At 39.3% G+C, this 273,557-nt stretch overlaps 17 protein-coding genes across 24 annotated transcripts; 9 read left to right on the forward strand and 8 right to left on the reverse strand.

Moving 5' to 3' along the window:
* Positions 1–9,555: 9,555 nt before the first annotated feature.
* LOC311077734 (uncharacterized protein) lies at positions 9,556–23,618 on the reverse strand. The gene is made up of 9 exons (XM_084106351.1): positions 23,546–23,618; positions 23,123–23,179; positions 22,422–22,775; positions 22,075–22,323; positions 16,155–16,233; positions 15,995–16,040; positions 10,596–10,682; positions 10,450–10,515; positions 9,556–10,234 (listed from the first exon to the last, which is right to left on the reverse strand). The coding sequence occupies exons 2-9, from the start codon at positions 23,163–23,165 to the stop codon at positions 10,208–10,210; spliced, it is 951 nt and encodes a 316-aa protein (XP_083962477.1). The 5' UTR covers positions 23,166–23,179; positions 23,546–23,618; the 3' UTR covers positions 9,556–10,207.
* Positions 23,619–25,530: 1,912 nt separating this feature from the next.
* On the reverse strand, positions 25,531–77,276 carry LOC311077715 (B-cell receptor CD22-like). The gene is made up of 10 exons (XM_084106323.1): positions 77,182–77,276; positions 76,758–76,814; positions 76,000–76,359; positions 75,662–75,910; positions 27,466–27,720; positions 27,105–27,347; positions 26,927–27,017; positions 26,733–26,778; positions 26,165–26,415; positions 25,531–25,912 (listed from the first exon to the last, which is right to left on the reverse strand). The coding sequence occupies exons 2-9, from the start codon at positions 76,798–76,800 to the stop codon at positions 26,386–26,388; spliced, it is 1,317 nt and encodes a 438-aa protein (XP_083962449.1). The 5' UTR covers positions 76,801–76,814; positions 77,182–77,276; the 3' UTR covers positions 25,531–25,912; positions 26,165–26,385.
* On the reverse strand, positions 32,356–34,939 carry LOC311077746 (uncharacterized protein). 2 transcript variants are annotated; one of them, XM_084106370.1, is made up of 4 exons: positions 34,803–34,939; positions 34,599–34,653; positions 33,845–34,195; positions 32,356–33,746 (listed from the first exon to the last, which is right to left on the reverse strand). In XM_084106370.1, the coding sequence occupies exons 2-4, from the start codon at positions 34,642–34,644 to the stop codon at positions 33,478–33,480; spliced, it is 666 nt and encodes a 221-aa protein (XP_083962496.1). In that variant the 5' UTR covers positions 34,645–34,653; positions 34,803–34,939; the 3' UTR covers positions 32,356–33,477. The 2 variants fall into 2 exon arrangements, with proteins under 2 accessions (XP_083962496.1, XP_083962497.1); XM_084106371.1 differs by having other exon boundaries at positions 34,870–34,915.
* LOC311077748 (uncharacterized protein) lies at positions 38,818–42,229 on the forward strand. The gene is made up of 3 exons (XM_084106373.1): positions 38,818–38,907; positions 39,015–39,055; positions 41,809–42,229. The coding sequence occupies exons 1-3, from the start codon at positions 38,829–38,831 to the stop codon at positions 42,064–42,066; spliced, it is 378 nt and encodes a 125-aa protein (XP_083962499.1). The 5' UTR covers positions 38,818–38,828; the 3' UTR covers positions 42,067–42,229.
* Positions 77,277–78,323: 1,047 nt separating the features above from the next.
* Positions 78,324–88,205, reverse strand: LOC311077714 (sialic acid-binding Ig-like lectin 14). The gene is made up of 9 exons (XM_084106322.1): positions 88,028–88,205; positions 87,691–87,745; positions 85,098–85,439; positions 84,751–84,999; positions 83,423–83,665; positions 83,245–83,335; positions 83,052–83,097; positions 78,947–79,197; positions 78,324–78,708 (listed from the first exon to the last, which is right to left on the reverse strand). Exons 2-9 carry the CDS (start codon positions 87,734–87,736, stop codon positions 78,651–78,653), a joined length of 1,326 nt encoding a protein of 441 aa, XP_083962448.1. The 5' UTR covers positions 87,737–87,745; positions 88,028–88,205; the 3' UTR covers positions 78,324–78,650.
* A 719-nt stretch (positions 88,206–88,924) lies between these two features.
* Positions 88,925–91,860, forward strand: LOC311077739 (uncharacterized protein). Its single transcript, XM_084106360.1, has 6 exons — positions 88,925–88,989; positions 89,103–89,462; positions 90,290–90,337; positions 90,470–90,583; positions 90,691–90,731; positions 91,317–91,860. Exons 1-6 carry the CDS (start codon positions 88,941–88,943, stop codon positions 91,569–91,571), a joined length of 867 nt encoding a protein of 288 aa, XP_083962486.1. The 5' UTR covers positions 88,925–88,940; the 3' UTR covers positions 91,572–91,860.
* Positions 91,861–94,194: 2,334 nt separating this feature from the next.
* On the reverse strand, positions 94,195–162,787 carry LOC311077704 (B-cell receptor CD22-like). 3 transcript variants are annotated; one of them, XM_084106301.1, is made up of 12 exons: positions 161,394–161,499; positions 160,738–161,295; positions 160,401–160,455; positions 159,599–159,940; positions 159,252–159,500; positions 154,069–154,323; positions 153,710–153,952; positions 153,531–153,621; positions 153,370–153,415; positions 152,625–152,723; positions 152,478–152,537; positions 152,006–152,259 (listed from the first exon to the last, which is right to left on the reverse strand). In XM_084106301.1, the coding sequence occupies exons 3-12, from the start codon at positions 160,444–160,446 to the stop codon at positions 152,233–152,235; spliced, it is 1,458 nt and encodes a 485-aa protein (XP_083962427.1). In that variant the 5' UTR covers positions 160,447–160,455; positions 160,738–161,295; positions 161,394–161,499; the 3' UTR covers positions 152,006–152,232. The 3 variants fall into 3 exon arrangements, with proteins under 3 accessions (XP_083962428.1, XP_083962426.1, XP_083962427.1); XM_084106302.1 differs by lacking the exons at positions 152,006–152,259; positions 152,478–152,537; positions 152,625–152,723; ... (7 more) ...; positions 160,738–161,295; positions 161,394–161,499 and adding exons at positions 94,195–94,471; positions 94,678–94,737; positions 94,825–94,923; ... (6 more) ...; positions 110,209–110,263; positions 110,546–110,587; XM_084106300.1 differs by lacking the exons at positions 152,006–152,259; positions 152,478–152,537; positions 152,625–152,723; ... (6 more) ...; positions 160,401–160,455; positions 160,738–161,295 and adding exons at positions 94,231–94,471; positions 94,678–94,737; positions 94,825–94,923; ... (5 more) ...; positions 162,134–162,190; positions 162,558–162,787 and having other exon boundaries at positions 161,394–161,747.
* On the reverse strand, positions 110,891–112,463 carry LOC311069417 (B-cell receptor CD22-like; the record flags this gene model as incomplete). The annotated part of the gene is made up of 4 exons (XM_084092575.1): positions 112,349–112,463; positions 111,926–111,982; positions 111,189–111,542; positions 110,891–111,090 (listed from the first exon to the last, which is right to left on the reverse strand). The coding sequence occupies exons 2-4, from the start codon at positions 111,966–111,968 to the stop codon at positions 110,891–110,893; spliced, it is 597 nt and encodes a 198-aa protein (XP_083948701.1). The 5' UTR covers positions 111,969–111,982; positions 112,349–112,463.
* Positions 130,044–134,358, reverse strand: LOC311074697 (uncharacterized protein). Its single transcript, XM_084101534.1, has 6 exons — positions 133,420–134,358; positions 133,046–133,142; positions 132,483–132,584; positions 132,146–132,321; positions 131,536–131,637; positions 130,044–131,070 (listed from the first exon to the last, which is right to left on the reverse strand). Exons 1-6 carry the CDS (start codon positions 134,316–134,318, stop codon positions 130,356–130,358), a joined length of 2,091 nt encoding a protein of 696 aa, XP_083957660.1. The 5' UTR covers positions 134,319–134,358; the 3' UTR covers positions 130,044–130,355.
* On the forward strand, positions 148,441–151,126 carry LOC311078129 (CMRF35-like molecule 6). Its single transcript, XM_084106810.1, has 6 exons — positions 148,441–148,494; positions 148,605–148,967; positions 149,793–149,840; positions 149,919–150,032; positions 150,138–150,178; positions 150,744–151,126. Exons 1-6 carry the CDS (start codon positions 148,446–148,448, stop codon positions 150,762–150,764), a joined length of 636 nt encoding a protein of 211 aa, XP_083962936.1. The 5' UTR covers positions 148,441–148,445; the 3' UTR covers positions 150,765–151,126.
* A 3,310-nt stretch (positions 162,788–166,097) lies between the features above and the next one.
* LOC311077698 (B-cell receptor CD22-like) lies at positions 166,098–177,858 on the reverse strand. Of its 2 annotated transcripts, XM_084106291.1 has the most exons (10): positions 177,563–177,858; positions 177,226–177,280; positions 176,413–176,760; positions 176,066–176,314; positions 167,995–168,249; positions 167,642–167,884; positions 167,467–167,554; positions 167,274–167,319; positions 166,723–166,973; positions 166,098–166,470 (listed from the first exon to the last, which is right to left on the reverse strand). In XM_084106291.1, exons 2-10 carry the CDS (start codon positions 177,269–177,271, stop codon positions 166,413–166,415), a joined length of 1,584 nt encoding a protein of 527 aa, XP_083962417.1. In that variant the 5' UTR covers positions 177,272–177,280; positions 177,563–177,858; the 3' UTR covers positions 166,098–166,412. The 2 variants fall into 2 exon arrangements, with proteins under 2 accessions (XP_083962417.1, XP_083962418.1); XM_084106292.1 differs by lacking the exon at positions 167,995–168,249 and having other exon boundaries at positions 177,563–177,640.
* A 524-nt stretch (positions 177,859–178,382) lies between these two features.
* LOC311078476 (uncharacterized protein) lies at positions 178,383–181,970 on the forward strand. Of its 2 annotated transcripts, none has more exons than XM_084107299.1 (6): positions 178,383–178,427; positions 178,541–178,900; positions 179,750–179,797; positions 179,878–179,991; positions 180,993–181,033; positions 181,599–181,970. In XM_084107299.1, exons 1-6 carry the CDS (start codon positions 178,397–178,399, stop codon positions 181,851–181,853), a joined length of 849 nt encoding a protein of 282 aa, XP_083963425.1. In that variant the 5' UTR covers positions 178,383–178,396; the 3' UTR covers positions 181,854–181,970. The 2 variants fall into 2 exon arrangements, with proteins under 2 accessions (XP_083963425.1, XP_083963424.1); XM_084107298.1 differs by having other exon boundaries at positions 178,395–178,427; positions 178,538–178,900.
* Positions 181,971–182,208: 238 nt separating this feature from the next.
* On the forward strand, positions 182,209–192,319 carry LOC311077738 (uncharacterized protein). Of its 2 annotated transcripts, none has more exons than XM_084106359.1 (8): positions 182,209–182,227; positions 183,131–183,257; positions 184,018–184,353; positions 186,602–186,637; positions 186,738–186,806; positions 187,554–187,670; positions 188,223–188,266; positions 192,166–192,319. In XM_084106359.1, exons 2-8 carry the CDS (start codon positions 183,218–183,220, stop codon positions 192,187–192,189), a joined length of 666 nt encoding a protein of 221 aa, XP_083962485.1. In that variant the 5' UTR covers positions 182,209–182,227; positions 183,131–183,217; the 3' UTR covers positions 192,190–192,319. The 2 variants fall into 2 exon arrangements, with proteins under 2 accessions (XP_083962485.1, XP_083962484.1); XM_084106358.1 differs by lacking the exon at positions 192,166–192,319 and adding an exon at positions 188,373–188,793.
* Positions 192,166–194,968, forward strand: LOC311077737 (protein CD300H-like). 2 transcript variants are annotated; one of them, XM_084106356.1, is made up of 6 exons: positions 192,166–192,328; positions 192,459–192,788; positions 192,932–193,018; positions 193,989–194,084; positions 194,361–194,413; positions 194,541–194,968. In XM_084106356.1, the coding sequence occupies exons 1-6, from the start codon at positions 192,286–192,288 to the stop codon at positions 194,826–194,828; spliced, it is 897 nt and encodes a 298-aa protein (XP_083962482.1). In that variant the 5' UTR covers positions 192,166–192,285; the 3' UTR covers positions 194,829–194,968. The 2 variants fall into 2 exon arrangements, with proteins under 2 accessions (XP_083962482.1, XP_083962483.1); XM_084106357.1 differs by having other exon boundaries at positions 192,172–192,328; positions 192,971–193,018.
* A 2,609-nt stretch (positions 194,969–197,577) lies between these two features.
* Positions 197,578–200,087, forward strand: LOC311070780 (protein CD300H-like). Its single transcript, XM_084094831.1, has 7 exons — positions 197,578–197,740; positions 197,916–198,254; positions 198,435–198,539; positions 198,870–198,984; positions 199,102–199,141; positions 199,396–199,473; positions 199,557–200,087. The coding sequence occupies exons 1-7, from the start codon at positions 197,701–197,703 to the stop codon at positions 199,623–199,625; spliced, it is 786 nt and encodes a 261-aa protein (XP_083950957.1). The 5' UTR covers positions 197,578–197,700; the 3' UTR covers positions 199,626–200,087.
* An 18,204-nt stretch (positions 200,088–218,291) lies between these two features.
* LOC311077724 (uncharacterized protein) lies at positions 218,292–223,971 on the forward strand. The gene is made up of 7 exons (XM_084106337.1): positions 218,292–219,117; positions 219,233–219,562; positions 219,656–219,733; positions 220,552–220,668; positions 220,759–220,790; positions 220,913–221,059; positions 221,183–223,971. Exons 1-7 carry the CDS (start codon positions 219,078–219,080, stop codon positions 221,507–221,509), a joined length of 1,071 nt encoding a protein of 356 aa, XP_083962463.1. The 5' UTR covers positions 218,292–219,077; the 3' UTR covers positions 221,510–223,971.
* Positions 223,972–236,660: 12,689 nt separating this feature from the next.
* Positions 236,661–246,901, forward strand: LOC311077727 (uncharacterized protein). Its single transcript, XM_084106340.1, has 7 exons — positions 236,661–237,354; positions 240,206–240,268; positions 240,444–240,767; positions 241,170–241,256; positions 242,590–242,694; positions 242,778–242,812; positions 242,941–246,901. The coding sequence occupies exons 1-7, from the start codon at positions 237,291–237,293 to the stop codon at positions 243,286–243,288; spliced, it is 1,026 nt and encodes a 341-aa protein (XP_083962466.1). The 5' UTR covers positions 236,661–237,290; the 3' UTR covers positions 243,289–246,901.
* The last annotated feature ends 26,656 nt before the right edge of the window (positions 246,902–273,557 follow it).

Below are 273,557 nucleotides of genomic sequence, written 5' to 3' on the forward strand. Positions count from 1 at the left end.
CAACATATTGACAAAACGCTTTGTAGTAGTTTGTCCGTATAGGGCCACTGTAGGAACATGTCTACACAAAATGTCTATTTCAATGTAAAAAGACCTGCGGTGTGTGTAGATAGAAATGGCTCATTCTAAGGTAATAAAAATATAACGACTAACCTGTACAGTCATCTTAATCTATAAACTGTTGTAAAGGTGCTTGTGTGTGAACTGTATGAGGATGCCGACAGAGCCAGAACATGCTGCATGGAGATGGTTAGTTGCAGGTATGGTTTAGTTTACAGTTATAATGTGGGACTGCTGCTTCTCACACAGGGCGGGATCTAGTGCAGATCGTCACCAGTGTCGTGGGCGAGTTTCCCTAGTCTTATGTAGGAGTAGAGGGAAATCTGAAACAGCTTGTTCTGAGAGATTGATAATGATATGTGGGGATTATAACAAAGTATTGGGTGGATTTTTACCATTAGGCTGTTTTTTTACACACACTGTGGACACACATCTGTGATCTTGTACTCTGTCACATGTTGGGGAGGGGGACTATTGGAAAAGGAGAAGAATAAATAATCTTATAAAGAAGGCAGGTTCTGTTGTAGGGATTGTGTTACCCAACTTGGAGGAGAATTATTTTTATGATGAATCATGATTGTCATCCCCTTAATGAAAGTTTGAGCTCTTGTGAGTACTCACAGCTCAAGATTGATTCATCCCCGATGTTACAAGGAGCGTTTTAGGAAGTCTTTTTTTCCAAACGCAATTAGATTGTATCAGGATTTTCAGTGCAGTATTATGTTGTATTTGTATGCTTAAGTTTTGGTTTCTCTTACGAGAGTTCTCTCGTACTGCGTTCGTAGAACGCTGCGGGAAAAGTCTCTTTTCACGAAATACTGAAGCAAAATTATCCTTAATTTTCATATTTGTAAAACGCATTGCGGCAGTGCACAGCCATGGCGAGACGGCTCGCTCACTCATTGGCTGTTCTGCGGCAACTGCATGAGCCTATCGAGCGAGGGCTGATGCAACATCAGACCAATGAGAGTGCTTCGCGCGCTCCTCGTCACATCCCGCCGAAACGGGTGTGGCCATCCCCTATAAAAGGAGCTCGAGTAGGCTGATTCAACTGATTTTCATCTCTTCAGCGAAGCTCACGCATCGCTGGATCACGGAGAAGCAAGCGTCGTCGAGGCAAGCTTTTCAGCGGGACGAGCCCTTGAAGCCGCTGGCCTTCGCCGCCTTCTACTGCCGTACCTGCTGCGCTTTCCGGCGCTTCATATCCTTTATCTGCTCTGTTCTGTGTGTGTGTGTGCAGTGTTCCCCGAACACTCACCCCTAAAAGAGCCGCGTCTTTTTCAAGATGCCATCCTGTGGCTCGTGCCGAGCCCCGCTCACCGAGGGAGACCGCCATGTTATTTGCGTCTCCTGTCTGGGCGAAGATCACGCAGCGCTCGCGCTCGCTGACGGCGGCTGCCCTCACTGCGAGCTTTTGCCGATGGTGACTCTGCGGACTCGCCTGGCACAGTTCTCCGAGCCTGCGCCCCCCGCCGCGGTGCCGCGCCGTAAGAAGCGCCGCTCGCAGCGGGCCCCGGAACCCACCTCTTCCCGACAAAGCTCGCCGGCTCGCCCGCCAGCTTCACCGGCTTCCCCCGAAGCACTTCCTGATGCTCAGCGCCCGCAGTCTGCCGCCGCTTCATCTGAGGAAGTTGTTTCTGAAGTCGAGTCGGTCGAAAAGGATTCCTGCTCTCTGCTAGCTTCAGGCAGTGAAGACTGGGCGAGCTCTGCGGATCTCACGCCTCCTGCCCGAAAGCCGTCGGCTAGAGCTAGCATCGAGAGGGAGCTCATGCGAGTACTCGCGTTGGCCGCGGCGAGCCTCGGCCTCGAGTGGTCTGCACCGGAACTCCCCTCGCGCACCCGGCTTGATGGTAGCTTCCTCCCTGGTGAGCGCACTTCTCCTGTGTCTAAGCCCGCTCCGTTTCTTCCTGAGCTTCATGAAGAAGTGGCGAAGGCCTGGAACGCTCCCTTTTCTGCACGAACACGTTCGTCTGTATCCCCAGCATTTTCCTCCCTGGATAATGCTCAGGACCGAGGCTACCTCACTCTGCCGCCGGTGGAACAGGCGATAGCAGCCCACCTTTGCCCGCCCTCTGCTGGACGGCGGACTAAGCCTGCGCTGCCGTCAAAAGCCTGCCGCATGACGTCGTCGATGCTCGCGCGGATCTTCTCCGCCGCTGGGCAGGCGGCATCGGCTCTCCACACCATGGCCACGCTTCAGGTTTTCCAAGGCGATCTCCTCCGCAAACTGGACGAGATAGGACCTGAAGCTATCTGCATCGCGGACCTGAGAAGCGCGTCGGATCTTTCCCTCCGCGCTACCAAGGCTGCAGCACAAGCCATGGGACGCTGTATGGCTTCCGCTACCGTAGCCGAGAGGCATTTGTGGCTGACGCTCACGGAGATGGCTGATGCAGAGCGCAACGCGTTCCTCGACGCCCCGCTATCCTCCGCTGGCCTTTTTGGATCTTCTCTCTCCGAGCTCGTGGAGAGATTTTCCGAAGCCCAAAAAGCGTCACAGGCGTTCAAGCACTTCCTGCCGAAGCGCCCCAGTTCTGCAGCGGGCCGTGAGAAACAGGCCCCTCGGAGCTCACAGCCTCAGCCCCCGCCTTCGGCCGCCCCCTCACAGCGACAGCAGCGCAGCTCACGCCCTCGCTCTCGCTCTACTAGCCGCCGCCCCACTCACCGCGGGCCGCGACCAAGGGTTGTGTTGAAGCCGGAAGCCCCAAAGAAATCCTAGCACGCCTAGGAAAGCGCAGGTGTGTAAGCCCCGTTGCGACCGGGCCCTCACCAAAGCGCACCGCTGTCTCAGTCCCAGGAATTGCGACTGCTTCAGCGTTCTCAGCAGAGCACAAGCCCGCACAGCTGCCCGCTTGCCTGCACACAAAAGCCGTTTTTACGGCTACCCAGATAAATCCCGAAAAGAGTGTATTTTCTGGTGTCCCGGCCATGGCCGATGGTGCTATAAATGTAGTGTTGATGCCCACTTCTCTGTGCCCATCTCTACACACAAGCACAGCCCTGCACACAGGGCCCGTACTCATAGGATCGACGCAGTTCGATCGCGCCCCAAACATAGTCAAAGTGCCCACTTCCCAGTGCCCACAAACACTATGTCTGGCAAGCCACAGGCTCCCTGTAAAACGGGACCTGTGCGCGCCCGCTCTGTTCAAGCAGACAGCGCGGCCAAAGCAGTAAACGTGCCCGGTCCCCGCCCACGTTCACTTGTAGGCTGCATGAGACCTTCTCAGACCTCCCCCGCTCAGATAAACACTGTAGCGCGGTCGAGGATGAGCGTTTTGCCCGCTGTATTACGCGCGCTCCCCGCCTCAAATGTCTCAGGCGTAACGCCTATGCTAGCGCACCCCGAAGCGCCGCCGTCGCACAGCGAACAGAGCGCGCTTCGCATCCAACCCCTAGCCGGCCATGCAGACGCATGGGCCGCGCTTCCAGGGGTTTCGGACTGGGTGCTAGACATTATAAAGAGAGGCTTCTCACTACAGTTTTGTCGACGCCCTCCACGCTTCACAGCGCGCGTCGAAACTACGGTGAATTCAGAAGTAGCACACCTACTTCGCGCCGAAATATCAAAACTGTTGAGCAAAGGGGCGATACAACATGTATCCCAAGCTCAAAGCGAAGGGGGGCTATACAGCAGATACTTCCTAGTCCCCAAAAAGGACGGTGGTATCAGACCCATACTAGATCTAAGACGACTAAACAGAGCTTTAGTGAAACGCAGTTTCAAAATGCTCACGACCAGCAAAATCCTCGCGCACATTCGCCGAGAAGACTGGTTTATGTCGATAGATCTAAAGGACGCGTATTTTCAAATACAGATAGCGTCACGCCACAGGCGATTCTTGAGATTCGCCTTCGAGGGTCGGGCATACCAGTATACAGTCCTGCCATTCGGCTTGTCCCTGGCACCCCGTACATTTACGAAGTGCATGGACGCAGCGCTCGCTCCCCTCAGACTCAGGGGCATGCGAGTGCTGAACTATTTGGACGACTGGCTGATCATAGCTCAATCACGATCTCAGCTCGTGGAGCACAGAACCATGTTACTCGATCACCTCGAGAATCTTGGTATCATGATCAATTGGACGAAGAGCTCCCTGAACCCCAGCCAAACTATATCGTTTCTGGGCATCGTTCTGGACTCTCGTTCTATGACGGCGCAGCTGTCGCAACAGCGCGCGCTGCGCATACAGCACGCAGCGAGGTCCTTCCGCTGCGGTGCGATTATCCCGCTCAAACGGTTTCAGAGGATGCTGGGCCTCATGGCCTCAGCATCATCAGTTCTCCAGCTGGGCCTGCTTCGCATGCGCCCTCTGCAGTTCTGGTTGAAAGCGCGAGTGCCACGCGGAGCGTGGGCACTCAGCCGATTGCGCCTCAAAGTCGATCAAGACTGCGCAGCAGCCCTGAGACCATGGGCGGCGGGCGATTGGTACCGTTCAGGTGTAAGCCTGGGGACTTCCTCGAGAGTGAAAGTGGTGTCTACGGACGCATCCACCTCGGGATGGGGAGCGCTGCTCGAGGGCAGGCCGTTCTTTGGCCTTTGGTCAGAACGAGAAAAGCTCCAGCATATCAACTGCCTGGAAATGCTAGCAGTTCACAACGCGCTGACGCGCTTTTGTCCCCACATCAAGGACCAACACGTCGTAGTCCGCTCGGACAACACGGCCGTGGTGTCCTACATAAATCGCCAGGGCGGTCTCGGATCCAGTTCCCTTTTCAGGCTGGCCGAGCGCCTCCTAATATGGGCTCAGCGCAACCTGCGCTCGCTGAGAGCGGTGCATGTGCCCGGGACACTCAACCTGGGTCCAGACAGGCTGTCCAGGAACAACGTTCCCACGGGCGAATGGTCTCTACACCCACAAACAGTCCGGCTGTTGTGGCAGAGATTCGGCAGGGCGGAGGTGGACCTATTCGCGTCCCCAGAAAACGCTCATTGCCCCGTGTTCTTTTCGAAGAACGACAGCGCACTGTCCCACAAGTGGCCGCACTGCCCGCTATACGCGTTTCCCCCAGTCTCCCTCCTACCTCAGGTGCTGGAGCGAGTCAGGGAAGTGAAATGCCCAGTACTGCTTATAGCACCGTTCTGGGACAACCAAGCCTGGTTTCCAGTCCTGATGCAGTTAGCAGACTCCGCTCCATGGCCAGTGCCATTGAGAAGAGATCTCCTCTCGCAGGCCAGGGGCTCGATTTGGCACCCACACCCAGAGCTGTGGTCCCTTCATGCGTGGACGCTCAACGGTTACCCGTTAGTCTCACGGATGGAGTGCTGAACACCATCACTCAGGCTAGAGCGCCTTCCACCAGGCGGCTTTATGCCTCGAAGTGGTCGGTTTTCTCCAGCTGGTGTACAACTCGGGGCCTGTCACCCCTCGATTGTGAGGTGACGGAGGTTCTCTCCTTCCTACAAGAGCTGTTGGACAAGGGCAGATCCCCTTCCACGCTCAAAGTCTATGTGGCGGCTATCGCAGCGTGCTCGACAGCAACGCCAGGCCAGTCACTGGGAAGGAACGATTTAGTCATCCGCTTCCTCAGGGGAGCTAGGAGGCTGAATCCCCCCAGACCTCCCTCAGTCCCGGTGTGGGACCTTTCTACGGTCTTGGCAGCCATGAAAGGTCCCCCCTTTGAGCCTATCCAATCTGTCAGCCTCAAACATCTGTCTTTCAAAACGGTGTTTTTGATGGCCCTCGCTTCGGTGAAGCGCATAGGCGATCTGCACGCGCTCTCTGTGAGTCCAACGTGCTTGGAGTTTGGGCCCAATGACTCCAAAGTCATACTCAAACCTAGGCACGGCTACGTGCCGAAATCCCTCAACACTCCGTTTAGGGCTCAGGTTATTTCCCTGTCTGCCCTGCCGGGATCAAACGAGGAAGGGGACTCGAGCTGTCTTTGCCCCGTTAGGGCTTTAAGAGCTTATGTGTCCCGCTCCGCTGCCTTCAGACAGACGGAGCAGCTCTTTGTCTCGTTCAGTGGACGTTCCAAGGGAACGGCTGTTTCGAAACAGAGCCTGTCCAGGTGGGTGGTTGACGCCATAACAATGGCTTATACCACCAAGGGCCTTCAGTGCCCCTTGGGCATTAGAGCGCATTCCACGAGAGGCGTTGCCTCATCGTGGGCCTGGTCTAGCGGGATTTCCTTACAGGAAATATGTACGGCGGCGGGCTGGGCCTCGCCGTCTACATTCATAAGGTTCTACAACCTAGAAGTTCCCGCCCTGCAGGCCAGGTTGTTTTCGGTTTAGCCGAATCAGCTGTCTAACCAGGACACTGATTTCGCAGGCGCACAGCGCCACCGAAGACTTCACCGCACTTGCAAGCCAAGTATTTTCGGTGTATTCGAGTCAGCTGTCTAAACACGGCACTGATATCGTAGACGCACAGCGCCGCCGAAGTTTTCTGGGCAGAATTGTGTAAGACCCATGTTTTTCCCACATTAGCCAGGCTCCCTCCTGCCTATGTGATGTTATATCGCGTCTAGAACGCACCTATTTGGGCGAAAGTGTGTAAGTCCCACATTTCCCACATCAGCCAGGCTCTCCCTGCCTATGTGACGCTGTATCGCGCTTAAGGGCGCATCCATTTGGGCGAAATTACGTAAGACCCACATTTCCCACATTAGCCAGGCCTCCCCCTGCCTATGTGATGTTATATCGCGTCTTAGGACGCAGCTATCTGAGGGTGGTTGTCCCCCCCTCCCCCCCCCCTCCAGACTCTCCGAAGTCTACCGGGTGATTATGCACTGTATACCTGGACTAGCTTCCAGTGGTCGGTGTTTTCTCATCCCAGCACGCACGGCGTCTTACAAGTGGTTCCCGCAGCGTTCTACGAACGCAGTACGAGAGAACTCTCGTAAGAGAACGTACTCGGTTACTAACGTAACCTCGGTTCTCTCTAGAAGAGGGAACGAGTACTGCGTTCCCTGCCGTGCGCGCGGTTCGCTCTGGTTCGCTTCGGCGATGAAAACCAGTTGAATCAGCCTACTCGAGCTCCTTTTATAGGGGATGGCCACACCCGTTTCGGCGGGATGTGACGAGGAGCGCGCGAAGCACTCTCATTGGTCTGATGTTGCATCAGCCCTCGCTCGATAGGCTCATGCAGTTGCCGCAGAACAGCCAATGAGTGAGCGAGCCGTCTCGCCATGGCTGTGCACTGCCGCAATGCGTTTTACAAATATGAAAATTAAGGATAATTTTGCTTCAGTATTTCGTGAAAAGAGACTTTTCCCGCAGCGTTCTACGAACGCAGTACTCGTTCCCTCTTCTAGAGAGAACCGAGGTTACGTTAGTAACCGAGTACGTTATATCGTATTTGTATCTTAGACATGTCAACATCTTACACATTACTGAATAAACCCACAGGATTTTCAGTCAGGAGAAGGGATGAGGAGGGGTCAGAAAGATCAATGTCAAAACTAGAAGCATCAGCTTCGTGTCTGGGATTTGTCTTGTCCCGTCGGATCCAGTGCCGATGGTTTCTATTGTCTTCAGTTGTGTTTCGCTGCTCGCGTCACATGTAGACACGGTGACATTGAAACTATTGCAGGTGTTTCTCGTTGCAGGTGTTTCAGTTGCAAATCTTTCAATCTTCATAATTTTTTGTGAAATTATATGGTTGTCTGAGGTGGGGGCACAAGATTTTTTTTTTAAGGGTTAAAGGGGGCAAAACCAAACAAAATTGAGAACCACTGTTTTAGCGTCAAATTATCAGAATTTCATTTGACATTGTATGACGTAACGGAGCCTCGTTTGCTGAAATCACGTGACTTGGCCAGTTTTGATATGCACTTTAAAACACAGATTTGAAACAGAATATTGATATATGAATATTCTGAATATTCATACCTTTTTATCATTTAATGTTTTATTTGAAAAGGAAAAAAGAGAAAAATCTGTCACATGGACCCTTTAATACACACACAGCAAAATCCCCAGAGTTAAATTAACTCTATTCAGAGAACATTTGGTCCCTCTCTAAAGAGAGTTAAAATAACTCTGAATCAGAGTTAAAGTTAATGAGATACTTAAGTGATTAATTAAGTGATGATTGGAGATTAATGATGAACACCTGGGCCCAGTTTTTCAAAAGTAATCCAGTGGGATTTCGGATCACGGATTAGATCAAATCTTGGAAATGGGTTTTTCAAAAGCAAAAGAGGGATTCTGAACTAAGATCAGATCATGTAATCCGATCTTAAGTTTGATCTGGATCAAACCTGCCCTTTGGGTTTTTCAGAACTTTGAACTCGGTTTGGGATCTATTTGATCCAAAAAAAACAGGATTATCCTGATCCCATCAGAAGGGTGGATTCAGTTGTGATTTTTTGAACCAAATAAAACCAGAGAGTTTTTTTTTTAAGTGAATGATCACAAAATCAATGTCTACTGATGATATATACATTTCTTCATATTTGAAGCATATATGAAGCATGTCACATCTAATGAGATATGGTAAAACAACAAAATCTACAATTTAACATTATAACAAAATAAGGAAAGTAAAATGTTTCTGTTTATTACAGTGTTTCTGTTTCTTAAAATTAAAATAAACAATGGTTATTTGTGGCCACCGGTATTTTGCCAACTGTTGTTCTTTGCTAAGCCAGTAGGCTACACTGTTGGTTCCATTTAAGGCTCTAGTAAACAGGATTTGGTAATCCTGAAATTTGGTAGACGTCTACAGAAGGTCTTATTGAGAATTAACAGAGGTTTAGATGTTGACGATTTATTGAAAATGTATGATCACCATTATGGTGATGAGTGTTTCCTTCAGTTGGGCAGTTTGACTCTTTTTGCAAGTTTATGGTTTTTGTAACAGTTTTTACCAAAACATGTAATTTGTTACAAAGAAAACCAAAAACAAAGATGATCAGGTGAAAGTTTTTAACAACATATAGTAGAAACATGCACTTATCTCATGACCGTCTAAAAGAGATTTATTTGATGTTAATAGATTATATTCACTAACAATACTCTCTAGCCACAGATCGGACATTCTGAATTTAGATTTTTAAAATACATTATAGGGATTTTTTTTTTTTTTAGACAAAGACATCAAGAATCAGCATATGAATCTCAACAATGGTGACATGCTTCATGCTGCAATGCATGCTGGGAGCCACAATAGTATAAAACTCATGGCTCCCAGGATGCATTGCGGCATGAAACATGTCACCATTGTTGAGATTCATATGCTGATTCTTGATGTCTGTGTCTTAGAAAAAAAAAAATTCCCCTATTATGTATTTAAAAAATTAAAAATGTCCAATCTGTGGCAAGAGAGTATTGTTAGTGAATATAATTTATTAACATCAAATGACCACTTTTGGACAGTGATGATATAAGTGCATCATTCTACTTTTTGTTGTTGAAAACTAGATCACCTGAACATCTTTGCGTCTGGCATTCTTTGCAACAAATTATGTGTTTTGGTAAAAACTATTACAAAAAAACACAAACTCACAAAAAAGTGAGCTAAGAGTCAAACTGCCCAACTAAAGGAAACACTCATCTCCATTATGGTGACCAACCATTTTCAATAAATCGTCAACATCTAAACCTCTGTTAATTCTCAATACGAACTTCTGTAAACATATGGCAGAAATAAAGTCAATCTGGTCAGTAATAAGTGAAGCTGGTAATGCTGTTTGTGGAGTTGTTTAATCCTCCTTGAGAGATTTAATGTCTTATTTTGTCTTCAGTTGATTTCATCTGTGGCTGGAAGTCAGTTGTAGTTCTTGTGTTTCTCTTTTTTCTGTTCTTGTTTCTCTTTCCTTCAGTGATTCTGCTTGTTGACAGCAGGTGTTCATCATTAATGCCCAATCATCACTTAATTAATCACTTAAGTATCTCATTAACTTGAACTCTGTTTCAGAGTTATTTTAACTCTCTGTAGAGAGGGACCAAATGTTCTCTGAGCAGAGTTAATTTAACTCTGGGGATTTTGCTGTGCAGATAAAATGTATAAAATATTACATAAACAACTCTAAACTTGTTAATTAATTACACTTTGACTGTTTAATTATGTCACATGAATATAATCCATTACTTTCTGCAGAATGGAAACTCTGAAGATGCGTTTCATTTTTCATCAGTAGTTGTGATGTGGGCCTGTCCAGCGATGGGACAAAAGCTGAGTAAAGTTTAGCTTGTGCTTCATCTTACTGTGGCGTCTTGCTGTGGCTACAACAGAAATAAGACACACATTTACATAAATCAACACTACAAATGGTACAAATAATCTGAGAAAAAATATATATTTCTGTCAGTGAATCGACTCATATAGTCCATCTTGTAACATAAAGAAAAGACTGTTTAGTATCTATTGACTAGTTGATTGACTACTGAGGACATTTTCTTTCTTTATTGATGATATTGAGAAGACCTGAGGATCTCACACTTATGGGCAGATTCTCATATTCAGAAGAGCCCGACTGGTGAACAGCAGGTCTGGGATGGACAGTCTATGGGAAAAAAACACATTGATTATTGATAATCTGACTTTTGGCTCTTTTGCACATGTAGTTTTTGATATTTCTCTTACTGGGAGTGTGTTGTACAGGTCAGATGATCTGGCCTCGAGGTCAAGACCTGTATATGTGCCTTCACTGGGATCAGTTCTGGGATCGCTCTACAGGGAAACAGAGAGAAGGGTAAAACTTTATAATAACTGCATGCTATTAATCATTAGTTAAGCGTTACTAAACAGTTAATTCATCATTTATAAAGCATTAATAGACATTAATAAGCAGTTTAAAAATACAGCTATAAATGTTTTTTTTTTTTCTTGATTCATAAGCATATCTATAATGTGTTTAATAATTGTATTTTCATTCTTTATTAATGATCAATTTATCATTTCTAAATGAAGTATACCATTATTTACAAACAGTGTTGTCACTGATTAAAAAGATCACTTATGGCGCTTTTCCACTGCATGGTACGGTACGGCTCGGTTCGGTACGGCTCACTTATGGCGCATTTCCACTGCATGGTACGGTACGGTACGGCTCGCTTTAAATGGTACCACCTCTGTTGAGGTTCCAAGCGTACCGTACCGATACTAAAATGTGACGTGAAAACACTGCACACTGTTAGACCTTACCGGGGTTTTTTACAGTAAAATACTGGCAACACTGTTGCCAGTAAAATACTGTTAATTGTACAGTTCTTTACTGTAGTCTAGTTTGTTTCTGTAAAAATGCACTAAATTCTAATTCAAATGAACTAATTACACTTGCAGAAACCGACTGCCTTAAATTGACCAACTGTCATTTAAATGTATTAACTAAAATGTATAATGCATTAATAATGTGAGTAAAGTATTACTGTGAACTTCTTTCATTTGAGACCACTAAAAAACTATTGTACATAAAAAGATTTCCACTGGACCAGCAACTACACAGTCACCGCCTGTTAAATAAAGCAACATGCAGCATATCATCAATGTTTGTAGATCTTCTCCTGGACTGAAGCACAGGCTCTACTCTTCTGCACAATGGTGACCCAAAAAATTAATTTTACAGTAAACTACTGGCAACAGTGTTGCCAGTATAAACCTGTTTTATAACTTACAGTTTATTACTGTTAAAATACATTTTGTGGGTGTGTCTTTTTAGCTTACACTGTTAACCCTTTCAACCCCACAGGAAATCCACACTACAATGAGTAAAAAGTAACATTGATACAGTGTTGCAGTGAGATAATTAAGGATATGTAAGTGATTGTTGAGCATTAGTGATGAACACCTGCTGTTAACAAGCAGAAACACTGAAGAATAGAGGAACACAAGAACAGAAAATAGAGAAACACAATAACTACGACTGACTTCCAGCCATTACACATTATTACACTTATTATTAACCAGTATGACTTTATTTCTGTCATACAGAAGTTGTTATTGAAAATGTTTGTTTGAAGTTACCATTATAGAGATCAGTGCTTGCTTTAGTTGGGATGTTGATGCTAAAACATTCTTTTTTTTTTTGCCGCTTGAGCTGTGTTTTTGCAAGTCACACTTGTGCACACACAGTTTATGAACGATTGCGGTTGTAATGCTTATGATGACAAAATCATCATATTGCCTGTTCATTCACTAAGGAATTAATTCTTATTCATTCAGAGTTTTATCCTCGATCAAAAGTGTTACATTAGCACCACTGTGAAACTACAGCAATAAATTACTATGACTCTTTTTTTTTTTTTAACACATCATACATAAACCAAAAAAAACAGAGCTACACTATGTTTTAGAAACACAGAGATATCACAATTTAGCACATTAATCTCAACAATGGTGGCAATATTTTTTTTTTTTTTATTATTCATGCAGCAGTGCATGCTGGGAGTTTTATATTATCCTGGAACCCAGCATGCATTGCGACATGAAACTTTTCACCATTGTTGAGATTCATATGCTGATTGTTGATGTCTGTGTGTGTCTGAGTCAAGCAGGTGTAAAATAAAATTGAATGCACTATATGATTGTTATTTTTCAGAAGACCTGATAACATAAATATTGATTTCATTTTGTAGATACACAGATTTATGCTAAATATGACATACCCATAATTTCAATGAATATATACAGGAATAATCTGAAAATCAGACATGTCCAGGATGACTGTGACATCATCACAAAAGAATAAAAACACCTTTTAAACTATCTCTTGACTTTTTCTTACCATAACAAATGTGTTCTATAAACTCACTGTTACAGCAGTCAGAGAGAGATGAATGGTAAGAAGTCAAGGGACAAGAGACCAACTAAAGCAAATACTGATCTTCATCATGGTGACAACAAATTTTATTATTAACTAAATCTTTGTTAATTCTCAACAAGAACTTTTGTACATGTATGAAAGAAATAATCGTAAACTGGTTTGTAAACTGGTTTCACACTCAGTATTGCTGGAAGTCAGTTGTAGTTTTTGTGTTTCTCTTTTTTCTGTTCTTGTTTGTCTCTCCTTCAGTGATTCTGCTTATCAGGTGTTCATCAGTTTCTCAATTCACTCACTTCTTTTCATTCACTCTGTCAAGTGGACTATATTAGTGAACTAATGTAGGGAATAGTGAATGAGGGTATAGGGTGTGATTGGGAAAACAGCCTCTGAGTGTCGATTTTGAGCACTGTTCATTTACAGTATATTCCTGTAGGCTATTTTTGTTTTCTACGGTATATTACTGTTTTAATGGAAAATGGTATGATACTGTCTGAATTACGCCTTTTTTTACAGCAAGGGTTAACAGTGCAGATCACTGATTGGTCAGACAGAATCATCACTACCAGCGTCATTGTATTTACGACACGAGACACTAAACCCACTAGATTTAAATAGCCAGTAGACAACAGCCAGTTTTAAAAGTATTTGCTTAAAAAAAAAAGAGTATAAACTTCAAAAAAAAGAAATGGCTGAATCGTGGTCAGTGGACGAGGTGCAGACGTTCCTCTCGTTGGTTGCCGAGGAGTGGATGGGGAAACACGGAATGAAAAATTCGCAATTTATATGATGATGTCATGGTAGTAGAGATGGCAACTATAACGATCAGTCCCACCCACTTTGAAGTGGTACTAACTGCAGTGGAAAAGCAACCGAGCTAAAGCGAACCGAACCGTGCCGTACCGAGTCGAGTCGTACCACACAGTGGAAAAGCGAAGCGAGCCGAACCGTTCCGCGCCGAGTCGAACCGTACCGAGCCGAACCGAGCCGTACCATGCAGTGGAAAAGCGCCATTAGAAAGTGTAAGTAAATGTAACAAATGCAGTTATAAAGCATTTAGTAGTGGTCAGTGAACTATTTTTATGAGCTCATCTAAAGTGAGGACTATTCACACCTTGTAAAGCATTTACAAAGGAGATTTAAAGGCTCATTGATCTTCTAAACAGAAAAATAAAATAAACACAACACAGTGATACAGAACATAAAAAATATTTAACAGCCTTTAAATCTCCTTTATAAATGCTTTACAAGGCATAACTAGTCCTCACTTTAGATGAGCTCACAAAAATAATTCACTGACCACTACTAAATTCTTTATAACTACCTGAATTAATCATTAATTACAGTAGAAATACATGTAAAGCATTTATTAACACACTAAGTAACTATTACTATATGTCTGAATAATAATATGTATTTAAACAGTTTATTAATCATTTACTTACACTTTCTAAGTGATCTTATGAACCACTGACAACTCCTAAATAACCGGTTTGTAAATAATGGTATACTTCATTTAGAAATGATAAATTGGTCATTAATAAAGTATGAAAATACAATTATTAAACACATTATAGATATGCTTATAAATCAAGAATAAAGCATTTATAGCTGTATTTATAAACTGCTTATTAATGTCTATTAATGCTTTATAAATGATGAATTAACTGTTTAGTAATGCTTAACTAATGATTAATAGAATCTAATGACTCCAGAATCTTTACTCATAAAACAATGTACAATCCACAGCCAAATCCCCAGTGTTAAATTAACACTGCTCAGAGTTTATATGATCCACATTTAAAGAGTGTTATAAGTAAAGTTAATGTGAATAATGTGATAAGTGAATAACTGAGTGATGATTGAGCATTATTGAAGACACCTGATGTTAACAATCAGAATCACTGAAGGAGAAAAACGTATTTTCACCATTATGGTGATCAGTGTTTGCTTTAGTTGGGCTCTTGACCCTTAAATCATTAACTTTAGATTTTGTTTGGCTGCTGTACCTGAGTTATAACAGCCAGATGAACAAAGAGAAAATGTGATCTGATGGTGATGGTTGTGATTTTACATAATTATTATTTCACAATCATTTGACCTGAATCAATGAACTCATATAGAGCCTGATTTCTGAGTTAGGTTTACTTTATTAATTATAGCAGCTCTGTCCTTGTACAGCATAATATTTTTATAAACAAATAAATAATGATCTTATGTTCAGAGGTGATCTGTTTGTCACCATTGCTGAGATTCATACGCTAATTCTTGATGTATGTGTGTGCCTCCATTACATTTTTGGTAATTGATTTGATCATTTTGATTTAATTGAAAAGCCTAAAAATGGCATGCTCTACAAGGACAGTGCTGCTATAATCCATAAGGTAAAGTTAACTCAGAAATTATGCTCTCAATGAGTTCAGTGATTCAGGCCAACTAATGATTATGTTAAAACACAACCAACACCATCAGATCACCTTTTCTATTTCTCCATCTGACTGTTATCACTCAGTTACTGTAGGCAAACAAAATCTTAAGTTAAAAATGTAAGGGTCAAGAGCCCAACTAAAGCAAACACCGATCACCATAACGGTGACTTACATTACAGTTTTCTCCTTCAGTGATTCTGCTTGTTAATATCAGGTGTCTTCAATAATGCTCAACCATCATCAATTATTCACTTAATTATCTCATTAACTTTAACACTGCTTCAGTGTTACTTATTACACTATTACCCCGGATTTCCACCAGCTGCGTGTCGGCTCTGTGCTCCGCCGTCCTTCGATACCAGACAGTCTAAAAAAAAACGGTTTGAAATCAGGTCCGGATTTGTTGCGGAACGGCTGCGGCCATGACTGACAGCTGAAGTCATGAGGACCCACGAGATCTCGCAAATTCACGTATGATCGCGCAACATATGTGCTGAATTGCTGCGGAGCTCTCCGGCATCCGGCAAAAATAGAAGCTCTGCGTATCTGCTCCGGAGGGCTGCAGCCGTTCAGCAGTGAAAATACACACATTGACATCAATGGAAACCTATTGACTCCGCCACCGTTCCGGAGCGGATCCGCAGCCATTCAGCAGTTGGTGGAAATTAGGGGTGAGTGTGGACTCATAAACACTGAGCAGTGTTAATTTAACACTGGGGATTTTGCTGTATACATGTACAAATAAGCTGTCATTGATTTATTAGTATCATTTTGTGGTTATTTGGCCATCTTACCTCATACTCGTATATTGCAGATCTAAAGTTTATCCTTTTCTTGTGACTGTCAAAAAGAAACGGAAACAAGCATTTAATTGTTTTGTGTACAATTCAAAAGTACTTTTGCATTAGTCTAAAAGCAAATTATATTACTCTTTGTTGATATATTTTTACTTACATTGTATACAGTACCATGATGATGATGATGAATGCCTCTGTGATCACTACCCAGACGAGCCAACCAGTTACACGATTATCTGAAAGAGGGAGCATATTATAATTAAACCTATAAACTAAGAATGACACTAATAAATTCTGTGGTGGGTCTAAAGTAGAAAACACAATAAATTTCACATCACAGACAATGTTTAGAGGACTTAATGTCACATTTACTGAACCATCATGATCTCATACATGATTTTTAAAGTCACAGCATCAGAGTATTTCTCTCCATGTTCATTGATGGACTTGCACTTGTATTCTCCACTGTCATCAGAGCTGATCTTTGAGATGCTGTAGATTCTTCCAGATCCTACATTTGTTCCTCCTTTAAACCAGCTGATTTCTGCAGGAGGGTTTGAGTCACTGATGCAGTTCAGAGTCACTGAATCTCCCTCCACTATTACACCAGATGGACTGATGGAGATCTCAGCCAAGCAAAATTATGTTCAAAAGACGTCTTTTCAACGTCTTTGTCACAAAAGCGTACGTTGAAAAGACGTCTACTGATGAGCCAGAATGAACGTTTTTATGACGTCTGCACGTCCGATATAGACATTCATGGATCCTCCGTACAAGTGTAGTAGTAGGGAATTTTCCTTTCCCTTTTTTTTTTGCGTTCGTTACCCTTATATGGTAATGGGTGGATGAGGTAATTAGGGCCGGTGTATTTAAGTGTGTAGACAGGAAGAAAGCCCTAGTACCGGTGTCACGTTAGTCGAGGTAAGTGACGGAAGTTATGCACGCCTTTGTGTGGTTTTAAAAGTGTTTAGTGTTATACCTTTTGAAGTGATGGCTGTAGCCGTCTCGGCAGTGTTCCCTGGGAGATGCGTCAAGCGCTCATTGAAAAGCTTTAAGGTATGTCGGCTATCTCGATGAGTTGTGGTGTGGTATGGTGTTAGTCGAGTTTAATGGGGGTTATTGTGTGTTTTAGCGGAACATTCGCGAGTGCATCCTGACCTCGTGACGTGTGATTCTCGTGTGGTATGAATGATTTAGTGAATGTTTTGTATCCCTTGATTTGAGTAAATCCTTGTCTGATTGTTATGTTTTGTTTTGCAGTCTCTCGCGTACCACGTGATGGTTAACTCTGGTCGCGCTGCTGTTTTTCGTGATTAGGTTATTTTCTTTGTCTTTCGTGAATGGATATTTTTCTCAGCTTCTCATAACTTCATTAGTCTCTGTGTTTTTTTGTTTTTTTTTATGGTTTGGGTTAGTGGCCGTGTGGTGTAAAGTTAAATGTCCATCTACACTGTAAAAAATTGCGCCGTAAAATAACGGTAATATACTGGCAGCTGTGGTTCCAGCAATGTACTGTTAATTTACAGCCCTCTACCGTTAATATACAGCTCTCCTTTTTTACAGTATGTTACCGTAAAAATACCAAAGAAGGTAACTCATTTGGGTAACCGATTGCTTCAAACAGTTCGAGTTTAAAAACTACTATTTATACTGATAGTACTGTGAAGTTACTTCATTTGAGTCCACTGAAAATTAATATCTCTTAATATTGAACTGTAAACACCTAATGTGTAATAGTGAATTTATTAAAAAAATGACTTTAACTAAAATCTTTGCAGTTCGCATTTAGCGAACATTAGCATACATGTATGTGCTAAAGTACTTAGCAAAGAGATTGTCACTGCATCAAGAATACACAGTTACTGCTTTTAAATAAAGCAACCGGCAGCATAACATCAGTGTTTCCGTGCTCATCTTTGACTGAAGCACAGGCTCTACTCTCCAGGACAATGGTGACACACAAAACTAATGAATTAAACTAACAGATCTCTTCTGTATCATCTTGTGCAAAACAACATAAAACACTTCAATTTAATATTTACTCTCCTTATCAGTTATTGACTTTGCCTAACTTTTTTCTATAAACATTTACTAATATTTCAGTGAAATGATCCTCTTTTGTTTAGTAAATCTAAATGTTGCATTTTACAGTATATTACTGTTTTTACTTGATTTTACGGTAATCTACTGGCAGCTGGGTTGCCAGTAAATTGCTGTTTTTCTACAGTTTTATGCCGTAAATTAATTTACAGTTGATTACTGTTAAATTACACTTCACTCTGTGTTCTTTTTATTTGACACATTTAACCCTTTCAAACCCACTTCAGTTTTAAATGAACACTTGTGTGTCCACACTACAGAGTGTTGGAGTAACACTGAAGCAGTGTTGAAGTTAATGATATAATTCAGTGATTAATTAACTGATGATTGAGCATTAGTGATGAACACCTGATGTTAACAAGCAGAATCACTGAAGGACAGAGAAACAACAAGAAGATAAAAAAGCGAAACACAAGAACTACAACTGACATCAGCCACAGAAGACATTAAATCTCTCAAGATTTCAGCAGAGGAGGATTAAACAACTCTAAAACAATAACATTACTATCTTCATTTATTACTAACCGGATTGACTTTATTTATTTTTTCATATATGTCTACAGAAATTCCTATTGAGAATTAACAAAGGTTTAGATGTGGTTTTGTTTCATTTGATGTTACCATTGAGGAGATCAGTGTTTGCTTTAGTTGGGCTCTTGACCCTTGACTTTAACATTAGTTTCTCTTTGGCTGTAACTGTGTTATTAAGACACATTTGTTGTAGCAGAAACAAACCCAACAAAACATAGATCAGGTGTTGCTGGCTATGTTTTGAATGTTTCATCATCACATAATGTTTGGATCACCAATCTCATCTAGAGTCTAATCATATATCTAAAATGTGTTTTTTATTAGATTAATTTTATATTTCTACACTGTGAAGCTACAGCAAAATATCAAGCATCCTGCACAATCAGTTATGAAGGATTTTTGAACTCATCATTCACTAAAAAATTTGAACTGCGGTTTCAGTTAGACACACACAGACATCAAGAATAAGCCAATGAATCTCAACAATGGTGACAATCAACAAAAAAGATATCAAATCTGAACATTACAAAACACACTATTTAAAGTCAACACAAAACAAACAGCAAAAATAAAAGTAAACATTAAAGAAAATAACCAGAAAATTCAGCTGCATAATTTATTCATGCCGCAATGCATGCTGGGAGTCACGCACAATTTTTTTGTACTATGCTGGTACCCAGCATGCATTACAGCATGACACTTTTTTTGATTGTCACCATTGTTGAGATTCATATGCCGATTTTTGTTGTCTGTGTGTGTCTGTCTGATATTGAAGTTCAAAATATTCTAAAATAATTCACTTTTTAAAATCCTAAATATTTTCTGATTGTTAAAATTCCGATAGCTCTCGATATGTAAAATCACAATGATATGATAATATACAACACATCACCAAAATAAATACATTAGACAATAAAAAGATCAGTGCATCGGACCACTAGATGATGATTGTGACCATTAACAAATATTCACTGTCATCTAATACGGTTTTCTTTCAGCTTTTTAGAAATAGCAAATGTAAGACACAGCTACCACAGCCAAATAAAAACTAATGATCAAAAGTGAAGGGTCAAGAGCCCAACTAAAGCAAACACTGTTCACCCTCATGGTAACATCAAATTAAAATAAAATGACATCTAAACCTCTCTCACCTTTTAATAAGAACTTCTGTAAACGTCTGACAGAAATAAAGTCAGTCTGGTTAGTAATAAGTGAAGCTGGTAATGCTGTTTGTGGAGTTGTTTAATCCTCCTCTGCTGAGATCTTCACAGATTTAATGTCTTCTTTTCTCTTCAGTTGATTTGATCTTTTGTCTGTTCTTGTTGTTCCTCTTTCCTTCAGTGATTCTGCTTGTAAACAGCAGGTGTTCATCAGTGTCTGAATTAATTTCGAAATTGAACTCAATTAACTATGAAATTATTCACTCAGTCAAGTGGACTGTATTAGTGATCTAATGTAGGGAACAGTGAATGAGGGTATAGGGTGTGATTTGGAACACAGCCTCTGAGTGTCGACTTTGAGCACTGTTAATTCACAGTATATTCCTGTAGGCTATTTTCTCGAAAACTACATATATCACCCAGAATGCATTTTTTCAACGGAATATTGCTGTTTTAATGGAAAACAGCATTTTACTGTGAAAATGTGGCCGTTTTTTTACAGCAATTTTTTACAGTGACTCTAATCGTCATCCGTTGAGTACTTTGGGGTCCTCAATACCGACAGGGTAGGACGGGTTATCCGTGCACCAACTGATTTGGTCAATCATCATATTTATGTCTAATGTGATTTGTTGTGATGATTTTGTATTTATACCGCACCCACTAATTTCTCTTGTTTCTTTTTGTTGGTTCGAGTCAAGGCTGAGTGCGCCGAGGGCGAGGCTAGGCACCTGGGTGAAACACATTTGCTGTGAGTTTGGAGCACCAGGGTTTGAGCACCTCTTCCTATTTTGTGGTTGAGAGCACAATTTATTACAGCTAGGTTGCCACCCCTAAGGTAAGCTTTAGTCTTGCAGTTTATTCTTTTTGTTAATTCTTTTTTATTTTTTATTTTTTTGGTGGGAACGGTATAGTATTTTTCCTTTGTGATGTTGGGTTTGATGTGATTCAGTGTTTGAATCAGGCGGGTCTGGAGGAATGTTCTTTTAACATTGTGATATTCCTAATGTTGTCATAATAAACTTGCCAGTGCTTTATACCATGATTAAATAATGCCAGTGAAATATTCTTCCTTTTAAAATAAAATTATTCATATGTTTATTGGACGACACGACTCTGTCTTTTCTCTGCACCACCAAACCTGTGTTCCTTTCATATTTCCTTGGGTGCAATTCCCAAGGTGGCGTAGTCAGTACAATCTGGGTTTAGTCATATCGAAAATACCGCTCTGGTTACACAAGGTTAAAAACTAGTTCAAATGTGGTCACTGTGGTCATTTTCAAAGTCATTCAAGGTCTCATTTAGACTATTTATACTGTTTCTGGACCAAAAAAACACTCTCAACATGCATTAAATTAAAATCAGGTGTTATCAGCTCGTTGTTGATGATGACAAAATGAGCATCCTATGTTGTGTTTTTAATTTTGGGTTTATATTTGGCATTTATAGCAAGGGTTTGCTCCCAACTGACAAGATATGAATCCCAACAAACAATGAATCCCATAAAAAAAACAAAAACAAAAAAACATTGGAATCGTAATTGTACTATAAACACACCCATCATGCATTGCAGCATGATGCTTTTTTGTTTTGATTGTCACCGTTGTTGTGATTTATATGCAAAATCTTGATGTCTGTGTGTGACTACATGGTACAATTCTTTACTTCAGATCTGGTTTCTCTCACGATCCACAGATGAGTGAATTACAGATGCTATGTTTTTAACCTTGTACAGAGGATCCATGAAAGTCAATATCGGACGTGCAGAACACGTCAGAAAAAGACGTCATAAAACCTTTAATTCTGGCTCATCAGTGGACGTCTTTTCAATGTACGCTTTTGTGACAAAGATGTTGAAAAGACGTCTTTTGAACATAATTTTGCTTAGGGGGAGGATTCACTGGAGGATCTACAGGTGAAATATTTGAAGTTTAATTTTTAATCTTCAGTTCAAAAGCATGAGACCACGGACTTCATACCTGTCTCAGAATAGCTCAGAAGATAACAACAGATTGTCCTCGTGTAATCTGCATTTGGTGAGTTGCTACTTTTGTGGCTTAAGCTCCTGATTATTGTGAAATGCCTCTGATGTTTGTGAAGATTCATTCATATTATAAATGGCAAATAATATAGATTTTAATAAAAATGCTTGCACTTAATATAAATTATTCACCCTAGCGAAGTGGTGATGGAAAAATAGGTTGTTAACAAAGGTTTGTTATCTAAACATAATGCATTAACTGAACTGTATAATTGTATTATATACTAAATAAAATAGATACTCACACATGACATTGAGCTGAACAGCAGGAGAGATGTGAGTGTGTCCGTCTACAGCACAGCTATATCTGCCTGAATCCTCTCTTCTGACTGACTGCAGCAGGAGTTCATTGTTTCTGTCTCTTCTCTCAGTTAATGGCTGTGAGTTTCTGTACCAGATGAATGTTGCTCTGTCAGTCAGAGCGCAGCTGCTTTTACATCTCAGAGTGACTGAATCTCCCTCTGTCACTCTCTCAGGAGACTCCACCTGAAGATCTGAACACAACACACACATTATATCTAGTGCTGCTGTCATACACTGATTATTATTCAACATAATGCACAGAAGAAGAGATAAACCTCATCAAAGTCACCTGTGACAGTAAGAGTTACATCAGATTTACCAATCCATTTTCCATCAGGTTTATTAGTTGTGAATCTGAAATAGTACATGTGTGAATCCTTCAGTGTCACATGACTCAGTCTGACGGTGCAGTTCTGCTGTTTATCTCCCAGATACTGAAGCCTCTGACTGTATTCAGGGTCCTCAGACAGATCTGGAGACTCTTCATTATCTTTCACCAGTGTTTTGCTCCAGAACGCTTTCTTGATCTGATGTCCAGTAGGGTATGTATAAGTGCATCTCATTATCACTGTTGAGTCCTTTAGTGCACAGATGTGTGAAGGACTGTAACTCACACTCCAATCAGTAAGATTACTGAAAACTCCTAAAACATACATTAAAGGGATAGTTCAAATAAAAACGATTGTTTCATTACAATCTCTTTTTTTTTTTTTTTAGAACACATGAAATGCTGACATTGCAAAAACATTAATATAATCATTAGTGATGCACATATTTATATTGTACATTAATTCCAATCAGAATCATTTAAACATTTATCTAAAGTTATTATTCTTTGTAATTTATCTCTGACTGCCTTTATGTTTTACTTTATTTGCATGAATTTTTTTTCCACAAAATTTGTTTGTGAAAGGGGTTTTAACAGGGTGCTGCCGGACTCATGATTGAACAAAAGAAAGACTTTGATGAGAGACTAAAGGAGCGACTCACTGTGAATCATGAGCAGAAACACCAGAGGAAGAGGAGGAGCCATTATCAGTGACGTCACTACAAGAACAATAATACAGAATCACACAGTTGTTCCTAATCCTGGACGATCCCCAGCATTTTAGATGTCTCCTTAATCAAGCACACCTAATTCAGTTCATCAGCTCGTTATTAAAGGCTTCAAGGCCTTAGATGGGTTTGTCAGATAAGAGAGACATCAAAACTGTGCAGTATTGGGGGTCCTCAAAGACCAGGATTGGGACCACAGGGATAACACACACAATGAGCATTATAAAACAATCTTTAGCTTTACAAACATTTCCATAAATAATATTTCACTGAGAATATTTCCAATTGATTAGGTCAGTGGTTTCTACAACAGTATTAATCTGACTATATTCACACAGTAACCAGCGTAACTCTTACCGTGTTCTGGTGAGTCTCTCCAGCAGGCGTTGAACTGATGAATTTCTCGTGGTTAACAGTGTTTATTTTAAAATACTGACACAGACAGAAAATGTTTCTTCCTCTTTCTTGACTCCTGCCCACACAAGCAACTTCAGACAACTTTTCATCATGATCCAATGGCATTTATTGATATCTAAAAAGTCATTAAACCCAAAATGTTTAAGAATATGAAGAAGTTTGTCCACCACTTGTATTTCTCTTCTACAAAGATCTATTAACAAATAGGACGTATTTACAGTTTCACTTGAATTTCCACATTATAAGAGTGAGAGGATGCTCATAAATATATAGAATACAAATAAAAGGTTTTTTTAAAACTTAGTTTTTATAGCCTTTCTTCCTGGAAACATTTTCTGTAGAATTATTTAGCAAGACACTCAAGATAGGAACTTAATATTAAGTAAGAATGGATGTCGATACTTTGACCACGGACAGACAAGTTGTACTTTGACATCCTCAAGATAATTTTTGCCTTCAGTTTATTGGCGAAAAGAATAGCGACAGGAAGTGGTGGCCAGTAGAGGTGGGTGAGACAGGAAATGACCTCATCCAGAATCAGTTCGCCCACACATAAGCGCCAGCCCATAATGAAGAACACATGCACAGCCCAGTGTGTCTCAATGTACGTCATCGCTCAAAATGAATTCTTAGCTAATATTGCTTAATACAAAACCCCCTAAAAGGACATGGAGATTCAAAAGTATGAGATGGGAGGAGAAATAATATTTCAATGCTTTTGCTTTTGCATTTGCTCGCAAGAGTTTCATGCATGAGGAATTCAAATGATTTGAGAAAAAATGCAAAAGCATTGAAATATAATTTCCACCACCATGTGACTTTAGGGGCTCCATTAAATGTAGTTTTAGTCAAGCTGATTAAACCAACATGATTGACCTCGTCTTAACACACGCACACAGAAGCTGCTCTACAAATAATCGTCACTGGTGACTTTAATAGACTGAGGTGTTCATCAAAGCTTTAATTTTTTAATTGATTATGCGGATACTATATACGGGAATACTACTTATTCAAATCTTCATCCTATCTCTGTACTTTATAATAGTCTTTGTAGATTTGTGCGCAGATGTCCTTATAGAACTCACCATTGCCAAATGAGTCGTTGTGCTGGCTGGCTCCCAAGTCAAGAAGGCAATTTCACTGGTTACTACTTATTTTTAAGTGTATTCATTTGCATTTCCCTCCATATTTGAAATGTTACCTAATTTCTTTTAATACACAGTACAATTTAAGGCATACAGACCAGCTCTTCTTTAATGTACCCAGAATTTGCAAAGAAGTAGGTCGTCGTGCGTTTAAATTTAAAGCTCCATCAGACTGGAAGAATCTTCCCTGCTCGCTCAGATCTATAACTTCCTTTTATGTTTTCAAATCATTTCTTCTTATTTTCAAACACCATGTTCCTGTTTCTGATCTCTCTTTCTTTTAATTGTATTTATTATTTTTATTTATATTGTATATGTTTGCATTTGTACCTGTATGCGTATAGTGAAGTGTGTAAGCATATTTATACCTTGATTTTGTATTTGCATTTTCGCAGATGGCTCACTGATTGTCTTTGATTTTGGTATGGGCTAAAAGTGAAGGGGTTAGGTTTGTGGGAGCATTGTTAGTGCGTGCGTGTATATGAATGTGAATGTTACTGTTTCTAGATGTTTGTTATAGTCTTGTGTTGTATTTACTTTAATTATGATTTTCCATTTTGATGCTGGTTTCTTTGTAATGTAAAGGACCCCCTCGAAAATGAGATGGTGCATCTCAAGGGGTTATCCTTGAAAAAATAAAAAAAATAAAAAAAATGTATCCCTGTTGCACAAGTTTGTTAGAATAGCCCAAATATTAATATTAACCCAGCTATCACATATAGTAAGTTATCCTGAGCTTAGGTCTACAATGACCCAGAAATGACCACACACAAGCATGAATTGGGTAAAACTGATACAGTCTTTTTATTTGCTTACAGAAAACACATGAAGTCAAATGTTCAAACGACTTAAACAAATTGCCAAGCAGTGACATCACAAAATGTGTTTAGTCTCACTAAACACGTGTTGTTGGTTCTTTGGCTCTTTCCTTTGTATTCTGCTCTTGTAATGAGAAAACGATCACAGACACTGCATTCCTGACATCTATTCACCTGATTTAATGAATAATAAATAACTGAGTGAATTAGCATGATAAATTGACAGCCCTACTCTCAGAATATTGTTAATTGTTTTGGCCTTTGTCTTCATGATGGTCTCATTTACTCATTTGACACAGCTGTAGATCACAGACGCCTCTTCCACAGTCTGCACATTTGATAGCCTAAAAACATCAAATAAAACAACAATCATGGTATGTATCAGAATACATGATGATGAAATTCATTAAACAATTCAGATGTTTCTGAAACATCAGTGGGACACAAAGTTATTAAGAAAAAAATATCCAGATTTAAAGAACTTAAATTTAAAAAAGAAAGAAAGTCATACAGGTTTGGAACAACTTAAGGTAGAGTAAATGATGACAGCATTTTCATTTTTGCGTGAACTGTCTCTTTAAGCTCGTTCTTCTCACCTCAGGACAGAATCAGGCTGACGAATCCTGATATTGCCGTAGTGGCTTTCGTTCTCCTCTGCTCTCTTCGTCTCTGTCTTTCTGTGATGTTGGACAGTTGCGTACTGGATCTCCTCAGTATCTCTGCATTCAGGAGCATTTCCGTCTCTTCTGGGTTTGCTGGAAGTAACACTGGCGTACTGAGCGTCATCACAATCGGCTGATTCAGAAACATGAACGTCTCACCCTGTTACGGTAGAGTACAGATTGTCCTGAAACGAAAAAAATTAAATATTATTTATCATTCACATTTAAAGGCTGTTCACACAGAACACGGTTTCCCATTTCAGTGCGCTACTTTTCCATTATTTTTCTATGTAAACTCGTGCTAGACCGACGTGTGTGACCGTTATAAACACGGCACTGAAATTAAAATGCAGTAAACTTTTAAAAACACATCTCTAGACTTTGTTTTTTTTGTTTTTTTTGTTGTTTTTTTTGTCTCTCCTTCCACTGACTTGTCTCTCACGTTTTGTGTGAATGGCCCCGTCTAACTAGACTATTCACATGTTGCATCTGGAAGATTTACCTGTTTTTCAGTGAGGTCTTCAGCTTTAGCACCTCTTCGTTTTCTCCTGATTTAACAGACATTAAACTTGTAAGCTGCATTTTAAAGATTCATTACTACTCACATTACATGAGGCATTTCCACCTGCACTAGTCTGAAAGTGAATTACATTCATACACTCACTGTAATTGAGAATGATTTTAATGAAAACTTACATTATAAACAGAACGACGATGATGATGACGATGAAGAATCCTAAACATGCTGTGATCCCCAACCAGACGAGCCAGCCGTGACCACGATGTACTGAAAGATGAAGAATTTGAGTTCAGATTAAGTCTCAAAGCTACATACTATAACTGTCTTGAACCCTTTATAAAATAAAAGCTTCACCTGTGACAGTTACAGCGTCTGATCTCTGAGATCCATGTTGATTGTGAGCCTGACAGTAGAAACGTCCACTCTGTAGTGCACTGAAACTCTGTCCAGATCCAACAGCTGAGGTTTCATTCTCCTTAAACCAGCTGAAGTTCAGAGCAGGAGGGTTTGAGTCACTGATGCAGTTCAGAGTCACTGAATCTCCCTCCACTATTACACCAGATCCACTTATCAACACTGAGACATTCCTGGGTGGGTCTAATAACAATCACCAAATTATTATTTTTAAATTGTATTACACATTTTTTAAATTGCTAATATGGACTGGATTTATCAAAACAGAAAATTTGCATCTTATGTTTACTCATTAACTCACACATGATGTTTAAAGTCTCAGCATCAGAGTATTTCTCTCCATGTTCATTGATGGACTTGCACTTGTATTCTCCACTGTCATCAGAGCTGATCTTTGAGATGCTGTAGATTCTTCCAGATCCTACAATCGTTCCTCCTTTAAACCAGTTGATTTCTGCAGGAGGGTTTGAGTCACTGATGCAGTTCAGAGTCACTGAATCTCCCTCCACTATTACACCAGATGGACTGATGAAGATCACAGGATTCACTGGAGGATCTACTGGAGAAACATATAGTATCACCCGTCACTCGCCCCACCAAAGCACTTCTATTTCTGTTCTTACATACAGATGGTATACAGCAAAATCCCCAGTGTTAAATCAACACTGCTCAGAGCAAATATGGTCCCACTCTACAGAGTGTTAAAATAACACTGAAGCAGTGTTAAAGTTAATGAGATAATTAAGTGATTAATTGAGTGATGACTGAGCATTAGTGATGAACACCTGCAGTTAACAAGCAGAATCACTGAAGGAAAGAGAAACACAAGAACTACAACTGACTTTTAGTCACAGCCTTAGATTAAATCAACTAAAGATAAAAAGAAGAGATTCAATCTGTGAAGATCTCAGCAGAGGAGGATTAAACAACTCCACAAACAGCATTACCAGCTTCACTTATTACTAACCAGACTGACTTTATTTCTGTCAGACGTCTACAGTTCTGTTTGAGAATTAACAGATGTTTTAAAATCACCATTTAAAAATCACCATTATGGTGAACAGTGTTGCATTTAGTTGTGCAATTTGACTCTTGACTTCTTATGGGAGTTTATGGTCTTTGTAACAGTGTTTGCTAAAACACATAATTTGTTGCAAGGAAAGCCAGAATCAAAGACAGTCAGGTGATAGACCTATAGTTTTCAACATCATAAAGTTTACAAATTTTATCATTGACTGAAAGTGGTTATTTGTTATTAATATATATTTTTTTAACAACATTGACTTCTTTCTTCGGATCAGACATCAAGCTGATGTTTTTATTTATTTTTTTTATTGGGAAAGCAGTCTTTGGACAAACACACAGACTTCAAGAATCCACATACGAATCTCAACAATGGTGACATGCTTTTTATGCCGCAATGCATTCTGGGAGGCACCATAGTATACAACGCTAGGCTCCCAGCATGCATTGCAGCATGAAGCATGTCACCATTGTTGAGATTCATAAGCTGCTTCTTGATGTCTGTTTGTTACTACAAAAAAAAAAAAAAAAAAAAAAAATGATTTTCCAAAAAATGTGTTAATGTATATAAAAATCAAAAAGTCTGCTCTGTATCAAGAAAGTGTAAACTATTTTTTAATAACAAATGACAACTTATGATCAGGGAAAAGATTAGTGAATCACTCCACTTTATAATCATGAAAACTAAACCACCTGAACACCTTTGTCTTTGGCATTCTTTGTAACAAATTATGTACTTTGATAAATACTGTTACAAAGACCCAAATTGTACTTAAAATGCCAAGATTCAAACTGCCCAACTAAAGGAAACACTGATCACCATAATGGTGGCCAAACATTTTAAAACATCAACATCTAAACTTCTGTTCATAGACATATGACAGAAATAAAGTCAGTCTGGTTAGTAATAAGTGAAGCTGGTAATGCTGTTTGTGGAGTTGTTTAATCCTCCTCTGCTGAGATCTTCACAGATTGAATCTCTTCGTTTTATCTTTAGTTGATTCAATCTAAGGCTGTGACTAAAAGTCTGTTGTAGTTCTTGTGTTTCTCTTTCCTTCAGTGATTCTGCTTGTTAACTGCAGGGGCATGTTCAAGTTCAAAACGGTGCGCAACGTTTTGCTACGGTTTCCGGGTTGAACGTCATGTTTCCTGGAAACGGCGTGCACCGGTGTGTAACGGGGTTTGAGATACGTTTTCTCTTGTTTGGTGGGTGTGTCAGAACTGCAGTCCAATCAGCAGCAACATGTATATAAAGCACGCGGTATTAAAGTGAACTCGCACAATGGGTTCAAGGAAAGTAATTTACAAATGTGTTCGATGCAGCTCGGTATACACAACAACTGAGGATATTAGAAGACATGTTTGTCGAAAGTTTTATTGTAAAAATATAGGATATCAACATAATGATGTAGTTGTTTATATTTTTAGCTTCATTGCAAGTGTATGACATTTGGTATAGAAATAAACAATGGTAATTAAGTGCTTTTACTAAAAATGAGAAAGAAAATACAGGGTATTAAAACAGTATGAACTACAAATAAAGTCAGTATGTGAGGCTAAATAGATGTGTTTTAGTCTGAATTAGGCTGACTATCAATCCCTTCACTCGGCAAGTGCAGTAACTGTAACATCGGGCATATTTTGTAGTATTAAACATATTTATACCGACTTCATCAGGCTCTGAAAATTCTTCACAAAGAACACAAAGAATGGCCTTCTCAGCTGCCATAGTTGCAACTCTTGCGTCATCAGAACAGTGTGTTCAACGCATCACTGTTTCTGTTTAAAAAAACGTTGTGCAACGTTTTGTCGGGGCTGAACGCAGCCCAGGTGTTCATCACTAATGCTCAATCATCACTCAATTAATCACTTAATTATCTCATTAACTTTAACACTGCTTTAGTGTTACTTTAACACTCTGTAGAGTGGGACCATATTTGCTCTGAGCAGTGTTGATTTAACACTGGGGATTTTGCTGTGTAGGGGCAGAATTTAACATAAACAACATGAATCCATTAAGAAATATCCAAAACGAAAAGAAAAAAAAACACACACTTTTTTCTGTGTGTGTGGTGTCAGTAAATCAGTGCTGGATAGATTACTTACAAACTATAGTCGGTTACAGATTCCAAATTACATGACAAAAATTGTAGTTAGTAACATAATTGTTAGGTGTGGCTGTAGAAAGCGCTAGTGATGTTCGGTTCTTGAACAAATTGTTCTTTTGAGCCGATAGGAAGTAACCAGTCGAGGGTACTTACAATAGAAGTGAATGGGGCTAATTTTGGAGGATTTAAAGTAGGGCTGGGCGATATATCGCACGATATTGTTATGCGCATCTCGTTAGTAAAGCCGGTTCCTTGATTAGTAGTAAATCGCCATCACCTGCTTTCAGATGGAGCGGCATTTACTACAAAGAGCCGTAGTTAACTGACAAGCTGAGCCATATCGCATTAATATCGCGGACGTATCGCCAGCGATATTTAATGTGATATGGCTCAGCTTGTCAGTTAACTACGGCTCTTTGTATACAGCAAAAACTCCTGTGTTAAATTAACACTCCTGGGAGTGTATGAGTCCACACTCAAGAGTGTTGAAGTTAATGAGATAATTAAGTGATTAATTTGGTGATGATTGAACATTATTGAAGACACCTGATGTTAACAAGCAGAATCACTGAAGGAGAAAATCACAAATTGTAAGCCACCGTTATGACGATCAATGGTTGCTTTAGTTGGACTCTTGACCCATATATTATTAACTTTAGATTTTGTTTGTCTGAGGTATCTGAGTTATAACTGCCAGTTGAACAAAGAAAAAAAAGTGATCTGATGGTGTTGGTTATATTATGACAATCATCATTTGAACTTGATCACTGAACTCATTAAAATCCTTCTTTCTGACTTCGATTTATGTTGTTGGTTACAGCATAACTGTGAATCTGCATAAATGCCCAGAATTTTTGCTATAATATAAAGGATTTCTTAAAAGTTGTTTAAAAAAAAATTTATTCTTTTAGGCACACACAGATGTCAAGATTCAGTCTATGCATCTCAACAATGGTGACGAGCAGAATATTAAATTAGGAAAAGTAAATTACAAAGACAATTCAGATCATAATTTATTCATACCGCAATGCATGATGGGAGCCATTATTGAGTTGTGATTGGTGGCAGCCACTGCAACATGCTTTATTATTGTCACCATTGTTGAGATTCACAGGCTGATTATTGATGTCTGTGTTTTAAATGAATTTATCCGAATGTCTTTTGATCAGAACAATGTTTATTAAATATTTTGAATTATAAGTAAAGTACTGATAATCATAGGCTGAAAAATCACAAAACTGCTGCTAACAAGTTAAACCAAACTATCTCAATAAGTTTCCTTTTTCAGATCACAGCATGATTATGTCAAAACATAACCAACACTATAAGATAACATTTTACTTTGTTCATTTAACTGTTATAAATCAGTAACAGCAGACAAACAACAGTAAATATTAAATTAAACATATAATGGTCAAGAGCCCAACTAAAGCAAACACCCATAACCTTAATGGTAACTTACAATTTGTGATTTTCTCCTTCAGTGATTCTGCTTGTTAACATCAGGTGTCTTCAATAATGCTCAATCATCACTAATGAATCACTTAATTATCTTATCAGCCCTAAATGCCGCTCCATCTGAAAGCAGGTGATGGCGATTTACTACTAATCAAGGAACCAGCTTTACTGACGAGATGCGCATAACAATATCACGATTTAAATCGCCCAGCCCTAATTTAAAGGCATAAATGTGAGTCTTATTATTTCATAAAAGCATTTACAATCAGTATTTTGTTCAAATATGTGCATTATTTGAGCTTTAAAGGTGTTTAAACCATTATTTGAACAGCTGTTGTAGTGTGTTGTGTTTATGGTGTGGCGTTGTCATGACAACGGTGTATAAAATTGAATATAACTGAATATAACATAAAATATTAAAATCACATATAGTTCATGTTTTGTGACTGTACTATTGAAACAGTGAGCATTTAAATGTTTTAAATATTAGCCCCAATTACTATCATTTTTAAAGAAAAGGAGGGATGAGTGAACTCTACTGTCTTTGGAAAGAAAACTTTAAAGAACATACTCACACATGCACAGCAAAAACTCCAGTGTTAAATTAACACTCCTGGGAGTATATATGAGTCCACACTCAAGAGTGTAAAGTGTTAAAATATGAGTGTTAAATTAACACTCAAGAGTGTTAAAGTTAATGAGATAATTAAGTGATTAATTGAGTGATGATTGATCATTATTGAAGACATCATGATGTTAACAAGCAGAATCACTGAAGGAGAAAATCACAAATTGTAAGCCACCGTTATGGTGATTATTGTTTGCTTTAGTTGGGCTCTTGACCTTTAAATGTTTACTTTAGATTTTGTTTGGCTGCTGTATTTGAGTTATAACTCTCAGATGAATAAAGAAAAAAAGTGATCTGATGGTGTTGGTTATATTATGACAATCATCATTTGAACTTGATCACTGAACTCATTAAGATCCCTATTTCTGACTTAGATTTATGTTGTTGGTTACGGCATAACTGTGAATCTGCATAAATATCCAAAATTTTAGATATAATACAAAAGATTTCTTAAAAGTTGTTTTGAAAAAATAAATAAAAAAAAACTTTCTTTTAGGCACACACAGACGTCAAGATTCAGTCTATGCATCTCAACAATGGTGACGAGCAGAATATTCAATTAGGAAAAGTAAATTACATAGACAATTCAGATCATAATTTATTCATACCGCAATGCATGATGGGAGCCATTAATGAGTTGTGATTGGTGGCAGCCACTGCAACATGCTTTATTATTGTCACCATTGTTGAGATTCACAGGCTGATTATTGATGTCTGTGTTTCTAAATAAATTCATTTGAAAGTCTTTTGATCAGAACAATGTTTATTAAATATTTTGGATAAAATTAAAAATACTGCTAATCATATGCTGTAGAATCACAGAGCTGCTGTAATTAACAAGTTAATCCAAACTATCTCAATAATTTTAGTTTTTCAGATCACAACATGATTATGTCAAAACATAACCAACACCATCAGATCACATTTTTTCTTTGTTCATTTGACTGTTATAAATCAATAACAGCAGACAAGCAATCAACTTAATCACTTAATTATCTCATTAACTTTAACACTCTTGAGTGTTAATTTAACACTCATATTTTAACACTTTACACTCTACAAGTGTGGACTCATATATACTCCCAGGAGTGTTAATTTAACACTGGAGTTTTTGCTGTGTGACATTGAGCTGAACAGCAGGAGAGATGTGAGTGTGTCCATCTACAGCACAGCTATATCTGCCTGAATCCTCTCTTCTGACTGACTGCAGCAGGAGTTCATTGTTTCTGTCTCTTCTCTTAGTTAATGGCTGTGAGTTTCTGTACCAGATGAATGTTGCTCTGTCAGTCAGAGCGCAGCTGCTTTTACATCTCAGAGTGACTGAATCTCCCTCTGTCACTCTCTCAGGAGACTCCACCTGAAGATCTGAACACAACACACACATTATATCTAGTGCTGCTGTCATACACTGATTATTATTCAACATAATGCACAGAAGAAGAGATAAACCTCATCAAAGTCACCTGTGACAGTAAGAGTTACACCAGATTTACCAATCCATTTCACACCTGGTTTATCAGTGATGAATGTGAAATAGTACATGTGTGAATCCTTCAGTGTCACATGACTCAGTCTGACGGTGCAGTTCTGCTGTTTTTCTCCCAGATACTGAAGCCTCTGACTGTATTCAGGGTCCTCAGACAGATCTGGAAACTCTCCATGTTCCTTTTTATCTTTTGTTTTGCTCCGGAACACTTTCTCGATCTGATATCCAGTAGGGTATGTATAAGTGCATCTCAATATCACTGTTGAGTCCTTTAGTGCACAGATGTGTGAAGGACTGTAACTCACACTCCAGTCATCACTAGAAACCCCTGAAACACAGAATTCACAAGGCAACAAGGAGAGGAAACAACAATAGAAGCACACACATGCCCATCTATGAGTTAAACAGGACCATAAACTCTACCATAAATAGACAGAAGGTGATGAAATGCAGGAAGCAGAACATTGAACACTAACCATGAAAACCGTTATGCTCTAAATGTTAGCAGCTTCAGCAGTTTATATCAGCATTATATCAGCATAACCTGAATAATACCATTTTCTTTAAAAGATACAAATAAATCACAGAAATTTCCCTCCATTATAGTAGATATTTTACCAGTGCTATTTTTCCTGGGGCACCAGCAGTGCTAACTGATCCATGCTAACTAGCCAAAACCTTTTACTCTTAGTTAGTAATGAACTTGTATGTCATTTACAGGAGAGACTCACCTGGAATCAGGAGCAGAAACACCAGAGCAAGAGTTATCAGTGACATCACAGGAAACTAAATAATTTACACAACAGTTCAATATGTCATCTTTCATTTCATCAAAACTATAATAACAGCCGTTTATTGCATTATAAACACTGCAAAAATGATACAAATACTTTAGTCATCTAACAGAGGTTATTATGAAAGAAAATGTTTCTCACTTCAATTTTCTTGTGTGGAGATTAATTATTTAGACAATATTAATTACTGAATAAGTGTATCTCTTATCGTTTTGTAGTTTCAGCCGCTGTAAACAGACTCCAGGAGAGTGAAGTGCAAATGCAAGCTGAAAACTTTCTTCTGCTATTTTACAGTTTTTTTCCTTCCTCTTTTTAAAGTCTAAGCAACCTTCCCCACGCCGAGACAGGAACAACCCGGATGAAACCACTTGCAAATAGAAAAAGATAAAACACTCTCTCTAAAGGATTGGTTAAAGAATATCTAAAAGCATGACTATAGAGTTTACATTACAAATATCAAATTAAACTTTCAGTGTGAAAGGAAACCTCCTGTCAACATGATTAGATGGTGTTTTTCAGCTTCCTGAAAAGTGATCTTCTTTCTTTAAGACGAGTAGTTCTTCATTTTTAAAGACAGTGTTTACAAAATAAGATCAAACTGTGTGTGTTTACATGCATGTTCAGTATTTACACCTTTGAGGGAGGGGAACATGCCATTGCCTTCCCATATAATGGAATCAGGAAACAATATGATGGATGGATGGATGGATGGATGGATGGATGGATGGATGGATGGATGGATGGATAATTTTGTGGGAGAAAGAAAGAAAGAAAGAAAGAAAGAAAGAAAGAAAGAAAGAAAGAAAGAAAGAAAGAAGAGATTGATGGATTGATGAATTTGTGGATGAATGAATGAATGAATGGATGAATGGATGGATGGATGAATATGTGGATGGATGGATGGATGGATGAATATATGGATGGATGGATGGGTGGATGGGGCATTAACATGTAGTTTCATTCCATTATATAAAAGAATCAGGCACCACTATGATGGATGGATGGTGTAACATTGAGAATGGCCAGACTTTACCTCCACTGTCCTGAAGAGGGAGCAGTTTTTCAGATCATACTTCTGACACTGTGTTTGTGTTTATCCATGTGCATTAGGGAAGTGTAACTCTATAAATACGATAGTTTCTCAGGTATGATATCTGTCATAACACTAAATCAGTAAGAATTGCACTTTTTACTCTTCAGTGTCATTGATAAACACCACAATTCAGCCTAATAACTCTGAATCTGCCTCTGTCAGCAGTGCTTGTTCTGTCAGCGCTGTGGCTGATGAATAACTCACTGGCTCTTACCGTCACTGGATCTGTGGGAAGCAACATCTCAGTCTCCTGCAGATACCCTGAAACATACGAGAACAACAGCAAGTTCTTCTGTCAGATGAGCGGCTGGTTTTCTCCGAGAGATCCTCAGTGTGTTCACACGACCCATCGAGACACGAGGTCTGAACGAGGGAGACTGGCTCTTCTGGACGACACCAGCGTTCATGTTCTCACGGCTCTCGTCTCTAGACTGGCTCCAGAAGACTCGGGGAAGTACTGGTGTGGTGTAGATATCGATCTCCTGCCTGACTTTACCTCTGAGATCTGGATAACTGTCAGCAAAGGTGAGATTCACAACAGCTGAAGACTATCCGTCCTAATGAATATCCTTAATATATACGAGCAGTTGATGTGATGAGGAGAGTTTTCTGTGAGAACGGTGTTGTGTTAGCGGCCCCTAAGTTAATAACTAATGATCTTTGCAACGGAAGTGAATCAATCAAAACTAACTTTAGCTGGACAATAACTTTATTCTAGAGCTGCTGTAAAGCCAAACAATCCCTGTTACTGTAATCTCCTATTATCACTGTAAATCTGCTTTGAAACAATCTTGTTAAAAGTGCTATATAAATGAAGGCGACTTGACTTGACTTAAACATCTTCATTTTTCTAAACATCAAACGTTTAACTGACATGCCCTGTGCTTTTTTCAGTTGCTTATAAACATATCAATGAGAATGGTGTAATTACACTCTATTTAGCACAAACAGGGCTACCATAGTATGTGAGCCACATGTATGTACATGTTTTCATTTTTGAGAGAATAATGTTTATGCATGGTTATTGAAAAAACTAAAAATGAAAGTTTCTGAAATAAGGCCACAAAACACATACTAAATATGTGTCAATAAGACTTTCGTTGCCTAGAGTTTTTTCTTCAAAATGATGTGAAAATCATCCTGCCTAATCATTCACATAAAACAATACATTGATTTAAGTTTTGTGAAACACTTTTAGTTTGGAAAGCCAATATGCGGATGGGGCGTAAACGCTCCAACAGCATCATGCATATTTAGTAGTTCACACCTGATGAGACAATGTCCCTGCATACTTAATGAGCCATTAATTCAGGTGTGTCACCTATAGCCACAAGAAAGAATACAAGAGCAATATACTGTATATATATATATATAGAAATTATTGAACTTAAAAATATACTCAGTATAGCAATAGAGTTTGCTAAAAGCTGTTCATTCAATACAGCAGTATTTGAAAATCGATAATATTTTGTAAAATTACATTTATATTTGCATTTATGTCAAAACCTAGACACTTTTAAACATCAAAATGACATTTATTAATATGTATTCGTGTCAAAATGACATATAAACAGATTTTCCTATTCAATTTTGCATGGAAACGCTTCCAAGACGCTTGCGTGTCGCGTGAAAAATAGGCGTCGGTTCTATTTCTAGAATGCACGCGTTTTCCACGCGGCTCGTGCCGCGCCTGAGACGCGCGTCTCACACAGGCAGTGTACAAACTCTAAACTGTTAACATGGGAGCCGAAATAAAAACGGACACGCCACGCAGCTGAGACGCTTACGCCACGCATCCAGTGTGTCACCGGCCTTATCCAGCTGATGTGGGCGTTTCACAGGTTTGTATGTCGCCTCACATTTGCGTTTGTATATCGCGGTCTCCGTGGGCGGAGTCACATTAAAACATAATGAGCTGAGATGAGAACGACTGACATCTCTCTCTTTACATACATATTACATAAACTGTGAATATTTTTATTTTATTTTAAAATTACTTCAAGCTTCATGCCTGTGTGTCTGTATGCCTATTTGACTGAGTATTCGCTGAGTTATGGTTCATTTTCAGACGTGTTTCAGAACTGACTTCACTGACGGAGAGTAGGCAGAACTCGCATCATGTTTATTTTTCTTTATTTGGCGAAAAGCACAACACTTTGTTTTTATTATGAGTATACACAAAACAAATACACACTAAACAGGATCGATTGATGTATAACACAAGCATATAAGATAAAAATTAATATTAGTATTTAGATTATTTTTTTTGCACTGATAAGGAAAAAAACGAGCCTATCCTATTATTACTGTAAAGCTGCTTTGAAACAATCACTATTGTTAAAAGTGCTATATAAATGAAGGCGACCTGACTTGACTCTTCATTTGTCTAAACATCTAATGTTTAACTGTTGTGGAAAAAATACATTCAAGCTCCATGTACAACTGTTTTAAAAAGCTCTTTTTCACTGTACCTGTGGTTTTTAAGAGCTTGTGTAAATTGAGCCATGAGGACATGGAATATACAGATTCGTCACACAGACTGTGACACCTAAAATCTTGATGACAAAAAAAAAAAACATCCATGTATTGTATATTTGTTATAGATTATTAATGCAATCCCGATCTGTTCATTTGCACTGAGAAACACGACCGTTCAACAGTTACAGGGATTGTTGAGGTGCCACTGAGACTCAGACTGGTTTCAGATGGGATGTGATACAGCGTCGTCTTCATCTTACACGTCTCATAATGAGTCACTGTGAGAACTGAATTCACTCAAATGTGTGGTGAATGAATGCCAGCTGAGGTTTCGATACAGATGATGAACTATTAGATGATGAACTATAGTCCTTTCGCTTTTGTTTTCTGTGCAGAGGATCCACAAGAACAAACCACAGACCTGTTCCCGGAAGAAGCTGGCGGTGAGGTTACAAAACAAACACACACACACATACACACACACTCACACACACACACACACACTCACACACATGTGGTTTTGCTTTTTTCAGTCAACTCATTGTGGGTTTGCATCAACAGAGTCTTACTCCAGGTTCATGATGATTGTGGCTTTGATGTGTGTTTGCGCTCTGCTTTTCGTGTTTCTGTTTGGTCTGTTTCAAGTCCTGAAACACAGCAGTCGCAGTAACTCAGGTGAGACTACAGCACTAACAGAACATGTCTTTTTCTTCAAAACGTCTTCTGTTGAAGTCCCTGCATATTTCAATAAATTGATAATTACATATTTATGTTCTTATCAGGTTCTGCTCCTCACCGAAGGACAATATCAAACCCAGTTCAGGTGACGACAGCAAATCTCATTCATTGATTAATTGATTAATACCATTAATAAATAATGTTGTTTTAACATCAGTGTTATTTTAGAATCATTGAGACACTATTATTATACACATCATGCACTGTTAACCCTTGCTGTAAAAAAAGGCGTAATTCAGACAGTATCATACCATTTTCCATTAAAACAGTAATATACCGTAGAAAACAAAAATAGCCTACAGGAATATACTGTAAATGAACAGTGCTCAAAATCGACACTCAGAGGCTGTTTTCCCAATCACACCCTATACCCTCATTCACTATTCCCTACATTAGTTCACTAATATAGTCCACTTGACAGAGTGAATGAAAAGAAGTGAGTGAATTGAGAAACTGATGAACACCTGATAAGCAGAATCACTGAAGGAGAGACAAACAAGAACAGAAAAAAGAGAAACACAAAAACTACAACTGACTTCCAGCAATACTGAGTGTGAAACCAGTTTACAAACCAGTTTACGATTATTTCTTTCATACATGTACAAAAGTTCTTGTTGAGAATTAACAAAGATTTAGTTAATAATAAAATTTGTTGTCACCATGATGAAGATCAGTATTTGCTTTAGTTGGTCTCTTGTCCCTTGACTTCTTACCATTCATCTCTCTCTGACTGCTGTAACAGTGAGTTTATAGAACACATTTGTTATGGTAAGAAAAAGTCAAGAGATAGTTTAAAAGGTGTTTTTATTCTTTTGTGATGATGTCACAGTCATCCTGGACATGTCTGATTTTCAGATTATTCCTGTATATATTCATTGAAATTATGGGTATGTCATATTTAGCATAAATCTGTGTATCTACAAAATGAAATCAATATTTATGTTATCAGGTCTTCTGAAAAATAACAATCATATAGTGCATTCAATTTTATTTTACACCTGCTTGACTCAGACACACACAGACATCAACAATCAGCATATGAATCTCAACAATGGTGAAAAGTTTCATGTCGCAATGCATGCTGGGTTCCAGGATAATATAAAACTCCCAGCATGCACTGCTGCATGAATAATAAAAAAAAAAAAAATATTGCCACCATTGTTGAGATTAATGTGCTAAATTGTGATATCTCTGTGTTTCTAAAACATAGTGTAGCTCTGTTTTTTTTGGTTTATGTATGATGTGTTAAAAAAAAAAAAAGAGTCATAGTAATTTATTGCTGTAGTTTCACAGTGGTGCTAATGTAACACTTTTGATCGAGGATAAAACTCTGAATGAATAAGAATTAATTCCTTAGTGAATGAACAGGCAATATGATGATTTTGTCATCATAAGCATTACAACCGCAATCGTTCATAAACTGTGTGTGCACAAGTGTGACTTGCAAAAACACAGCTCAAGCGGCAAAAAAAAAAAGAATGTTTTAGCATCAACATCCCAACTAAAGCAAGCACTGATCTCTATAATGGTAACTTCAAACAAACATTTTCAATAACAACTTCTGTATGACAGAAATAAAGTCATACTGGTTAATAATAAGTGTAATAATGTGTAATGGCTGGAAGTCAGTCGTAGTTATTGTGTTTCTCTATTTTCTGTTCTTGTGTTCCTCTATTCTTCAGTGTTTCTGCTTGTTAACAGCAGGTGTTCATCACTAATGCTCAACAATCACTTACATATCCTTAATTATCTCACTGCAACACTGTATCAATGTTACTTTTTACTCATTGTAGTGTGGATTTCCTGTGGGGTTGAAAGGGTTAACAGTGTAAGCTAAAAAGACACACCCACAAAATGTATTTTAACAGTAATAAACTGTAAGTTATAAAACAGGTTTATACTGGCAACACTGTTGCCAGTAGTTTACTGTAAAATTAATTTTTTGGGTCACCATTGTGCAGAAGAGTAGAGCCTGTGCTTCAGTCCAGGAGAAGATCTACAAACATTGATGATATGCTGCATGTTGCTTTATTTAACAGGCGGTGACTGTGTAGTTGCTGGTCCAGTGGAAATCTTTTTATGTACAATAGTTTTTTAGTGGTCTCAAATGAAAGAAGTTCACAGTAATACTTTACTCACATTATTAATGCATTATACATTTTAGTTAATACATTTAAATGACAGTTGGTCAATTTAAGGCAGTCGGTTTCTGCAAGTGTAATTAGTTCATTTGAATTAGAATTTAGTGCATTTTTACAGAAACAAACTAGACTACAGTAAAGAACTGTACAATTAACAGTATTTTACTGGCAACAGTGTTGCCAGTATTTTACTGTAAAAAACCCCGGTAAGGTCTAACAGTGTGGCCATATTCCAGGATGACAATATCAAGATTCATCTCTGGATGGAAATAACTGTTGTGATGTTTTTGGTCAGGATCTTGTATTGTCAATGCAAGAGTCCAGCACTCTGTAAAGTCTCCTCCAGCACATCCTACAGACTTTCAGTGAATTTAAACTCTGGACTCAGAGGAGCTGATTCATGTGTGGAAATGATTCTTCATGCTCCTCCAAACCATTCCTTCACAATTTGAGCCTGATGAATCTTGACATTGTCATTCTGGAATATGGCCATTATGTGTCTTCCTACATGATTGTTTAAGTAATGAAAACCACACACTCCATCAGTTAGGGTTAGAAGAACTGCTGCCAAACATATAAAATGCTAGAAACATAATAATCACTGTGATAATGATCCAATCATACACTCTTAAGAAGGCAGTGTTATATTTATATTAATTTATTATATTAATTATTTATATTTATTTATTTTATATAGGATGACTACCAGAGAATAAGGCTTCCAGACTCATCCAAAGCTCAACGTGATAAAGAGGAATTTTACAGACCCATAAACCTGGATTACACAAACACAGAAGCGGTCGACACACACTCCTACTACACAGATGTTGTTTCAGCACAAACACAAGATCAGATCTACACAGAACTGAACGCCAGTAGACGGAGTCACGTGTATCAGAGTTTAACAGCGGATTCTGCTCAAGAAGAGGCGATCTATCACACTATTGATCACTGAATCCTCATCAACAGCCTCATCAAAACCCTAGATTCCTCTGACAGCTACGATAATCCAACCTCTGTCAGCATCACAAGTTTTTGTGTTGTTTTCACAAAATAAAATAAAAAATATTAAGTTTACTGAATTAATTGATACAGCCTTTTGTTAAAGGTACAATATGTAGTTTTTCGCCGCTAGGAGTCGCTAACCTCTTCAAAACAATAACAAAGGCGTAGATTGATGACACAGTGAATGAGCGTGGAATCATGGAACTTGTCGTCATGCCGATGGATCTAATAATGTTTATTGGAAAATGTTTATGGATGAGTGAATACACCGACTGTGACTGTGGTTTGAAGTAGGGCTCGATTGCTAATGAGAGACAGATATCAGCGACACACGAGTCTCGTGGAGGACTTTTGTTTTACCGAACTACCAACTATTCACTATAATCAGTTTATTTAACAAATTAAACTAGTAAGGTAACGCAACACTGTTTCACTGGTGTTTGGTGTTTTTAGCCCCCAACGGCGCCTTTGGGGGCTAAAAACACCATTGAGCTGTTTGACTTGGTCTACAATATCATACTAAACTGTATTTGAGTGTGTTGAAGGTTATAATGTTATTCTATGTGTTAGTTGGTTGGCTGTATGAGAGTTCTCCTTTTGTCCCAAATTCTGCTTGCCATGGTCCATAATGTTTGGACGAAACAACAGCAGCGTGAGTGTGCCGCTAGACGTAACGCAGTTGTCCATGTCTGTCGCCATGGTTACTATGGCAATACAAACGTAAACCTGGGATAACGCGGACATTACGTCATTGACAGGTGACAAGTTACAAGGGATGGGCTCTTTTTAAAATTGTGAATTTCTCTTAATTTACAAATTCTTGGAAAAGTGAACAATGTGTCATGAAGGGCATGATCAAAAAAGTAGTGATCGACCGATGTATCGGTTTACCGATATTTTCCCGATATTTAAGCATTTTCCCATAATCGGGTATCAGTTTTGTAATATCGGATTCGCCGATAAACGGCGCCATCTTGTGGCCGTTTTGATAATTTCGCCATTGCAGCCCGCGTCTGAGGAGATCAGTCAACAACAACTCTGTGCACTGGTAAAGCATATGTTCTGCTTGCTTTGCTTTAATTATTCAACTTTATTTAACATAACAGACATGCAGAAATGAGATTTGAGACATAAATGCCTGATATAGTTTATTTATGCAGCTTGGTTCTAAAAAATTGTGACGAACTCATGGAGTCACGTAGCGTAATCCGTCATGTCCTGCCCCAATAAAGACTTAACTTTACATGAATTAAATAAAACAGACATGAATGAGTGCATGTTGAAAATAAAAGCGCTGAATTTAATTATCTATCTGTTGTATTTGCTCACCATTAGTCTCGAGAAAAAAGTTCGTTCATATTGCTGAGCACTCACTGGGTTGATGATCAGGAATGCTCAAGCACAGCCACTGAATGAAACTTTTGACAAGATTATGTTGTTTAAACATCCTAGATTATATTATCATTTGCTACATAGCAATTATTTCGCTAATACACATCTAAATAATATAGGCCTACCGCTTTGTGGAAATTAATTATTTATTATCTCCACGCGCGATTGCGGTTGAGTAGTTCTGTGTAAAATAAATGCATAGATAAACAGCACTTTGTCAGTTGGCATTTCATGATCTAGATTCAATCTGTTTATATAGTCTCGAAAAAAAAATGTTTGTTCATATTGCTGCGCACTCACTGGGTTGATGACCAGAAATGCTCAGCACGGCTACTGCATGAAACTTTTGACAAGATTATCTCGTTTAAACACCCTAAATTATATTATCATTTACTACATAACCATTATTTCGCCAATACAAATCTAAATAAATACAGCTCTGTGGAAATTAATTATTTATTATCTCCACGCGAGATCGCGGTTGAGTAGCCTACCCTGCAAACATGCCCCTGCGGGGCCCATGCTGGCTTTTTGCGGGCACAGTGGGCTAGGGCCAGCCCACACCAAACCTAAACAGGCCCAGTGCGGGCTTGCCCAGACGAGGCCCACAGCTTTGGGCTCACCGCGGGCTATCTGTGAGCAGCCCACACTAGCGGGCTGCCCACATTAAGCCCATGATGGCCCATTGTGGGCCAGCCCATTCGGGCCCAGAGCAGCTTTTGTACCTTTGGGCCCATGCAGGTTTTGTTTAGGTAGCCCACTTTCATTACGTTTTGGCTGCTTTTTAAAATTGAATGTGAAATTCAATAAGACCTTCCATTTATAACTCTGCTTAGAAGGAATAAAAAGAAAAAATCTATTATTTGCATTGGATTGTGTCTACAAGACGACGCATGATCCCTTAAAAACTCTAAGAACAAATATAACTTTAAAAAGACTATTATTTTTTACTGGATATGATGTTTGTAATGTATAGTATTCTACCAGACACAGGATTTTTATTCTTGTCATCTTAATTTATTAAATCTCTTAGGGTATAAAAAGGATGTGCACATATTACAACTATTATAATCTGCCAACTATAGCACAGCGAGTGTGAGAATTAAACAAATTAAACAAATAATAATAATACATAGGTTATTTAGGCTATTCAAAACACTTTGCCCTCGTTGTTTAAATAAAGTTTAAATACGCTATCTACTGATTTGAAATCACAGAATAATTTGTCTAATGAAATATCTATTTGAGTATCTATTTTTCTATCATTAACTCGGCATTACAGTTTAAATTACATTAAATAAAAGATTAATATATGCGTGTTAAAAGTATCCAATTCTGCGCATGCGTCGAACATCAACTACGTATTTGATTAATCAACGTCATCGCGCTACGCGCTGGTGCTGCTTGCAGCCTGCAGCTATGGAACGCCGTTGGGGACAATACTTATTATATGCAACGCGTGAAATTTGGACGCATTAACACGCACAGTTTGTACGCGTAAATACGAAGTATATGTTCGGGTGTCGCGTCAGACCGCACAACAGCCAATAGCGTTGCTCTATTTAGGATTTCATTTGCATTTGTGATGCGATGGCACGTTGCTGTATACATATATAAACATCAGACGACATTTCTTTCCGTGAAGGATGATGTGCTGTTAGGTAAGCAAATACCTATGCAAACGTCACACGTAACATTTGTTCGTGAATGAGATCGTAATTTTACGTTGGCATGTACATAGGCAAGCGTAAAACTTTAGAGTCAATGATGCATTTATACGTTGGCTGTGATGTCAGTGCTGTGTCATGCTGTGGCATCTCATCCCGTTTGTACTCATGCAGGTTTTTTGTCTCCGGTAACGTGGAAAAGTGGATTGCTCTCTACGATGGCTCTTAGAAATTTTTTATTAAACTGTCAAAGAACTTTTACAGACTGCATTCAGTTTGCATCCTCTTATAACAGGCTATATACACATGTACAGTGCTTAATTTGTAAAGTGGGAGGTCCCGGAGCGCAGATCCGGCGTTTCAAAATGGGGGTTGGAGGTAATGGAACAAAAAACATAAAAAAAATAAAATAAAATAAAAATTTCACTGCCTACGTAGCTTCTCTGCAGGGACAGCGCCAGAGAATTTTTAACGCATGTGCTGAGTGGGTGCTAGATTTGACGGAGAGCCGCGCAAAACTTGGCCACTAAATATTTAATATTCAGTTATGTTAATGATCACAATTAAAGTTTTATTTTTATTAAATTGAACAAGGGCAAATTTCAGCATTCAATCAAATAGGCCTATTCTAAAAGATGTAGGCTATTATTAATAATAATGTTATTTCAACACAATATCTCGTTATTTCGAAATAATATGTGTGCGTGCATCTGTAAATCCGGTGATGCGTGTATTGATTTTTATTAATAAACAAGTGTTTTCTCTAAAAGTGTCGACTCGGCTGCAAAGATGAAGTTGACGATCGCCATCTCCGTTAACGCGCTTATAGAGAGAAATGCACATAAATAAGACTAATGGATTACATAATCAGAGAGTAGCCTTTTTCTTTTTTCGTTTTGAATTATTTCGTTTAAAGACATTTCAAGCTTTGTGTATTTGATGTATTTGTCATGTCTGTGTGAGGCATACACTGAGTTTCGTTAAGTTAGGGTGTGCTCTAGTTCACGTGCAATGGAAGTGAGCGCGCGGGCGCCTCCGTTATATTTGTTTCGTAGGCCTATACAGGCAATTGGTTGATGAAAAATTGATTAAAATTAAGATACAATTTGTACAAAACGAAATTCACTTTAAAGAAAGGCTTTCTACAAAACAACTTCAACTTCAGCGGTCAAAATCATGTCTGACCCGCTCCATGTCTCATATTGCGCATCCTATCTTACTCGGTCGTGCTGTTCACTTTTCATAAATCAACATAAATGGAAAAAAAATAACATTATAATATTTTAACAAATATGAAACTAAATGCGCTTTTTTTAATGCACTGTTAACCCTTGCTGTAAAATTCTGACAATATTATACCATTTTCCATTAAAACAGTAATATACCGTAGAAAATAAAACTAGCCTACAGGAATATACTGTGAATTAACAGTGCTCAAAATCGACACTCAGAGGCTGTTTTCCCAATCACACCCTATACCCTCATTCACTATTCCCTACATTAGTTCACTAATATAGTCCACTTGAATGAAAAGAAGTGAGTGAACTGGGACACTGATGAACACCTGATAAGCAGAATCACTGAAGGACAGAGAAACAAGAACAGAAAAAAGAGAAACACAAGAACTACAACTGACTTCCAGCCACACTGAGTGTGAAACCAGTTTACAAACCAGTTTACGATTATTTCTTTCATACATGTACAAAAGTTCTTGTTGAGAATTAACAGAGATTTAGTTATTAATAAAATTTGTTGTCACCATGATGGAGATCAGTATTTGCTTTAGTTGGTCTCTTGTCCCTGGACTTCTTACCTTTCATCTCTCTCTGGCTGCTGTAACAGTGAGTTTATAAAACACATTTGTCATGGCAAGAAAGAGTCAAGAGGAAGATGATCAGGTGTTTTTATTTTTTTGTGATGATGTCACAATCATCCTGGACATGCCTGATTTTCAGATTTTTCCTGTATATAGTCATTGAAATTATAGTTATCTCATGTTTAGCATATATCTGTGAATCTACTAAATGAAATCAATATTTCTGTAATCAGGTCTTCTGAAGAATATTGTAATCATATAGTGCATTCAATTTTATTTTACTCCTGCTTGACTGAGACACACACAGACATCAACAATCAGCATATGAATCTCAACAATGGTGAAAAGTTTCATGTCGCAATGCATGCTGGGTTCCAGGATAATATAAAACTCCCAGCATGCACTGCTGCATGAATAATAATAATAATAAAAAAGAAATATTGCCACCATTGTTGAGATTCATGTGCTAAATTGTGATATCTCGGTGATTCTAAAACACAGTGTAGCTCTGTTTCTCTGGTTATGCATCATGTGTTTAAAAAAAAAGAGTCATTGTATCTTATTGCTGCGTTTTCACAGTGGTGGTAATGTAACACTTTACTTGAGGATTAAACTCTGAATAAGTGAGAATGAATTCCTTAGTGAATGAACAGGCAATATGATGATTTTGTCATCATAATCATTATAACTGCAGTCATTCATAAACTGTGTGTGCGCAAGTGTGACTTGCAACAACACAGCTCAAGCAGCAAAAGAAAAACTAATGTTTTAGCATCAGCATCCCAACTAAAGCAAGCACTGATCTCTATAATGGTAACTTCAAACCAAATATTTTCAATTAAACATCTCAATAACAACTTCTGTAGATGTATGACAGAAATAAAGTCATACTGGTTAATAATAAGTGTAATAATGTGTAATGGCTGGAAGTCAGTCGTAGTTATTGTGTTTCTCTATTTTCTGTTCTTGTGTTTCTCTTTTCTTCAGTGATTCTGCTTACAATCACTTACATATTCCCTTAATTATCTCACTGCATCGTTACTTTTTACTCGTAGTGTGGATTTCCCTGAGGGGTTGAAAGGGAACCCCTCTTTTTTATCTGTGTAAGATAAAAAAGACACACCCACAAAATGTATTTTAACAGTAATAAACTGTAAGTTATAAAACTGTTTTATACTGGCAACACTGTTGCCAGTAGTTTACTGTAAAATTAATTTTTTGGGTCACCATTGTGCAGAAGAGTAGAGCCTGTGCTTCAGTCCAGCAGAAGATCTACAAACATTGATGATTTGCTGCATGTTGCTTTATTTAACAGGCGGTGACTGTGTAGTTGCTGATCCAGTGGAAATCTTTTTATGTACAATAGTTTTTTAGTGGTCTCAAATAAAAGAAGTTCACAGTAATACTTTGCTCACATTATTAATGCATTATACATTTTAGTTAATACATTTAAATGACAGTTGGTCAATTTAAGGCAGTCGGTTTCTGCAAGTGTAATTAGTTAACTATAATTTAGTGCATTTTTACAGAAACAAACTAGATTACAGTAAAGAACTGTACAATTAACAGTATTTTACTGGCAACAGTGTTGCCAGTATTTTACTGTAAAAAAAACCGGTAAGGTCTAACAGTGTGGCTAAAACAGTATAGTAGGCCTACATACTTTCTATTTGTACAAATTTCTGCACATTAATGTAATTCTGAATTTTGCACACACAAGTTGAAAGGCATTTGTTCAAATCAAGTTCACGGATAATTGTGCGTGCATTTATTAATCATTATGATACTAAAATCCTAACAAATAGGCTATGCTATGTACAAAAATCAGAAAAGCCCAAATCAGAAAAACAAATCAAATGAGCCCAGAATATGAACGCAATTACACGTTAAGCATTTTCTTCCCATAGAAACCCATTATAAGAACGCTTAATGTGGCTTAATGCAGATTAGAATGTCCCCTTATTATGTCGAAATAACGAGATATTATGTCGATACTAGGCTACTGTGACCACCGTGGTCTCCTTTTTGATCAGCGGAAACGATTTTTGCTTGTTTGGGATCTGACTGTAGCGTATTTGAAAAAGTTAAGCAAACTTTCCTGTCTTTTTGACATTTTTCCCCTGCGTGAAACGATCGAGGACAGCAATCTCAACTCGTACAACAAGCGCGCAAGTCATGTGTCACAAACATTGAACACTACACAAACAGTATTTATTTATTTATTTATTTTTCATTTAGGCAATTAATTTTAGTGACACAGTAGGTGCCGGATCCAATAAAAAAGGTGCCGGATCCAATGTCGGAGGTGACGGAACATGTTCCGGCGTGTTCAGGCTCAAATTAAGCCCTGTGTATAACATATGTTAACATATGTATACAACATACAACACTGGATACGGCCATAGCCAGGGTTTAATAATTAGTGAGGTCCAGGGTGGGGTGTCAATAATTATACATAATAGTGCCAATAAATGCCATAAATCATTCGACTTTAATAAATACAATGAATAATAAAGTTAGCAAAGGCTAAATACTAAATACTGTGGCTATTGTTTTTTCAAAATGACTGGAGTAATCTCCGAGTGGGCCAGCATCAATCTGGTATGAGAGACTCTGGAATGCTCCTTGAAGTCGGGATGTCAGTTTGACTGGAAATAATTAATACACATATACTGTATGTATACTGTATAAAGATAAAAATAATCTAATAACAACAATATATTGTAACAATCACAAATTTAACAATTATATTATAACAATAAGGCAAATACAAAAGCAGAAAACAAAGCACCAGTAGCCTATGACAATTTACAAATCTTTATTCAACATTTAAACACAGACACAATCATACGACACATAAACATTACAGAATCACTACAGCAGGCGGACCACGTAAACTGTGGGGCAGCCAGTCCAGGATTCAGTAGACAGTTAGATGCTATTTACTTATAAATAGTGACAGATAACGTTACTATTTGCTCATCAGTATTGTTGTGCATTAAACATCCTGCAATTTAACTGACAGTAGATTATTAGATTTATAAAACAATATTAAAATCATGGCAACTTATTGAGATATTAAAGACTAGAGCTACCCCTAACCTTACCCTAAATGTAACTTTTATGAATTAAAATTAATTTTAAGTCAAATCATTTTTATTGAAAACAATTTTGCGTTTAATAACTGTAAAGTTATAAAAAAAAAGCGCTGTCAGTGGGAATAGAACCCCGGTCTCCCTTTACACGTTACGCCACAGAAACCGCTGACTAAAGAGGTGACTTTTTCCACATATAGGGTAGACTGGCCTAGTGTAATTAGTTCTGCCAACAAGTAGGCTATTTGCAGTGGTCCAAATAGACACCTCGAATGCATTAACCAGAGGGGAAATAGGCTATGGTCGTTGGATCACAGAGACCACTCACTTTTCCTACAGGACAAATTCCTTTAACGTTACAAAATAATATAATGTTAATTCATGCAGTCATTGAATGTATTTAATCATTGACTCTAAATTATCACCAGTTTAACTAAAACAGAAAAATTTGTATGTCGCACATCAAATAAGACTCAGAAATATTACACGTTCAAAAATGTCATGTTTACACGACGAAAACGTTTGTATAGAAACACGTAACAAAAAATACACGGCCAAAAATGTTGCGTTAAGGCGATACAAACGATCGTGTCTTTAAATAACATGACAAAAAACTTCGCGTTTAGACGTACAAAACGTTCGCGTTTACACGGACCAAAAAGACGCGTACAAACTGTGCGTGTTAATGCGTCCAAATTTCACGCGTTGCATATAATAGGTATTGTCCCCAACGGCGTTCCATATGCAGCAGTCGTCGTCACTTGCCGCCTTCCTGCCTTCCTAACGGATGTTTCTGCCTTCACAGTGGAATTCTCCTGACTCTGAGGTGAGTTTTAATTGTAAATTGAGTATTATCTTTAACAGTAAATTTGCCATAGTGTGTGTGTTTTCTGCTATTATTGTATTTCAGTACCTATTGTTTTTTTTGTTAATCCAGACCATGTTTTTGTCGAGTGACAACGGAGTAACGTTAGGTTGTCAATTAACTAACGTTAGTTTGCTTCTATAGGCTAAATATTGTCCTTTTCACCCCGTTTACCATATTATGTATGTTACCACGTGAGATTGTCACAGTAAACTGCTAAAGTCTAAGGAAAAAAAGTTCTTAAGTTATAACTACGTTTGTCTAACGGCTCTGCTCTGAGCACACGAATTTTGATCGTGGACAATTAAAATGGCTCCACGATCTGTTTTAAAGAAATATCCTAGTATCGTGCTACAGTGCATTCAGTTGGTTATGTGATATGTCTATAGTGAAAGAGAGAATTTGAGAGAACACTACTATCGTAACCTCAGTTCCCTGAGAGTAGGGAACGAGTTTTCCTCGGTTTACTGAAGCCTATAATGTAAAACGCATTTTGCAGCTGCACAGCTAGCAACAGTGAGTGTCTGGCTCACTCATTGGCTGTGCTGCGGCAACTGCACATCCAATGGCGCGGGCGCCTCTGACATGTGCGCCAATGAGATAGCATCACGCCAGAGCCGTTGAAAAACATCACGCCATTACACGTCAGAGCCCGCCAAGGGGGCGCGGCCTTAGTCCCCGAAAAACGCCATTTTAGCAGAAAACATTTGAGAGAAAACTGGATGTGTGGCTGTAGATAGAGCATACAGGTCTTAAAATGAGAGCATCCTAATATTAAACATGCTGCCACTTGTCCTTAAAGGGATAGTTCATCCAAAAATGTAAATTGTCATTATTTACTCACTGTAATGTTGTTTCAAACCTGTATTAATTTCTTTATTGTGCAGGACACAACATTTTGCAGAACACAAAATAAGATATTTTGAAGAATGTGGGTAACCAAACAGTTGCTGGTCCCCATTGACTTCCAATGTAGAAAAAACATATACTAGTCACTGTGGACCAGCAACTGTCTGGTTACCCACATTCTTCAAAATAACTTTTTTCAACAGAAGAAAATCATTAGGGTTTAAAACAACTTGAGAGAGTAAATGATAACAGATTTTTTTGGGTAACAGTTAACTATCCCTAATATAACAAAACACAAAGAGAAAATCACCCACTGCTCTTGACTAAGAACTTTAACACAGTAGCTTTATTAAGAATCATTGTATAATTTATACAGTGAAGTTTTATTGTTTTATTTGTATTAGTGTTATATTTAATTTTGTACTTGAATGCTACTGTTAAATACACCTAAGTTAGCTGAAAAAAATAAAGCACTGTTGATTACATTTGTATAATGTGTAGCCAGGGTTTTATAATTATAGAGGTCCCAAATTTGAGGTTTTTGGAGGGTTTTTAAGACATTAGAAGGCCAAAAAATGGATAAGAAATAGCTTCAAAACCATGTCAGTGTTTTGTCAATATCTGCCCTCTCATCTCCACCACTCTTTACAAGAATCGTGTATTTGACAGTTTAAAAAACAACAAAAAATATGAACGAAGTTACTCACAATGACAGCCAGTATGTGTGTGTGTGTGAGTTTGTGCTTCAGATAAGTGCACTCAGAAAACGATCTATTAGAAGTTTAAACATATAGCTTTAAAACATGTGGAAATAAAAACTTTAATGATGAAAAAACTATGAAAATAATAATTGACACGCAATATTATTATTATTATTTTGTCAGCTTTTGATGAATAGCCTATTCATGTTTTAAAGGAGAACTCATCTTCCACCAGCGAGCCGCCTTCAACCAGCGAGCCACCTTCCACCAGTGAGTCAACTTTCACCTGAGAGCCGCCTTCCACCAGCGAGCCGCCTTCCACCAGTGAGTCAACTTTCACCTGAGAGCCGCCTTCCACCTGAGAGCCACCTTCAACCAGCAAGCCGCCTTCAACCAGCGAGCCACCTTCCACCAGCGAGCCACCTTCCACCAGTGAGTCAACTTTCACCTGAGAGCCGCCTTCCACCTGAGAGCCGCCTTCAACCAGCAAGCCGCCTTCAACCAGCGAGCCGCCTTCCACCAGCGAGCCACCTTCCACCAGTGAGTCAACTTTCACCTGAGAGCCGCCTTCCACCTGAGAGCCGCCTTCAACCAGCAAGCCGCCTTCAACCAGCGAGCCACCTTCCACCAGCGAGTCAACTTTCACCTGAGAGCCGCCTTCCACCAGCGAGTCAACTTTCACCTGAGAGCCGCCTTCAACCAGCGAGCCGCCTTCCGCCAGCGAGCCAACTTTCACCTGAGAGCTGCCTTCAACCAGCGAGCCGCCTTCCGCCAGCGAGCCACCTTCCACCAGCGAGTCAACTTTCACCTGAGAGCCGCCTTCCACCTGAGAGCCGCCTTCAACCAGCAAGCCGCCTTCCACCAGCGAGCCACCTTCCACCAGTGAGTCAACTTTCACCTGAGAGCCGCCTTCCACCTGAGAGCCGCCTTCAACCAGCAAGCCGCCTTCAACCAGCGAGCCACCTTCCACCAGCGAGCCACCTTCCACCAGTGAGTCAACTTTCACCTGAGAGCCGCCTTCCACCTGAGAGCCGCCTTCAACCAGCAAGCCGCCTTCCACCAGCGAGCCGCCTTCCACCAGCGAGCCACCTTCCACCAGTGAGTCAACTTTCACCTGAGAGCCGCCTTCAACCAGCAAGCCGCCTTCAACCAGCGAGCCACCTTCCACCAGCGAGTCAACTTTCACCTGAGAGCCGCCTTCCACCAGCGAGTCAACTTTCACCTGAGAGCCGCCTTCAACCAGCGAGCCGCCTTCCGCCAGCGAGCCAACTTTCACCTGAGAGCTGCCTTCAACCAGCGAGCCGCCTTCCGCCAGCGAGCCACCTTCCACCAGCGAGTCAACTTTCACCTGAGAGCCGCCTTCCACCTGAGAGCCGCCTTCCACCAGCGAGCCACCTTCCACCAGCGAGTCAACTTTCACCTGAGAGCCGCCTTCCACCAGCGAGCCACCTTCCACCAGCGAGCCACCTTCCACCAGCGAGCCACCTTCAACCAGTGAGTCTTCATGCCTATTTGCTTTTCAGAGGCTGTAAGAAAATGTTCCTTTCAGCCAAGTCCTCCTGATTCTGAAATTGAGAGTGAGATAAAGGTGTGGCTGCGGAATTCAAGAGACAGAGCGGGTGGATGAAAAGAGCGCTACCACCGTCTGCTGACTAGTCAAGAGACCTCGGGGGAAGAGTGACCTTTGCCAGTGAATAATTAGCACACCAAACATATTTTCGGCAACGGTCAAAAACATTCATAATGATTAGCAAATGATATACTAACATTTTATATATGTTTAGTAAATTCCGTTACAAGTCATTTACAAGTGATTAGTAAATGATTAACTAATTATTTATGAAACATGACTATGCATTCATAAATGATTAATAAGTGATATGTTCATTATTTTATGTATGTTTTTTCGATTCAGTTATGTCATATACATTTGATTAGTTAATGATTACTAATCATTTACAAAACATGACTGCGTTTCATAAATGTTTAATAAATTGTTACATTTTTGTGTATGTTTTGCTCGCATCAGGTGCACAGTGGTTAAAGACTCCATGTGTTTCAGAGAAGACAGCTGTCTATACCCTGCAGTACACACTCTACACTGCACTACACCTACAGTGTTCAACGCCTGTTATAGATGATGTGTAAACGCATGAATAAATAATTTACAACACTTTCTGCATCCCCTAATCTAAAGTGTTAACTGTTCATCACTTGTAAATGTGTTACACATTATTCGTAGATGCGATTCGATGATCTTATGCCTTAATGATTCTTGAAGTGGTAATCTACGAATAATGTGTAACACATTTACAAGTGATGAATAGTTTACACTTTAGATGAGGGGATGCAGAAAGTGTTGTAAATGATTTCTTCATGCGTTTACACATCATTGTGTTGAACACTGTTACTTACCTGTTACAAATGATCTGTATGTGTATTCAAGGCATTTACAACACTTTCTGCTCCCTCTAATTGCTACATACATACAAAAAAATAACATAATTTATTAAACATTTATGAAACGCATATTCATCATACTAATCATTAACTAATCAAATGTAAATGACTTGTACCTGAATCTACAAAACATACATACAATAATGAACATATCACTTTTTAATCGTTTATGAACGCATAGTCATGTTTCATAAATAATGAATTAATCATTTACTAATCACTAGTAAATGACTTGTAATGGAATTTACAAAGCATACGTAAAATGTTAGTATATCACTTGCTAATCATTTATGAATGTTTTGTAAATGATTAGTTCATCATTAACTAACCACTTATAAATTACTTACAACTGAACGATATTATAAAGTGTTACCAGTATTTTTTATTTTTGTTTGAATTATTTTATTTTTGTATAGAGAATTTTTAGTCCCTTTCAGAGTGTTAAATTAGCTTTATTAACCTGTATTAACCTGAATTGAATGTTTTATATTTTGTAATTAATAAATACATTGATTTGAATTATTTTATTTTTGTATAGAGAATTTTTAGTCCCTTTCAGAGTGTTAAATTAGCTTTATTAACCTGTATTATTGAATGTTTTATATTTTGTAATTATCAAATACATTGATTTGAATTATTTTATTTTTGTATAGAGAATTTTTAGTCCCTTTCAGAGTGTTAAATTAGCTTTATTAACCTGTATTAACCTGAATTGAATGTTTTATATTTTGTAATTAATAAATACATTGATTTGAAATCCCTTTGACTACTGTACATTTTTTGACAATTCAGACAATTCATTAGTTATGTGGTGACTGCATCCATTTCAGATGTATAGAATACGTTATAGTAGCTGAAAAGCATTTATGAAACAGATTTATTGTTGTAGATTAATAGTGTGGGCCCTGTGTGGGCTTAGTGAGGGCTTCCTGGGGGCTAAGTGAGGGCTGCCCGTGCAGGGCCAGCGCTAAGGGGCCAACGTTTTGCCAATGAGCAAATTCTCATGGGCCCTGTGCTGGCAGCCCGCTGGGGGCCCTTAGGCTACACTGTTAGACCTTACCGGGTTTTTTTACAGTAAAATACTGGCAACACTGTTGCCAGTAAAATACTGTTAATTGTACAGTTCTTTACTGTAATCTAGTTTGTTTCTGTAAAAATGCACTAAATTATAGTTAACTAATTACACTTGCAGAAACCGACTGCCTTAAATTGACCAACTGTCATTTAAATGTATTAACTAAAATTTATAATGCATTAATAATGTGAGCAAAGTATTACTGTGAACTTCTTTCATTTGAGACCACTAAAAAACTATTGTACATAAAAAGATTTCCACTGGACCAGCAACTGCACAGTCACCGCCTGTTAAATAAAGCAACATGCAGCATATCATCAATGTTTGTAGATCTTCTGCTGGACTGAAGCACAGGCTCTACTCTTCTGCACAATGGTGACCCACAAAATACATTTTACAGTAAACTACTGGCAACAGTGTTGCCAGTATAAACCTGTTTTATAACTTACAGTTTATTACTGTTAAAATACATTTTGTGGGTGTGTCTTTTTTATCTTACACAGTTAACCCTTTCAACCCCTCAGGGAAATCCACACTACGAGTAAAAAGTAACGATGCAGTGAGATAATTAAGGGAATATGTAAGTGATTGTAAGCAGAATCACTGAAGAAAAGAGAAACACAAGAACAGAAAATAGAGAAACACAATAACTACGACTGACTTCCAGCCATTACACATTATTACACTTATTATTAACCAGTATGACTTTATTTCTGTCAAACAGAAGTTGTTATTGAGATGTTTAATTGAAAATGTTTGGTTTGAAGTTACCATTATAGAGATCAGTGCTTGCTTTAGTTGGGTTGCTGATGCTAAAACATTAATTTTTCTTTTGCTGTTTGAGCTGTGTTGTTGCAAGTCACACTTGTGCACACACAGTTTATGAATGACTGCAGTTATAATGATTATGATGACAAAATCATCATATTGCCTGTTCATTCACTAAGGAATTCATTCTCACTTATTCAGAGTTTAATCCTCAATCAAAAGTGTTACATTACCACCACTGTGAAAACGCAGCAATAAGATACAATGACTCTTTTTTTTTTTTTTAACACATGATGCATAACCAGAGAAACAGACCTACACTGTGTTTTAGAAACACCGAGATATCACAATTTAGCACATTAATCTCAACAATGGTGGCAATATTTCTTTTTTATTATTATTATTATTATTCATGCAGCAGTGCATGCTGGGAGTTTTATATTATCCTGGAACCCAGCATGCATTGCGACATGAAACTTTTCACCATTGTTGAGATTCATGTGCTGATTGTTGATATCTGTGTGTGTCTGAGCCAAGCAGGAGTAAAATAAAATTGAATGCACTATATGATTACAATATTCTTCAGAAGACCTGATTACAGAAATATTGATTTCATTTTGTAGATTCACAGATATATGCTAAATATGAGATAACTATAATTTCAATGACTATATACAGGAAAAAAACTGAAAATCAGGCATGTCCAGGATGATTGTGACATCATCACAAAAAAATAAAAACACCTGATCATCTTCCTCTTGACTTTTTCTTGCCATAACAAATGTGTTTTATACACTCACCGTTACAGCAGCCAGAGAGAGATGAAAGGTAAGAAGTCCAGGGACAAGAGAAGAGACCAACTAAAGCAAATACTGATCTTCATCATGGTGACAACAAATTTTATTATTAACTAAATCTCTGTTAATTCTCAACAAGAACTTTTGTACATGTAGGAAAGAAATAATCGTAAACTGGTTTGTAAACTGGTTTCACACTCAGTGTGGCTGGAAGTCAGTTGTAGTTTTTGTGTTTCTCTTTTTTCTGTTCTTGTTTCTCTGTCCTTCAGTGATTCTGCTTATCAGGTGTTCATCAGTGTCTCAATTCACTCACTTCTTTTCATTCAAGTGGACTATATTAGTGAACTAATGTAGGGAATAGTGAATGAGGGTATAGGGTGTGATTGTGAAAACAGCCTCTGAGTGTTGACTTTGAGCACTGTTAATTCACAGTATATTCCTGTAGGCTACTTTTATTTTCTACGGTATATTACTGTTTTAATGGAAAATGGTATAATATTGTCAGAATTTTACAGCAAGGGTTAACAGTGTAGCCCTAAGTGGGCCCGTAAAGGGCCAGTGCTGGCTTGTTTGCAGGGTAAGTTATAGTTCTGTGTAAATGCATAGATAAACAGCACTTTGTCAGAAAGCATGATCTAGACCGACAAAAACATTATTAATAATTAATAACATACTAGTTGGAAAATGCAAATATGCTGTTTTGTTTGTTACTTTCCTGACAATGTTATATTCCAGCTAATATTATTCAGTGAATTAATATTTCCCAGTGAATTATTCCTCACTCTTTAAACCTATTAAACGGCACATAAACCTTCTAAAACTGTTTAAAATAAATTACATTTCAATACAAAATACAATACAAAAATACCTCCAACATGTGGAACCACTTAAAGATACATCACTCAACTATCTTTGAATATATGTTAGAATAATTTTTGTGCTAATTTTTTACCTCATCAAAGCTTTTATTTTTAAACAGAGACACTTAGTAACAGTGCACTTTATTTTTTGGACTCATACCCCTCTATTTATTTGTGTATAAATATAAAGTTTTTTTATGCATGCAAGGAGGGAGTGATTGTTATAAATAAAATTGTTTGTTCAGTTCATTTGTGTTGTAATAATTGTGTCAAAAACAGAAGTATAACAGTAAATAAATATCGGTTCTGCATATCGGTAATCGGCACATAAACATGCAAATAATCGGTATCAGTATCGGTTATAAAAAATCAATATCGGTCGATCACTACAAAAGAGTTTGAGAACCACTGTTTTAGCATCAAATTATCAGAATTTCAAATTTCGTTTCACATTTTATGACCTAACAAAGCCTTGTTTTCTGAAATCACGTGACTTGGACAGTTTAATATACACTTTAAAACATATTTTAAACAGAATGTTGAGTCTTCGTACCTTTTTATCATTTAATGTTTTATTTGAAAAGGAATAAAGAGAAAAATCTATCACATGGACTCTTTAATACACAGATAAAATATATAAAATATTACAGAAACAACTCTAAACTCATTTATTAATTACACATTGACTGTTTAGTGTCACATGAATATAATCCATTACTTTCTGCAGAATGGAAACTCTGAAGATGCGTTTCATTTTTCATCAGTAGTTGTGATGCGGATGTGTCCAGCGATGGGACAAAAGCTGAGTAAAGTTTAGCTTGTGCTTCATCTTACTGTGGCGTCTTGCTGTGGCTACAACAGAAATAAGACACACATTTACATAAATCAACACTACAAATGGTACAAATAATCAGAGAAAAAAAATAATATATATTTCTGTCAGTGAAACGATTTATAATCCATCTCGTAACAGAAAGAAAAGAAAAGTTTAGTATCTATTGACTAGTTGATTGACTATTAAGGACATTTTTTTTTAATTTTTTGATGAAACTGAGAAGACTTGAGAAACTTACGGACAGATTCTCATATTCAGAAGAGCCCGACTGGTGAACAGCAGGTCTGGGATGGACAGCCTATGGGAAAAACACATTGATTATTGATTATCTGACTTTTGAATGCAGCTCTTTTGCACATGTAGTTTTTGATATTTCTCTTACTGTGAGTGTGTTGTACAGGTCAGATGATCTGGACTTGAGGTCAAGACCTGTATATGAGCCTTCACTGGGATCAGTTCTGGGATTGTTCTACAGGGAAACAGAAAGAAGTGAAATCAGAGAGAAATGATTATCACCATTTTAAATTTAAAAAAAAAAAAAAAAAAAGTAAAATATTTTAAATTGCTGCCATGATGATCAAAAGTGTAATCACTCCACAGTCTCTACTCATAAAACCATGTACAAATCCTGAGTGTGTGTATATATATATATATATATATATATATATATATATATATATATATATATATATCCACAACATTCCCCATAATCCTTCAGACTCTCATCCATTATCACATTCACCTCTGTCTCATTACCTTGTTTACTCCCTATAATTGTTAGGTTAGGACACAGACTCAAACTGCAGGCAACAAAAGGTTTTATTCTTCTTCAAAAAGGGAAACACAAAAGTCTGTCAACGACCCAGACAGGAGCTCAATATAGGCTAAACAAATTTAGAGGGACTCCCAGGGTAGCGTCCTCAGTAGATCGACACAACGTCTGAAGAACCAGAACCAGGCGGTGTAGCGCAGCGACGGTCTGAAGCGGCAGGAGAATGGCAACTCTCAGGTAGTATGTGAAGGAGGGCAGAGAAAGAGTCGATCCACAAGCAGAGACTGAGAGCAAGGCCAGGGCTGAATGCAGCAGAACCGCCTGAGAAAGTCAGGAGGAGGTAGAGAAAAATAAAACTAAAAAATGAAACAAAAGGCTAGCAAAAGGTCCAACATGACACAGAGGAACACAAGACAAGGCAACTGGACCAATAATCACACACAGCTCAAACAACGATCTGGCACAAGACAACACACACAAGGGGACTAAATAGGAGACAGAAGAAATGAATTGATGCAGGATCAGGTGAGGGGAGTGAAACAATAACGAGGTAATGAATGGGATAACAAGGGGGTGGGGAGAGACACCGCAATGACAGAGAAGCACATGGTGAACTGTCAAAACAGACCCACATGCTCCAAACAAACACAAAACCACAACAGAGACCGGGAAGAACAGACAGATCAGCCCAGGGACGTGACAATAATAGCCTGGTTTTCACATTCATTCTCTGCAAAGTCTTGTTTAGTGTTTTTACTGCAATTCTGAGCGTTCTGTCTGTTATTCCCGTGTTCTTGATCTCTGCCTGTCCTTGGATTTTCCTTTTTGCCTGTGACCCCTGAGACCCTGTGACCCCTGTCTTTGGATTACCCTCTGTTCAAATAAACTGCATTTGGATCCTCAACCTTCGTGTCTCAGAGCAGAATGTGACAATATATGTGTTCTACATGTACAAAGAAGCTGTTATTGATTTATTAGTATCATTCTGTGGTTTTGGCCATCTTACCTCATACTCGTGTATTGCAGATCTACAGTTTTTTCTTTTCTTTTCTTCTGACTGTTAAAAAGAAACGGATAAAAGCTATTTCATTGTTTTGTGTAATATTCAAATGTACTTTTGCATTAGTCTAAAAGCAAATTATATTACTCTTTGTTGATACATTTTTATTTACATTGTATACAGAATGAAGATGATGATGACGATGAAGAATCCTAAACATGCTGTGATCCCCAACCAGACGAGCCAGCCGTGACCATGATGTACTGAAAGATGAAGAATTTGAGTTCAGATTAAGTCTCAAAGCTTCATACTATAACTGTTTTGAACCCTTTATAAAATAAAAGCTTCACCAGTGACAGTTACAGCATCTGATCTCTGAGATCCATGTTGATTGTGAGCCTGACAGTAGAAGCGTCCACTCTGTAGTGCACTGAAACTCTGTCCAGATCCAACAGCTGAGGGTTCATTCTCCTTAAACCAGCTGAAGTTCAGAGCAGGAGGGTTTGAGTCACTGATGCAGTTCAGAGTCACTGAATCTCCCTCCACTATTACACCAGATCCACTCATCAACACTGAGAAGCTCCTGGGAGAGTCTAATAACAATTATCAGATTATTATTTTTAAATCGTATTACACATTTTTAAAATTGCTAATATGGACTGAATTTATCAAAACAGAAAATTTGCATCTTATGTTTTATCATTAACTCACACATGACGTTTAAAGTCACAGCATCAGAGTATTTCTCTCCATGTTCATTGATGGACTTGCACTTGTATTCTCCACTGTCATCAGAGCTGATCTTTGAGATGCTGAAGATTCTTCCAGATCCTACAAACATTTCTCCTTTAATCCAGCTGATTTCTGCAGGAGGGTTTGAGTCACTGATGCAGTTCAGAGTCACTGAATCTCCCTCCACTATTACGCCAGATGGACTGATGGAGATCACAGCCAAGCAAAATTATGTTCAAAATACGTCTTTTCAACGTGTAGATGACCACTAGCAGTGTTTTATTATGACTATTCTGTTTCATACTTTTATTTCATGTGACTTTTATTTTGACATCATGCTATCTGCAGGGGGGACTAATTTCTCCACGCTCACGCTCACGCTCGTTCAATAAAAACACAAGAAGTCACGAGAAGGCACGTTACAAGACGATGCATGTTTAGAGTCAGAGATTGGAAAATATTACTGTAACCTTCAACTAAAGTGTTCTTTGAAGTGTTATACTACTCTGTGCTTGATTTGTTTGGCAGTAATAATTTGAGAATAATTTATGAAGTTGCTAGCTAGCTCTCCAACGTTCAAGTTAAGTTAATGGCGGCAGCCTTCCCTGGATCACCACTTTCTAGCACCCTTTGATATGCGGAGCGAGGTATGTGGTTCATTGTATTTCATATTAATTCATTTCATACGTTCATGTAAATGGTAATGAGATTCATTTCATGATGGCTGTTGCCTGCTATGCTGTTATCAATGTGATGCTAGCTTGCTAAAGTGCATTTGTCAAAGGATTATTTTGTATCTGGCTAAATTGCCTTTGTTATTTTCCTTTTAAGTTTTCACGGTGTTGGTGCTATGCACACTCGTCTGAATTAAAGTACACCCGTATGGAAACACTCCCAAGCCTGTTTATTCCAAGTTGAAGGGCTGCTACAGTGAAAACTCGTCGCTCGATGTGGAGTGAAACTCAACTCGACGTTAGAAGGACTGCCATCCGCCATTCTGTGTACAAGACTGCCACCTTCTGTTCAAACGCCCTCACTTCAACCGGCACCCAGGCAAGATCGGTCTATTTCGTTTATGCTGATTGCTGCATAAAATCACAGGGACTCTGATTGCGAACAGTGATATTTATGTAATGGACTGAAGTCACCTTTATAAACAGTATACTGTACATGTTTGATGCTCTGATTTAATCATACATTTGAAAGGTGAATTTAAAGATACAGAAGGGTAATTTAATAATAAAAAAAAAAAAAAAACGAAAAAAAAAAAAAAAAACTATTGAACTAATTGAACCTGTTAAATGTAAATTCATTCATGGGTAGATCCATATGATAGCGTTCATTGCTAAGCTGTTTGTGTGTTAGCCTACATTTTTTGTTGATGATAATCGCCCAGTGCATGTTAATATTAAGTATTTGTTGAGTTATTAAGCTATATTTCAGTAATTAAACTATAGTTCAGTAGTTCAATATAACCCAACAGCAACACAACTTCAACAAAATGTCACTTAATGGAGAAGAAGTAGCTAGCACACACGACCCACCCATGAAAACAGATAACCCACAGCCAGTCAGGTCTAGTTCACGCGAAAGAACATTTACAGAAAAGGGATTAGAGATGCACAAACAGGAAGCCATTAAACACAAGAAAGAATTCATGAGAGCTTATGGCTCTTGGAAAGAAGTGGCAGGAAAGGTTAGGACCGCACTAAAATCATTCTGTTCTCAAGATGAACTAAATAAAATCAGAGAAGAAATCCAAATTCGACACAGTGCAGTAAGTGAATGTTATGAGCCCATTCAACGCAACCACAATGCCACCCCAGACATTGTTCCGAAAATGGATGCTTGTATAGCACTCACTGCAGAGATCAGCGAAATAATAGAGATGCGGCTAGAAACTGTAGATGAGGTCTTCAATCCAGAACTTGAGAAACTACGAGTGAGGATGGCACTTAAGAAGGATGAGTATGGATCTATCTTCGGACACACAAGGACAGATACTGTACTCTCTCTAGCAGAAAATTCAACCCACTCTCAGGGCTCAAGCAAACATGTAGATGCGGGAGCAGAACTCGCAGCTCAACAAGAAAAGGTTAAGGCAGTATATCAAATACAAGCTCAAGAAGAAGTTCTTAGCAAGTTAGAAGAAGAGAAGCAGCTAGTTCTTAAAAGGTTGGAAGAAGAAAAGCAAGTAGCTCTTAAAAGGATAGAGGCAAACATGCGTCAGGAAAAGAAGAGACTACAGCAAATTCAAGCAGAGTCAGACGTAAGAATAGCAGAGGCGAGAGTAAACGCATACGAGAGCCTTGAACATGACTCCAGAGACTGGCTAAAAGAGACTAATCTCACAGTTGAATTCAAAGGCCAGCTTAATCCAAAGGCCGAAGCATACCAGCCTCCACAAGCACACGCCAATGCGCTAGCATCTCCTGAGAAAGATGGCCTTACCCAAGCACTCATTAACTCACTCAGTATGAATCGCCTGCCTGCTCCTGAGCCACCAAAGTTCTCTGGCGAAGCCCTAAAGTATGTAGACTGGAAGATGTCCTTCATGGCCCTCATAGACCACCAGCCTCTCCCAGCTCATGAAAAAATGTTCTATTTAAAAAACTATCTGAGTGGAGAAGCACGTAAAGCTGTAGAGGGATTCTTCTATAGAAACTCAGAAGAAGCATATCAAGGGGCCTTAAGGGTCCTGGAAGAAAGGTACGGAAACCACTTCATTCTGCAAAAGGCCTTTAGAGACAAGCTCATGAAATGGCCCAAGGTTGGTACCAGTGATCCTGCTGCACTTCGAGAGTTTGCTGACTTCCTGCAAGGATGCGTTGAAGCGATGCCTCATGTGAAAGGATTGGCCATCTTGGACGACTGCGAAGAGAACCACAAGTTGCTGAAGAAATTACCAGACTGGATCACACGAAGATGGTGCAGAGTCGTCACAGAAAGGTTGGACGAATCCGGGGATTACCCGAGCTTTTCCTGTTTCACAAGGTTCATCCAGAAGGAGGCTCGGATAGCCTGTAACCCTGTCGCCTCTCCACTTCTGATCAAGGCCACAGATGACAGGCAGCCCAAGAGAGCTAGAGCACTTCACACAAACACTAAAAGGAACAATCCCACGGAAAAGGTAGAGAAAGTGTTCAGCACCAAGTCAAAGCCACCTTGTCCTATCTGCAAAGATGAGATGCATGGCGTCGTAAAGTGCCCTACCTTTGCAGCAAAATCTCTGGAAGATAAGAAGGCCTTCATAAGGGAAAACAATTTGTGCTACGGATGTTTGAGAAAGGGACATAACAGTAAGGATTGCAAAACGCGACACTCTTGTGGCATATGCAGCAGACGTCACCCCACCTGTCTACATGAAGAGAGAGAGAACCGATCTGTGGAAGCAAAAGAGAAACAGTCCACTTCCACAGACAAAGGCACTAGTCAGGAGGAGATCAAAGTGACGTCCCATGCAGTGACGCGGCACGTCTTTGCCACATCAAGCATCGTCCCTGTTTTCATGTCATCTGCAAATGAACCACAGAAAGAAGTTATAACATATGCTCTTCTGGATACGCAGAGTGATTCGACATTCGTCTTGGAAGACCTACTCGAAGAGCTGAACGTGGAGACTAAACCAGTACAGCTCAAACTGAGCACCATGACATCTGTTGACACACCCATAGCAAGCAAAAGTGTCTACGGTTTACAAGTTCGAGGACTACAGTCTCAAAAACAGATTCAGCTACGCCAAGCCTACACTCGTGGTTTCATCCCGGTCGACAAGTCCTACATCCCGACTTCCAAAACAGCGCTGCTCTGGCCTCATTTAAAGCATCTAGCAAACAAACTTCCGCTGCTGAAGGACTGTGAGGTGGGACTGCTAATTGGAAGTGATTGCCCGTTGGCGTTAGCCCCCCAGGAAGTCGTCACAGGAGGCGAAAATGATCCATTTGCCCAGAGAACGGAACTCGGCTGGAGCATCGTAGGCTCATCCAATCCACATCTGGATCGCCAGGGAAACCAGAGGTTCGTCCATCGAGTGACAGTGAAGGAAATACCAGCGCCATCAACCACTGACGTGCTGAAGGTCTTGGAATCAGACTTCAATGAAAGGAAGTATGCAGACAAAGACAAGTATGTGTCACAAGACGATGTTCGCTTCATTCAGCTCCTGAGTGACAACATAACTCAAAGGAAAGATGGACACTATGAAATGCCCCTCCCGTTCAAGAGCACAGAGCCTCCTCTGCTACCAGACAACAAGAAGCTGGCAACAGTTCGACTGCAGCACCTAAAGAAAAGATTGAAAAATAACGAGCGGTATAAAGAACAGTACAAGGCCTTCATGAAAGATATGATAAAGAAAGGTGACGCAGAGCCAGCCTCTCCTGTGACAGGACAGCAGACTACGTGGTACATACCACACCATGGGGTGTTCCACCCCAAGAAGCCAGAGAAGCTAAGGGTCGTCTTTGACTGTTCAGCGAAGTTCCGTGGTGTCTCACTAAATGATACACTGCTAACAGGTCCTGACCTGATCAACTCTCTCCTTGGAGTGCTCTGTCGTTTCAGGAAAGAGGCTGTAGCCATCATATGCGACATCGAGAAAATGTTCCATCAGTTTTACGTTTCTCCTGAACTACGGAACTACTTACGGTTTCTCTGGTGGGAGGATGGAGACCTCGAAGCAGAGACTCAAGAGTATCAAATGGCTGTCCATCTATTCGGCGCCGCCTCGTCACCGGGATGTGCCAACTTTGGTCTGAAGTACTTGGCACGTCAACACAAGGAAGAGTATCCATCAGCGTCAGCCTTTGTTGAAAAGAACTTCTACGTCGATGATGGGCTTATCAGCGTCCCCTCCGTAGAAGAAGCAAAGAAGTTGATCGCTGAAGCACGAGAGTTGTGCAAGAGAGGAGGTTTGCGTCTACACAAGTTCAATTCAAACGAAAGGTCAGTTCTGGACTCTGTGGACCCAACTGAGAGAGCAGTCACATCTGAACCCCTCAATCTGGACCTAAATGCAGCTCCAGCAGAACGTGCTCTCGGTATCCAGTGGTCCCTTGAACATGACACCTTCAGCTTCAATGTAAACCCACAGACCAGGCCCTCTACACGTCGCGGCATCCTATCCATCATTGCTTCTTTGTACGATCCAGTCGGATTCGTGGCTCCATTTATCTTAACTGGAAAGTGCATCCTCCAGGAGCTGTGCCGTCGAGGCATTGGATGGGATGACCCACTTCCCGAAGACTTAAGTCCACGGTGGGAGAGATGGAAGAGCGACCTACAAAGGCTGAAGGAAGTCTCAATACCGAGATGCTACCAACCACAAGGCTTCTGCAAAACTGTCATGAGGGAACTACACCACTTCTCGGATGCCAGCAATATAGGATATGGCTCGTGTTCCTATCTGAGAAGCAAGAATGAAGATGGTGAAGTTCACTGCAGCCTCGTGATGGCAAAGGCTAGAGTTGCGCCTACAAAACTCACAAGCATTCCAAGATTGGAACTTTCAGCAGCAGTGGTCGCTGCAAGATCAAGTGTCATGCTGAGAAACGAGCTTGAAATGCCGATCCATGCAGAATTTTTCTGGACTGACTCCCAAGTTGTCCTGGCTTATATTAACAATGAAGCAAGAAGGTTCCATGTCTTCGTTGCCAATCGTGTGCAAATGATCAGAGAACACACCAGCCCCAGCCAGTGGCACTACATAGACACAACAGAAAACCCTGCTGACCATGCGTCGAGAGGTCTCAATGCAGTAGACATCTCCTCAACAAACTGGCTACCAGGACCCAAATTCCTGTGGGAACAAGAAATACATCCAGAGTCTCACCTCACTCCTGATTTGCTTGTTGGTGATCCTGAGGTCAGGTCAATGCAGGCGTTTACAACTAAAGTTGAACCTTCCAAGTCAGACTTTCTTACCCGTCTAAATCGGTTCTCCTCCTGGTCAAAACTCCTGAAAGTCATCGCAAGAATCAAGAGGCTGAATTCAAAGCAAACCCATCCTGGCAAACCTGTGAGTGTGGAAGAACGCGAGAGAGCTGCCGAATCAGTAATGAGGCTTGCACAAGAAGCAGCATTCCCCCAAGAGATGAAGATACTTCAAAAGGGAAAAAGTCTTCAAAACTCCAGCCCTCTGTTTCGCTTGGATCCCATCTTAGAAGGAGGAGCACTTCGTGTCGGTGGGAGACTAGATCAGTCATCCTTAAGCCTAGAAGTCAAACACCCTTTGATTCTACCCAAAGGAGGACATATTACCAAGCTGATCATGACCCACTGCCACGAGAGGATCTGTCACCAAGGCCGGAATCAAACTCTAACAGAACTTCGAGCCAATGGGTTTTGGGTCATCGGTGGAAGTAAGTCAGTTGCTAAGCTGATACACAGATGTGTGAAGTGCAGAAGACTCAGACGGCCTGCAGAAGAACAACGCATGGCAGAGCTTCCTAAGGAGCGTGTAGAAGTCTCTGCTCCCTTCACATACTGCGGCATCGATTGCTTCGGCCCATTCATCACTAAGAAAGCCCGCAAAGAGCAAAAGCGCTATGGCTTAATCTTCACTTGCCTTGCCTCTCGATCTGTTCACATTGAGATGCTTGAGGACTTATCCACAGATGCATTTATCAATGCCTTAAGATGCTTCATCAGTCTCAGAGGAGCCGTTCGTCAACTCCATTGCGATCAAGGAACCAATTTTGTGGGAGCTAAAAATGAGTTCAAAGAAGCACTGAAGCAATGTGACACTAAAACAATCGAGAGCTTCCTCGCAGAAAGGCAATGTGAGTTCATCTTCAATGCTCCTTCAGCAAGTCACGCTGGCGGCGTCTGGGAGCGCCAGATTCGGACTGTCCGTAATGTCCTAAATGCCACACTCTGTCAATACTCAGGCAGACTCGACGACTCTTCCCTTCGAACTCTGTTCTATGAAGCAATGGCCATTGTGAACAGCCGTCCATTAACCGTAAACGGGGTAAATGATCCTACCTCGCTCGAGCCATTAACTCCAAACCATCTCATACTGATGAAGTCCAAGATTGCCCTTCCACCGCCTGGCAAATTTGAGAAGGAAGATGTCTATGCAACTAAAAGGTGGCGAAGAGTCCAGTACCTCGTCGAACAGTTCTGGTGCCGGTGGAAGAGAGAATATCTCATGAACATCTCCACACGCCAAAAGTGGCATACGACTCGACGCAACTTTAAGATAGATGACTTAGTCATTATAAAGGAAGACACCCCTAGAAATCAGTGGCACCTGGGACGAGTGGTTGAAACCACAAAGGAGAGCGATGGACTAGTGCGTCGCGTCAAGGTGTTAGTAGGAGAAAGGACGTCAGTTAAACGAGATCGCCCCACCAAACCTTTGATTATAGAAAGGCCCATTCAGAAACTAGTTCTTCTCCTCGAGAGTGAGTGATCAGTCTAGTTGTCTACACCTTTATCCCCTTATGACATAGGCTACTCTCTCTCAGTTATTAAGTAGTACTCACCTGCACATATCTAGAAACACTGATACAGACATAGGACTCAAGTATGAGCCGTTCAGCCAGGTTGATCCTTGTCTTCACTCTTCATAACATGAGTGGTGGGAGTGTAGATGACCACTAGCAGTGTTTTATTATGACTATTCTGTTTCATACTTTTATTTCATGTGACTTTTATTTTGACATCATGCTATCTGCAGGGGGGACTAATTTCTCCACGCTCACGCTCACGCTCGTTCAATAAAAACACAAGAAGTCACGAGAAGGCACGTTACAAGACGATGCATGTTTAGAGTCAGAGATTGGAAAATATTACTGTAACCTTCAACTAAAGTGTTCTTTGAAGTGTTATACTACTCTGTGCTTGATTTGTTTGGCAGTAATAATTTGAGAATAATTTATGAAGTTGCTAGCTAGCTCTCCAACGTTCAAGTTAAGTTAATGGCGGCAGCCTTCCCTGGATCACCACTTTCTAGCACCCTTTGATATGCGGAGCGAGGTATGTGGTTCATTGTATTTCATATTAATTCATTTCATACGTTCATGTAAATGGTAATGAGATTCATTTCATGATGGCTGTTGCCTGCTATGCTGTTATCAATGTGATGCTAGCTTGCTAAAGTGCATTTGTCAAAGGATTATTTTGTATCTGGCTAAATTGCCTTTGTTATTTTCCTTTTAAGTTTTCACGGTGTTGGTGCTATGCACACTCGTCTGAATTAAAGTACACCCGTATGGAAACACTCCCAAGCCTGTTTATTCCAAGTTGAAGGGCTGCTACAATTTGTCACAAAAGTGTACGTTGAAAAGACGTCTACTGATGAGCCAGAATGAACGTTTTTATGATGTCTTTTTTTGACGTTTTTTTTTATGTGTTCTGCACGTCCGATATATGGATCCTGGATCATGGATCCTCCGTACAAGGTTAAAAACTAGTTCAAATGTGGTCATTGTGGTCATTTTCAAAGTCATTCAAGGTCTCATTTAGACTACTTGTACTGTTTCTGGACCAAATAAACACTCTCAGCATGCATTCAATTAAAACGTTTATTATCAAAGTAATTTCCATCTGTAGTTGCAAAGTATCTCCCAGACAGTGTGTGTTTGTCCAAAAATCATGAAAATAAAAGAAACCACGCACCGCTTTAGACAACTTAGCATCTATTTGAAGTCACCATTGTAGTGGGCAGTGTTTGCTTTAGTTAGTCCCTGTACTTCTTGTGTTAGCTGTTTTTGGGCTGCTGTAGCTGTGTGTGTGTAACACACAATCAGGTGTTATCAGCGCCTTGCTGATGATGACAAAATAATCACAAAATGAGCATCCTATGTTGTGTTTTTAATTTTGGGTTTATATATTTGGCATTTATAGCAAGATTTTGCATATGAATCCCAACAGTGACAATCAAAAAAAAAACAAAAAAAAACATTGGAATCAGCTGAGTTTTGTACTATAAACCCACCCATCATGCATTGCAGCATGAAGCTTTTTTGTTTTGATTGTTAAGTCAAGTCAAGTATATTTGTATAGCACTTTTCACAATACATAATGTATCAAAGCAGCTTCACATTATTAAATCAAAATAACACAACAAGGTTTGTTTCTAGTGGAAAAACGTCCACGTTTGGTAAGGCTGATCAATAGTATTATTGATTGATTAAATAAAATAAAATATCCCCAACTGAGCAAGCCAAAGGCAACAGTGGCAAGGAACCGAAAAACTCCATCAGGTGACCTAATGGAGAAAAAAAAACCTTGGGAGAACCCAGGCTCAGTCGGGGGCCAGTTCTCCTCTGGCGTTTATGAACTAGAGGCCGGATTTAACTGTAAGATTAAAAATATTATATGAATGCCTGGCTGAAGAGATGCGTCTTTAATCTAGTTTTAAACTGGGAGAGCGAGTCTGAGCAACGAACAGTATCAGGAAGGCTATTCCAGAGTTTTGGAGCTAAATGTGAAAATGCTCTCCCTCCTTTGGTGGATCTGGATATCCTAGGTATGACCAAAAGCCTCAAATTTAGTGATCTTAAAGAGCGCGATGGATTATAGGGCGATAGAAGATCCGTTAAATAGACTGGAGCTAAGCCGTTTAGGGCTTTATAAGTCAGTAGCAATACCTTGTAATTAATACGGAACTTTATAGGTAACCAATGTAGTGATGATAAAATTGGTGTTATATGATCATATTTTCTTGATCTAGTAAGAACTCTAGCGGCTGCATTTTGGACTAACTGTAGCTTGTTTATTGAGGATGTGGGACAACCAGCTAATAAAGCATTACAGTAATCTAGTCTCGAGGTCATGAATGCATGAACTAACTTTAGCCGCATCAAAAACTGATAGCATATTACGTAGCTTAGCAATGTTTCTAAGGTGGAAAAAGGCTGTTTTTGTAACATATGAAATATGATTTTCAAACGACAGGTTGCAGTCTAGTATAACACCCAGGTCTTTTACTGTAGAGGATAAAGTAACAGGACATCCTACTATGTTAAAGTTGTATTGTGAGAGGTTTTGTGGGCGTTTTTTTGAACCGATAAGTAATACCTCTGTCTTGTCTGGATTTAATAAAAGAAAATTATGCGTCATCCAATCTTTTATATCTTCGACACAGTCTGTCAATTTGGATAATTTAGTGTTTTCATCCAGCCGTGATGAAATATATATTTGAGTGTCATCAGAATAACAATGGAAACTAATTCCATGTTTCCTTATAATATTTCCAAGTGGCAGCATATATATTGAGAATAACAGAGGGCCCAACACAGATCCCTGCGGCACTCCATAGTTTACTGACGTTATCTTCGATTTTTCTCCATTTAAATAGACAAAATGGTAGTGGTTAGATAAGTATGATCTGAACCAGCTTAATGCTTGTCCTTGAACACCGGTATAATTTTGTAGTCGATCTAAGAGTATTGTGTGATCTCTAGTATCGAACACAGCACTAAGATCAAGTAAAACTAGTATTGAGATACAGCCCTGGTCAGAAGCTAAAAGTAAATCATTTGTGATTTTAAGTGCAGTTTCAGTGCTATGGTGCGGCCTGAATCCAGACTGAAACTTTTCATAGATGTCATTTTCTTGCAAGAAAGAACCCAGTTGAGCGGACACCACTTTTTCTAATATTTTAGACATAAATGGAAGATTTGAAATGGGTCTATAATTTGCTAGATTATGTGGGTCAAATTGTGGTTTCTTAATGAGTGGTTTTATAACTGCCAGTTTAAATGTTCTTGGAACATGACCTAAATATAAAGATGAGTTAATAATATTGAGGAGAGGCTCTTCCACTATAGGTAATACTTCTTTCAATAGTTTAGTTGGTATAGGATCTAATAAACATGTTGTTGTTTTAGATGAAGTGATAAGTTTATTTAACTATTTTTGTTCTATAGTTGTAAAGCACTGTAATTGTTCTTGCGGGGTGATAATTGAGGCTGAATTATAAGGCGCGACTGAACGTTTACAATTGTGGTTCTGATGCTTTCTATTTTCTCAGTGAAGAACTTCATGAAATCATTACTACTAAACTGTAACGGAATATTTTGCTCAGGTGACGTCTGTTTATTTGTTAGTCTAGCCACGGTGTTAAATAAAAACCTTGGATTGTTTTGGTTGTTTTCTATTAGTTTGCGGAGGTGCTCAGCCCTGGCCGCTTTTAGGGCCTTTTTATAACGTGACATACTGTCTTTCCATGCGATTCTAAAGACCTCTAAATTAGTTTGTTTCCATTTACGCTGTAAATTACGGGTTTCTCTCTTTAGAACATGCGTAGTATTGTTGTACCATGGTGCTTTACTTTTCTCTCTGACCTTTTTTAATCTAATGGGTGCAACAATATCCAATGTTCTAGAGAGAATGGTGCTCATAGTGCTAGTTAATTCCTCTAGTTCATCTGTTTGTTTGGGTTCACTGAGCAGCTGAGACAGATCAGATAAGCAATTTGAGAAATTATCTATGGTGGATGGAAGGATTGTTCTGCCTGGTTGATAACGCGGCGCAGCATGACATATTACAGCAGTACGTAATATGCAAGTTACCATGTAATGGTCAGTGACATCATCACTTTGTGGAATGATATCTATATCGGTTGGATCGGTTCCATATGATATAATTAAATCGAGTGTATGATTAAGACAATGAGTTGGTCCGGTGACGTTTTGCTTGACCCCAAAGGAGTTTAATAAATCTGTAAACGCAGCCCCTAACGCATCATTTGAATTATCTACATGTATGTTAAAATCTCCAACAATTAATGCTTTATCGACGTTGACCAATAGATCTGAGAGAAAATCTGCAAACTCTTTTAGGAAATCAGCATAAGGCCCTGGCGGTCTATATACGGTAGCCAAGGCTAAAGATAATAGGGATTTTTTTCTTACATCTGAGAGCATAACATTTAGTACAAGTACTTCAAACGAATTAAACTTGTCACCTGTTTTCTGAGTAACATTAAGAATATCTCTATAGATTGTTGCAACACCGCCGCCACGACCAATCAGACGGGGCTCATGCTTATAACAGTATCCTGGTGGAGTAGACTCATTAAGACCGAAATAATCATTTGGTTTAAGCCAGGTTTCAGTAAGGAAAAGTACATCGATGCTATTATCTGTGACTATTTCATTTACAATAACCGCCTTAGGTGTGAATGATCTAATGTTTAGAAAAATTGTTTTTGTTCACTAATAGCGAGATTTTCTTTTTTAATAACAATTCGATTTTTCCTAGATCCTGCAGTAGATTTATTATTTGATCTCACTAAACGAGGAATAGACACAGTTTCTATGCAATGTTCTACACTTATATCAATTAAATTGGTGCAGCAGAGACTGTGATTTGGACTTTTGGTTACTAGTCAAACGGTGTTTAACATCTTGGAGATGTTATCCGACAGAAGATCCGCTCCGATTCTACTTGGGTGTAAGCCATCAGCGCGGAAGAGCCTAGGACGCTCCCAAAACAGATTCCAATTATTTACAAAGAGCAGTTTCTGCTCATTGCACCATGACATTAACCATTCATTTAGCGCGAATAATCTACTAAACTTTTCATGCCGTTGTCGCTACGTGGGAAGCGGTCCAGACACAATGAACGTTGTTTCAGGCGATGTGCTGCGTACCGTCTCGATCAGGCTCCTGAAGTCTTTCTTCAGAACCTCCGTCTGCCGCAGCCTGATATCGTTCACTCCCGCGTGCAACACGACAGTTCCGATGCGCTCGTCGCCGTTCAAGATCTCGGGTACCCGCGCAGCGATATCGAAAACACGAGCACCAGGACAGCAGTGACTGTGCACCTTACTTTTACCTAACGTAGCGTGGACCTGCCGGACGATGGAATCGCTGATGATCACAGCATCGCTTTCCGTTTTGCGAAGAGGGGAGAAGCGGTTCTGGGTGGAGATCTCGAAAACCGGGAGGGGCGGAGAGATTCTTGCTCTGGTCCTGGCTCGCGTCTTCCGCTGCTGAACCACCCAGGCTTCGTGGTGGTGTGTCGGAGCCGGAGTGAGCTGATCGTGACCTGGGCGCTCAGGACCAATGCTGAGAAACGCACGGAGTAGACGAGGTCGGGGTCAGCGGGTTACTAACGTTAATCACTGATTTGTGTGCATTGGCGTGTGATGTTTCAAGAGCTAAACGCCGGTCTCTCAGCTCGGCTTGTGTCTCTAAAAGGTCACGGATCTGCTTCTCTACAGCTTCCAGCTCAGACTGCACCGCATGCAGCTCGAATGTGTCCTCACCTGCACCAAAAGGTAGACAACATACATCTGATATATTCGCCATTTTAACAGATGGACAGTAAGTTAGCAACGACGCTACCAGTAATGCTATCAATATTAATACTAATTTATGACTGAAGTCTTGGATATAATCCGTCTTTTTAGTGGTACGGGTGTAATGTAGACGCACGATAGACGAGAAAATGTTCGTTTGTAAGTGAGTGTAAAGAAGACGCGCTCAGCCGTGACCCACAGGTGAAAACCGGTGTCAGGTCCTGTTGGGTCCTGTCACCGTTGTTGTGATTTAAATGCAAAATCTTGATGTCTGTGTGTGACTACATGGTACACTTGCTCAAAACTTTATATCCACCTTCTGTATCTGACTGAAATAGTCAAAGTTTTTGTATTTTATGTCTGTGAACATAATTTTGCTTAGGGGGAGGATTCACTGGAGGATCTACAGGTGAAATATTTGAAATTTAATTTTCAGTTCAAAAGCATGAGACCATGGACTTCATACCCATCTCAGAATAGCTCAGAAGATAACAACAGATTGTCCTCGTGTAATCTGCATTTTGTTAACAAAGGTTTGTTATCTAAACATAATGCATTAACTGAACTGTATAATTGTATTATATACTAAATAAAATAGATACTCACACATGACATTGAGCTGAACAGCAGGAGAGATGTGAGTGTGTCCGTCTACAGCACAGCTATATCTGCCTGAATCCTCTCTTCTGACTGACTGCAGCAGGAGTTCATTGTTTCTGTCTCTTCTCTCAGTTAATGGCTGTGAGTTTCTGTACCAGATGAATGTTGCTCTGTCAGTCAGAGCGCAGCTGCTTTTACATCTCAGAGTGACTGAATCTCCCTCTGTCACTCTCTCAGGAGACTCCACCTGAAGATCTGAACACAACACACACATTATATCTAGTGCTGCTGTCATACACTGATTATTATTCAACATAATGCACAGAAGAAGAGATAAACCTCACCAAACTCATCTGTGACAGTAAGAGTCACTCCTGGATCACCAGTCCATTTTCCATCTTTATCAGTGATGAATCTGAAATAGTACATGCGTGAATCCTTCAGTGTCACATGACTCAGTCTGACGGTGCAGTTCTGCTGTTTATCTCCCAGATACTGAAGCCTCTGACTGTATTCAGGGTCCTTAGACAGATCTAGAAGCTCAACACCCCTTAGAATTGGTCCTTTTGTCCAGAACACTTCCTTGATCTGATGTCCAGTAGGGTATTTATAAGTGCATCTCATTATCACTGTTGAGTCCTTTAGTGCACAGATGTGTGAAGGACTGTAACTCACACTCCAATCAGTAAGATTACTGAAAACTCCTAAAACATACATTAAAGGGATAGGTCATATAAAAACGATTGTTTCATTACAATCTCTTTTTTTTTTTTTTTTTTTTTTTTTTTTGTAGAACACATGAAATGCTGACATTGCAAAAACATTAATATAATCATTATTGATGCACATATTTATATTGTACATTAATTCCAATCAGAATCATTTAAACATTTATCTAAAGTTATTATTCTTTGTAATTTATCTCTGACTGCCTTTATGTTTTGTTTTACTTTATTTGCATGATTTTTTTTTTTTTTTTTTTACAAAATTTGTTTGTGAAAGGCTTTTTAACAGGGTGCTGCCGGACTCATGATTTAACAAAAGAAAGACTTTGATGAGTGACTAAAGAACATTAAAATATTCTCCATCAGGAGCGACTCACCGTGAATCATGAGCAGAAACACCAGAGGAAGAGGAGGAGCCATTATCAGTGACGTCACTACAAGAACAATAATACAGAATCACACAGTTGTTCCTAATCCTGGTCCTGGACGATCTCCAGCATTTTAGATGTCTCCTTAATCAAGCACACCTAATTCAGTTCATCAGCTCGTTATTAAAGGCTTCAAGGCCTTAGATGGGTTTGTCAGATAAGAGAGACATCAAAACTGTGCAGTATTGGGGGTCCTCAAGGACCAGGATTGGGACCACAGGTATAACACACACAATGAGCATTATAAAACAATCTTTAGCAAACATTTCCATAAATAATATTTCACTGAGAATATTTCCAATTGATTAGGTCAGTGGTTTCTACAACAGTATTAATCTGACTATATTCACACAGTAACCAGCGTAACTCTTACCGTGTTCTGGTGAGTCTCTCCAGCAGGCATTGAACTGATGAATTTCTCATGGTTAACAGTGTTTATTTTAAAATACTCGCACAGACAGAAAATGTTTCTTCCTCTTTCTTGACTCCTGCCCACACAAGCAACTTTAGACAACTTTTCATCATGATCCAATGGCATTTATTGATATCTAAAACGTAATTAAACCCAAAATGTTTAACAATATGAAGAAGTTTGTCCACCACTTTGATAGGTCATGTACAAATATGTATTAACATATAGGACGTATTTACAGCTTAACTTGAATTTCCACATTTTAAGATTAAAGGGATGTTCAGATATAAATGGAATACAAATAAAAGTGGGTTTTTTAAAACTTAGTTTTTATAGTCTTTCTTCCTGGAAACATTTTCTGTAGAATTATTGAGCAAGACACTCAAGATAGGAACTTATATTGAGTAAGACTGGATGTCGACACTTTGACTGCGGACAGACAAATTGTATTTTGACATCCTCAAGATAAAATTTGCCTTCAGTTTATTGGCGAAAAGAATAGCGACAGGAAGTGGTGGCCAGTAGAGATGGGTGGGACAGGAAATGACCTCATCCAGAATCAGTTCGCCCACACATGAGCGCCAACCCGTAATGAAGAACACATGCACAGCCCAATGTGTCTCAATGTACGTCATCGCTCAAAATGAATTCTTAGCTAATATTGCTTAATACAAAAACCTCTAAAAGCACAAGGAGATTCAAAAGTATGAGATGGGAGGAGAAATAATATTTCAATGCTTTTTCATTTGCTCGCAAAAGTTTCATGCATGAGGAATGCAAAGAATCTGAGAGAAAACACAAAAGCATTGAAATATAATTTCCACCACCATGTGACTTTAGGGGCTCCATTCAATGTAGTTTTAGTCAAGCTGATTAAACCAACATGATTGACCTCGTCTTAACACACGCACACAGAAGTTGCTCTACAAATAATCGTCACTGGTGACTTTAATAGACTGAGGTGTTCATCAAAGCTTTAATTTTATCCACTGTTGCACAAGTTTGTTAGAACAGCCCAAATATTAATATTAACCCAGCTATCACATATAGTAGGTTATTCTGAGCTTAGGTCTACAATGACCCAGAAATGACCACACACAAGATTGAATTTGGTCAAATTGATACAGTCTTTTTATTTGCTTACAGAAAACACATGAAGTCAAAAGTTCAAATGACTTTAACAAACAAATTACCAAGCAGTGACATCACAAAATGTTTTTAGTCTAACTAAACATGTGTTGTTGGTTCTTTGGCTCTTATATTCTGCTCTTGTAATGAGAAAAAGATCACAGATACTGCATTCCTGACATCTATTTAGCTTATTTAATGAATAATAAATAACTGAGTGAATTAGCATGCTAAATTGACAGCCCTACTCTCAGAATATTGTTAATTGTTTTGGCCTTTGTCTTCATGATGGTCTCATTTACTCATTTGACACAGCTGTAGATCACAGACGCCTCTTCCACAGTCTGCACATTTGATAGCCTAAAAACATCAAATAAAACAACAATCATGGTATGTATCAGAATACATGATGATAAAAGTCATTAAACAATTCAAATGTTTCTGAAACATTAGTGGGACACAAAGTTACTAAGAAAAAATGTCCAGATTTAAAGAACTATAAATTCTCCTTTCATCAACACAAAAGTAACATGAGGGTGAGTTGATGGCAAATGTTTTATTTTTGCGTGAACTGTCTCTTTAAGCTCGTTCTTCTCACCTCAGGACAGAATCAGGCTGACGAATCCTGATATTGCCGTAGTGGCTTTCGTTCTCCTCTGCTCTCTTCGTCTCTGTCTTTCTGTGATGTTGGACAGTTGCGTACTGGATCTCCTCAGTATCTCTGCATTCAGGAGCATTTCCGTCTCTTCTGGGTTTGCTGGAAATAACACTGGCGTACTGAGCGTCATCACAATCGGCTGATTCAGAAACATGAACGTCTCTCTCTGTTACGGTAGAGTACAGATTGTCCTGAAACGAAAAATATATATATATATTATTTATCATTCACATTTAAAGGCTGTTCACACAGAACACGTTTTCCCATTTCAGTGCGCTACTTTTCCATTGTTTTTCTATGTAAACTCGTGCTAGACCGACGTGTGTGACCGTTATAAACACGGCACTGAAATAAAAATGCGATAAACTTTTAAAAACACATCTCTAGACTTTCTGTTTTTTTTTGTCTCTCGTTCCACTGACTTGTCTCTCACGTTTTGTGTGAATGGCCCATCTAACTACACTGTTAACCCTTGCTGTAAAAAAAGGCCAAATTCTGACAATATCATACCATTTTCCATTAAACCAGTAATCTACTGTATAAAACAAAAATAGCCTACAGGAATATACTGTGAATTAACAGCGCTCAAAATCGACACTCAGAGGCTGTTTTCACAATCACACCCTATACCCTCATTCACTATTCCCTACATTAGTTCACTAATATAGTCCCCTTGACAGAGTGAATGAAAAGAAGAGAGTGAATTGAGACACTGATGAACACCTGATAAGCAGAATCACTGAAGGAGAGACAAACAAGAACAGAAAAAAGAGAAACACAAGAAACTACAACTGACTTCCAGCAACACTGAGTGTGAAACCAGTTTACAAACCAGTTTACGATTATTTCTTTCAAACATGTACAAAAGTTATTGTTGAGAATTAACAGAGATTTAGTTAATAATAAAGTGTGTTGTCACCATGATGGAGATCAGTATTTGCTTTAGTTGGTCTCTTGTCCCTGGACTTCTTACCATTCATCTCTCTCTGACTGCTGTAACAGTGAGTTTATAAAACACATTTGTTATGGCAAGAAAAAGCCAAGAAGAAGATGATCAGCTGTTTTTGGCTTTTATGATGATGTCACAATCATCCTGGACATGTCTGACTCTCTGATCTTTTCTGTATTTATTCTTTGAATTTATGGGTATTTCATATTTAACATATAACCAGTGGCGGATTTAGCAAATCGGGGGCCCAAGGCGAAGGTAGGCTATGGGCCCCTCCCCATCCAATCTTTAAAAGAGAACGAAAAAAATATGTAGGCCCTACCGACTGAATGGTGGATAGGCAGGTAAAGCTAATCTACGGGGAAGTAAAGGTTAGAGAGGAGAAAAAAACATCCTCTTTAAACCCTGCATACACTTCTTTAACTTACTCCTAAACAGAAACATGTTACAATGCATGGTAGCCAACAATTTCTGGTAAGCTATGTTTTTTTTTTTTTTTGCTTGTATCAGCTGGTATAATTTAAGGTTAAAATAAGTAATATAGTAGGCCTACACATATTTAGCCAAATACTCTCTAGGCTATAGCTCTTTTTTTTCTAGCCAATTACATGGCTTTCCTGAGGTAAATGTTATGTGACTGTTCTCCAGCTGTTTTACCTCTTTCCGCGGTTGAAAAACACTTATTGATCAATATTATGAATGAGGAATATACATTTCGTTAAGTTATACTGTATCTTTCAACATTGTTAATTCGTGTTTATTTACTATTAGCTAGAGATGATCAGTTCACGTGCCGCTATAGGAATCTGTCACGTTACATTAAAACGGCAAAACGGTATTTATTGTTTGAATTTCGTAATAGAATTGACAGAATCTGAGAGCTGAGATTTTTTTTAAATATCATGATTCATAAGTAAACTGCTCAGTTTTGTCTGTCGATCTCCGTGTCCTCTTTGCTTCACGATTTTTCTGTGCGTTGGACGTTGTTGTTCCTGATCTGTATCCCCAACAGTAGCCGTAAAAAAGTTTGTCATCTTTGGCAGCGTTCCCAAATACTTATCAGCGTCTTTTCACTTTTTTTCTTTTATTTGAGCCGCTTGGGTAACTTCGAAACTTTAAATTTTCGCGTTTAGACTCGTCTTGCTCTGTTTGTGTATTTCCCAGTCCTCCTGTTACTGCGTGTTGTTTACCTTTAGCGCCGCGCACTTTTTGCTTTCCTCCCGCTTCCTCCTTTTTTCAGCACTGCTTGGGTAGCTAGCTTCGCTTCATTTTTACTCTGTCTACTACTCTGTACACTCTGTCTGTCACTCTGTACACTCTGTCTGTCAGTCACTTCTTTTTCTCCATCAGTTTTTTGGCACAGCCTTGTCACTTTCGCAGATGCGCAGTAAAAGTGAGATAATGGAATAGTCCAATGTAGTGAGGCGGGGGGCCCCCTCCTGTCTGCGATTTGATTTGATGCCATTTTTCGCAAATGGAGTTTTAGAAATATATAATAAAAAAAAATAAAAAAACTTAAGCATAAGTTAATAGGGCATTTTGGGGGCCCCTAGGTAGCTCGGGGCCCAAGGCAATTGCCGACCTTTGCCTAATGGTAAAGTCCGCCCCTGCATATAACTGTAAATCTACAACATAAAATCAATACTTCTGTAATAAGGTCTTCTGAAGAATATTGTAATCATATAGTGCATTAAAAGAACTCCTGCTTGACTCAGACACACACAGACATCAACAATCAGCACATGAATCTCAACAATGGTGACAATCAAAAGTTTCATGTCGCAATGCATGCTGGCTTCCAGGATAATATAAAACTCCCAGCATGCACTGCTGCATGAATAATAAAAATATATATTGCCACCATTGTTGAGATTCATGTGCTAAATTGTGATATCTCTGTGTTTCTAAAAGACAGTGTAGCTCTGTTTCTGCATGATGTGTTAAAAAAATGAATCATTGTAATTTATTGTTGTGGCTTCACAGTGGTGCTAATGTAACACTTTTGATTGAGGATTAAACTCTGAATGAGTGAGAATGAATTCCTTAGTGAATGAACAGGCAATATGATGATTTTGTCATCATAATCATTATAACCGCAATCATTCATAAACTGTGTGTGTGCACAAGTGTAACTTGCAAAAACACAGCTCAAGCAGCAAAAGTAACACTAATGTTTTAGCATCAGCATCCCAACTAAAGCAAGCACTGATCTCTATAATGGTAACTTCAAACCAAACATTTTCAATTAAACATCTTTTGTACAACTTCTGTAGATGTATGACAGAAATAAAGTCATACTGGTTAATAATAAGTGTAATAATGTGTAATGGCTGGAAGTCAGTCGTAGTTATTGTGTTTCTCTATTTTCTGTTCGTGTGTTCCTCTTTCCTTCAGTGATTCTGCTTGTTAACAGCAGGTGTTCATCACTAATGCTCAACAATCACTTTCATATTCCCTTAATTATCTCACTGCAACACTGTCTCAATGTTACTTTTTACTCGTAGTGTGGATTTCCCTGTGGGGTTGAAAGGGTTAACAGTGTAAGATAAAAAGACACACCCACAAAATGTATTTTAACAGTAATAAACTGTAAGTTATAAAACAGGTTTATACTGGCAACACTGTTGCCAGTAGTTTACTGTAAAATTAATTTTTTGGGTCACCATTGTGCAGAAGAGTAGAGCCTGTGCTTCAGTCCAGGAGAAGATCTACAAACATTGATGATTTGCTGCATGTTGCTTTATTTAACAGGCGGTGACTGTGTAGTTGCTGATCCAGTGGAAATCTCTTTATTTACAAAAGTTTTGTTGTGGTTTCAAATGAAAGAAGTTCACAGTAATACTTTGCTCACCTTATTAATGCGTTATAAATTTTAGTTAATACATTTAAATGACAGTTGGTCAATTTAAGGCAGTCGGTTTCTGCAAGTGAAGCAGAGTTTTAGTGCATTTTACAGTAACATACTGTAGATTACAGTAAAGAACTGTACAATTAACAGTAAATTACTGGCAACAGTGTTGCCAGTATTTTACTGTAAAAAAACCCGGTAAGGTCTAACAGTGTAGACTATTCACATGTTGTGTCTGGAAGATTTACCTGTTTTTCAGTGAGGTCTTCAGCTTTAGCACCTCTTCGTTTTCTCCTGATTTAACAGACAATAAACTGGTAAGCTGCATTTTAAAGATTCATTACTACTCACATTACATGAGGCATTTCCACCTGCACTAGTCTGAAAGTGAATTACATTCATACACTCACTGTAATTGAGAATGATTTTAATCAAACTTACATTATAAACAGAATGATGATGATGATGACAATGAAGAATCCTAAACATGCTGTGATCCCCAACCAGACGAGCCAGCCGTGACCACGATGTACTGAAAGATGAAGAATTTGAGTTCAGATTGAGTCTCAAAGCTACATACTATAACTGTCTTGAACCCTTTATAAAATAAAAGCTTCACCTGTGACAGTTACAGCGTCTGATCTCTGAGATCCATGTTGATTGTGAGCCTGACAGTAGAAGCGTCCACTCTGTAGTGCACTGAAACTCTGTCCAGATCCAACAGCTGAGGGTTCATTCTCCTTAAACCAGCTGAAGTTCAGAGCAGGAGGGTTTGAGTCACTGATGCAGTTCAGAGTCACTGAATCTCCCTCCACTATTACACCAGATCCACTCATCAACACTGAGACGTTCCTGGGTGAGTCTATAACAATTATCAGATTATTATTTTTAAATTGTATTACACATTTTTAAAATTGCTAATATGGACTAAATTTATCAAAACAGAGTTCCAGGTTAATGACACAAAACACACAAGACAAAGTAGCATGTGCCTCTCAAAAAGACCCCACTGTCGAAGTCTGCAGAGGATTACCGAGGATGGCGTAGTGCCATCATTGCTTGATGACGTATGGAACAGACAAATCGTTTTTTTAAAACCAGCTGTCTGAATGAACCGGCTCGCGGAAATGAATCAGACTTTTCATCACAAGTAAGCGCACGACGCAGGAGATTCAGATAAATAAACAGTCCTTATCCATGAATCCGGGCGGCACAGGGGCTCATTGGTCAGCTCTGTTGCCTCACAGCAGGAGTCCTTTCAGTTTGCATGTTCTCCCGTGTCAGCGTGGGTTTCTTCTGGGGTACTACGGTTTCCCCCACACCACATGTAACGGAGGCCAGCTAGTAGACGCTGTGCGACTAAACCTCACTCCTCTGATCTCAATAGACGCTCTTGCGACAGAGGTAATTCAGCCTATTGATTGGCTAACTATAGCATGGTTGTGGATAACGCTAGAACGACGTTTAGGATACTTTTCCTCACGTCAATGATGAAAAAGGATTGTTTACCTTGTAAATAATACGGCCACCGCAGGAGTTAAAACGCCCTCGGAATGAAAGGGGCTGGAAAGTAATATTCAGTTAATAGTCATATACAATTTCACTGCTAGATGGGAGAAAATCTTACAGTGTAGCTTTAAAAAAGAGAAAAAATGTTGAGGTACTTACAATAGAAGTGAATGAGGCTAATTTTGGAGGATTTAAAGGCATAAATGTGAATCTTATTATTTCATAAAAGCATTTACAATCAGTATTGTGTTCAAACGTGTGCATTATTTGAGCTTTAAAGGTGTTTAAACCATTATTTGAACAGCTGTTTTAGTGTTTTGTGTTTATGGTGTGGCGTTGCCATGACAAAGGAGTTGTAAAATTGAATATAACATAAAATGTTAAAATCACATATATTGTTCATGTCTTTGGAAAGAAAACGTTAAAGAACATACTCACACGTGACATTGAGCTGAACAGCAGGAGAGATGTGAGTGTGTCCGTCTACAGCACAGCTATATCTGCCTGAATCCTCTCTTCTGACTGACTGCAGCAGGAGTTCATTGTTTCTGTCTCTTCTCTCAGTTAATGGCTGTGAGTTTCTGTACCAGATGAATGTTGCTCTGTCAGTCAGAGCGCAGCTGCTTTTACATCTCAGAGTGACTGAATCTCCCTCTGTCACTCTCTCAGGAGACTCCACCTGAAGATCTGAACACAACACACACATTATATCTAGTGCTGCTGTCATACACTGATTATTATTCAACATAATGCACAGAAGAAGAGATAAACCTCATCAAAGTCACCTGTGACAGTAAGAGTCACTCCTGGATCACCAGTCCATTTGTCTATATCAGTGATGAATCTGAAACAGTACATGTGTTCATCCTTCAGTGTCACATGACTCAGTCTGATGTTGCAGTTCTGCTGTTTATCTCCCAGATACTGAAGCCTCTGACTGTATTCAGGGTCCTCAGACAGATCTGGAGGCTCTGCATTATCTTTTAGCAGTGTTTTGGTCCAGAACGCTTTCATGATCTGATGTCCAGTAGGGTATGTATAAGTGCATCTCATTATCACTGTTGAGTCCTTTAGTGCACAGATGTGTGAAGGACTGTAACTCACACCCCAATCATCACTAGAAACCCCTGAAACACAGAATTCATCATGATGAAAATGCTGTTTTATCAGTTACAACAGACCATGAAAATATGACAACACTTTATTACTATTTAAAGGCAGGGTAGGTAGGTTTTTTCGAAAAAACTTTTTCCCAAATTTGTTTAAACTGTCTTTATATACCAATACATAATTAAAATGTAAGTACTCTGAAAAAGAGAGTATAAAAATCGAGTGTCTGTAGTCCTCTCAGGGCGCAATAAACACAGCTACTTATTTCCATTCGGAACAAATGAAATGATTGCCTGGGCGACTGTCACTCTCCCTCGCTACCATGGCAACCACCCCTGCTGCTACAGGAGCTGCCCACATGCACGCGCCCGTTTGACTGGAGGAGGCAAAGAGGCACGGAAGTTAGAAAGAATCACAATTATGGCAGAGAAAGAGCAGTCAAAATTCCCACTACCTGCGGCGAAGGTAATGGGAAAACGTGTATCAATGCAATCTGTTTTTAGCTTTGCCTTATGTTACTAGCTCATTACCGAATCAAACTCAATATATTTTAAACTTTACCAGTATCGATATGCTAGCTTGATAGTGAGTACTAACAGCCATGTTAGTTGTTTATATTCATAATGATAAAGTTAGGTATTTTATTACATGTGATTCTGACATGATGCCACTTCATGCACTGCGCTCCTCTCCGCTCGGCGCTGGCAAACGCGTCTGTGGCAAGGGGGGCGTGATCTAGCGAAGTCTGTGACGGGAGAGAGGATCGGGAGACAGGTGCGGCGTAAGTGGGTCAAGTGCAAATGACAAACACCTGTGTCTTGTTTCAGTGATTGGCATGGAGAGATCGCACATAATGGGAAACCTCATTCATGGAGAGAGACACGCAGAGATCTGTGGGCTGATACTGAGAGTGCGAGTGCAGGAAGCGCGAGGACGCGATATCTGATTACATTAGACTTTGGACTTTGCTTTGCTGCTACAGTGCTGTGTGCGCAACTTTTTATTGTTTTTTTTTATTATTGTTTTTATTTATAAATAAACACGGCAACAGCTCCACAAGCCGACCCTGTCCTCTTCCTTCCTTGATTTTTTTTGTGATCAATTATTTATTTATTTTCTTACAATCATTATTTACACATTGGAGAGGAAACACCTTCACAACAGAAAGAAAAACCTTAGGCTGATCACATCATCGTTGAAAATATAACAGAGGCACAGTAAAGTGTTGCTTATTCTGGTGCCTTTCTCTTCTCCTCCCCAGAGTACTACGGATACTTCTCCTTCCTTCCTTGAATTTGAATTTGAATTTTGTTACAGCTTCCTCCAGCTGAGCGGTCGGCATTGCGCGTTCATGTGTTTTGGGGGCGTGGCTTTGGAAGGAGCCCAGAAGGGAGGGGGTGGAGTGAATGGAATAAGTAGCTGTGTTTATTGCAGCCCTGCGAGGACTACAGACACTCGATTTTTATACTCTCTTTTTCAGAGTACTTACATTTTAATTATGTATTGGTATATAAAGACAGTTTAAACAAATTTGGGAAAAAGTTTTTTCGAAAAAACCTGCCTTAAAAACACAATATTTTGAGTGACTTATTACAGGAAATAAAAGCTCATCTTCTCAGAATCTATGGAGTGATAAATGATCTCAGTGTGAATTACTTCATGAACTTGATGTAGGTTCAAAAACACAGAAACAGAAGTGTGAAAACAGAAATAAGGTGTCAGTCATAAACAACATGCTATCAAGGACTGTAACACACACTCCAATCATCCAACTCGCTACAAACTCCTGAAACACAAAATGCAACAAGGCAACAAGGATAGGAAACAACAATAGAAGGAACAAATACCCATCTATGAGTTAAACAGGACCATACACTATCATTAAAACTTGTTTTTCTTTACAAAACTGTTGTTAATAAATGAAGAATTACACTTATGATGTGATCTGTGTAAAACCTACAGCCATCTGACAGAAGGTGATGAAATGCAGGAAGCAGAACATTGAACACTAACCATGAAAACCGTTATGCTCTAAATGTTATCAGCTTCATCAGTTTATATCAGCATTATATCAGCATAACCTGAATAATACCATTTTCTTTAGAACCAACAAATAAATCACAGAAATTTCCCTCCATTATAGTAGATATTTCACCAGTGCTATTTTTCCTGGGGCACCAGCAGTGCTAACTGATCCATGCTAACTAGCCAAAACCTTTTACTCTTAGTTAGTAATGAACTTGTATGTCATTTACAGGAGAGACTCACCTGGAATCAGGAGCAGAAACACCAGAGCAAGAGTTATCAGTGACATCACAGGAAACTAAATAATGTACACAACAGTTCAATATGTCATCTTTCATTTCATCAAAACTATAATAACAGCCGTTTATTGCATTATAAACACTGCAAAAAAGATACAAATACTTTACAATCTTCACTGTTAGTAGATTTCCACAGATGAAACTCATTTAAAGATAACGTTAGGAACACATGAGTCATCTAACAGAGGTTATTATGAAAGAAAATGTTTCTCACTCCAATTTTCTTGTGTGGAGATTAATTAGTTAGACAATATTAATTACTGAACAAGTGTATCTCTTACCGTTTTGTAGTTTCAGCCGCTGATAACAGACTCCAGGAGAGTGAAGCTGAAAACTTTCTTCTGCTATTTTACAGTTTTTTTCCTTCCTCTTTTTAAAGTCTGATCAACCTTCCCCACGCCGAGACAAGAACAACCCGAATGAAACCACTTGCAAATAGAAAAAGATAAAACACTCTCTCTAAAGGATTGGTTAAAGAATATCTAAAAGCATGACTACAGAGTTTACATTACAAATATCAAATGCAACTTTCAGTGTGAAAGGAAACCTCCTGTCATCATGATTAGATGGTGTTTTTCAGCTTCCTGAAAAGTGATCTTCTTTCTTTAAGACAAGTAGTTCTTCATTTTTAAAGACAGTGTTTACAAAATAAGATCAAACTGTGTATGTTTACATGCATGTTCAGTATTTACACCTATTTGAAGGAGGGGAACATGCCATTGCCTTCCCATAGAATCAGGAAACAATATGATGGATGGATGGATGGATGGATGGATGAATAATTTTGTGGGAGAAAGAAAGAAAGAAAGAAAGAAAGAAAGAAAGAAAGAAAGAAAGAAAGAAAGAAAGAAAGAAAGAAAGAAAGAAGAGATTGATTATTGGATGGATGGATGAATTTGTGAATAAATGAATGAATGAATGAATGAATGAATGGATGGATGGATGGATGGATGGATGGGGCATTAACATGTTATTTCATTCCCTTATATAAAAGAATCAGGCACCACTATGATGGATGGATGGTGTAACATTGAAACACTGTCCTGAAGAGGGAGCAGTTTTTCAGGTCATACTTCTGACACTGTGTTTGTGTTTATCCATGTGCATTAGGGAAGTGTAACTCTATAAACACACACACACACACACACACAATATCTATCTAGTATGTAGTGTGAGAACAGGTAGTGGGAGTCGATGTTCAAGTGGACAGTCATGAGAACCGTCTCCTCCATCAGTTTCTCAGGTATGATATCTGTCATAACACTAAATCTGTAAGAATTGCACTTTTTACTCTTCAGTGTCATTGATAAACACCACAATTCAGCCTAATAACTCTGAATCTGCCTCTGTCAGCAGTGCTTGTTCTGTCAGCGCTGTGGCTGATGAATAACTCACTGGCTCTTACCGTCACTGGATCTGTGGGAAGCAACATCTCAGTCTCCTGCAGATACCCTGAAACATACGAGAACAACAGCAAGTTCTTCTGTCAGATGAGCGGCTGGTTTTCTCCGAGAGATCCTCAGTGTGTTCACACGACCCATCGAGACACGAGGTCTGAACGAGGGAGACTGGCTCTTCTGGACGACACCAGCGCTCATGTTCTCACGGCTCTCGTCTCTAGACTGGCTCCAGAAGACTCGGGGAAGTACTGGTGTGGTGTAGATATCGATCTCCTGCCTGACTTTACCTCTGAGATCTGGATAACAGTCAGCAAAGGTGAGATTCACAACAGCTGAAGACTATCCGTCCTAATGAATATCCTTAATATATACGAGCAGTTGATGTGATGAGGAGAGTTTTCTGTGAGAACGGTGTTGTGTTAGCGGCCCCTAAGTTAATAACTAATGATCTTTGCAAACGGAAGTGAATCAATCAAAACTAACTTTAGCTGGACAATAACTTTATTCTAGAGCTGCTGTAAAGCCAAACAATCTCTGTTACTGTAATCTCCTATTATCACTGTAAAGCTGCTTTGAAACAATCTATATTGTTAAAAGTGCTATATAAATGAAGGTGACTTAAACATCTTCATTTGTCTTAGCATCACACTTTTAACTGTTGTGGAAAAAATACATTCAAGCTCCATGTACAACTATTTTAAAAAGCTCTTTTTCACTGTACCTGTGGTTTTTAAGAGCTCATGTAAATTGACCCATGAGGACATGGAATATACAGATTCGTCACACAGACTGTGACACCTAAAATCTTGATTAAAAAAAAACAAACGTCCATGTATTGTATATTTGTCATTAACCCGATAGATTATTAATGCGATCTCGATCTGTTCGGCATCATTTGCGCTGAGAAACACGACCGTTCAACAGTTACAGGGATTGTTGAGGTGCCACTGAGACTCAGACTGGTTTCAGATGGGATGTGATACAGCGTCGTCTTCATCTTACACGTCTCATATTGAGTCACTGTGAGAACTGAATTCACTCAAATGTGTGGTGAATGAATGCCAGCTGAGGTTTGAATGAACTATATATTGATGAACTATCAGATGATGAACTATAGTCCTTTCGCTTTTGTTTTCTGTGCAGGGGATCCACAAGAACAAACCACAGACCTGTTCCCGGAAGAAGCTGGCGGTGAGGTTACGAAACACACACACACACACACACACACACACACACACACACACACACACACACGCACACACACACACACACACACGTGGTTTTGCTTTTTTCAGTCAACTCATTGTGGGTTTGCATCAACAGAGTCTTACTCCAGGTTCATGATGATTGTGGCTTTGATGTGTGTTTGCGCTCTGCTTTTCGTGTTTCTGTTTGGTCTGTTTCAAGTCCTGAAACACAGCAGTCACAGTAACTCAGGTGAGACTACAGCACTAACAGAACATGTCTTTTTCTTCAAAACATCTTCTGTTCAAGTTCAGAGAGAGTTCAATAAATCGATAATTAAATTGTTATGTTCTTATCAGGTTCTGCTCCTCACCCAAGGACAATATCAAACCCAGTTCAGGTGACGACAGCAAATCTCATTCATAATTAATAATGCTGTTTTATCATCAGTGTTATTTTAGAATCATTGAGACACTATTATTATACACATCATGGCCATATTCCAGGATGACAATATCAAGATTCATCTCTGGATGGAAATAACTGTTGTGATGTTTTTGGTCAGGATCTTGTATTGTCAATGCAAGAGTCCAGCACTCTGTAAAGTCTCTCCAGCACATCCTACAGACTTTCAGTGAATTTAACCTCTGGACTCAGAGGAGCCGATTCATGTGTGGAAATGATTCTTCATGCCCCTCCAAACCATTCTTTCACAATCTGAGCCTGATGAATCTTGACATTGTCATTCTGGAATATGGCCATTATGTGTCTTCCTACATGATTGTTTAAGTAATGAAAACCACACACTCCATCAGTTAGGGTTAGAAGAACTGTTGCCAAACATATAAAATGCTAGAAACATAATAATCACTGTGATAATGATCCAATCATAGACTTTTAAGAAGGCAATGTATATTATATATTATATTATATATTAGCCATTATCTGCTTAAATTTATAAGTTATATTTATTTATTTTATATAGGATGACTACCAGAGAATAAGGCTTCCAGACTCATCCAAAGCTCAACATGATAAAGAGGAATTTTACAGACCCATAAACCTGGATTACACAAACACAGAAGCGGTCGACACACACTCCTACACAGATGTTGTTTCAGCACAAACACAAGATCAGATCTACACAGAACTGAACGCCAGTAGACGGAGTCACGTGTATCAGAGTTTAACAGCGGATTCTGCTCAAGAAGAGGCGATCTATCACACTATTGATCACTGAATCCTCATCAACAGCCTCATCAAAACCCTAGATTCCTCTGACAGCTACGATAATCCAACCTCTGTCAGCATCACAAGTTTTTGTGTTGTTTTCACTAAATAAAATAAAAAAATATTAAGTTTACTGAATTAATTGATACAGCCTTTTGTTAAAGGTACAATATGTAGTTTTTCGCCACTAGGAGTCGCTAACCTCTTCAAAACAATAACAAAGGCGTAGATTGATGACACAGTGAATGAGCGTGGAATCATGGAACTTGACGTCATGCCTGCAGCATAAACGACTCGGGGTAAATGTGAATTAGCTCAAGGATATAGGGAATTTTGGAAATATTAATAATTATAACTCATGGTCATAATAATTCAGAAATCGCATGTACATTTATTTTATCAATTATCGAGATTACCTTGTTCTGTAACTGGTCTGGTCATCAGTCATTCGTCCAGCGAATAAATGTGAGATTATCACAGTTAAGAAGGGGTATCCCTTTACAAACTCCAAGAAAGTTTTATCTTCTGGCCACGAACATCAAGCTTTCTGAGTTTATTAATTAAAACTACTCAATGTAGTCTATAATATCGAGCTTGTAGCTTAATTAGATCTTTTTGTTTCATTGACTTTATAAGGTGGGGTTTCAAACACAGAGACAGTTAAAAGTATAAATGGATTTTAATAAATGTAAAACTAAAGATTATATGAGCTACAAATATAAACGTACGTAAAAATGCAAACAATAAAAACAACACAAACATTTAACCAAACAAGAACATACGTGATCAGGATGAATGAAAGAAAGAAAGGAAAAAAGGAAGGATATCGAGAGAAGAGAAAAGAGGGTAACTTAATTCACAGACCTAAGAGCTAGACACCTGAAATCAGCTTTACAGAGAGATCAAAATTACTTGCACGATTTTGTACTCTTTCAGTGGGATGCTGGAAAAGGACGCGCGTGTGCACGGGTCCGGCTGGTTTGCGTCTAGCGTCGTCTTCCGGTGTCGTTTCGCAAGACGATGTAAGGCTCACTTGAATTTAACGTTACCGAGAAAGTTCAGATCATTTCCCTTGTGGAGGGGGAAAGGCAGGGATGAGCTTAGTTGCAAAAGACGGCAGGGCAGCTCCTACATGACGCGTGGCATGCGTCCCAGAGGCCAAGGCAAGGCCTGTCCAGCTGGTTCCGTTGGAGCAGCGCTGCGCGTGGAGAAGAGGAGGTCAGAGCAAGAGCCGGAGATGAGAGAGAGTGCGAGAAGTGGGGGTCTCTGCCTTTTAACAGACCTCTGTTTACGCCCTCTCTTTGAGACAACAGCCAATCAGATCTTCTTATCTGAAGCGGGAAAAAGTTTCTTTGTGTAAAGAAGACACGCCTCCCTTGACCATATGTCTTATGAGAGAAAGAATTAATATTTCCTCTTAAGATTGTACACACAGAACAATACATTTTACTGTAATCTCCTATGTGTGACTGGTTGAATTAAAACAGGACGGTCAGACAGATACCAAGAATGGCAGGTAAAGGATAAAAGGATGACAGGGTAGGAGAACATAAGGTTACATTCATATGCATCATTACACACAAATAGCGTTGGATTAAACACACAATAAAATTGTCAGTGTTTCCGTTATGGCCAGTGACAACACTTGAGAAACACAGGAATACATATCAACATTGCTATTGGATCACATGTGTGGAAATGTCTGTTTCAAAGTCCCGAGTGTGTTTTGTGTGTGTGCGTCTGTTGGAATGTCATGAGGCTGTAAAGTCGGGGGAAAGGTCATGCTGAACTGGGGGGATACCAACCACACGGGCGCTGGTAAATTGCCCCGTGGGGAATTATTAACCAGCGCTGTTTTCCTAAGGACAAAGACGATGTGTTCGACATCACATGATTCACTTAATGTGAAAAGCAGATGTCATTGTTGCTACATGCCGATGGATCTAATAATGTTTATTGGGAAATGTTTATGGATGAGTGAATACATTGACTGTGACTGTGTTTTGAAGTAGGGCTCGATTGCTAATGAGAGACAGAGACACACGAGTCCTGGGGATATAAAAGAATGCGGAGGACTTTTATTTTACCTGCTATTTTTATATTAGTTGATTTTTATATTATTTTATACTTTTATATTACCTGCGAACTACCAGCTATTCACACTAATCAGTTTATTTAACAAATTAAACTAGTAAGGTAACACAGCACTGTTTCACTTGGTCTACACTATCATACTAAACTGTATTTGAGTGTGTTGAAGGTTATAATGTTGTTCTATGTGTTAGTTGGTTGGCTGTATGAGACTAGCAGCAAGCTAGATCAATATTAATATATCATACTGATCATATTCTAACATTTCATGATGTTGAGCTATATAACATTGATTAGTTTTATGTACATTTGCTCACCTGTCTAATAAAGCACTTGCAAGAGCGTGTCTCTGTCAAGTTGAAGTTAGTCGCGAAGCTCTCGGCATCTTGAAAACGCTAATATTGATTTCATTTGACATTGTATGACCTAACAAAGCCTCATTTTCTGAAATCACGTGACTTGGCCAGTTTAATATACACTTTGAAAAGATTTTAAACAGAATGTTGAATCTTTGTACCTTTTTATCATATAATGTTTTATTTGAAAAGGAATAAAGAGAAAAATCTGTCACATGGACTCTTTAATACACAGATAAAATACACAAAATATTACAGAAACAACTCTAAACTCATTTATTAATTACACATTGACTGTTTATTAATGTCACATGAATATAATCCATTACTTTCTGCAGAATGGAAACTCTGAAGATGTGTTTCATTTTTCATCAGTAGTTGTGATGTGGATGTGTCCAGCGATGGGACAAAAGCTGAGTAAAGTTTAGCTTGTGCTTCATCTTACTGTGGCGTCTTGCTGTGGCTACAACAGAAATAAGACACACATAAAACTACAAATGGTACAAATAATCTCAGAAAAAAAAAAAATACATTTCTGTCAGTGAATCAACTCATATAATCCATCTCGTAACAGAAAGAAAAGACTGTTTAGTATCTGACTAGTTGATTGACTACTGAGGACATTTAAAAAAAAAAAAAAATGAAACTGAGAAGACTTGAGAAACTTACAGACAGATTCTCATATTCAGAAGAGCCCGGCTGGTGAACAGCAGGTCTGGGATGGACAGTCTATGGGGAAAACACATTGATTATTGATTATCTGACTTTTGAATGAACAAACTCTTTTGTACATGTAGTTTTTGATATTTCTCTTACTGTGAGTGTGTCGTAGAGGTCAGATGATCTGGACTTGAGGTCAAGACCTGTATATGTGCCTTCACTGGGATCAGTTCTGGGATCAGTTCTGGGATCGCTCTACAGGGAAACAGAGAGAAGTGAAATCAGAGAGAAATGATTATCACCATTTTAAATTTTGAAGAAAAAAAAATGAATGTAAAAGATTTTAAATTGCTGCCATGACGATCAAAAGTGTAATCACTCCACAGTCTCTACTCATAAAACCATATACAAATCCTGAGTGTGTGTATATATATCCACAACATTCCCCATAATCCTTAGTTCAGACTCTCATCCATCATCACATTCACCTCTGTCTCATTACCTTGTTTACTCACCCTATAATAACCTGGTTTTCACATTCATTCTCTGCAAAGTCTTGTTTAGTGTTTGTACTGCAATTCTGAGCGTTCTGTCTTTTGATCTCTGCCTGTCCAGTTTCCTTTTTGCCTGTGTCCCCTGTGACCCTGTGTCCCCTGTGATCCTGTGTCCCCTATGACCCCTGTGACCCTGTGTCCCCTGTGACCCTGTTATTGTTTGGACTGATTACTGTCTTTTTTGACCTCTTGCCTGTTTTCTGGATTACGTCTTTGGATTACCCTCTGTTCTAATAAACTGCATTTGGATCCTCAACCTTCGTGTCTCAGAGCAGAATGTGACAATATATGTGTTCTACATGTACAAAGAAGCTGTTATTGATTTATTAGTATCATTCTGTGGTTTTGGCCATCTTACCTCATACTCGTGTATTGCAGATCTACAGTTCATCCTTTTCTTCTGACTGTTAAAAAGAAACGGAAACAAGCCATTTCATTGTTTTGTGTACAATTCAAAAGTACTTTTGCATTAGTCTAAAAGCAAATTATATTACTCTTTGTTGATACATATTTATTTACATTGTATACAGTATGATGGTGATCATGATAGTGAATATTGCACATGCCACTGTGATCACTACCCAGACGAGCCAACCAGCACCATGATGATCTGAAAGAGGGAGAATATCATAATTAAACCTACAAACTAAGAATGACACTATAACTGTCTTGAACCCTTTATAAAATAAAAGCTTCACCAGTGACAGTTACAGCGTCTGATCTCTGAGATCCATGTTGATTGTGAGCCTGACAGTAGAAGCGTCCACTCTGTAGTGCACTGAAACTCTGTCCAGATCCAACAGCTGAGGGTTCATTCTCCTTAAACCAGCTGAAGTTCAGAGCAGGAGGGTTTGAGTCACTGATGCAGTTCAGAGTCACTGAATCTCCCTCCACTATTACACCAGATCCATTCATCAACACTGAGACGCTCCTGGGAGGATCTAATAACAATTATTATTATTATTAATAAATTGAATTACAAATATTTTAAATTACTAATATGGACTTAATTTATCAAAACAGAAAATTTGCATGTTATGTTTTATAATAAACTCACACATGACGTTTAAAGTCACAGTATCAGAGTATTTCACTCCATGTTCATTGATGGCCTTGCACTTGTATTCTCCACTGTCATCAGAGCTGATCTTTGAGATGCTGTAGATTCCTCCAGATCCTACAAACGTTCCTCCTTTAATCCAGTTGATTTCTGCAGGAGGGTTTGAGTCACTGAAGCAGTTCAGGGTCACTGAATCTCCCTCCACTATTACACCAGATGGACTGATGGAGATCACAGGATTCACTGGAGGATCTACAGGAGAAACATATAGTATCACCCGTCACTCGCCCCACCAAAACACTTCTATTTCTGTTCTTACATACAGATGGTAGGGGCAGAATTTAGCATAAAAACATGAATCCATGGATCCTTGAGTCAAAAGGTCATGCCACTTATTAAGAAATATCCAAAACGAAAAAAAACAAACACTTTTTTCTGTGTGTGTGATAATCAGTAAATCGGTGCTGGATAGATTACTTACAAACTATAGTATAATTCCAAATTACATGACAACAATTGTAGTTAGTAAATATAATTGTTAGGTGTGGCTGTATAAAGCGCTAGTGATGTTCGGTTCTTGAACGAATTGTTCTTTTGAGCCGGTAGGAAGTAACCAGTCGAGCCGGTTCATTAATCAAACTGAATCAAACTTTAGTTCATGCTCAATAGGCGCTCTAGCGACAGACGTTAGAAGCTACAGTCTTTAGCCTCCTTGTTAGAGCGCCTGACTCTCACGCTGGAGACTAGGGTTTGAGGCCCGCACAGAGCAGGGCGAGTAGGACACGGGTGGAGGGGTCACACACAGTCCAAAGACATGCAGGTTATGTGCAATGGACAGTCAAAAATTGCCTGTGTGTGTGAGAGCCCTGTGATGGACTGGTCATCTGTCCAGGGAGCTTTCCCCTGCCACTGGACAGATGGCCAGGATCAGAACCGGATCAGAACCAAAAAAAAAAAAAAAAACTAAATTAAACATAACCCTAACAGTAATCTGTTACATTACACACATTGCCTTGTTTATCACATTAATTTGAATAAGATGCTTGGTATAAATACATATAATCAGTTACTACCCACACTCATAAAACGGATGTGTTAAAAACAACACAACCTGTGTTATATCTTAACACACCTGTGTGTCTAGTTAAGGACAACACATTTTGTGTTACTTTTAACTCAACCAGTGTGTTATTGTTCTTAACACAGTGAGTGTGTTAAAATATTTAACACACTAATGTGTCATAAATCACACAATTTGTGTCATAGATGTGCTATTTGTGACCAATTAAAACACTCTTAAAATGGATGTGTTAAAACAACACAACCTGTGTTATATCTTAACACACCTGTGTGTCTAGTTAAGGACAACACATTTTGTGTTACTTTTAACTCAAACAGTGTGTTATTGTTCTTAACACAGACGTGTGTTAAAACCTTTTACACACTAATGTGTTATAGTTACACAACTTGTGTCAGATATGTGTCACATGTGACTAGTCGGTGTGTATTTGCCAGAGTCACTTCCTGTGTTTTTACAACTGAGTGTTTGGATGAAAACTGAAACATATTGTTAACTTGTGTTTATGGAGTCCAGTGACGTTTAATAAAGAGTTTGTTTGAACATTTGGATGGTTTAGACATCATGAATTTGCTGTTTCTGCTGTTTCAAATGTGTTATAATAAACACACATTTACAACAATCAAAGAAAACTAATGTTAAAGAGTCAAGGGTCAAGAGCCCAAATAAAGCTGACACTAATCACGATTCTGGTGACTTTAAATGAAACATTCAATGAATCGTCAACACCAAAACCTGTTCATTCTCAATAAGAGCTTCTGTAGAGTCTGACAGAAATAAAGTTAATCTGGTTATTAATAACAAGTGAAAGCAGCATTTGAAAAAGACATTGAAAAAGAGGCATGATGTGATTGGCTGCAAAAAACACCTGTTAATCTTTAAGGTTTCATGAATTAAGATTTAATTTATTTATTTGAATATATTGCTTTATTTATTTTAGAGCATTTTATGGGATACCATATAAAATATACCTATAATTTTTTCATAAACACAAACTCTCCTCCACCCAGTGCTATTCTATCCAGAGTTACATTTTAACACACATCGTGTGTTAAAAATATACACAACACAACATGTGTCAAAATACCATCAACACATGCTGTGCGTTGTTTTTTAACACATCTCTTTTAAGAGTGTAAGAGTAGAATCTGCCATTCAGAATACATATGAGTGAGTCGCTCGAATGGTGGCAGCCGTGTTGCGCCTCCATCTTGAAAATACATTAGCCAAAGAGGGACATACCAAGCTTCGCCTTTCGCGCTTTTACACTCAGTGGCACCGTGACGAATGCGAGGAGGAGATTACTCGCGACTGTCGGCAGATTTGAAAGCCTGTTGAAGATGGAGGATCACGCCTATTCTCAAGGACATGTAGCAGAGTCGCCAAGGAAGCGAAAGAGAGAATTAAAACAACAACGCGACAGGCAAATCGTAGACAAGACCAAAGTCAATATCCTAGCATATGAGCGGAGTGGAGCGGTGAGAATCTCAGCTCATCGCTCACGGAACTGTTCACCCCTCCGCTCCCCCGCTCAAAGCTACATCAGGCCGCTCCGCTCATTATCGCTCAGTGCTCAACGCAATCCACTCAAATCGCCCCCGCTCGCTCCAAAAAAGGAAAAAACTCTACATGTATATCACTTTTAGCTTAGACCACAGCCTTACCTCCTAAAGAACTAATGAGCAACAACAACATTTTTAAAATAGAAATGTTTTATTTCAAATGACAAATTAGGCCTATGTAAGAAGGAATATAGCCTACACCAGGGGTCGGCAAGTAACTTTGGCCGCAGGACAATATTTTTTTTAGCCAGTAGATGGCGGGCCAGCTACACGGAGCAGGCCTATGGATACAAATTAAATACTCTTAATGAACTCTCTAGTAGCCTATAGGCTATCCAATCTTTTGTCAAGCAACATTGTCTTTATTTCCAATTTAAAAGATGAAAGACGACATTAAAAATTGCTACAAAAATGGTTATTCTGGTGTTTCTTTGTCTGTTTGCACCCGCAGTAGGCCTATAATCGTGGAATATGATGGGTCAGTGTATCATTCGTACAATCGTTTTTTCAAATTAAAACCAAAAATAAAAAAATGAAAAACAACTTGTTTTTCCATTATTTATTTAATGAAATAAAATGAAAAAACGAATAACGACGGATTTTCTGATTGTGTGCTCAGATCAAAAAATAGAAAAAATGAATTACTGGATTAGACAAATTTTAATTTTGATTTTTAATTTAACACCTTAGGCATATATCAATGAAATCATTTTAAACAGATCAAGTACTATTGTGGTAACAGATTACAGCCATTTTAATAAGGGTGTGAATAGCATTTGCTTACAGTCCGACTTTTGAACTTTATTACTTTTTTTATTATTTATTTGGGACACACACATACACACCTAAGGTTTAAGGAGGTCTGTGTGGGACTGTTTTTTCCATCCCGCTCCCACAAGGTTTTATTCAGCAACCGCTTAAAATACACTCTGTGTTCACCCGCTTTATTTCCCGACCTGACGGGTCCGCAAAATTTAGATCTCGTTTCCAGAATCTCACATTCAAATGTCTCTAACGGAAAGAGAGAGATTAAGTAGCCTTATAAATGCTATACAAAAATTGTGTTCGTGTCAATATAAATATTATTTTAACATTGTACTGTCAGCAGAGAAAAAAATGTCACAGAAAAAATTAATGAAATATAAATAACATAAATTAAATAGGACAAAGCCTATCACTCAAATTTCTAAGCAACATAAACGAAAACCATATTGCCCTACTGACAAATGAAGTAAGCTATTTTCTGCCAAACTATTTCAAACATCCTTGCAAAAAAGAAATGCTGTTGACTGACTATTAAGAAGGTTTCATCCAATCAGAGAGTCGTTTAATGTATGACGTGTGGCAGTGCCTAGTCAGTAAGAGACGAACGAAATATGAATGCTCCGATGCAGAAGATTAATATCTCATCTTTCCTTCAGTAGTGGTCTTATGTGAGCGAGTTAATGACAAGAATGTAAGTTGTTTATTTCCTTTTATCTTGTGATGTTATATATGCGTTTAAAGCAGATTTGTGTACTTTATTGAGTTATCACGAGCTCGTTTTTGCTCACCATCGCGGCAGCTCGCGCTAGCGCCTAAGCGCCAAGGTTCATCTTTTATGTTTAATATAAGTAATGCATGAGTACTTTCATAGTGTGAGAGATATCTCTGGATGGTGATTTATATGGTTATTTGCCTATATTTGTGTAAACATTGTGTTATGTGCTGTTTCCTATATCGGGTGTATATGTTACTGCCTGTAATGACACTATAATGGCGTCTCACATAACAACTAACTCCATGTGCGTCCCTTGAACGCCACCTTGTGGATTATCTAGGAACTGCAATAACTTTAATAATGTAACCAGTTCTATTGCCTTGGTGAATGTTATTGATCTAGCTGTATATCTAATATTATTGTTATTCTTTATTATTTTCAGACCACTTACTGTTACCACTCACTGTTACTATTCAACCTGAATCGAGAGTAAACTACAAACTCTGCTCCAAACTCTGAGTCGTATGTGTTCTTACCGACACACCAGTGCGGATACAAATCCACCTACTCCAGTAAAATACAGTCCTTAATTAATCCTTCATAACATTTGGTCCTTCGAGCCGGATGCTGTATCTACACTGGACTCATGATGTCAGAGGACCAGAATGCAGAGTATCAAGTTGAAGGAGCTCGCCCTAGACGTATAGTTCGTCAACCAGCCTACTTACAAGATTTCGAATTGCAGTATGCTGGGCTGCCTAGAGCTAATGTCCTTCTGCCTCAGTCTACACCGCGACCAAATGGGTCAGATGACTATCAACATGAAGATGAGGACAGGGATATTCCTATGGCCCATCCGCAGGCATCTATTTCTTATCATGATCAAAGAGAAAAGGCTGTTGGATCACCTGATTCATTAGAATCACCACGATTGGCTTTAGAGCCCTGGTACCTTACCACAGATTGTTGGAGTGAGAGAGATGAACGCAGCCCTCACCGGTATGGACGTTCCTTACCTCCTGATGTCCAAAACACAGTGCATGATCTGGAACAAGAGAATAGACATCTCCGTGCTACTCAGCTATCCATGAGGGAAGAGATCAGCCAACTTATAGAAATCCAGAAAAGTATGCAGCAGATGTTGTTAAACCAGTCGCAAAGCCAGAGGTCAACTCCTAAGCCTAATTCACAGTTCCAAGTATTAACCCCTCCAGTTCCTTTGCCTAGAGTTGCAAGCAGACAGTCAGAGTCTCCAGGGCCTACACCGACTCCTAGAGCCTTTCCAGTTCCAGCACCACGCCGCCTTTCTACATCTAAGAATACAAATCCTTATGTAGATACAGTCAGCTACGCACAGCATACTCCTCCAATGCAGCCTTACTCAAATGCCTTTGTTTCAGATAATGTGGCTGCTCAGATTCCCTCAGGCCCTGTTGACACTCACAGAGTTACGCGGGACACAAGGCAGCCAACAACAGTAAGGAGAGATTCTATCATCTACACACCACCTCCTCCTAGCTCCAGTCAGCCACATGTAGCACCAGCTAACTTTCCACGGATCCAGACTAACACTGCAAGACAGGAGATAATTTATAGAGGTCCACAGCCAACCATTCCAGATTTTACTCGTCGAGAGCCTGGTGAATTTGCCCGTCTCAAACTTGCCTTGAATAACCTACTACCAGATGAAGCTACAGAGCTATTCAAGTACCAAGTTTTGGTAGATCACCTAAAGTTAGCAGATGCTCGCCTCATTGCTGATTCCTTTTTAAATTCATCCACTCCCTACTCAGATACCATGGCAGCCCTCACTGAACGGTTCGGTCGACCTCACCAGCTTGCCCTGAGTAAAATTGCTGCCATTATGGATGCATCAAATATTCAGCCTGGCGACACTGTAGGCTTTGAACGCTTCGCTCTTCAGATACAAGCCTTAGTAGGATTCCTTAAAACATTAGGAACAGAAGGAGACATTGAATTACATTGTGGATCCCACGTGGCTCGACTTTTGTCCAAGCTCCCTCCAGAACAAAGAGCATCCTTCCGCAGGCACATGAGTTATGAACCTGGCTCAGTGTACACACTTCTTGATCTAGCTAAATGGCTTAATTTCGAATCCTGGTGCCAGGATCCAGAGAGCTTTGGTGGATATAAGCCCCAGAAAGATAGAGCCCGTTCCCGAGTGGATCAACAGAAGGAAACTAAAGCCAAGGTCAGACAGACTACAATCCTTCATGGCTCGAACGAATTATGTTCCTCAGTACCATCAGTGCCAACCAAGAGTCAAGGCAAAAGCTTTGCCTTCTGTCCATACTGTGACAGTAAAGAACATTATCTGAGTCAATGTGCCACATTCCAATCCTTAACCAAAGACCAAGTGATTGACTGGATTAAGACTAATAACAGATGCTGGAAGTGTGGACGTAACCATAGAGCTGCACAGTGTACCCTCAAGAAACTCTGCCATCTGTGTAATGGAAAGCACCTCCAAATCCTCCATGAGGTCAACTTTAAACCTGTGAAAGAAGGGACCTGTTTAGTTAGTTCAACTAGCAAAATGCTATACCTAGACCGTCCTCAAGGACTCAGCAGCGTCCTTCTGAAAGTGGTCAGAGTCATTCTGAAGCATAAGGGACAGAGCCTAGATACTTATGCTGTGCTTGATGATGGTTCTGAACGGACAATGCTATTACCAGCGGCAGCCCGGAGGCTGGGACTTACAGGCCAGGCAGAGGACTTAGCCTTGAGAACTATAAGGCAAGACATCACTAAGCTTTGCGGTACCTCAGTATCCTTTCAGATTTCAACTCCATCCCAGCCTGACAGGAGTTACAAAATAACGGGAGCCTTCACCGCAGAACTACTTAGCTTAGCTGAACATTCCTACCCTGTTGCAGACCTTCAGCGACGATTCCAGCATTTGAAAGGCTTACCTATACAGCCTATTCACAAAGCGTGTCCCCTGTTACTGATTGGAGCAGACCATCCTCACCTTATCACTCCGATTGAACCAGTTCGTCTCGGTCCACCTGGAGGTCCGGCAGCTGTCAAGACAAGGCTGGGTTGGACTTTACAAGGACCAACAAGAGTCTTCGGAGATAATGTGAAATCTCAACAGTGTCTGCACATTGCCATTAATCCCTCAATGACAGAGTTATTCCAGAATGTTGAGAGACTCTGGCAAGCAGACGTGATTCCCAATCGAAATGAGAAATCTGTCACGCGGTCTAAGCAGGACCAAGGAGCTCTTGACTTGCTCCAGTCACAGACTGTCAGAGTACTTATCGATGGCATAAGTCGCTATGCAACTCCACTCCTGCGTAAGAAGGATATGCCCATACTTCATGCTCCTATGGAGGCAGTACTTCCTAACCTTAGGAACACAGAGAAACGCCTGGAGAAAGACCCCAGTAAAGCAGCTGCCTACCAACAAGAGATAAAGAAATTAGAGACCTCGGGCTATGTTGTCAAACTCCCACCTGAAACAGCTAATTCGCAAAGAGAGTCATGGTTCATCCCTCACCACCTTGTGCAGCACAACGGTAAGAACCGTGTGGTCTTTAACTGTTCATTTGACTTTGAAGGCCATAACCTGAATAACTATCTGCTGCCAGGACCAGCCTTGGGCCCATCATTGTTAGGTGTATTCCTGCGCTTTCGTGAACATCCAGTGGCAATAAGCGGAGATATTAAAGGGATGTTCCATCAGGTTCGTCTCCTTCCGGCAGATAGGCATATTCTCCGCTTTGCATGGCGAGACTTGGACAGATCTAAACCACCGGACATTTATGAATGGCAAGTGCTACCCTTTGGCACTACGTGCAGTCCGTGTTGTGCCATTTATGCTGTCCAGCGACATGTTACAGATCATAGCACTCCTGATGACAATATCAGAACCATAGTAGAAAGGAATTTCTATGTGGACAATTGTTTGAAGAGCCTACCATCACCTCAAGAGGCAAGGCAGCTTGTAGACAAACTCTGTACCCTCTTTGCCAGCGGTGGCTTCGAACTGCGCCAGTGGGCATGTAATGATCCCAGTGTGGTTGACCACCTACCGACAGAATTGAGATCCAGCAGTACCGAATTGTGGCTATCTCAAGATCGTACCGATGTGCAAGAATCCGCATTAGGTTTAAGGTGGCACTGCAAATCAGATCTCCTTGGATATAAAACTCGTCCTGTCAAGTCTGGACCATGTACCCTTCGACACGTTTACAAGGTACTTGCAACCCAGTACGACCCCCTAGGCTTCATACTCCCATTTACCACTCGGGCCAAAGTTTTAGTTCAGAGATTATGGGACAAGCAACGAGAATGGGATGACCCAAATCTACCTGATGACCTTTTGAGATCCTGGAAGGAATGGGAGGGAGAACTCCCTACGTTAGCAAGTATTTCACTTCCCCGCTGTGTCACATCTTCAGACATTAATCACTCCCACAACACCAGACAGATTCACATTTTTTGCGACGCTTCCGAGCAAGCTTATGGATCTGTCGCTTACCTACGTACTGAGGATGACAGTGGTCATGTCCAGTTAGCCTTTATACTAGCAAGATCCAAGGTTGCCCCGAAACGACGTCTGACCATCCCTCGACTAGAGCTGTGTGCTGCCCTGAATGGTGCCCAATTAGCCAAACTCTTGCAAACTGAGCTCACCCTAAAGATCAATACAGTGACACTTTGGACAGATTCCACCACTGTTCTAGCCTGGCTCAACTCCGAATCATACAGATTCAAGGTGTTCGTTGGAACCAGGATAGCCGAAATTCAAGATCTGACTGCAGAATGTTCCTGGCGATATGTGGATTCCAGCAGTAATCCAGCGGATGACCTCACCAGAGGTAAAACTCTTTCTCAGTTATCAGTGCCCAACAGATGGAGTCAGGGACCATCATTCCTGTTTGAGTCTGAGTCAGTATGGCCTGCCACTCCTCCCATACAACCACCGGAAATCAAAACAGAGCAGCGTAAAGGAATCTTCTGTGGCCTTATGACAGAAGTGGTTGTTCCTGACATTCCTGACCCTACCACACACAACACCTGGAATGAGTTAGTAGAGGCCACAGTTCAGGGGCTAAAAGATACAGGACCACCATCAGCAGTGGACTACCAAACTGCAGAATGGTATATCCTGCAGAAATCTCAAATTGATTGTTTTCCAGATGAATACAAATTGCTAAAAGCTGGTAAATCTGTACCTTCCACTAGTCGACTACTTGCTCTTGCCCCAGAATTTGATGACTCTTGTCAGCTTATAAAAGTTGGTGGCCGTTTACGTCGAGTTGAAGGACTAGAGATGTCAGTTATACACCCTGTAGTCCTTGACCCACATCACTGGGTTACCAAGTTACTGATCCAAGACTTTGATAGTAAACTCTGCCATCCAGGACCTGAAAGAGTCTTCGGAGAGATAAGGAGAAGCTTTTGGATACTGAGAGGACGAGAAGCTATACGCAAACAACAACATTTGTGCAAAGACTGTCAAAAATGGAAGAACAAACCAGTTATTCCACGAATGGCAGATCTACCTCCAGCTCGACTCAGACTGCTCAAACCCCCATTCTACAGTACAGGCATGGACTGTTTCGGGCCATTCCAAATTAAGATTGGCAGACGATGTGAGAAAAGGTGGGGAATCATCTTTAAGTGTCTCACGACACGAAGCGTTCATCTAGACCTCCTTACAGCCATTGATACTGATTCCTTTCTGATGGCCTTGAGGAGGTTTATAGCTCGCCGTGGCACACCTCGCGAGTTATATTCAGACAATGGCACTAACTTTCACGGAGGACAGAGAGAGTTGCAAGAAGCCTTTGCATCGCTTACTCCACAGATCCAGCTACATTTGGCTAAACAAAAGATTTCTTTCCACTTTAATCCACCTGGAGCCCCACACTTTGGAGGTGTGTGGGAAAGAGAAATTAGGTCGGTCAAGACTGCTCTTCGCATCACAGTCAGCTCCCAAGTCGTAACTGAGGAAGTTCTCCAAACAGTCCTCATTGAGGTGGAGGGAATGCTTAATAGCAAGCCCCTGGGTTACACTTCCAGCAACGTAGCCGACCTTGACCCTGTTACACCAAATTATTTGCTGATGGGGCGGCCAGATAGCTCACTACCACTCGTAGTTTATCCTGCTACAGAGCTCATGGGTCGAAGAAGGTGGAAGCAGAGTCAGGTTCTGGCCGATCAGTTCTGGTCAAGTTTCATCCAGCACTACCTGCCTACGCTACAGACCCGCAACAAGTGGCACACAGATGCCGGTGACATTTCTACCGGAACAGTGGCAATGCTCATCGATCCACAACTACCACGAGCATTGTGGTTGGTAGGCAAAGTTGCGAAGACCTTCCCAGGTTCTGATGGCCACATCAGATCTGCTGAGATTCAAATTAAGGATAAGACCTACATCCGGCCTGTTTCTCGCTTGATCCCCCTTCCTGCATTCACAGATCAAAGGGAACTTGTCTTAGCCCCTCAGACTGATTAATTTATAGAGTTCAAATATGCTTGGCATATTTGGGGGCGGCAATATTAAGAAGGTTTCATCCAATCAGAGAGTCGTTTAATGTATGACGTGTGGCAGTGCCTAGTCAGTAAGAGACAAACGAAATATGAATGCTCCGATGCAGAAGATTAATATCTCATCTTTCCTTCAGTAGTGGTCTTATGTGAGCGAGTTAATGACAAGAATGTAAGTTGTTTATTTCCTTTTATCTTGTGATGTTATATATGCGTTTAAAGCAGATTTGTGTACTTTATTGAGTTATCACGAGCTCGTTTTTGCTCACCATCGCGGCAGCTCGCGCTAGCGCCTAAGCGCCAAGGTTCATCTTTTATGTTTAATATAAGTAATGCATGAGTACTTTCATAGTGTGAGAGATATCTCTGGATGGTGATTTATATGGTTATTTGCCTATATTTGTGTAAACATTGTGTTATGTGCTGTTTCCTATATCGGGTGTATATGTTACTGCCTGTAATGACACTATAATGGCGTCTCACATAACAACTAACTCCATGTGCGTCCCTTGAACGCCACCTTGTGGATTATCTAGGAACTGCAATAACTTTAATAATGTAACCAGTTCTATTGCCTTGGTGAATGTTATTGATCTAGCTGTATATCTAATATTATTGTTATTCTTTATTATTTTCAGACCACTTACTGTTACCACTCACTGTTACTATTCAACCTGAATCGAGAGTAAACTACAAACTCTGCTCCAAACTCTGAGTCGTATGTGTTCTTACCGACACACCAGTGCGGATACAAATCCACCTACTCCAGTAAAATACAGTCCTTAATTAATCCTTCATAACACTGACAATGGTTTCAGTACCAAACAGCTCCTCAGAGCTAGGTGTACAGGTGGTCAGTGTTATTTTATTTTCAATGATTTAACAAATGAATGCCATACATTCATTTGTCTGTATTTTGAGTTTCTTTTATAATGTTAGTACGGCTGCAGGGTGTGTGTGGGACTTCAGAGGTGAGAGAATTCCCGTGCTGGGGAGGGGGGTCAAGGGGGGTCCCTTTTGTTCCTTGTGTTGTGGTGGGTGACAAGAGATAACACTATAAAAATGCTGGCCAACCTCTACTCTGAGTCTCACTCTGCCTGCAACTGGACTGTGGGTAGACTGGGAACATTTCTTGCAAGAAATAAATATCTTTTAAGGACAATTTGAATCTTAATGTCTCTTATGCCTGATGCTGTTTTGTTAGTTATTGTTTTTGCCGCAACATCAGACAGAATGAAGTGCAGATACACTGTCAAAAGATGTCGGGAGTGGGCTATTGTCAGTCAGACTGCCCGCTCCGTCCAAAGTACACCAGAGTTCCGACTGCTACTGTCTTTATACTTTAAAATTGAATCCCGCGCCAAAATATCAGGTTTCTGATATCTGTTCTCCGACTTCACGAGCACAAAACCTCACAACACCCTCCCCCTGTCGGTGATTGGTTGGAACACTATTTATTTTGGTTTTGAGTGGTTGGTGAACCCAATTGTTTTTGTGTGCAGATCTCAGAGCCTAGGCTGCCTACAGAGACGTGATTTTTTGCTTATGGGGCGGGCAGCTAGCGAATCGTTAGGAAAGATTAGATGAATGTGATCATTTATGTTTGGGCCTTTTTTGGGCCTGAAAATACAACCTGATACAACCTTTAAAACGCCCTCGGAATGGGAGGGGCTAGAAAGTAATATTCAGTTGGTAGTCATATACAATTTCACCACTAGATGGAAGAAAATCTTACACAGTGTAGCTTTAAAAAAGAGAAAAAAATGTTACAATAGAAGTGAATTTAAAGGCATAAATGTGAATCTTATTATTTCATAAAAGCATTTACAATCAGTATTTTGTTCAAATATGTGCATTATTTGAGCTTTAAAGGTGTTTAAACCATTATTTGAACTGTGTGTTGTGTTCATGGTGTGGCGTTGCCATGACAAGGGAGTTGTAAAATTGAATATAACTGAATATAACATAAAATGTTAAAATCACATATATTGTTCATTTTGCTGTACTATTAAAACAGTGAGCATTTAAATGTTTTAAAGATTAGCCACAATTATTATCATTTTTAAAGAAAGGGAGAGATGATGAGTGAACTCTACTGGCTTTGGAAAGAAAACTTTAAAGAACATACTCACACATGACATTGAGCTGAACAGCAGGAGAGATGTGAGTGTGTCCGTCTACAGCACAGCTATATCTGACTGAATCCTCTCTTCTGACTGACTGCAGCAGGAGTTCATTGTTTCTGTCTCTTCTCTCAGTTAATGGCTGTGAGTTTCTGTACCAGATGAATGTTGCTCTGTCAGTCAGAGCGCAGCTGCTTTTACATCTCAGAGTGACTGAATCTCCCTCTGTCACTCTCTTAGGAAACTCCACCTGAAGATCTGAACACAACACACACATTATATCTAGTGCTGCTGTCATACACTGATTATTATTCAACATAATGCACAGAAGAAGAGCTAAACCTCACCAAACTCACCTGTGACAGTAAGAGTCACTCCTGATTTACCAATCCATTTTCCACCTTTGTCAGTGATGAATCTGAAATAGTACATGCGTGAATCCTTCAGTGTCACATGACTCAGTCTGACGGTGCAGTTCTGCTGTTTATCTCCCAGATACTGAAGCCTCTGACTGTATTGAGGGTCCTCAGACAGATCTGGAGGCTCAACACCCTTTATAGACTCATTGGTCCAGAATGCAATCATGATCTGATATCCAGTAGGGTATGTATAAGTGCAGCTCATTGTCACTGTTGAGTCCTTTAGTGCACAGATGTGTGAAGGACTGTAACTCACACCCCAATCATCACTAGAAACCCCTGAAACACAGAATTCACAAGGCAACAATAGAAGGAAACAAATACCCATCTATGAGTTAAACAGGACCATAAACTTTTATTAAACATTGTTTTTCTTTACAAAACTAGTGTTAATAAATGAAGAATTACACTAATGGTGTGATCTGTGTAAAACCCACAGCCATCAGACAGAAGGTGATGAAATGCAGGAAGCAGAACATTGAACACTAACCATGAAAACCGTTATGCTCTACATGTTATCAGCTTCATCAGTCAGCATTATATCAGCATAACCTGAATAATACCATTTTCTTTAGAAGCAACAAATAAATCACAGAAATGTCCCTCCATTATAGTAGATATTTTACCAGTGCTATTTTTCCTGGGGCACCAGCAGTGCTAACTGATCCATGCTAACTAGCCAAAACCTTTTACTCTTAGTTAGTAATGAACTCGTGTGTCATTTACAGGAGAGACTCACCTGGAATCAGGAGCAGAAACACCAGAGCGAGAGTCATCAGTGACATCACAGGAAACTAAATAATGTACACAACAGTTCAATATGTCATCTTTCATTTCATCAAAACTATAATAACAGCCGTTTATTGCATTATAAACACTGCAAAAATGATACAAATACTTTACAATCTTCACTGTTAGTAGATTTCCACGGATGAAACTCATTTAAAGATAACGTTAGGAACACACGAGTCATCTAACAGAGGTTATTATGAAAGAAAATGTTTCTCACTCCAATTTTCTTGTGTGGAGATTAATTAGTTAGACAATATTAATTACTGAACAAGTGTATCTCTTACCGTTTTGTAGTTTCAGCCGCTGATAACAGACTCCAGGAGAGTGAAGCTGAAAACTTTCTTCTGCTATTTTACAGTTTTTTCCTTCCTCTTTTTAAAGTCTGATCAACCTTCCCCACGCCGAGACAAGAACAACCCGAATGAAACCACTCGGAAATAGAAAAAGATAAAACACTCTCTCTACAGGGTTACCGCGGGGCATTAAAAAGCATTAAATGAATTTTGCGATTATTAAGGCCTTAAATGGCATTAAAAAGCATTAAATTGTAATCCTACAGGCATTAAAATCGTTTTGAAGAAATTTTTATATTATCAATTTATTTGAATATAGCCTTCATATATTTGCTGTCACAAAATATGTATGTTAGTGTGATAAAAACTGACTGACTGCAGCAGGAGTTCATTGTTTCTGTCTCTTCTCTCAGTTAATGGCTGTGAGTTTCTGTACCAGATGAATGTTGCTCTGTCAGTCAGAGCGCAGCTGCTTTTACATCTCAGAGTGACTGAATCTCCCTCTGTCACTCTCTCAGGAGACTCCACCTGAAGATCTGAACACAACACACACATTATATCTAGTGCTGCTGTCATACACTGATTATTATTCAACATAATGCACAGAAGAAGAGATAAACCTCACCAAACTCACCTGTGACAGTAAGAGTCACTCCTGGATCACCAGTCCATTTTCCATCTTCTTTATCAGTGATGAATCTGAAATAGTACATGTGTGAATCCTTCAGTGTCACATGACTCAGTCTGATGGTGCAGTTCTGCTGTTTATCTCCCAGATACTGAATCCTCTGACTGTATTCAGGGTCCTTAGACAGATCTGGAAACTCTCCATTTTCTTTCACCAGTGTTTTGGTCCAGAACACTTTCTTGATCTGATGTCCAGTAGGGTATTTATAAGTGCATCTCATTATCACTGTTGAGTCCTTTAGTGCACAGATGTGTGAAGGACTGTAACTCACACCCCAATCATCCAACTCGCTACAGACTCCTGAAACACACATTAAAGGGATAGTTCATATAAAAACGATGGTTTCATAATCATTGACCCCTCATGTTCATTACATTCTTTTTCTTTTTGTAGAATTCTGATATTGCAAAAACATTAATATAATCATTATTGATGCACATATTTATATTGTACATTAATTTCAGTGAGAATCATTTAAACATTTATCTAAAGTTATTATTCTTTTTAATTTAGCTCTGACTGTCTTTATTTTTTACTTTATTTGCATTCTTTTTTTTTTTTTCACAAAATTTGTTTGTGAAAGCGCTTTTAACAGGGTGCTGCCGGACTCATGATTTAACAAAAGAAAGACTTTGATGATTGACTAAAGAACATTAAAATATTCTCCATCAGGAGCGACTCACCGTGAATCATGAGCAGAAACACCAGAGGAAGAGGAGGAGCCATTATCAGTGACGTCACTACAAGAACAATAATACAGTATCACACAGTTGTTCCTAATCCTGGACGATCTCCAGCATTTTAGATGTCTCCTTAATCAAGCACACCTAATTCAGTTCATCAGCTCGTTATTAAAGGCTCCAAGGCCTTAGATGGGTTTGTCAGATAAGAGAGACATCAAACATGTGCAGTATTGGGGGTCCTCAAAGACCAGGATTGGGACCACAGGTATAACACACACAATGAGCATTATAAAACAATCTTTAGCTTTAAAAACATTTCCATAAATAATATTTCACTGAGAATATTTCCAATTGATTAGGTCAGTGGTTTCTACAACAGTATTAATCTGACTATATTCACACAGTAACCAGCGTAACTCTTACCGTGTTCTGGTGAGTCTCTCCAGCAGGCGTTGAACTGATGAATTTCTCGTGGTTACACACTGTTCGTTTTAAAATACTCGCACACACAAAAAGTGTTTCTTCCTCTTTCTTGTCCACCACTTTGATACACTGTAAAAAAGAATACATTGATTTTATTAGTATCTAATTAATAAAAATGAGGCAACAGATTACAAGCAATATTATTAATTAAATTTAACAAATTAGAATTGAGTAATAATTAATCAAATGAATTCCTTAAAAGGTAACCATTTAAAATGAGTAAAATTTACAAAATATCTTTTATTGCCAACATTGAAGACACCTGGTGTTAACAAGCAGAATCACTGAAGGAGAAAACCATAATTAAAGTCACCATTGTGGAGATCAGTGTGTGTTTTAGTTGGGCTCTTGACCTTAAATTATTAACTTTAAGTTTTGTTCGGCTGCTGTACCTGAGTTATAACAGCCAGATGAACAAAGAGGAAAGGTGATCTGATGGTGTTGGTTGTGATTTAACATAATCATTATTTCACAATCATTTGACCTGAATCACTGAACTCATAGAGTGCAATTTATGAGTTAGGTTTACTTTATTAATTATGACAGCACCGGCCTTGTACGGCATAATATTTTTAACTTTTACAATGTAAGGCAAATCATTTCTAAAAAGTTTCTCTTACATAAAAGGGAGACACACAGACATCAATAATCAGCCTGTGAATCTCAACAATGGTGACATTTATAAAGCCTGTTGCAGTGCATTCTGGGTTCCACCAATCAAAACTCATTCATGGCTCCCATCATGCATTGCTGCATGAATAAATAATGAGCTTATGTTCAGAGGTGATCTGTTTGTCACCATTGCTGAGATTCATACGCAAAATCTTGATGTGTGTTTGTGCCTAAAAAAAAATATATATATATATATATTTATTTATTTAATTTTTTTTTTTTTATTATTGATTTGATCATTTGGATTTCATTGAAAAGGCTAAAAATATTATACTGCTGTAATTAATAAAGTTAACCTAACTCAAAAATTGGACTCTATATGAGGTTCAGTGATTCAGGTCTAATGATTGTGAAATAATGATTATGTTAAATCACAACCAACACCATCAGATCACCTTTTCTCTTTGTTCATCTGGCTGTTATAACTCAGGTACAGCAGCCGAACAAAACTTAAAGTTAATAATTTAAGGGTCAAGCGCCCAACTAAAACACACACTGATCTCCACAATGGTGACTTTAATTATGGTTTTCTCCTTCAGTGATTCTGCTTGTTAACACCAGGTGTCTTCAATGTTGGCAATAAACGATATTTTGTACATTTTACTTATTTTAAATGGTTAACTTTTAAGGAATTCATTTGATTAATTATTACTCAATTCTAATTTGTTAAATTTAATTAATAATATTGCTTGTAATCTGTTGCCTCATTTTTATTAATTAGATATCAATAAAATCAATGTATTCTTTTTTACAGTGTAGGTCATGTACAAAGATTTATTAACATAGGATGTATTTACAGTTTAACTTGAATTTCCACATTTTAAAAGTGAGGGGATGTTCATATAGAATACAAATAAAAGTGGGTTTTTAAACTTAGTTTTTATAGCCTTTCTTCCTGGAAACATTTTCTGAAGAATTATTTAGCAAGACACTCAAGATAGGAACTTATACTGAGTAAGACTGGATGTCGACACTTTGACTGCGGACAGACAAGTTGTATTTTGACATCCTCAAGATAATTTTTGCCTTCAGTTTATTGGCGAAAAGAATAGCGACAGGAAGTGGTGGCCAGTAGAGATGGGTGAGACAGGAAATGACCTCATCCAGAATCAGTTCGCCCACACATAAGCGCCAGCCCATAATGAAGAACACATGCACAGCCCAATGTGTCTCAATGTACGTCATCGCTCAAAATGAATTCTTAGCTAATATTGCTTAATACAAAAACCTCTAAAAGCACATGGAGATTCAAAAGTATGAGATGGGAGGAGAAATAATATTTCAATGCTTTTTCATTTGCTCGCAAGAGTTTCATGCATGAGGAATGCAAAGGATTTGAAAGAAAATGCAAAAGCACTGAAATATAATTTCCACCACCATGTAACTTTAGGGGCTCCATCCAATGTAGTTTTAGTCAAGCTGATTAAACCAACATGATTGACCTCGTCTTAACACACGCACACAGAAGTTGCTCTACAAATAATCGTCACTGGTGACTTTAATGGCGCTTTTCCACTACACAGTACCAGCTCGCCTCGGCTCTGTTTGGTTTTCCACTGTGTAAAAGTTGTACCTGTACCTGCTTCCAGGTACTTTTTTTCGTACCACCTCCGGCGAGGTTCTGAGCGAGCTGAGTAGTGATGTGTCGTTCATGAATGATTCGTTCATTTTGAACGAATCTTTAATATGACTCGGGACTACCGGGTTGTCTCAGAGAGTGATTCGTTCATTTTGTGTTGACCGCGCATGCGCATTACGCAACATATGGGTCAGTGACTCGTCAGTGACTCGTCTGTGTCTGACTCTGATCTGTCTGCTGGGCCGGAAACAGAAATGATTAGTTCATCTATCGAGTCTTCGGGTTCGGGTCTGAGTCTTTCGTTCTTCCTGTCAGTCCCATAGAGGCTATGCTGTCAGTACCGGAAAGAAAAAAGATTAGTTCATCTCTCGAGCTCTCGAGTCTTCGGGTTTGAGTCCTTCGTTCTTTTGTCACGTGACTTGTCACCGTATTAAATACTAATTCACAACCTTTTTACAAACAAGCGCGTTGTTTTTTTTTTGTTTTTGTTTTTTTACTTTTACAGTTACGTGATGCGTTTCTGTTCTCAAATGTATAGGCTATATTTGTGAATTTCTGTCATGAAGATTATTTTCTGTAACATTGAATATTTAAGAGTTGGTTAATGCAAAGCTTTATCCGTATGATAGCGAAACCACTTTGATGAGACTTGTTTACAGTGGATTATAATTTTCAGTTAATATCATAGACATACAAATATGGGAAATATTTTGACTATTCAAGTCTAACTTCACAAATTCCAATTAAATTAGACTATTACTAATTTTGAATCAACTGCAATTTATTTTTCTCTATTGAGTTGTTGTGATTTTGTTGTTCTTGTGTTATTAATTAATAAAAATCAGTTTAAAAAATTGAAATGAAGTGTTATGTATTTTGGATTCATGCCTATTTTTGAGTCATTCACTATGTTTTTTAGTGTTATTTTAGTGATTTTTTTTTTGTCACCTAAAGTTTGAAACCTACACCTTTGTAACATAGCTTATAGGCCTATATTAGCCTACAATTAATGTATATATATGTATATATATATATATATATATATATATATATATATATATATATATTGTTATTATTATAATATAATAATATATTACAATAGAAGCAACAACAACAATAGTAATAAAAATAAAACACACCACAGATGCACAAGAAACATTTAGAAAAGAGACGGAGAGGGGCAATAAGATGGAACTTTTATTTTTCAGATAATGTTTATTGCACATATTTTGTAATTTCATTCCTAAATATAAAACAATATACATTCAGACGCAGTCAATAATACGAATCTAATGTTGTATTTGATGCGAGATACCAGCGGTCACGTGACAAAAGAACGAAGGACTCAAAGCCGAAGACTCGAAAAAAATGAACTAATCATTTCTGTTTCTGCATAGTGCTATGGGTTTGTGGCTTGAAGAACGAACGACTCGAACCCGAAGACTCGAGAGATGAACTAATCTTTTCTCTTTCCGGTACTGACAGCATAGCCTCTATGGGACTGACAGGAAGAACGAAAGACTCGAACCCGAACTTGAGACTCGAAAGATGAACTAATAATTTCTCTTTCCGGCCCTGCTGTATTATCACACACGGCACGGCCCAGCAGACAGATCAGGGTCAGACACTGACGAGTCGACAACTAACGTCTCGAGACACGAGAGGAGGAGAACAAACGTGATAAATATGAAGTTGCAAAGGAAAGAACGTCTCAGATCAGGAGGTGAGGTGAACTAACAGAGTCAGACTCCAACAACTAATCAATTAATAAAAGTAGTGTAGTAGTGGCTCAGGACCAATGGGTTTTTCCCGAGAGGGAACCCACTCCGCATGACCAGAGTTACGCGCACATGCCCTCGTTTTCTGATCATGGGGAGGAAGTTATGGTTTCTGCTCCTAGAACCTGTGTTGGAAACACAGGGTTTGAGGAAACTTCAGAGAGACCATCAGGTTCTATTTTTGACAGACACTACGTCGGTGGTCTCTCTGATCAAAGAGGGGGCAGTCATCCTGTCGAGGCAGGGGCTGCAGCCCGGGGATTTCAAACTCCACCCCAAGTTGGCTTTAGCCGGGATGGAGGTCGGTGTGTCGGAGGTGGTCCTGTTTTCCCTTCATGTGGACGGCCACCTTCTGCGCCACCTCTCCCAGGCTCTTCCAGCTCTGCTGGGTCTGGATATCATAATACAGACATGGTTGAGGCCATGTCTGTGTATACTTTCCCAGATTGTTCTGCCCCCGGGGGTTCTAGAGTACAAGAGGGTTCGGCAGTACGGGATCAGCTTACTCTTAGTAGTCCTGTACTGACAGGCCCAAATATGGCTTCCAAACATCTGGGCCCTTCTGGGAATCCGGATCAGGATGGTCCTCCCTCCTCAGTCCGAGGTCGTGATATTTCAACCTTGGCTGTAGCCCAAGAAGCTGCTGGATTGGCCCCTGAGGGGGACCAATTCATAAATTCTGGTCTCTCAACCGAGGTTGTTGAGACCATTCTAAACTCTACAGCCCCCTCCACGAGGAAACTTTATGCATTTAAATGGAAAATTTTCATTTTATGGTGCAGAGAACGTCAGTTGGACCCAGTTAACTGCCCAGTGGCTTCAGTACTGGAGTTCCTCCAGAATCGTTTCTCTGACGGGCTCTCCCCGTCCACGCTTAAGGTCTATGTGGCGGCTATATCAGCCTTCCACACGCCTTTAAGGGTGGGCACGCTGGGGACACACCCACTCATAATTCGTTTCCTTCGTGGAGCCAGGAGGATGAGGCCTGCTATCCAGCCTAGGGTCCCTACGTGGGACCTGGCAGTGGTCCTCGAAGGGTTATCCCTGGCACCCTTCGAACCCCTGGATAAGGTGTCTGAGAAATTTTTATCCTTTAAGGTAGCCTTCCTGCTCGCTATTACTTCCCTGAAACGAGTTGGCGACCTGCAGGCGCTATCTGTGGCTCCCTCTTGCCTCGAGTTCTCTCCTGGCAGAGTGAGAGCCATTCTCCACCCTAGACCTGGCTACGTGCCTAAGGTGCCCACGAATGTGGCACGGTCTATAATCCTTCCGGCCTTTCATCCTCCACCGCATGTGTCGGCTGATCAAGCTAAATTACACTTGTTATGCCCGGTCCGAGCTCTTGAGGCCTATGTACATAGGACCTCGGGCTGGAGGAAGTCGGACCAGCTGTTTGTGTGTTTTGGGTTATCCAAGAGGGGCTCCCCAGTCTCCAAACAGACTATTAGCAAGTGGATAGTAGAGGCTATTTCTTCAGCTTACGAGGTGCGCAATCTGCCTTCACCTCTCCTGATAAAAGCTCACTCAACCAGAGGAGTGGCATCCTCTAGAGCCTTGCTAGCAGGGGTTTCTCTTCAGGAGGTCTGTGATGCCGCTGGCTGGGCCTCCCCACACACCTTCATCAAACATTACAGTCTGGATCTGCCCTCTACACCAGGTTCACAAGTTCTCATGTCTTGAGTGTGCCAGATTGCTTCACACCAGGGCGGGGTCTCTCAGTGTGGCGGCGTGGGTATTCGTTCCCCAAAGTATCGAGTATCGATGCAGCGGGAGTTCCCTTTACGAAAGGGAACGTCTCGGGTTACGTATGTAACCCTCGTTCCCTGAGTAGGGAACGAGACGCTGCATCCCTCGGCCACACTTTTCGCACTCCTGAGAACGACTTGCTTTGACCCTTAAAAAGCTGATGCGGCTATGTTCCGTTGTCCTTTTATAGCTTCCGGATCACCGTCACATGCATCGTCACGAGTGACGAAAGACACAGCACCAATCAAGATTGGAATAGTTCCATTACAGACTTCAGACGCGTCATGCCGAGGGCATTCCCCAAAGTATCGAGTATCGATGCAGCGTCTCGTTCCCTACTCAGGGAACGAGGGTTACATACGTAACCCGAGACGTTCATCTCTTGAGCTCTCGAGTCTTCGGGTTTGAGTCCTTCGTTCTTTTGTCACGTGACTTGTCACCGTATTAAATACTAATTCACAACCTTTTTACAAACAAGCGCGTTGTTTTTTTTTGTTTTTGTTTGTTTTTACTTTTACAGTTACGTGATGCGTTTCTGTTCTCAAATGTATAGGCTATATTTGTGAATTTCTGTCATGAAGATTATTTTCTGTAACATTGAATATTTAAGAGTTGGTTAATGCAAAGCTTTATCCGTATGATAGCGAAACCACTTTGATGAGACTTGTTTACAGTGGATTATAATTTTCAGTTAATATCATAGACATACAAATATGGGAAATATTTTGACTATTCAAGTCTAACTTCACAAATTCCAATTCAATTAGACTATTACTAATTTTGAATCAACTGCAATTTATTTTTCTCTATTGAGTAAGTTGTGATTTTGTTGTTCTTGTGTTATTAATTAATAAAAATCAGTTTAAAAAATTGAAATGAAGTGTTATGTATTTTGGATTCATGCCTATTTTTGAGTCATTCACTATGTTTTTTAGTGTTATTTTAGTGATTTTTTTTTGTCACCTAAAGTTTGAAACCTACACCTTTGTAACATAGCTTATAGGCCTATATTAGCCTACAATTAATGTATATATATATATATACACTGTTAGACCTTACCGGGTTTTTTTACAGTAAAATACTGGCAACACTGTTGCCAGTAAAATACTGTTAATTGTACAGTTCTTTACTGTAATCTAGTTTGTTTCTGTAAAAATGCACTAAAACTCAAGTTAACTAATTTCACTTGCAGAAACCGACTGCCTTAAATTGACCAACTGTCATTTAAATGTATTAACTAAAATTTATAATCCATTAATAATGTGAGCAAAGCATTACTGTGAACTTTTCATTTGAGACCACTAAAAAACTATTGTACATAAAAAGATTTCCACTGGATCAGCAACTACACAGTCACCGCCTGTTAAATAAAGCAACATGCAGCATATCATCAATGTTTGTAGATCTTCTGCTGGACTGAAGCACAGGCTCTACTCTTCTGCACAATGGTGACCCAAAAAAATAATTTTACAGTAAACTACTGGCAACAGTGTTGCCAGTATAAACCTGTTTTATAACTTACAGTTTATTACTGTTAAAATACATTTTGTGGGTGTGTCTTTTTATCTTACACTGTTAACCCTTTCAACCCCTCAGGGAAATCCACACTACGAGTAAAAAGTAACGATGCAGTGAGATAATTAAGGGAATATGTAAGTGATTGTAAGCAGAATCACTGAAGAAAAGAGAAACACAAGAACAGAAAATAGAGAAACACAATAACTACGACTGACTTCCAGCCATTACACATTATTACACTTATTATTAACCAGTATGACTTTATTTCTGTCATACAGAAGTTGTTATTGAGATGTTTAATTGAAAATGTTTGGTTTGAAGTTACCGTTATAGAGATCAGTGCTTGCTTTAGTTGGGATGCTGATGCTAAAACATTAGTTTTTCTTTTGCTGCTTGAGCTGTGTTTTTGCAAGTCACACTTGTGCACACACAGTTTATGAATGACTGCAGTTATAATGATTATGATGACAAAATCATCATATTGCCTGTTCATTCACTAAGGAATTCATTCTCACTTATTCAGAGTTTAATCCTCAAGTAAAGTGTTACATTACCACCACTGTGAAAAGCAGGTGGGAATTTTCTTGACTCAAAGTTGTCCTGAGGGCAGAAACGTTTGTGATTGGTTCAATCTGACAACCAATCGCAAGAGGGGAGAGAATTGCAGAGGCGGGGCCACCATTTCCAATCTCAACCGTCAAAATCCCTCCGTGGTGCGCAGGCAAGAGGAGCTGGTTATCATTTCAAAGTAAGTTTTTTAAAAACAAAAACGTAATATTCTCGAAAATGGAGCATTGTATGTGCACCTATATACCCCCCGCTTTCATCATAGTATATCATAGTATAATGGTGCAGCTTGTAGCTTAAGGATAGGCTAGCCTACTGTTTCAGAAGCAAGCTAGTGTTGTAGCTTGCATTAAAATGTTGCAGTGGCTGTCATAGATATGGTGGCTGTTGTCAGCGGTTCTTATCACAAAAATGTAGAAGAACAAGATAATTCAGAAAAACGTCACCTTTAGGGGTGTAACGATACGCGTATTCGTATTGAACCGTTCGGTACGAGGCTTTCGGTTCGGTTTTCGGTAGGCTGCGCATTTTCAAACCGAACAGTTCATTGGACCATTTTTCCTGCCGACCAAAATTTCGTTATTTCAGATGTAGGCGCGTTGCACGTGGCAAGCACGCTCATAATGTAACGGTGCTGATCCACTTGTCCGTGCGACACTTCTGTCGCGCCGCGCTCCACTATATTCCTATGGGTGACGTCAAGCGACTTTGTCGCACCCGCAAAGCATTCCGGGAAGGCGGCGCTTCATTTGAAAAAATGCTGCGCGTCAAAAAGCTGGCCGATGCCCATCTTTATGCAAATGAAGTCCGTTAAACGCGACGCGTCTATCCAATAGAAGTAGAGCATATGGAGACGGAGGGAAGTCTCTCGCAGGTCCTCTGTTCTAATACGCTACATTTCCCGCTCGGTCAAAACCACGCCCATAGCGGTTAACGCCCATCAACGTACCAATGTGGGGAGGGGTCGCGACACCACGCAACAGTCGTGTCGGTCAAGTGGATCAGCACCGTAAGAGATGCCGGCGCGACCACAACATTGCCCAACATCAAATGGCAAACGTAAAATGCAAGTGGAACGAAACTGCTCATTATTGTGTGGTTGAAGGACCGTTTATCAGTTTGGACCAGTGCAGCGCGAGCCGATCGTGATCATGCGACACTGTCACTACACAGCGCTAAGAGATTCAGTAAAGAAAGCATTTGAATTCGCCACAGAAGTAATAACATCGCTGCTAGATCTAGTGAGAAACATTCTCATTTCTCCGTTATTAACGGATCAATAATGCTTTCAAGTAACATTACGCCGGTTTTATTTTGACATTGTGAATACAATTGCTGCCCTCAAATGTTAATTGGAATGTTAATTCCAATGAGCTTTTTTTGTTTTATATGCTCGATATTAAATTTAAATTTGTATTTATAAATTTAGTTAAATTTATAAATTTGGCTTTTCTTCATGACTGTTTAGTCTCATCTGGTCCCAGGGCAGAGACTATTGTTTCCCACAATTTTGTCCCAGAGCAGGGGAATCTCTCCTGGTCTCAGGGCAGAAGTCATATTTTTCTCTTCTCAGGGCAATATAGTTGGACAAAAGGGAGTCAGCTGTCTTCTCTGGTCTCAGGGCAGAAGTTGTCTGAGGGCAGGACGGTGAATCTCTCCTGGTCTCAGGGCAGAAGTCGTATTTTTCTGTTCTCAGGGCAATATAGTTGGACAAAAGGGAGTCAGCTGTCTTCTCTGGTCTCAGGGCAGAAGTTGTCTGAGGGCAGGACGGTGAATCTCTCCTGGTCTCAGGGCAGAAGTCGTATTTTTCTGTTCTCAGGGCAATATAGTTGGACAAAAGGGAGTCAGCTGTCTTCTCTGGTCCCAGGGCAGAAGTTGTCTGAGGGCAGGTGAATCTCTCCTGGTCTCAGGGCAGAAGTTGTCTGAGGGCAGGTGAATCTCTCCTGGTCTCAGGGCAGACAGATATTTCTAGATTTTGGCTTTTCTTCATAGTATCATCTGGTCCCAGGGCAGAGACTATTGTTTCCTACAGTTTTGTCCCAGGGCAGGTGAATCCCTCCTGGTCTCAGGTCTGCACTGATCCCAGGCTACCCTGCCCTGGCTTAGAATTAGTTTGAGGCCAGTGTCTTTTCCTCCATTTAAGTTTTGCCTCAGGTATGTAAGTATCATAGTTATAGGTTGTCATAAGTATCCAATTTAATGCTTCAGCAGAAATACATGTTTTTAATTTTTGTCTTTTGTCTTTTGTCTTTGCCTGTAAAGGGAAACTTAACCAAGCCAAATGAACAGTAAGTTATTCAAAACTATTTTTTTCCTAATCTATGTTACTCATTGGCGTCATCTGCATACATAATTATATAATTTGCATACATCCGACCAGGCAGAGCACATTCCGGTACTTTTTTTAGCTGGTGTTTTTAGAACGATTAGACACATGGGCAACACAAGGTCTGGGCACTTGCAAGATTGTTTTTATGTAATAGGCCCATGATGAGGCTGTAGCCTACCAAAAATTTGTGAAATAATGAGAAATGCTGGCGCTGCTGTAACATAAAACATCATTGGCATGGCATTCAACACAACTAGGCTATTTATAAATTGTATAATATGTGGCCCCGACTTGCCTCAACATAGTACATGTGTCTAAAACTTTTGCCCATATGCTCTAGTTGCCCGTTTCAGCCTAGTGTGACATCACAAACTCACAGATAAGCACTTGAAACAGAGCGCTGTTAGACTGTGTATTTTGATGGTTATCACCAAAACAACGTGTGAAACCAACACATTCAGAAGTCGGCAAAAAAGTCGCTAGTCGATAAATGTGAATTTTAGTCGCCAAAGATTATAAAAAATCGGGGAAAAAAAACTAATTCGCCTAATTGCTAACACTACTTTAAAGTAGTTTTGTATGCTACATGTAATAGTTGATTGGATTACATTTGTGCCTGTTAGCCTAAGTAAGGTGACTTATTTTGGGACTTTTATTTTCTTCACCCATGCAGACTTAGAAACACTGAAGTCCCAAGGACTTCATAGTGAAGATGTCCTTGGGACAATTGGGCCTTTCAAAATCTTTCTGGGTAGTTTGGAGGCCCTTTTAGGCCCATTTGAACTTCCAGATGAGGTAATTTTCTATTTCTTTAAGAAAATTATCCTCTTCCCCTTCACCTTGACTCTATTGTGATTTATTGCAGTTTATATATATATAAAATATTTTTTTATGTATTACTTCCCCAGGTAATGGATGCCTTATTTTACGTCATGAGCAGGGTAACTCATACCTTTTTACAAAACTCACTCACTCACTCACTCACTCACATGCATACTATTCAAATATAGATTTAACATGATTTAATGACTTAAACCATTTCTCTCCCTCGCTTAGAGCCAGCCTGGGACAGAGGCAATTAATAGTCAGGCTATGCGCCTCATTTTGGAGGGCAGCTCCAGGGCCAGGAGTACTTATTTCTTAAAAGTAAGAGTTATGTAAATATTTAAAGTTATTGTTCAGTGCTGCTGAACACATTAGGTGTCAAGTTTATTTATGTTTGTTCATGAATGTTTTCTTCTTTTCCTGTCAGAAAAACATTCTTAAAGGAGCCAGTGCCATCTTCGGGCCCTACTTGCTGGGAGAGTGCCACTGGACCCTCTTTGTAGGTTGCTGTTAGGTTATGCAGAGACTATTATTCGCTAAATAGCATCACACTAGTCATTATTGTTGCTGTTGTGTCATTCTCATTTGTGTTGTTAGTGCTTCACATTTTAAAAGAATTTCAATCATTTTCAACACAGATTGGTTGAAATTCTCCTTCAAACCTTTCTCATATGTTTTCCCATCTTTTGTATAGCATTGCAACTTGAAAGAGGGAACTATTACCTACATCGACTCCTTGGGGGAGCAACCACAGCATTGCTTCCAAATAATTGAAAATTGGAGGTACAAGGTTTTTGTATTGCTCTATAAAATGAGATAATGAAAATTCTGCAGAGATCTCCTTCACAATTATTTTCTCTAATCTTTCAGCTTATTTGCTGCTAGCAGAGGCTGCCAAGGGCCCTGGAAGATGATGAAGAGGGACCATGACTTACAAAACGACTCTTTGTCATGTGGGGTGTTCTCACTAATGGTACAGTTTGGTCGTTTTCTGCATAATGTTTCTGTTTTCTTTTGAAAATATAAATATTTTTAGTTTTCACTTTAGAGCAATTTTGAATGAAAGTTTCAGATCAAATATTAATAGATTTTTGACATGCACACAGTACTACCTTCAGCACACGATACAGGAGTCATGATCATATAATTATTAAATGAGCACCATAATCTTCTCTTGTAATATAGTCCAATTTTTTTTTACCACAATTTGTTGTTCACATTTATTATAAGTTACATTATTTCATTAAAATAGACTTTCTGTTGCTCTTTTAGTTTGCAGAAATGATCCTCCAGGGACAACAAGGGCACCTCCAATGCCTCCCTATCGCTCAAGAGCGTGAGAGACTTGGGACTTTGTTGTTCAACTCCCTTGGTAAGTAGTAGACATATGTACGGTATGGGTGCTCCTTATTGAGCTCTGCTGGCTACCTGTAGCTGCCTGCATTAAGTTTAACTTACTGATGATTTGGAGTGGTAGCTTTAACTTGTAAATTCGGAGGATGTCATACTTCGGAGTACATTGTTACTACATCATTTCAAGCATAAAATACGACATTAAGTTTATGTTCAAAATCAGATGCTATTTATTTACGATCTTTCTTAGAAGGATGAGGTGAATACACTGTCTTGGTTCTACGCACATTGAAATAAGCATGCAGAATGAATCATTATTTTCATGATTATTATTTGGTTTTTGAAACATTATAATAACATTAAAATGACATTAAGAAACATGTTCATTTCTTTTAGATACGAAGACTCTAAGAAGAAAAAAGGCAAGGGTTAATGATCAAAATATACATACTGTTTCTCAACACATTGTATACTTGACTCAATGTTTTTTTCTCTTTTCTAGGGAAAAATCGCCAAGTCTAAAAATACAGGTAAGAACAGCCACAGACTGGGACTAATTTTAGGTGTATTGAGATTCTAGGCAAGTCTGTTTGGTAAGTAGGGCTGATGTATGTAGACAAGCTACAACCAAACCTAGTATAATTGTTAATGTTAAGTAAATTTGTACCAATGTTGTTCCAAGACTGGTTCTGCTCTTGATTAGCTTAGGTACACACACACACACACACACACACACACACACACACACACACAGTCTTAAATACAGTAGATGGTGATCAGCATTCGAGTCACTAACAACATACATGTAGGGATCTTTTCAGTAAGCAATTGTCTTTGATGTATTAACTTTGCTGTTAGGAAAGTACAGAGATCTTTCTTTTGAAACAGTTTGTTCCCTGAATGCTGTTCTCTGATTGGTCTTATATATAGTAGATGGTGGCCTTGCACAGGAATCTGAGTCCACAGAGGGTGAACAAGGTAGGAAGATACTGTATTTATGGTCAGCATTCGAGTCACTCACTCACAACATACATGTAGGGATCTTTTCAGTAAGCAATTGTGTCTTTGATGTATTAACTGATCCACATAGCACTGCTTTTTAGGTAAGAAATATACAAACACACAGCCCACCTGAAGATCTTTCATGTAGGCATTTGTTTTCTTTTATGTTTGGACAGATCAACCTGTTGGAGAGCACCCATGTGCAGGTAAAAAAAAATATACAGAGAACACACACACACATACGCACCTTTCCTCTGCCACCAACAGCACATTGCTGTTAGGAAAGTACAGAGATCTTTCTTTTGAAACAGTTTGTTCCCTGAGTGCTGTTCTCTGATTGGTCTTATATATAGTAGATGGTGGCCTTACACAGGAATCTGAGTCCACAGAGGGTGAACAAGGTAGGAAGATACTGTATTTATGGTCAGCATTCGAGTCACTCACTCACAACATACATGTAGGGATCTTTTCAGTAAGCAATTGTGTCTTTGATGTATTAACTTTGCTGTTAGGAAAGTACAGAGATCTTTCTTTTGAAACAGTTTGTTCCCTGAATGCTGTTCTCTGATTGGTCTTAAAGGAGAACTCCGGTCAATTTTAACATTGAGCTCATTTTTTTGTAAATTTGGAGTATTGTCAATACAGAGAACAACAACAAAAATCGGTGTTGCCTACACCGTGTTATCCTCTTTTTAAAATTTGCACCCTGTTGACTTCAATGGGGCAAGTTTTAAACCTGCTTTTACCCTCTTAACATCCTTGAGATGTCATTACAAGTGCACAGGTCATGTGAGTGATTCCTTCAGAGTGAACACGGGGTGAATCTGACTGCAGTAGATGTGAAAGATATGAATAAAAGTGAAGTTAATTCAGCCAGCGCTCATACCTGTATTTACATCCTGTTTTCGGTCGAAGGCCATAGTAGTCGATTGTCGAGTTCACGCGCATAGGTTTAGTTACCTATGATCACGCGCGTGAACTCGACAATCGAAATACAGGTATGAGCGCTGGCTGAATTAACTTCACTTTTATTCATATCTTTCACATCTACTGCAGTCAGATTCAACCCGTGTTCACTCTGAAGGAATCACTCACATTGGCTGTGCACTTGTAATGACACATCAAGGATGTTAAGAGGGTAAAAGCAGGTTTAAGACTTGCCCTATTGAAGTCAACAGGGTGCAAATTTTAAAAAGAGGATAACATGGTGTAGGCAACACCGGTTTTTGTAGTTGTTCTCTGTATTGACAGCACTCCAAATTTACAAAAAAATGTTAAAATTCACCGGAGTTCTTCTTTATATATAGTAGATGGTGGCCTTGCACAGGAATCTGAGTCCACAGAGGGTGAACAAGGTAGGAAGATACTGTATTTATGGTCAGCATAGTTTTGGCCATGAAATGAGTTGACAATAAAATAAAAACAATATTTTTTCACTTCTACAGTATTATTCGAAGTGGAGAGTGTTGACGGGACCTGACGGGACCAAGGCCAAAAGGTAACTTTGTATGTCATTACCATCAATATTTCATACATTTACATAATTCTTCCTAAGCAATTAATAGTTCCAAACAATAACTGTGCACAGGTCTACACATTGCACGATTATATTAGACTGGGTATAACCCTCGGTGTTGCACGCTATTATATTTAAATTTAAATTTGCTCTGCAGTTATGTCTGGCCCTGAGAAATTACCTTCTTGGGAGGTACCAACGAACGTAGACAATCGAAAAATGTTTCTGTGTACAAGGGAGGAACGCGTTTGGCTTGGTATGTTTTCAAAGTCCGGAACTGTGATTGCGCGGGGTCACACTCACTGTATGAAATGAAGTAGGTGGGGCTGGTAACCGGGCTATCAGAAGTACACAGAAGGAATTTTTAAGCAGAAATCTGTTTCTCTACAGACAATTACTAATTTCCCAAATTTAGGTAAACTCTTGCTGTAAGGACAGGTGCATATCATATTCCTAAGCCTTTACAAAAGCTCATAACAGCCTCTTACATGGCTCATCATGCTAACATGGCACAAAATTCCTACTTGCAGCACCTTTGCTGTGGAATAAATCTTTAAAAGTCCCCAGCTTCCACCTAGATATACTGGGCCAAAGTCAGTAATACTGAGTCATGTCTTAAGAAGCTGTTAGGAATAAGTTATTTAAAACCCTTTTTAAGGTGTCATGTATGTGTTCTCCTGTACCTAAAGTGTTACCTACCAACATTTCTACAAGGTAGAAGATTGTTTTAACTCTATATGCCTGCTTAAAATCTCCACTGATATTGCAGATATAAAGTGACTAGGGAGGAACTGGTTAGAAGGTGTGGGCCACCAGAGGGCTATTCGCCCAATGCTCTGGTGGCCTACTTAAGGAAAGGCAAGAGCCAAAAAGAGGCGCTCATGGCCAAGTTGCACGACTCACAGGTGGAGCCAGGACCACGAATCAGGCTGTCAACAAGTGTCAGCAAGTTGTGTGAAGGTAACTGAGGTCTAGAGGTTAAGAACATGATGTGCAAGAGTTTAAGGGCAGTGAACCACCCATCACTTCACACAGCTGGTATAAGAATCTTTTCTTAATAGTCTGGCTAGGCGGAAATCTTTGTTACCATTAAGATTTTGGTAATTTTGCACTATTTTGGCAGGATGTGAAGGCATTGAAATTGGTTCTCGTTACGCACAATACAAACACATTGCCAGAAATAACTATTCTGCATGACATTGGGCAGTGATTTTAATTTTTTTTTACCTTGAGTACCACCTCAGGAAATATTAGGCTTTTCCAATACCACCATCTTACACTTTACAGCAGTATGGCATGCAATCGGGGTGAAATTGCAACCTCACTGTGATGTCAAATCATAAGAATGAATAAGACAAATAGCAAAAATATTTTTTAATTTTCAAATCTTGTTTTACAAGTTTTATTATTTATTATGATTATTGCATCATTGACCTATTCACTTAGAAGTTGCCACCAACACGGATGCACATAGATTATTAACTCTGATCTTTATGTTTTTGGTTGCAGAAAACGGTGAGATAGGAGGTTGGGTAAACATCTTTTGTTTATAGAAGCTATCTCGTTATCGTGTCTTATGTCTCTGTAAGATGTTAGCCCACTTAAATGAAGATTCTGGGATAAGTAGGCTCAGAAAGAATCCACCTTGCCTTTGTATTACTGAGAGGTCTTGAATTAACAGGACTTACCTCTTCCCCAAGTAACATTAGGCTGTAATTATGAAATTTTCATAGATCTTATCAACTAGGCGGACTTATCAAATGGCATCATCAAGGCACTTTCACATGTTGATCAGAAGTTTTTTGGAATGACTGAATCTCGTTTCTGTCCTTAACAGTCTATACTCCATTCTTAGTTTGACAAAAATATAATTTTTTTGTACTCTCTTGCACTGTGTATTTGTAGAAGAATGTCTGGCCCTTGCAGAGGATGTAAATTACATGGGTTTTAAATACCTACCAATTCAAAAAATTGGCCAGGCTTGCCTGGAGGAGGACCAACATCTTGAGGCCATCGTCAAGGCCCAACACTGCAGGTTCATTGATCTGTTGTTACCAATGCCAGTATGCAAGATTAAAAAGGCTTAGATCTACATATGCATTATTGTATTACATCACCTCTACCACTGTTCTTTATGTCAATAACATCTGTTTTTAACACTTTTGCAGGCAGACACTAACAAGGATAAAGACCGCGATGGAGGCCAACTGGTCCTATTACAACCTCGCTACGCATGGCCTTGGGCCAGAAATGTTGAAGGGTGCGTTTTCTTTAATTGATGCGTGCCTGGTCGAGGCAGAGAACCTCCACTGCCTCCAGAAGTAAATAAAGCATGTCAATTTTAAAGTGGTATCAGCATTTATGGGTAGCCTTGACAAAGGAATAGTCTTTATGGTTTACTGAGTAAACCACTTTGCACAATATAGATGTGATTTAACCCTTGTGTTGACTTCGGGTGAAATTGACCCGTTTTCAATTTTTGTTTTATATCAGAAAATATGGGACGTAGAAATAAGCACTGAAAATGTGTAAAAGAAATAATTAATTTAAAACGTTGGAAAAAGCAAAAACAAACTGTGAAAAAATGGCGTCAAACGTTGAAGAAAGTGGGTTTTTTTTGTTTTTTCTCAAGGTTGACGAGAAGACAACACAAGGGTGAAAACATAATTTGCCAAATACATGTTAAGTTAAACCATAAGAATGTATGGAAAGTCTTGGTTTTGGACTGAGAATGTATCAAAGCATCAAAGTTATAAAGCAATTTTCTTTATTTGTAATTGTGAGTACATTTTTCTTGGGGATCAATACTTTTACTGAATTACGGGACCTGTGTACTTCACCACTCTGCTGGTATAATTTACATTTCATATTGGTAAAACACTACTATTGCTTCTGCCATTAATGTAAGAAGTCTATATATTTCCCAAAACTTCATAAAACTTTGATTTAATTATCAGTATTTTATTTACCTTATCAACTACCAAGAAAATTCATCAACCAATCAAGACAATCTTCTTGCTCTTCTTTTGTTTTTAAAGTTCTCAACTACTGCTCTCTGCAGTCTAGCTTTTTTTAATTTTTTTACGGTAACCATGTAAAGGGGTAATTTTCCTTTTTCTGGACACAGCAGTGAATTTTCCAAAAGCCAGCTTGTGTGCTCTTTGGATGGTATTGTACAGTTCAGGGGTATGTTCAAATGCTTCGGACTTGCTCCACTCTAGTAGGTCTGATAACATGGACTGTATGGGAGGATTCCCATGGGAGGCTTCAGACACTTGTGCATTTTCTTTGTTGTCTGTGAGAATGTCTTGAGGCTTGAGGACATGTGTGACATGTATGCAAACACATCTTTCTCCAAAACTATTAGCAATGCATGTGCACAAAGTCGGAGTTTTCCTATTCACAATACTCATAGTCCCATCACTATTGAAGATGGTTATTTCATCTTCAGTCTGCTGATAGAGACGGAGGCTGATGATTTCTAGCGCTTTATTATTCCGCATTTTTTCAATGTCAATACCTCTCCTGCCTACCTCCATCTTCACCAAGAGAAGATGTTTGCATATGTTTCCCATCCGGAAATTGGTGCATTCACACGTGAAGTGTAACAAGTTAACTTTGTAGGCTGTGTTGGTTGACTGTGACGGCACAAAGCACTGCCCCGCTTCTATGTCCAAATCTTTGCCCACACCATTTTTAAATAGCAGCGCAGCAGCCTGGTGAGCAGCAGAGCTGGATAATGTCAGTCGTCCTGCTTCGCTGAGGCCATCCATGTAGCTGCAGTAATGAAAAACAAGACACAAATTTGGAATTACAGTAAAATAGTAGCCTTTGCCTCAGATAGGACAGTGGGGAGCGACAGGACACCAGTGTGTGAGAGTGTGCCCTAGCTAGCTGCAACAGAGGTAAGGGCACCATCACAAACTTTTTATGGCACACATTTTGCATATTCTGATTGTATGGCCAATAACTTGTTATGCAATACCATAAACTCATAACCATACTGTATATTGGCCCTTATTGTTGGATAGATTTTAGCTAAATGCAAGTTTCATTGTGTAGTCATTGCCATGGTGCTTGTTTTTTATTGCAACAGCTCCATAAAAAATTTAATTCACTGTTAAGACTGTGAGAGGGTGGCAAGCTTCATGAAAGTAGCTGCGTCTCATTTTATTTTATTCTATAACAGGCTGAAATAGCCATTTGGCAAAATCCACATTCCCTGTTAGAGAGATTACTAACCTGTAATACTTTTCTACATCTCCACATAGCAAAAGCAGAAGTTGGTCGACTCTTCGGTTTGCCTGGCCTCGCAGAAACTGGTATTTCAACGTAAGGAAGAATCTTTAAGACAGAAAGGCATGAAAAACGTGAAAAGCTTGACAATTACAAATCTGACACCCACCATACCATTGGCTTCCTATCAAATTGGGAGAAAATAATTGAATAGCAATACAAAATAAACTATCAGTGTAAAACACTGATTCCTACATATTTTTTCTGACTTTAGTGAAACCTCGCTCATTCAACCTAAAGAGCTGCATTAACTGCTGATTTGGTGAATATGGGTTTTTCAGCTCATGGTAAACTTTGCCTCCCAATAGTCAGGCCACGAGGTGAGCCGGCCTTGTGGTAAGACGTAACATTCAGTGCATAGTAAGTCAGTGTTCAATATGTGGTATTAGGTAGGCCCATGCCATTTTGAGAAAAGCTAGTAGAGACTGGCACTATATTTGCATGCATAATTTTAGGAACATGATGTTAGCAACACCTTGATGTTTTAAGCAAATACTCCGATCCCAATATGAAAATAAATTATTTGAAATATTATTGGCAAATGTAAGTAAAATACCTTTCAGCCTTGTTGTTTGTCTCACTGCTACAGTGATAGAACGTTCTGCCAAAGTTTACCCACAGCTCCGCATAAGTAAACCAATTTGTCTTCAGATAAGTTGTTACATGGGGACTATCCAAAAAGGTGTCGATCTCACTGCATTTCTTGGCAGATACATTGAGAAACTCTTCCTCCTTAGTGGAAAACATATTTAATCTGAGATGCTTATATACAAACATTAAAAAGAAAAAAGCATAAATAATTGTAAACTCACTATTATGTACACTACAGAATGCATAATTTGGTCAGGACCACTTAGTTGCACTGGGGTTATGAATGTAAGAAAATATAGTACCGTCAGGCATGCTTTCATTGATGCCATGGCATGAATGACCACATTTCTTTGTTCAGGTGTCAGGTGACCTCCATCTGTTTTCACAAGCCACCGGTTAACAGCCTATAACAGCATAAATTGCTTCAGATGCACATTAGGGTATGTTATTTCACCCTGTCACGTGGCAGTTAGTTTCCATTGCTTGGCCAAAAGGGAGTTTATGTTATTGTACTGCAATGTAACTGTATATATCCCAAATTTTCATGTTTCATGTAAGTAGAATTCAGGATTTTAAATAGGCATATACTGCAAACTGTAAGTATTTATGTCACAACCACCTGCAATTACATTGCAGACCACTAGTTGATTGCCCTTAAATATACAGTACAGTTAAAGATTACACTTGTTTACACACCCACCACATTTTTAAAGAACACTGTTGAAAACAGCACACTGTGCCAAAGATCCTTAGAATAGTACTTTGTACCTGCTCAGTTGACCTTTCCTGTTAGTTTGTCAATGTCAACTGCACAACATTGTAGATTTAAATGTCACAAATAGGGATATTGTATTCATCGACTTACCTGAAGCACATGGAACCAACAAAGGAGAAGCTTTGCATTTGGGAAAACGCTTTTAATAGCATTAAGCACTCTCAAGTCACGGTCCATCATCACTGACCTGTAACATTGAAAAAGAAAGAAAAGAAAAGAGAGGAAAAAGTTGCACCACACCCAAAAGCATACATTAGACAGAGTGTATTGTATACAGTGTAAACATTGTATCAAGAAAATTTAGAATAGAGAGTTAAGAACCTAGTGAGATCCAAAATTCAAAAGCTGTAGCTCAGTGCAGTAGTATTTTCAGATTCAAAGTCAAACATGCATATTTCCTGTTGTTCCAATTACAAAGAAAAGAATAAATACAGTATAACAAATTATGCTAACATTTGACTGACCTTGGATAGAAGCTTGGGTTACTCAATTGAAGCTTCTGTAGGCAGAGGCTTACTGTTGCAGTAGTTTCCTTGCTCAGGATAAAATAGGCAAATGGCACGCCTCTTCCAGTTTTGTTTATCAATAACAGTGCATAAAATGCATACCCGTAGGCTGTTATGCCTTTGTATGAAGCATCCATGAAAACCATTGGATGAGGGTTCTCTTCCAAAAGTTGTTTTTGAAATGGTGTTTGTACAACTAAAATGAATGGTTGTTCATTGTGAAGTGGCTGATAAAAACAGATGTTGTCTCTGAGTTCCATGGAAACCAAATGGTCCACACTGACAGAATCACTGTCACCCACACCTCTGAGGTTTTTCTTTAAAAGCCGAATGTCATTAGGGGTCAAGTAAAACCGGCGGTCTTTTTTGTCCACATGCCCATTTTGTTGAGCCCAATCATAGCTTTTTATTAAGATCTCAGAAGTAGAACAACCCTGTTGAAGCCATATTTCAATGAGGGAATGCAGGTCTGGGTGGATGCGGTTTTTCTCTTTAGAATTAGCCTCGTCATGGCCAGTGTGCTGTAGCATCTTTTGGATTATGGCACCTGATATTCCGGCATCCGTGATGACTTTGAAAGAGATGTATGCCTTGCAAGAATTGGCCCGAGTTTGTGTGGCTTCTCCATTACTTTTGCCTGCAGCGTGATTCCCACGGTCACAGCCATAGTAATAATAGTCCTGCCGGCGGCAGACTGGGGGTCTGAAGTAGCAATGCTCCTTCTCCTGCACTTCTTTGATGTAACCCTCCATGAACTCCTTGGCATCCCCCCTAATAATAACAACATCTTGGTGGACCCTGGAGTCATGTGGCTTCTTCAACCGTTTTTTAACACCATTCACCCAATGTGTCGCCATATTCTGAAATTAGAAAAGACACTATACTTGGACATATAGATTTTTGGAGAAACACAGATCAAACTGATCGGTCCTGATAAATATTTTGAATATTTAACTAACATAGTCTAATAATAATAATAATAATAATAATAATAATAATAATAATAATAAGAAGAAGAAGAAGAAGAAGAAGAAGAAGAAGAAAATGAACATGTCTTTTCATCTTCGCTTTTCTATTTTACAAGTCTTGGCTGCATTTATCTCTCCCCTGACTTTTTCGCTTGATGGAAATTTGAGCCCTCAATAAAGTCTTCCAGGCAGCGCTGCAAATTATACAAACTACTAATATACTAAATAATACATGAAAAATATGACTTCTGCCCTGAGACCAGGAGAGATTCACCTGCCCTCAGACAACTTCTGCCCTGAGACCAGAGAAGACAGCTGACTCCCTTTTGTCCAACTATATTGCCCTGAGAACAGAAAAATACGACTTCTGCCCTGAGACCAGGAGAGATTCACCGTCCTGCCCTCAGACAACTTCTGCCCTGAGACCAGAAAAATATGACTTCTGCCCTGAGACCAGAGAAGACAGCTGACTCCCTTTTGTCCAAATATGTTGCCCTGAGAACAGAAAAATACGACTTCTGCCCTGAGACCAGGAGAGATTCACCTGCCCTCAGACAATTTCTGCCCTGAGACCAGGAGGGATTCCCCTGCCCTGGGACAAAATTGTGGGAAACCTATGGAATGCCAAAGCTGACTTTATTATAAATAAATACATAAATAAATAAATATACGAAGAAATGTAAAAGAGCAAAAATACATACATAAATATACAAAGAAATGTAAAAAAGTACAAATAAATGAGTATTTATACTTTTATTACCTTATTTATGTATAATTGTATTTTTCACACTTTTATTTATTTATACATTTATTTCCACTTTTATTCATTTCCACATACATTTATGTATGTTTTTATGTCTACATTTATTTATTTTCACATTTATTTATTTCTACATTTATTTATTTCCACATTTATTTATTTCCACATTTCTCTGTCCGTATGCTAATGAGGGGGGCGTGTTTTACCTCAGACATCAGCAATCAAGCTCAGAGTGGCAGTGCTAAAGCTTTGAGGCCACAGTGACACCTTGTATAAATAAATGTGGAAATAAATAAGTTGAAATAAATAAATGTGTGAAAAAATACAATTTATATAAGGAATATTATATTTTAAGGAAATAAAAGTATAAATACTAATTTATTTGGACTTTTTTACATTTCTTTGTATATTTATGTATTTTTGCTCTTTTACATTTCTTCGTATATTTATGCATTTATTTATTTATTTAAAATAAAGTCAGCTTTGGCATTCCATAGAAAACAGTCTCTGCCCTGGGACCAGATGATACTAACAGTCATGAAGAAAAGCCAAAATCTAGAAATATCTGTCTGCCCTGAGACCAGATGATACTAACAGTCATGAAGAAAAGCCAAATTTATAAATTAGACTGACTTCTGCCCTGAGACCAGGAGGGATTCCCCTGCCCTGAGACAAAATTGTGGGAAACAATAGTCTCTGCCCTGGGACCAGATGAGACTAAACAGTCATGAAGAAAAGCCAAATTTATAAATTAGACTACAAAGCCCTAAATAGTCATTGATTTTTTGAATATGAGTACAGTAAAGCTTATTGCAATGTACTTTCTAGCTCACCTGATTAGCTTGACTAGCTAGCGCTTATGGTTTACATGTAAGTTATGTGCACACACTAAAAAGTTGACGTTTTTCTGAATGATCTTGTTCTTCTACATTTTTGTGATAAGAACCGCTGGCAACAGTTACTGCAACATTTTAATGCAAGCTACAACACTAGCTTGCTTCTGAAACAGTAGGCTAGCCTACCCTTAAGCTACAAGCTGCACCATTATACTATGATTTCGAGGGCAGAAAGAAAATCACACATAGTGCTAACTGTTACATACAATGCTCTATTTTCAAGGAAATTACGTTTTTGTTTTTACAAACTTACTTTGAAATGATAAGTTCCAGTTGCAGTTCCTCTTGCAGTTTCTCTTGCCTGCGCACCGCAAAATGATAATCAGTTCCTCTTGCCTGCGCACCGCAAAAGCGATAATCAGTTCCTAATTGCCTGCCTGCACCGGTGGGAATATTTGCGGGAATTTTCAAAATGGTGGCCCCGCCTCTGCAATTCTCTCCCCTCTTGCGATTGGTTGTCAGATTGAACCAATCACAAACGTTTCTGCCCTCAGGACAACTTTGAGTCAAGAAAATTCCCACCTGCCTGTGGCAACGCAGCAATAAGATACAATGACTCTTTTTTTTTAACACATGATGCATAACCAGAGAAACAGAGCTACACTGTGTTTTAGAAACACCGAGATATCACAATTTAGCACATGAATCTCAACAATGGTGGCAATATTTCTTTTTTATTATTATTATTATTCATGCAGCAGTGCATGCTGGGAGTTTTATATTATCCTGGAACCCAGCATGCATTGCGACATGAAACTTTTCACCATTGTTGAGATTCATATGCTGATTGTTGATGTCTGTGTGTGTCTGAGTCAAGCAGGAGTAAAATAAAATTGAATGCCCTATATGATTACAATATTCTTCAGAAGACCTGATTACAGAAATATTGATTTCATTTTGTAGATTCACAGATATATGCTAAATATGAGATAACTATAATTTCAATGACTATATACAGGAAAAAATCTGAAAATCAGGCATGTCCAGGATGATTGTGACATCATCACAAAAAAATAAAAACACCTGATCATTTTCCTCTTGACTTTTTCTTGCCATAACAAATGTGCTTTATAAACTAACTGTTACAGCAGTCAGAGGGAGATGAATGGTAAGAAGTCAAGGGACAAGAGACCAACTAAAGCAAATACTGATCTCCATCATGGTGACAACAAATTTTATTAATAACTAAATCTCTGTTAATTCTCAACAAGAACTTTTGTTCATGTATGAAAGAAATAATCGTAAACTGGCTTGTAAACTGGTTTCACACTCAGTGTGGCTGGAAGTCAGTTGTAGTTTTTGTGTTTCTCTTTTTTCTGTTCTTGTTTCTCTGTCCTTCAGTGATTCTGCTTATCAGGTGTTCATCAGTTTCTCAATTCACTCACTTCTTTTCATTCAAGTGGACTATATTAGTGAACTAATGTAGGGAATAGTGAATGAGGGTATAGGGTGTGATTGGGAAAACAGCCTCTGAGTGTCGACTTTGAGCACTGTTAATTTACAGTATATTCCTGTAGGCTATTTTTATTTTCTACGGTATATTACTGTTTTAATGGAAAATGGTATTATATTGTCAGAATTTTACAGCAAGGGTTAACAGTGTATATTGTTATTATTATAATATAATAATATATTATAATAGAAGCAACAACAACAATAGTAATAAAAATAAAACACACCACAGATGCACAAGAAACATTTAGAAAAGAGACGGACAGGGGCAATAAGATGGAACTTTTATTTTTCAGATAATGTTTATTGCACATATTTTGTAATTTCATTCCTAAATATAAAACAATATACATTCAGACGCAGTCAATAATACAAATCTAATGTTGTATTTGATGCGAGATACCAGCGGTCACGTGACAAAAGAACGAAGGACTCAAAGCCGAAGACTCGAAAAAAATGAACTAATCATTTCTGTTTCTGCATAGTGCTATGGGTTTGTGGCTTGAAGAACGAACGACTCGAACCCGAAGACTCGAGAGATGAACTAATCTTTTCTCTTTCCGGTACTGACAGCATAGCCTCTATGGGACTAACGGAAGAACGAAAGACTCGCACCCGAACTCGAGACTCGAAAGATGAACTAATAATTTCTCTTTCCGGCCCTGCTGTATTATCACACACGGCACGGCCCAGCTGACAGATCAGGGTCAGACACTGACGAGTCGACAACTAACGTCTCGAGACACGAGAGGAGGAGAACAAACGTGATAAATATGAAGTTGCAAAGGAAAGAACGTCTCAGATCAGGAGGTGAGGTGAACTAACAGAGTCAGACTCCAACAACTAATCAATTAATAAAACATTTCGGTTTCTTATAGGGGTGTGACGAGACGCTTACTCCACGAGACGAGACGAGACACGAGATTGGGTTCACGAGAACGAGACAAGACGAGATTTTTACACAATTTTAAGAAATCCTCAATGATGAAATATATGAATGGAAAATAGTCTTTTATTCAACTGAAAATCACAAAATGCAAAACAATGTATGTGCATTTTGAAATCAACTTGTAATGAATGTTATTTTACTTCTATTTTAATGAATTCTATGCAGTAAAGGACATGCAAACACTGCAAAATGTTTTGCTATAAACTCTACTTCTCCCTGTACGATTTCACATGAGAAATCTAACTCCTTTCCACAAATCGAACATAAAAAAATAAAACAGTATAAATAAAATAAATATAAATAACTGAAATAACACTTTAAATGCAAACAGTAAGTGTGTATCCATAATCAAAGTACTGCTCTCTCAAAACTACAAGTTCAAACAGAAACAATTTTTTTCTTCAAGCATGAAAAAGAGATAAATTAACTAAGATAAGCCTAAGATATGGTCATGTTCTTTTTCAAGAATATAAGCATGTCGACGATTTCTGGCAGCAGTTGAGACCTTTGGGCAGGGCTGCACTGTAAAAATGAATACGCTATATTTACTCAATAAAATTGTGGCAACAGATTACAAGCAATATTATTAATTAAATTGAACAAATTAGAATTGAGTAATAATTAATCAAATTAATTCCTTAAAAGTTAACCATTTAAAATGAGTAAAATTTACTTTTTTTTTAAACAAAAATATTGAAATAACAGACAGACGTCAAAGATGAATTAAGAACTCTTTATTTTTTATTGGCAACATTGAAGACACCTAATGTTAACAATCAGAATCACCGAAGGAGAAAACCGTAAATTGTAAGTCGCCGTTATGGTGATCAGTGTTTACTTTAGTTGGGCTCTTGACCTTAAATCATTAACTTTAGATTGTGTTTGGCTGCTGTACCTAAGTTATAACAGCCAGATGAACAATGAGAAAAGGTGATCTGATGGTGTTGGTTGTGTTGCCACAACAAGGCAAATTTTTCATCAGTCATGAGGCAATACAAGCAGTCAGATATTGAACAACAGATTTTATTGGCTGCTATGTGTGTATTATCACTCTCCTGTATCTTTGACATAACTGTCATTAAATAAAATAAAATTGAATGGTACAGTTGACTTTTTGTGTTGTTGTTGTTGAAGCCAACTCAAGATGCCAACGATCAACATGGTTCGTGAAGTTAGTTGTATTGCCAATGTGCTTGATTTTAATGTGGCAGGTTTTACACACCGCGTAAGTCTTGTCTAGTTTCCCATTAAGTTCGTAGAATCCGAAATGTGCCCAGATGTCCGCTTTCCAAGCTTTGGGTGCGTTTTTAATTACCCGTCTATCGGTTGTTGTTGTTGTTGTTATGCCCCCGGAAGTAATTGAAACTTCACAACTTTATTGTCCAACTCAAGGCCAGAAAATAAACAGTGACATAATCAATTATGGCACTTTGCCGCATCGATGCTGAATCGTGCATGCCCCGCATTGCGATGCATCGCCGAATCGATTATTGTTGACACCACTAATTTGTTGCATAAGACACAACAAAAAGTATTGTATTTTTTGTTTTCTTTAAAGCTACACTGTGTATTTTTTTTAAAGTTGATTCTTAGCAAAAACACAAATTATATGTACTCATTCATGTGTAATTACTTCCACCAACTAATCAAGTATTCTCGTAAGCGTAGAATCTGCCATTCAGAATACATATGAGCGAGTCGCTCGAATGACGGCAGCCGTGTTGCGCCTCCATCTTGAAAATACATTAGCCAAAGAGGGACATACCTGGAAATTCAAGCTTCGCCTTTCGCACTTTTACACTCGGTGGCACCGTGACGAATGCAAGGGGGAGATTACTCGCGACTGTCGGCAGATTTGAAAGCCTGTTGAAGATGGAGGATCACGCCTATTCTCGAGGACATGTAACAGAGAGGAAGGAAGCGAAAGAGAGAATTAAAACGACAACGCGACAGGCAAATCAGCAAGACCAAAGTCAATATTGGAGTGGCTTTTCCAAGATGGAAAGAGGTCATGAGGAGCAAGGATTTTAAAAAGTTGCCTGCTTTCTTCTCGACAGGTAATTCAGCCTATTTGTGTAAATTCAAAGTTTTATAGTTGATTGGTTAACTATAGCATGGTTGTGGATAACGCTAGAACGACGTCTAGGATACTTTTCCTCACGTCAATGATGAAAAGGATTGTTTACCTTGTAAATAATGCGGCCACCGCAGGAGTTAAAACGCCCTCGTAATGGGAGGGGCTGGAAAGTAATATTCAGTTAATAGTCATATACAATTTCACCACTAGATGGGAGAAAATCTTACACAGTGTAGCTTTAAAAAAGAGAAAAAAATGTTGAGGTACTTATAATAGAAGTGAATGGGGCTAATTTTGGAGGATCTTTTTATTTCATAAAAGCATTTAAGTCAAGTCAAGTCAAGTCAAGTGTATTTATATAGCGCTTTTCACAATACAGATTGCATCAAAGCAGCTTCACAGCATTAAACCAAAATAACACAACAAGGTTGTTTCTAGTGTAAATTTATTGATTGATAAAATTAAATTAATATCCCCAAAATATCTACAATCAGTATGTTGTTCAAATATGTGAATTATTTGAGCTTTAAAGGTGTTTTAAACCATTATTTGAACAGCTGTTTTAGTGTGTTGTGTTTATGGTGTGGCGTTGCAATGACAAGGGAGTAAAATTTAATATAGCTGAATATAACTTAAAATGTTAAAATCACAAATATTGTTCATGTTTTGTGACTGTACTATTGAAACAGTGAGCATTTAAATGTTTTAAATATTAGCCCCAATTACTATAATTTTTAAAGAAAGGGAGGGACGAGTGAACTCTACTGGCTTTGGAAAGAAAACTTTAAAGAACAAACTCACACATGACATTGAGCTGAACAGCAGGAGAGATGTGAGTGTGTCCGTCTACAGCACAGCTATATCTGCCTGAATCCTCTCTTCTGACTGACTGCAGCAGGAGTTCATTGTTTCTGTCTCTTCTCTCAGTTAATGGCTGTGAGTTTCTGTACCAGATGAATGTTGCTCTGTCAGTCAGAGCGCAGCTGCTTTTACATCTCAGAGTGACTGAATCTCCCTCTGTCACTCTCTCAGGAGACTCCACCTGAAGATCTGAACACAACACACACATTATATCTACACTGTTAGACCTTACCGTTTTTTTTTACAGTAAAATACTGGCAACACTGTTGCCAGTAAAATACTGTTAATTGTACAGTTCTTTACTGTAATCTACAGTTTGTTTCTGTAAAAATGCACTAAATTCTAATTCAAATGAACTAATTACACTTGCAGAAACCGACTGCCTTAAATTGACCAACTGTCATTTAAATGTATTAACTAAAATTTATAATGCATTAATAATGTGAGCAAAGTAAAACTGTGAACTTATTTTATTTGAGACCACTAAAAAACTATTGTACATAAAAAGATTTCCACTGGACCAGCAACTACACAGTCACCGCCTGTTAAATAAAGCAACATGCAGCACATCATCAATGTTTGTAGATCTTCTCCTGGACTGAAGCACAAGCTCTACTCTTCTGCACAATGGAGACCCAAAAAATTTTTTTTACAGTAAACTACTGGCAACAGTGTTGCCAGTATAAAACAGTTTTATAACTTACAGTTTATTACTGTTAAAATACATTTTGTGGGTGTGTCTTTTTATCTTACACTGTTAACCCTTTCAACCCCACAGGAAAATCCACACTACAAAGAGTAAAAAGTAACATTGAGACAGTGTTGCAGTGAGATAATTAAGGGAATATGTAAGTGATTGTTGAGCATTAGTGATGAACACCTGCTGTTAGAACATAAAATAGAGAAACACAAGAACTACAACTGACTTACAGCCAGTACACATTATTATACTCATTATTAACCAGTATGACTTTATTTCTGTCATACAGAAGTTGTTATTGAGATGTTTAATTGAAAATGTTTGGTTTGAAGTTACCATTATAGAGATCAGTGCTTGCTTTAGTTGGGATGCTGATGCTAAAACATTAATTTTTCTTTTGCTGCTTGAGCTGTGTTGTTGCAAGTCACACTTGTGCACACACAGTTTATGAATGATTGCGGTTGTAATGCTTTTGATGACAAAATCATCATATTGCCCGTTCATTCACTAAGGAATTAATTCTTACTCATTCATAGTTTAATCCTTGATCAAAAGTGTTACATTAGCACCACTGAAACTACAGCAATAAATTACTATGACTCATATTTTTTTTTTAACACAGCATGCGTAAACCAAAAAAACAGAGCTACACAGTGTTTTAGAAACACAGAGATATCACAATTTAGCACATTAATCTCAACAATGGTGGCAATATTTCTTTTCTTTTTTTCATTATTCATGCAGCAGTGCATGCTGGGAGTTTTATATTATCCTGGAACCCAGCTTGCATTGCGACATGAAACTTTTCACCATTGTTGAGATTCATATGCTGATTGTTGATATCTGTGTGTGTCTGATCCAAGCAGGAGTAAAATAAAATTGAATGCACTATGATAACGATATTTTTTCAGAAGACCTGATTACAGAAATAATGATTTCATTTAGTAGATTCACAGATATATGCTAAATATGAAATACCCATAATTTCAATTATTATATACAGGAAAAATCTGAAAATCAGACATGTCCAGAATGATTGTGACATCATCACAAAAGAATAAAAACACCTGATCATTTTCCTCTTGACTTTTTCTTGCTATAACAAATGTGTTTTATAAACTCACTGTTACAGCAGCCAGAGAGAGATGAATGGTAAGAAGTCCAGGGACAAGAGACCAACTAAAGCAAATACTGATCTCCATCATGGTGACAAAAAACTGTCCTTCAGTGATTCTGCTTATCAGGTGTTTATCAGTGTCTCAATTCACTCTCTTCTTTTCATTCAAGTGGACTTTATTAGTGACCTAGGGAATAGTGAATGAGGGTATAGGGTAAGATTGGGAAAACAGCCTCTGATTGTCGACTTTGAGCACTATTAATTCACAGTATATTCCTGTAGGCTAGTTTTGTTTTCTACGGTATATTACTGTTTTAATGGAAAATGGTATAATATTGTCAGAATTTGGCCTTTTTTTACAGCAAGGGTTAACAGTGTAGTGCTGCTGTCATACACTGATTATTGTTCAACATAATGCACAGAAGAAGAGATAAACCTCATCAAAGTCACCTGTGACAGTAAAAGTCACTCCTGGAGCACCAATCCATTTTCCATCATCTTTATCAGTGATGAATCTGAAATAGTACATGTGTGAATCCTTCAGTGTCACATGACTCAGTCTGATGGTGCAGTTCTGCTGTTTATCTCCCAGATACTGAAGCCTCTGACTGTATTCAGGGTCCTCAGACAGATCTGGAAACTCTCCATTTTCTTTCACCAGTGTTTTTGTCCAGAACGCTTTCATGACCTTATATCCAGTAGGGTATTTATAAATGCATCTCATTATCACTGTTGAGTCCTTTAGTGCACAGATGTGTGACGGACTGTAACTCACACTCCAATCATCACTAGAAACCCCTGAAACACAGAATTCACAAGGCAACAATAGGAGGAAACAAATACCCATCTATGAGTTAAACAGGACCATACACTATCATTAAACATTGTTTTTCTTTACAAAACTAGTGTTAATAAATGAAGAATTACACTTATGATGTGATCTGTGTAAAACCCACAGCCATCAGACAGAAGATGATGAAATGCAGGAAGCAGAACATTGAACACTAACCATGAAAACCGTTATGCTCTAAATGTTATCAGCTTCATCAGTTAGCATTATATCAGCATAACCTGAATAATACCATTTTCTTTAGAAGCAACAAATAAATCACAGAAATGTCCCCCCATTATAGTAGATATTTTACCAGTGCTATTTTTCCTGGGGCACCAGCAGTGCTAACTGATCCATGCTAACTAGCCAAAACCTTTTACTCTTAGTTAGTAATGAACTCGTGTGTCATTTACAGGAGAGACTCACCTGGAATCAGGAGCAGAAACACCAGAGCGAGAGTTATCAGTGACATCACAGGAAACTAAATAATTTACACAACAGTTCAATATGTCATCTTTCATTTCATCAAAACTATAATAACAGCCGTTTATTGCGTTATAAACACTGCAAAAATGATACAAATACTTTACAATCTTCACTGTTAGTAGATTTCCACGGATGAAACTCATTAAAGATAACGTTAGGAACACATGAGTCATCTAACAGAGGTTATTATGAAAGAAAATGTTTCTCACTTCAATTTTCTTGTGTGGAGATTAATTAGTTAGACAATATTAATTACTGAATAAGTGTATCTCTTACCGTTTTGTAGTTTCAGCCGCTGATAACAGACTCCAGGAGAGTGAAGTGCAAATGCAAGCTGAAAACTTTCTTCTGCTATTTTACAGGTTTTTTCCTTCCTCTTTTTAAAGTCTGAGCAACCTTCCCCACGCCGAGACAGGAACAACCCGAATGAAACCACTCGGAAATAGAAAAAGATAAAACACTCTCTCTAAAGGATTGGTTAAAGAATATCTAAAAGCATGACTATAGAGTTTACATTACAAATATCGGTAGCACTTTAGAATACTGTTCCTTCATTAATGAATAATTACACAGGAACAAACGAGTAACGTATTATTAACATTCTAGTAACTACTATTAACTAACAAGAAACTCTGATTAACAAATTAGTAAGTAATAGCACTCAGATGAATGTAGTAGTTCATTATTAGCTAATCAATAACTACTATTTATTATTATTATAAATATTTATTTTAAATTATTTTCCAAATAATTAGTAGTTCCTTTAGAATGATGTACACTGTTAACCCTTGCTGTAAAATTCTGACAATATTATACCATTTTCCATTAAAACAGTAATATACCGTAGAAAACAAAAATAGCCTACAGGAATATACTGTAAATGAACAGTGCTCAAAGTCGACACTCAGAGGCTGTTTTCCCAATCACACCATATACCCTCATTCACTATTCCCTACATTAGTTCACTAATATAGTCCACTTGAATGAAAAGAAGTGAGTGAATTGAGAAACTGATGAACACCTGATAAGCAGAATCACTGAAGGACAGAGAATCAAGAACAGAAAAAAGAGAAACACAAGAACTACAACTGACTTCCAGCCACACTGAGTGTGAAACCAGTTTACAAACCAGTTTACGATTATTTCTTTCATACATGTACAAAAGTTCTTGTTGAGAATTAACAGAGATTTAGTTATTAATAAAATTTGTTGTCACCATGATGGAGATCAGTATTTGCTTTAGTTGGTCTCTTGTCCCTTGACTTCTTACCTTTCATCTTTCTCTGGCTGCTGTAACAGTGAGTTTATAAAACACATTTGTTATGGCAAGAAAGAGTCAAGAGGAAGATGATCAGGTGTTTTTATTTTTTTGTGATGATGTCACAATCATTCTGGACATGCCTGATTTTCAGATTTTTCCTGTATATAGTCATTGAAATTATAGTTATCTCATGTTTAGCATATATCTGTGAATCTACTAAATGAAATCAATATTTCTGTAATCAGGTCTTCTGAAGAATATTGTAATCATATAGTGCATTCAATTTTATTTTACTCCTGCTTGACTCAGACACACACAGACATCAACAATCAGCATATGAATCTCAACAATGGTGAAAAGTTTCATGTCGCAATGCATGCTGGGTTCCAGGATAATATAAAACTCCCAGCATGCACTGCTGCATGAATAATAATAATAATAAAAAAGAAATATTGCCACCATTGTTGAGATTCATGTGCTAAATTGTGATATCTCGGTGATTCTAAAACACAGTGTAGGTCTGTTTCTCTGGTTATGCATCATGTGTTAAAAAAAAAAAGAGTCATTGTATCTTATTGCTGCGTTTTCACAGTGGTGGTAATGTAACACTTTTGATTGAGGATTAAACTCTGAATAAGTGAGAACGAATTCCTTAGTGAATGAACAGGCAATATGATGATTTTGTCATCATAATCATTATAACTGCAGTCATTCATAAACTGTGTGTACACAAGTGTGACTTGCAACAACACAGCTCAAGCAGCAAAAGAAAAACTAATGTTTTAGCATCAGCATCCCAACTAAAGCAAGCACTAATCTCTATAATGGTAACTTCAAACCAAACATTTTCAATTAAACATCTCAATAACAACTTCTGTAGATGTATGACAGAAATAAAGTCATACTGGTTAATAATAAGTGTAATAATGTGTAATGGCTGGAAGTCAGTCGTAGTTATTGTGTTTCTCTATTTTCTGTTCTTGTGTTTCTCTTTTCTTCAGTGATTCTGCTTACAATCACTTACATATTCCCTTAATTATCTCACTGCATCGTTACTTTTTACTCGTAGTGTGGATTTCCCTGAGGGGTTGAAAGGGTTAACTGTGTAAGATAAAAAAGACACACCCACAAAATGTTTTTTAACAGTAATAAACTGTAAGTTATAAAACAGGTTTATACTGGCAACACTGTTGCCAGTAGTTTACTGTAAAATTTATTTTTTGGGTCACCATTGTGCAGAAGAGTAGAGCCTGTGCTTCAGTCCAGGAGAAGATCTACAAACATTGATGATATGCTGCATGTTGCTTTATTTAACAGGCGGTGACTGTGTAGTTGCTGATCCAGTAGAAATCTTTTTATGTACAATAGTTTTTTAGTTGTCTCAAATAAAAGAAGTTCACAGTAATACTTTACTCACATTATTAATGCATTATACATTTTAGTTAATACATTTAAATGACAGTTGGTTAATTTAAGGCAGTCGGTTTCTGCAAGTGTAATTAGTTAACTATAATTTAGTGCATTTTTACAGAAACAAACTAGATTACAGTAAAGAACTGTACAATTAACAGTATTTTACTGTAAAAAAAACCGGTAAGGTCTAACAGTGTAGTAATACTTGATTCATTACTAATGGGCTACCATTACCTTATATTAAACATTGTGCATTATAAATATTTATTAACCTGTATATAGTAGTTCTTATAGTCTTCAGTGAGGTATGAAAAATAGTAGTTATTGATTAGCTAATAGTGAACTACCACATCCGACTGAGCGCTATTACTTACTAATTCGTTAATCAGAGTTTCTTGTTAGTTAATAGTAGTTACTAGAGTGTTAATAGTGCATTACTCATTTGTTCCTGTGTAGTTATTCATTAATGAAGGAACAGTATTCTTAAGTGTTACCCAAATATCAAATGAAACTTTCAGTGTGAAAGGAAACCTCCTGTCAACATGATTAGATGGTGTTTTTCAGCTTCCTGAAAAGTGATCTTCTTTCTTTAAGACAAGTAGTTCTTCATTTTTAAAGACAGTGTTTACAAAATAAGATCAAACTGTGTGTGTTTACATCCATGTTCAGTATTTACACCTATTTGAGGGAGGAACATGCCATTGCCTTATAATAGAATCAGGAAACAATATGATGGATGAATGAATGGATGGATGGGTGGATAATTTTGTGGGTGAAAGAAAGAAAGAAAGAAAGAAAGAAAGAAAGAAAGAAAGAGAAAGAAAGAAAGAAAGAAAGAAAGAAAGAAAGAAAGAAAGAAAGAAAGAAAGAAAGAAAGAAAGAATGAATGAATGAATAAATATGTGGATGGATGGATGGATGGATGGATGGATGGATGGATGGATGGATGGATGGATGGATGGATGGGGCATTAACATGTAATTTCATTCCCTTATATAAAAGAATCAGGCACCACTATGATGGATGGATGGTGTAACATTGAGAATGGCCAGACTTTACCTCCACTGTCCTGAAGAGGGAGCAGTTTTTCAGGTCATACTTCTGACACTGTGTTTGTGTTTATCCATGTGCATTAGGGAAGTGTAACTCTATAAACACACACACACACAATATCTATCTAGTATGTAGTGTGAGAACAGGTAGTGGGAGTCGATGTTCAAGTGGACAGTCATGAGAACCGTCTCCTCCATCAGTTTCTCAGGTATGATATCTGTCATAACACTAAATCAGTAAGAATCGCACTTTTTACTCTTCAGTGTCATTGATAAACACCACAATTCAGCCTAATAACTCTGAATCTGCCTCTGTCAGCAGTGCTTGTTCTGTCAGCGCTGTGGCTGATGAATAACTCACTGGCTCTTACCGTCACTGGATCTGTGGGAAGCAACATCTCAGTCTCCTGCAGATACCCTGAAACATACGAGAACAACAGCAAGTTCTTCTGTCAGATGAGCGGCTGGTTTTCTCCGAGAGATCCTCAGTGTGTTCACACGACCCATCGAGACACGAGGTCTGAACGAGGGAGACTGGCTCTTCTGGACGACACCAGCGCTCATGTTCTCACGGCTCTCGTCTCTAGACTGGCTCCAGAAGACTCGGGGAAGTACTGGTGTGGTGTAGATATCGATCTCCTGCCTGACTTTACCTCTGAGATCTGGATAACTGTCAGCAAAGGTGAGATTCACAACAGCTGAAGACTATCCGTCCTAATGAATATCCTTAATATATACGAGCAGTTGATGTGATGAGGAGAGTTTTCTGTGAGAACGGTGTTGTGTTAGCGGCCCCTAAGTTAATAACTAATGATCTTTGCAACGGAAGTGAATCAATCAAAACTAACTTTAGCTGGACAATAACTTTATTCTAGAGCTGCTGTAAAGCCAAACAATCTCTGTTACTGTAATCTCCTATTATCACTGTAAAGCTGCTTTGAAACAATCTATATTGTTAAAAGTGCTATATAAATGAAGGTGACTTAAACATCTTCATTTGTCTTAGCATCACACTTTTAACTGTTGTGGAAAAAATACATTCAAGCTCCATGTACAACTATTTTAAAAAGCTCTTTTTCACTGTGCCTGTGGTTTTTAAGAGCTCATGTAAATTGACCCATGAGGACATGGAATATACAGATTCATCACACAGACTGTGACACCTAAAATCTTGATTAAAAAAAACAAATGTCCATGTATTGTATATTTGTCATTAACCCGATAGATTATTAATGCGATCTCGATTTGTTCGGCATCATTTGCACTGAGAAACACGACCGTTCAACAGTTACAGGGATTGTTGAGGTGCCACTGAGACTCAGACTGGTTTCAGATGGGATGTGATACAGCGTCGTCTTCCTCTTACACGTCCCATAATGAGTCACTGTGAGAACTGAATTCACTCAAATGTGTGGTGAATGAATGCCAGCTGAGGTTTGAATGAACTATATATTGATGAACTATCAGATGATGAACTATAGTCCTTTCGCTTTTGTTTTCTGTGCAGGGGATCCACAAGAACAAACCACAGACCTGTTCCCGGAAGAAGCTGGCGGTGAGGTTACGACACACACACACACACACATGTGGTTTTGCTTTTTTCAGTCAACTCATTGTGGGTTTGCATCAACAGAGTCTTACTCGAGGTTCATGATGATGGTGGCTTTGATGTGTGTTTGCGCTCTGCTTTTCGTGTTTCTGTTTGGTCTGTTTCAAGTCCTGAAACACAGCAGTCGCAGTAACTCAGGTGAGACTACAGCACTAACAGAACATGTCTTTTTCTTCAAAACATCTTCTGTTGAAGTTGAGAGAGTTCAATAAATCGATAATTAAGTCGTTATGTTTTTATCAGGTTCTGCTCCTCACCGAAGGACAATATCAAACCCAGTTCAGGTGACGACAGCAAATCTCATTCATAATTAATGACGTTGTCTTAACATCAGTGTTCTTTTATAATCATTGAGACACTATTATTATACACATCATGGCCATATTCCAGGATGACAATATCAAGATTCATCTCTGGATGGAAATAACTGTTGTGATGTTTTTGGTCAGGATCTTGTATTGTCAATGCAAGAGTCCAGCACTCTTTAAAGTCTCCTCCAGCACATCCTACAGACTTTCAGTGAATTTAAACTCTGGACTCAGAGGAGCCGATTCATGTGTGGAAATGATTCTTCATGCTCCTCCAAACCATTCCTTCACAATTTGAGCCTGATGAATCTTGACATTGTCATTCTGGAATATGGCCATTATGTGTCTTCCTTCATGATTGTTTAAGTAATGAAAACCACACACTCCATCAGTTAGGGTTAGAAGAACTGTTGCCAAACATATAAAATGCTAGAAACATAATAATCATAATGATCCAATCATAGACTCTTAAGAAGACAGTGTATATTATTAGCCGTCATCTGCTTATGATTTATAAGTTATATTTATTTATTTTATATAGGATGACAACCAGAGAATATGACTTCCAGACTCATCCAAAGCTCAACATGATAAAGAGGAATTTTACAGACCCATGAACCTGGATTACACAAACACAGAAGCGGTCGACACACACTCCTACTACACAGATGTTGTTTCAGCACAAACACAAGATCAGATCTACACAGAACTGAACGCCAGTAGACGGAGTCACGTGTATCAGAGTTTAACAGCGGATTCTGCTCAAGAAGAGGCGATCTATCACACTATTGATCACTGAATCCTCATCAACAGCCTCAACAAAACCCTAGATTCCTCTGACAGCTACGATAATCCAACCTCTGTCAGCATCACAAGTTTTTGTGTTGTTTTCACTAAATAAAATAAAAAATATTAAGTTTACTGAATTAATTGATACAGTCTTTTGTTAAAGGTACAATATGTAGTTTTTCGCCACTAGGAGTCGCTAACCTCTTCAAAACAATAACAAAGGCGTAGATTGATGACACAGTGAATGAGCGTGGAATCAGGGAACTTGTCGTCATGCCGATGGATCTAATAATGTTTATTAGGAAATGTTTATGGATGAGTGAATACATTGATGTTTTTTAACATGACTGTGGTTTGAAGTAGGGCTCGATTGCTAATGAGAGACAGATATCAGCGACACACGAGTCCTGGGGATATAAAAGAATGCGGAGGACTTTTATTTTAACTGCTATTTTTATATTAGTTGATTTTTATATTATTTTATACTTTTATATTACCTGCGAACTACCAGCTATTCACACTAATCAGTTTATTTAACAAATTAAACTAGTAAGGTAACACAGCGCTGTTTCACTTGGTCTACACTATCATACTAAACTGTATTTGAGTGTGTTGAAGGTTATAATGTTGTTCTATGTGTTAGTTGGTTGGCTGTATGAGACTAGCAGCAAGCTAGATCAATATTAATATATCATACTGATCATATTCTAACATTTCATGATGTTGAGCTATATAACATTGATTAGTTTTATGTACATTTGCTCACCTGTCTAATAAAGCACTTGCAAGAGCGTGTCTCTGTCAAGTTGAAGTTTGTCGCGAAGCTCTCGGCATCTTGAAAACGCCAATATTGATTTAATTTGACATCGTATGACCTAACAAAGCCTCATTTTCTGAAATCACGTGACTTGGCCAGTTTAATATACACTTTGAAAAGATTTTAAACAGAATGTTGAATCTTTGTACCTTTTTATCATTTAATGTTTTATTTGAAAAGGAATAAAGAGAAAAATCTGTCACATGGACTCTTTAATACACAGATAAAATACATAAAATATTACAGAAACAACTCTAAACTCATTTATTAATTACACATTGACTGTTTATTAATGTCACATGAATATAATCCATTACTTTCTGCAGAATGGAAACTCTGAAGATGCGTTTCATTTTTCACCAGTAGTTGTGATGTGGATGTGTCCAGCGATGGGACAAAAGTTGAGTAAAGTTTAGCTTGTGCTTCATCTTACTGTGGCGTCTTGCTGTGGCTACAACAGAAATAAGACACACATTTACATAAATCAACACTACAAATGGTACAAATAATCTCAGAAAAAAAAGATATATATATCTGTCAGTGAATCAACTCGTATAATCTATCTCGTAACAGAAAGAAAAGACTGTTTAGTATCTGACTAGTTGATTGACTACTGAGGACATTTAAAAAAAAAAAAAAAATGAAACTGAGAAGACTTGAGAAACTTACAGACAGATTCTCATATTCAGAAGAGCCCGACTGGTGAACAGCAGGTCTGGGATGGACAGTCTATGGGGAAAACACATTGATTATTGATTATCTGACTTTTGAATGAACAAACTCTTTTGTACATATAGTTTTTGATATTTCTCTTACTGTGAGTGTGTCGTAGAGGTCAGATGATCTGGACTTGAGGTCAAGACCTGTATATGTGCCTTCACTGGGATCAGTTCTGGGATCAGTTCTGGGATCGCTCTACAGGGAAACAGAGAGAAGTGAAATCAGAGAGAAATGATTATCACCATTTTAAATTTTGAAGAAAAAAAAATGAATGTAAAAGATTTTAAATTGCTGCCATGACGATCAAAAGTGTAATCACTCCACAGTCTCTACTCATAAAACCATGTACAAATCCTGAGTGTGTGTATATATATCCACAGCATTCCCCATAATCCTTAGTTCAGACTCTCATCCATTATCACATTCACCTCTGTCTCATTACCTTGTTTACTCACCCTATAATAGCCTGGTTTTCACATTCATTCTCTGCAAAGTCTTGTTTAGTGTTTGTACTGCAATTCTGAGCGTTCTGTCTTTTGATCTCTGCCTGTCCAGTTTCCTTTTTGCCTGTGTCCCCTATGACCCTGTGACCCCTGTGACCCTGTGACCCCTGTGACCCTGTGTCCCCTATGACCCCTGTGACCCTGTTATTGTTTGGACTTTTTTGACCTCTTGCCTGTTTTCTGGATTACGTCTTTGGATTACCCTCTGTTCAAATAAACTGCATTTGGATCCTCGACCTTTGTGTCTCAGAGCAGAAAGTGACAATATATGTGTTCTACATGTACAAAGAAGCTGTTATTGATTTATTAGTATCATTCTGTGGTTTTGGCCATCTTACCTCATACTCGTGTATTGCAGATCTACAGTTCATCCTTTTCTTCTGACTGTTAAAAAGAAATGGAAACAAGCCATTTCATTGTTTTGTGTACAATTCAAAAGTACTTTTGCATTAGTCTAAAAGCAAATTATATTACTCTTTGTTGATACATATTTATTTACATTGTATACAGTATGATGGTGATCATGATAGTGAATATTGCACATGCCACTGTGATCACTACCCAGACGGGCCAGCCAGCACCATGATGATCTGAAAGAGGGAGAATATCATAATTAAATCTACAAACTAAGAATGACACTATAACCGTCTTGAACCCTTTATAAAATAAAAGCTTCACCAGTGACAGTTACAGCGTCTGATCTCTGAGATCCATGTTGATTGTGAGCCTGACAGTAGAAGCGTCCACTCTGTAGTGCACTGAAACTCTGTCTAGATCCAACAGCTGAGGGTTCATTCTCCTTAAACCAGCTGAAGTTCAGAGCAGGAGGGTTTGAGTCACTGATGCAGTTCAGAGTCACTGAATCTCCCTCCACTATTACACCAGATCCATTCATCAACACTGAGACACTCCTGGGAGGATCTAATAACAATTATTATTATTATTAATAAATTGAATTACAAATATTTTAAATTACTAATATGGACTTAATTTATCAAAACATAAAATTTGCATGTTATGTTTTATCATGAACTCACACATGACGTTTAAAGTCTCAGTATCAGAGTATTTCTCTCCATGTTCATTGATGGACTTGCACTTGTATTCTCCACTGTCATCAGAGCTGATCTTTGAGATGCTGTAGATTCTTCCAGATCCTACAAACGTTCCTCCTTTAATCCAGTTGATTTCTGCAGGAGGGTTTGAGTCACTGATGCAGTTCAGAGTCACTGAATCTCCCTCCACTATTACACCAGATGGACTGATGTAGATCTCAGGATTCACTGGAGGATCTACAGGAGAAACATATAGTATCACCCGTCACTCGCCCCACCAAAGCACTTCTATTTCTGTTCTTACATACAGATGGTAGGGGCAGAATTTAGCATAAACAACATGAATCCATGGATCCTTGAGTCAAAAGGTCATGTCACTTATTAAGAAATATCCAAAACGGAAAAAAAAACACACTTTTTTCTGTGTGTGTGATAATCAGTAAATCAGTGCTGGATAGATTACTTACAAACTATAGTCAGTTACTGATTCCAAATTACATGACAACAATTGTAGTTAGTAAATATAATTGTTAGGTGTGGCTGTAGAAAGCGCTAGTGATGTTCGGCTCTTGAACGAATTGTTCTTTTGAGCCGGTAGGAAGTAACCAGTCGAGCCAGTTCATTAATCAAACTGAATCGAACTTTAGTTCATGCTCAATAGGCGCTCTTGCGACAGATGTTAGAAGCTACAGTCTTTAGCCTCCTTGTTAGAGCGCTTGACTCTCACGCTGGAGACCCGGGTTCGAGGCTGGAGGGGTCACACACAGTCCAAAGACATGCAGGTTATGTGCATTGGACAGTCAAAAATTGCCTGTGTGTGTGTGTGAGAGCCCTGTGATGGACTGGTCATCGGTCCAGGGAGCTTTCCCCTGCCACTGGCCTAAGAAACTGGGATAGGCTCCAGCCCTTATATATATATATAATCGTCAGGGAGAAACTCAGGAGAACACATTTACATTAAAACATAGACAATACCAGTTCTGTCAGGTCCATTAAGTCAAGAACACAGACAATAAAAATAATTAAAGAATTTATATTGAATAGATTGCAAACAGGTTGATGTTCCTGAATTGAATTTGGCGGTATGGCTCTGTTCAGGGAGTCCTCTGACCTTTCATGAGCACCATGAAATAGCAGAGAGTCAGAGGACAGCAGCAGCAGCAGCATTAGGGAACGCTCACAGTTTAGGACTGTGAGAGCTAAAATATCCCCCCAAACAAAACCACACCTGGCAATCCTCTGAGATACAGAGGATGATTTTATTTTAACAATTTATATGCTTAGTAATCTACAAATATACACGGATAATTTGCAATATGTTATAATCAGATGAGTCCTGACCACCCATGAGTTAGCAGACTCAGGGGACAGCAGCAGCAGTATGTTCTGATCAGATGAGTCCCCTGACCATTCATGAATTAGCAGAGTCAGGGGACAGCACAGTATGAGGAGATAGCAGCCGCATATAGGGACAGCATTATCAGCATGAGGGGATGCAGCAGCAGCATAAAGGCTCTCACATTGTTTTGACTAGATGAGCTATTCCCCCCAAAACAGAAATTGAGTGTCTCAAACGGTGTCGTCTGAGCCACCCTAATTTAGCAATTATATTATGGTAAAAATTATTAATTAATTACTGAAATGACTATTCAAGACCACAATAGCTAAAACATGCTGTTACCTAGAATTATCTGTCTTTGACTGTTTTGACAGTCTACAGTGTAAGCGCTATGAAGAGATGACTAAGCCACCTTCTGAGAAACAAGCTAGATGAAGGAATTAAACAGCTTTTTACCAGCGTACAGATCAGCAGAAGCGAGCAGCAAGTATGTATGAGCAACTGAATGTGCTTTAAATAGGGCGCCTTGTTTGAGCTTTGGCCATTGAGCAGCGAGGGGAGTTAACGAGCTAATGCAGCTCAGCTGGAGCAGATCAGCTGACGGGACAGTGTTGTTAGCAAACAGCATTAGCAGCGTCTTGACTACCTGGCCTGCCAGAACTGACGCTGACGCTCAATAAAAAGAACTGAATGAACTGAAGGATTAAATATACACAAGGGAGGATAATCAACAGAACAGAGAACAGGTGTTTGACTAATTAACAAATATGGAAAATAACAATTACAGGGAACTCATATAAACAGGATCAGAACAAAAAAAAACAAAAAAAACAACAAAATTAAACATAACCCTAACAGCAATCTATTACATTACACACATTGCCTTGTTTATCACATTAATTTGAATAAGATATGCTTGGTATAAATACATATAATAAGTTACTACCCAGCTCTGACTGTATTTTGAAACAGTTATTTTTTTTTTTTTCAAACTTTGTTGCATAATACTGATTACACAAAAAAAAGTATTGTATTTTTTGTTTTGTTTTCTTTAAAGCTACACTGTGTATTTTTTAAAGTTGATTCTTAGCAAAAACACTTTGTTCTTTCAAAATGATATGTGCTCATTCATGTGTAATTACTTCTACCAACTAATCAAGTATTCTCGTAAGCGTAGAATCTGCCATTCAGAATACATATGAGCGAGTCGCTCGAATGACGGCAGCCGTGTTGCGCCTCCATCTTGAAAATACATTAGCCAAAGAGGGACATACCAAGCTTCGCCTTTCGCGCTTTTACACTCAGTGGCACCGTGACGAATGCGAGGAGGAGATTACTCGCGACTGTCGGCAGATTTGAAAGCCTGTTGAAGATGGAGGATCACGCCTATTCTCAAGGACATGTAGCAGAGTCGCCAAGGAAGCGAAAGAGAGAATTAAAACAACAACGCGACAGGCAAATCGTAGACAAGACCAAAGTCAATATCCTAGCATATGAGCGGAGTGGAGCGGTGAGAATCTCAGCTCATCGCTCACGGAACTGTTCACCCCTCCGCTCCCCCGCTCAAAGCTACATCAGGCCGCTCCGCTCATTATCGCTCAGCACTCAACGCAATCCACTCAAATCGCCCCCGCTCGCTCCAAAAAAGGAAAAAACTCTACATGGATATCACTTTTAGCTTAGACCACAGCCTTACCTCCTAAAGAACTAAGCAACAACAACATTTTTAAAATAGAAATGTTTTATTTCAAATGACAAATTAGGCCTATGTAAGAAGGAATATAGCCTAGACCAGGGATCGGCAAGTAACTTTGACCGTGGGACAATATTTTTTTTAGCCAGTAGATGGCGGGCCAGCTACACGTGGATACAAATTAAATACTCTTAATGAACTCTCTAGTAGCCTATAGGCTATCCAATCTTTTGTCAAGCAACATTGTCTTTATTTCCAATTTAAAAGACGAAAGACGACATTAAAAATTGCTACAAAAATGGTTATTCTGGTGATTCTTTGTCTGTTTGCGTCCGCAGTAGGCCTATAATCGTGGAATATGATGGGTCAGTGTATCATTCGTACAATCGTTTTTTCAAATTAAAATAAAAAATAAAAAAATGAAAAACGACTTGTTTTCCCATTATTTATTTAATGAAATAAAATGAAAAAATGAATAACGACGGATTTTCTGATTGTGTGCTCAGATCAAAAAATAGAAAAAATGAATTACTGGATTAGACAAATTTTAATTTTGATTTTTAATTTAACACCTTAGGCATATATCAATGAAATCATTTTAAACAGATCAAGTACTATTGTGGTAACAGATTACAGCCATTTTAATAAGGGTGTGAATAGCATTTGCTTACAGTCCGACTTTTGAACTTTATTACTTTTTTTATTATTTATTTGGGACACACACATACACACCTAAGGTTTAAGGAGGTCTGTGTGGGACTGTTTTTTCCATCCCGCTCCCACAAGGTTTTATTCAGCAACCGCTTAAAATACACTCTGTGTTCACCCGCTTTATTTCCCGACCTGACGGGTCCGCAAAATTTAGATCTCGTTTCCAGAATCTCACATTCAAATGTCTCTAACGGAAAGAGAGAGATTAAGTAGCCTTATAAATGCTATACAAAAATTGTGTTCGTGTCAATATAAATATTATTTTAACATTGTACTGTCAGCAGAGAAAAAAATGTCACAGAAAAAAATAATAAAATATAAATAACATAAATTAAATAGGACAAAGCCTATCACTCAAATTTCTAAGCAACATAAACGAAAACCATATTGCCCTACTGACAAATGAAGTAGGCTATTTTCTGCCAAACTATTTCAAACATCCTTGCAAAAAAGGAATGCTGTTGACTGACAATGGTTTCAGTACCAAACAGCTCCTCAGAGCTAGGTGTACAGGTGGTCAGACAGAATGAAGTGAGGATACGCTGTCAAAAGATGTCGGGAGTGGGCTATTGTCAGTCAGACTGCCCGCTCAGTCCAAAGTACACCAGAGTTCCGACTGCTACTGTCTTTATACTTTAAAATTGAATCCCGCGCCAAAATATCAGGTTTCTGATATCTGTTCTCCGACTTCACGAGCACAAAACCTCACAACACCCTCCCCCTGTCGGTGATTGGTTGGAACACTATTTATTTTGGTTTTGAGTGGTTGGTGAACCCAATTGTTTTTGTGTGCAGATCTCAGAGCCTAGGCTGCCTACAGAGACGTGATTTTTTGCTTATGGGGCGGGCAGCTAGCGAATCGTTAGGAAAGATTAGATGAATGTGATCATTTATGTTTGGGCCTTTTTTGGGCCTGAAAATACAACCTGATACAACCTTTAAAACGCCCTCGGAATGGGAGGGGCTAGAAAGTAATATTCAGTTGGTAGTCATATACAATTTCACCACTAGATGGAAGAAAATCTTACACAGTGTAGCTTTAAAAAAGAGAAAAAAATGTTACAATAGAAGTGAATTTAAAGGCATAAATGTGAATCTTATTATTTCATAAAAGCATTTACAATCAGTATTTTGTTCAAATATGTGCATTATTTGAGCTTTAAAGGTGTTTAAACCATTATTTGAACTGTGTGTTGTGTTCATGGTGTGGCGTTGCCATGACAAGGGAGTTGTAAAATTGAATATAACTGAATATAACATAAAATGTTAAAATCACATATATTGTTCATTTTGCTGTACTATTAAAACAGTGAGCATTTAAATGTTTTAAAGATTAGCCACAATTATTATCATTTTTAAAGAAAAGGAGGGACGAGTGAACTCTACTGGCTTTGGAAAGAAAACTTTAAAGAACATACTCACACATGACATTGAGCTGAACAGCAGGAGAGATGTGAGTGTGTCCGTCTACAGCACAGCTATATCTGACTGAATCCTCTCTTCTGACTGACTGCAGCAGGAGTTCATTGTTTCTGTCTCTTCTCTCAGTTAATGGCTGTGAGTTTCTGTACCAGATGAATGTTGCTCTGTCAGTCAGAGCGCAGCTGCTTTTACATCTCAGAGTGACTGAATTTCCCTCTGTCACTCTCTTAGGAAACTCCACCTGAAGATCTGAACACAACACACACATTATATCTAGTGCTGCTGTCATACACTGATTATTATTCAACATAATGCACAGAAGAAGAGATAAACCTCATCAAACTCACCTGTGACAGTAAGAGTCACTCCTGATTTACCAATCCATTTTCCACCTTTATCAGTGATGAATCTGAAATAGTACATGCGTGAATCCTTCAGTGTCACATGACTCAGTCTGATGGTGCAGTTCTGCTGTTTATCTCCCAGATACTGAAGCCTCTGACTGTATTGAGGGTCCTCAGACAGATCTGGAGGCTCAACACCCTTTATAGACTCATTGGTCCAGAATGCTATCTTGATCTGATGTCCAGTAGGGTATGTATAAGTGCAGCTCATTATCACTGTTGAGTCCTTTAGTGCACAGATGTGTGAAGGACTGTAACTCACACCCCAATCATCACTAGAAACCCCTGAAACACAGAATTCACAAGGCAACAATAGAAGGAAACAAATACCCATCTATGAGTTAAACAGGACCATAAACTTTTATTAAACATTGTTTTTCTTTACAAAACTAGTGTTAATAAATGAAGAATTACACTAATGGTGTGATCTGTGTAAAACCCACAGCCATCAGACAGAAGATGATGAAATGCAGGAAGCAGAACATTGAACACTAACCATGAAAAACGTTATGCTCTACATGTTATCAGCTTCATCAGTCAGCATTATATCAGCATAACCTGAATAATACCATTTTCTTTAGAAGCAACAAATAAATCACAGAAATGTCCCTCCATTATAGTAGATATTTTACCAGTGCTATATTTCCTGGGGCACCAGCAGTGCTAACTGATCCATGCTAACTAGCCAAAACCTTTTACTCTGAGTTAGTAATGAACTCGTGTGTCATTTACAGGAGAGACTCACCTGGAATCAGGAGCAGAAACACCAGAGCGAGAGTCATCAGTGACATCACAGGAAACTAAATAATGTACACAACAGTTCAATATATCATCTTTCATTTCATCAAAACTATAATAACAGCCGTTTATTGCATTATAAACACTGCAAAAATGATACAAATACTTTACAATCTTCACTGTTAGTAGATTTCCACGGATGAAACTCATTTAAAGATAATGTTAGGAACACACGAGTCATCTAACAGAGGTTATTATGAAAGAAAATGTTTCTCACTTTAATTTTCTTGTGTGGAGATTAATTAGTTAGACAATATTAATTACTGAATAAGTGTATCTCTTACCGTTTTGTAGTTTCAGCCGCTGATAACAGACTCCAGGAGAGTGAAGCTGAAAATTTTCTTCTGCTATTTTACAGTTTTTTTCCTTCCTCTTTTTAAAGTCTGATCAACCTTCCCCACGCCGAGACAAGAACAACCCGAATGAAACCACTCGGAAATAGAAAAAGATAAAACACTCTCTCTACAGGGTTACCGCGGGGCATTAAAAAGCATTAAATGAATTTTGCGATTATTAAGGCCTTAAATGGCATTAAAAAGCATTAAATTGTAATCCTACAGGCATTAAAATCGTTTTGAAGAAATTTTTATATTATCAATTTATTTGAATATAGCCTTCATAATTAATACATTTTATTTGCTGTCACAAAATATGTATGTTAGTGTGATAAAAACTGACTGACTGCAGCAGGAGTTCATTGTTTCTGTCTCTTCTCTCAGTTAATGGCTGTGAGTTTCTGTACCAGATGAATGTTGCTCTGTCAGTCAGAGCGCAGCTGCTTTTACATCTCAGATTGACTGAATCTCCCTCTGTCACTCTCTCAGGAGACTCCACCTGAAGATCTGAACACAACACACACATTATATCTAGTGCTGCTGTCATACACTGATTATTATTCAACATAATGCACAGAAGAAGAGATAAACCCCACCAAACTCACCTGTGACAGTAAGAGTCACTCCTGGATCACCAGTCCATTTTCCATCTTCTTTATCAGTGATGAATCTGAAATAGTACATGTGTGAATCCTTCAGTGTCACATGACTCAGTCTGATGGTGCAGTTCTGCTGTTTATCTCCCAGATACTGAAGCCTCTGACTGTATTCAGGGTCCTCAGACAGATCTGGAAACTCTCCATTTTCTTTCACCAGTGTTTTGGTCCAGAACGCTTTCATGATCTGATGTCCAGTAGGGTATGTATAAGTGCATCTCATTATCACTGTTGAGTCCTTTAGTGCACAGATGTGTGAAGGACTGTAACTCACACTCCAGTTATCCCACTGGGTACAGACTCCTGAAACACACATTAAAGGGATAGTTCATATAAAAACGATGGTTTCATAATCATTGACCCCTCATGTTCATTACATTCTTTTTCTTTTTGTAGAATTCTGATATTGCAAAAACATTAATATAATCATTATTGATGCACATATTTATATTGTACATTAATTTCAGTGAGAATCATTTAAACATTTATCTAAAGTTATTATTCTTTTTAATTTAGCTCTGACTGTCTTTATTTTTTACTTTATTTGCATTCTTTTTTTCTTTTTTTTCACAAAATTTGTTTGTGAAAGGGGTTTTAACAGGGTGCTGCCGGACTCATGATTTTAAAAAAGAAAGACTTTGATGAGAGACTAAAGAACATTAAAATATTCTCCATCAGGAGCGACTCACTGTGAATCATGAGCAGAAACACCAGAGGAAGAGGAGGAGCCATTATCAGTGACGTCACTACAACAACAATAATACAGTATCACACAGTTGTTCCTAATCCTGGACGATCCCCAGCATTTTAGATGTCTCCTTAATCAAGCACACCTAATTCAGTTCATCAGCTCGTTATTAAAGGCTCCAAGGCCTTAGATGGGTTTGTCAGATAAGAGAGACATCAAAACTGTGCAGTATTGGGGGTCCTCAAAGACCAGGATTGGGAACCACAGGGATAACACACACAATGAGCATTATAAAACAATCTTTAGCTTTAAAAACATTTCCATAAATAATATTTCACTGAGAATATTTCCAATTGATTAGGTCAGTGGTTTCTACAACAGTATTAATCTGACTATATTCACACAGTAACCAGCGTAACTCTTACCGTGTTCTGGTGAGTCTCTCCAGCCGGCGTTGAACTGATGAATTTCTCGTGGTTACACACTGTTCGTTTTAAAATACTCGCACACACAAAAAGTGTTTCTTCCTCTTTCCTGTCCACCACTTTGATAGGTCATGTACAAAGATTTATTAACATAGGACGTATTTACAGTTTAACTTGAATTTCCACATTTTAAAAGTGAGGGGATGTTCATAAATATATAGAATACAAATAAAAGTGGGTTTTTAAACTTAGTTTTTATAGCCTTTCTTCCTGGAAACATTTTCTGAAGAATTATTTAGCAAGACACTCAAGATAGGAACTTATACTGAGTAAGACTGGATGTCGACACTTTGACTGCGGACAGACAAGTTGTATTTTGACATCCTCAAGATAATTTTTGCCTTCAGTTTATTGGCGAAAAGAATAGTGACAGGAAGTGGTGGGCAGTAGAGATGGGTGAGACAGGAAATGACCTCATCCAGAATCAGTTCGCCCACACATAAGCGCCAGCCCATAATGAGGAACACATGCACAGCCCAATGTGTCTCAATGTACGTCATCGCTCAAAATGAATTCTTAGCTAATATTGCTTAATACAAAAACCCCTAAAAGGACATGGAGATTCAAAAGTATGAGATGGGAGGAGAAATAATATTTCAATGCTTTTTCATTTGCTCGCAAAAGTTTCATGCATGAGGAATGCAAAGAATCTGAGAGAAAACACAAAAGCATTGAAATATAATTTCCACCACCATGTGACTTTAGGGGCTCCATTCAATGTTGTTTTAGTCAAGCTGATTAAACCAACATGATTGACCTCGTCTTAACACACGCACACAGAAGTTGCTCTACAAATAATCGTCACTGGTGACTTTAATGGCGCTTTTCCACTACACAGTACCAGCTCGCCTCGGCTCGGCTCTGTTTGGTTTTCCACTGTGTAAAAGTTGTACCTGTACCTGCTTCCAGGTACTTTTTTTCGTACCACCTCCGGCGAGGTTCTGAGCGAGCTGAGTAGTGATGTGTCGTTCATGAATGATTCGTTCATTTTGAACGAATCTTTAATATGACTCGGGACTACCGGGTTGTCTCAGAGAGTGATTCGTTCATTTTGTGTTGACCGCGCATGCGCATTACGCAACATATGGGTTAGTGACTCGTCAGTGACTCGTCTGTGTCTGACTCTGATCTGTCTGCTGGGCCGGAAACAGAAATGATTAGTTCATCTATCGAGTCTTCGGGTTCGGGTCTGAGTCTTTCGTTCTTCCTGTCAGTCCCATAGAGGCTATGCTGTCAGTAACGGAAAGAGAAAAGATTAGTTCATCTATCGAGCTCTCGAGTCTTCGGGTTTGAGTCCTTCGTTCTTTTGTCACGTGACTTGTCACCGTATTAAATACTAATTCACAACCTTTTTACAAACAAGCGGGTTTTTTTTTTTTTTTACTTTTACAGTTACGTGATGCGTTTCTGTTCTCAAATGTATAGGCTATATTTGTGAATTTCTGTCATGAAGATTATTTTCTGTAACATTGAATATTTAAGAGTTGGTTAATGCAAAGCTTTATCCGTATGATAGCGAAACCACTTTGATGAGACTTGTTTACAGTGGATTATAATTTTCAGTTAATATCATAGACATACAAATATGGGAAATATTTTGACTATTCAAGTCTAACTTCACAAATTCCAATTCAATTAGACTATTACTAATTTTGAATCAACTGCAATTTATTTTTCTCTATTGAGTTGTTGTGATTTTGTTGTTCTTGTGTTATTAATTAATAAAAATCAGTTTAAAAAATTGAAATGAAGTGTTATGTATTTTGGATTCATGCCTATTTTTGAGTCATTCACTATGTTTTTTAGTGTTATTTTAGTGATTTTTTTTTGTCACCTAAAGTTTGAAATCTACACCTTTGTAACATAGCTTATAGGCCTATATTAGCCTACAATTAATGTATATATATATATATATTGTTATTATTATAATATAATAATATATTATAATAGAAGCAACAACAACAATAGTAATAAAAATAAAACACACCACAGATGCACAAGAAACATTTAGAAAAGAGACGGACAATAAGATGGAACTTTTATTTTTCAGATAATGTTTATTGCACATATTTTGTAATTTCATTCCTAAATATAAAACAATATACATTCAGACGCAGTCAATAATACGAATCTAATGTTGTATTTGATGCGAGATACCAGCGGTCACGTGACAAAAGAACGAAGGACTCAAAGCCGAAGACTCGAAAAAAATGAACTAATCATTTCTGTTTCTGCATCGGTTTGTGGCTTGAAGAACGAACGACTCGAACCCGAAGACTCGAGAGATGAACTAATCTTTTCTCTTTCCGGTACTGACAGCATAGCCTCTATGGGACTAACGGAATAACGAAAGACTCGAACCCGAACTCGAGACTCGAAAGATGAACTAATCTTTTCTCTTTCCGGTACTGACAGCATAGCCTCTATGGGACTGACAGGAAGAACGAAAGACTCGCACACGAACTTGAGACTCGAAAGATGAACTAATCGTTTCTGTTTCCGGCCCTGCTGTATTATCACACACGGCACGGCCCAGCAGACAGATCAGGGTCAGACACTGACGAGTCGACAACTAACGTCTCGAGACACGAGAGGAGGAGAACAAACGTGATAAATATGAAGTTGCAAAGGAAAGAAAGTCTCGGATCAGGAGGTGAGGTGAACTAACAGAGTCAGACTCCAACAACTAATCAATTAATAAAACATTTCGGTTTCTTATAATTTGGCTTTGGCTGCATTACCAGTTTATTTTTATTCTTTTTACAAATGTAATCAACATTTTCGTAAGTAGCCTACTAGATGTGTTGGGATATTTAACATGCCATTTTATTTATATTATGCTGAAATGAACGAAATGAACGAAATGACTCGAAAAAAGATTTGTTCATTTTGCTGAACGAGACTCAAAGATCCGAGTCAGTAAAATGATCCGAACTTCCCACTACTAGAGCTGAGGCGATACTAAAATGTGACGTGAAAACATGGCAGACTGCTGATTGGTCAGAGAGAATCGTCACTATTCCCTGTGTCATCATTGCACGCGCCAGACGGAGTATCCTGAATAAAAAACAGCAAAAACAAAAACCAAAACATCCAAAAACAGCATACACTCGATTTCCTCCATTGTCCTGTGTGTGCGGGTAGCGGGTGTGTCTCGCGCGTCTCGCGTAAAAGATTAAATCACGGCAGTTTCCTGCGGCGTCGCTATGACGACCAGGTACTATTGTGGAGGTACTATCTGCAATGGAAAACGGAGCGAAAAGCAAGGCGAGCCGAGTCGAGTCGAGTCGAGTTGAGCTGGTACTGGTAATGGAAAAGCGCCATAATAGACTGAGGTGTTCATCAAAGCTTTAATTGTATCCACTGTTGCTAGTTTGTTAGAATAGCCCAAATATTAATATTAACCCAGCTATCACATATAGTAGGTTATTCTGAGCTTAGGTCTACAATGACCCAGAAATGACCACACACAAGCTTAAATTTGGTCAAATTGATACAGTCTTTTTATTTGCTTACAGAAAACATATGAAGTCAAAAGTTCAAATGACTTTAACAAACAAATTGCCAAGCAGTGACATCACAAAATGTGTTTAGTCTCACTAAACATGTGTTGTTGGTTCTTTGGCTCTTTCCTTTGTATTCTGCTCTTGTAATGAGAAAAAGACCACAGACACTGTATTCACCTGATTTAATGAATAATAAATAACTGAGTGAATTAGCATGCTAAATTGACAGCCCTACTCTCAGAATATTGTTAATTGTTTTGGCCTTTGTCTTCATGATGGTCTCATTTACTCATTTGACACAGCTGTAGATCACAGACGCCTCTTCCACAGTCTGCACATTTGATAGCCTAAAAACATCAAATAAAACAACAATCATGTTATGTATCAGAATACATGATGATGAAATTCATTAAACAATTCAGATGTGTCTGAAACATCAGTGGGACACAAAGTTATTAAGAAAAAAAAATCCAGATTTAAAGAACTTAAATTTAAAGAAGAAAGAAAGTCATACAGGTTTGGAACAACTTAAGGTAGAGTAAATGATGACAGCATTTTCATTTTTGCGTGAACTGTCTCTTTAAGCTCGTTCTTCTCACCTCAGGACAGAATCAGGCTGACGGATCCTGATATTGTCGTAGTGGCTTTCGTTCTCCTCTGCTCTCTTCGTCTCTGTCTTTCTGTGATGTTGGACAGTTGCGTACTGGATCTCCTCAGTATCTCTGCATTCAGGAGCATTTCCGTCTCTTCTGGGTTTGCTGGAAGTAACACTGGCGTACTGAGCGTCATCACAATCGGCTGATTCAGAAACATGAACGTCTCTCCCTGTTACGGTAGAGTACACATTGTCCTGAAATGGAAGATGAATGAAATATTATTTATCATTCACATTTAAAGGCTGTTCACACAGAACACGTTTTCCCATTTCAATGCACTACTTTTCCATTGTTTTTCTATGTAAACTCGTGCTAGACCGACGTGTGTGACCGTTATAAACACGGCACTGAAATAAAAATGCGATAAACTTTTAAAAACACATCTCTAGACTTTCTGGGGTTTTTTGTCTCTCGTTCCACTGACTTGTCTCTCACGTTTTGTGTGAATGGCCCATCTAACTAGACTATTCACATGTTGTATCTGGAAGATTTACCTGTTTTTCAGTGAGGTCTTCAGCTTTAGCACCTCTTCGTTTTCTCCTGATTTAACAGACATTAAACTTGTAAGCTGCATTTTAAAGATTCATTACTACTCACATTACATGAGGCATTTCCACCTGCACTAGTCTGAAAGTGAATTACATTTATACACTCACTGTAATTGAGAATGATTTTATTCAAACTTACATTATAAACAGAACGATGATGATGACGATGAAGAATCCTAAACATGCTGTGATCCCCAACCAGACGAGCCAGCCGTGACCACGATGTACTGAAAGATGAAAAATTTGAGTTCAGATTAAGTCTCAAAGCTACATACTATAACAGTCTTGAACCCTTTATAAAATAAAAGCTTCACCTGTGACAGTTACAGCGTCTGATCTCTGAGATCCATGTTGATTGTGAGCCTGACAGTAGAAGCGTCCACTCTGTAGTGCACTGAAACTCTGTCTAGATCCAACAGCTGAGGGTTCATTCTCCTTAAACCAGCTGAAGTTCAGAGCAGGAGGGTTTGAGTCACTGATGCAGTTCAGAGTCACTGAATCTCCCTCCACTATTACACCAGATCCACTCATCAACACTGAGACGTTCCTGGGTGAGTCTATAACAATTATTAGATTATTTAAGACCTCTGACACATTTTTAAAATGACTAATATGAACCAAATTAATCAAAACAGAATTTGCATCTTATGTTCTATCATTAACTCACACATGACGTTTAAAGTCACATTATCAGAGTATTTCTCTCCATGTTCATTGATGGACTTGCACTTGTATTCTCCACTGTCATCAGAGCTGATCTTTGAGATGCTGTAGATTCTTCCAGATCCTACAAATATTCCTCTTTTAAACCAGCTGATTTCTGCAGGAGGGTTTGAGTCACTGATGCAGTTCAGAGTCACTGAATCTCCCTCCACTATTACACCAGGTGGACTGATGTAGATCTCAGGATTCACTGGAGGATCTACAGGAGAAACATATAGTATCACCCGTCACTCGCCCCACCAAAGCACTTCTATTTCTGTTCTTACATACAGATGGTAGGGACAGAATTTAACATAAACAACATGAATCCATGGATCCTTGAGTCAGAAGGTCATGTCACTTATTAAGAAATATCCAAAATGAAAAAAAAAAAAAAACACTTTTTTCTGTGTGTGTGATAATCAGTAAATCAGTGCTGGATAGATTACTTACAAACTATAGTCGGTTACTGATTCCAAATTACATGACAAAAATTGTAGTTAGTAACATAATTGTTAGGTGTGGCTGTAGAAAGCGCTAGTGATGTTCGGTTCTTGAATGAATTGTTCTTTTGAGCCGGTAGGAAGTAACCAGTCGAGCCGGTTCATTAATCAAGCTGAATCGAACTTTAGTTCCAGTTAATTACGCAAAACACACAAGACAAAGTAGCATGTCCCACTCAAAAAGACCCCACTGTTGAAGTCTGCAGAGGATTAGCGAGGATGGCGTAGTGCCATCATTGCTTGATGACGTATGGAACAGACTAATAGTTTTTTTAAACCAGCTGTCCGAATGAACCGGCTCGCGGAAATTAATCAGACTTTTCATCACATGTAAGCGCACGACGCAGGAGATTTGTAGAAATAAACAGTCCTTATCCATGAATCCGGGCGGCACAGGGGCTCATTGGTCAGCTCTGTTGCCTCACAGCAGGAGTCCTTTCAGTTTGCATGTTCTCCTGTGTCAGCGTGGGTTTCTTCCGGGGTACTACGGTTTCCCCCACACCACATGTAACGGAGGCCAGCTAGTTGTCGTGTGCGACTAAACCTCACTCCTCTGAGGGTTTGAGGCCCGCACAGAGTGGGGCGAGTAGGACCCGGGTGGAGGGGTCACACACACAGTCCAAAGACATGCAGGTTAGGTGCATTGGACAGTCAAAAATTGCCTGTGTGTGTGTGTGAGAGCCCTGTGATGGACTGGTCATCTGTCCAGGGAGCTTTCCCCTGCCTCTGGCCTAAGAAACTGGGATAGGCTCCAGCCCTTATATATATACTGTATAATAGTCAGGGAGAAACTCAGGAGAACACATTTACATTAAAACATAGACAATACCAGAAAAAGAACTCAATGAACTGAAGGATTAAATATACACAAGAGAGGATAATCAACAGAACAGAGAACAGGTGTTTAACTAATTAACAACTATGGAAACTAACAATTACAGTGTAACCGCATTAATACTGCATTAATATTAGCTCAAATGAAATATAGGGAATTTTAATAATTAATCAGGAATATGATTCATATATATCGCATATTACAGTTACATTAAATTATCGAAGTGAAAATAGATCGATTGTGTATATGAATGATCAACACAATGAGTTATGGTTCGTCATTAATATATCAATAGTCTTATTACAGATCGATTATATGAGATAACTTTTAATGAAGTTAACTTAGTTATCGAACAATCTGTTCGTCCAGCAAACCGACCGTATGACTTCTTTATCAACTGTTGTATAATATCAAGAAAATGCAATTACCTGCCTCCTTGTTTATTGTAGATGCCTTTTTGTTACACATATTTAGCCAATGTATTGGATATAATGCATTGCATTCAATGTTGTTATTTATTTTGTTCGTAAAAGATGGCTTATATTGTTTTGGCATAGATGTACAGTAATTGGTTATGTATGTATATGTGACTGTGCCAACCCATGTTGAGAGGAGCAGAAAAGTGCGATTATGTGTGTGCGCTAGAGGACTCCTAGAACTTTAAATGAACTCAGCCATCTTAGTTGAGTTTACTGGAGTTCAAGGACATGAAGAGGTGGACCGCTTGCACCTGCCTGGAGAAGGATCTGGGAAACTTTGGAGGAGTGTCAACCAAATGCCTGTTGTAAACAAGGAGTATAAAAGACTGATGAACTGACTGCCTCTTGGGATACTGATACGCCAGTGCCCCCGACGCCTAGAAGCCCAGAGCTGAGGACAAGAAACCCCAAGCAGAAGATAAGAAGCCCAGAGCTTACTACACCTTTGATTCAAAACGTGATTATTGTATTTTATACTTAAAGGTAGGGTATGGGATTTGCAAAACGGCCGGCAGATTTTGAAAATACACAACTCAAATGGTCCTACCTTCTTCCCTCCAACGCTGGCCCTGACTGACTGGCCCTGATGGGGGGAGGTGGGAGGGGGAGGGGGGGGGGGGGGGGGGTATGGTACGACCGCTTGATTGACAAACTTACTGTCCAATGATTCTAGGTGGTCTTGGATTTGATTGGCTGGAGTTTTTTGAGTCCTGCCCGTTCCACAGATGATTAAATTGCTTAATTTTCATTTCAGTGCTTCTAACTCAGTGGCTGTAAGTGGGTTAGGAATAGGATTTCAAGAAATTTTGAAAAAATGGACAAAAAAGAGAATCACATACCCCACCTTTAAAGGAACTGTATGTAGGATTGTGGCCAAAACTGGTACTGCAATCACTTTAAAAATACTGTAGAGCGGTGTATCCCCTCCCCCTCCCCCCTGACTCGAGGTTGCCAGATAAGCTGAATTCAGCAGAAACGTAGGCTGCTTCAATGAGCTTCCGAAGAGACCTACACAGTAAGTTTTTTTCTGTTAATTATGTTTATGCATCATGAGAGATATTTTGATAAGTAATTATGTATTTAAAAAATGTACTAATTGTCATTAGTTAAATATAATCGTAAAGATTTATGCTCGTATGTGACAGTATCGTAAAGATGTATGCTCGTATGTGACAGTATAATCGTAAAGATGTAACGTTATGCTCGTATGTGACAGACAGAACGGTAGCTGTAAGTCTAACTTGTAACGTTATGTATCTGTCATTAATGTAAGTACAAGCACAAGTCTATGTCACTATGTGTAATACAGCTATTCATTTAGCTGATGCTATAAGTGAAAGTGACCAGCTGTATTTTTTTACTTACCCTGCAGCACGCGTCCATAACACGCTAAAATATGTGATGTGAAATACAGGTCAACTTGCAGCATGTGTAACTTAGTCCACGATATACGTGAAGAACGAATGTCGAATCATTTTTTCTGAGGTAAAGTTAGGCTTCTGTCTCAATTACGTTTCAAATTGCCATAATGGGCGTGCTAATGTTGTTTTCCTCAGCGTCTCAGCAAAATGACAGAGAAACGGGCTCCTATGCATTGCTAATGTTAGCATACGTCCATGTGAGCTAACGTTACGTTACTTTGCACGAACATGCATAACTTTGTTCGACTGTCATGAATATATGATATGTGCATTGACATCAAGTACAAGTTAGCCAAGCACAAGTTAGATGAATCTTACATGTCCAGGAGAAAATTAGCAACGTTGGCGTCTGTGTTCAAATTCTTCTCCGTTTTCAGCTGTCTCCATCTTTCAAAAGCATCTCCTATACAAATTCTGGTTTTATTTCGGACTTTGTCACGACGAATTTCTGAATTATAACGAGGTCTTTTTGATTTAGTAACGTTAGACATTTTTATCCGGCTAGAGCTAGGGTAGGTTAGAGCAAAGCTGGCAACCCGGATCCCGAAACACTACTGACTTCGTGATTGGTAGATAGGTGGAGGGAGGCGCGTCAGGCCAAAACACAAAATGACAACAACAACATCAGTTGAGGGCTGCAAGTCCACTTTTTAAATGACAATATCCTAGCCATACTACTGTTGTCAGTGATATAAGTATTTGAAATTAACATGATTTCTTAATGTCTAGTGACACATCAGGGCCATTTTATGATTAATTGAAATAGATTTCTTACATACAGCTCCTTTAAACGATGCAGTTCTATTTGCCTTTATATTTTTGTTTATTATAAAAAGAAAAGTAACGAATTAAAATAAATTTAATTGATTACAAAATCTGCCTACTGAGACTTAGATTAATAATGCTGGAAGACTTTTAATGAGAACATACCACAGAGGAGTCTTCTGACCAAATTGTAAGTACCTTTTGAATGCTTATGGTTTAGGTCAGATTTGACTTTCTTTACCTTACCTGAGAATAATAAATAAATAGGTAAAAGGTGTTAAGAGTAAAGTACACACCGTAAAACACAACTCTCAAGAAAAATGATCCTTCTTACAAACTCCAAGAAAGATTAATTTTCTGGCCGTGAACACTAATCTTCCTGTGTTTATAAAATTAAACTACTCGACGTAGTAAATAATAAAAGCTTTGTAGCTGAATCGTACTTCTCATTGACTTTGTAATATGAGCATTTAGACAGAGGCAATCAAGGATATAATGGATTTTAATAAATGCAAAACTAAGGAATACATACTACGATTCACATAGAGTAAATATTAGAGATGCACCGATTGATCGGCTGGTGACCGGAATTGGCCGATTTTCACGTGATCAGCCGTGACCGGCGACCACCGGTCAGTCTGACAAATGCCGATTTTATGCCGGTCAAATGCACTCGGGCGCCGCATGATTAACATCGCGCAACATCAGCATCACACGTGCACACGGTACACACATGTAGAAAACCTCGTGAATTACGTCCGTTCAGAGCGCAAGCGCGTATTTTTTTTCGGCGTGCATGTTAATCAATGAGTGCATTCACAACGGGAGCAGGAGCAGCGCGTGAGCGTCAAGCAGGAGCGTCGCGAGCAGTGAAGCGCGTGTTTCGGCGCCGAGTCTATTTGCTGCACTGCTCACGCTCAATTAAAGGGAAAGCACACTTTTGATGGACAAAATAGCCTAAATAGGGTTTCACCAAAAAAGTGCCCAAAATGCACAGACTTTGCGTGTTTTAACAAGAACTAGAGTAGGCTATGTCAGAAAAGAAAACGAAGACTAATATTTATAGAAAATGTACCCATTTAAACTTTTTTTATTATTCAGTTTGTAGGCTACAAGTGATTGCAATAGGCCTGTTTTTTATTTATATATTATTTTATTGCCATTCCCTGTTTTCATACAGACGTTTAGTTTGTTAAATACATATATAAAAAAATATTGAATATTGAATGTGAAAAGGAAATGGTTCTTCCATAACACTGCACTTTAGATATGTGTGAACTATGCAAATTGTAAAATGTTCTATTACAGAAAAGATATAAAATAAATATTTGTGTGTGCTGTAAAGTGGTTAGAAAAAATGAAATCGGAATCGGCTAAAATCGGTATCGGCAAGTCAAACTTAATGAAAAATCGGAAATCGGAATCGGCCCAGAAAATTGTAATCGGTGCATCTCTAGTAAATATGCGTATATAGCAATACAAACAGTAAAAACAATACAAGACACGAACGAAATGAGAATGAGAGAGAGGGAGAGAGGATGAGCGAGAGAAAGTGAAAGTGAAAGCAAAATGTCAGGATGACAATTTTCACCATTAACTCGTGAGAGACACCAAGCAATCAAATCACCTTAAGCAGGGGCAGACAACCTTAAACGCATTAAAAGCTTGATTAAGCTTATACTTGCATATAGTCTGTTGTGTTGCTGAGGCAAGAAGGCGCGTGTATGTTCGCGGGAAGTTTAAGTCTACTCAAAGTTAAAGTTGCCGGCTGTTCACTTCACTGAACGTAGGAAAAGTCCGAAGACGAAAATAAAGACAGAGATTTAAAGAAAAGAAAAGACGGAGGAACTCCTTAAGGGGTTGTGGAACCAGAAACTCTCTCAGACGAAGTGCCCTGGAGAACTTTCTGTGTCAGTCTCTTATGGAGAGGATAGGTTCACGCAAACAACCAATGACCGTCCGAGAATCTGAAGCGGGAAAAGTTTCCTTTGTCCTGTCAGGCGTTCATTTACATAGTTTATGACGGCGTTTAGAATTCGTCATTTCTACCCAGAAAGATGGTACAGATAGAATAATACATTTTACTGTAATCTCCTGTATATGGTTGGTTCAGTCAGAGCGAGGCGGTTAAACAGATACCAAGAATGAAATATAAAACAGTTAAGGATACAAAGTTACAATCAAATGCACGATTATAGGCATTTAAAAATTGTAGATACTCCAATATGACATGGTCATATAAAATGCAACACAGGAATATATCAAACATTTGGAAATGTATGTATATGAGTAAATCCATGGAAAGTCTGTGTGTGTGTGTCGTAGAAAGTTTCGTTATCTCTCTGGCTGAGAGAGAGGGGGGTGCATTGGAATTATTTTGAAGCTTGCAAAGCTAGGAGAACGTGCTGTGTCGTGTTGTTCTGGTACTACTCCGAGGTGCCATAAAGTGTCAGAAAGCAATCTAAACCCAGACCTGGTGGCTCCATGCCAGTAATTTAGATGCTTGAGAGTCAGGAGGTTAAAAGCTTTAGTAAGCTTAGCAAAGAATGTTTTTAGAAGAAAAGTGCTTAGAAAACACAGAGAGTCGGAAATTGAACGAATGATTCATAGCCCAGTCGTTACAACAGGGAACTCATATAAACAGGATCAGAACCAAAAAACAAAACAAAAACTAAACTAAACATAACCCTAACATTAATCTGTTACATTACACACATTGCCTTGTTTGCCACATTAATTTGAATAAGATGCTTGGTATAAATACATATAATCAGTTACTACCCAGCTCTGACTGTATTATGCAACACAGGTTTGTTTTTTTTGTTTTTTACATTTGCTGCATAATACTGATTACACAACAAAAAGTATTGTATTTTTTGTTTTGTTTTCTTTAAAGCTACACTGTGTATTTTTTTTAAGTTGATTCTTAGCAAAAACACTTTGTTCTTTCAAAATGATATGTGCTCATTCATGTGTAATTACTTCCACCAACTAATCAAGTATTCTCGTAAGCGTATAATCTGCCATTCAGAATACATATGAGTGAGTCGCTCGAATGACGGCAGCCGTGTTGCGCGTCCATCTTGAAAATACATTAGCCAAAGAGGGACATACCTGGAAATTCAAGCTTCGCCTTTCGCACTTTTACACTCGGTGGCACCGTGACGAATGCGAGGGGGAGATTACTCGCGACTGTCGGCAGATTTGAAAGCCTGTTGAAGATGGAGGATCACGCCTATTCTCAAGGACATGTAGCAGAGTCGCCAAGGAAGTGAAAGAGAGAATTAAGACGACAACACGACAGGCAAATCAACAAGACCAAAGTCAATATTGGAGTGGCTTTTCCAAGATGGAAAGAGCTCATGAGGAGCAAGGGTTTTAAAAAGTTGCCTGCTTTCTGCTCGACAGGTAATTCAGCCTATTTGTGTAAATTCAAAGTTTTATAGTTGATTGGTTAACTATAGCAGGGTTGTGGATAAAGCTAGAACGACGTCTAGGATAATTTTCCTCACGTCAATGATGAAAAGGATTGTTTACCGTGTAAATAATACGGCCACCGCAGGAGTTAAAACGCCCTCGTAATGGGAGGGGCTAGAAAGTAATATTCAGTTGGTAGTCATATACAATTTCACCGCTAGATGGGAGAAAATCTTACACAGTGTAGCTTTAAAAAAGAGAAAAAATGTTGAGTACTTACAATAGAAGTGAATGGGGCTAATTTTGGAGGCATAAATGTGAGTCTTATTATTTCATAAAAGCATTTACAATCAGTATTGTGTTCAAATATGTGCATTATTTGAGCTGTTGTGTTCATGGTGTGGCGTTGCCATGACATGGGAGTTGTAAAATTGAATATAACTGAATATAACATAAAATGTTAAAATCACATATATTGGTCATGTTGCTGTACTATTGAAACAGTGAGCATTTAAATGTTTTAAATATTAGCCCCAATTACTATCATTTTTAAAGAAAAGGAGGGACGAGTGAACTCTACTGGCTTTGGAAAGAAAACTTTAAAGAACATACTCACACGTGACATTGATCTGAACAGCAGGAGAGATGTGAGTGTGTCCGTCTACAGCACAGCTATATCTGCCTGAATCCTCTCTTCTGACTGACTGCAGCAGGAGTTCATTGTTTCTGTCTCTTCTCTCAATTAATGGCTGTGAGTTTCTGTACCAGATGAATGTTGCTCTGTCAGTCAGAGCGCAGCTGCTTTTACATCTCAGAGTGACTGAATCTCCCTCTGTCACTCTCTCAGGAGACTCCACCTGAAGATCTGAACACAACACACACATTATATCTAGTGCTGCTGTCATACACTGATTATTATTCAACATAATGCACAGAAGAAGAGATAAACCTCATCAAACTCACCTGTGACAGTAAGAGTCACTCCTGGATCACCAGTATATTTTCCACCAGGTTTATCAGTGATGAATCTGAAATAGTACATGTGTGAATCCTTCAGTTTCACATGACTCAGTCTGATGTTGCAGTTCTGCTGTTTTTCTCCCAGATACTGAAGCCTCTGACTGTATTCAGGGTCCTCAGACAGATCTGGAAACTCTCCATTTTCTTTCACCAGTGTTTTGGTCCAGAACGCTTTCATGATCTGAAGTCCAGTAGGGTATTTATAAGTGCAGCTCATTATCACTGTTGAGTCCTTTAGTGCACAGATGTGTGAAGGACTGTAACTCACACCCCAATCATCACTAGAAACCCCTGAAACACAGAATTCACAAGGCAACAATAGGAGGAAACAAATACCCTATGAGTCTATGAGTTAAACAGGACCATACACTATCATTAAACATTGTTTTTCTTTACAAAACTAGTGTTAATAAATGAAGAATTACACTTATGATGTGATCTGTGTAAAACCTACAGCCATCAGACAGAAGATGATGAAATGCAGGAAGCAGAACATTGAACACTAACCATGAAAACCGTTATGCTCTAAATGTTATCAGCTTCATCAGTTAGCATTATATCAGCATAACCTGAATAATACCATTTTCTTTAGAAGCAACAAATAAATCACAGAAATTTCCCTCCATTATAGTAGATATTTTACCAGTGCTATTTTTCCTGGGGCACCAGCAGTGCTAACTGATCCATGCTAACTAGCCAAAACCTTTTACTCTGAGTTAGTAATGAACTCGTGTGTCATTTACAGGAGAGACTCACCTGGAATCAGGAGCAGAAACACCAGAACAAGAGTCATCAGTGACATCACAGGAAACTAAATAATTTACACAACAGTTCAATATGTCATCTTTCATTTCATAAAAACTATAATAACAGCCGTTTATTGCATTATAAACACTGCAAAAATGATACAAATACTTTACAATCTTCACTGTTAGTAGATTTCCACAGATGAAACTCATTTAAAGATAACGTTAGGAACACATGAGTCATCTAACAGAGGTTATTATTAAATAAAATGTTTCTCACTCCAATTTTCTTGTGTGGAGATTAATTAAGTAGACAATATTAATTACTGAACAAGTGTATCTCTTACCGTTTTGTAGTTTCAGCCGCTGATAACAGACTCCAGGAGAGTGAAGCTGAAAACTTTCTTCTGCTATTTTACAGTTTTTTCCTTCCTCTTTTTAAAGTCTGATCAACCTTCCCCACGCCGAGACAAGAACAACCCGAATGAAACCACTTGCAAATAGAAAAAGATAAAACACTCTCTCTAAAGGATTGGTTAAAGAATATCTAAAAGCATGACTACAGAGTTTACATTACAAATATCAAATGAAACTTTCAGTGTGAAAGGAAACCTCCTGTCACCATGATTAGATGGTGTTATTCAGCTTCCTGAAAAGTGATCTTCTTTCTTTAAGACAAGTAGTTCTTCATTTTTAAAGACAGTTACAAAATAAGATCAAACTGTGTGTGTTTACATCCATGTTCAGTATTTACACCTATTTGAGGGAGGAACATGCCATTGCCTTCCCATAGAATCAGGAAACAATATGATGGATGGATGGATGGATGGATGGATGGATGGATGGATGGATGGATGGATGAATATGTGGATGGATGGACAGATGGATAGATGGATGGATGGATGGATGGGGCATTAACATGTAATTTCATTCCCTTATATAAAAGAATCAGGCACCACTATGATGGATGGATGGAGTAACATTGAGGATGGCCAGACTTTACCTCCACTGTCCTGAAGAGGGAGCAGTTTTTCAGATCATACTTCTGACACTGTGTTTGTGTTTATCCATGTGCATTAGGGACGTGTAACTCTATAAACACACACACACACACACACACATATCTATCTAGTATGTAGTGTGAGAACAGGTAGTGGGAGTCGATGTTGAAGTGGACAGTCATGAGAACCGTCTCCTCCATCAGTTTCTCAGGTATGATATCTGTCATAACACTAAATCAGTAAGAATTGCACTTTTTACTCTTCAGTGTCATTGATAAACACCACAATTCAGCCTAATAACTCTGAATCTGCCTCTGTCAGCAGTGCTTGTTCTGTCAGCGCTGTGGCTGATGAATAACTCACTGGCTCTTACCGTCACTGGATCTGTGGGAAGCAACATCTCAGTCTCCTGCAGATACCCTGAAACATACGAGAATAACAGCAAGTTCTTCTGTCAGATGAGCGGCTGGTTTTCTCCGAGAGATCCTCAGTGTGTTCACACGACCCATCGAGACACGAGGTCTGAACGAGAGAGACTGGCTCTTCTGGACGACACCAGCGCTCATGTTCTCACGGCTCTCGTCTCTAGACTGGCTCCAGAAGACTCGGGGAAGTACTGGTGTGGTGTAGATATCGATCTCCTGCCTGACTTTACCTCTGAGATCTGGATAACAGTCAGCAAAGGTGAGATTCACAACAGCTGAAGACTATCCGTCCTAATGAATATCCTTAATATATACGAGCAGTTGATGTGATGAGTAGGGTTTTCTGTGAGAACGGTGTTGCGTAAGCGGACCCTAAGTTAATAACTAATGATCTTTGCAACGGAAGTGAATCAATCAAAACTAACTTTAGCTGGACAATAACTTTATTCTAGAGCTGCTGTAAAGACAAACAATCTCTGTTACTGTAATCTCCTATTATCACTGTAAATCTGCTTTGAAACAATATATATTGTTAAAAGTGCTATATAAATGAAGGCGACTTGACTTGACTATATGAAGGCGACTTGACTTAAACATCTTCATTTGTCTTAGCATCAAACTTTTAACTGTTGTGGAAAAAATACATTCAAGCTCCATGTACAACTATTTTAAAAAGCTCTTTTTCACTGTACCTGTGGTTTTTAAGAGCTCATGTAAATTGAGCCATGAGGACATGGAATATACAGATTCGTCACACAGACTGTGACACCTAATATCTTGATGACAAAAAAACAAACGTCCATGTATTGTATATTTGTCATTAACCCGATCGATTATTAATGCTATCTCGATCTGTTCGGCATCATTTGCACTGAGAAACACGACCGTTCAACAGTTACAGGGATTGTTGAGGTGCCACTGAGACTCAGACTGGTTTCAGATGGGATGTGATACAGCGTCGTCTTCCTCTTACACGTCTCATATTGAGTCACTGTGAGAACTGAATTCACTCAAATGTGTGGTGAATGAATGCCAGCTGAGGTTTCGATACAGATGATGAACTATTAGATGATGAACTATAGTCCTTTCGCTTTTGTTTTCTGTGCAGGGGATCCACAAGAACAAACCACAGACCTGTTCCCGGAAGAACCTGGCGGTGAGGTTACAAAACACACACACTCACACACATGTGGTTTTGCTTTTTTCAGTCAACTCATTGTGGGTTTGCATCAACAGAGTCTTACTCCAGGTTCATGATGATGGTGGCTTTGATGTGTGTTTGCGCTCTGCTTTTCGTGTTTCTGTTTGGTCTGTTTCAAGTCCTGAAACACAGCAGTCGCAGTAACTCAGGTGAGACTACAGCACTAACAGAACATGGGCCCTATCTTGCACCCAGCGCAATTGACTTTGTACACTGACGCATGTATCATTCCTATTTTGCACCCGCGCAAAGCGCGCTTTTCCCTCCACAGAAGCACGTCGCTAAACTAGGGAATGAACTTGCGCTCCCTGGGCGGTTCAGCGCAAAAAAGGAGGCGTGTTCCGGCGCAAACGTTCCTTCATGCTATTTTGCAGGTTTAGAAAACAATTGCGCCACTAACCAGGAAAAAATAGTTTAAAGTCAGTGGCGCGTTGCGCATGTTATTCATATGCTATTTTAAGGGCGCATGCTTGGCCATAATCAATGTAGCGTGTGCACAACGCGCATACACTTTGATTCTCTCATCTACACAGAAGCAGCAGTTTTCATTTTTGCAAATCATACATTATTATGATAGATAGATAGATAGATAGATAGATAGATAGATAGATAGAAAGATAGATAGATAGATAGACAATTTATTATAAAAGCATACATCTAGCTTACACATTTACCCAAATTATCATACTCCTTTTTAACCGAAGTTAATTTGGGTGGGTTTCTCCATCCCCAACGTCCCTGACGAGAGCGTTGCTCTCCTTGGCTGTGAACCGCTCCTGGCGCGCGTCTGGCAAATACGCCGTTATAATAGGAATCCGCTTTAGAACAAAGCGCGTCTGCTCTTAAAGGGAATGTGAGATGACGCTCTGATTGGTTTATTTCACGTTACGCCCAAACCACACCTATGAATAATGAAGCTACTTCAGACCAACCCATTTTAGATTTGCGCCTGGCGCAAGAGTCATTTATCCCGCTGGGAAAATAGCAACAGCGCCAAGATCCGCCCACAAAGTTACTTGCGCTTTGAGCTTTGACACTTGCGTTTCAGATCGTTAAAATAGGGCCCCATGTCTTTTTCTTCAAAACATCTTCTGTTCAAGTTCAGAGAGAGTTCAATAAATCGATAATTAAGTCGTTATGTTTTTATTAGGTTCTGCTCCTCACCGAAGGACAATATCAAACCCAGTTCAGGTGACGACATCAAATCTCATTCATAATAAATAATGTTGTTTTAACATCAGTGTTCTTTTATAATCATTGAGACACTATTATTATACACATCATGGCCATATTCCAGGATGACAATATCAAGATTCATCTCTGGATGGAAATAACTGTTGTGCTGTTTTTGGTCAGGATCTTGTATTGTCAATGCAAGAGTCCAGCACTCTGTAAAGTCTCCTCCAGCACATCCTAAAGACTTTCAGTGAATTTAAACTCTGGACTCAGAGGAGCCGATTCATGTGTGGAAATGATTCTTCATGCTCCTCCAAACCATTCCTTCACAATTTGAGCCTGATGAATCTTGACATTGTCATTCTGGAATATGGCCATTATGTGTCTTCCTTCATGATTGTTTAAGTAATGAAAACCACACACTCCATCAGTTAGGGTTAGAAGAACTGTGGCCAAACATATAAAATGCTAGAAACAAAATAATCATAATGATCCAATTATAGACTCTTAAGAAGACAGTGTATATTATTAGCCATTATCTGCTTATGATTTATAAGTTATATTTATTTATTTTATATAGGATGACTACCAGAGAATAAGGCTTCCTGACTCATCCAAAGCTCAACGTGATAAAGAGGAATTTTACAGACCCATAAACCTGGATTACACAAACACAGAAGCGGTCGACACACACTCCTACACAGATTTTGTTTCAGTACAAACACAAGATCAGATCTACACAGAACTGAACGCCAGTAGACGGAGTCACGTGTATCAGAGTTTAACAGCGGATTCTGGTCAAGAAGAGGCGATCTATCACACTATTGATCACTGAATCCTCATCAACAGCCTCATCAAAACCCTAGATTCCTCTGACAGCTACGATAATCCAACCTCTGTCAGCATCACAAGTTTTTGTGTTGTTTTCACTAAATAAAATAAAAAATATTAAGTTTACTGAATTAATTGATACAGCCTTTTGTTAAAGTCCCCCTGTGGTGAAAATCAAGTTTTTAATGTTGTTTATATGTCTATTTTTGTGTTTTTAATATGCTTTAAGACAAACCATGTTTGTCAACAGCATTGCTGAGTATTTTCTCCTTAAAACTGCAGTGAACCAAAGACATCGCTGGTGTTTCTGACGTCACAAACTACCTTGTAACCAATAAGATCAACGTGTGATCGTCAACCAGTGGATCTCTGAGCTGAGTGAGTGAGTGGAGGCGGGGCTCATTTGCATATTCATAGAACTGTGCATACTAAATGAGGCAATGGTGTCGAGTTACATTCAAGCTATTTTAAGGCATGAAGAAATGTTTTCAAGGAAAAAACCTTTAAATATGTAATTTTGTGATCAAAGATGAGTTTGAAAAAATATATAAAATGAAAATGAGTTTGATAAAATCACAGGGATAAATTATTGACTACATGGGACTTTAATATAGAGCAGAAAAATATTAGAATGCAAAAACTTACCTTGAGATGGTATGTTAGTTATTGAATATAATACAGAATTCATTCACATTTGTCTCAGGTATAGTTTTGAGAAGCAATAACTGCTTAATAAAGTATTATAAGGTACTATTATGTTCTGTTGTGTTTTTCATCTTCACTTTGCACTGGTATTTTTGTCTTGCCATCCAAGAAACATACAATGTTTTTCTGAAAACAAGTTTGATTAGACTATGCAATAAACATTCTACTGATTCTACTGGAAAACAAGACATATACTGATGAAGAAAATGTTTTGCAGTGTCAGTCTGCACAGTTATAGAGTGCTTATAATGTGTTTATAATGTGCTTAATCAAACCGATAAAAAAAACAGCCAGATAATCAAGACTTACAATGTACTTACTACAATATTACGTTATGGAAATTACAACTTTGCTGAAGATTTTTACAACTTCTTTTGTATTTTTTTGGAGCATACTTGTGTGTAAAATGTACTTTCATAATTGATCATTTTGTTTAAATGTTTGTTCCTGTGCAAGCAATTATACAGAAAAGAGAAGGCTGCATATTGGTGAAAAGTTAGGGAAGTTGATTAGATTGAGAAATCTCACTTGAGCTGCCTTTGTACAGCTAAAGTCTTGTGTTTTGGACCCAAATAGAAACAAGGAAGTGTGAGAGAGACAGACAGAAAGACAGATGCGGTTTTATACGTTGCACACCAACAAAAGCAGTTAAAACCATTCAGCATGTGGACAGCAAGAGTCTTTGGTTTCTGCATATGTACAGGTGAGTTTTAACGATCGCTTTACAATAAAACAGCAGTATCTTAATCTCAAAATAAATTCAAAACTATCTACATCAGTATTGGGGAAACTGAAACTCTAGTTTGGTAATCTATAGTTCAATAAACGCTTAAAAAAGTGTATCTGCTACATGACAAACTACTTAATCTAATAATAAAATACTCTTTTTAATATAATTGATTGTACATAAATAAGGATCTTAAGGGTTACAGCATCTAAACAGATCACTACCACTAGTAAAACACTGCAATAAAATGTATTTAACTATTATATTATTAACGCTTAAATCCTATTAGATAATATAAAAAAACATGAATGTGTATATTACATTAAAAATGTAAAATGCCAGACCGACTGAAATGAATCAGTCACATTCATTTTGGTTGAACAGCTCTTGCTTTGAATGGTCTAATTGGAATAAATTCACTTAAATGAATCAAACGGCTTCATATGACAGAAGCTTAATTCAACATCAAGCTTGAAATCAAGTTATTTTCATAGTTTGCTTTGCTGTAAAACTGTACGAAGTTGTAAAACAAAAACAGTTAATGTAGTGACGCTCTTGCTCGGAAAGCTCAATACTCTTCACGTCACTGCTAGGAGTTGCTAATTGCTAGTCAAATGGTCAAACTTGGCAATTCTCGTTTCACTTGATGAACTATAGGGAAAATGCTTATGGGCTGCTGCTTATTTCTGTCTGTGTATTACAGAAATCACGATCTAGTATTTAATTTTGTTTCCAGTCTGTCTGCTGGACATTAGTCGTGCTGTCACTGAGATTGGATATGAGGGAGAAGACTTTACGTTTCGTGTCGGATACCCATCGGACTACGAGGAAAACAGCAAGTACTTCGGCAGATCAGATGGATTCTTCTTTGAGAAACTGGTTCAGACCACTGAATCCAACAGGTGGACCAGACAGGGACGATTCGCTCTTCTTGACAACACATCTGCGCACCTTCTTACCGCCATCATCTTCGGACTGATCTCAGAGGATTCTGACGTGTACACCTTCGGCGTGGATGTTAAACTGATGCCTGATCCCGATACTGAAATACAACTCACTGTCAGAAGAAGAGGTGAGAGTCCTTTAACATCTATAAGTTCTATTTTTCATGCACATCCCAGCTAACAAAAATATGTTCTAAGAACGTTTTGCTGAACGTTAAATCTGAACGTTCACTTAAGAATGTTTATGGTAAAAAAAAAAATGGTAATGGAAATAGGTCTTGGTGATGTGAACGCAAATGGAACATTACATTTGGCAAACATTATAGGAATGTTACTTTTGAATGTTCTCTGAACATTCTAAAACAAGTGAACATTCTAAAACAAGTGAGCATTCTGAAACAAGTGAGCATTCTAAAGTAAGTGAGCATTCTGAAACAAGTGAGCATTCTAAAACAAGTGAGCATTCTAAAACAAGTGAGCATTCTGAAACAAGTGAGCATTCTAAAACAAGTGAGCATTCTAAAACAAGTGAGCATTCTAAAACAAGTGAGCATTCTGAAACAAGTGAGCATTCTGAAACAAGTGAGCATTCTAAAACAAGTGAGCATTCTAAAACAAGTGAGCATTCTGAAACAAGTGAGCATTCTGAAACAAGTGAGCATTCTAAAGCAAGTGAGCATTCTGAAACAAGTGAGCATTCTAAAACAAGTGAGCATTCTAAAACAAGTGAGCATTCTGAAACAAGTGAGCATTCTAAAACAAGTGAGCATTCTAAAACAAGTGAGCATTCTGAAACAAGTGAGCATTCTAAAACAAGTGAGCATTCTGAAACAAGTGAGCATTCTGAAACAAGTGAGCATTCTAAAACAAGTGAGCATTCTGAAACAAGTGAGCATTCTGAAACAAGTGAGCATTCTAAAACAAGTGAGCATTCTGAAACAAGTGAGCATTCTGAAACAAGTGAGCATTCTAAAACAAGTGAGCATTCTAAAACAAGTGAGCATTCTGAAACAAGTGAGCATTCTGAAACAAGTGAGCATTCTGAAACAAGTGAGCATTCTAAAACAAGTGAGCATTATGAAACAAGTGAGCATTCTGAAACAAGTGAGCATTCTGAAACAAGTGAGCATTCTAAAACAAGTGAGCATTCTGAAACAAGTGAGCATTATGAAACAAGTAAGCATTCTAAAACAAGTGAGCATTCTGAAACAAGTGAGCATTCTGAAACAAGTGAGCATTCTGAAACAAGTGAGCATTCTAAAACAAGTGAGCATTCTAAAACAAGTGAGCATTATGAAACAAGTGAGCATTCTAAAACAAGTGAGCATTCTGAAACAAGTGAGCATTCTGAAACAAGTGAGCATTCTGAAACAAGTGAGCATTCTAAAACAAGTGAGCATTCTGAAACAAGTGAGCATTCTGAAACAAGTGAGCATTCTGAAACAAGTGAGCATTCTAAAACAAGTGAGCATTCTGAAACAAGTGAGCATTATGAAACAAGTGAGCATTCTAAAACAAGTGAGCATTCTGAAACAAGTGAGCATTCTAAAACAAGTGAGCATTCTGAAACAAGTGAGCATTCTAAAACAAGTGAGCATTCTAAAACAAGTGAGCATTCTGAAACAAGTGAGCATTCTAAAACAAGTGAGCATTCTGAAACAAGTGAGCATTCTGAAACAAGTGAGCATTCTGAAACAAGTGAGCATTCTGAAACAAGTGAGCATTCTAAAACAAGTGAGCATTCTGAAACAAGTGAGCATTCTAAAACAAGTGAGCATTCTGAAACAAGTGAGCATTCTGAAACAAGTGAGCATTCTGAAACAAGTGAGCATTCTGAAACAAGTGAGCATTCTGAAACAAGTGAGCATTCTAAAACAAGTGAGCATTCTAAAACAAATGAGCATTCTGAAACAAGTGAGCATTCTAAAACAAGTGAGCATTCTGAAACAAGTGAGCATTCTGAAACAAGTGAGCATTCTGAAACAAGTGAGCATTCTAAAACAAGTGAGCATTCTGAAACAAGTGAGCATTCTAAAACAAGTGAGCATTCTAAAACAAGTGAGCATTCTGAAACAAGTGAGCATTCTAAAACAAGTGAGCATTCTGAAACAACTGAACATTCTAAAACAAGTGAGCATTCTGAAACAAGTAACATTTTTAAATGTTAGACCACGTTCAATAAGATAATGTGTTTGTGCATTAAGGACATTATTAAGAACCATATAATTGTGAGCGGACCTGTTACTGGAAGAACGTTTAACTTTGAGAGAACCTTGCCAGAAAGTTCTGTAAAGTTCTGTGAACATTCCCTGTTAGCTGGGATGACTGAATGCTAAAGAAGCGAATCTTTCACGTTCACGTTCCTTCTCTGCACAGGTGAACCACAGAGACCCACAACATCATTACCAAGAGGTACGAGAGTAAACCAGGAAAAGAATGTTTATTGTTTATTCACACATAAAAAAATCCATTCGTACAATATAATGAACTTCCTTCAAATGTTGTGTTTTAGTGGTTGTCAGCAGCACAACCAGTCCTGCAAACATCACAGCACAGAACTGGGCCGAGACAAGAGAACAGGGTGATCTCTCTCTCTCTCTTTCTCTCCATGATTCATATTATTCTGTCTGTCCTTGGCACAGTTCACTCTTTCATTCATTCCTTTTGTTTCTTTCAGACTGTTTGGTTGGTTTTCATTCATTCTGGATCCTGTCTCTCGTTTGTCCACTGTCATTTGTTCTATTTTCTGTGGTTGGTTCTTTTTATTGGTTATTGTGTCTGTTGGTTTTTCTGTATGTAGTTTGTCGTTCATTCAATCATTCTGATTTTTATTCTGTCAATCGTTCACTCATTCCACTATTTGTTCATGTTCAATCTTTCTTTTATTCAATTATTTGTTAATTCCTTCATTCATTCAATGGTGCATAATGTATATTATTTAATTTGTTTATTCTGACATCTATCTATCTATCTATCTATCTATCTATCTATCTATATTCAAACCTTATCCATCTATCTATCTATCTATCTATCTATCTATCTATCTATCTATCTATCTATCTATCTATCACATGTTCTGATCTGTATTGTTTGTTCTATTGTTTATTCTTATCATTCTGTCTAATCCTTATCTTTTTATTACACAAACAACTTCTCACAAACACACAGCTTGTGTCTTGGTGTTCATTGACAGATCTAATATTGTCACCAGTCCTGAAGAGATCTGTGAGGGTTTCTCTCGATCTCTCTTCCTCTCTCTGTGTCTTTCTTTCACACAAATGAATGGTGTTTTTTATCAGCTGTGTCAGATCGTTTCCTCTTTCTACAGAATCTTCCCTCAGGTTTGTGACCGTGTTGAGTGTGGTGTGTGTCGGCACACTTCTAGTTGTGTGTCCATTCGCTCTGTTTAAGGTTTTTAAATGGGCCGCCACCTGCAAGCTGTCAGGTGAGTCGGCTAGAGGAGACTTCCTCTTTTCTACACCATCTTCACTCACTCACGCTTCACAGTCCCCCTGTAGTCAATAATTTTATCCCTTAAAACTCATCTTTGATCACCAAAATGACATATTTAAATGTTTTTTCCTTGAATTTTTTCTTCATGCCTTAAAATAGCTTGAATGTAACTCGACACCCTTGCCTCATTTAGTATGCACAGTTATATGAATATGCAAATGAGCCCCGCCTCCACTCACTCACTCAGCTCAGAGATCCACTGGTTGACGATCACACGTTGATCTGATTGGTTACAAGGTAGTTTGTGACGTCAGAAACACCAGCGATTTCAAAGCGTGTTTTTGAGACTGTCTTTGGTTCACTGCAGTTTTAAGGAGAAAATACTCAGCAATGCTGTCGACTTATGAATTTACACATGGTTTGTCTTAAAGCATACTAAAAACACCACATAGACACATAAACAACATTAAAAGCTGGATTTTCACCACAAGGGGACTTTAACATTTATCATGACAATTAATACATGTCTTTTTTTTGTTGTCAGTTTCCGTGTCTTATCACACCAGGACGACATCAGATCACATTGTTGTAAGTCAGTAATCTATCATATCACATTCACGAGTATTACCACGTTAATACTGATGCTGATGAAGTTCATTGATTTCCCTGCTGATATGAAGCGTCCTCTTTACAGGATGAGTATCTGAAAATGAGCCCAGTCGTACTTTCAAACTCATCCGGGTCTCAAAGGGTGAAAGGTTCTTTTGTCGAAGATTTTCACAGACTTACAAACACACAACAGTCCCACAGCAAAGGCGCCAACTACATCGATTCTGCTCCAGCAGAGAGTCTGGATCAGATCTACACAGAAATGAAGCCTGGTTTTGCTCAAGAGCCAATTTATTACAGTATTGATCAAATTACTGACTGACAACAGAAGCCTCATTAACAGCTTCTCCTTTTTTACCACAATAACATTCATATTTCCTTACATGTTGGGGTCAAGAAGTCTCTTATTCTCACAAAGGCTGTGTTTATTTGATGGAAAAATACAATAAAAACCGTAATATTGTAAAAATATTATTACAAATTAAAACATCTGTTTTCTATGTGAATCTGTTGTAAAATGTAATTTATTCCTGTGATCAAAGCTGAATTTTCAGCATCATTACTTCAGAAATCATTCTAATATGATGATGCTCAAGACACATTTATGATTATTATCAGTGTTTAAAACGGGTTGTACTGCCTCAGATTTTCGAGGAAACTGGAATACATTTTATTTTTCAGGGTTCTTTGATGAATATAAAGTTCAAAAGAACAGTATTTATTTGAAACAATTTTTTTTGTCACTTTTGATCAGTTTAATGTGTGAAAGTTCAGAATTTTTTACCCCAAACTTTTTAATGGTAGTGTGTATATAAAGAAAAATCACTGAATTGTACTCTTGAATAAATAATCTTTAAAGTCTAATAGTGTAAGGCTGTAAGTTATTATTTTGTCTCATGAACTGTCACACATTAAATGTACTGTAAATCTAATGTTCACTGTTTCTAGCGAGGGGAAGTTGCTAATCGCCATAGAAACAGTCTGAGTTTGTGTGAGTAAAGATCTCGACACGTCACTATTGCATAACTGCATATGTCTCAAGAGGATGGAGAGACAGAAAGAGAGAAGTAAATACTTTATCGTACCACGAAAACTGTTGGCCTACTGTATACTTTGCCCAGGTTTTAGCTTTTATAAAAGTGTAAAGTGAGTGTCTTTTCAGCATTTGGCGATTTTTAGTTGTCCTGTCCTGCATATTTACATGTGCTAATCTTTAGGATACAAGTAACTAAAGATTCTGTGATAACAAGTGCTTGTGTTTCATAATTGAGGCGATTTAATATGAACGTATGAATGATAGTCTGACTGACTCGCTCGAGTTATGGATTCTGTTGATGATGTCACATCCTGTCTGACTCTGATTTCCTACGGTGTCTTAGAATCCTGGAACTGATCCAGTGGGAGGGAACGTCACGTTTCGGTGTTCTCACCTTCTCGCCAGCAGGAACATCAAATATTTCTGCAGAGGCTCTTGTGTGGACGAGTTTGTTCTCTTTTGATTTAATAGAGAAGAGAACTCGACTTGCAGAGACAGATACACTATATATGACGAAGGATCGGACTTCAGTGTGACCATCGGCTTTCAGATTCTGGCACTTGCATCTGCGCGGTGGACAGACTTCTTAAAGACACTTACAAATATGTGACTCTACGTGTATTTGAGGGTGTTATTTACTGAATATATTTTACAAGTTACTTAATAATAGTTTTATAAGCTGTTGGGTTTATTCAAGTTGTACTTTTCTTACAAGTTGCCATGTTTACTGTTTGTGTCATGGCATTTTGGTGTATAGCGGAAACGAGACCCTTGTGTATTTCTTAGGCGACACAGGGGTCACGGTTCGGTACGTACCTCGGTTTTGGGGTCAAGGGTCGAAACGAGTTCGGTGCATTTACATGTCTGGCCCAAACAGTTTTTTAAACGTATAGGTTTGATTAGCATGTTGTGTGTAGCCTACGCTGTAATTTTTTCTTTGCGCGTGAGAGTTCATTAACATGGCGGATGGTCAATATTACGCATTTTCAAGAAGTCACGGAAAGATGAGCGAGTAGGAGAAAAGTGCCATCTACATCTAAGTCTACTTCAGCTTTCCACGAGGAGACGGCGAGTGAAGCTTCCCATTTCCAGGACACGCATATTTCCTCACTGGACTGTAGTGAGACTTCCACCACACAAATCGGCACAATGCATAATGATTTTGTCTCATTATAACAGTGGAAACAACTTAAAATAGTCCGTCATTGATGGTCATACAGATTAGATTAAGATCATTTGAAACTGTCAAGGGTCTGATTTTATTTGTGTACATTCACAATAAAAACAAAACATTGTGCTTTTGTAAAATAAAGAAAAGAAACAGGATTCCGCTTCCTGCCTTCCCGGTTTCCTTTTTGTGAAGTCTGTAGAATAGAAACTCAGCGTATAGGCTACTAGCAAGCTCTTGCGTGCATCTGAACTCTTGGTTTGGGTTGGTGCGTAGATCTTCTGCTCTTTTTCCGGTTGTGGCGGTTAGCAAGCAGTGTTGCATTAGCGTGTGCGCCCCCTTCTGGATTGGAGAGTGGATCGCCAGTGACTGACTGTATTCGGCGTCTGACTGTATGCACCGAACAGTGACGGTTCAAGACGAGTACATGTACCGTTACACCCCTAGTATTTGTCAATAGAAATTTTTTTAGAGGTAGGCCGTGTTTCTGAAATGATGAAACTATAGTTAAATGTTACTGAAGTATTTCTCAAACGTTTGCTTGTGTAAATAGTACTTTGAATTCTCGTCCAGTTTACAGACATATATTTTTAAAATGAATCTTTAAATCGAACCGCCAAATGAGGACTTTATGGAATATGACTCATTGTTATTGCAAAAGTCATTTACTTTTCATGCTATGTAAGGCGAAACTAGAAGTTGGTTCAGACTTGTTGAGAGTTTTACCTCTTAAATGTGTGGAAATATCAGCAATATATCAGCAAAAACCATCAACAGAAAACATGATCAGCAACCCTTTTGTCAAGCATATATTCAGTCATATATTCCAGAGTTAGGACTGTGAATGTGGTCGATCTGACAAGTGTGCTTTTAATTTATATTTTAAATGGCTTTCTATATACAGACTCCATGTATTGATTATACAGGTGTTTTCCTGAACATTGTTGCACACCTTCATGAATGTTTTTATACTGTACAAGTACTTTCACAAATCCTTCACAATATGAGTCAGTACATATGGCAGTTTTCCTCAGTTAAGGGCATTTAAATGTGAGGTTAGTCATTTTTGGATGCGAAAATATATAGCCTACTTGTTTTCTAGTAACAGTTCAGAGACTATAAGTGAGCCAAACATAGTCTAACTTTTGCATAAGTGATCCAAAAAAAGTGTCTTTTTCTAGTTGTAAATAGACTAAAGTCTACAATGCACCTGAAAAGTAAATATTAAATTCCTCTACTATTTATGATTGATCATACCCTGGAATTACTGTAATTATCCCTTTTTAAGTTAGGGTTATGTTAGCATAGTACTGAACCGTTTCATATTTGATCCTTTCGGATGAAAATATGGGGTGTATATTGCACTATAGCTGTTTTTTGTCACTGTAATCAATACACTGATCACACAATACTTGAGAAACTTTATAGTTAACAGTTTAACACAAGAAGCAAAAAAAAGAGTCTCTCCTGAGAACTAAATTAATTTCAGTATAGTTCAGTTCCTCATTTGTTGCTCGATCTTACAGTTAAAATCATACAATTATAAAATAAAAGCATGTTTAAAATGATTGAAGAGAAAATATCCAGTTTGTTTGATATGTATCAATGTCATTTAGACATGAACTAGATCTGTTTTGAAATGCACAGTAAGCTTTTAATGTTAATATATTTTAGGAAATAAGGGGAAGGAGAAGTTAAGCCTTACACCATTCTGTGTGCCAGTACGGAAGAAAGAGACATCTGTCAGTGTTAAAGGATTTTATTTAGTCAGCGAAAGTGCCGTAAAGCTTCACCATGTGGAACCTTATTCTTCTTCTCTGGTCCTGCATTCGTATCGGTGAGTTCAAGATTCGTATGTGTGACTTTTAAACTTCTCTAATTTTCACTGGTCTTGTATTCCTGTAGCAGTCAGTCTTTCTTAACACAGTAAACATGCTAATCCTCGCTAATGATATTTGTGTTTTCAGCTGTTGTTGTTGGAGCTTCACAGACAATTACTGGATACAGAGGAGAGAGAGTTGACATCAGATGCTCATATGAATCTGGATATGAATCAAATTCAAAGTATTTTTGTAAAGGGGAGTGTCCCATCATTGGATTTAAAAACATCATGGTTAAATCAGGATCTCCAGCTAAAGACGAGAGATTGTCTCTGACTGACGACACGACTGCCAGAGTTTTCACCGTCACCATCACTGATCTGAGAACAGAGGATGAAGGCCAATACTGGTGTGTTGTGAGGAGGACTGTGCTTTTGCCTGATGTCTATTCAGAGATTTTGTTGCTGGTTAAACTGGGTAAGTGATTGATGCCACTTCTACTAATTGAACTATAGCAATAGTCTAAATTAATGTTTGTATCTGTTTTGAATTGAATTGAGTGTGCTCATGTATTAGTATTATAACTTAATTCTAGTCCATCTTCATTGTTACTCCTTTAGATAAGAAGACGACTGAAGTTTTAACTACTGTTTCATCAGATCCATTGGCTCAAACCCCTTTACCCCAAACTTCTTCACCTGACACAGGTAAACGCCTCTCAACATCTCACACGCTCGCTGCTGATGTTTCTCTCATGTAAACATATTTCATTTCATTCTGTGAACCAGGGGCCGTATTCACAAAAAATGTTAAGGCTAAAAGTAGCTCCTAACTGGTGAATTTAGGAGCAACTCCTAAAAATAATGGGCGTGTCACTCGTAACTTTAGGACTCCTACTTTTTTTGACTAAGAGTAATTCACGAAGCATTTTAGCCCTAAAAGTAGCAGCTAAGCCTGGGACAGCTTAAAAGAAGTCGAGAGGACTCCTAACTCACTAAGACCTATTCACAAACCGCTTTTTGTGGCATTTCACGTCGCAATGTTTTGAAATGCATATGCGGCGGCTACAGGAGCTTCCAATCGCGAGGGAACAATTTTGCATTGTAGGCATAACTAGGGATGCAATAACGCCACCACCAACAACCAAAACTAGGCTACTCATTGCATGTAAACTAATTGTAACGTTTCATTGTGAATCAAATTCAAATGTTCTTCTCTTTGCAAACGTAGGCAGAGGCATATAGTGACATATTAATTCAATAATGTTGCAAAGATATTGCATCAATCCATATGTTTCATTAGGCTACTAGGCTATTTGTTTTGCCTTACTCTTTATTCATTTAGGCTATTTATTCAGTTATTCATCATCTTCCGTCCTTCGCACTACTTGTGTAGCGCACGCATTCTCAGACCTGTCACCTGTCACTCATCATCGTCATTCCTGCGTTACAATCATCAGCCAATCAAGGTGGTCACTTCAGTCAAGCTCGTGCATGAGTAATGACGTCATCCATAGCTCTTAGTTTAGGAGTTGTCATTTTTCTTTACTAAGAGTAGGTCTGAAAGGCGTTGTGAATAACTTTTAAGAGAAAACTCCTAGCTAAAATCTTTTAGTGCGATTTAGGAGTACTCCTAGTGGTAAGATAAAATGCTTTTTGTCTTTTTTTCTATTCTCAGGTTCAATTGGCATCATCATCGCAGGAGTTTTGTTTTTGCTCCTGATATGTGCAGTACCGCTTGTGTTGGCCGTACGAAAGAAAAAGCTGACTTGTGGTAATATTTTTGATATATTAATAAATAAAATCTGCATTACATCAGTGAATTCAGACACTCTAATAATTGAAAATCTACATGAAAACAGACATAATCATTCAGATTAAAACAATTTGGTTTGTAATAATAGGAATAATAGGTCATTTTTTTGTCAGATTATTGCTGTCTAAACAAAGCAAACGAGACATTGACACAATGCCATGATTCAAGCTAACTTGAAGGATCGAATTCACATACTGGAAGTTTTGAAACTTATATAACATGCATCTATCACAGGTCTGGCCTTCTTCACTGCAGTGCTTCATCTGACATTAAGAAAAGGAGAAGAGGTGAGTCAGAGTCATCTTCCTTGAACATTTCCATCATTAATAACTGTAGTTCCTCTCAAGTATAAGTCAAGGATCACTTTCTTGCCCAACAATGATGAAGCGATTATTTCCTTCTTCCAATGTACAGAATGAATATGAAGAAGGGCGCCCGACTGTCCTGCCAAACTCACACACAGCTCGATGTGATAACAGTTCGGCAGCAAACGAGTTTCACAGACCTGCAAACACAGAACCAGCCAACACCAACCTCTACTATATAAATGTTGCTGCTGTAGCGACAAACAGTCTGAGTCCAGATCAGATCTACACAGAAATGAACGCCATTAGACAGAGTCACATTTATCAGTGTCTTACAGCTGATTCTGCTCAAGAAGAGGCGATCTATCACAGCATTGTTAAAAAACAGACTGACTGAACACAGACGCCTCATCAACGAACAACCAAACCCCTTATTTTGCTTAAGACTTTTGTTGCATAATGAATGCTTTGTATAATTTCAAAAATGGTACAGTAGTCTTAATTAATCTTGTCTAATAAATGTATAATGGGTGTAAATATTTGAATATTAATGTCTAGAGTTGGGGCACTGAAGGACACAATATTTTATTCAAAAACGAAACGAAACTACTTGTGTTGTGTCAGCGTTGAGCATTGTAGCCAATCACAGACATGTATAGTAAGCGTGTGAACGTAGTGGCCAATCAGAGGCGTTTTAGAGTCACCATGCGGAGAATTCGCTTAAAATGTATGTTCAGAATCAGCGCAAGTTTTATCCTTTCGCAAATCCCCTCATAAACAACAAAGTCTAGATGCAATATAAAAAAGAGATTCACTGTGCAGTGCGGACAACTTGTTCTGAGAACGCGGTAAGTAAGTGATGGCTTAAAGGGAGCCCTATTGACAATCTAAACAATAGTTTTGTTTTTCATGCTTCTAGAGGACCAGTGGTTACGTTCACACTGTAAAGTTTAAGTAGTGATAACTGCATTTAAATGTGGGAGTGAATCAGCTAAATAAAATTATAGTCCTGTGAGTCATGAAATTGCGATGATTTGACACAGTAACCATAGCAACATGAGAACGTGATAACCATAGCAACATTTTGATGTCTAATAATGTTATGATTTTTTGTTACATTTACACTTTGGTCATAAGTTTACATACACCTTGCTGAACCTCCAAAATGTTTTATTTATTTTTTTAATAAGAAGGATCATAAAAATCGTTTGGCTCTAGGTCACGTTGCAAAGGACCCTAGGTTGATTTTACTCCGAACCATCCCTTTAAGAATAGTTTAGTCCACAAGACAAAATACAAACTCAAAATACAAGACAAATTACATAGGCTTGATTTTTAATACCGTGTGTCATTACCTGAAGTATCCACAATTTTATTTTTAATTTTTTTTTGTAATGGTTGTTCATGAGTCCCTTGTTTGTCCCGAACAGTTAAACTGCCCAATGGTCTTCAGAAAAATCCTCCAGCTCCTGCACATTCTTTGCTTTTCCAGCATCTTCTGATATGACTCCTTACTAGCAGTGATTGTATGATTTTGAGATCCATCTTTTCACACTGGTGATAACTGAGGGACTCATACACAACTATTACAAATGCTGCAAACATTCAGTCATGTTCAAGAAGGAAACATCCATTAAGAGCCAGGGCGTGTAAATTGTTCTTATGTTTCTTAATAACCCCTTAAGCACTGAGGGCATTTTTAGAGTTGTTTTGTCTGAGTGACACACAAAACTAAAGACTCATAACTCCAAAACTATAACAAGGAGAGTCAAAAGGTAGGTATCGTTTGATAGAAAACTTTTCAAATTTTTTGAAAATATAAATTACATTACATTTGGACATTCTCCTGCCGAGAAACTGCTGATTAATACAAAAATATATATATAATTTTTATTATGATTTTGCATATCTCTCTTGTTTGACATGCAATAACTCGGGAAGGAAATAAGGTAGGGGGAAAATTCTTTTTTGGGGAAGTTCCCCTAAATTCCCCATGGAGTTAATATGACATCTACCAGCAGGGGTTAATGGGGTTAATATGACATCTATCAGCAGGGGTTAATTGGGTTGATATGACATCTACCAGCAGTGGTTAATGGGGTTGATATGACATCTATCAGCAGGGTTAATTGGGTTGATATGACATCTACCAGCAGGGGTTAATGGGTTAATATGACATCTACCAGCAGGGGTTAATGGGGTTAATATGACATCTATCAGCAGGGGTTAATGGAGTTTATATGACATCTACCAGCAGGGCTTAATGGGTTGATATGACATCTATCAGCAGGGTTAATTGGGTTGATATGACATCTACCAGCAGGGGTTAATGGGTTAATATGACATCTACCAGCAGGGGTTAATGGGGTTAATATGACATCTATCAGCAGGGGTTAATGGGGTTAATATGACATCTACCAGCAGGGGTTAATGGGTTAATATGACATCTACCAGCAGGGGTTAATGGGGTTAATATGACATCTATCAGCAGGGGTTAATGGGGTTAATATGACATCTACCAGCAGGGGTTAATGGGGTTAATATGACATCTACCAGCAGGGGTTAATGGGGTTAATATGACATCTACCAGCAGGGGTTAATGGGGTTAATATGACATCTACCAGCAGGGGTTAATGGGGTTAATATGACAACTAGGAGCAGGGGTTAATGGGGACTTGCTAACCAGCTAAACTTCAACCACTTGGCAGGACTTAGTCTATCATTCTGTTACATTTTCCATTCTGAGGTACTCTATTAAAGACCTGTTTCTACCGGATTTAACCCATACAAGTTAAGTTGGTATCAATTAACATTATTTATTTATTTTAATAAATATTTTAGACTTGTTTAAAACCAGTAAATTTAGATTTACCCTTTTTTCAATGTAGGCTATTGACACTCCAATGTCATGAAAGATACCGTATTCAAACAAAAGAGATCTACAAATATTATATTCAGTGCATGCAGTTTTATCAAGTGTAGAAAAAACAATGCATGTATTTTTAAATCCATATTTGAGGTGATTGTAGTGAGTTTACTGCTGGACACGAGAGGAACACTGTCTCGTGACTGACCTGTAACTACTGTAGAGTGAAACATCACATATGAGCTCTTTTAAGATCCTGCGTAGAGAGACAGAAGGGGAAGGAAATGTTGATATTAGTTGCTAATACTGCATGCCGTTTATTCAGTACTGAAGAGAACGACAGTAACGTTTGTCACACAGAATTTGGTCTTTTATTTAAGCGAAACGCTTGTAAAATTTCATCATGTTGGACGTCCTGCTGCTCTTTTCCAGCATCTGTACAGGTGAGTTTGAGACTCTCAGCTCTTTTACACAGAGTTTGACATCTTCTCTTGTTTTTCCTCTGTTATCACATGATCATCAGACTCATATGGATGATATTTGTAAGTTATTATTCTGGCCTGCTTATGTCTCTTGCTCACACATAACAGCTCTATATAATGATATTTGTGTTTTCAGCTGTTGTTGTTGGAGCTTCACAGACAATTACTGGATACAGAGGAGAGAGAGTTGACATCAGATGCTCATATAAATCTGGATATGAATCAAATTCAAAGTATTTTTGTAAAGGGGAGTGTTTATTGCTGAATAAAAACATCATGGTTGAATCAGGATCTCCTGCTAAAGACGAGAGATTCTCTCTGACTGACGAAACGACGACCAGAGTTTTCACCGTCACCATCACTGATCTGAGAACAGAGGATGAAGGCCAATACTGGTGTGGTGTGGAGGGGATTTTGCCTTTGTCTTTGACTTTGCTTGATGACTTTTCAGAGATGTTGTTGCTGGTTAAGGAGAGTAAGTGAATAATGTGACACATTTATTGCAGAAATGTACATGGAAATGGGACAGCAGCTTCATATTATTATATAAAGGTCAATGTCCTGCTTAATTCATGGTTATATACAGTTTAGATGAGTGTGTTAATATATAAATGTAATAACCAAATTCAGGTCTATCTTTTATTTCCACCTTCAGATAACAAGGCCACTGAGGTTTCAACAATCAGCTCATTTTCAGTCACAAGAGAATCAGAAATGAATCCATCCAGCAGCGTCACAGATCATCAGATCTCCTCAACAGGTCCTTCATCTCTTTCTTCTCAACATCTCTTCAGCCTTTAATATGCTTTATCTCTGGTTATTCCCTCACCTGATAATAACCAAATTCAGGCTGATTTTTTCTTTCCACCGTCAGGTAACAAGAGACAAGACCTCTGAGGTTTCAACAATCAGCTTATTTTCAGTCATATATATATATATATATATATATATATATATATATATATATGTGTGTGTGTGTGTGTGTGTGTGTGTGTGTGTGTGTGTGTGTTGGACCAAAAAACACACTGTTCACATTTAAATTCATAATTTTCTAATATCTATAGTGAATCTCCATTTTTGTCTGTTTTAGTCCCTCATAGGAGCGTCTCAGTGTTGATAAGTGGATCTGGTGGGAATGTGATTGTGATCACAGCGGCATCTGGAGGATTATTCATCATCATCATCATCATATTATCATTTATTATGTAAATAAAAGTCTATCAATAAAGAGTACATAAATATATTTTAAAACTAATTCATCAAGATATTTGATTATTAATTGTATATGACACAATTAAATAACTTTGTTGTGTTTTTGACAGTCAAAAGAAGAGAATAAACAGAAGATCTGCTATAAATGAGGTGAGATGATCAAAGAACCACAGAATAATATCATTAAAGCAATAAAAGTGTTTTATGCTTTTTTGTATATTTAGAGATGTTGTTATGGCTGATCCAACTTGTGATCAAGTCAGTTTACATCATATGTTGTGAAATTATCAGACTGCTCAAACATCTCGCAACAAACTGACAAACTCTGATTGAGACATGAAATCACAATGTTTAAAATCTCTTCTTTTTTGTGCTGTAAATTCCTTCTCTCTGTTTCCCTGTAGAACGATGATCCCAGTGCAGGCTCATATGCAGCTCTTGAGCTCACGTCCACATCATCTGACCTCTACGACACACTCACAGTAAGAGAAATATCAAAAAGTATATGTGCAAAACAGTTTGTTCATTCAAAAGTCAGATAATAATCAATGAGTCTTTCACACAGTCTGTCCATCCCAGACCTGCTGTTCACCAGTCCGGCTCTTCTGAATATCAGAATCTGACTCTTCAGTAGCTTTTCAAGTCTTCCCAAGAAGAAACTCTCCTCACTCTTACTTAATAGATACTAAACAGTCCTTATATTCATTCTTTTCAATCTATATTATATGAGCAATCTCACCAACAGTAATCACATGTTTAAAATTTGTGAGAACGATTATTTATACTATTGTAGTTGTACTTTTTTCATGTGTTTTTTTTTTTTTTTTTTTTTTTTTATGTTTGCGAATCTGAGCAAATGTGTCTTCCTTAACAATAACAATGCATGCCAAGACACCACGCTAAGATAAAGCACAAGTTAAACTTTACTCAACTTTTGTTGCTTCATTGAAGATGTCCACATCACAATGAAAATGAAGAACTTTGTGTGTGAACACACCTAAGACAGACTTTCCATTCTGCAGGGAAGTGATGTTTCTCATAGCTTTTGTAGAAAGTAATGGTTTATGTTTATTAATAAATGAGTTTACCACTGTGAGCTGTTGCTTTATTAAAGTACTTGTGTGAGTAAATCATGTCGGAATATATATAGCAGTTTATTAAAGGGTTTTATCTTTATTCCTTTTTAAATAACAAATTATAAAAAGGTATACATGCCTTTTGTTTTGAATCAGGGTTCGTGTCAAATTGGCCAATATTACGTTCGCCGAGGTCGAGCTCAGCGTGCTACAACTGAATAAAACACATGCAAATAAAAAATAAAATAAATAAAAAAAACACCAGAAAATTAAGAAAACATTAATTTTTCAACACTTCATTATTTTGACAAATTCTGCAAATGGAATTTCTGTATTTGGTTGCGTTGTGAGTCTTTACAGTGTGTTTCTGTATTTGGTTGTGTTGTGAGTATTTGCAGCGTGTTTCTGTATTTGGTTGCGTTGTGAGTCTTTACAGTGTGTTTCAGTATTTGGTTGTGTTGTAAGTATTCGCAAGCATTTCTGTATTTGGTAGCGTTGTGAGTATTTGCAGTGTGTTTCTGTATTTGGTTGCGTTGTGAATATTTGCAGCACGTTTGCATTTTCATTGTGACAAACAGGACGTGATTGCTGATAAAAGGAGGAGCGACCACAGTGAAGGACAAGAGATGACCAGGCCTGGATTTTATGTTGTGTTTTGTTTATGTTTTATTATGTGTCTGTGCCCCTCACGGACGACTGCCGTCCACAGATAATAAAACAAACAAAACACAACATAAAATCCAGGCCTGGTCCTCTCTCGTCCTTTACTGTCGTCGCTCCTCCTTTTATGCTTCCCCTCCTCCGTGAGAGATACGAGACCAGTGTGTTGCCCAAGTGTTGCTCATCAGCAATCTCGTTCTGTCACGGCCCTCTGCCTCGTCCTGCTCGCCACAAACGTATGGCACAGATTTTTTTTAAGGCCCCTAAAAGCAGCTGTCACTGAGATGCTGTTGCATACATACATGTTTTAGTTCTATTGTACAAGCTTTCCATGACAATAAAAAAAGTTTAAATTTCAATAACATTTATTTAGCGGCTAAAATAATAGACCATGTAGTAATTTGCACATTTACTGTAAATATCAAAGATAAAAGTAAATCATGAGAGCAGTTTCATTTTTAATAATAATAATAATAAAAAAATTATTCTGTTGAAGTTTTATTCACACACAAGGAAAAGCCGAGACATACTGTATATGACATAATTAGCAAAACAATTTTATTTAAAGGGCATATTGCAGGTTAGAGTACCCAGTGAGCCAATGTATATAAAAATAATGTAGGAACTAGATTTAAATATAAACATACTCATAAAATGCTATTTAGGCTTCTGGAGACGTTTTTGTGAGAAAATTTTACTTCCGCATTTGAAAACCGCCAAACCGGAAGTGACGTAATGGGAGGGAGTGCGGTCAAAGTAAACAATAGGAAAGCAATGGATCACAATGACAGTTCGGACGCTGAGGAAATTGTAGCCTTAATGTTTACTCGTATGACGGACCTCAGCCATATAATTATGAGCCTGCTATGCAGTCAAGAGAGCAGGGACAGGCCAGGAATAGACAAAACAACGGTCAGAGGAGACACACTGAGTTATGGTGCAAGGAGAACAGGGCAGGGGTCTTGCTGAGAGACCAGTGTTAGCTTATAGATATATTCACATTTGCCGACGATATGTATAACATTATGCTCACATATTCACAATATTGTATTATTATACAATATTTTTATAAAGATTATTATATAAAGCAATAGCAAAACTAGTGTTGGACGCTTACCTGCATGTGTTGTGTGTGTCAGCCATTAGGAGAGTTTCCATAGAAAGAGGGACTTTATAAAGGCTTTGAATGGCCCCATTTGGTGACAATGAATAAAAAAATAATCACAATCACATCTGTCTTACTGTATAAAAACTTTATATGTAGAAACAGCCAACACAAACATTAAAGTGGTTTTGTACAGATTGAAATTGAATTATAGAACATTATATATAATATTTATAATAATAATATGTTTCGGCTGCAGACTAATAACAAACACATAAATGCATTACATTACAAGTTTATGTAGGATATGTTAAAGCTGCAGTCCGTAGCTTTTCCTCTTTGTCGCCATCTCTGTTTGAAATCTGCAATTGCAGTAATTCGCGGAATTATCAACTTTACGTGAGTTGTGCCTCGACACAGCACAGCGCGGATGAACACAATGTTTTGAGGGGAATGTGTGGCTGTCAGTCGCCGCGCCGGTGTGGATACTGTCATTCAGAATCACAGATTATACTTTTTGGAAGTATGACCAACATAAGAGTTTTCACCGGAAAATGTAACATCCACTTTTGTTTTGACCAACTAAGGGGAAAAAAGCATTGCAGTAAATCGCGCTGATTAAATCTAACGATCGCTTATCATATCAATAATATTTGTTGTCATCATCACCAACCCAGCCAGCCAAGAGGTCCCATACCCCCAGCATCAACCAGCACCCCCACCTACACAGCAACCATCATCACCAGCCCGGCCAGCCAAGAGGTCCCGTACCCCCCAGCATCAACCAGCACCCCCACCTACACAGCAACCATCATCACCAACCCGGCCAGCCAAGAGGTCCTGTACCCCCAGCATCAACCAGCACCCCCACCTACACAGCAACCATCATCACCAGCCCGGCCAGCCAAGAGGTCCCGTACCCCCCAGCATCAACCAGCACCCCCACCTACACAGCAACCATCATCACCAGCCCGGCCAGCCAAGAGGTCCCGTACCCCCCAGCATCAACCAGCACCCCCACCTACACAGCAACCATCATCACCAACCCGGCCAGCCAAGAGGTCCCGTACCCCCAGCATCAACCAGCACCCCCACCTACACAGCAACCATCATCACTAACCCAGCCAGCCAAGAGGTCCCGTACCCCCCAGCATCAACCAGCACCCCCACCTACACAGCAACCATCATCACCAGCCCGGCCAGCCAAGAGGTCCCGTACCCCCCCAGCATCAACCAGCACCCCCATCTACACAGCTACACAGCATCAACCATCATCACCAACCCGGCCAGCCAAGAGGTCCCGTACCCCTCCAGCATCAACCAGCACCCCCAGCTACACAGCAACCATCATCACCAACCCGGCCAGCCAAGAGGTCCCGTACCCCCCAGCATCAACCAGCACCCCCACCTACACAGCAGCCAGCTCCACTGTCTTGGAAGACGGAAAAAGACCCAGACATCGCTCCCCCTGTCTCCAGGTTTCAACCAGCTCGAACACCAGGGCCACAGCTCAGCTCCACTTCCACATATACACCCCTCGACCTCTTCAAACTTTTCTTCCCTGTACAAACCATACAAACACTGTGCCAAAACACAAACAAGCAGGCTGCTAAACAAATGGCACAGGGAAAGAAATATAAATGGTTAGATGTGAACATAGGGGAGTTTTACAAGTACATTGGACTGCTTCTGTACATGGCCATGGTGAAACTCGACAGCATTGCAGATTACTGGAGACAGAATCACTTCTTTGCCACTTCCAGTACAGATCATGCCACGGGACAGATACAGAGCACTTTCTTGGAACCTTCATCTTAGCGACCCTGAAGAGGATGTCCATAACGACAAAAAAAAGGGCACAGCCGACCATGACAAACTTTTCAGACTGAAACCCCTGATGAACACCATCAAAAATGCCTGCAAGTCATTTTATCATCCTCACAGAGATGTGGCTGTGGATGAAAAAATGGTTGCATCAAAGGCCAAAACTGGGATGACGCAGTACATGAAGGCAAAACCGATAAAAGTGGGGATTCAAGTTGTTTGTCTTGGCAGACTCACGGAATGGCTATACAGTGGACTTTTCCGTTTACACCGGCAAAAGTGACATCCCCTCTGGACATGGCCTTTCCTATGATGTTGTGATGTCCCTGGTACAACCAGGTTACCTTGGCACGGGCTACCACATTTACATGGACAATTTTTATTCTAGCCCCAAGCTCTTCAGGGCTCTCCATGAGTAAAAATTTGCTGCCTGTGGGACCTACAGGAGAACTGTCACAGGTCGGGGTGGGCCAAACCAGACTGCACCCACCCCTGGAAACCGGGTACCACCTCGAGGAACGTGTCAAGGACCAGACAGACAAGGGAATAAAGGAATAACAAATTTCTTTATTAAGTGAAGAGCAGTAATTTGAAAATCCTAATTAAAATCTTCTTTCTTGTCACCAGAGGGAATTCGATGGCCCCCTGGACCGTAGAGGGGAGAACGATCGTGGCGGCCCTGCAGCTCGTTGGAGAGGGATCAGAGGGGAAACTCACACCGTCTAGGTAGGTCACTGGGTAAGTACTCTTTACAGGACTCAAGAGGAAGTCGTGGTTATACGGACCCCATTCGAACTGGAACCAGGTAAGTATTCATGGGCGGGAGTGGAACAAGTCCCGGATGCTGCCCCAAAGGTAAGTACCCAGGGAGCGGTTGCCTCAGACTCGGACGAAGCACAGGGACACAGATGGCGAGCGGACCGGGCCAGGAGGAGAAACAGGTAAGTATATCCCGGTAGATGTCCTTTATGCCGGACCAGTTAGAACGGGGGCCTTTAGCCGGGATGTGAGGAAACCTTGGACAACAGGAAGACACTTCGATCGAGGCACGTGCTGCAGCTATTCCTTTTCCTTCTCGACAGGGGCAGCGGCTTGCAACGTAGGCATGGAGAGCCACCAGGCAGAAGAACACTTTAAGCAAGACGCTCCCCTTCAGCTGTGTACTGCAACAATACAACAGGGTTCAACGGTTCAGCAGTATACAAGTGCTTGACAGTGATACCTTCTCTCTTTCTGAACAGGGCGGAGGCCTTCAATGGGGCATGTGAAGACCACCAGGCGGGGAGGACACTTTGAGCGAGACACTCCACTTCGGCTGTGCGCTGTAACCGGGTAGCAGGGTTTAACTCTTCAACAGCATATGAAACATTCAGTTGAAATAACTTCTCTCTTTCTGAACAGGGCAGAGGCCTTCAATGGGGCATGTGGAGACCACCAGGCGGGGAGGACACTTTGAGCGAGACACTCCACTTCGGCTGTGCGCTGTAACCAGGTAGCAGGGTTTAACTATTCGACAGCAGATGAAACATTCAGTTGAAATACCTTCTCTCTTTCTGAACAGGGCAGAAGCTTTCGATGGGGCATGTGAAGACCACCAGGCGGGGAGGACACTTTGAGCGAGACACTCCACTTCGGCTGTGCGCTGTAACCAGGTAGCAGGGTTTAACCATTCGACAGCAGATGAAACATTCAGTTGAAATACCTTCTCTCTTTCTGAACAGGGCAGAAGCTTTCGATGGGGCATGTGAAGACCACCCGGCGGGGAGGTCACTTTGAGCGAGACACTCCACTTCGGCTGTGCGCTGCAACCAGGTAGCAAGGTTTAACTCTTCGACAGCATATGAAACATTCAGTTGAAATACCTTCTCTCTTTCTGAACAGAGCAGAAGCTTTCGATGGGGCGTGTAAAGACCACCAGGCGGGGAGGTCACTTCACTTCAGCTGTACACTGTAGCAGTGCAACAGAATTTAACCATTCAACAGTAGATGAAACATTCAGCTGCAATACCTTCTCTCGTTCTGAACAGGGCAGCGGCTTTCAATAGAAGCGTGTGGAGACCACCAGGCAGGGAGGATGCTTTAAGCGAGACGCTCCGCTTCAGCTGTGCACTGTAACAATGCAACAGGATTTAACCATTCAACAGTAGATGAAACATTCAGCTGCAATACCTTCTCTCGTTCTGAACAGGGCAGCGGCTTTCGTTAGGAGCGTGTGGAGACCACCAGGCGGGGAGGATGCTTTAAGCGAGACGCTCCGCTTCAGCTGTGCACTGTAACAATGCAACAGGATTTAACCATTCAACAGTAGATGAAACATTCAGCTGCAATACCTTCTCTCGTTCTGAACAGGGCAGCAGCTTTCGTTAGGGGAATGTGGAGACCACCAGGCGGGGAGAATGCTTTAAGCGAGACACTCCACTTCAGCTGTACACTGTAACAATGTAACAGGATTTAACCATTCAACAGTAGATGAAACATTCAGCTGCAATACCTTCTCTCGTTCTAAACAGGGCAGCGGCTTTCGTTAGGGGCGTGTGGAAACCACCAGGCGAGGAGGATGCTTTAAGCGAGACACTCCACTTCAGCTGTACACTGTAACAATGTAGCAGGGTTTAACAGTTCAACAGCATATAAAACATTCAGCATTAACAGAGCCGGGCTGTCTCAAAATGGTAAGTTGGGCGCTTGATATATCAAAACCTTCCTTGGAGACAGCGGGTGAAAGACTGTAAGGAGAGAGTGCACAGCAGACTACTATTACTTCTCCACACGATGAACTTCACTCCATAACACAAACCGTGTGAATCGTCACTTCAGGCACTGCATTCCACTCGCACACCGTGCATTCGGGCCAGCACTCACCCACCGGTCTTTCTCCCACCAGATCAACTCTCGTCTCTCGCAAGGGCTCAACTTCTCTCCAGAGACAGAAGACGACGGGTGCAGCAATCGTCACATTCAGCGAGGAGCGGACAAAAGTTGGAGACAGATCAACAATTCACTCGGTGTACTAGTTCACTCGTGCCACACACTTTCCAAACTCTCAACACCACTTCAGTGTTAGTGCATATAAACAACGAATCCGATACTCATCACTTTGCGTCTTCCCCACTGCTGACGATATTCCTTGGGTTTTCGTTGACAAATACACTCTCTTCTTTCCACTTCTCAGCTTCAATCTTCGCCCGCTTCACAGCCCAGCCTCAAATACAAAACAACCCGCCGACAAACACAGTATCTCACGGGAGGAGAACCACCCAGCAGTCTGCTTCCTCTCTATTTTTAAAGCCCCATCTGAATACGTGTTCCTCTCACAACACTCTCTGTAATTACTCCACACCTGCTGTCAATCGGGCAATTGGCCTTGCTGCCATGGCAACAGATTCGCAGTGCAACAGAGACGGGTGTCCACTGGAGGTCTCCACAACAACACTGCATTCACAAGGACTTTAGTCTTTTCTCTAATTTTTGTCACACCGTGACATACCCCCCTGCCAAAAACGTTCTAGTCCCTAGAACGGGATCCGGACACCCAATCTCCATACCTGACTGGGGGTTGCCCCCGGTTCTCCCGTTGGGATCGTCTTGGCGGGGAATTAGGTTCTTCGGGCCTTGGCCCTATACCCAGTCTCCGAGGGACCACAGCCCATCCCACCAAGGGAGGCATCCACGCTGGTTCAGTCGGAGGTCTCTCTACAGCTGGTTTGGGGTAATTTGGACAAGGGCGCATCAGATTTCGGTGGAGCACCCGCTCTGGACCTTCTCTCCCTTCGGGACGGATGGCATACACAGGCTGATCGAGATGCGGCTGTCGTTGGACCACATACGGCTGGGGCTCCCACCGATCACTGAGTTTACCCTTTCCTTGTCGCCGGTTATCTCGCACTAGCACTCTTTCGCCGGGCAGTAGCGGTGCACTTCGAGCCGTACGGTCATACAACCTTTTGTTCTTAGCTGCAGCTTGGTTAATTCGGTCCGAGACCCGTTCATAGGCCAGTTGAAGGCGTTGATGGTGTCTGGTCACCCACCCCGTTACGCTGCCTCCCTCTTCAGCTGCCGCAGTCCCCAGCAGTAGGTCAACCTGTAGTCTCACATGCCTTCCAAACATCAGGTAGGTCGGTGCATAACCGGTCGTGCTGTGAATGCTGTTGTTGTACGCCTGTACCATCGCCGGGAGGTTGTCAACCCAATGTCCCTGTTGGTCGCCTTCCAGGGTCCCCAAGAGACCGATCAGCGTCTGGTTAAACCTCTCACACCCTCCGTTCCCTTGAGGATGATAGGGCGTCGTATGGGTCTTCCTACATCCATACAGTTGGCACAACTCATGCACTACCCTGGATTCAAAATTTGGCCCTTGATCCGAATGGAACACTTCAGGACACCCGAAGGGCTGGATGACATACCTCCACAGGGCATTAGCGGTGGTGATGGCGGTTTGGTCCAGAGTTGGGATGGCCCAGGCATATTTAGTGAACAAGTCCGTGATCACTAAGATGTTTTGAATCTGGTCGACCGGCCTACCCAACGTCAGATAATCCATAGCGATGATATGCATCGGTGCTTTGGCTCGAATGGGGACCATTGGAGCTCGAGGCTCTTTCCTGGCTTTAAACAAGGTACAGCGCGGGCAGCCCTGCAGGTAAGCCCTCGTAGTCCCCTCCATCCCAGGCCAGTAGAAGTGGCGTCGTAAGAGTGCCGTCGTCCTCTCCTGCCCTTGATGACCCAGCCTGGTGTGATAAGCCTCCAGCAGAGCGTGACACCTCCCCTCGGGGACCACTACCTGACAAACCGGGTCACCCGAGTGCGAGTCCTGGAGGGACCGACAAATCACCCCCTCCTTCAGATGGAGCCTCTCCTTCTGGCCCAACAGGCCTCTCACAATTCGGGTTTGAGCCCGACGTTCCGCGCCCTCCGGCCAATTGCCCTGTCCCAACCAGGCCCGGACCAGTAACAGGTCCTCATCCTCACCCTGCAACATCCTCCAGCGCTGTGGGTCCCATCCCCAACTTGCAGGCGGCTCCTCCGGTGGTTGTCCCGGTGCCTCCACAATGCCCACCATCATTCCCTCGTCGCGGTCTACCTCAAGCATGGATCTCGGATCTTCCGGCCCTCCTTCAGGCCACCTAGACAGCACGTCAGCGTTGGTATGTTCCCTTCCTGGCCGGTACTGGAGCTGATAATCAAAGTTGGCCAATTGCGCCGCCCACCTCTGTTCCACCGCCCCCAGCTTGGCGGTTTGCAGGTGTACCAGCGGATTGTTGTCGGTCACCACGGTTACCTTTGCTCCCCATAGATAGTCTTTGAACTTCTCACTGAGCGCCCACTTCATGGCCAGTAACTCGAGCTTGAAGGAACTATAGTTGGCATCGTTCCTCTCCGCGGGATGTAAACTCCGACTAGCATAAGCAATAACTCTCTCCTCCTCCTGTTGTTTCTGAGCTAAGACAGCCCCCAAGCCCAGATGGCTAGCATCAGTGTAAAGAATGAAGGGCTGTGTGAAGTCAGCGTATGCCAGAATGGGTGCTTGTAATAACTCCTGCTTGAGCCTCTGGAAGGCGGTCTCGCATGCCGGATCCCACTGAATCGCCGGGGACCCTCGGCCCCTGGCGTGTCCTGTTCCACCCAGCAGCTGGTTCATGGGTTTGGCGATCTTAGAGAAATCTTTAATGAATCGCCTGTAGTACCCTACGAAGCCGAGGAAAGATCGGACCTGGCGCACGGTCTTTGGGGCAGCCCACCCCTGCACAGCCGACACCTTCTCTGGGTCCACAGCGATTCCTGCAGCGCTCACGATATGGCCCAGGAACTTGACCTCCTTCCGGAAAAGTTGGCATTTATCCGGTTGGAGCTTCAGCCCGTATTTCTCAAGAGAGCGGAACACCTGCTCAATGTGCTGAAGGTGAGACTCAAAGTCGGAGGAATAGATAATCACGTCATCCAGGTACACAAGAGTGGTATCCATCAGCTGGCCCCCTAGACAGCGCTGCATTAGCCGTTGGAACGTGGCAGGGGCGTTGCAGAGGCCGAACGGCATCCGGCCCCACTCGTATAACCCAAAGGGAGTCGTGAAGGCCGTCTTATCCCGGTCCCGCTCGTCCACCTGTACCTGCCAGTATCCGCTCGCCAAGTCTAGTGTGGAATACCAGGCCGCCCGTGTGAGACTTGTAAGGGAATCCTCGACTCGAGGCAATGGAAAAAAAAGGTCCTCCACCTTAGGACCATCGTTGTACGGTTCCACCAGCACCCACTCTTCCGGGTGGTAAAGTCTAGGGGGCACCCTGACCCAAACCATCGCCTCGCTTCGAGCCGGGATGGACAAAGCATAGCGGCAAGCCACTCTTCCAGTGCTCTCCCGGTCCCCCTGCTGTTCAGTCAGGCAAACTCGGCGACAGTCAGCTCTAATGCGATCCCATTCTCTGCCCTCAGGTGTCGCAGTTGCTCGGGCCGGCCTGCTCTGGAACAGCCCCTCCCAGCATTCGGAAATGACATTCATGCCCAGCAGGGCGCGATAAGACCCCAGGCATGCGTCGTGAACCACCACCACTCCCTTCTGGGGTACAACCATGCCATGAATTTCTAGGTCTGTCACCACATATCCCACGTACGGGGTGTCGAGACCATTGGCCCCTCGCAGAGTTAACCAGGAGGGCGACTCCCGTCAGAGTAGGCTCGCTCCCGCGGTGAGGGTAATGAATGGAGGCGTTCTCGACGGAGTTCCTCGACGACAGACTTAGACAGATCAGACATTTGCTCACGGATATCCCTTTTCAATTCTTCCCGGAGGGCATGCTTCCAATCGGAAGTAACAGGGGCCGAAGGCCCACTGACAGCGTTCGCAGCCAGACAGCTGGGGGGATCCACACCTTCGGTGTGGTCACGCTCGAGGGCTTGAGCCTCTCGCCGCAGCTCTTCGAACGTGAGGTCAGGATTCCGTCTCAGTTGCACCCGCAAACTCTGACGCACGGGACCCTCCCGTAATCCTAACAGAAACTGATCTCGCAATAGGGTTTCCTCGTCCCCCAGGCCGTGATCCTGTCTTCCCTTTAGCCTGGTAAACTGTTCCCTCAGTTGCAACGCGAATGGCCGAACAGTTTGTCGAGGCCCTTGCCTACAATTAAAGAATTGTGTTCTCAGGACAGCTACCGGGGTGGTGTCTCCGTATTGTACCGTGAGGAAATCAAAGATGGCTCGGACTGTGGTTCGGGTTGCTTCCGGCGCTGCCTGTACTTCTCTTCTTGCTTCTCCCTCCAACGAATTTAACACGAACTGTACCTTCTGAAGGGCATTTAGCCCTTGGAGCCCTGCCAGGTATTCAACCTGGGTCTTCCATGCTGACAGGCTCAATTCTGACCCCGGACCTCCGTACTTCTGGGCCCACGGGGCCCCCATAAAGAAAGGCATAACCGGCTGTCGGGCCACTGGCTCTTCTTCTTCTGCCATTTAGGTCCTTGATCGCTCCACTCGAGGTGGTAACCCTGCCGACTACGCCAAGTTCTGTCACAGGTCGGGGTGGGCCAAACCAGACTGCATCCACCCCTGGAAACCGGGTACCACCTCGAGGAACGTGTCAAGGACCAGACAGACAAGGGAATAAAGGAATAACAAATTTCTTTATTAAGTTAAGAGCAGTAATTTGAAAATCCTAATTAAAATCTTCTTTCTTGTCACCAGAGGGAATTCGATGGCCCCCTGGACCGTAGAGGGGAGAACGATCGTGGCGGCCCTGCAGCTCGTTGGAGAGGGATCAGAGGGGAAACTCACACCGTCTAGGTAGGTCACTGGGTAAGTACTCTTTACAGGACTCAAGAGGAAGTCGTGGTTATACGGACCCCATTCGAACTGGAACCAGGTAAGTATTCATGGGCGGGAGTGGAACAAGTCCCGGATGCTGCCCCAAAGGTAAGTACCCAGGGAGCGGTTGCCTCAGACTCGGACGAAGCACAGGGACACAGATGGCGAGCGGACCGGGCCAGGAGGAGAAACAGGTAAGTATATCCCGGTAGATGTCCTTTATGCCGGACCAGTTAGAACGGGGGCCTTAAGCCGGGACGTGAGGAAACCTTGGACAACAGGAAGACACTTCGATCGAGGCACGTGCTGCAGCTATTCCTTTTCCTTCTCGACAGGGGCAGCGGCTTGCAACGTAGGCATGGAGAGCCACCAGGCAGAAGAACACTTTAAGCAAGACGCTCCCCTTCAGCTGTGTACTGCAACAATACAACAGGGTTCAACGGTTCAGCAGTATACAAGTGCTCGACAGTGATACCTTCTCTCTTTCTGAACAGGGCGGAGGCCTTCAATGGGGCATGTGAAGACCACCAGGCGGGGAGGACACTTTGAGCGAGACACTCCACTTCGGCTGTGCGCTGTAACCGGGTAGCAGGGTTTAACTCTTCAACAGCATATGAAACATTCAGTTGAAATACCTTCTCTCTTTCTGAACAGGGCAGAGGCCTTCAATGGGGCATGTGGAGACCACCAGGCGGGGAGGACACTTTGAGCGAGACACTCCACTTCGGCTGTGCGCTGTAACCAGGTAGCAGGGTTTAACTATTCGACAGCAGATGAAACATTCAGTTGAAATACCTTCTCTCTTTCTGAACAGGGCAGAAGCTTTCGATGGGGCGTGTGAAGACCACCAGGCGGGGAGGACACTTTGAGCGAGACACTCCACTTCGGCTGTGCGCTGTAACCAGGTAGCAGGGTTTAACTATTCGACAGCAGATGAAACATTCAGTTGAAATACCTTCTCTCTTTCTGAACAGGGCAGAAGCTTTCGATGGGGCATGTGAAGACCACCCGGCGGGGAGGTCACTTTGAGCGAGACACTCCACTTCGGCTGTGCGCTGCAACCAGGTAGCAAGGTTTAACTCTTCGACAGCATATGAAACATTCAGTTGAAATACCTTCTCTCTTTCTGAACAGAGCAGAAGCTTTCGATGGGGCGTGTAAAGACCACCAGGCGGGGAGGTCACTTCACTTCAGCTGTACACTGTAGCAGTGCAACAGAATTTAACCATTCAACAGTAGATGAAACATTCAGCTGCAATACCTTCTCTCGTTCTGAACAGGGCAACGGCTTTCAATAGAAGCGTGTGGAGACCACCAGGCAGGGAGGATGCTTTAAGCGAGACGCTCCGCTTCAGCTGTGCACTGTAACAATGCAACAGGATTTAACCATTCAACAGTAGATGAAACATTCAGCTGCAATACCTTCTCTCGTTCTGAACAGGGCAGCGGCTTTCGTTAGGAGCGTGTGGAGACCACCAGGCGGGGAGGATGCTTTAAGCGAGACACTCCACTTCAGCTGTACACTGTAACAATGTAACAGGATTTAACCATTCAACAGTAGATGAAACATTCAGCTGCAATACCTTCTCTCGTTCTGAACAGGGCAGCGGCTTTCGTTAGGGGCGTGTGGAGACCACCAGGCGGGGAGGATGCTTTAAGCGAGACGCTCCGCTTCAGCTGTGCACTGTAACAATGCAACAGGATTTAACCATTCAACAGTAGATGAAACATTCAGCTGCAATACCTTCTCTCGTTCTGAACAGGGCAGCAGCTTTCGTTAGGGGCATGTGGAGACCACCAGGCGGGGAGAATGCTTTATGCGAGACACTCCACTTCAGCTGTACACTGTAACAATGTAACAGGATTTAACCATTCAACAGTAGATGAAACATTCAGCTGCAATACCTTCTCTCGTTCTAAACAGGGCAGCGGCTTTCGTTAGGTGGCGTGTGGAAACCACCAGGCGAGGAGGATGCTTTAAGCGAGACACTCCACTTCAGCTGTACACTGTAACAATGTAGCAGGGTTTAACAGTTCAACAGCATATAAAACATTCAGCATTAACAGAGCCGGTCTGTCTCAAAATGGTAAGTTGGGCGCTTGATATATCAAAACCTTCCTTGGAGACAGCGGGTGAAAGACTGTAAGGAGAGAGTGCACAGCAGACTACTATTACTTCTCCACACGATGAACTTCACTCCATAACACAAACCGTGTGAATCGTCACTTCAGGCACTGCATTCCACTCGCACACCGTGCATTCGGGCCAGCACTCACCCACCGATCTTTCTCCCACCAGATCAACTCTCGTCTCTCGCAAGGGCTCAACTTCTCTCCAGAGACAGCAGACGACGGGTGCAGCAATCGTCACATTCAGCGAGGAGCGGACAAAAGTTGGAGACAGATCAACAATTCACTCGGTGTACTAGTTCACTCGTGCCACACACTTTCCAAACTCTCAACACCACTTCAGTGTTAGTGCATATAAACAACAAATCCGATACTCATCACTTTGCGTCTTCCCCACTGCTGACGATATTCCTTGGGTTTTCGTTGACAAATACTTCACTCTCTTCTTTCCACTTCTCAGCTTCAATCTTCGCCCGCTTCACAGCCCAGCCTCAAATACAAAACAACCCGCCGACAAACACAGTATCTCACAGGAGGAGAACCACCCAGCAGTCTGCTTCCTCTCTATTTTTAAAGCCCCATCTGAATACGTGTCCCTCTCACAACACTCTCTGTAATTACTCCACACCTGCTGTCAATCGGGCAATTGGCCTTGCTGCCATGGCAACAGATTCGCAGTGCAACAGAGACGGGTGTCCACTGGAGGTCTCCACAACAACACTGCATTCACAAGGACTTTAGTCTTTTCTCTAATTTTTGTCACACCGTGACAGAACCGCAAGGACTGCCCTCACAAATAACGCCCTCACAAAGAAATCAGAAAGAGGCTCCATAAGATGGATCCGGGATGGCTCATCTATGTGAAATGGATGGACATGAGGGAAGTATCAGTCTGCTCCACACTAGGGCTGAACGATACATATAATTTTCATGAACTTGATATGAACTCGCGCGATGAACACATCGCAACAGACAGCCAGACACGATGAATAAGGGAAAGCAGTTTATTACATGCACCAAGAGCATGTAATAAACGTTTGACCTATCACGTTAAGCCCTGAACACATGGTTGGCGCATTCATGCTATTTGGCCAATCAGGTGAAGCCCCAGGAAGTGTCAGCTACGCTCAGATTGATTTGTGAGGTGTCAATTTAGTTGCGACACTGTGCCGTTATCAAATACAATGGCGGAAGAAGGAGAGAAGAGTGAGGAAAATGTGGTGGCTGACGAAGACCTTGTGGTGAAAAAGAACAGCACTTCAGCCTATGTGGAATTATTTTGGATTTAGGAGAGATGACGCGTTACAAACACAGGTAATGTAGACTAACCATGTTCCGTACACAACGATATTCCGTACAGATGACCTTTTCCCACCAATCGCTGAATAAATATGAGCCATTACAGTTATTTTAAATGGCCATTTTTATTTCTATTTATTTATTTGAGTATAAAAGTTATTTTCCCCACATTTGTTTTATTCAAAGATTTGTTGAGTTTACAAGAAAATATTTTAAAAGGAGCAGGGGAAATTGAACGTTAATTTCTTATAGTTATAATGCCTCATTTATGTGTAATTTGTTCAATAAAAGCATGTCAAAAATGATCTATTTGATTTCTTTATTCAGTGGGAATAGGCTATTCAATGTTTAGGTTTGCAAAGAACCTATTAAAGACATGGGAACAGTATAGCTAACATTCACATTTGAATATTTATCGCAAGTCATATCGTCATTGCAATATTAAACAATGTTATCGCACATCGCAGCTTTTCCTCATATCGTGCAGCCCTACTCCACAGTTCACACAGCACACTCTGGTAACGCTGTGCAGAGGAGGTTGAAACAACAAGATGGCTCTTGGACAAAGACATCAATCCCCTGTCCCACACCAGTTATGGAGTACAATGAACACATGGGTGGAGTTGATCATTCAGACCAGCTCATTCAGTATTACTCTGCACAACACAAAACAATGCGCTGGTACAGACACCTGTTTTACCATTTTCTGGACATTGCCACCACCAACAGCTACATCCTCCACAAGGAACTCTGTCTGGCCCAGCAAACAACACCCATGACACACAGAGCTTTCATGGAGGAGCTGACTGTTGAACTCTGTGGTAAGCCTCTCCACACTGCTCCGGTCCCGGTACCTGCAGGTCATATTCCTGTGCTAATTGCCGTTCATGCAGCAGATTCTTCCACAAAAGCCACCACAGGTTGCAGCAGGAGTGAGCATTGCCAAAGCCAAGGCCAGAGAAAGGACACACCTTGGAAATGCAGGGAGTGTGATGTTGTGCTTTGCATGCAGCTGGACAGAAACTGTTTTGCAGCATGGCATGACAGCTGAAAAACTGAAACATGAAAACATGCACATTGTGTAAATATTGTAAATAGTGCTGGGTTTCTGTGTTATTTCTAATATATAGTTCATCTTTGGTTTGAAAAAAAAAGTTGAAAAGTTGAAAACATGAAAATGTGTACATTTTGTGAATATTGTTAGTAGTGAGTTTTTTTCACAAAGTAAACGTTTTGCTTGAAAGAAAGACCTGTTGTTATGCTACTTTTTCATTTGCACACATCCAATAAAGCTTGATATGTAGTAGGAAGTTATTTTAGTCCTATTTTATCTCAGTCCCTCTAACATTTGGTGAAGATTAGTCACAGACAAAACTTGTAGGCTACTAGAAAACGATTTTTCAAAATGTAACTTTAGACAATTATTACTACTATTTTATTCATATATTACACTACTTTTGTGACCCTAAGACTTTGGGAAACCCATTTCAAGGACCAAAATTCATTCAACAATGGTATGTTTCCACAAGAGATTTGAAGAATTTCAAAAATCGGACTTACATTTTTCACCTTTTAGAGCCAATGATCTCTCTCTTCAATGCTCTAGTACCCCTTTTCCACCAAGGCAGAGCTGGTGCTGGTTCGGAGCCAGAGCCTAGTTTCAAATCGGTTCTTTGTTTTTCCACCGCCAAAGCACCAGCTCCGAACCAGTAAAACTGGTTCTTAAGTAGCACCAAATCATTGCAGGGTCTAGAACGGAGCCAAGAAAGAACCGCTTGCATCAGGGGCTGGGGGCGGGGTTACCGTGACCAACAAGACGAATAGAAACTTGTGACCGCCATTTTTAAATAGCAGCTAGTCGAGCTAATAGCAGCTCGATTATAATATCCGTCTATGTAAGTTACGGCGAGCTGCACGAACGCGTTGGATTCCGATGTATTTTTGCAAACCCATGAGCATCCATAGTATTGCAACGTCCGTTATTGTTGATGGCTTGTTCGAGATGCATCGGAGCGGCGAGGACCGATCGGAGCTGCGGGAGTGTTTGGAGAGCATACGACTCCTTGTGCTTTTAGATCGCTATCGCAGTGCTTTGATGTCATGCGGCGATCGATCTGCGAGAAGCCGATGCATCTCGAACAAGCCTGGCGTGTTTGTGTTTGGCGCTACCGCACTAGCGGTTGCTGGGCAACATGAGACGTATACAGTGACGTAAGATCTGGCTCTGTTGTGGCTCTCTAGCCGGTGGAAAGGCAAACCGGTTCTTAGTAAGCTCGTCAGTCGAACCAACTCTGAACCAGCTTTGGCTCTGGCTCTGAACCAGCACCCGGTTCTTGTTGGTGGAAAAGGGGTATCGGACAAGTGGTGAGCTCATCAGTAAGAGAGCTGGGTTTTCTCTGCACATTTTGATATAAAACATGGGATTATGTTATGTAAATTTTGCCTTTAAAAGGTGAATTTAATAAGATATTTAAAATCGAAGAAAAAGTGAAAAAAAAAAAAAAATATGCCCTTAGACCTCAGAGGGTTAAAGGCAGATTTTTGCTCCTAAGTGAAAGTTGTAGAAACCAGAGAGTTAATTGTGGTTTTCAACTACTCTTTATTGTCAGAACATATCATGACAAACACTTGCCAAACAGGTGAACATTTCACAAATCTGAGGTAAAACATTCAAGCATTTGTAATTTTTCCTTAACAAAATAAATGTAATTTATATTTGCTATATAAAATTTATTTCTTAGTTTCCGCATATGCTAATGGGGGATTTTGTTTCAAGTCTTGAAACAGGTTTGTGTTGCCTGACTTTGATGGCACGAATCTTCAGCACAGTTTGCAGTGCAGGCTGCAATATTAATATTACATGTTTTGTCTCGAAATGCATATTTGACTGTGAATTGACAGTAGTATTAGCTTGAGTTAGGATGCAGATTTACTGTTAAATTTATGTTCATTAACAAAAACAGTAACATCTGTTAAAAAAATGCAACAATCTCATTTTTATTTGGTAAAATGTAATATTCTGACTGTTGAATTTTATTAAAATTAACCATTGGTCATCGAGTATCATGCATTTAGATCATGATAACCACAGATAAAACCAGGCATAGCCTATAGCGCCTCACTATCATGGCAAAATGTAACTTTATGCTTTCTATGGTATTTATTTGTATGAAAAACAGTAGCCTAAATACATTATTAAATACTGTCATTGTATCCCATTAGTCCTTTAAAACATTGTCTACATTAATAATATAATACAATTCAATATGTAGGCTATCCCACATTTCATGGTGCAGTTAATATTATAGGCTAACGTTACAGTAAATCCGTGGTAAATGATGGGAATTTGTAGACGGAAAAGCCTTCTGACATCGTTGCGCACAGTGTTTCTCCTGTTTGTCAGCGCTGTTTCATTTGCCTTTAAACTGGTTTAAATCACTGAGACATTTGTGATCTTCGCTGAATTCAAGCGCTTCTCACTGGATCTCGTGACTGACACCGATCAGAGTAAACGCCTCTGCTCTAGTGAGCTCGCGCTGCGCTGCCGTCTGGACTTTGAGTCGAGCGGATAAATGGTCAGTGTGGCGCGCGGTTCAAATGAGTTTCGCTACGCTTTTGGGGAATAAACATTATCGAACATTTATCGGAAAAAAGGGGGTCAAAAAAGGGGTTGGGGTGACAGTTAGGGAGTTCACTTAACACATAACACAGGACACTCGTGAATGTTCATGTAAGCTCCGCCCAGTGACACAGACGATCTCAGACGCCGAATATTTCAGAACACCAGCGCGCAATCGGGACAGGTCAAGCTGAGAAGGTTCATTTGTTCTATCCTTCGCGGTCCGGGGAAGAAAGAGAAACTAAAGAAGAGAGAGGCCGCATTCGAAGGATCTTCACATTGGGACAGACTTCGTCGCGCAGCTGTGACGCAATCGGCTTTCGAAGGGTGCGTCCACAAAGAAGAAAGAAAGAAAGAAAGAAAGAAAGAAAGAAAAGAAAAGCAAGATGAAGCTCTGAATCGGAACACAACTACAGTCACTGAACAGAAACAGTAGAGTTTGACATGTGAGATGAGCAACAAACATTATTTTACTCTCCACATATAGATGAGAGCAGTATTATTGCTGTTTGAGTTTCAGAGAGTCGTGTGAGGAACTACTGAGAGTTTCAGACTGATTTTCTGAACTGAACTGATGAAGAAATGAAGTTTCCACTGATAGTTTGTGTGTTTCTGCTGACGGGTAAGAGCTGAAGATCTCTACTAAAAGTGTTTATTATCTAACATTATGATGTATGTTATCAGTGTACATGAGTAAAGCAGTGTGTGTGTGTGTGTGTGTGTGTGCGTGCGTGCAGTGAGCAGTTCACTGTCTGAGAACATTACAGTGAGTGGAACAGAGGGACGAGGAGTGAGCATTACCTGCCCTTATCCAGAAGGAATTATACATGCTTACAGTTACAAGTACTTCTACAGAGGACTTTACGGAGAACGTGTCCTTATACTAGAATCTGACGGAATGGAGACTTATGCGATCAAGGGCAGATTCTCACTGAAGAATAATCCTAAGACCAGATCATTTACAGTGACCATCAGTGACCTGAAGATGGAAGATGCTGGACCGTACGGATGTAGATCTGGACATGACTATGCAAACTACCATCAAGTGGAGCTTATTGTGAACAGAGGTGCCTGATATTCAATACTGAACACCAATCTGCTTCATCGTTCATGTTTATTGTTTTATGAATATGGCGTGACGGCTTTTCTTCATTTCTCAGCTCCAGAGACAACGACACGTGTCCAGATCTCAACAACCAGCATTAGTCTGTATAGCAGCACTGAACACACCAGCACAGGTACACACACACTGAACCCACTGACATCTGTTCTCACATGTGTGTTGATGAAAATATTGTTAATGTGAAGTTATTGTGTTTTCAGAACTTAACTTCCATCAAAATATTAATAGTTAGTGTGGTTATAGTGAATACAGAGATATCAAAGCTTCTAAACACAATTCTGATGCTGCATTCAAGTTCATGATTTAATTCCTGTAATTACGTGTTTCCAGCTCGTTCTGACAAGATAATTTGTGTCTTACATAAACTTACACCAACTTGGAAACTGAATTTCATCAAAGCTTCAACTTCTGTGAAAAATAAACCACAATTGCGACATTTAGAGGTTGTGATGTTCCTCAACACTTGAATCAAATGAACAACAACTGAATGTTTGACGTGTCATTTTACAGATCTTCTACAGGTAAAGATTTGAACACCCACCAGGAAATACTACAGTTGAACTCTATCAGCCAAACACACAAACTACACTACCCATAATGCAACTGCAGCCTTATTGATCACATGATCACTCTTTGAAATTAAATTGGTTTGTACATTTTTTGAGACACATTTTATCTACTTTATAAACAAAATTGTGCACATATCAGCTTCCGATTAATTTGGTTTGACATCAACCATAAAGAGAAGTGTTTTCTACTGAAGAGTTGAGGTTTACCATTGCAGTTTCACTTCGGTTACACAATATAACAACTGTATATTTACAATATTACAATATCTTTAATAGTACAATAATCAAAAGGATTAATGTCTGTTTATTTAACAGTATAATCAGAATCAGTTTGTGTTTCATCATGTAAATATCATGTGTTTAGCGTTGCCTTCAGGTCTGGGTTCTGTTGCTGGCGGTCTGGGTTTGGTTCTGCTGGTTCTGACTCTGTGTTCTGGAACCTTCATCATCTGTAGAAAGAGGAACAGGAAATCTAGGACAGGTAACAGTTTGTTATTAAAATATCCATTTTTTTGTGTTTGAATTGATTTGATTTGATTTGATACCAATCAACTTGATTTGCTCCATGCAGCTTTATTTCAGCAGAACATGCAGCACTCAGAGGTGAGTGTTCAAATCTTCACCTGTAGAAGATCAGACATACATGTTAAATGATTGTTTATTGATCAACAGAGATAATTACATATGTAAACTATTACATTATTGATTTATGTGGTGTTTTTCAGACTGAACGCATGTCTGAGGAGATTCCAAACACAGACTTCAACGTGGTAACATCTTCATCCAATCAGACGCCTGCATTTTCATCCAATCAGACGCCTGCATTTTCATCCAATCAGACGCCTACATCACACCTCAACTACAATACAGAGGTGAGTGTTCAAATCTTTACCTGTAGAAGATCAGACATACATGTTAAATGAGTGTTTATTGATCAACAGAGATAATTACACTATGTAAACTATTACATTATTGATTTATGTGTTGTTTTCCAGAATGAACGCATGTCTGAGGAGATTCCAAACACAGACTTCAACGTGGTAACATTTTCATCCAATCAGACGCCTGCATTTTCATCCAATCAGACGCCTGCATTTGCATCCAATCAGACGCCTGCATCACACCTCAACTACCTCACAAACGTCTCTACTCTTTACACATCAGGAACCAATCAGCAGCCTGATTCACACCCCAGTCACACCCACTCAACCAATCAGGTGACAGATACAGCCGGTGATTATAACTACCTAACAGCAACACATCCACCAAACTTCACAATAGACGATGATCCGCTTAAAGCTCCACAATTCTGTATAAATTGAGAGTCACGATTTTTTTGTGTAAACCGGAAATCGTGATTCTCCCACAATTCTGGAGAAAAAAACCATCAGACAACAAAACAAAATAACATGCAGACTAGAGGTTCTGATAAAATGGTCATTGCTTTGGTCTATTTAAAAGATATATTAATTTGAACAAAAAATATCAATGTCTCATTCATCACGGTTTCATTATTGGATGAATCGGCGTTTGTGAATACATGAAAAAGACTGTAAAAATCTAGTAAAATCTACATTTATTTAACTTTATATTAACTTTTTTTTTTATTATTACTTACCAGAAAAGTAACCAACAACTTATTTTATTTTTTTTAAATAAAATCTAAAAATTACACAAAATTCAATATTCTCTGTAATTAGTACCTCATCTACAGTTCAATAAAGCTAATAAAAATGTAAAAAATAGCAGCAAGCAGCGATTATGAGGCAATACACACAAGAAGCAAAATTAGTGGCTAAGAAGTCTGTTTAGACTATTTTGTATGATGTATTTTATGAACTCAATTGGATTTCTAACACTATTCTCTCAACAGACATTTACACTGATAGTCTGGCATTATAATTGATTTGCTTTTGGTGTACTGTGGAGTGGGTAAGACTGATTTTAATGGCAGGCTAGCAGATACCGTTGACTCGCGCTAGCCTAGCACCGGCGAACTATGCAACTGGAAGGACTGGATGAAAAATGTTGAAACTGTCTCCACTGATAAATAACACCCAGGCTAACTTGGAAATGAGGCCCGATGTCCAAAATCCTGAACCACCCCTTTAAACAAACCAGCCCTAATCAATACATTTACTTACTTAGCTGACATTATGCAGCTCTTCTTCATTAAATTAGTTGACAGAATTAGTTGATAAACTATATGTAGGAGCATTGCTTGTTCCTGTCACGGTTTTTAAGGTGATAATCCGTTATAAATATGAAGATTGTATCTTGAAGATTGTATTGTATTGTATTTTCTATTAAAAAGATTGAAGTTTTGTAAAAAAAAAAAAAAAAATTATGTTGTAAAAAAATAAACTTATGTTCTGTTGAATGTGTTTTGAAAACTTTTTGTATGTTGTATACTTATTCATCTAGGTAACGAAAATATATATTATAGAAGGGCGTCCTTGGTTCATTTTGCCTGGGGCCCGACCTTAATGTAGGGGAGAGCGGGCACAACGTAGCGCGGGGCTAGTTGTAACACGCTTATTTTAAATACTTCCAGACATGCTAGCATGACAAAACTTAGTGTACTTACGTACTAGTTGCCATATTAACACTATATAGAGAAAAAAAATTCACCAAAATTCAGAAATCTTTGGAAGATATCACCTGAACATATATTAATTTCTTACTTGTGTTAATTTTTCATCTCTATTTTTGGTGTTTATTTTAAAGGAGACAAATCTGATATTATTTTAATCTCCAATCTGTTATTTAACAGTTGATATGGTTATTTAATGCTGATCTAACCAGCAGAAGACACTAGCAGGGTTTAAATCCCAGCTGTGCAGGTGGGGCATGTTGTCACACTGCGTTACAATGTATTAGAAATAGGCAAGGCAAGGCAAGTTTATTTATAAAGCACATTTCATACACAATGGCAATTCAAAGTGCTTTACATAGAAGAAATTAAAATAATAAAAGAAATAAGAATAATTAAAACAGTTTAGAAAAATAGAATAAAATACAGTACAAACAGTCGGACGAACATTGGCACAGTGCTCATTCAGTAAATGCATAGCTAAACAGATGTGTTTTGAGTCTGGATTTGAAAGTGACTACTGTAGGAGCACGTTAGGGCTGCTCGATTATGGAAAAAATCATAATCACGATTATTTTGGTCAGTATTGAAATCACGATTATGTAACACGATTATTTCACATGACTTTGGGAACGTGTTGCATTTATTAAAAAGACACGGTAACACTTTACAATAAGGTTAATTAGTTAACATTAATGTATTAACTAACATGAACTAACAATGAGAAATACATTTGTTACAGTATTTATTAATCTTTTTTTAATGTTAGTTAATAAAAATACAGCTGTTCATGTTAGTTCACAGTGCATTAACTAAATTAATAGGGGTGTGACGAGATCTCGTGTTACGAGATCTCGCGAGATTAAAACGCGACGAGATTTCTCGTCGAGTGAAATTTTGTATCGTGAGTTAAAAAAAAAAAAAAAAAAAAAAACTTTGTCTCGTGAGTTGTTGTGATGTCAGCGTGAGGGAGAAATTTGTATTGAAGATGCCCCTGCCACTTTTAAATCATTTGTGTGCCGGGCCAATCACACACACACTCACTGTCCCTCGCTCACTCACTCACTCGCGCGCACACACACACACACACACACGCTCACTCGCGCGTGCACACACGCACACTCACTGTAACCGCACTCTCACTCACTCTCGCTCACACTCAACCCGTCGTGGAGGACCGTTAAAATTAAACATGCTAGTCTTTCTCAGTGATCCAACGTCGGATACTCTTATAGGTTACTCCTGTGGATCACGGCTGAACGCGTCTTCTCCACACTCACTTACAAACAAACATTTTTTCGCCTATCGTGCGTCTACTCTACACCTGTACCACTAAAAAGACGGATTATATCCAAGACTTCAGTCATAAATTAGTATTAATATTGATAGCATCACTGGTAGCGTCGTTGCTAACTTAACTTACTGTCCATCTGTTAAAATGGCGAATATATCAGATGTAAGTAGTCTACCTTTTGGTGCAGGTGAGGACACATTTGAGCTACACGCGTTGCAGTCTGAGCTGGAAGCTGTTGAGAAACAGATCCACGACCTTTTAGTGAGAAAAGCCGAGCTGATAGACCGGCGGTTAGCTCTTGAAACATCACGCGCCGATGCACACAAATCAGTGATCAACGTTACTAACCCGCTGACTCCGACCTCGTCTACTCCGTGCGTTACTCAGCATCGGTCACGAGCGTCGAGGCCGCGATCAGCTATGGTCTCGTTTACGCCGGCTCCAACATGCCACCACGAAGCCTGGATATTTCCGCAGCGGAAGACGCGAGTCAGGTCTAGACCAAGAAAACTCTCTCCGACCCTCCCGGTTTTCGAGATATCCACACAAAACCGCTTCTCCCCTCTTCGCGAAACAGAATGCGATGCTGTGATCATCGGTGATTCCATCGTTCGACACGTACACGCTACGTTAAATAAAAGTAAGGTGCATAGTCACTGCTTTCCTGGTGCTCGTGTTTCTGAAATCGCTGCTCACGTTCCCGAGATTCTGAACGAGCGCGTCGGAACTGTGGTCCTGCACGCGGGAGGGGCCGACATCAGGCTGCGACAGACGGAGGTTCTGAAGAAAGACTTCAGGAATCTGATCGATACGGTACGCAGCACATCGCCTGATATAACGATCATTGTGTCAGGACCGCTTCCCACGTACCGACTAGGTCATGAAAAGTTTAGTAGATTATTCGCGCTAAATGAATGGTTAATGTCATGGTGCAATGAGCAGAAACTGCTCTTTGTAAATAATTGGAATCTGTTTTGGGAGCGTCCTAGGCTTTACCGTGCTGATGGCTTACACCCAAGCAGATTCGGATCGGATCTTCTGTCAGATAACATCTCCAAAATGTTAAATACCTTTTGACTAGTAACCAAAAGTTCAAATCATAGTCTCTGCTGCACCAAATTAACTGATATAAATAGTGTAGAACATTGCATAGAAACTGTGTCTATTCCTCGTTTAGTGAGATCAAATAATAAATCTACTGCAGGATCTAGAAAAAATCTAATTGTTATTAAACCAGAAAATGTTGCTATTAGTAACCAAAAACAATTTCTAAAGCTAGGTCTTCTAAACATTAGATCACTCACACCTAAGGCAGTTATTGTAAATGAAATAGTCACGGATAATAGCTTCGATGTGCTTTGCCTTACTGAAACTTGGCTTAAACCTAATGATTATTTCGGTCTAAATGAGTCTACTCCATCAGGATACTCCTATAAGCACGAACCCCGTCTGATTGGTCGTGGCGGCGGTGTTGCAGCGGTCTATAGAGATATTCTCAATGTTACTCAGAAAACGGGTTATAAGTTTATTTCGTTTGAAATACTTGTACTAAATGTTACGCTCTTAGATGTTAGAAAAAAATCCATATTATCTCTAGCCTTGGCTACCGTATATAGACCGCCTGGGCCTTACGCTGATTTCCTAAAAGAGTTTGCAGATTTTCTCTCAGATCTATTGGTCAATGTAGATAAAGCATTAATTGTTGGAGATTTTAACATACACGTAGATAATCCAAATGATGCGTTAGGGGCTGCGTTTATAGATTTATTAAATTCCTTTGGGGTCAAACAAAACGTCACCGGACCAACTCATCGTCTTAATCACACACTCGATTTAATTATATCATATGGAACCGATCCAACCGATATAGATATCATTCCACAAAGTGATGATGTCACTGACCATTACTTGGTAACTTGCATATTACGTACTGCTGTAATGTGTCATGCGGCGCCGCGTTTTCGACCAGGCAGAACAATCCTTCCATCCACCATAGATAATTTCTCGAGTTGCTTGTCTGATCTGTCTCAGCTGCTGCCTGAACCCAAACAAACAGATGAACTAGAAGAACTAACAAGCACTATGAGCACCATTCTCTCTAGAACATTGGATGTTGTTGCACCCGTTAGATTAAAAAAGGTCACAGAGAAAATTAAAGCACCGTGGTACAATAATACTACGCATGTTCTAAAGAGAGAAACCCGTAATTTAGAGCGTAAATGGAAACAAACTAATTTAGAGGTCTTTAGAATCGCGTGGAAAGACTGTATGTCACGTTATAAAAAGGCCCTAAAAGCGGCCAGGGCTGAGCATCTCCGCAAAGTAATAGAAAACAACCAAAACAATCCTAGGTTTTTATTTAACACCGTGGCTAGACTAACAAATAAACAGACGTCACCCGAACAAAATATCCCGTTACAGTTTAGTAGTAATGATTTCATGAACTTCTTCACTGAGAAAATAGAAAACATCAGAACCACAATTGTAAACGTTCAATCCTCAATCGCACCTTATAATTCAGCCTCAATTTTCCCCCCGCAAGAACAATTACAGTGCTTTACAACTATAGAACAAAAAGAGTTAAATAAACTTATCACTTCATCTAAAACAACAACATGTTTATTAGACCCTATACCAACTAAACTACTGAAGGAAGTGTTACCTGTAGTGGAAGAGCCTCTCCTCAATATTATTAACTCGTCTTTATCTTTAGGTCATGTTCCAAGAACATTTAAACTGGCAGTTATAAAACCTCTCATTAAGAAACCACAATTAGACCCGCATAATCTAGCAAATTATAGACCCATTTCAAATCTACCTTTTATGTCTAAAATACTAGAAAAAGTTGTGTCCACTCAACTGGGCTCTTTCTTGCAAGAAAATGATATCTATGAAAAGTTTCAGTCAGGATTCAGGCCGCACCATAGCACTGAAACTGCACTTAAAATCACAAATGATTTACTTTTAGCTTCTGACCAAGGCTGTATCTCAATACTAGTTTTACTCGATCTAAGTGCTGCGTTCGATACTATAGATCATACAATACTCTTAGATCGACTACAAAATTATACTGGTGTTCAAGGACAAGCATTAAGCTGGTTTAGATCATACTTATCTGACCGCTACCATTTTGTCTATTTAAATGGAGAAAAATCGATTATAATTCCAGTAAACTATGGAGTGCCGCAGGGATCTGTGTTGGGCCCTCTGTTATTCTCAATATATATGCTGCCACTTGGAAATATTATAAGGAAACATGGAATTAGTTTCCATTGTTATGCTGATGACACTCAAATATATATTTCATCACGGCCGGATGAAAACGCTAAATTATCCAAATTGACAGAGTGTGTTAAAGATATAAAAGATTGGATGACGCGTAATTTTCTATTATTAAATCCAGACAAGACAGAGGTAATACTTATCGGTTCAAAAAACCGCCCACAGAACCTCTCACAATACAACTTTGACATCATAGGATGTCCTGTTACTTTATCCTCTACAGTAAAAGACCTGGGTGTTATACTCGATTGTAACCTGTCTTTTGAAAATCATATTTCGTATGTTACAAAAACAGCCTTTTTCCACCTTAGAAACATTGCTAAGCTACGTAATATGCTATCAGTTTCTGATGCAGAAAAGTTAGTTCATGCATTCATGACCTCGAGACTAGATTACTGTAATGCTTTATTAGCCGGTTGTCCTGCATCCTCAATAAACAAGCTACAGTTAGTCCAAAATGCAGCCGCTAGAGTTCTTACTAGATCAAGAAAATATGATCATATAACACCGATTTTATCATCACTACATTGGCTACCTATAAAGTTCCGTATTAATTATAAGGTATTGCTACTGACTTATAAAGCCCTAAACGGCTTAGCTCCAGTCTATTTAGCGGATCTTCTATCACCCTATAATCCATCGCGCTCTTTAAGATCAATAAATTCAAGGCTTTTGGTCATACCTAGGATATCCAGATCAACCAAAGGAGGGAGAGCATTTTCACATTTGGCTCCAAAACTCTGGAATAGTCTTCCTGATACTGTTCGTTGCTCGGACTCACTCTCCCAGTTTAAAACTAGATTAAAGACGCATCTTTTCAGCCAGGCATTCATATAATATTGTTAATCTCACAGTTTCAAACTACAATCCGGCCTCTAGTTCATAAATGCCAGAGGAGAACTGGCCCCCGACTGAGCCTGGGTTCTCCCAAGGTTTTTTTTTTTTCTCCATTAGGTCACTTGATGGAGTTTTAGGACACCATTAGGTCACTTGATGGAGTTTTTCGGTTCCTTGCCACTGTTGCCTTTGGCTTGCTCAGTTGGGGATATTTTGGGGATATTTAATTTTATTCTATCAATCAATAAATTCCACTAGAAACAAACTTTGTTGTATTATTTTATTTTAATACTGTGAAGCTGCTTTGATACAATCTGTATTGTGAAAAGCGCTATACAAATATACTTGATTTGATTTGATTTGATTTCTGTTGTGAAGCATCACAGACGCGTTGTCGCCCACTATGACACACTATACGAAATGAAACGATCGAATCTTGCGTCCCGACGCCCGTTGTACTTTACGAGTCTCCACGAAACGGATCGTGCCAAAATAGTGTAATCTGAACCAGGCAGGTAATAAACATTTGACCTATCACGCAAAGAACCTATTAAAGCACTAAGACATGGGAACAGTATAGCTAACATTCACATATCACAAGTCATATCGACATCACAATATTAAACAATGTTATCGCACATCGCAGCTTTTCCTCATATCGTGCAGCCCTGCCCAAAGGTCTCAACTGCTGCCAGAAATCGTCGACATGCTTATATTCTTGAAAAAGAACATGACCATATCTTAGGCTTATCTTAGTTAATTTATCTCTTTTTCATGCTTGAAGAAAAAAATTGTTTCTGTTTGAACTTGTAGTTTTGAGAGAGCAGTACTTTGATTATGGATACACACTTACTGTTTGCATTTAAAGTGTTATTTCAGTTATTTATATTTATTTTATTTATACTGTTTTATTTTTTTATGTTCGATTTGTGGAAAGGAGTTAGATTTCTCATGTGAAATCGTACAGGGAGAAGTAGAGTTTATAGCAAAACATTTTGCAGTGTTTGCATGTCCTTTACTGCATAGAATTCATTAAAATAGAAGTAAAATAACATTCATTACAAGTTGATTTCAAAATGCACATACATTGTTTTGCATTTTGTGATTTTCAGTTGAATAAAAGACTATTTTCCATTCATATATTTCATCATTGAGGATTTCTTAAAATTGTGTAAAAATCTCGTCTTGTCTCGTTCTCGTGAACCCAATCTCGTGTCTCGTCTCGTCTCGTGGAGTAAGCGTCTCGTCACACCCCTATAAATTAATGTTAAAAAATACAACCTTTCATTTTAATAACATATTAGTAAATGGTGAAATTAATATTATGAATAAATGCTGTAGAAATATTGTTCATTATTAGTTAATGTTAACTAAGGTAGTTAACTAATGCTAATTAATGAACCTTATTGTAAAGTGTTACCAAAGACACCTTTCAAGAATTCTTAAAAAAATCGAAATTTGAACATTGATTGTACTTTTTGAACTGTTAAAATAAATAATATATAACAGATAATACTTCAATGAGTATTTTAATAATTCCCGCAGGTCTACCACTTATAATGCGGGAAATTCCCCCGCAAACATTGATTCACTTTAGCATGTAGATTGTATGAGTAGCCTAAATGAATCCACACAGATTATAAAATCAAATCAATAATTTTAAAACTTTATCCAAGACGCAATTTCACAAACCGCGTGAGTGTTCAGCGGTGCTGCGTCTTCTCTCTCTCCGTCTCTCAAAATGGGTTGGACAAGGCAACCGTCGAAACTACACTCTCTCGTTTAGGAGTCGGGACTCGGGACCTGATGGAATAGTCACTTGTACAATCGGGCCAGCATTGCATCGTAACTAAAGTTTATCATTTTCACTTCTTTTTAAGTTTTATCAGTTTAAACATTCAAGCTGAGAGTTTATGGCATCGGGAGGGGCGGATGTGCGCGTGCGCGCGTCATTCAGAACACAAGACAAAATAAGAGCGTTCTTTCAAAACAGAACATAGCAAAATAATCATTTTTACTCGATTATACTATTTTGGTGATCGTTGGGAGCAAAAATCGAAATCGAAATCGAAATTCAATTAATTGCACAGCCCTAGAGCACGTCTGATCTCCTCTGGAAGCTGGTTCCAGCTGCGGCTGGCATAATGGCTAAAAGCGGACTCGCCATGCTTAGAGTGAACCCTTGGTATCTCTAGCTGATATGATCCTAATGATCTGAGTGATCTGTTGGGTTTATATTCAGTGAGCATATCTGCAATGTATTGAGGTCCTAGGCCATTAAATGATTTAAATACCAGTAGTAATACTTTAAAATCAATCCTAAATTTAACTGGGAGCCAGTGTAAAGACCTGAGGACTGGTGTGATATGTTCATATTTTCTGGTTCTGCTCAGAATCCTGGCAGCAGCGTTCTGTATGAGCTGCAACTGTCTTATGGTCTTTTTGGGAAGGCCAGTGAGGAGGCCATTACAATAATCCACCCTGCTGGTGATGAAAGCATGAACAAGTTTCTCTAAGTCTTGTCTGGAAACAAAGCATCTAATTCTTGCAATATTTTTCAGATGATAGTATGCTGATTTAGTTATTGCTTTGACATGACTACTGAAACTAAGGTCTGACTCTAGTGACACACCGAGATTCCTGACTTGATTTTTAGTTGTTTGACCCCTAGAGTGAAGGTATGCGTTCACCTTGAGAACTTCATCTTTGTTTCCGAACGCAATGACTTCAGTTTTGTCTTTGTTTAACTGAAGAAAGTTTTGACACATCCAACTGTTGACTTCATCAATGCATTGGCACAGGGAATCAATGGGGCTGTAATCGTTAGGCGATAGGGCTAAGTAGATCTGTGTGTCGTCTGCATAGCTGTGGTAAGCAATTTGGTTCTTTCTCATTATTTGGCTCATTGGGAGCATATACAGGTTGAACAGGAGTGGCGCAAGAATCGAGCCTTGAGGGACTCCGCATGTCATGGATGTCCACTCAGACTTATGATCTCCTATACTCACATAATAACCTCTCCCATCTAAGTATGACCTGAACCATTTTAGGACTATCCCAGAAAGCCCCACCCAGTTTTCCAGCCTGTCAAGAAGTATGTTATGATCGACAGTGTCAAATGCAGCACTAAGGTCAAGTAGTACCAGCACTGATAATTTGCCTGAATCAGTATTTAAGCGAATATCGTTTATTATCTTTATGAGCGCTGTCTCTGTGCTGTGGTGCGGTCGGAAACTAGATTGAAAATTGTCAAAGGATCCATTCAAGCTCAAGAATTTGTTCAGCTGATTGAAGACAACTTTTTCAATGATCTTGCCTATGAAAGGAAGATTTGAGATCGGTCTATAGTTGCTTAATATGGTCTTATCCAGATTGCTCTTTTTCAGGAGGGGCTTGACAACTGCAGTTTTCAGGGAGTTTGGAAAACTCCCAGAGCGAAGTGAGACATTTACCACTTCTAGAAGATCTGCTTCTAAACTGTTTAACACACTTTTGAAAAATGTGGGAAGTGTGTCGAGGGCACATGTTGATGTTTTAAGGTGCTGTACAGTTTCTTCCAAAATTTTGCCATCAATTTCTTTGAAATCAGACATAGTAACTAATTTCTCAGGTGGTTTGATCTGTCTGACCTCAGTGCAACTCAAGGATGTGCTGATCCCCTTTCTGATATTACTGATTTTCTCAGAGAAGAAAGAAGCAAACTCACTGCACTTGTTGTCTGAGAGCATTTCACTGGGAATCTGGCTTGGGGGGTTTGTCAGTCTCTCTACAGCAGCAAAAAGAGTGCGTGCGTTGTTTAAATTACTGTTTATAATATTTGAGAAGAAAGTCTGTCTAGCTTTGCCTAGTTCCATATTAAAAGCATGGATGCAGTCTTTGTAGATGTTATAATGGACTACAAGTTTAGTCTTCCGCCACATGCGCTCTGCTTTTCTGCATTGTCTTTTCATAGTTTGCACTGCTGTTGAGTTTCTCCAAGGTGCTTTTTGTCTGCCACTCTTCTTCCTGACTTTCACAGGAGCAATATCATCAATCACACTTTTAACTTTTGAGTTAAAAGAATCAAGGAGAAAATCAACAGAGTCTGCAGATATGCTTGGTGTTAAGGATATAGCCTTCATAAATAGTACACTAGTGTTCTCATTTAAGCATCTCTTCTTGACAGACACAGATCTAGCTTCAGTGGCAGGAGAGATCAATATATCAAAGAAAATACAGAAATGATCAGACAGTGCTACATCCTTAATAACAATTAATGAAATGTTTAGACCCTTACTGATAAGTAAATCTAGAGTGTGTCCACGATTGTGTGTGGGTCCATGTATATGCTGAGTCAGATCAAAAGTTTTTAAAACAGTTTTGATTTCTTTTGCCATATTGTTCTCTGCACTATCTATGTGAATGTTAAAATCTCCTGCAATGGCAAAACAGTCAAACTCTGAGGTAATTGTTGATAACAGTTCTGTAAAGTCCTCAGCGAAGGCTGGAGAGTATTTTGGAGGCCTGTAAATAATGATAAGTAAAATGCGTGGAGCACCTTTCAACACAATACCCAGATATTCGAAAGAAGGGTAATTCCCAAATGATATTTGCTTACATTGATAGATATCTTTAAAAAGAGCAGCTAGACCCCCACCTCTCTTAACAGCTCTGCAGACACTCATAAAAGTAAAGTTTGGAGGGGCTGCTTCATTGAGGATTGTTGCACTGCAGCTGGCTTCTAGCCAGGTTTCATTTAGAAGCATAAAATCCAGGTTGTTTGTGGTTATTAAATCGTTGACTAGAAGTGATTTATTTTTAAGTGAACGAATGTTTAAAAGTGCTAACTTAACAGTCTTACTTTTTGTCCCCACATCAATCTTACTTTGACGTGTAATAGGCACCAGATTAGTTGGGTTTGCTGCACGGCTATTGAAGGCCTTAGATTTTCTATCTTGTAATAAAACAGCAATAGAGAAAGATACAGGCACACTGGGTTCCCGCTTGTTCTGTAAACATTTGAGAAAGTTACTGTTATCAGAGCGGGGACCCAAAACACATCACTGAGAGCTGGTATCAGTTGTTTTTGGTTCACCTCGAGTAGATGGAGGAGGGTGTGGGCCCTGGCGTTGTGGCAGAGGCCGAAGAGCTCTCACAGGAGGGGGAGGGCGAGCTGGGCCCGCAGGCTTTGGTGGTAATGGTGCCTGTCGTTTTTTGGTTGGTATCTGGGGGCTCGCAGCAAAAGAGTGGGATAGTCTGGTTCCAGCATGCACCAGTTCTTCCATTTTCTGTGAGAAGCACAGTAGTGGCGATGCTGGAGAGAGGGATAGCGTGTCTGGTGAAAGGGGCTGTTGCTCTGGTGTTATAGGAGGTTGTGATATGCTGTCCTGGCTTCCCTGGCTTTTTTCCAGGAAGTCGTCCTTGGGTGCTGAATCTTCAAGCAGTTCTGATAAGTCTCTCTGTGGGCAGGGCTCAGCTGAGATTGTGTCCGTGAGCAGAGGTTGTTGTGGCGGAGTGGTGTTATCATTGTCCTTGTGTGATATGTCAACCGCATGTCCATTTTGCTGCTGAAGTGAAGTCCCGTGGTCATTCATACTGTGTCCAGGTGTGTGTGTGCCGTTCAGATTTAGTGGATTGGCACAAACTGCAGAAGGATGATTGAGGGAGAAGTAGATATTGTCCTTTAACACTCTTGAACCAAGTTTGTTTGGGTGATGGCCATCCCGATGAAAAAGTTGTCTCTGACTCCAGAAAAGATTGAAATTGTCAATGAAGTTTACTCCGTTTATATTGCAGGTTTTTTGCAGCCATGTATTTAGCCCAAGCAACCGTGAAAACCTGTTTGTTCCTCTTGCTGGGAGAGGTCCACTGATGAATGTTTGAACTTTCAGTCTTTTAAGTGTTTCAAAAAGTTCATTGAAATCCTTCTTAAGGAGTTCTGACTGCTCTTTAAGAATATCATTCTTCCCCACATGAATGATGAGTCGATTTGCAGTCTTATGTTTCATCAGAATGTTCTGAAGTTCCCTGTTTATATCAGAAGTTGTTGCTTGTGGAAGGCAGCACATAGTTGTATCCCTGCCGCTAATGTTTCTGATTATGGAGTCCCCCACTATCAGAGTCCTGGGCTCGGCTGCGCTCTGAGCTGAGTGCCACTGTCTGCTCGACCTTGAGCGCCAGTTAGCATCAGTGTTAGCTACTGGCCCATTCAGTCTGTGTTCGATCACATTCATCACATTTGGGGATTCCTCATTTACATTCATTAGTACTTCAAATCTGTTCTCAAGATGTATAGGCGGTGGTAGGAGACCAGTGTTTGCAATCCTTGTCAGAGCTGTATCTGGGGTAGAGGATGCTACTGCGGCAATATGTGATGCTCGTGACACTCTGATGTCTCGAGTGCCTTTGGGTCTCGCTCCCTGTTTGTGCCATCGATTAGTAAGTCGATCGGCTTGTTTCTCTACCTGTCGAGGAGCACTAGTTTCATGGGACTCACCGGTATGCTGAGGGTGTCCATGACGAAGCTCTGTTGTGTGCTCCGTCTGGTTTGGTGGTCCCGTAAGTAACTTTGTTTTGAGAACTGCAATCCTTTGTAAAAGTCTGTGGCAGTTAGTGCAGCAAGTAGATTCTTGAACCTGAAGAGGCATTTTCTCTCTTATCCGTATGAATGTAGGCAGTTGTGTTTTCCTTTCCCGGAATGTAAGCTGGTCGGGTAAAAGAATTCTGCGTTTTTGTAGTAATCCAAACTTTGTTGTCTGAGCACTGTGCTGATTTGCTGAAGTTAAAATTAGGTGATAAAAGGAAATAAAATATAAAAATATAGGAGATAAAATGTAAAAGCGATAGAGCAAAGCGCGGAGCAGTAAGCAAGAGCGTCCGAACAGTAGCTGAGCAGGAAGCCTTCTTCTAAATATGCTTTTCTATTCTATACTTTTATGAATCCTATTGATAAAACATGAGAAAAAGTCAATGTTCAGAAATTATTAATTATTATTATTATGTTTTGAACTATATTGTGTAGCTGTGTTTTCCAGTGTGTTTGTTGTCAAACTCAAAAAAACATTTTTATTTTTAATTATTAAAAAATGCCATTATTTTATATGTAAAAGTTAATAATTGAATTTTATTGAGGAAATATTTTAGTTTGTCTTGTATGTGTTTTTTTATTTTTTTTTATTAGATCAGATAGCATTTTAATCTGTCATGTGGTCATGTTATAATGTACTCCACCTATGGGGCATGTTGTCACAGTTCACTTCCATTCTTTCGGGGTCAGGGTTTCTGTTGTCCGGTAATTGCCGGACATTGGCCGAAAAATAAATGGAATGTCAGACAAAATTAAATCTCTCCGGTCAAATTGTCCGATTAAAATTGCCTAATAATCCCGCCCCCCTAACACAATCTGAATTTGAGAATAAGCCTAAAATGTATAAAGCAAAAATACACCGCTCTACCATTTGAAAGTCTATAAACAACATCGCATGCTGCATTTCAAATAAAGCGCACGCCTAAAACGGCTGTAATATACTGTAGACCTAAACAACGAACGAATGAGTGAGACGTTTCAAATATGGCCAGGCCCAGGCAGACTAGCCTTAAAAGCTTTTTTCAGAGGCCAGACGCGACGGACGATGGTGCATCAGGAACGGCTGAAGCCTCAGATGTCCAGACAGCTCCACCACCACCAGAGAAAAAGCCGAAATGTAGGGCGTATCGGTCGGAATGGAGTGACAAGTTCCCATGGCTAAGATGTGAGGTAGTTAATGATAACGAAAAAATGTTCTGTTCGCACTGCGAAAAGGCAGGACGACGCAACGGATTCACAAGAGGGTCGAATAATTTGAGATTGTCTGCTCTCATTGAACATAGTCAGAGCAATGACCATGTTGCTGCGCTCAATTTAACGCCACAGCAGGTTGCGATGAAAGGCCACTGTGACAAGGCCACGGAAACTTCTAAGAAAAAAACTATGCTCTCAGCTCAAAATTGTATTCCACATGGCAAAACATGATCTCCCATCTAACCATTTTGTAGCACAGACTGAGCTACCGCAAGCTCTCGAGGCTCCAGATTTTGTCACCACCGATGGCATTTATTGCCACAGCGACTCTGTGGATGATATGGAGAGGGCATTAGAACACGTAGTGGTGGAACAGATCCGTGAAAAACTGAAAAACAGTGACTTCATTGGAATAATAATTGACGAAACTGTAAATATCACTGTGAACAAAAAGTTAATTGTATATCTAAAGCTGGAAATAAAAGGAAAGGTGGAGACATGCTTTCTTGGAAATTATGATGTGGACTCCGGGACCGCAAGATGCATTTATGATCGCATTGTTGCGGTGCTTCGCGAAATGGATATAACACTGTCATTGGCCTGGGTTCAGATGGTGCAAGTGTAATGATGGGAAGGCATGGTGGGGTTGGTGCTTTGTTTAAGCAAGCAAATCCCTTTTCTATCCAGGTGCACTGCGTTGCCCACAGGGCTGCACTTGCTGCGCTGGACGCAACGAAAGCTGTGGAAAACATCAGAGCTTACAAAAACACGATCTCCTCAGTGTACTCCTTCTACAGACACTCTGCCACCAGAACAACCCGGCTCCGCCAATTAACAGCTGCACTCAGTGATGAGGACATGGTCAGCCTCAAGCAGCCGTGCGCAGTCCGCTGGCTATCCCCACACAGGGCTGTGGAGGCCATGAAGCACAACTGGGCAGCTGTGGCCATGGAACTTAATGAAGAGGCCGTGGGAGGAAATATCCAAGCACAAGGGCTGCTTGGTCAAATCCAGACCTACAGCTTCATAGCCCTGACTCACGCACTGGCCGATCTACTACCAGTGATGACAAAACTGAATTTAGTTTTTCAGAAAGACAACGTCAATCTTTCCAGCATCCGACCAATAGTGCAAGCATCTGTCGCGGCATTTACACAGTTATGAGATGTCCCAGGTCCAGAAGAGGAGACATTCCAGGCGGGCTATAAAGACGGCACATACAAGGATGTCAAAGTGACCAATTCAAGCGACCGCTCCATTCACGCTTTCAAAAAAGCCAGAGAACGCTATGTTCAACATCTGATAGATGCCTTGCAAGATCGGTTCCCCGAGGATTGCATGGATCTACTTCACTGCCTCGATGCCCTTCTGAACCCCTCTAGATATCCGCAGACACATAGTGGTAAGTAGGAGCTGTTGATTTATTATACGGGTCATTCTACAGAAACGTACACTTTTGGTATGGTAAGATGTCTTAAAATGTATTTATTTTTCTAACATTTAAACTTACATTATTCGATTACTAAAAATGTTAAATATATATAAAAATGTATATACTGTGCATTTATTTAAAGACGGCATGTACCTTTTTTTGTCACTGGTGTTACCTTACTTCTTTGGCAATTTCAAAGGTTTTTATGAAATATTATTTCAATTTTTTTTTCAGCATATGTAGTCAGAGTTACCGAAAAATAATAATAATACAACAAATAAGGAGATTGTTTTATTTATTTTAATCAGGTTTGTTAAAAGTGTGCTTAAATGAGGTTAGTTCGTTTGCGCAACCATAACAATGAAAACATTTGAAAACCGGTTACAATTAAGTAGTGATGCAATCCTTTAAATCTTAACTTTTGAGTTTAGCAGAATTAAATGGATGTAAAATTATTATTATGTCACATGTGACATTGTATTTAATGTGACAGAAAAAAAATGATATTTTATAGTATAAATATAATATCAAATATATTTGATAGTTATGTATACATTATTGTATTTTAAATGGTGTAAAAACCTGTTATTGGCCTCAAAATAAAGCACTTTCCCTCTGTACATGACTGTGGGGACGAGTAGCCTACTTCTGTGGTGCTTGGAATTCTATAGAATTAATAAAAATCAAATATATTGCCACATTGATGGCTCAAGAAGGTGTAATTTTTCAAACAACATATTGTTTTATTTTAAATTGTAAAGAAATTGTAACCCTAAAGTGTTTTTTAAGTGTAATATTTCTGTAAAGGCTAGGGACAGAAAAATTGACATTTCCATAGAATGACCCATACAGACCTATTTATAATAAGCGCAGAAAATCAGAGAGAATCTTGTTATGGCAAGAAAATTAGAGAGAAAATCACGTGATGTTGGATATGTGTCCATATCCAAGATGTGTTTTTAAAGTTCTTCAGATTATCTGTTTGTCACTGCTGGCTGGCATGTGGTGGGGTCACAGAGCTATTATACTCAAAAACGTGAGTTTATATCAGTATTAAACATTCCTCATCAGTGAGAGATAATACTCTTTATGAGATCAGTGAATCAGGCCACAACATGACAATTATGCCATCATCAATAAATAGCCAACAACACCTGATCACATTTTCTCTCTGATTTTCATGCCATAACGAATGTGTTTAAACAGAGTAATGGTAACTTCAAACTTTATTATTTTCAATAAAACATCAACTTCTAAACCTCTGGTAATTCTCAATAATAACTTTTATGACAAACTGTTTTTTCATAAATTGAAGTTCAATGGCATAAAACCTAAAATATTACTACCGTATTTTTTACAGTAAAGCACTTGCAACCAGCTGCCAGTTTTTTACCGTAAACTTTAGTTCAATGCCGTAAAAACTAAACTATTTCTACCATATGTTTTACGGTAAAGTACTGACAACCACAGCTGCCAGTTTTTTACCGTAATCTTCAGGTCACTGCCATAAAACCTAAAATATTACTACCATGTGTTTTACGGTAAAGTACTGACAACCACAGCTGCCAGTTTTTTACCGTAATCTTCAGGTCACTGCCATAAAACCTAAAATATTACTACCATGTGTTTTACGGTAAAGTTCTGTCAACCACAGCTGCCTGTTTTTTACCGTAATCTTCAGGTCACTGCCATAAAACCTAAAATATTACTACCATGTGTTTTACGGTAAAGTTCTGTCAACCACAGCTGCCTGTTTTTTACCATAAATTTTAGTTCAATGATGTAAAAATTGCTACCGTATTTTTTTGCAGTAAGGTATGGTAAATGCAACGGAAAGGGTTTTTTTTACAGTGTACTTCCAAAATCTGTTCATTTAACAGTATTTTACTGTAAAATTACATGAATTGTCCCATGAGAGCTATTACAGTTTTTCACTGTATATAGTAAGTGTACATACTGTTAACATCTCTTTTCTGTTGCTTTTTTACATTTTTGTTACCTTTAAAATTATGATTTCTTTTTACAGCGTGGTCGTGGGACCCTGGTGTAGTTCTAGCAACTGCATTTAGGCTTCACAATTCATAAAAGTTGTTCATATGTGATAATTATGTTGCAGGACAAAACATGTATGTATCATAAACTTTTGTCATTGTTTTTTTTTTTTTTTTTTGATAATCCAGAAGCCTATGGGAAAATCCTATTGTGTTTTTGTCGAGGGAATCAGTGTGATGTGAACTGCTGGCTAGATTACAAGTGTAAGACTCTGCTTTCTTATGACAATGAACATAGGAAGAGAACTGATACTTGAGTTGTACTGTTACTAAAATACTACAGGATAATCATGTGTTTAAAACAAGTAGTAGTAGTAGTAGCCTTTATTGTCTTAAGTACCAGCGCAATTAGCCATCAACCTGTCCATACAAACATACATACAATGACATTTATATAGTGTGTTTTACATGAATAAACAATATTACCACCATATTTTATTTTGATCTCATCATTTATATTTAATATGTCCTTGAAGAGTTGTTCACTGGAACGCTGTGTGAAACACTCATATTTTACACACTGTGTAAATGTCACAGATCCTCATTCCCTCTTATAATGAAGTGGATCATCTCTTCCTCACAGAGTAAAACACTGCTTATATATTTAATAAAGTTTGGTGAATTATCACTGATGTCCTGTAGAGCTGATGTGGTAAGAGAGACAGAAGGGGAAGGAAATATATATTTCAGTTGCTGACACACATTGTTCTCTCAGTACGGAAGAGAACGACAGTAACGTTTGTCACACAGAATTTGGTCTTTTATTTCAGCGAAACGCTTGTCAAATTTCATCATGTTGGACGTCCTGCTGCTCTTTTCCAGCATCTGTACAGGTGAGTTTGAGACTCTCAGCTCTTTTACACAGAGTTTGACATCTTCTCTTGTTTTTCCTCTGTTATCACATGATTATCAGACTCATATGGATGACATTTGTAAGTTATTATTCTGGCCTGCTTATGTCTCTTGCTCACACATAACAGCTCTATATAATGATATTTGTGTTTTCAGCTGTTGTTGTTGGAGCTTCACAGACAATTAATGGATACAGAGGAGAGAGAGTTGACATCAGATGCTCATATGAATCTGGATATGAATCAAATTCAAAGTATTTTTGTAAAGGGGAGTGTCCAAGAATTGGAAATAGAATCATCATGGTTGAATCAGGATCTCCAGCTAAAGACGAGAGATTCTCTCTGACTGACGACAAGAAGACCAGAGTTTTCACCATCACCATCACTGATCTGAGAACAGAGGATGAAGACCAATACTGGTGTGCTGTGGAGAGGACTGGACCTGATGACTATTCAGAGATTTTGTTGCTGGTTAAAGAAGGTAAGTGATTACATTTGTTAATAGCAGAAATGAACTGCATGGAAACAAGCTGAGAGTGAGAGATCAAGTCATTAATCTTGAACAACCCCAAATCCAGGAAAGAGTGATCATTTTATAAAATGCAATACAAATGAAGAATCTGTGATTTGTTAATTCTGTTTCAACTTTATTTTACTGACAAAAGTACAAATAAAAGATTTCCCATGTTTTTGTCACACTTCATATTAGGGTCCAATTGTCACTATAACTATGACTTGGTTGTGCGTTAAAGTGACTTTACTGGATTTCTTTGGCACAACAAGAAACAGAGTGATTAAAACAGAGATTGAATGAAAGATTGTATGTATTTTAAATGAACTTCAGTGTCAGTGTTTTAAGTTGATCTTTCCTGTGACCCTTCAGATAAAAAGACCACTGAAGTTTCAACCATCAGCCCTTCTTCAAAAACACCGTCATCTTTCAGTACAACAGAACTGAGTCCACAATCAGGTCAGTTCCTCTGTCTGTCGCTCTTTATGACTCTTATTTCTTGAATATTGTGCTTCTAAATGTACTTGAATTCATGTTAGATGATTCCTTTGAGATTAAATGTGTTAAAGTTGTTGAAGATTGAAGGTTCAGTCCTCAGATGTTTGCTCCCGTTTATTAAAAATCCACAAATTGCTTTGGATAAGAGTGTCTTTAGAATGAACATTTAAATATTTTTATTTGAGAGCAGGGGCGGCACCAGCCGATTTTGCCCTGGCTTCAGCCCCGAATGTTTTGAGTGTAGCCCCGAATGTATTTTGAGAAGTTGACAGACAAATTTGAAACCGGACAATAGCCTATGTAAACCATGTAAATCATAAGTTGCCTTATTTTCATTGTGCTTTGGCTTTGCTGCTGTCTCTGACTGGTGATTGTTGAAATCTGTCTCACACAGAGACGCAGAGTGAGTGATTTCAGCCTAGAATATCTCCAGGATTTGCGTGCAACAGCGAACACTCTCACAGCAATTTATTTTATTGTATAAATAACGCAGTCAGCAGCGCCGCACAGTCCTCTGTCAGATGAGATGTTGTCACGGTAGGCTATATGTCAGGATATAAAACTCAGAAAAACGAACTTTCCTGTCGTGTCAGCCATGTGCTCGAGGCGCGCACTCTTCAAATCCAAATTTTCATGGGGGAGAAAATTTGTTTCTCTCTGTCAGCGACTCATCAAACAGAAACTGAAACAACAAGAACAACAACAGGAAATACTACAGTTCAACTCTATCAGACAAACACTAGTAAGAACACAAACTACACTTCCCGCAATGCAGCTCTTTGACAACAGAGAATAGGCTCATTTTGGAGAAAGGAAATTGGTTTGAATATTTGTAGAGGCACGTACTCGTTTGGTTAACTTCCCTTGATGGGGTCAGCCCTATGTTCGCACATTTCTAAGAATTTTTTTTTTTTACTGAAAATTTTGAAAATTATTATGTTCCCACTGCCCTATGTTCCCACAACTATATGCTCCCACAGTCCTATGTTCTCTTATTTAACTATGTCCCCTATTAAGGGTAGGTTTTAGTGCTTGTGCTGGTACAGGGATAGCCCAATTACATCCCAGACAAGTATCCCTCCTGTGAGGGGTAGGTTTAGGTATGTTAGGGTTAGGGCTGTGGGACACTTTGACATCAACCACAGGCAGAAGTGTTTCCTTCTGAAGAGTTGAGGTTTACCATTGCAGTTTCACTTCAGTTGCACAATATTATATAGACTATTATTCACTAAACAGTATAATCAGAATCAGCATTGTGTTGTTGTGTTGTACATCTGTACATTGTGTTGTTCAGATCTGGCTTCTGTTGCTGGCGGTCTGGGTTCGGTTCTGCTGGTTCTGACTCTGTGTTCTGGAACCTTCATCATCCTGAAGAAGAGGAAGAGGAAATCTGGGACAGGTAACAGTTTGTTTGTGATTATTAGTGTTATTATTTAGTTCTATTTTAATGTGTAAATTGACTGACTCTCTATTTTCATGTAGCTTTATTTCAGCAAAACATGCAGCACAATACAGAGGCGAGTGTTCAAATCTTTACCTGTAGAAGATCAGACATACATGTTAAATGATTGTTTATTGATGAACAGAGATAATTATTTATATTAATTATTATTATTAGATTATTGATGTATGTGTTGTTTTTCAGACTGAACACATGTATGGGGACATTCCAAACACAGACGTCACCATGGTAACGTCTTCATCCAATCAGACGCCTGCATCACACCACAACAACTGTACAGAAGTCTCTACTCTTTACGCCACAGTAACCAATCGCCAGCCTGATTCAAACCCCAGTCACACCCACTCGACCAATCAGGTGACAGATACAGCCGGTGATTATTATGCCAATATAAAGTCTCCTGAAGCAACACAGGACAGTGGGACAGAACTGATCTACGTAACAGCAACACATCCACAAAACATCTCAACACATCCACAAAACATCTCAACAAATCAGGGTCCGATATATTCAGTGATCAACCATAAATGAAAAAGACTCTCAAAATTTGGTAAAATCTGCATTGCTTTAATTATTCAATCTTTTGTCACACTTTTCTGTACAAAACATAGTTTATAAAGTGTATAATGTATAAATAATGTTCACAGTCATCTTACTAAAAAGATTTAAAAACAAATTGTATTAGTACACCTCATCTACAGTTAAAGCTAATAAAAGTTAAATTCCCTTCTTTTTACCCTGTTTATCCTCTGCTCCTCTCCTGGAGACACTGTGTGAAGTGATTCTGGTGTTTCAGAGTCAGTGTCGCCAGATCTGGGTAACAAAACTAACCTCTTAGTAATAAAACTGAGACTAGTGTCTCAAACCTTCACTAATGGCTTTCCTGAGCTGTGAAATGAAAGACAGTAGGCATCTACTGTAAAATTATGAGATTTTTACAATTTAAATGTTGCAAAAAGAAAACTTTTTTTTTGTCAAGAATCATTGTTTGAATGGCCGTCAATGGAGAAAGATGCTGTTGAAGCCGTGTAGTTCAACATCTTAATATGGTTAATATGACATCTACCAGCAGGGGTTAATGGGTTATTATGACATCTACCAGCATGAGTTAATATGACATTTCTATAAATATAATTATTAGTCTTGGCTGACATGTGGCATTGCTATGGCCTGCTTGTGGCCCAGATCTGGCAAACAGGAGTGAGCCACCCAAGGGCCGTCATTCCACGCTGCATGTTCGTCAGATCATCTTTCCACGTGTGCCAGATGTGGGCCGGATCTGGGACATCAAAATGTTGCTATGTGGGGTGTTGTCTTGCACATCAAAATGTTGCTATGTGGGGTGTTGTCTTGCACAGTATCTTGCCACAAGGTTTGATAGAATATTGGTTGGAAACAAGACAAAATACGTTGTTTGTTTTCCTAAGTTACAGACACCGGCCCTGTTGGTGTCATATATATATTTTTTTTAAAGCTGAATATGTCTCATTAGATACTTTAATGGATGATATAAACCATTTATTCAGGATTGGAAAGTGAATCATGTATTTTATTTCATTATTATTTTTATCACATTTCAGTTCATGCTTGGACTTTTAGTTTGTATTTTGATTGGTTCCTGTTTTTGTATGTCACAGACTTCCGAAGCTTTGTTTGGTCACAGGCTTTTTCTGCTCTGTAGGACCAATTTGTATTGGTTCCTTTTTTCCTTTGTTATTTTCCCGCCACATCTTAGTTGCCATGGACACCTTGATTAGTAGTTTCAGTTCAGCTGTATTAGTCATGATCTGGGGCACGTTCAAGTTCAAAACGGTGCGCAACGTTTTGCTACGGTTTCCGGGTTGAACGTCATGTTTCCTGGAAACGGTGCACCGGTGTGCAACGGGGTTTGAGATGCGTTTTCTCTTGTTTGGTGGGTGTGTCAGAACTGCAGTCCAATCAGCAGCAACATGTATATAAAGCACGCGGTATTAAAGTGAACTCGCACAATGGGTTCAAGGAAAGTAGTTTACAAATGTGTTCGATGCAGCTCGGTATACGCAACAACTGAGGATATTAGAAGACATGTTTGTCATAAGTTTTATTGTAAAAATATAGGATATCAACATGATGTAGTTGTTTATATTCTTAGCTTCATTGCAAGTGTATGACATTTGGTATAGAAATAAACAATGGTAATTAAGTGCTTTTCCTAAAAATGAGAAAGAAAATACAGGGTATTAAAACAGTATGAACTACAAATAAAGTCAGTATGTGAGGCTAAATAGATGTGTTTTAGTCTGAATTAGGTAAGATGTGTGCTTCAGTTTCCACAAATCCCTTCACTCGATTGGGATGTTCTCTTTTGTTCTGGGCGGCAAGTGCAGTAACTGTAACATCGGGCATATTTTGTAGTATTAAACACATATTTATACCGACTTCATCAGGCTCCGAAAATTCTTCACAAAGAACACAAAGAATGGCCTTCTCAGCTGCCATAGTTGCAACTCTTGCGTCATCAGAACAGTGTGTTCAACGCATCACCGTTTCTGTTTAAAAAACGTTGTGCAACGTTTTGTCGGGGCTGAACGCAGCCCTGGTTAGTCATGTCAGCTGTGTCTTGTTTCTTTGATTAAGTCCGTGTGTTTAACCCTGTGTTCTCCCTCAGCTTATGTCGGTTCTCGTTAATTTTGTTGTAATGTGGTTTTCTCTTGTTTTCTTCCTGGGTCCTGAGTGTTTTATTAAAGTCTTTCTTCTAGAATTATTTATCATTGTTAGAATTTCTAAGTACCACGTTATGTAACAATTATGTTGTGTCTGTAGTTATTAATGTGAATATCGTTTCCTTGTTGGATGTTCAGTTCAAGGTTTGTCTGTTTTCATCGGTTCACTCCTGCTGGCTGATGTTGGAACTGCACCATTCAAAAGTAGATGAATATCCGTATAAATCATTGCAAGCAACATATAAATGGCACAGATTAGTTTGGTGCGATTGAGATGCTTAAGAAAAGCTTCATCATTATAATATTAGGAGACCTTTAGCTTCAGTTAAACATGTGATGTCTTCAGCTCACACTTGCCAAACAGGAAGTGAAACTACAGCCACAGGAAGAGCTTTGAGGCTTCAGCTAAACACACTACGTTTCCCACAATGCAACTCTTCTCTTCCAGAGCTCATATGATTGAAAGAGTGATTTTAATGTTCAAGAAATATTCTGTATTATTTATAGTTTCTGTAAACAACAGTGTTTCTCCATGCTGTCGATTACCACAGAAAATACCCCTAACACACATTTCTTCTTCATCTCATGTCTTTTTCATTCAGAGTTTGGCAATGATTGTTTCCTTAAAATGTTTGACATTTTTTCCTATGAGTGGATGATGCTTAAAATTAGGGATGGCCCGATACCGATACTGGCATCGGGGATCGGGCCGATACTGTCCTCATATACTCGTAAATTCGCTGATACCCCGCACCGATACAACATACATTTTGCGAAAAGAAACTGGCCGCCGCGAGTGCTTTGTCGAGGTGAACTGAGGCGTGAAACTGGACGCGCGAGCTGCATCCCTTAGTTTAAACAGACATCAGTGGAAAGTTTGTTCAGTCGGATGTCAATGGCAACGAAATTAAACGAGGCATGTAGCTTTAGCTTATTAACTGACGAGATAGCCTGACTTCGTCATACTCATATTCTAGTCAGAATGTGAGTCTGATACCGCTCCATAGAGATTTAACTATGGGGCGTGTCTCAACCGAACCAGGAAAAAAAAAAAACTCTGCACTCAATTGGATAGACCTACAACCAATCAGAGCAACGGAGTAAATGACGCATGTTCTTCATTCATATTTTCAACCAACAAAATGTCGCGGCTCTCTGTTCCTCTTTTAAAATGAATGCGCTGTGGATATCTTCTATAACAGACGCGATGGCGGAATCTACACATGATGTTTCATAAACAAAGTTCGGGAGGAACACGTAGGCTACAAATAATCAATCCAATATCAACTTGTCATCAAACAATACCATGTCTAACGTTACCCTATATCAGCATGAGGAAGCATATTCACTCTGTCAACTTACCTAACACTCTGTCACGATGTGACAAAGCATATGGAACTTATTCCCGCTGAAGCAGTGTTTCTGGTGGGACACTTGTGAGTGAAACTCGGTCCCCAGGCCTGTGTGTGCGTCTGTTGCCATGACAACCCCAACAGATTGGCAACAGGTGTGGGGAATTTACTCGGGAGAGTTTGGAAGAAGCCTCGTCAGCATTTGAGAGGATAAAAAGCAGGAGAGAGAGGCGGTTGTTGTTGGTCTTTCTCCCCCGTGAGAAGTCGTTTTATTGGGCGGTTGCAGTTATTGGAGTACTGGTGAATGAAGAGGAGAGTGTTGGCTTGATGAGAGACTTGAGGACAACAGAGGGAGAGTGAAATACCCCGTTTGCATTGGAGAAGAGCTAAGTAACTGAGAACTGAGTCTCGTAATTGCATGCATTTGACACTGAATTGGATGTGGCTTGGAGTGTTTGGATCACGATCATAAATATCACTGAGTGGATTGTATTGATTCATTACCGATCTCTTATCTCTCCCTCCATTAAAAATGGTGATGTGAACTCTGCCTGTGTATGTGAAGAAAAACATCCCAATACATCCTCAGCAGTATTGATGATCACGGCCCCCTCGCACAGAGACCCAAGGGTGAGTGCTGGCTTTAAATTGCACTTTGTGAAGTGAGTTTGCAGTGCCTAGGATTGACGTTTCCCCCACATTATATGCTTGGAGTGGAATTGCCGTGTGTGTGGAAGATACATTCCCTTTTGCTGTGCACTCTCCCTGTGCTATGCTGGTCTACTGTCAATAGTGAGAGTTCTGTGACATTGATCTGTTCTAACTGTTTGGATGTTGAAGAATTATCCTCTGAGGATTTGAATTAACCCCTCTGTTTGCGCTAATAGGAGAGGAGATGTCCTGTTGCAATGTTCACTGTCTGTCCCAGTAGGAGCCCCGTGCAGCCTGTCGACTTCGAGTCTGCTGCATCCTTATAGTTACCTGTGCTGGGAGAAGTGGCTGTCCCTCTGTCACGAATGTGAGGCCGGCACGCTCTGTCTGAAATATCCACTCTGTCTGTGTCAGGAGAAGCCCCGTTCAGCCCATCGACCTCGAGTCTGCTGTATTCCTGCAACTCATCTGTATTGTGAGAAGTGTTCGCTCCTTTCCATGCATGTGAACTGTATACTTTGTTTGAAGCATCCATTCTGTCTGTTTCAGTAGAAGCCCTGTGCAGCCTGTCGACTTCGAGTCTGCTGTATCCTTGTAGCCAATCCTGTGCTGGGAGAAGTGACTGTCCCTCTGCCACGAACGTAAGGCTGGCACGCTCTGTGTGAAATATCCACTCTGTCTATGTCAGAAGAAGCTCCGTTCAGCCCGTCGACTTCGAGTCTGCTGTATTCCTGCAACTCATCTGTATTGTGAGAAGTGTTCGTTCCTTTCAACGCATGTGAACTGTATACTTTGTTTGAAGTATCCATTCTGTCTGTTTCGGTAGAAGCCCTGTGCAGCCTGTCGACTTCAAGTCCGCTGTATCCTTGTAGCCAATCCTGTGCTGGGAGAAGTGACTGTCCCTCTGCCACGAACGTAAGGCTGGCACGCTCTGTCTGAAATATCCACTCCGTCTATGTCAGCAGAAGCTCCGTTCAGCCCGTCGACTTCGAGTCTGCTGTATTCCTGCAACTCATCTGTATTGTGAGAAGTGTTCGTTCCTTTCAACGCATGTGAACTGTATACTTTGTTTGAAGTATCCATTCTGTCTGTTTCGGTAGAAGCCCTGTGCAGCCTGTCGACTTCGAGTCCGCTGTAGCCTTGTAGCCAATCCTGTGCTGGGAGAAGTGACTGTCCCTCTGCCACGAACGTAAGGCTGGCACGCTCTGTGTGAAATATCCACTCTGTCTATGTCAGCAGAAGCTCCGTTCAGCCCGTCGACTTCGAGTTTGCTGTATTCCTGCAACTCATCTGTATTGTGAGAAGTGTTCGTTCCTTTCAACGCATGTGAACTGTATACTTTGTCTGAAGCATCCCTTCTGTCTGTCTCAGTAGAAGTCCTGTGCAGCCTGTCGACTTCGAGTCTGCTGTATCCTTGTAGCCCACCTGTGCTGGGAGAAGTGACTGTCCCTCTGCCACGAACGTAAGGCTGGCACGCTCTGTCTGAAATATCCACTCCGTCTATGTCAGAAGAAGCCCTGTTCAGCCCGTCGACTTCGAGTCTGCTGTATCCCTGCAACTCATCTGCATTGTGAGAAGTGTTCGTTCCTTTCAGCGCATGTGAACTGTAAACCTGTCTGCAGCATCTATTCTGTCTGTCTCAGTGGGAGCCCCGTGCAGCCTGTCGACTTCAAGTCTGCTGCATCTTTATAGTCACCTGTGCTGGGAGAAGTGGCTGTCCCTCTGTCACGAACGTGAGGCTGGCACACTCTGTCTGGAATATCCACTCTGTCGGTGTCAGAAGAAGCCCCGTTCAACAGTCGACGTAGAGTCCGTTACCACTTTGTAACCCCCTTGTACTGGAGAAGTGTCTGCCCCCGCTGTAAGCAAGCGTGGGAACAGTGTGCCGTGTTGGAGCCGCCATTCAGTGTGCCCCCCCCCTACCTAGTTACTTACCGGCTCGCCGTGTACCTGCTGAAGGCCCTGCTCTGGTGTTGCAAAGGAAGTAGAAGAGCCTGATCACACCTTACCCAAGGAAGACTCCCCTAGCCACCCCACCATAAGACCGTGTACCTGCCGTATACGTACCTGACTGATATCCATCTGCTCCAGATTCCGTACCTGTGAAGGAAGGAAGGTTGGAATTACTTACTTACCCAAGGAAGACTCCCCAGCCACCCCACCATAAGACCGTGTACCTGCCGTATACGTACCTGACTGATATCCACTCGCCCCAGAACTTCGCATCTGTGAAAGAAGGGAGGAAGGTTGGAGGTACCTACTTACCAGAGGAGACTTATCGGACCGCTCACTTGCTAACCGCATCCCCGCCTGTGAAAGACCTACTTGATCACCCACCTGTTCGTCGTCCACCTACTGCAGGGTCCGCACCGAGGAAGAGGGCGGGAGAGTCCCCGGTCGCTGCACCGTTCACCCTCGATCTCTGAGGGCAATAAAGAAGATTTTAGATTAGGATTTCCAATTTGCTTTTACTTCAAAATAAAACTTGTTGAATTTTATTCTCTGTCTCCGACTCTTTCCTCTGACACACTCCTCGAGGTGGTCCTGGTTCAGGGGTGGGCGCAGTCTGGCTTGGCCCATCCCGACCTGTGACAACTCCTTGACAGTTTTTCAGCATCCCTTCACCACCCCGAATCCTCACTCTTGTCTTGTTCTCTCACAACCAGGAACACGGGGGGAGTATGGCTACCGAGCCCACAGCCCTCTCCTCGGACAGCACGTCATATACGCATTTATTCTATCTAACTTATTTGTGTGAACTCGTGAAATCTCATATACCCATTTATTCTATCTGACTTATTTGTAAGTGTGAACTCGTAAAATCTCAATTCTCCAGCTGCAGTCGTCTTTGTTTGTTGTAAACTAATTCAAATCAAGCGCTCTTTGATGGTGACGTGGGTGATTACGTAACCGCAGATCATCTGTCCATCATCGATTAAAGCCCGCCCTGGCAATTTGATTGGCTCGGCCTTTTGGGAGCCGAACATAATTACTCCTCAACGGATCGAGTCCAGACCGAACTTCCCGACCAAAAAATGTTGTGGGCGGGGTTCCAGGCTACTGACGAGAGAGAGAGACAGAGAGCGAGAGAGTGAGCGCACTTCTGTTGAATGCTCTTGATTGCTGACCGTTCACTCTGACTCAGCACATGTTATTTGGATGAAAACTAAATCATATATGTAAGTAAAGTAAAACATGAACTGTTACCTGACTGAAGTATAACGAGTGGTTCCCTACATTATTACAGGACGTGTGTGCAGGTCAAGAAGTTTCATGAACGCAAACATCCGGAGCGCGCGCCCCGCAAACCAGCGTCTCAGCGTGCGAATACTGAATTAAATTGTCTTTCGCTTGTACGGACGAATTCACACACAACTATGTAATAACGCCCGTCTTGGTGAGTATCCTATAGTAAACAAGTCGGTTATATCTCAAATGAACGTAGCATGTTCAAATGCGGTCCGTGCGTTCGGTCTTAAAATGTAATTAACATGTCTTGAAAATATATTAAAACATTCAGAAGTAGAAAAAGAGCAAAAGGGCAACAGAAAGCTCTCAAACATGTTAAAGGCAGAACAGAAACAGGATGTGGTTGATGAATTCACAGTTCATTTCCTGGTCAAAACTGAGAGGCGTTTTCACACCTAACGCCACATGGAAACACAGAGATCACAGTTTCTCATCACGTGAGACGAGAAACAAGCGTATTATTTTCTCTCCACTGATAGATGAGAGCAGTATTATTGCTGTTTGAGTTTCAGAGAGTCGTGTGAGGAACTACTGAGAGTTTCAGACTGATTTTCTGAACTGAACTGATGAAGAAATGAAGTTTCCACTGATAGTTTGTGTGTTTCTGCTGACGGGTAAGAGCTGAAGATCTCTACTAAAAGTGTGTATTATCTAACATTATGGTGTATGTTATCAGTGTACATGAGTAAAGCAGTGTGTGTGTGTGTGTGTGTAGTGAGCAGTTCACTGTCTGAGGGCATTACAGTGAGAGGAACAGAGGGACGACGAGTGATCATTACGTGCTCTTATCCAGAAGGATATGAAAACGCTTACAAATACTTCTACAGAGGAGTTTACGGAGAACGTGTCCGTATACTAGAGTCTGATGGAGGAGAGTCCTCAGTGATCAAGGGCAGATTCTCACTGAAGGATAATCCTCAGACCAGATCATTTACAGTGACCATCAGTAACCTGAAGATGGAAGATGCTGGACCGTACGGATGTAAAGCTGGATATACACTCTACACAGATATCCAGCTAAATGTGATCAGAGGTGCCTGATATTCAACACTTAAATCTGCAGTCCGTAACTTCTGCCACTCTAGAGGTTAATAAACTGCTGCGTCCTAATAATACTGGATCACTGGATTACTGGATTGCTCCTCAGCGGTGTGACCAGACCGGTGTAAAGTAGTCCCAGTATAAACACTTATTATTATAGCCTACCGCAGTGATTCAGGAGAAGACAAAAACACGCTTTGAAAAATGGATTCATGACATTCTCGCTCATTATATAAATTTAGTAAATTTTGAACACCAAAAAGTTACGGACTGCAGCTTTAACACCAATCTACTTCATCATTCATGTTTATTGTTTTATGAATATATGTATTATGGCGTGACGCTCTTCTTCATTTTTCAGCTCCAGAGACAAAGACACGTGTCCAGATCTCAACAACCAGCATTAGTCCGTATAGCAGCACTGAACACACCAGCACAGGTAAACACACGCACGCACACACACACACACACACACACTGACATCTGCACTCTCACACACATACACACACACACTTACATCTACACTCTCACACACATACACACACTGACATCTACACTCTCACACACATACACACACACTAACATCTACACTCTCACACACATACACACACACACTTACATCTACACTCTCACACACATACACACACTGACATCTACACTCTCACACACATACACATGCACTGACATCTACACTCTCACACACATACACACACACTGATATCTACACTCTCACACACATACACACACACTGATATCTACACTCTCACACACACACTGATATCTACACTCTCACACACATACACACACACACTGACATCTACACTCTCTCACACACACACACACACACACACACACACACACACTGACATCTACACACACACACACACACACACACACACACATACACACACAAACACACACACATCTACACTCTCACACACACACACACACGGACATCTACACACACACACACACACACACACACACACACTGACATCTACACTCCTCACGTCCATTTTCTCACGCACAGTAAAATCTCCTCAACAGGTCCTTCATCTCTTTCTTCTCAACATCTCTTCAGCCTTTAATATGCTTTATCTCTGGTTATACCATGGTCTGGGTGAATACTCGATTCTGATTGGCTGCAGGGTGTCCGTTAAAAAGTGATAATGGACACCTAGGAAAGGGGTCCCGTCAATTTGCCTGATGACAGTTCTAAATGATTGCGCTGGCTCAAACTCACTGATCAACTGCTGCGGTCGGGTCGCTGTGGCCACGTTGCTTGGCAACGCCTGTATACGGGAGATATTAAATAGTGCGCTCGACTTAATAAATAAAAACCCTCACGATTTTTACTCTAAAACACATTAAAGTATTATTAATTGATTAAATATTTCTTTCTTTCGTAAGTAACCATGGTATAAGCGGGTTAATGCCCTTCGAGGTGTCCATTATCAGGTTTTAATGGACTTCGGCGGAGGCATTATCAGGTTTTAATGGACCTCCGCTGCGCGTCGGACGGTTCACGCCTCGCCGTCGTCCATTAAAACCTGATAATTGACACCTCGTCGGGCATTAACCCTTACTTATTTCTTCACCGGACACTTCACTTTATCACTTTCTTTATTCCATAAACCAATTTTTATTTTATTTTTACACTTTAGCACTTTCTTTGTTCTGCAGTTTCTGAGTAAAATCATCTCATAATGACAGTAATAACATGAGCTTTACGTGGGTTTGACAGAGACTTTTATCCAAAGTGACTCTGTATCAGTTCAGATAATAAAGTGTCTAATAAATCAACATTTATAATGTGATTATCAGTGATTTGAACAGAAAACACATAATTTGTTCATATGCAGAAATAACAAACAGTGTTAAGTGTGTTTTTGTCTATTATTATTATGTGTTATTATATCACTGCATGAGCGGCACATTCACAGTCACTGGTGTTTCTCTCTGTCAGAGACTCATCAAACAGAAACTGAAACAACAAGAACAACAACAGGAAATACTACAGTTCAACTCTATCAGACAAACACTAGTAAGAACACAAACTACACTTCCCATAATGCAACTCTCTGATCACATGATCACTCTTTGAAAGGAAATTGCTTTGAATATTTGTTGAGACACATTTTAAATGTTGCACATATCTGATTTCATGTGGTTAATTTGGTTTGACATCAACCGTAAAGAGAAGTGTTTTCTTCTGAAGAGTTGAGGTTTACCATTGCAGTTTCACTTCGGTTACACAATATAACAACTGTATATTTACAATATTACAATATTCCTAATGGTACAATAATCAAAAGGATTAATATCTGTTTAATTTCCAGTCAAAGGTCTGACAGACGGTTGTCATGAAAACATGACTTTCAATAAGCCTCATATACGTCTCATTTCATGCATTAGTCTTTGATTTAGTCACACATTTTGAATCTCTGATATTGTGATTCTTCTGGCTGTTTCTCTCTTGTGTTTTTCAGGTTCATTTGTGATTATCGTCTCTGCGGAGGCTTTAGTTTTACTCCTGATAGCAGTTCCACTGATTATAGTGGCTGTGAGAAAGAAACAGACTAAAGTATTGTAATGCTTTAGATAACTTTAGGAATATAGAAATAAAACCCTCGGACATGAACGAGTTCTTCTTTAGCTTCTTTCTCTTTTATTAACTTTTCTCTTCACCCTTTCCTTCCGCTCTTCTCTCTATCCACCTTATTCCTACGCCCCATGACGCTTTGTGCGAATTATGGGTGTAACTACCATTAAGATGTAAACAATCAGTGAAAAGGCTTGCTCTATGAACGCAATACATTAAAAAAGTGTCACAATGAGACGACATTAATATAGCCTACTCATCCTTCAACCATCGAACACTAAAAAGAAATTTAAAACTGTAAAAGCATCAACAAGGTACTTTTAACAGACCAAATAACCCCAAAAGCGCGAGTCTTTCCACAACAATAACGGACGGGTTAAATATCACTGTAGTATTATATCTGTATTATGTAAGTAACTAATGTTGCCTTAATCAAAAATATTCATTAACTTCAGCATTACGTGATACTATTTCAAAGTGATTTCCGTAATTTTGACAGATTATAAATTGCATTTACCTGTAAAAACAAACCTGGAAAGAGACGTGAGGATTTGAGGAGGAGAATAACGAGAGATTCTTCGTGCATTGCAGTGAATTATTAATGGAATATATAGTAAATTAAATTCGGGAGAACAGACCACAAATGTGCAGCATATGTTGTCCTTTTTCATACTTTTTCAGCGGATATAAGAGAAAAAAGAAATTAATCACGAGGAAAATAAAGCAGTGACTGTAAAGAGCTCTTGCCATAGATATTCTTGTTATAACATGTCACGTTAAAAAATCCAAGTATAACATTATTCTCATGATGTCTGAAAATAAATCATGAAGGCAAATTTACATCTTATCCAGTCAAACTGACAGATCAGCTTTATTTGTAGTGCAACCTTATGATTTGAAATGATTCGTTTCAGCCTTTTTGAATGGAAGTTCCCCAAACCGGAAGTGCCACCCATAATTCAAAACGCAGTGAGGTCGCCAGGAATACGGTGGATACCTTCGTCATAATAAAAGTCCTCACAACAACATCCACTTTAAAGGTCCCATATTGTCAAAACTGAAATTTCCTGGCTTTTTTCATGATAGCAGAGGTCTAGAAGCTGTGTAATACCATATAAGTTTCACAACAGTCGATCCACAGACACATGCACACAGCCTGCATAAAGTAGCTGTGCCTTTTCACGAGCCGTTGTGACTTCTGTATAAGTGTGACGTCAGAACTACTCAGTCACCGCCTTCAGTGCCCCCCCGAACACTGCCCACCGTCACTGCACAGGCTTACGAACAACATTAATACAAGAGACCAGTGGCTAATGCTTATTTATTCGGAAATACCACAGCAATGTTCGACATAAACCGTCTGTTCTGCTCATTTCACGAATGACGGCTTCATCAATTTTCAAAGAAGCTACTCATCAAAGATGATGCAGTCCTTACATTGTTCAGTCCGACCTTAAATTCGCAGCCCGTAAATAAACTTCTAACACATTTTATGTTACATTATGGAGCAGCATAACCTGATATAGTTTGTAAACGGATATGTAACACTAACATGTTGCTAAATTGATGCTGATGTTGTCTTGTACAGTTTCCATAGTTGTCACAAGCTTTGATAGAATATCTGTTGGAAACAAGACAAAATACGTTGTTTGTTTTCCTAAGTTACAGACACCGGCCTTCTCGTTGTCTTTTGTTTTTGCTAGAAACTAACGTTTAGTGTACTTGCATGGGTAACGTTATTTCAGATGCTGTAACTGTCACATGTGAAGCTTTTATTAACACACTCCTGTATCTTCACACCATTCATCAGTTTGGAGAGTTAATCATGATGATCTTCCTCTTTCAGTTCATCATGTTGCTGGTGGGAATGTGATTGTGATCACAGCGGCATCTGGAGGATTATTCATCATCATCGTCATCGTCATCATCATCATATTGTTCATATTATTTTTAATGTAAATAAAAATTTATCAATAAGGAGTACATAAATATATATTTTGAACTAATTCATAAATATATTTGATTATTCATTGTATATTAATTTAAATTAATTGTGTTTTTGACAGTCAGAAGAAAAGAATAAACAGAAGATCTGCTATAAATGAGGTGAGATGATCAAAAATAAAAATGGCTTCTTTTGTATATTTAGAGATGTTGTTTATTGCTGGTCCAACTTGTGATCAAGTCAGATTACATCATAAATATGTTGTGAAATTATCAGACTGCTCAAACATCTCGTAACAAACTGACAAACTCTGATTGAGACATTAACTCAATGTTTAAAATCTCTTCTTCTTTTTTGTGCTGTAAATTCCTTCTCTCTGTTTCCCTGTAGAACGATGATCCCAGTGCAAACACATATGCAGCTCTTGAGCTCAAGTCCAGGGCCCGTATCCCTAAAGAATTTTTGTGCAAAAAGTGGCTCCTAGCGGCCAAATTCTAAGAAAATTCTCAGAGTCATGACGTTTTCTTAGAATTTCCCCTAAAAGTGACACGAAAATCCCAGTTAATATAAAAGCTATTCCTCAAGATTCCTAGCGCTTAAAAGGGCTCCTAAGGCGAGATCTGCTAAGAGCAGGGAAGAGGACTTTTAGTGGCTTAGGAGTTCCCCTAAGCAGCTGCACAAAATGGCCAACAGAGGAGGCAGGAGAGATGTCCTGCAAACACTGGATGACAGGCCAAATTTTCCTCGTAACATACCTTTATGTTCGTTCACCAACTGGGCCAGCAACAAACCTTGCTCCTCAGTCCAGTTCGGCTTGCGATTCCTTTTTTTCTCCATTTTCTGTGTTTGTAGGATATTTGTTAACAAGCCTTCATAAATAGACCAGCCAGCAATCACAGACATTGATAAAAGCTGAGCCGTGTTACCCTCGTTAAGACCACACTGAGTTGTAACGTTGCAATTTCTACTTCATTAAGGACAGCCCCTTGAGATAGGCCATCTTGTTTTCAATGGGGTCCATATGGGAGTGAAAGTACAAAATATGCCAGCTAGGATATTAATATGAGCAAATAAGACACGAGTCATTATTTGAACAGGGTGTAATGAGCTTAAGTTTTCACATATTTTAGATTCTAATGTTAGGCTATAACCCCTACAGCTTACTATTCATTTTTCAGATATTTTCTTGAATGTGAAATATTATTTACAATTACAGTCTGCATAAGATTAGAGTGTATAATTATGTTTATTGATTTGAGGGTACATCCTTTGCTCATTATCACCAAAAGTTCATTTTCATCAAACTTGTAGGATCAACCAATCACGGCTTTTGAAATGATGACTCATACCTAGCAACGGGGTCAACCACACCTCCTAAGATAGGATTTTCCATCCATTCCTTGCTCAGAGTTCACTGAAAATGTTCTGGAATCACTTCTAAGCTAAAACTCCTGGCAAGGAATTTTTAGGGAGTTAGGAGCTCTCTGAGAGGATTCTCAGAATCTTTAGGGATACGGGCCCTGCTGTTCACCAGTCCGGCTCTTCTGAATATGAGAATCAGTCTCTTCAGTAGCTCTTCAAGTCTTCTCAAGAAGAAACTCTCCTCACTCTTACTTAATAGATACTAAACAGTCCTTACATTCATTCTTTTCAATCTATACTATATGAGCAATCTCACCAACAGTAATCAGATGTTTTAAATTGTCGTGTCAATTGACCCAGAAAGGTGTACTTCCATGATAAACTCCCTAGACAAAGAAAAAAAAAGTAAAGAAGGAGGCCAAGAAGGTACAAAGACATAGGAAAGGAAAATCCTCATAAGAAAATCATCCTCAAAGAAAGAGAGATGATGCGAATAATTAGGCAACAAGAGAGATTAAATAAAACAGTTAATTGGAGGAAAGCACCGTGAAGAAATTTGTTTATATATATATATATATATATATATATATATATATATATATATATATATATATATATAACATTTGGATTTAATTTAATTTCTTATTCAAACTAAATCCTGTCATCCAGCATCTCTTCTCTTCCTCATTCACTCTCATCATTTTCACCAAAAATGTGTTTTAGGTGGACAGATCAATACAGTACAAACAACATGTAGGATATTGGAAAATGTATATTTCTGTTAACCAAATGCTTTTTAATCTTCGCTATTGCTTCAATGCAAATGAACAAGTGCGCTGTATTTTTTTGCGTAGTGAAGTGGTTGTTCAAGTAAGCCAGATATGAGCAGATTCTGCACAATGCGCTGTATTTAATGATGACTCAAGAGTTGCGCTAAATCCGGGCAGATTTGTCTTGCAATGTGAGTAAACAGTAAGTAACATGCCAAATTGGCTCTTGATTTGACAGCGTTACCCGCCACAGTTGATTTTTACCCGCATTTAGCGGGTGTTAATTTCAAACCCTGTATACATGATATAAACAAAGGAGCTTAATAAGATAATTAATGACACACAGCTGAACCAAATGAACTAATGAAGACGGTGACCATGGAAACAAAGGAGTGGCGGTAAACTGCAAAAATGATGCTATAATATAATATAATAAAATATAATATAGATTCATATAATATACATTAATAATTAAGAACCAAGAGAAATCATCTTCATCCTTCTCATAATTTTAATTTTTCTGAACATGAGTCATAATTTAGCTTGTTTTGTCTCCTCTACTCATCATAAAGAGTACAGAAAAGATCAGGGCCCGTATTCATAAAGATTCTAAGAATCCTCTCAGAAAACTCTTAATTTAGCTTAAAAACTTTTACGTAGGAGTCTTAGCTTAAGAGCGATTCGGGACCGATCTGAGAGCAACTCTGAGTAAGGAAAAGACAAAAACTTTCATCTTAGTGAGGAGGCGGGGTTGACCCCGTTGCTATGTATGACACAATCTTTTGAAGACTGTGATTGGTTGGTTGTCCAATAAGGAAAAAAAAAAAAGTGATTTTAAGTATAGGGTCTATTCTAAGCCTTCCCTTTGAAATTACATGCGTAATTTTTCCTATTTGATCGTTCTCTCTCACACACACACACACACACACACATTATATAAATCCTTTTTTTATTTACCATGCTGTTAATTTCCTATAATGTATTTGCTTGGCTTAGAATGATAAAAATTGTTCCACTCTTTCCAGTTACACTGATTGTTGGCATATTTAAGTGGTGGTTTGAATGTTGGTTTTAATGTATCAAACATGGAATTTTCCCAGTTGCCAAATATCGTAATGTAGTGATTACTTTCATTTCTGGCGCTATGGCATTTATGCGCTGTGCTGGAGATATTAGCGTGCCTCTAAAAAGATCTGTCACAAACATGATCCCTGCACAATCTAATCTATAGCGTCTTATTAACTCACTGTCATCCATTGTCTGCAACACATTTCTTCTCCCTCTTCGTCTTTCTGCCATGTTCTCCTCTGCTAAAGAAACTCTTAAGCCTCTTAAAAGTCTTCATCCGTGCTCCTAACAATTTTAACCTTAAAACCTCTTTTAAGGGTTAAGATGCTTCCTGAATTACTTTTTTCTTTACTAGGATTTTTTGTTAAATTTTAAGAGTAAACGCCCACATTTCTTTGAATTTTCTTAGAATTTTGTCACTAGGAGCTACTCTTTGCATTAAGATTCTTTATGAATACGGGCCCAGATTCATAAATGACTTGATTATTTGCTCTTTTGTGTTTTAATTGTAATTATCATTAATGTGGCAATTTTACATTTGATTATGTTATGTTTACAGCTGAAGTACTCAAATATGGATCATAGAAATATAATAAATGCATTAATTTCTGAAGCTGAATATGTTTAATGAGATTCTTTCATTCTGCAGTTTAATAGACTAATTAAACCATGTTACTCTGGATTTCAAGTGGGGCATATACTGTATATTGTTTCATTATTACTGTTTTGTATGTCTGTAGTTATTGATGTGTAGTTAGTTAGTTTCATCTGTTCGCTCCTGCTGGCTGATGTTGTAACTACAATAATCTGCTGCCAAAGAGAATCTTTCTCCATTCATGACCATCAAAAGTTGCTGCATATTCTGATAAAACATTGCAAAAAACATAAATGGCACATATTTTTTGGAGGCTCCTAAAAACAACTGCTATTGAGATTATGTTGAATACATGCATATTTTAGTTATTTTGTACAAGCTTTCCATAACAATAAAAAAAGTAAAATTTTAATGACATTTACTTAGCGATTACAATAATAGACCATGTAGTAATTTGCACATTTACTGTAAAATAAAACAAAGATAAAAGTAGATCATGAGAGCATTTCATTTCGAATAAAAAAGCTTTAATTCACACACAAGGAAAAGCCATATCTGACATAATTAGCAAAAACACTTTTATTTAACACGCGCTTTTGCACCATCTGATGGTGAGGTCGACTAACAGCAGATGGAGAGTATGCTTGGTAATCTATTGCTTTTCCTGCAGTTCCTGGACGTCAATGTTGAATTTACTGTCGAATTTGAACCACTGAATTTGTGGAAGCGAATTTTGCAAAGCGAAATAAAATGGCCCGAAAATTGCCTGTTGAATATTATTGGTTGTATTTTTAAACAGTTTGAATATTTTGGAAGTGAAATATGAAAGGTGAATATTATTGAATTTTTAATAATGAAAAGGTGTTTGAAATGTTTTTAATTGAAATATTCACAGCTTAAATATTCAACCATGTTGAATTTCAGCCCATAAAAATGCAAACCCTAAAAATACAATGCATTAAAATGCAAGCATGGTTAATGCAATGCCTATTTTTTTTTCAAGTAGTGCAATTCAACAGGCTTTTTATTTCAAAAACATTTGACATTATTTTACTTCCATAAAAAAGCATGTGACCAAACAAAGCTTCGGAAGTCCGTGACATACAAGTGTGGGATCAATACATTTCTCTCTAATCTCATAGAAATTAATGAGACTACAACTCGTGTCATGTGTATCCTGGTCAATGGATTCACATATTGATCAATAATATATAATTTACATGTATGTGTTCATATAGTAGCCTAATTGTAATTGAAAATATATTTTGGGAGTTCTGTTTAAATAATTATAAATTATGTTATAGTGAAGTGTAGTGTTAAATCATTTAAACAATTTACCTTTTTATGCATCTTCAGACTGTCATGAACACGGGAGGAAGCAAGTGTAGCCCCGAATGTTTTTTGAAAAGTTGACTGACAAATATGAAACTGGACAATAGCCTATGTAAACCTCCGAAATCATAAGTTGCCTTATTTCATTGTGCTTTGGCTTTGCTGCTGTCTCTGACTACCCAGCAAACATTTGGACGTTTAATGACCGTTGAAAAGACGTCCGACAGAGACGTCCCGTCATGGTTGAAAAATAGTTCCAAAATGGAAGTTGAACCGATGTCTTTGACGTCGTCTGGCCGTGAATCCCACGTCTTTTCTGCGCGTCCCTGGACGTCTAAATGGGTTTATTACTTTTTAAAGTTCTTCTGGATGTTTATAAGATGTGTTGCTGCCAAATGTATGTGTATATATAATCCTGCATATAAAATAATCACACCCATATTGTGTAACATCGTGAAAGGCAATCATTTAGGCTATTTTTACACATCTGAACTTGACAAAGGTTCAAAAGGTCCAAAATCGGTCCGGTCAGACCTGGACGTCTATAAAACCGTTAAATCACGTGTACATCAACACATTATTTGTGGACAAAAGCAAAAAATTATTATAGTGCTATAATTTAGCTCAACATTTTATTGTGAATATTACATTTGAAATGTCTTTCAGTTGTTAAACAGCTACTATTCAAAAAAGATAATAGAAATAGTACAATGTGGTAAATTCTGTGGTATTGACATTTTTTCTAACAGTTTCACATTAAGGTTAAGCAGACATTAATCAAACCAGAATATAACAAAAGTACAAGAACAGTCAACGCATTCTATTTTTAGAGTCTTTCTATAATATGCCATCATTGATGAATAGAAGTCAGAGCTGTGGCAGTACTAAGTTTCAGTTACTAACAGTCTTGCATTACTGTTAAACAGCCATAAATAAAAGTTTTTAGAGTCTATGAAGTTTGTTTATGGCACATTTTTTAAATCCACCACCCCCAGCTGTTCCTGGAGCGTTCTTCAGGTGTTCCTCCACTGCTGAATCATGTCCGAGTCTGGAGCATTTGGGCTCCACCTCATCACAGCATCTAAGGAAAGAGAATATGGTTTAAAAAAAAAAGAAAAATGCTAATTTCTAGGTAAATGACGTACTTTTTTTTTGGAAAGTGTCGGAAAATAACCATTTTATTTTACTGCATAATAATCTTATGCCAATAAAAGATGTTCTGCATTTAATGTGTTCGAATAGTGAAAAAAACAAAAACAAAAAAAAAAAACAGCATTTGCCCTCTTCAATACTGAGCCCTTCACTAGCTGTGTAACTGTAAAAGTGAAAAGGACATTTCTGATAAAGACAGGTGGTCTTTTAAAGAATGTCCCCTGAATAGATAAAAGTTAACAATAAAAATTATATTAATATTAGACAAGGAACAAGAGATTTTTTTTGAATGTCATAAGGCCAAAATTACATTGAATTACATTGTACAACACAGTTTGTGTAGCGTTGAATGACTTTTCAATTTGGCCACCACTCCTCATATTTAAAATCGCCATTAAGGCATTTGACATGATTCTGTGAAAGAAATTACACAGGATTACTTCACCTCAAAAAAAAAACAAAAAAAAAACAAGGTCAATTTAGGGGAGACTGAATTGACAACGAGCGAAAACAATGGTATCAATAATCATTCAATACTTGCACTTCTAACAAAGGTTGACAACAAACTCAGAATAAGCCAGTGTTTTAAACACACCATATATAGTTAGTTCAATTTTATTTCTGTGTCATGCCAAACATTTGGCCCATCCCACATGGGATTACAAGACACCACAAACTTATTCAGCAAACATCTTCCGGTCGCATATACAAATCATTCGGAGAAATACATGAATACAAATATATACATACACATATACACACACACACACACACACACACAAACAAATCTTCATCTACAGATCATCTCGATAAAGAGCTTTTTTCCTCTTCTCCCAGGCTTTCTCAAGATAATTGGCAAATTTATATGTTTCACATGTGAACAGCCATCTCAGTCTTTGAGCATCATCCATATTTACCAAATCAATCTCTGATTTTATCTTACAAAAAAAAAAAAAAAAAAAAAAAATCATCACGCTGTTCACAATAATTAGAAATATATAATATTTTTTACTTTCACTTTCAGTTGACATGGGGTAAGCGCTCCTTGAGGGTCTGGTGCCAGCTATTTCAAAATGTAAAGATTTGTAAAATGTAAATTCAATTTTGGATAGGACAACCCCATGGCTGGAAAAGACCATTAACATACATACCCTCACTTCTGTGCTCTCTCCCGAATGCAGCGGTCAAGAGGCAAGACAACATTTGGAAATTCTGTAAACAGAATGAAAATGAAAACAAAACACACAAACTTAAATAAGAGGGTAGTTAAATGAAAACAGTAAACAATATTGTTTTATTTTAACTACTTTGTGGATGTAGCAAAGATTTAGACTTCTTGTAATCCAATTGGACATAGTCAACTATTGTAGCCATATAATAATCATTCACAATGACTAAATCCAAGGTAGCCAACCCTGGTCCTCCAGAGCCACTCTCCTGCTTGTTACCAAACTATCCCTGCCCTACTTCCAGCTGACTAATAATGGATCAGGTGTGCTGTCAGTCAGAAGCTGGAAAGGCAGGAATAGTTGGAAAACAAGCAGGGCAGTGGCTCTGGAGGACCAGGGTTGGCTACACCTGGTCTACATATTTTAAACTGTGAAGTGATAAGACTGATGTTCAAATATACACTTCACAGTGTTATACTGCATTAGTTACTATGAAATTAGCTGGCTGTACTTTAGCTTTTTCTTGAGCAGTGACAGACATTATAGGCTCTATATTTGTAACTGTATGAACAATTATTTAGAAAAATGTATGTTTGTATTTAAGGTATATTGTGTATAAAATAAGATGCAAATCGCAAAGTTCTTACATAAAATGGGGTGTATTCTGGGACTGGGATAATGGAGACAATAGACATTAAAAACAAATGGGTGAAAAATATTTAAGGTAAGAAAGGACCCCTTAATAAACAGCATAACTATGGTTAAAAAAAAAACACACCTTGATGAAGGACATTAAACAAGAAACAAATGCAATGTCTCTTTGGTTCTGCCAGATGGCCTGGAGAAAGATTCCCGAATTCTCGGTCTGACAGATGGCTGTTTGTTATGTGACCCTGAAAGAAAAGTTGCAACTTAACGAAATTTCGTCAAGTACAACAAACAAAATCACGTTTTAAAAATTTCACTGAAGTGATTACAAAATTGGTAATCTTAGACTATGGTTATAGAGCAACTTTGTAACAGAGCATTTAACCGGAGCCATTAACTGCCTTAGAGAGCACATAAACTGCCCTCCAAGTGACAATAATATACTCACAATACATTCCAAATATGATCAAAAACAGAAGATTCGTTCTTTGCATACAGACAGGATTTATATTCATTATGCAAAAAGGCACGGCCATAAAGCATTACTATATTTAAAGCTGAGGCCATAGGTGAGGAATCAGGTAGTCTCCTTCCTGATACTTGATAATAATATATATATATAATATATCATATCGCGGGATTTTGCAATATCGCGAGATTTGCTACAACATCTCGGTGGCACAGTTTTGACGTGTAAAGCACGTCAGTGTACGTCTTTTCAGAACCTCTTAAAAACTACTTGGGGCACTTAAATTAATTATTGCAGTATCAACCAAGGTGTAAGCATAATAGCTTTTGCATATTTCATAAGGATTTCATAGAGGGTCATGATGGACTATAAATGCACGTGTAAAGGACGTCACCTACTGGACGTCCACTTAAAACGACTAAAATGCAGTGGCTTTGCAATCACTTAACCACACTGGGCACTTTGTGATTATAATTTATTTAAACAAGATAAAGTAAATATATTTACTTTGTATACAAATCGTGTATTTCATAAAGATAATTCCTGTTTTTTTCTGTCTTGCTTGACTAGACGTGTAAAGGACGTCAGTGGTCGTCTATTCACAGCCTTGACAAGACGTGTAAAGGACGTCAGTGGACGTCTTCACAACCTCTTAAAAACTACTTGGGCAATTAAATTAATTATTGCAGTATTAATGCAAGGATTAAGAACAGCTTTTGCCTATTTCACAAGGATTTCATAGACATAGGGTCATGATGGACTATAAATGCACGTGTAAAAGACGTCGCCAGGTGACGTCCTCTCACCCGATACACTATATTGAACTACACGTAGCTAAAAGTCAATATAACAATTATACATGCAACCCCAGAGAACTGTAGACATGTACAAATGTATCTGAATGCATTTATAGGAAATGTTCTGTGTAACATATTTTAACCGATTTATGCCGTCCTACCGCGACTATTTTTGGCCAGGGACACGACGTTGCCGTCGGACCAATGTTTGCTGGGTAGTGATTATTGAAATCTGTCTCTGCAGACGCACCACGTGAGTGATTAGATCCTAGAATATCTCAAGAGATTTGCGCAACAGCAAACAATCTCACAGCAATAAAAAAAAAAAAAAGAGTAAATAATGCAGTCAGTACCGCCGCACAGTCCTCTGTCAGACCAGATGTTGTCAGGCTATATGTCAGTAAAACTCAGAAAAACGTTCCTGTCGTATCAGCCGTGTGCTCGCAGCGCGCACTCTTCAATATCAAGCGCAAATGCAGCGCGCCCTGTATCACGCAAAAGAAACTACGAGCATACAACGTTGTGTTCTGTCGTCAATTAAGTATTGAAATAACCAAAAGGGAGATTTAAGTTGCGTCATTTTTCATTATTAATATTCTAACATTTTATCAATATTGCAAAGTCATCAAAACTGACTCGTGTCATAAAAAAAAAAAAAATACCAAAAATGTGAAAAATACATCTAGCCTAAATGATCGTTCTTGACATTCTTTTAACTATAAGCAACCCAATTTGTCTAGATCTGTAATATTATTTCCTTTGTATAATGAGCTTGTCTTTGTTTTAAATTATATTGCATTTTTATAGACCGGCGGTTAGCTCTTGAAACATCACGCGCCGATGCACACAAATCAGTGATCAACGTTACTAACCCGCTGACTCCGACCTCGTCTACTCCGTGCGTTACTCAGCATCGGTCACGAGCGTCGAGGCCGCGATCAGCCATGGTCTCGTTTACGCCGGCTCCAACATGCCACCACGAAGCCTGGATATTTCCGCAGCGGAAGACGCGAGTCAGGTCTAGACCAAGAAAACTCTCTCCGACCCTCCCGGTTTTCGAGATATCCACACAAAACCGCTTCTCCCCTCTTCGCGAAACAGAACGCGATGCTGTGATCATCGGTGATTCCATCGTTCGACACGTACAAGCTACGTTAAATAAAAGTAAGGTGCATAGTCACTGCTTTCCTGGTGCTCGTGTTTCTGAAATCGCTGCTCACGTTCCCGAGATTCTGAACGAGCGCGTCGGAACTGTGGTCCTGCACGCGGGAGGGGCCGACATCAGGCTGCGACAGACAGAGGTTCTGAAGAAAGACTTCAGGAATCTGATCGATACGGTACGCAGCACATCGCCTGATATAACGATCATTGTGTCAGGACCGCTTCCCACGTACCGACTAGGTCATGAAAAGTTTAGTAGATTATTCGCGCTAAATGAATGGTTAATGTCATGGTGCAATGAGCAGAAACTGCTCTTTGTAAATAATTGGAATCTGTTTTGGGAGCGTCCTAGGCTTTACCGTGCCGATGGCTTACACCCAAGCAGATTCGGATCGGATCTTCTGTCAGATAACATCTCCAAAATGTTAAATACCTTTTGACTAGTAACCAAAAGTTCAAATCATAGTCTCTGCTGCACCAAATTAACTGATATAAATAGTGTAGAACATTGCATAGAAACTGTGTCTATTCCTCGTTTAGTGAGATCAAATAATAAATCTACTGCAGGATCTAGAAAAAATCTAATTGTTATTAAACCAGAAAATGTTGCTATTAGTAAACAAAAACAATTTCTAAAGCTAGGTCTTCTAAACATTAGATCACTCACACCTAAGGCAGTTATTGTAAATGAAATAGTCACGGATAATAGCTTCGATGTCCTTTGCCTTACTGAAACTTGGCTTAAACCTAATGATTATTTCGGTCTAAATGAGTCTACTCCATCAGGATACTCCTATAAGCACGAACCCCGTCTGATTGGTCGTGGCGGCGGTGTTGCAGCGGTCTATAGAGATATTCTCAATGTTACTCAGAAAACGGGTTATAAGTTTATTTCGTTTGAAATACTTGTACTAAATGTTACGCTCTTAGATGTTAGAAAAAAATCCATATTATCTCTAGCCTTGGCTACCGTATATAGACCGCCTGGGCCTTACGCTGATTTCCTAAAAGAGTTTGCAGATTTTCTCTCAGATCTATTGGTCAATGTAGATAAAGCATTAATTGTTGGAGATTTTAACATACACGTAGATAATCCAAATGATGCGTTAGGGGCTGCGTTTATAGATTTATTAAATTCCTTTGGGGTCAAACAAAACGTCACCGGACCAACTCATCGTCTTAATCACACACTCGATTTAATTATATCATATGGAACCGATCCAACCGATATAGATATCATTCCACAAAGTGATGATGTCAATGACCATTACTTGGTAACTTGCATATTACGTACTGCTGTAATATGTCATGCGGCGCCGCGTTTTCGACCAGGCAGAACAATCCTTCCATCCACCATAGATAATTTCTCGAGTTGCTTGTCTGATCTGTCTCAGCTGCTGCCTGAACCCAAACAAACAGATGAACTAGAAGAACTAACAAGCACTATGAGCACCATTCTCTCTAGAACATTGGATGTTGTTGCACCCGTTAGATTAAAAAAGGTCACAGAGAAAATTAAAGCACCATGGTACAATAATACTACGCATGTTCTAAAGAGAGAAACCCGTAATTTAGAGCGTAAATGGAAACAAACTAATTTAGAGGTCTTTAGAATCGCGTGGAAAGACTGTATGTCACGTTATAAAAAGGCCCTAAAAGCGGCCAGGGCTGAGCATCTCCGCAAACTAATAGAAAACAACCAAAACAATCCTAGGTTTTTATTTAACACCGTGGCTAGACTAACAAATAAACAGACGTCACCCGAACAAAATATCCCGTTACAGTTTAGTAGTAATGATTTCATGAACTTCTTCACTGAGAAAATAGAAAACATCAGAACCACAATTGTAAACGTTCAATCCTCAATCGCACCTTATAATTCAGCCTCAATTTTCCCCCCGCAAGAACAATTACAGTGCTTTACAACTATAGAACAAAAAGAGTTAAATAAACTTATCACTTCATCTAAAACAACAACATGTTTATTAGACCCTATACCAACTAAACTACTGAAGGAAGTGTTACCTGTAGTGGAAGAGCCTCTCCTCAATATTATTAACTCATCTTTATCTTTAGGTCATGTTCCAAGAACATTTAAACTGGCAGTTATAAAACCTCTCATTAAGAAACCACAATTAGACCCGCATAATCTAGCAAATTATAGACCCATTTCAAATCTACCTTTTATGTCTAAAATACTAGAAAAAGTTGTGTCCGCTCAACTGGGCTCTTTCTTGCAAGAAAATGATATCTATGAAAAGTTTCAGTCAGGATTCAGGCCGCATCATAGCACTGAAACTGCGCTCGTTAAAATCACAAATGATTTACTTTTAGCTTCTGACCAAGGCTGTTTCTCAATACTAGTTTTACTTGATCTAAGTGCTGCGTTCGATACTATAGATCATACAATACTCTTAGATCGACTACAAAATTATACTGGTGTTCAAGGACAAGCATTAAGCTGGTTTAGATCATACTTATCAGACCGCTACCATTTTGTCTATTTAAATGGAGAAAAATCGATCATAATTCCAGTAAACTATGGAGTGCCGCAGGGATCTGTGTTGGGCCCTCTGTTATTCTCAATATATATGCTGCCACTTGGAAATATTATAAGGAAACATGGAATTAGTTTCCATTGTTATGCTGATGACACTCAAATATATATTTCATCACGGCCGGATGAAAACGCTAAATTATCCAAATTGACAGAGTGTGTTAAAGATATAAAAGATTGGATGACGCGTAATTTTCTATTATTAAATCCAGACAAGACAGAGGTAATACTTATCGGTTCAAAAAACCGCCCACAGAACCTCTCACAATACAACTTTGACATCGTAGGATGTCCTGTTACTTTATCCTCTACAGTAAAAGACCTGGGTGTTATACTCGATTGTAACTTGTCTTTTGAAAATCATATTTCGTATGTTACAAAAACAGCCTTTTTCCACCTTAGAAACATTGCTAAGCTACGTAATATGCTATCAGTTTCTGATGCAGAAAAGTTAGTTCATGCATTCATGACCTCGAGACTAGATTACTGTAATGCTTTATTAGCCGGTTGTCCTGCATCCTCAATAAACAAGCTACAGTTAGTCCAAAATGCAGCCGCTAGAGTTCTTACTAGATCAAGAAAATATGATCATATAACACCGATTTTATCATCACTACATTGGTTACCTATAAAGTTCCGTATTAATTACAAGGTATTGCTACTGACTTATAAAGCCCTAAACGGCTTAGCTCCAGTCTATTTAACGGATCTTCTATCACCCTATAATCCATCGCGCTCTTTAAGATCAATAAATTCAAGGCTTTTGGTCATACCTAGGATATCCAGATCCACCAAAGGAGGGAGAGCATTTTCACATTTGGCTCCAAAACTCTGGAATAGCCTTCCTGATACTGTTCGTTGCTCGGACTCACTCTCCCAGTTTAAAACTAGATTAAAGACGCATCTTTTCAGCCAGGCATTCATATAATATTGTTAATCTCACAGTTTCAAACTACAATCCGGCCTCTAGTTCATAAATGCCAGAGGAGAACTGGCCCCCGACTGAGCCTGGGTTCTCCCAAGGTTTTTTTTTTCTCCATTAGGTCACCTGATGGAGTTTTAGGACACCATTAGGCCGCTTGATGGAGTTTTTTCGGTTCCTTGCCACTGTTGCCTTTGGCTTGCTCAGTTGGGGATATTTTGGGGATATTTAATTTTATTCTATCAATCAATAAATTCCACTAGAAACAAACTTTGTTGTATTATTTTATTTTAATACTGTGAAGCTGCTTTGATACAATCTGTATTGTGAAAAGCGCTATACAAATATACTTGATTTGATATTGTGAGTGTGTTGGAACTGCTGCACAGTCATGTGATTTAGTCAGCTTGATTAACATTATTAAAATGTATTCCTATTTAACACAGATGTTATTCGCTAATTACAGAAACTAAAAGCAAAATATAAGTATAAATATTTATAAAATAAACAAACAAAAGATTGAACTGGTGTTTGATTGAAATGTAGCCTAACATCTATGCAAAATAATCTTTGAAAGATTTCTCATTTAAGGCCATTCCTGTTTGGAATATGTGATTGTGTATTGTCAACAATAAGCAGAAACATTCTGCATTTCCATTTTGTACTATGGATCATTCATTTCAACATTTATCCTCATTCTCATGTTTAAGAATCTGTTATCTAGCCTGGTAATACCAAACTCTGCTACTTCGCTTTGCTTCGTAGACAGAGTCTGGAATGGCATAATAGAGAAGTGTTTTTTCTCTCGCGGGGGGCGCTTGTCTGAAGTTTAAAATCATTGGTTACCTGTAAGCCAATCACATAACGTTTGGTTATGGCGTGTGTTATGCTCATGCTCAGCCGCATCTAACTTCCACTGTAAACACATGTATGATGCGAAAACAAAACCATCGAGCGAAATACCGGAATGAACATGGCTGTGAACGACTTTTGCAGATTATGTGAAGTAAATCTACACATCCATGGTACAATCAGCGTCTACGTCACGGCTCTCAGCCCGCCCTCTGTTCGTTGATTGGCCGGCTGTTTTCAGGCTGGAGGAAAACGGAAAGCTATTACGCTGTCTCAGACTGAGTACAGAAGCGAAATGAAATTGAGCGGAAGTAAGAAGTCTGACGTAGTCAGGCTATCTGTTATCTGCTTGACAAATAATTTATGCTACTGCCCACTGACATGCTTTTAAAGCTATTGTTATCCAATTTTTTTTTGGCCTTCAAACACCTTAAAATGCACATATGTAGGGCCGAGAAATCCAAATTTTCCCGGGGGAGCATGCCCCCGAACCCCCCTAACTACCTCACATTTGAATGCGCGTGTCTGTGGGGTAATGTGGGCTGGTGTGGCTGCCCCCTGCATATAGACCTACAATATATATTATTCTCTTTATCGAATCATGTTATCTTGTAACCCACCCCCAGCCCCTGATGTTTCGGGCTCAGCCCCTGATGTTTTTAAAACCTAGAAACGCCCCTGGATGCAGGTAAAAGATGTTTATTATAAATAAACAGTGAAGGTCAGGCGGTCTACACAAACACGACACACACAGGGCAGGCGAGTGACGCAGGGACCTCGATGGGCAACCGGGCTGGTGGTGGATGGCATATGAGTGAGAAGTCCGTAATCCAGAATTGCAATGATGACGACAGAAACTGAAGACACGAAGAGACAAATCCAAACTGGAACGAAGATCACGAGAGGACGCCAAACAGGACAGGAGCCAACACCGCACCACAACGATCTGACAACACAAGACACCAGTCACTAGGAGAGTTGAGTGGAATCAGCTGGTGCTGATGATCAGCGGTAATCGGAGGACACAACAGTGTTGCCAACTTAGCGACTTTGTCGCTATTTTTAGCGACTTTTCAGACCCCTTTGGCGACATTTTTTCAAAAAAGCGACTAGCGACAAATCTAGCTACTTTTTGGACAAACCTCAGTAATCTTCAAATGTTGCCAGTAGTACTGTCCTGCGAGCGCGAGCTCTTGCGTTCTCCCTGCCGTCACACACCTCTCTCTGCGTCTACCCTGTTCAGTGAATGGCTGAGAGGAGCAGCGAGCAGCGGCTCATTCTTCTGTTGAGCGCACGGCAGCTGACTGACGCGAATCAGCAGTGTTCTTCACTGACTTTGTTGATCACTTATCTGCTTCTCTTTTGTTTTATATTAAATTTAAACCATTTTAATTTGCTTTCTTTTCTTGTGCTTAATACTTGTAATACTCACTATCACAGAGCTTTAGTTCATCCGATTCGCTAACTCTCTCAGATAATTTTCCACATAGGCCTATAAAAAAATGTAGTCATTCACTATATTATAGCTACTCGTCAGACAAAAAAAAAAAAAAAAAAAGATAGGAAATGAGAACAGCTTTACTTGAAATTCGGCAATATTATATTATATATAAATTATAGTATATTATATTAAATACAGATTGTGAGCATTAATTTAGAGAGAAAACACATTAGGCAGGCATAACGCAAGTACGAATAGATTACGTCATGAATATGCTAATTGACGTATGACGTCATCTAGCGACATTTAGCGACTTTTAGGGAAGGCGTTAGCTACTTTCCTGTGAAAAAAGTTGGCAACAGTGACACCCACACTAATCACACGCACAATACACAATCACACGAGACAAGGAAGAGACAGTGAATTCATGAACCGTGACACAGACAAGGTTGCGAATCTCGCGACGCGCCAATCTTTTTCAAACCTTCCGAAGCTTCAAACATCATCAATCACGTGGTATTGTCATTATGATACAAGCATCGATACAGTGTGTGATACAATAGTGCTTTGAAAACCGCGTCAGAGCCCCGATATCAACCGCCCCATCACTAATAATTACAATAAAAACACAAAACACCAAATACTCAAATCAAGAAGATAAATCTGATCTTTCTGAACTCTATAATGAACAGACAAGACAAGCTTGATTATGACGCATGTTCAGTAAAACGATGAAAATGATGAGGATGAAGACAAGTCAGTTTGGTATATTATATTATATTGTAACGGTAAGTAAACTCAAGCACAGATGACATTTAACCATTTATTGAAATGCAGCAGAGGACACACACTAACAGGACAGTGAATATGACTTTCAGCAGGTTGAACAGTTTTATCAGATCATCTGATCAGTGTCTTATCTTTGCAGGTTGGCTGTGAGATCGTGATCGGCTGAATCCAGGC

The sequence above is a fragment of the Abramis brama genome, assembly GCF_963993115.1.
Source record: "Abramis brama genome assembly, chromosome: 2".
In the NCBI taxonomy this organism is placed as follows: Eukaryota; Metazoa; Chordata; class Actinopteri; order Cypriniformes; family Leuciscidae; genus Abramis; species Abramis brama.

Coding starts and splice junctions, on each gene's coding strand:
- LOC311077734 (XM_084106351.1), bottom strand. CDS start 23,165: ATGGCTCCTCCTCTTCCTCTGGTGTTTCTGCTCATGATTCACA. Junction 16,041..16,154: donor ATCATGGTACTGTATACAAT/GTAAGTAAAAAT, acceptor TCTTTTTGACAG/TCACAAGAAAAGGATAAACT. Junction 10,683..15,994: donor CTGCAATATACGAGTATGAG/GTAAGATGGCCA, acceptor GTTTCCCTGTAG/AGCGATCCCAGAACTGATCC.
- LOC311077746 (XM_084106370.1), bottom strand. CDS start 34,644: ATGTCACTGATAACTCTTGCTCTGGTGTTTCTGCTCCTGATTCCAG. Junction 34,196..34,598: donor GTTTCTGCTCCTGATTCCAG/GTGAGTCTCTCC, acceptor TCTGTGTTTCAG/GGGTTTCTAGTGATGACTGG. Junction 33,747..33,844: donor TGTAACTCTTACTGTCACAG/GTGACTTTGATG, acceptor TGTTGTGTTCAG/ATCTTCAGGTGGAGTCTCCT.
- LOC311077748 (XM_084106373.1), top strand. CDS start 38,829: ATGTGTGTTTGCGCTCTGCTTTTCGTGTTTCTGTTTGGTCTGTTTCAA. Junction 38,908..39,014: donor CAGCAGTCGCAGTAACTCAG/GTGAGACTACAG, acceptor TGTTCTTATCAG/GTTCTGCTCCTCACCGAAGG. Junction 39,056..41,808: donor CAATATCAAACCCAGTTCAG/GTGACGACAGCA, acceptor TATTTTATATAG/GATGACTACCAGAGAATAAG.
- LOC311077715 (XM_084106323.1), bottom strand. CDS start 76,800: ATGGCTCCTCCTCTTCCTCTGGTGTTTCTGCTCATGATTCACG. Junction 75,911..75,999: donor TACTGTCACAGATGAGTTTG/GTGAGGTTTATC, acceptor TGTTGTGTTCAG/ATCTTCAGGTGGAGTCTCCT. Junction 27,348..27,465: donor TGAGACTTTAAACATCATGT/GTGAGTTAATGA, acceptor GATTGTTATTAG/ACCCACCCAGGAATGTCTCA.
- LOC311077714 (XM_084106322.1), bottom strand. CDS start 87,736: ATGTCACTGATAACTCTTGCTCTGGTGTTTCTGCTCCTGATTCCAG. Junction 85,440..87,690: donor GTTTCTGCTCCTGATTCCAG/GTGAGTCTCTCC, acceptor TCTGTGTTTCAG/GGGTTTCTAGTGATGATTGG. Junction 83,098..83,244: donor ATCATCATTCTGTTTATAAT/GTAAGTTTGATT, acceptor CTGTTAAATCAG/GAGAAAACGAAGAGGTGCTA.
- LOC311077739 (XM_084106360.1), top strand. CDS start 88,941: ATGTTCAAGTGGACAGTCATGAGAACCGTCTCCTCCATCAGTTTCTCA. Junction 88,990..89,102: donor CTCCTCCATCAGTTTCTCAG/GTATGATATCTG, acceptor CTCTGTCAGCAG/TGCTTGTTCTGTCAGCGCTG. Junction 90,584..90,690: donor CAGCAGTCACAGTAACTCAG/GTGAGACTACAG, acceptor TGTTCTTATCAG/GTTCTGCTCCTCACCCAAGG.
- LOC311074697 (XM_084101534.1), bottom strand. CDS start 134,318: ATGGCGACACATTGGGTGAATGGTGTTAAAAAACGGTTGAAGAAGCCA. Junction 132,585..133,045: donor GTTGGTTCCATGTGCTTCAG/GTAAGTCGATGA, acceptor ATGCTGTTATAG/GCTGTTAACCGGTGGCTTGT. Junction 131,638..132,145: donor ACAAACAACAAGGCTGAAAG/GTATTTTACTTA, acceptor TCTGTCTTAAAG/ATTCTTCCTTACGTTGAAAT.
- LOC311078129 (XM_084106810.1), top strand. CDS start 148,446: ATGTTCAAGTGGACAGTCATGAGAACCGTCTCCTCCATCAGTTTCTCA. Junction 148,495..148,604: donor CTCCTCCATCAGTTTCTCAG/GTATGATATCTG, acceptor TGCCTCTGTCAG/CAGTGCTTGTTCTGTCAGCG. Junction 150,179..150,743: donor CAATATCAAACCCAGTTCAG/GTGACGACAGCA, acceptor TATTTTATATAG/GATGACAACCAGAGAATATG.
- LOC311077704 (XM_084106300.1), bottom strand. CDS start 162,176: ATGGCTCCTCCTCTTCCTCTGGTGTTTCTGCTCATGATTCACA. Junction 96,535..141,364: donor TGTTCAGCTCAATGTCATGT/GTGAGTTTGTTC, acceptor TTTCTCCTGTAG/ATCCTCCAGTGAATCCTGTG. Junction 94,472..94,677: donor CTGAATATGAGAATCTGTCT/GTAAGTTTCTCA, acceptor TTTCTGTTGTAG/CCACAGCAAGACGCCACAGT.
- LOC311077698 (XM_084106291.1), bottom strand. CDS start 177,271: ATGTCACTGATGACTCTTGTTCTGGTGTTTCTGCTCCTGATTCCAG. Junction 176,315..176,412: donor AGTGACTCTTACTGTCACAG/GTGAGTTTGATG, acceptor TGTTGTGTTCAG/ATCTTCAGGTGGAGTCTCCT. Junction 166,974..167,273: donor AAGACCTCACTGAAAAACAG/GTAAATCTTCCA, acceptor CTTCCATTTCAG/GACAATGTGTACTCTACCGT.
- LOC311078476 (XM_084107298.1), top strand. CDS start 178,397: ATGAGAACCGTCTCCTCCATCAGTTTCTCAG. Junction 178,428..178,537: donor CTCCTCCATCAGTTTCTCAG/GTATGATATCTG, acceptor TGCCTCTGTCAG/CAGTGCTTGTTCTGTCAGCG. Junction 181,034..181,598: donor CAATATCAAACCCAGTTCAG/GTGACGACATCA, acceptor TATTTTATATAG/GATGACTACCAGAGAATAAG.
- LOC311077738 (XM_084106358.1), top strand. CDS start 183,218: ATGTGGACAGCAAGAGTCTTTGGTTTCTGCATATGTACAG. Junction 183,258..184,017: donor TGGTTTCTGCATATGTACAG/GTGAGTTTTAAC, acceptor TTTTGTTTCCAG/TCTGTCTGCTGGACATTAGT. Junction 186,638..186,737: donor CACAACATCATTACCAAGAG/GTACGAGAGTAA, acceptor GTTGTGTTTTAG/TGGTTGTCAGCAGCACAACC.
- LOC311077737 (XM_084106356.1), top strand. CDS start 192,286: ATGTGGAACCTTATTCTTCTTCTCTGGTCCTGCATTCGTATCG. Junction 194,085..194,360: donor AAAGAAAAAGCTGACTTGTG/GTAATATTTTTG, acceptor CATCTATCACAG/GTCTGGCCTTCTTCACTGCA. Junction 194,414..194,540: donor CATTAAGAAAAGGAGAAGAG/GTGAGTCAGAGT, acceptor TCCAATGTACAG/AATGAATATGAAGAAGGGCG.
- LOC311070780 (XM_084094831.1), top strand. CDS start 197,701: ATGTTGGACGTCCTGCTGCTCTTTTCCAGCATCTGTACAG. Junction 197,741..197,915: donor CTTTTCCAGCATCTGTACAG/GTGAGTTTGAGA, acceptor TTGTGTTTTCAG/CTGTTGTTGTTGGAGCTTCA. Junction 199,142..199,395: donor GAAGATCTGCTATAAATGAG/GTGAGATGATCA, acceptor GTTTCCCTGTAG/AACGATGATCCCAGTGCAGG.
- LOC311077724 (XM_084106337.1), top strand. CDS start 219,078: ATGAAGTTTCCACTGATAGTTTGTGTGTTTCTGCTGACGG. Junction 219,118..219,232: donor TTGTGTGTTTCTGCTGACGG/GTAAGAGCTGAA, acceptor GCGTGCGTGCAG/TGAGCAGTTCACTGTCTGAG. Junction 220,669..220,758: donor GAACAGGAAATCTAGGACAG/GTAACAGTTTGT, acceptor TGCTCCATGCAG/CTTTATTTCAGCAGAACATG.
- LOC311077727 (XM_084106340.1), top strand. CDS start 237,291: ATGGATCTACTTCACTGCCTCGATGCCCTTCTGAACCCCTCTAGATAT. Junction 237,355..240,205: donor ATATCCGCAGACACATAGTG/GTAAGTAGGAGC, acceptor CTTTTATTTCAG/CGAAACGCTTGTCAAATTTC. Junction 240,269..240,443: donor CTTTTCCAGCATCTGTACAG/GTGAGTTTGAGA, acceptor TTGTGTTTTCAG/CTGTTGTTGTTGGAGCTTCA.